Here is a 268,433-nt window from a genome sequence, read left to right on the forward strand (position 1 = left end):
CAGGTATGTGCGCGCGCGCGCATGTGTGTGTGTGTGTGTGTCTGTATTATTGAAAATTAGAATTATACGGGATCGCAACACAGAGCGATAGTTGACTGCGATATCAAAGCCGGTATTCGTAATTGGCTGCCGGTGTAGCTAATTGAATCGTTAACGTAATCAAATAATTAACGTACGATTTTTTTTTCCAAGCGCCGCCGGCGAAAAGCCGTAAAAGCGTGAACGCGGGGAAACTCTCCACGGGTTTCAAATCGCATGCATATTCACGAAACGTTGCGCGCGATAGCGCGCCGCTCTGCGCCGTGCATTAGCGGAGATCGTTAATTCCATATTTACTAATTACGTCAGTGGATCGGCGCGGCGACAATTTATATCATCTACAATTAACCGTGAATTATTCGGCCGCGGGTATAATCGGCTTTAGGCCGCGCTAAAATCGGCTATTACCGCGAAATGTTGCATGCAGCCGAGGTGACTAATTGCTCTCGCGCAGGAGGGCGCACGCGGAAGGCGCTCAAATTCGACTCCATTCACGCTCGATCGACGCGACTTGCAATGCACGATCCCGGCGAATAGCGTTGTTATTTCCTCGTCGCCAGTTATTAACGTATCTTGAAATATCAATTAACCGAGTTCACGCACACACACACACGCTCGTGTACACTCACGCATACACGTTCACGTCTCTTCCTCGCGCGGCTCCTCAGACTGCGCTATCGCAGAAAGCGATCGCGAAATCGTAATCGAGAATGCAACACCGTGTAAACTGCAAACCGAGCTCCGGCCGCGTTATGCCGTTCTCCGAGGTCTCATCGACCGCATCGCTCGAGATTCCCATCGAGAGACGACGCGGTTCAGGCGCGACGGCGACGGCGACGGCGACGGCGACGGCTGCTACTGCCGTTTAATGCAGATACATCGAGACCTGTCCGCGTCGCGCTGACGAATTATACCGCTAAAGCTGACTGTGTGACCGTGCGCATGTGATTCGCTCCGCGCCATTCGCAGGCAGCGAGCGAGGACACCATTGCTGCAGTAGTCAACGGCAGGCAATACACGGCGCGGCACGAAGTTGGGCCGTGGACCGTGCAAGACGTAGAACCGGCTGTCGAAGTGACCGCGAATGAGAGGGAATAACCCGAGGAACGGACGAGAACGAGAAGAGGAAGGGACGCGATGAAGGCAAGGCAGAGCGATAGCGATGGAGAAGTAGGAGGGTGGATAGGCAAGACTCGCAAGATTTCTGTTATTTGACGTAATGATCCCCGTGGAATGCGACGAGCCCCGCCACGAAGGGATATTTCTTGCCAAGGTTTTACCCGCCTCTTTCCTCTCGTGGCAGCTCTCTCGCCTTCCATGAGCGCCAGTTCCTCGCCCTATTTCCGCGATCATTATTCTGGGCCCTTCGTCGACGATCCGAGCGCGTCGTTTCATTTAGGAAAAGTCTCCTTTTCTTCCGGCTTTGCTGATACTAATTGCAACTTAAATCCTTGACTGACGAATCGGATGGTACATACACGGTGCACGGAACGGAGAAGGATCCCGTAATCAGAGAGAGAGAGAGAGAGAGAGAGAGAGAGAGAGAGAGAGAGAAATTCTTCCGAAGAAATTTTGAGAATTCATATTGACTTCAGCAAGGGGAGGGGAGATTATTCTCCAGCTCAAGAATAAATGCCGATGTTATCTGGGGATATTACCGCGCGGGCACACCGCAAAGTTGCTGGAGAGAGAGAGAGAGAGAGAGAGAGAGAGAGAGAGAGAGAAAGAGAGAGAGAGAGAGAGAAGCGGTATGGCGAATGTGAAAATTATGAGACTTTAAAACTGCGAAGTTATTTTCCTCAAGACCCGCGAACGTTACAACTTAGTGGCCATTCGAAGCCCACGATACGTTTTCGCGATAACATTTCACGGCGAACTACTCTTGACTTCCGCGTATACCGTACGTTTCACAATCCCGAAGTCACGGCAAAGTAGAGGGTGCTTGAGAAATTCTGAGCGAATGGAAATTAGTGCTCGGGAACTGCGAGGCGTGAAACGAGGCAGCATCTGAAACACAATTCCCGCTGCCGACGGTGTCGGGGGAGTAATCGGTTCGTAGATCTCGTTACGTAAAATGTATCATGACGTTAACAAATTTTCGCGGATGCCTCCGTATAACATTCGGCTTCGAGAGATTCCCGAACAAGTTGAAGCGACGCCCTCGAGCCTTCTCCGTGAGAGACATAAGCGCGTCGCGCGTCTCTCTCCCTCTCACCCTTTCCTTTCTCTTTACGCTCTCACTCTTCGATATCGCTCGATAAAAATACTTCACCGTATATACGTAACCAAATTACCCACCATCCCCAACCTACCTACCGTCATTTCTCGGTAAACGCGAAGGAAGCCCAGCACCGGGAATCTACCATTGGCGAGAGAGAAGGAGGACGAAGAGAAAGAAAAAGAAAGAGAGAAAGAGTGGCTCTTCTCAATCGAGAAAAGTGCTTTTCGCGAGGATTTACAAAGAATCGGGGATAGCTTTTTACGGTTGGGAAAGGGCGGATAATACCGATACTCTTCAATGGCCGCCGAAATAATAACGAATAATTTACCCCCAGCGTTCCATAACGAAAGGACGAAGATACATTCATCAGGGAGGGAGGATAACGCGCATTACCGACGCGTCACATGCGTAATCGTACGGACGGGATGTAATGTCTGTCACGCGCGCGGCGGCGCGCCAGAATGGAAATTCAAAGTTGCTGAAGTTGGCAAGAATCCGCGAGGTGTGATTAATTCGTCAAAGTAATTTCACGCGGCCCGATGTGCCCGAACGATAACCGCGGCAGACCGACAATGCTGGTGTGTCGGCGCGTTCCGGAAAGATCCTCTGGGAATCATCTTCACGGCATAAAGCACCATTATCATATGCGTCTGTGTTCATACGCGGCGGTGAAATTTCCTGGATCGCGATGCAACGCTGAGGAAACATGGCGCGCGTGACGGCCTTGAGCGCGCGAAGCGAGGGAGATGTCATCTCCTCGTCGACGCACGGATGACTTTAACTGCGTTCTGCGATCGTGCGAAAAAATTCCGGGGGATCAAAATACACGCGCGCGTGCGCGCGAGAGAGAGAGAGAGAGAGAGAGAGAGAGAGAGAAGTGATATATTCGCGCGTGATATTCCTAATTCTCCAAATGGTTACATCTAATTTACTTTAATTCTCCAAATTGTTACGGTCCAATTTCCCTCTTTCTCTCTTCTGGCCTCAATCGATCTCCATTTCTATGAAATTAAGATTCATCACGCGTTTCACATCTACGTGACGAATTCGTCCGAGGATATATCCGTCTCATCGGCGAAAGAAAAATCAGAGGACCTCGTTTCGCCTCTCGAGAAGCGCGTATTCACGTCCGAAAACAGTATTCGCAAATTGAAGTAACGTGTACGGAGCTTGCGTAAAAATCGGAATTTTCGCGCGTTCGGGGAGTTTCCATGCGGAAACTCTCGTCTCGTCTTCGCGGACAATGTACATTCTTACACATGCTCGCTCATTCCGCCGGACAAAGGTACCCCTCCATAATAAAATAGGATTAGACTATCCGGATAGAATCCGGAAAGGATTCCTCCATTATCTCCCGTTACCGCCAGCCATGCGTGGCTCGGGCTTGGCGCTCCGCGCTACCGGGTGTCAGGAGAGTTTCGACGAGAGAGCAATCGGTGGGACTTCGCGAGGCAGAGAAGTAAGATACGAGAAGGTTAAGACCCGTCGTGCCTCACGAAGCTGGCCCAATCACGCAAAGTGCCCTGCTTCCGTATCCCCCCTGTCGTCCCATCCCTCGTCCAATCCATAAGCTATACGTACGTCTTGGTTCACGAGAGAACATTACACACACTCACACAAACATACACGTACGCACACATACGCCGGCGCGGACACCATCATTCGCATATACGCCACATCTGCAAATATGTGCACACAGATGATGTGTACGGCATAAGCGGGCAGGCAGGTATCTCGGTGTAAGCCTCCATTATCGAGCGAGAGGGAGCTCGCGAAACGCGAGCGAGAGAAGGTGACGGCGCGAAGGCTGAAAACATCGCTCTCTTGTACCGGCACCATCGGCGAAGAATCAATGCGACTACCCCTCGTAACCCACCCTTTCTCGTCCTACGCCGTCGATCCTCCAGCTGGCCCTCCCCCCCTTCCATTCCACCTCGAGGACACCCCGACCACCCCGACCACCAAGATCGAGCTATACAGGTGCAGGATGTGAAAAAGAGTCCGAGGAACCGCGCAGTTTGCGTACCAACGTAAATTTCCATTCTGACTCCGTGAATCCAATTTACATCGTGGGCCGCTCGAGTGGAAACAACCGACGAGACAACAGAGCGTCGAGCCAGATACCGGACTCGACCGCAGAGTCGATCGTTGTCCGTCGGAAGAACAGGCGGAAGAACGATCGCGAGTTACGCGACGTGATTCCGCGGGTCGCGCGATGTTAAGTTTAATCAGGATTCGCTGCCACCCTTGGCACTCGCCAAGACTCCAGACAGCTTGGTGGCAGCGAGATTTGCATACGTCGATGTGGATAATATGCGAGCAATAGCTGATGTCTCGACGGCTGAGGGGTGGGAATGACGAAGGAGGGGATGGGATGAATTCTCGATTATATAGCGAACGCTCTAAAGAGCCTTGCTTATTGCGGAACTAATTGCGAGTACCGCTGAATGACTGATTCAAACTTTGACTCTCGAGTCTCCCGAAAAAACTCACTCGTTCTCGTTCTTTCTTGGATAAATTTCACCGCGAGCAACGTTGCGAACGATTTAATATAATATGACGGCGACGACCAAAGTTGAAACAGCGGATTGAGCTGTTGCTGAAGCAAACATTATCGAGCCGCGGTAAATCAGTCGATGTGGCGAGCCGTTTTGTGTACGAAACGAGCCGCACCTGTACGGAAAAAATGATTCGCGCGGTCGGTTTATCTCACCACTGGGAATCACGCCGGTTTAAATCGTGGCCACCATGTTGTGCGCAACGTACATGGCTACGGGAAAACTTGCGAATTTACAACATTGATGCGGCAATACTTTCCGCGGCGCCAGCCGCAGTAGCACATTTTCACCGGAGCGGTCTGAAACGATGCACTCTCGCCTATCCGAATACTTTTCCGCAACATACTTTTCTCCCGCACCGTCTAAACCTGTCCGGGCCCTAACAACTGACCTATCCTCCTCCGTCTTAGACCCTAATAAAGCGCTCGCGCGATTTTTCCCATCGCCGCGGAAACGCTGCGAGCTGCCTGAAAACTAACATTTCGCCGCTGCCGCTATAAATTTTTCATTTCTTTCTTTTCTTTTTTTTTTTCGAGCTCACGTGAACGAGAATAAAACAGCAAAATGGCTTTAGCGATAGAAAAATGCGCGTATATATACGCAGGTACATCTATTGAGTCTAGCTGCTGCGAAACGTTGCGCGAATGGCGTATTTCGAAAATCTCTAACTAAATTTTCGTTCGGAGCGTACCGCCGTGTGCCACAACTGTGCGCGCACAAAGCATCTATGCACAATAGAAAGATTAATCGTAAATTTAACGGAATTTTAACAAGTGCGTGACTCTATAGAAATGTGCGGTTCGCGTTCATGCGTAAAGATGATCCGCCGGAGTTTGAATCGATGTTTCATTCAATGCGAGTAACGAAAATACTTTTTCGAACATTCCGGACTAATAAGCGAATTTACAAGCTTCCCTTTTTCACGTCATTGTTTCAGCCCCTTCCATTTATTCGCATTGTTGCGCGTTACGGTATTTCCATCAAATTTCCCCCACTAAGTATCGTCGGCGTGGTTCCTACGAATTTTCCGTCATTTTTCCACCGTTAACCCGCCACTTCTTCCAACATTCTTTTCGCTTTAATATTGTTTCGACGGAACGAGTCGTTTGTACGTATTTCGAAACGAACAAGCCGGTTCTCTCTCTCTCTCTCTCTCTCTCGAGAGAGAGAGAGAGAGAGAGAGGTCAGGTCTTTAATTCCCGGCCTCGTCCGTCATGAATTTTCGAAGCAAACGGTAACGCCCGTGGCAACAGCGAAAAAGTACCGCGAGGCGGTGCGCACTACCCGAAAATCAGGAATAATCATACGTACAGCAGCCGGCGGCAAACCGCGTTCGGTGAAAATCAGCGTGAAGCGATTCCAGGGCCGTGCCGTGGTGCGTGCAAACCCGACGATGTACCACCGGCCGCGAGCGGACGGCGCCGCTAGGAATCCGAAATCAGGTGGAACGCACGATCGAAGCCTACGTGACTACAATGTGCAAGAGTGCCGCGGGGAGCGGGTGGAAGCCGGGTCTTTGTGTTATTCGCGGCACAATCGAATCGTATGGAAAGTGCCCGCCCGGCCGGACCAACCAACAACGCGTGTTTTCGGTAGCTGATCTTCCGCATGGTAGCACAAAAAATGCAAGAAGGAGGGAGAAAAGGAGAGTGGCAAGAGGGAGGCTAAAGCCACAGACAGTTGATGCGTTGGATCACGTGCCGAAAAGTGCGCTTTTTTCCGCTTCGGTTTCGGTCATGTGTGCTTACAAATCGCGTCTCCGAGAAAAGGAAGACCCCCCGCAACCTGCTAAAAGTCACGCGAATCGAGTCGCATTCGCGCGCACGCGGCTACAATATGGCGCACAGAAAGGGGAGACATTAATTGAATAAACATGCGACAATGAAGGGACCGGACGCGCGTCTCGGTTGAAGGAAATAGAATTTCCGATCCTTATGAACTCAATTTGCTTCTAAGAAACAACAATCCTGTTTCCCTCAAGCGAGACGCATTCGGCCAGTCTTTTCTTCCGTGTGCAAATTTTTACATCATCGACCGGTAATTCGTTCTTAATCTGATGTCGCGTACATGGGGGTACGTTCGCGCCTCGCGCGAATACGCGAGCAGAAAACGCGATGAAAATATGAAGGTTACGGGCGACGTCGTAAACCGACCGAAAGGAAGCGAGAACGTGGCTCGGCAAACGAAGTTTCGTAGTTTTGCAAGTGGAGCTCGCATAGAATCGCGCAAAGTCAGTGCCGAATAGTCGAAGAACGAGCTTTACGGCCTCGTGTTATTCTCCGCACGGTCGAATGTATGCAAAGTGCAGGTGCGATGAAGCTTCCTGAATGCAAGCCACGACGAACGAATTTCGGTGGCTGATCCCCGGTGGAATAGCGCGATGAGAGGTGGAACGACGACAGGAAGCTAGATGGATGAGTTTCATACCTGGAGCAGATATCTTCGCCGCTCCGCCATACATTGCGTGTTGTTGGGAGGAACGTAAATAACTATGTGAATAACTAAGAAGATAGAGGGAACTCGTTTCCATCGACACGACTGAGCGTTTACACGTTGGACCGAATAGCTAAACAATTGCACTTACGTGAAAACTAATTATGACTGTTTTAAATTATGACTCCTGAGGTAAGAAATATCTCTTAGTGACAATCAAAGCAACAATTATTTACGGTAACGTTGCTCCCAACGATAACATCAGACACGACCAAGGTTTCCCACTGTTATCGTTCGAACACACGGTTCGAGCACACAAGAAAGATCTAAAGAAGAAAATGAGGTCGATGTCTCATTAATCATTCCGCCGGTGAGAAAGAGCGGCGGCAGGAAGAAGAGAAGACGCGAAACCCAGTGATCATCGTATCATCCGCGAAATTCAAAGAAAGCACCTTCGATAAGACGGAAAAGAGGCAAGACCGCTTAGAGAAGGCTTTCATCGAGAGCCTTTGTTTATCGGTTCGTTGACCGAGACAGACCGTTGATCATACCGGAAGTCCCGGCATGGTCCACAACGGGAGCGGATCTTCCCTAGCGCGCGGCGGCGGCGGCGGCGGCGGCGGCGGCGGATGTCGTAAGATGTTAAATGACGCTGAAAATACCGGGAGCGTCTCCCGGCTACTTCAAAGACTAGGAGGTAAATCTTGGCGAGGCGGATACACGAAGGGAGGCCACGGTGGCTCCTCCACTTCCACTCGCTCTACGTACGTATTTGCTTCTACCTTTCTGACGTGGGCGGACGAGCCATCAATAAACATTTCCTATTGATATGCAAATCTCAATGAGAGCACCTTTGCCCGAGAGCCAAGTAACGACCCCTAAAACCAATCCCTTCCCACTCGCCGTCCCTAGCCGAACCCGCCAACCCGCAACCGACATGGCTGGCTGATATTCACTCGCGCTCGGTTTATGATCCACCATGAATTATAAATTTATCGAAAGGCACAAATTCGAGCGCGATATTAGACGCCATCTCGTATCGATAAATCATGCGTCGTCGCTGCGGGATATTTAAGCGGGTTTAATAATAACCGTAAATCCCGTCGTCGTTCTTTTCTACGTGGCGCGGAGCGCGTTAGCGATCTGAGAATGTCACGCTGTTATAAGGATAATCATGACGATATCGTTTCGGGGACGACGCCAATATAACGAGAGAGTCCCCTCTGTCGCGCGTTTCATCTCACTTCGTTGCAGATATTCGTTGCAGGTACGTCACGCGCGCGCCACAACGATCACGATGCGGATGAAAAGGCGGACACGCGCACGCGGAGATGAAACTATCGGAGTAACGTTGTTTGAGGTACGAGCAAAATTTCGAGATAAATATAGGCGAGTCCACGGTATGCAAAGATTACGGGCTGACAACCCGCGGCATTCTATTAAGTCCCGTCGTTCCGACTACTCCCTGTTCGGCTCTCTGTGTGTTCTCTCCGACAGTCGTCCGATACAGAAGCTTTCTTAAACTTAGATTACTATGTACCTCGGCGCGAAGTTCATAAACCTTAGCACCTGTAATCCGACATCGCTGACGGCGAGACCGCAACTGTATCCCGCAATTGGAGACCTCGACGTCGGCAATCAGCGTGACAAAGTTGAAAAGGATCATCTCATCAAGGAGTATTATCGGTCTTGTAATCAGCCACCGCGCGCAACTTTCCCCGCGTAACTTTTTGCGGTCTCTTTTCGCGCCGTGGATAATATTGCGACTTTAATTTCTCAGTCTCCACGAGACGCGACTTGAACTCTGAGGAAAAGACAGGGAGGGAGAGAGAAAGAGAGAGAGGGGGGGCGGGGAGGAGAGAAAGAGAGCCGTGCTCGCGCAATACTTTTTTTCGCGAGAATGGTCACGCGCCGCTTCTAAATTATTCCGCGTAATATTACAAGTTCGCCGCACGGCGACCGCATCAGTTAAGGCCAACCGGTGGTCTATATTCGGCCGGAGCGATGCGTATCTGTCGCACCTGGAGAGAACGTTTCGATGAAATAACCAGGCGCGCTGTCGTTTCCCATGGTCCTCCACATATACAAACATAGGGTCACTGCACGACATCGCTGTAGCGTGACATCGCCGCCGGCGTATTCCTTCCAAACAGGAAGCCACTCCCGGAAATACGCGTCAAGGACGCTCTTATCGCATCCCGCGCGCAGGCATTAAGTCGAACAGGTGCGATGCAACGGGGAAGAACGCCGGACGAGAACCCGGGAGGTGAGAGAAGAGAGTGGAGGAGAAAGAGAGAGAAGCGGGGGAGGGGGGGAGGGGGAGAGAGAAAGAGGCACCTTCCTCACCTGTCGTGCGGCTTTCCAACGAATATGCACCCACCCGCCAATTTTCGTACGTCCTTCGTCGTCGCCGAGATGAGGCAAATGCCGCGAGTAGAGTCGAGTACAATGAGTTACCGGAGCTACACTCGGCCACAAATACGCTGAATATGCATGAAGCCCCTGCTGTCTCCGCTACCGTTACGTACGTACTCGAATTAGATTTCGCGTAGGTTCTTCGAGTCCTGCTCGCAGCCACTTCGGGTACTCCAGCGAGGCTCGAGAACCTCCTCTCGCGCGACTTTCCCTCCCTTTCTCTCTTTATCGCGCTTTCTTATCCCTTTCTCCCCCCCCTCTCTCCCCCCCTTCTCTCTCTCTCTCTCTCTCTCTCTCCCTCTTTCTCCATCTTTTTCTCTCTGTCTCTTCCACTTTATCTCTTTCTCTACGAGGGCTACGCTTCGACGAGCTTCGGCGTTGCCTTTCCACACGTTCGAGCGAGCTACAGGCTGCTGAACGGCATGTCGATCAATTACTAGGAAAATTGAGATACGTATCGCGATCGGATGAAGTCAACGACGTGGCGGTGTTAATCCCTCCGCGAAATAATTGCGCACAGCCGAGGCGCGCGTAATCGCTGGAGGCATCTCTGAACGAGTATTCTATATTAATTTGAAGAAAGAAAAGTGTCGCACACTTTTTACCGATCTTGTAATTTTGTGCTTATTTCGCCGAACAATACCTCAAAAACTCGCTCCGAATGTTTCGGATTGTCACTGTCGGTAACGTAACTCTACATCCCTCTAAAGAGCATTCTGCGGACGCGAGAGAATCATCGCGGTGCTTGCAGACACGCATGCGAGGGTATGTCACGCCAAACGATACGAGCGTACAAGACACGCTGTAATCTCCGCTCCTTCTTGCAGAGCGACGATATATTTTATCGAGAAGGGAAAAGAAGGAAATAAAGAAAAAGCGAGTATCCGGTCTGAGAGGTTCGTTATGGCAATGAAAATGTCCGAGCATTTAAAATAGCGCGTTACGTAGACGCGCTTAATACTTAGCGTCGAGCTTTTAAAAGAATTAAATATCTTTTGTGACGTTTTTTTTTTTAGATACTACGGCTTTTTTTACCCGGGGATTACTCGCATTAAGTGGCAGAGAGGCGTATCGCTAAGAGGGAGAAAAGAAAGAGCACAATTTAAAATATCCTTGGTAACGAAATCCGCTTCATAAATTGCAGAGTTTATCAGAAACACGGTCGCCTCCTAAACAGATCGTTTAAATAATGGCGCCTCGCCTCGCTTCTACGCCGGTAGATCTTCGAAACCCAATTCGCGGTATCCTCGTTCAATTACACGACCGGATCCCACGATGGTACGCGATAATCTTCTCAACGGCTGTGTCTGATACCAGCGGAGTAACTTGCCCAAAACGAGTTCGTATCACGGGGTAATAGATCTAGTTCCGAAAAAGGACGGATGGTGAGAGGGCGAAACAGAAGGAATTTGCCGGCAGTACGGGCTGCACAGACGGGCAACCGGACGAGGGAGATGAGAGCGTGCGATAGAAGAAGTAAAATGCTTCAAAATGAGATCACTCGGGACGTGCTTATCGCGAAGACGGATGATCGAATAGGAAGTTGAGGGATAAAGGAAAGAGAGAGAGAGAGGGGGGAGGGAGAGGGGGAGAGAGAGAGAGAGAGAGAGAGAGAGGGAGAGAAAAGGGAAAAGAACACCGCCGCATTTATATATATTTTCACATGGATCCAAGGGTCACGTAGACTCTTTTGTAGAAATAATGCGCTTATTCGAACGCAGATTAACAACGACACCGGCCGTTGTAAATGTCTTGCACTTTATTGGCCACGACGCGAGAGGAAAAAAAGAGGAAAAAAAAACAATTTCCAACCGGCGCGTATTTTTCAGGCTTAAAAAAGGCCATTCAGGCTGTGCTCTTTTCTTGCGTCCCCGCCGCGTCCCCATCCAACACCCGTCCGTCAGACTGCCTTTTTTCCACATGTCGGAAAAACCGAAAAAAAAAATATTTTTTTATACGACCTATCCTTTACACTTTACACGGACGCAAACGAGCCGTTATATAACCGGATTTATATACGCGGCAGTACCGAAATGATATACGGTCGCATGGGCAGGAAAGATTTCCGCCCTCTCGCGTTTGAATCCCTCCTTGCTCTGACATGCGGCAAAAAAATATCCGACTCGTTGCACCCGCTCTGCTGTTTCGTGCGTTACGTCGCGCACTGTTTTACCTTTTAATGGGATCAACACACGCCGTGTTATATAGGACGCTCACCGGGCTACAACGCGAGATAACCTCCCCCGGCGGCCGAGAAGTCCGGCTGACAACACCCGCGAGAATTACCCGCGATTCGGGTCGGCAATGAAGAATTGCGATCTGTTGCGGCAAATCTCAGGGATATAGAGACACCGCTCGGTTCTAACCTCGGCCGCGAGCGCGACGATAAATTTCGCGTCTAATCTGACTGATGCGAGGGCGAGTCGCGCGCATTGGAATGTACGCTCCTATTTACGCTCAAACGCTCCTAAAATGCTCCTATTTACGCTCAAACGTACGCTCAAAATTCAAGAGCGCCGTTCGGCTCTACCTCTCTTTCCTCTCTTATCCTCCTCCCAGTATCGCTCACGTGAATGAGACACAATACCAAGCAACCATCGAGCGCAATAGCGACACGAGCGTGGAGGAGTGGAGGTTTCCACATTTTTCGAAAGGCAAGGATTTACCGCAAGTTTCTCCAGTATTTGTAATCTTCCGAGATATCTAGTTTCGCGGTTGCTTCGGAAAAGCTGTGCTCTTTACTAAAGTCTATTTCCCGCATGGCCTACGGATCGAGCGTCTATTGGCTCATACATAGGCTACATACCGCAAAGCCCCTTACATAAACGTAAATATTTACATAGAAAGAGGGTTGTAGAGATGTATAGAGCGCGCGGGAGTGTGCACGCACAGCGGCGAGATTTTCGTGCTGCATTGCGGACGCAAATTCGCCGTAATACGATTTCGCATTTGCGATAGAAAGAAACACGAGCGCATTCGCGTCATACATATATAATCTCTCCCGTGCTTTTATGTCGGATTAATTTTCGTAATTTGCCTAAATTAGCCCCCCGTGCGCAACAATAAATTCCCGATAAAGGGTGATAAATTATTTCCCCGCAGATGGGCTTGCACACGCCGCGACGTCGCGCGCGCGCGACGGTGGAGTTCGTCGAACCATCGAGGAAGAAAGCGTGCAAAGCTTCGCGATTCGTGACGTCGCGAGACGAGAGAGACGAGAGTTTGCGACGGCAAACGACGTCGTCGTCGTCGTCGTCGTCGTCGTGGTCCCGTTGTTTCGAAATCCCGTCGCAAGACGAATTACACATTCGCGTGTCGCATTAACGCTGGGCGCCTTTTCTTCCACGTATGTGGAGCGTCGCGGCCATTAAACAGGACGAGGTCTAAGGAGTAACGGATAAATCTCTAGCACGACGAACGACGTCGGCGAGGAAGAAATCCCATTAGAGTGGCAAAGGGGCGCGCGTATACATCGATTCATTTGAGAAGTATTCGCCAGTCGAGGGGGATGAAGTTAAGCTCGCGCTTAAGGCTCGTTAATCGACCGCGCGTACGCCGTAATAAAGTTATAATGGTGAAGTTCAGCGTCACGGAAACGGGAACGAGCGATATTTTACCGACGCATTGATGCGTCCGCGATGCATTTTCGCGCCGCGCACCGGAGGAGGATGCATTACACCGTGCGCGATAACATCCCGTTACAGGCGCGACTCGCGACGACGAGTTATTGGAATTAGACACTCCCGATATCGATCACGCTCCTTTCTGGCCGTGACGTAAACATTTCTCTATTTTGGCGATACCCCAACGGCGAAAAATATCGCGGAACGAACGCGAAAACCGAACCCGCTGGTCCGGGATTTACGACGGTGATAACACCGAGGTACAACTATCAATCGTCCGGGACATTCCGCGACCCTTGACGGTCTCGGCAATTTTTATCCCTCGTATCTGTGCTCGCTCCGTCGCGACACGCTGTTCCATACACGTTTGCGTAATCGTACCGACGCAAGTGCCTCCTCATTGACGCGTTATTTCTTGTTCTTTTGTTCCTCACGATCGCGCACGACGGCGCGCGCGGTTCTCGTCTTGGCGTGCAGTTACGGTCGCGACTCGTGAGCGAGCGCGGCTAACGACAGCGCTTAATTTCGGCACGAAAAATTCGGCCGCCGTTGGCAAATATTTACGAGCTCCTCAAAGACGAGTCTCGAAACGGCGGATTAAGTACCCGCCGCGACGTTCCGTCCGGGCGGATGTGAGCCGGTTTATGCGAGAACGACGACCGACGTCACACGCGGCATCACACGCGTGTTGTTTGAGTGTGCGAGCGAGAATGAATCTTCCTCTACACGAGAAACGCGCGTGCTGCGAGAGCTACTGCTCCAATATTGACGATGTCGTCAAGTCTTTGACATTGCCAATGCCACGCGTTCGTTTCTCATCGTTCAAGAGCAATTATGGCGATGCAGGCAGTTTAATGTTCGTTTACGTTCCTGTCGCGCGCTTATCTTTGATCACGCGTTGCTACATCCGCCGTAAACACTCGATAATGACATGCTTACAACTTACAATACACTGAGAGATGAAACGGAGAGAATAAATGTAGCAATGGTTGGTGGCCCGACCTTTCGACTTTGTTTACGGCGGCGGCATAACTCGAGCATGAGACAGATAAATACAGAGAACGCGCAGAAATTGCGGAATATGATACAGATATCGCATGAAAATATCGCGAGTATCGGCGTCAAGCAATTTCATCGACGAGCCCCGAGCGCGCGTTGAGAAGGTTAATTTCCCGACTGTGATAAAAAAAGAAAGACAGTAGACAAAGCGGGGAAAAAAGAGTTAACGCAAAAGTCACAGGGTCGATAATTACCGTGACAATTAACGCGCCGGGCATTATTGCGTTCGCATACGGTGCGCAGCTCCATTTTGCTAATCGCGCTACCCTGAACGAGCGATACCACCTGGTGTTCTGTAATCACCTTGAAATCCAAAATCTGTGCGCCGGCAGACTGTTTCATGCGCGATAAATCAACAATACGCGCGGACCAAAACGACCGGCGTTTTAATGCGTCGGGGCGCGTTGCGCTTTCACCGGTCTTTCATTTCGTCAATTTTGCGCGCAAAATGGTGACCGATCGTTAATTCACAACGAACAAAAAATCACAGTCAAGCGCGCTCGCAGCTCGCTAAATGAGCCGTCGCTCGGATGGGAAAAAAGAGCAAACTCACCGGAAGTCGTCCGCACGGTGTCCGCTTGTCACAAGCCAGGCCGTCGAAAAATCCTCAAAAATCAACAAAATGACACTGAGCAAAACGAGGTTCACGGAACACAAAGGGCTCGTTCGCACAAAACCGCAACCGTAACACGTAACGTTACATTCGCTGGCGTGGATGCGAGGAAGAGAGGCAAGGAACGCGGGACGCGCGCGTGACAGCCGCGGGGAAGCGACTCGCTCGAAATGACGCGGCCGTCTTCTCCCGCGCTCGAGACGAGGCCAATCGGAGCGGTCGAGGAACGAAGCGTTCGTCGGCTACTACACGACACGCGACGATTTACTTTTCGCGCTGAAAATATGCGTGATACACAGAGCCGTAGGAGATAGGTGACAGGAAGGTGCGGAAGGAGAGACACACACATACACAGAGAGACAGAGAGAGAGAGAGAGAGAGAGAGAGAGAGAGAGAGAGAAGAGAGAGAGAGAGAGAGAGAGAGAGAGAGAGAGAGAAGGAGAGAGAGAGAGAGAGAGAGAGAGAGAGAGAGAGAGAAAGGATAGGACGGTGAAGTTTGCACGCGGTCCGCGTACGAGGGAGCTTCGAAAGTATCGACGCGACAGACGAAACACTTTCCTTCACGAGGTTCTGCCGGGTACTGGGGGTAGCGCGAGCCGGACTATCGAACGCACCTCCGCGCGCCGGCCAATCGGCCCTACCGGCGTGCGCGGCGCGGCCAATCGGCGCTCGCGCTAGCGGCATCCTCGTAGCACAGTAGAAGCGCGCCGCGTCTGCGAGCGTTTTTAATTTTTGCACCGAGGGCAATCGCAAATGTGCGTGTGACGGGAGTAATTTTCTCTCTTGCGTATGATACGTGTATATATATATATATATATATGTATGTATATATGTGTGTGTGTGTGTGTGTGTGTATGCATGTATGTATATATATACCTTTCCACATGTTTACCCACGGTGAATTGACAAACACATGCTACAATAATTTCAATTTGAAATTAATTTATTATAGAGCGTCCTTGCGCGCCCGCCCGCGTCCGCGTCCACGTACGCGACAAACATTTTTAATTAATTGTACCGCGTTTTCCACAACATACCGAGCATGCTCCGAAATTAAACCGAGACATCGCCAGACAACGCGTCGTGTGATCGTGATTAATATCGCGCTGGTTAGTCGAGAAGCTTCGAAAAATCAGTCTCGCTCGTCTTTCATCCGTCGTCGCAACGCCGTCGCGCCGCGCGCCGAATGTAATTAATTCAAGAGCTGCGGAATACAAGGGTTTCTTCGCGGTATAGAGCGCGAATTTACGTGCGGCGGCGACGACTCTCCGGCGTCGTGCACACGCCCATGTATCAATCATTCTGCACGTTGTTGTCAATTATTTACAAGCGTGGATTCGGTATTCTCTCGCCCAAGATAGTAGAGTCAGACACGCGATAGCGGATGAGCAGACTGTTACACGATACGATCCCTCGGGCAATATCCAAGATGAGATTGCTCTAACGCGTATTAACGCTTCTAATTTATGCGAGTCCATTGGCCGTACGAGATCGCTCAAACCGCCCGACCATCCTGACGTAGCATCGCGCACGGTCGGGCCTCTCCGCGCAAACAGTTCAGCCCGTCGCTATGATCACGTTGATCAAGAGGCTCAAAGGGATAGGAAACATCTAGGAATCCTCAAGTATCATCTAGGGTATTGTCTCGGGAGCGTAATTAAGCCACTGACTCGACGTCATTAAGAGCGCGTACAATCGCGCGTGCTTATTTTTACGGTACATTGCACGGTCTTTGTCACTGTCGTCGTCCTCGTCGTCGTTCTAAACGATCTCCCGAGTGCCGGGACAATTCCCGGGCATTTTCGAATTAACAGGCGGTCGGAATTAGTTTCTGTATTAAAATTAGAAAAGTTGTTTCTCCCGAACGCGGGGACGGGAGAGGCGGGATTTAAAGCGTTAATACAACGAATGAGCTGAATACCACGTTCGGAGGAACAATGCGGAGTAACCTGTACATTTATCGGTCCCCAGGTAGATATCGGCTATGCTGCTGTTTTCGCGATGAAACATTCCGCGCTAAATAACGTCTGCGCAAACAAGTCGGCAAATGAGTCCTCTACACCACCGTCCGATATATACGCTCGATACGCGCGCCGCAATATTATCACGAAATTGAACATTTCTTTGGGTAAATTACGAGCCGAAAAATCGTGTCCGTTCGGCTATGCTCCGCTATGTCCGCTTCATTGCGATCGCCTACGTGTTTACTGGAAGAACGCGTAAAATCTTAATGCGCGAGCGGGAAATCTAATATCCGATAAAATGTAATCGATAAAAAACGTTTCGCGCGCTGCACATCCCGCCCGAGCGAATAGCCGGCGACCACGGTAAAAACAGAAATGCGATAACACGCGTTACGAAATTAGGATTAATAGCCTTGACGGTGTCTCGTCGCGCTGAAATTACGATTATCAGACGGCACAAAGGGACATGTTTGACGTGTTTAACCAGAACACCCTCGAGTGCTGCGCAAAATACCCTTGGACCGTTATCCCCCGGCAAGCAATTAATTCCCCTGGAACGTTTGATGTAAGGCACAGGTAAAAGAGTAAGCTCGGAGCGTAACCCTCTAGCCGGGCGGAGATATTGTGCCCTAATTAGACGAAAGAATTTCATTTCTCGATCCAATTTCCATGGTGCGGCGCGAACGAGCGCGCCGCCGCTCTTGAATAATCGTTAGCGGAACTTTTCGCGCTTTGCCGGATTACCATATTTCTCAGCAATAAGAACGGGACCCCCTGGTGTTCGGGCGCACTCCTCTCGGAGGATCTCATTTTTATCGCGGTGCGCGAGACCATAAATGGGTCTCTATAATTATGCTAATCGCGCGCGCGCGCGCGCGCGCACATTGAATACATTCAGGCGAATAAAGCGCCGCGAATCGAGCGCTCGCGACTTCGGCACGAGAATTACGGATTTTCGGAAATGGGCAATCAGGAGGCAGAAATTAGCGAAAGCGAAGACACGCGTTTACCCGTTTCTTTCGCCAGAATCTATAACGCGATGTATAGCAGAGCCGGGAAACGAACGATATCAGACGCGATAATTCGTCGCGGCAAATGCGAGTCGGGTTAAAGCGAGTCGAGGTGTTCCCGTTGAAACACGAGCAGCGGCGCGTTCTTTATCTCACGAGACCGTTCCGTGGCGATCGCGCTCAGCAATCGCGAATTAAAGCAATTAAAGCCTGATTAAAGCCTGACCGTCCAGTTTCTTTCTCTTTCCCTCTCTCTCTCTCTCTCTCTCTCTCTCTCTCTCTCGCGTGCTCTCCCTTTCAACTTCTCTCGAGTTTCGCCGCAGACCGGGCTGATCTCTCTGGAAAGAAGAGAGGCGCGTATCTCGTTTGATTCGTAGAAAGCGATCCGTCTTCATTACTAGCTGCCACATCGTATATCCTGACAGCGATAATAGTAACGGAAATACGCGAGCGGTCCAATCGCTTATGAAAATCGCGAATAATGGCTTCCCCTGCCGGTAACTTTATCCTCCTATTACTTCCTATCATTCCGTTCTTACTAAATTATCATAACAATTGCGCGCATGCGACATATGCCTGCTAGTAGCCGCGCGTTCAAAAATCTAATCGATTCTCAGGCCGATCGAGTCGGACTAAGACGAGTAACAGGCAGTCTCTCGACTAAGCTAAAGCTGAGATCCCCCTCTGTCTCTCAAGAAGAAGAGAATCGAAAATGATTCCGGCAAGCAGAGTACTGATTTAAAAAGGATCAATCTTGGTCTTTAATCTTCCCCCCGCGCGGCGCGGGCTCGCGCTGTGCCAATAATCGTCTTCCAAAGGCTAATCCCGTTTCTTTTCGCTTAAGGTTACTTGAATCGAGAAGAACGCGAGCGTGCGCCTTGGACGAGCTCAAGAGGTATGAGGCGCGCGACCACGAGTCACGGCGCCATTACAAATTCAAACGACTATCAAAGGCCGGCGCGCAATAATCTCCGATATCTGAACGAGCTCTCTCCTTGTTATCATGATGGAAACGTCGATATTCGAGCACCTGCCGCATATAATCTCTGTCAAATTCGCTTCATCCATTTGGCCGAAATGTAATCACGTCCGAGCAGTCTCGGTGTGTAACGATCGATCGATTACACACGGCGAAAAGATTTGCGGTCAGTCGCTGGTCACTATTACGGCGCGCGTCAATGGCCGCAATTTAGCTTCTATTAGCGCGCGCATATAACATTAAGTGCGCGCTCGACAATTGATAACAGGGAGAGGGAGAGAGGGGTGGAGGGAGAGAGAGAGAGAGAGAGAGAGAGAGAGAGACACAGAGAGAGGGAGAAAGAGAGCGCAAGTCGGCGAATAACTTCGATCGCGATAACGACTGCATCGTAACCAACCATAATATTGAGGAGTGCCGTCGAGTGTCCACTTCGTCAAAATTATTATAATGACGCCGACGTTGAAAATCGCTCGCAAAATAACACGCGAACCACACTCTATATCGGATGATTGACTGCGCGATTTCAGCGAGTTCCCCACTTTCCCCCGGTGACGGGATGCCTCGCTTTCGCGCTCGCTGGAAAATGGAAAACGATCGCGTATGTCTCGGCCGAAATGCGGTCGCGAGCCGAGTGCTGTCGCGGGGCGACGGGAGGAGGCGTGTTTTCCACTCGACTCTCATTCACAACGGTGAGGGTTAATCGGAGACTTAACGACGCGGCGGGAAAGGGCATAAATAAACGATCGAGCGGACGAGCAGCCGCGTCGGGGGAGACGACGACGTCTCGCAATTCTGTCGCGTCTCGCGGACCGGCCATGAATCAACGTGCGCGCCACGCCTTCGTTTCATTCACGATCCTGCCGACGTGAAGGGCCGAGAGGGCACCGACTGCACCTTCTTGCGCGAGTACACCGAGCGTAGAGACAAATCGAGAGGGACAGAATATACGAACTGCACCGAGGAAAGAGAAAGCTCGCGCGCATGAGAGAGAGAGAGAGAGAGAGAGAGAGAGAGAGAGAGAGGAGAGGACACAGTGAAAGGGAGAAACGACGACTGCCAGGGGCACGGAGATTGCGGCGTCCGTTTTGGCCTTTATTAGTGCCAGCATCAGAGAAGACGCGACGCGACGAGATGCGATGCTGAAAGCATCAGCCTCGAGTCGTGCGCAAGTACGCGACGGAGCAAAACCGCGAAAGCTGATATACACACGGATACGGGGGAGCCGAGAGAGAGTCAGAGTTAGAGTTAGAAGCAGAGAGAGAGAGAGAGAGAGAGAGAGAGAGAGGGAGAGAGCAGCGATCGCGCGCATAAATCCGGCATACCAACAGTTTTTGATCGGCCGAGTCTGCCGATATCGGCGAGCTCTCATCCGCGATCGTGAAAAAGGAAGAGGAAGAATATAGAGCCAATCTATAGCGATCCGCTCGAATAGATCGCGCGCTGCAAATTCGCGCGAGGCGGAGCTGTCATTCGTGCGTAATTAACTGTCCTGTCGAGCTTGGCCGCGATTCAAATTGAATTGACTATCGTTATGCATCGGGCACGATCGGGGGAGGGAAGAGGATGACAGGGGAACCGGCGAGCGGAGGAATGAGTAGAACAAGGGGTAGAGGTGACCGGGAGGGTTGGGGGAGGAGGATGAAGCGGCGGTGATGGCGGTGGTGCAAACGATTCATTCGATTTCCGGCTCGATCGGCCCGGAGAGCCGAAGGCGTGACTGAAAAATGTCCCACGGCCGGTAATTACGGCCGGCTTTTGCAATTATATACCCCGAAAATGTCCGGCGTACCGCCAGAAATTTATACGCACGCCGACCGGGCCGTCGTATGCATATATACATGCCGATGACGGCGCGGCGGTAGCGCGAACGTCGCGCACTCGCCATTGTTCCCACCGCCCACCGTGATTCTATGCGATGATTTTATTTATTTATTTCATAATCAGCGCGACGGACGTTGATCCTAATGAAAAACGAGCGCATCACGCGGGGTATTATATTCGATATTTTCGCTGTCGCGGCTGTCAATAATTTTTGCGATGCCACGCATGTAGCAGCGCGGCTTCATTACGCGATCGTCGCTACTTCGGAGCAAACAGCGCGTGTGTACAAGGTTTCCTCGGTTTCATTTACATCAGAAAATATAAACAAGAGTATCCGAGCAGTAACGAGTTGTTAACATATATAATAACCCCGCGAGACTCCTGCGAGAATCTACTCTTGCGTGAAAAAACGATAGCAAAAAAACACGAATTTCCGAGGCGGTAGATTATCTCAGGGATGGCGGCGACGATAACTCCCGATTCTCTTCCGTATAGACACGTATTCTCGTCTATTCTTCGTCGTTCGATGTCGGAACAACGAATCGTTCACCGCGGAGATAGGTTCAAACGGCGCCGCGATGTCGCGCGTATAATAACCCGGCCGAGAATGCATCCTCGTGCGAGGTAACTCGAAATCGAAAACTTTGGCCGCAACTTTAAAAGGACTCGCGCGCGCGCGCGCTCGCACGGGGTGCGAAGAGCGTGTCGCTCTTCGGAATGTTTGCGAAATGAAATCGCAAACTTCTGCTGCGCGCGCGCATGCAGCTCTCATGCGCACGACGATAGCGCCATTGTCTCGTCCATAATGGCAATTTACCGGGCGTAACGAACAGCGAAGTTACGACGATCGAGGCGCGCGTCTTCGGCGCGCGAGACGTGCTCTTTGTTCGCACGGTTCTTCGCCTCTAATCACTAAGCACACCCGCGTACCGCAGCGTGCCGCTATTTACCGTTCCACTCCGCTCCCGCAGGCAGCCGCGTCGACGAAAACACTTCTCGCGTCTTGCTAGTAACCCAAACCCGCGGGGCCCGCTTCTCACACGTCTTTCGCGTGAGCGAATTGTGCAGCCGTCTTCGAATTAATCCCGAGCGTCGTGATAGAAGCTGTACCGATCATCGGCGATGCATTCGCGTCGTCTATCATCCCGCTGAGAGACTTTACGACGCGAATAATTTCGTCTCGTGATCCCCCCTCCCTGGCTCGAACATTCGACGTCGTGATTCACGGGATAAAAAAAAGCGATACGGCGGAAACCCCACAGTTGCAGTCCTTCGTTATTGTGGCGCAGTTTCGCTCATTGTGTTCGGCCTGGACTTCGGCCGAGCGAGATACGCAGTCTAGGTCTTCCGAAAGAGACGCGCCTCGTTCAATCGGAAATTAGGTCGATGCGAGGGGATAATCGCCGCGATTTCGGAATCGCGCGATGGACAGGTGATTTCATTGTTAAATTCTCGAACGACCGGCGCGGCGCGACGAATTTGCGAGTGTCGCGATACCGTCATCGACGACAACGACGGCGCGGTTCGCGCACTCGACGTTTCGGTGGGGACAGATGGCATCTCGAAGTTTGCCTCGCAGCTCACCGCGCTTACCTATCGATGTCCCTCCGACCCTCCCCTGCGTTCGTCTTTGGTGCGGTCGCGGTTCGTGACTTCGATCGAAGACAAACTAGAAACTGGATTAGGAATCCCGCGAATAGTTGCCGTGACTAATAGACACACGGACCGAATTATCCGCTCAGCCAGTGTGTGCACGGCAAGCGCTAAGGCGTCGTCGACCGAGCGCGCGCATACACCTCTACGCGCACCTGATGCGCACGCGAGAGGACCTCTCGCGTCGATCTCGACCTGGCTCGACGCGGCAATCAATCGACCGTTCGGTCTATTAAATTCATTCACAACACATGTCCCGCGCGCCATATCGTGCGCGCGCTGCGCGCTGACGCTGATCGCTTTGAGCGCGAGCGATTATTCGGCGGTAACGTCGGTTTCGGCCTGGCGAAGCGATTGACGATTATTTCGGTCACGATTGATCAAATCACGCGCGAAACCACCTGCAACTAATGCACCTCTTTCGCGAAACCTCGTGTTTACGCCGACGTGAAACGCACGACCGAGTTGTGCTGAAATCATGTCGCGTCGCCGGCTGATCGAAATCGCGCGCGCGCGCATTACTCAGCGCGACCGGAATTTTTCGCGCGCGAGTGCGCGGTTCGGACTCTCAATCGTATCTCGCATTCTGCGCTTCGCGCGCATGAGATAAGCTATCGAGAGCCGAGCGACCGCGGCCGTTCATTAAAAATCTCCAAGTTTCGTACGACGTGTCTGCCTGACGTGAGAGCGAGAGCGAGCGAGAGAGAGAGAGAGATAGAGAGAGAGAGAGAGAGAGAGAGAGAGAGAGAGAGAGAAGGGGAGAAGCCGAAACAAAAATTTCACCGGCCGCGCGCGAATAATGACATACGCAAACCGGCGTATCTTCGCAGCCAGATGCGCAACCGTTCGCGGGTTTATTGTTGTTGCGCAAACAAGCGGAACTCCAGGCGACCCGGATGTGTTTATCGTCGGATTAGCGATTCCATTGCCCAAGCTTTTCTGCTTCGAGGCACCGGGTATGCAAGCTGCCGCGCCGCCGCCGGTGCGACCGGCGCGCCCGGCGGCTTTCGTTCACGCGCTCGCGATTCATTCACGGTAAAATTAAACGGAGCCGACGAAAGGCCCAGGAGAATACATACTAATTAACGGGGCATTTCGCCAACAGCGTCAAAAGGGGATTTGATTTAGAGAGGCAAATCCGCCGGACGCTCCGCGTAATATCTCGCAGGTGAATCTGATCGATTAAATCTACCAAGCGTGTAGACACACAACAGCGCCTCCTCCCCCCCCCCCTTCAGCATTCATCCCCGCGCGATCTATATATGATCGACGGATTAATCCTTAACTGTGTTCCGATTTCGGGGGCGTGCCAAATTACTAACCTCCGCATTCCAATTTGCCTCTTCTCCTTCCCCCTTTCCACCTTCCCTCGCAACCACCCACCGTAATAGATCTATTCGTGATTTTATTGAAAAGTTTGCGCACTCGACGACGTTAAATTATTCGTGGAGCGCACGAGACAGAAATTCAGGTCGACTCCGGATACTTCGGAACACGTCGTTATATTTTATGCCGCGACTGTTTTCACCGCGTAGCGCGTGTTTGTCGAATCACGAGGATTTGGAAATTATTTTCGGAACGCGGCGGCCATGAGTGCCATGAGAAGGTTCGTAAATTAACGTCTCCGCGATGAATTTCGTAAGATCCCCGACGAGATCCACGGCACACCTCCCGTTACATCAATAGCGATGCCTTCCCAGATATCGTATCACGGCGCTTTGAGCAACACGTATTGTACACGCGTGTCTCCGAGCTGCGTATCGCCGTTGGTATTGTGTACGCAATGCCAAGACGCCGGCACATCTTTCTCCGCCTGTCCCGTATCCGAAGTATTTTCGATTAGCGATATCACGTACAAGCATCTAGACGTTGTTACAAAGCACCGCGACACAATACCAAACGGAGAGGCCGGTGGCCCTCTTGCGCGCGCGCGCGTGCATGTGTGTGTGCGTGTGTGTGTGTGTGCGCGTCAACGCGAGTGGTATATTCGGATAAGAGACGAGAACGTATCTCGACGCGCAAGTTTAGATACATCGCTCTCTGTGCACACGACGTCACAGTCATCTCCGAATTTCATGGATTCTGTTCTAGTCTAATGGTTACGGATTGGGTTTACGATGCGGCTCAGATCGACGACTAGATAGGGGTTAGCGGGCAACTCACATGCGCGCAACTCGACGAAAATGCCGAGGTTCGCTTGTAATGTAATTAGCTGTGACGGCGAGCGAGCGTGGTGTACGAATTCGCGTCGCGATGCGATCCGATCCGATCTGTTCGACAAGCTCGTTCGACACGGCGCGGGGCGATCGGCGATTTGCTGTTCATCGAAACGCGTGTCTTTTATTCGCGCTCGGCTCGGGAGCGCTCGCGCGATCTGGGCGGAGCGAATTGGTTGTTTAACGTTTCAGCCGGCGATTAAATTCGACCGAGCGTAACTTTGCGTGACTTCGCCAACCTGCTTAGAAACGAGCGAGCGCGGAAGTGATAGGCAAAGTGGAGAGCGCATAAATAGATAATGGGGACCCAAATGAAGTGGAGAATATTTCACACTAGTTGAATCCACGAGGGATGCACACCGCGGCGGTCTAATGGTTCCCAGTCATGTTTACGATCCGGGCGCGATTCGAGAACCCGTTTCTCGCGGAAGGACTGCGGGCGGGCGGGCGGGCGGGCGGGCGCTCGCTCGCTCGCTCGCTCGCCGCGCCCTGCCGACTCTTTTATAAAACTTAATTTTCCGGATAATTTTACCATTTGTTACCGCCTCTCCTCTTACACATTACAGTCATAATTTAGAGTCGTCGCGCAGTCGGGCGTTAATGGAAATTTTAGGTACCGGCTCCTCTCTATCTTCCGCGCTTCCTTCCACCCTTTTCTTTTTTTCTTCTCCTCCGTCGCAGATTTAAGAGGAACGTTTAACGTTTTACACGCTCTGAAAGTTCGGCAAGGCGCATTAAAAGCGTGCCAAAAAGTAGGTAAATATCCAGTCGGAATTTATATAATTTATCGCGATCCACTCTAGGCACGGAGTACAGCGAGAGTGCGGCGGCAGTGGCGGGGGGTGGGGAGTGGGGGAGAGGGAGATAGAAGGAAGCAGCTTATATGCTGATCCACGTTTTGTTTCGCCGTAACAAGTGGCAAAAATAGAAACGATATGTACGTCCGGAGCGTTGTGCAACAACGGCACCTGTTATAGGGAATATTGAGGAAGGCCGTATATATACTTAGTGCCGTCAGGAAGCGTTGTTTGCTTTGCCGGAATAAGCAAACAAGCGGTACTCGGAGACCGGCGCGTCTACCGTAACAATCTCAAAACAGCGTCGTAATAGGAAGCCCCGACGCGCGATATTGCAGCCGCGCGCAGGTGAATCTCTCGAAAAATGCCGAGGAAAGTTACGTAGCTCGTCGCGGCGGAGTGTCACCGCGAAGAAGATAGAATCGAGGCGAGGACTCGAAATCGGACCTCGTTTGCATCGTTCGAGCGCACCTGCGACACGACGCGCGATGGCAAAGGCCGTTCTGCTGTGTTCGGCGAGCGTCGCGCGCTTATGTGTGTCGTAATCGCATCGCGGTGGGTATATATATATATATATATATTATCGCTGCTTTCTAACGAATTATTAACGGCGGACCGACGGTCGATTAATTCCAATCGGTCGTCGAAATGTTCGATCATCCGGCGCGTATGCGCGCGCCGGATCGCGCACGCATCGCGTCTCGGCCTCGGGAATGGCGGCTGCTAAATATAAGCGCGGTCTCTATCCATTAATCTTCCTTAACCATTACCGAGAGAGTTTCCCCCGCTTCCACCACCCAGGCTTCCACTGGGAGCTAAAGAGAACGGGATCGGTCGGAGGGGAGGGGGGGGGGGCGCGTAGGGGCAAGACGAAGGCGCGGGTATTAAGTTAAAATAACAATCCATACATCGTCCGACATCTTGCGTCGACGTTCGCCGTGGATGATCAATAGTCGCGAGCCGGCTTTCCGTTTATCGCGCTTACGTCCGGGGCTCGGGTCGAAAACCGAAATTCAATAGCGCCGTTGACTGAAACCGACGATTCCGGGAGGAGGACAGCCGAAGCCGCCGGCCGGCCGGCCGACCCAGCCTCGCCGCTGCCTTTGAGAACCAGGAGCACGGAACGAGACGCGCGCGCTTGTGTCCGGCGGAACGGCAGAACCGTGGAAACCCCCGCGGGAAATAGCCCGGCCGGGCCATGCCGAAGTTACGCAGAGATTCCCGGCTGCAGTAATGCAGTTTGGTAGTTGTGCACTTGTAACGAGGGTTCCATAGCCGTGTTACGCGAGCTTGCTCGCGCACGCCCGCCCGCCCGCTGTCCGTGCGTATCCGTACGTGCTATGGCGGTCGTTATACGATCGGTCGTACGGTCGTACGGCTGCTAGGTCGGTCCACATGTCGTATTTGTACTACAAATCCCCCGTCCGCAGCACGTAGCGGGCCCTAATCATGGCCATGCAAACGACGAGTGCCTTTAACAGTGGCCCTTCCCTCTACCGAGCGACGCACAAAACGCGTGATTAGCTTCTACGCCGGCACGTCGTCGGCCGGTGACAAGCCGGCCGGATTTCGTCGCCAATTACACGCGGATCATGTCCGGAATAATGCGGCGGAAACAATCGCGTATCATCGGTGTCGAATCGCCAATTTTCATAACGCGACGCGCGCGCGGTTGCGATGACGCACTTCCTACAAGCGACCGGGGACGCGACGGCAAGGCGAGTACCGCGAGTGTGGCGTTTTTTTAATCGGAAACATCGTCGAGATACTTCGTGCGACCCGCGCGATCGACGATATCCTCGAAGACCCTCCGACGAAGTCGGATTAATATCGCTGAAGGAAACGCGCTGTTCGCGTCGAATGATCGCATTCTAGTTTGTCGTTTGTGCGCTAACAAAGCGCCGTTCCTCTGCATATGCGAGCGCGCGAGCGGTTATCCGATAATTTTATAAATTTGCAGCAAATTCCTGAAAACCACTGGCGGCGGAACTCGTGTCGCGGTTTCCTATCTGCGCGCATACATCGCATCGATTGTCAGAGTCGCTAACGTTATTGTTGCGCGCGGCGAACACGTCGCCCGTATTTCGGCCTCGCGGCGACGCCGCGGATATTACCGTACAAGAGAAGCAGAGAAAAAGAAGAGAGGAAGAGGCAAAGGAGGCGGGAGGAAAAGCGAAAACTGGGACACTTCTTTCGCGCGCGCGCGGGCACTCCGATAATGCGTCGTCGCGTCCACGGTCGGACTCGTGAAGGCGCGAACTGTCGGATCGGGTCGGATTAAGGGCCCATAAATACGAATCAGCAGCCGGTCGAATGCTGCTCTACGACCATGTATACACGTCCGACCGAGCGGAACTTCGGATTGCGTCTCAGACCCTGCGCGGACCATCTCTCTCTCTCTCTCTCTCTCTCTCTCTCTCTCTCTCTCTCTCTCTCTCTCTCTCTCTCTCTCTCTCTCTCTCTCTCTCTCTCTCTCTCTCTCTCTCTCTCTCTCTCTCTCTCTCTCTCTCTCTGCAGTGGAGGCAATACGCGGTGGACAGCGAAGACAGGCGAATGATCGATGGGATTGGTAAGGCGGCGCCCATTGTGACGGTCGCATCGAAGGACGACCCACTAATGTTTCTTTTTGTCTTCGCCGGCGAACAACGCGCCTGCACCGCGGGGGAAAAGCGCCGGAAACTAATCGGCAAAATTGCCCGCGACGTTTCGCCGCAGCAACGGCGCGCGCTACCGATGATCGAGCGAATTTTAACTACGACTTTGGCACGGGATGGTCAGAATCGACCAAGTCACTACGGTGTAGCGCGTTTCTTTCTTTTGTCCTTCGTAATGGATTACGTTGCTTGTAAAAGACTACTCCGTAGTTGTATACTCCGCAAAAGTAAGACCTCGTAAGTAATGAGACACGTGCAATGCACGATTGGATAACAGGAAGTGGCTAATAACAGGATCTGATGGAGTAACTGGCGGCGAGTGTCACGAGAGGTAAACCGCGAGCTCTCCGCGCGCGGCGACGACCGCAGAGCGGTTTCCTGCGTCGTAGCTTTTAGCTCCGAAATATACAATTACCATAACTCAAATCATACGCGTCTCCGCGGCAACTTTTGACAACGGGTCCGCGATGTAAATATTCGCCGACGGTGGCGCGTTCGCTCGCGTACGTCGTGACGGCGCGGCGTAACAAATGGCACATCCGCGACTCAGCCGAAGAGCACGAAAATGGAGTCGGTATTATAAATGTATGAGTTCGAAAGTTCCGGTACGACTGCACCCTAGGAAATGAGCGAATGTCCTTCGCGACAGGGCGCGTCAACGTGAAAAGTCTCCGCTCCGCTCCGCTCGGAGCATAATGCCGTCGCGGGGCTCACGTCACGTGCCGACGTATCGCGATTCCGCGACGAAATTCCGCTCGGTTCACGGCACGAATCCGATTTTCCTGCAGGCACGGCCACTTCGCGCCGCGCATGCCCGACGCAGCCGCGGGAGTTGTACGAGTTGGTATTAACAGGAGAATAAATTATCCTATTCGGCACGAACCCTTCATAACTCAGTAGCGAAATTAGCATAAGATCAATATTGCTTTTTCGTCGCGCCACTGACGGCGCTCAGACTCGGCGACCCACGTAGCTACTTGTTCGGTTTACCGTAAAACGCTAACGACGACAACGTCGTCGAGTCTCCGTTAAGTCGGCGCTCTGAGGATCGTTAATCGCGTGTCTATTCGATAAGTTCCTACCTACCTCTCTCTCTCTCTCTCTCTCTCTCTCTCTCTCTCTTCTCTCTCTCTCTCTCTCTCTTTATTTCTCTTATATGATTATTTCCTTCGACGCAATACCTCCCGTTATTTCCCGCGGTTTGGCGACAAATTTTTCGCCAGTTACTTATATATTCCTCGAGTCAATTAATGATACAATGTGCGACATGTTTCGCTGCGTAAAACAAATACAACGTACATAAGAACATTGTAAATGCAACAGTTCGTTATAGCGCGCGATATTGGGCCAATTAGCCGCATGAAAACTGAAATATTCTACGAGTACGAACAATAAAATAATATTCGTTGTTTGCAGTAATGAAAACCTCCAATTTTTCATATGAATTAGTTGGATTTCCATTGACGTAGCCTTTTGAAGTAATCATAGAATTGTACTCCCCGGGAGCATTTTATAACACACACCGCTAATGTTTGCCTTTTATGAATAATATCGGTATTTCGGTTTCTTTTGTTAAACCTGTCTCCCCTCCCCCCTCTGCCCATGGTAAGTAGATTGTGCATGTTTCAAGAGAACGGTTCACTTCTCGATTGATTCATGACAGAGAGACAAGTCAGCGGAAAACCAGCAGTCGAAGGAGCAGCGAAGCGAATCGACGGTAATTGGAGCAAAAATAGGGCGCGTGCTTACCGCAACTTTAGCGGCGTTTCAATCGTATCTGTATTACAAGCGGACAACGTCTCCCCGGAACGAGAAAGAGCGCGCGCTCCATTCCGTTAAATTCGATTCATTCCGACCGTCAACATCCCTGCGCGACGAATGCCAATTTCTCGAAATCGCGACCGACGCGCCGGTGCGCAGCCGCCCCTTCGTCCTTGTTAGTTCCGCTCCGTCATAAACCATGGCGCCTCCACCGTCAGCTGATATCTCCTGCGACGCGTAATATCGGAGTTTAAGACATGTTACGTCCGCGAACACATAAGATAGAAAGACGAAGCGCATAATAATAAGAGGAGTGCAACGCAAGAGCTGTTTCCAACTTCACGCGGATTTCCACGTAAGCGAAGCCGTTTACATCACGCGCGCGATGTACGTACGGTCCATGTGTGTGTACTCAGCGTTCGCTACGTTTGAGAGGAATCATGGCTGGAAGAGAGGCAGAAAGAGAAAGAGAGAGAGAGAGAGAGAGAGAGGGAGGGAGAGAGAGAGAGAGGGAGGGAGAGAGAGAGAGAGAGAGAGGGAGAGAGAGAGAGACAGTAGACAGACGGAGAGAGAAAGACCGGTAAAAGGACGAGAAGAGATTACGGGCCGCAGGATGAAACGGGAGAGAGAAAGAGAGAGTAAGCGAGTAAGTATGTATTTTGTAGTAGACCGTGGTCCACGTGACCGGTTGTGCCCTCGGAGTGGAACGTCGAGGTCAATGCTTTCCGTCCAAGGCCAAAGGACCGGGAGAACCGAGACTCGGAGTAGGTACTCGGATACATCGCGAGTACACAGCGTCCAACATCATGCCGGCGCGGTGTGCAAGCGAGCGAAAGAGAGAGAGAGAGAGAGAGAGAGAGAGAGAAAGAGAGAGAGAGAGAGAGAGAGGAGAGCGAGAACAGGCAAGGAGAAACCGCCGCAGTGCCGGTCTCTCGAACCTTGCCGGTTTGCCTCTCTTACAACCTGCCTCGTCTTTCCTTCGCGCGCAGCCGGGCTCTCTCGAGGCTGACTGGGATTCTCGCTCTCTCTTTCTCTCTCTTCCTCTCTCTCTCTCTCTTCTTCTCTCGTCCACCGGGAATCTCTTCTACGCTACGCGAACAAGTACGCCGTTGTCGCGGCCGCGAGGAATCGGATTTCACATCCCGCGTGATGTCTTCCGGGATGCGGCAGGACCCGGGGAATCGACATCCGTATCGGCTGCGTTTCGCCGGGTCTGGGAAGCGACGTATTTGGGTTTCTACTCGACCGTCCGCGACGTCGTCTGAGTGGTCGTAGCGCTCCGACAGCGGGAATTGAGTTTACACTGCGACGTCGTGTTGAACCCGCTCACGGTAGAAGCTCGCTTGATACGAGAGAAAATTTACCCCGACACCACCGCACCTCGTGCCTCGACTTTTTATACCTCGAAACGGAAAGTGGTCTGTTTATCAGCCGAGAAGGAGGTACACGCGTACTGGAAGAGATTATTTTCGCACGTATGCATGATTATTTGCGCGACGGAGGCGCGCGCAAAAAGCGCGTCTCGCGACGCGTGTTTTTCACGATCGAAACCGACCCCGACGTCTCTATGTCGCCCTGCCTCCGGCCGGCAAGAACTCGCGAAGTATCGTTCCAGGAAGTTGCGACCAATACGAAAGTCGCGCGAGACGAAGGAACGGCGTCCTGTTCTTGTTACACCGCTCCGTACAGCCGCTCCACTTCCAGGACCGTAACTTGTTACAGCCGGACACTTTACGGCTGAGAACTAAAAGATTAAGAAGGGACTTCACGAACGGAACGGCAGAACGAGGACGCATTATTTTCCGGGGCTTCCGCTGGCAAGAAATTGGATTTCGAACACTGGCAAACGGCCGATGCCGCGTGCAAGAAGACCTCCGGCGGAGCGCGCGTCGCGCTACGACGCGCGCGGCTACTTATTTTTACACTTGTCGCTTTTTCTACTTTGAATCCAGGAAAAGGACAATTTTAACCGCCGATATCGACTGATACCGATGTCACTCTTCTGGCGATGCGCGGAGAGATCGTCGCGTCGCGAATAAGCGCCCGTGTCACTCCCGTATGCGCTCCACGTCCAGGAGTCGGTCTCAGCTCTCGCGAGACGTAGGTTTCGAGTGCGCCGCGCTTTCAGCACAAGTGTTGGCAATAACACCGCCGACGGCAAAGAGGCAGGTTCTCCGAAAATTGTCCTCCCGGCGGATAACTGTCGCGAGCAATCCGAGGTAAATTAAGGAACGCCTCTCGCTGCAAAGGAATAACGTCTGACGCAGCGCGGCCGCGGGAGCCCTGGTATATTCAGCCGTGGAAGTAACGATTAATGGATACGATTAAAAGCAGAAGCGAGACCGTTACCACGACCTCCTCGACCCGCCGAGGCAAGCCCCCAAGGCAATCGATTTTTGAAAATGGGATATCATCTAATATCATCCTCCCAATAGCGCAACCCAGTAGCCGCAGAACGAAATACAAAGTTTACTTGCGCTTGGACTGCCGAGGGACGGGATAAAAATCGCGAGTAGTCCCCGACGATCGCTGCATCACGTTCTTACGACGAAAGCTAATTGAATCGTTCACTGAAATAGGCACGGCGTGCATTCTACAAAGATAGCAATCGGAGAGAACTGGTGTTACGCGTACGTAGCGCGCGCTGTCCGTTGCTTATCAACGCACAACGGTGCAACGCACTCTACCATTCGATCCATTTGGAAAACAGCGCGCGAGAGACCGCGCTCGTTTCTTCCCTCGCCGATATTCACGAGGCGTAAAGCCGTCTCGCGTCAGGAGCCTGTGAATGCGCGTCACCATAAATATCCATTTGCCGCAACAAATTTGATTCTCCCGTCGATAACCGCGAAGCAAATGGAACGTTGTCCGAGATCATCTGGAACACCGCGAAACAAGCGGTTCCCGTCGGCATATCTAACGACGCGAAGCCGATATTACAGCTGCGAGATCTTGGATATTAGAATTTACCGGCGCGACGACGTACACTTTTGAGAGCCAACGATACGACCGTGTTATTCCAATTCTCCTCAGCGTGCCGCGTATTTTTAACTTTCTTATTCAGACTCATCTCAGTCCTCCCAGAGAGGAGGAAACCGGAAGGTAAAGTGAAGAAAGAATAATAATAAGCAGCGAAATCTTTCTTTAGTCCGCGGCTATATCGAAGCTTTTGTGGAGAATGCGCTTTTACCGAGATGGAATTTCAATATCGTGAGAGAGTAGGAGAATGAAGGAGAAGGGGGGGGGCAGGGAGAGAAAGAGAGTTAGGAGAAGCAGAGAATAAGGGGATGAGGAGGAGAAGGAGGAGGAAGTGCAGCAATCATTAGCAGCGAATAACGACACCTCAGCCGACCATTATCGGAACTCCGCTCGCGAAACAATGCGCGTCGCGCGCAAGGCGCTTAATCCGCGTAAGCTCCGAATCCGCGCTAATACGAGCGAGCGTCGCATGGCTGTTTAAACAACGTCCTGACTAGCGATAATTTAACCGAGGTAAGGACACTATCCATGCGCCCACCTACCCATTCATCCACCCACCCACCCTCCTACCTATCTACCTACCTACCTACCTACCTACTTACGTAGGAAGTGAACGAGGTACATCGTCGAAAACGCCCACAGCCAGACACGGTGCCTTCGGAAACTTTCCCAACCGTCGTCCGCGGACGCGGGCGAGCCGCGAGCGAGCGAGCGAGCGAGCGAGCGCGTGTCTCTCCTAAACGTTTCGACCAAGTACTTTAAGTTTACACGACGGGGCAAGTTTGCGAACTTTAACTTATTTGCTTCCGTGCCGGATTACCGGCTAAACGGTCCCGGTCGCCGGGAGGGCTAATACAAGCCGCACACGGTCCATGCAAAAGGCGCGCACAGGCCGATCGTCCGATACGAGACGCCGGCGAGACGCAATTTCGCCGGTCGCCGCCTGCGTTAAGGCCGAAACTTCCGAACGAACCTCCGACGCCCTTGTAAACGGCGGAAAAGATCTTGGCAGTGGCCGACGTGCCGCGAATAACCGCGGAAGGGCGATCGCGTTTCTATTGAAACCTTCTACGGTAACGGCTATCGCCTCTTACGCCGGCCGTCTTATCGCCGAGCAGTCGCACACGTGACACCCGTGATTTGCGACCGCGGGTTGCCGCGATGGCTCGACGTGACACTCGCGAGATAATGAGGAGAATATGAGAATCGGCCGCGATAAGAGGATCACGATTATTTTACGTGCCTTAAGTTATTCACTAAACCGCTTAGGAGATTAATGTCTTTTTTTTCCGCTGGGAGATACGTTGCGAAACGTTTATCCTCTGAATATGCGTTAAGAGTATACATGTGACGAGAGATTAAGTGGCATTAAACACGTTTCTTGTTCCGGCGTATCTTACAACTCTGATAATTTCGAGGCTAGAATAATATACCGGGGCTAGAATACAATATGTCGCTTTTTACCGAGGTTTCGTACAAGTCGGAAAGTCCCAAATTATATGGAAGGCCGTAATAATAAAAATACCGTGATAAGAATCCAAGTCGGTCTGTCGGGCTATCCGAGCGACGTGAGTCGCTCGTTTAAAACAGCAGAGACGAGCGAGTTTCCCTCTAATTTTGCGCGCGCCAGCTTGCGTCGGACTTCCTTAGCGGATTTTGTCAAGTTCTATATATTACCGGACAGAAAGCTTGATTGAATAACCGATCAGCGGGCACGACTGGCGCAGTTATGCATGTATGTTAGAAACTTGTTTAGCGCTAGCCCTCGGGACTGAAATTCTGCGGTGACGTCGGCTGTTGCAGTCGGCGCCCCAGACATGCAAACTCGTATCAGCCGATACGCAACGCGCGATCCCCATAGCAGTCACTACTATCGTAACAGCCGTGCTTAACTCAGCGGCCAGTTTATAACAGCGCATACAAGTAGAAAGTAACAGCTCGAAAGCATTGATATTCCTCTTAAGAGATATTCTCCGGCGGTATTCTCGCGCAACATTCTTTTTACGTCTCTTCGCGACGACAGACTCGCTCGCCAGTCACGTCGCCGCGACAGCATCAATCTGCTACCCCGTCAGTCGAGAAAAGAAAGTTGAGCCGTCCATTGAAAGCTCGTAAATCCAAATCGCTAGCAACTAATATACGAGTCTAGCCGTCGGGCTCGCGCCATAATCGCGCGATTCCTTCCCGCCGAGATACGAGTCAAATTTCCGAGAGATCACACGAATGAAAGTTATCAGGATCCAGTGGGAAGATTAATGTCAGGTGTCGGGCGATGTAATACATTACATTGTCCGAGACGAGAAGTCACCGATATATCTCGCGAGCTCCTCCGCGCGCGCTCCACGGCGCTATAAATAACAACTGCCGATATAATATCGGGTCGGACGATATTCCACAAAATTAGAAAAGGTTCGATATAGGAAAAAAGCATCTCTACCCTTAATACAATTCATCGATCGTCGCTTATCCCACTCTGCCCCTCAACACCAACGTTTGCCCCTCCCTCCCTCCCTCCCTCCCTCACTCCTCGCTTTGGTCTGATACACCAAAGAATGCACAATGCAATCAGCGCAGTGATGTGAGCCAGACCGAATTATCGTCATCGCGACGACGAGCCAACGAGATAGCCGAGATCGCTAAAGTCAGCTGCGATCGAGATTCGTTTAATAGCTTCCGGGTGGGGACGCCTCCAGCGTGAACCGGATCGACGAATTTCCTAATATCCAGGCATCGATCGCTCGTGACAGCTATTTACTTTATACTTCACCCTTTCCATCCCCTTCCGACACCCTGCCCCTCCTATTCCTCCTCCGCGGTCCTTCTCGCTGGGCGATCAAGCAGTTGAAGCGAGAGCGCGAAGGCCCAAGAGACGAAGCGAGTAGAGGTGAGAAAACTCTCTCCCTCCCTCTCTCTCTCCCTCTTTCTCTCTCTCTCTCTCTCTCTCTCTCTCTCTCTCTCTCTCTCCTACCCATCTTAAATTTATCTTAGAGCGAGTAACGTTAACGGGAAGCCAATCTACGACCTCCCGCGCTCTCGCGGTATAATGAAAGCTAATTAGGAAATTTTCCGATGGCTCCGCCGCCGCTCCCGCGAAATTAATCGACTCCCGCGCTCAAACCCGGATAAGCGAATCTCCGATAACACGTATTGCCGGCTGGTAATAAAGTTCGATGGACCCGAGCGCGACGAGATGCGTTCGTTACTTCTTCCTTCGGGCTCTTAAATCCTATTTAACCGGGTGTCTCCCCTTTATCTCGAAGCCGAGTCTTTCGTTGGCGGCGTCGACATGGATCTTCGTGCGTCGAAACGACAGAATCAAAACGCGGCGGTAGACGCAGTGATATTCAATTATACGCAAATCAAATTGTCCGTTGCATCAACGGATTATCGATACGGAGGAAGGCGGGAGAGGAGGATTTTGTCCGATATCTTATCAATAAGAAAGACTTCGCTAAGAATTCCATTCGCGGATCCGCATCGCGGATGCCGGATTCTTGGGCTAAAATAAAGTGATAACTGCGGCTCGTTTGCGCTCATGTCGGTCTCAGATTATAATTTGAATGGAAGTTGCACCCGCGCGGTAATGTAGCGCGCGCATGACGGAGCGAGGAATTAAATTAATAAACTACGGCCGTTTTGTGCGAGGCATGGCTCGTGGAGACTGCTCCTTCTCTCTCGTTCTCTCGTTCTCCTCTCTCTCTCTCTCTCTCTCTCTCTCTCTCTCTGTGTGTGCAAGGGAGAAGTCGCATTTAATGTTTTATTTATATCCGCGTCAAATTGCTCGAGCATAATGAGCGGCGGCTCGCTCGCTCGCTCGCTTCGCCGTACGCGAAACCGCGTTGCATAAACGAGTTTTTCATTGGCGAAATATAAAGTACTTAACGGCAAAAAAAAAACAAAGCGCCCGCGGTCCGATAGTACTCGAGATTTTACGCGGGGGAGCGCGCGCTGTTACCCTTTCAATGCAAAAATTAACGTACCTTAAAATGCCTATTTTCGCAGCGCGACTTTTTCTCTTCGCGGGACATTTGCCGTCGCAGCAGGGCGAGGAAAAAAGAAGCACTTACCGCTCCGCTTCGTCGTTAAGTCGGCTGCGCGCGGCACACGCGAGAGTCTTGCGCGATGAAAATTGCATTATGTTCGCCGGGTGACCCCGTTTGGAAAGTGGCCGCGCGCGGTAGTAACGGCGAGCAAAGACAGTTAATTCCTGCGTCAATTAATATTGACTCTCGTTTTACGTTCAAAAAGCGATTCCGCTCGCTGACGCGCTCCGTTCGCTCACGCTGTTTCACGTGCGAAAGGATAACATTTACAATTGCCTTCCACTCATCACCGCTCGCGGAACCTCCACGGTGGTATCTCCATTATTAATGCCTGACCTGCTATTAGTACCACCGCGCTCAAGATGCGCGCGCGCGCGCGCGCACGAGCGCATTCTCCGTCATAACGTAATTTCTCGCATAATTTATTTCATCGTCGAGTACGAGCGTGCGGCACGTCGGAAATCGAACGAGCTTGCTTTTAATCGATGTGAATGTAGAAAAACGAACAGAGAGAGAGAGAGAGAGTGAGATATCACCGAAAAGTCACGAGATCAAAGATCGGCAATAAAGTCGAAGCAAGGTACGGTCGGTCACGCGTCGGTTCAGGATTCAAGTTACCCGCGCGTGCATACACACACGGCACGGCACGGCATGGCACGGCATGGCGCGTCGCATCGTGTATCTCGAGTGACCCAATTTGGGAGAGTGCTCGAACAGAGCCGTATAGCCAAGCGTGTTGGCCTACGCCTAATAAGGTATGAAGAGACGTACTCGGGAGCGCGCGTGCGACTCGCACGTGCGCGCATACCTGTCAGCACGTGTCCGTTTGCGCCTCGCACGCAGTATACAGTATGCATAACTCGCAGTGCTGAGCGCGTCTGTCTTCGTCGAGCGACGCGATGCGACACGATACGATGCGACGCGGCGCGACGCGATGCGATGCGACGCGACGCGACGCGACGCGAGCCGCTCTCGTCGGCGTCGTTGTCGTTGCCCTCATCGTCATCGCCACGACTCGTGTCGGCCACATATGCATATCCGGACTGCTCGACTAGGCAGTTGGGGTAAATTAGACCATTTGGCCCGCTCCATTATTGAGAGAAGCCGGCGACGCGCCGGAACGAAGCGAGCGGGCGAGCGAGCGCGCGAGCTCGCTTGTAATGCGCGACCGACGAATTCGCAACTCCATGACTCCACGACTTGCGTAAAGTTCGACCGTGAGGGGTGAGGACGAGGGACTTGGCCACGGCCGACTCGGAAGCGTCGTCGGAACAAGATGGTCCTGCGAGGACGGCAAGTGTGCAGCAATCTCCTCGAAGTTTCCGCGGAACAGCGGGCGGGAGGGATACACGTGCGGTGTATACGCGCGAGAATTTTCTAACGTTTCCGCGGATTTTCACTTGCGAATTTTCAATGTTTCAACAATGTTTCTCGCATGCTCGCGCGCGTCACTATTGAAATTGTTGTTGCGTTATCGGAGCGTAGTATCGTCGAGCGGTCGCGGAAAGCAGCCCGTTCCTTCGCGTTTGTTGATCGGCGAGCGCGCGCTCGCGGAATTTCAGCGATAGGCACGCTCGCAAACAACAGCAGCGTCCGCCCATTGGCGTACACGTTTCGTCGGAGTGCACGTCTCATTACTGGCGTGAAACAATTCGCGTGCGCATACGGGCGAAAGATAAAATCCGCAATTTTCCGCGTCGGCACAATAAGTCGCAATTTCAGCGCTTTGGAAGTTTGCTCGCTCCGCACGAAATCGCTGCCGTGCCCGTCGGCGCGGCCAGGCGGGCAAGCAGGCAAGCGGACGCCACGGCGAGGGAGGAGGGGAGGGAGGGGGGAAGGTGGTTTCATTCATCGTGCCATTACAATACTATCGTGATAGACGTGGAAACGGCGGCGCCGCGAATGCGACCGTCGCGCCGTTCACATTGTGCGAGACGAAATAACGTGCTGGTAGCGCGGTTTTGCAGCGGAAGCCGACGGCGCGGCCGCTCGCTTCCGGTCTGGTTTCGCGAGTCAAAGGAATACCGGCCCGGTCTCATTCGTGCCGAATCGGCCCCGAGTGCAGTCCTCGAACGCGCCCCCGTTCCGCGTACCCGTAACGTTAATTACAGAACGCGCAGCATTGTCGTCCTCTCGTCGTCGCTAATCTCTCGATCATCTTGCGGCTTTGAACTCGAGACAAATTATCAAGCTCGTGTTCGCATGCGTAAAGTGAAGCATAATACCTGGCGAGTACTACACGAAGTGACAACACTAATGCGCACGTGAGTCGACGCGGTAATCGCGCGGCCTGTCGCGAAATTCGCTTCCATCTTCGAACTACTCCAGTCGAGCAAAGTCCGAGCCCTCGGTAGGCGGAAGATGGCGCGAGCCACCTAATTTCATATACAGAGAGCATCGGGAACGAAGGCTTCTCTCTGGATTTATAGTCGCGGCTCTTAGAAAACAAGCGCTGAATACGGCTCTGTATGCAACCCCTTTTCCGCAACCCCCTGGCGGTACTCGCCCGCGAGTACCTTATTCGACAGTATTCCGCCGGGGCGTGGAGAGAGGAGCAAGTTACTTCCACGCGCGCCTTTAAACTCTCTCGCGCTAAATAAAGTCGAGGGACGTTTAATTTACATACATTTAACTCCCCCTCGGCCTCTCTCCCCCCCTCTCTCTCTCTCTCTTTCCTCTCTCTTTCTCTCCTTTCCGTTCCTGCCTACCCTGTCTTGCTCGATCCACCGTCGGCAACGGCGTTCTCCTCGCGTGCGGTCTCTGATCCACAGTATCTCGCGGTCATCCCCACCAACGACGACGACAACCTTCCAACCCTGGTCCAGCAACCCAGGCTATGCGTCCGTTCCCTTCTCTCGCTCGCTCACCCCCGCGAACCCTTTCACCGTCTCCTCGCCCTCTTCCTCTTTCTCTCTTCCACCCTCGCGATTATTTCTCTCGCCGCCCCTACCCCGACCTGTTTCCCGTCTCTCCTCGTCTTTCCGCATCGCCCGTCGCAGTCTCTCTCCCTCCCCCCTCCCCTCTCACTCTCTTTCTCTCTGTCTATCTGTCTCTTTCTCTCTCTCTCTCTCTCTCTCTCTCTCTAACCCGAAAACTCGCTGACCCAATTTCCACAAAACTGCATTGCGTGTCCTACCTGCACACGGTTGCACCTACAGCGCGCATTCGAAACTGCCGCACGCTGCTCTCTTCTTCTCTCCTCCCTCCCTTGCCCTCCCGTCCCGTTGTGCGACCGATATGGCCGATATATCAGCGGCCCCCGCGTGTGCATGGATACGACGCGGCCCTCGGCTCTCCTTTCGCCTCGCGGAAAAAATCTGCCGTTCCGACCAACGTTTCGTGCCTACGCTCGAACAACGACAACGGACGGGAATAATCGCAAAAAAACGCGAAGGGGTTCCTCACGCGACGTGACGCAACACGGCAGGCGATAATGTGACGGAAGAAAAGGAACGCGCGAGAGCTAGAGTGGAAGACAAAAAAGCCTCGAACGTGTCAAAGAAATTTAATTTTTTAATCTACCTGTCGTATCGTTTTATTTCTCGGCGGAAAGGAGCAAGGAAAAAGGAGAGAATGCTGAGAGGAGACACGCATCGCGAGCGGAGAGAACACAATGGCGATCCGGCCAGCTCGCCATAGTGCCGTGTATACTGATACAACACGTACGTGTACAGGCTGCAACGTATCCCCGGACACGAGCGACGACTCGCGCACGTAATTGTTCGACACTCCGTCGTCGCTGGTCTGTATCAGCTGTTTGACGTGTTTCCGCAAATACTTATTCGCCGGCGATCAATTTCGGCACTGTCGATACGATATTTCCGTTCGCGGTGCTTAATGTTCGTCGCGGTGCTTAATTAATTACGCGTATGCGCGAATTACTGCGGATCAAATTGCCCATCCACAATAGCGATTCGCCTCTGTGTCCCCTGCGCCTCTCGTACGCGTAATCAAAACTATCCGCGTCAAAGTAATCGCATGACAAAAGTCGGATTGACAAAATTCGGATTGTTTGAACGCTAATTATCCGGATAGCATGTGCAAATTAGCCGAATTTAGTCGATTGGGGGATATAACAATTATTTCATACGTATCATCATTCTCTCTGTATTAAATTATTCATATATTCAGTTTTGAATAAACTCTATATAGCCGCCTCTAGTATTTTCGTTTGGAAATCAATGCGATTTACAGCTACGCGTGCACTGCATCATATGATCGTGCTTTGTAAGCGTTGAAATTTCACTCACCGGCGTTCAGCCAAATCCAGTCTCAGGACGAAGCTCGCCGCCTTGCTGCGTCTCAGATCGCGTCGTTCCTCATCCGGAACTTCTGCAGCGTCCAGCCGAGACCAGCATGTTCCACGTTGATTGCGCTTCGTCACACTTCATTTCACTCGCGACGCGATTAATGTTCATATTTTAGCCGCGTGTAACGAGCATTTCGACGGTCGACGTCGATGAAAAGTTATCCCGAAACAGGATCCGCGACTCCATTGACTCCGTCAATGGAAATTTACGAAATTCACCGAGCACGATACGGTAAGTTTCGATATTCCAGAGGAGATACGCGCACGAATATACTCACTCCTCGCGCAAGCGAACGTGTCGCGAACTGAAAACTGCGTCTCCCGACGTGTAATGTTTATGTCCTTTGAGCACACTCGGGACGCGACTAATGTTTACATTTTGACGGTGTCTTATGAATGCTTCGACGGCACTGATAAATAAACACTCGAGGAACGTTACGATCTACGCGTCAACGGCGAACAGTCGATAATCCCAGCCACGCTCCCGGAAGGTGGTGGTCCGCGCGCGCGTTACCAAGTGAACGCGACCGCGATTCGAGGTCAAAGTGTCATGAAAGGTTAAACGTAGTTGAACGTGTTTCGCGTTAAGTTTAGGCTTCAGTTTCGCCCGGTGTATCTCGGGGCACCGGCAGTTTAATGATCTCGCTAACTCGGACGGGCTTTTCCATTATTAGTTCAGCCCGAGGGTAAACTCTCCACCTGTCTTCGTGGCCCGACTATTGCCACCGATGTGCGAACAATTACGTATATCGGTATTACGTATATGATAAGATCGCGCTCACCTGGCGCGACGCGAGCGCGACGAGAGACGATAAACGATTACGCTTGACGCTCCGTGCGTCCTCCATTTAACTTGCGTCCGCTGCCGTGACGTCAATTCCGTGACCTGAACACGGTTTGTCATTGATGATTTTTCGCGAAACCGGGAGGGAGAGAGGAGAGTTGAACGACCCGATCTACTGTCGGTCCCGTTGCGCGTTCGTATCGCGACGCGCGTAATCAATTATTTGCCCCTTGATATTACGCGTTCGCAGCGAATATGCGCGTCCGATCGATGGCAAGTGCTTGGGATGCTCCGGGATATCGGTCGTCAGGCGTTCATTTGATTCAGGCGACACTGCGTGCTACACATGGTGCGCGACGCGAAGACGAAGTTTTTATTATAATTGGCGTAACGCGCGCTCGCAAAAAGCGGCTCGCGCCGGTGTGACGCAAGCACGCGCGCGCGCAAGAGAGAGAGAGAGAGGGGGCATTTTATCGCTCGACGTCAGATTTTCCGAGACGACACGGTATCAGCGATCCGAGGTCCGAGGTCGTCTATTTTTATGGCAAATAAAAATATTTTATTAAAGCGAACGGAAGTACCCGAGTGCAGGGCAACGGAAGCGCGATGCATGGCGCCCTCGGTTATGAAACTTTCATATCCCGCGACCATACGTACGCCGGTAATGCAGAGTTAAAGGCAACGTAGATCCTGAGTAGGTCGAAAGACGCGGTTTATCTGTCCTTAGAGAGCGATGCGGTTCCTTTTAGATTACGAGTACTTTACGTATTGTACGTGTATATGCCGGCGGCGATTGTAAAGTTCCATGGAACGTCCCTCGCGCGAATGTACGAGATAAAAACGCATGTCTCTTATTCGTAATGCGAGGTAATATTCGGGTTTATCGCATCCAGGCGATTCGATTATCTGCGACAATAGTTTATTGATAAAAAAAATACCGCGATAAAAAAGAATGACGTTTCCTGTTCCTGAATTCACTAACAGAACTCTCCTATATTTCCTTTCCATCTATCTATGTGTCTTTTTCCTTTCAGTTTCTAAAATGCAAACATGCACATTTATTTAACTTGAAGAATGGATATTACTGGATATTTCGTCTGACCGATTAAGAGATTCACGCTGTTGCGTGTGCATTTACAAGTACCGATTTTCAAACTCTCGAAAGGGGGTCCTTGCACAGGCAGCCAGTAGCAGGCTGAAACTACCCTTAGTCAAATATACTGTGTACGATGGATAAGAGAGGGATGAAGGAGCGAACAACAACACTACGACGACTCTCGAGAATAACAGTGGCAGCGTTGTCCGCGGTTGAAATCCTCTTTCCTTTAGAGGGAAGAGTAAATATTACCGTCGAGCTCGTCCGCACGATAGTTCCGTAAATAAAGGGCAGCCGTGTGCGTCATGAACATTATGCGATTCGATCGCATTACCGTCCATACGGGAGTTACAGCGATTTAGAGCGACGTGTCTTCCGATAATCTCCGCCGGGAAGATTAGGCGCGAATTTATTATCAAGCGAACGTAGCACGCGTGTATACGGCCGGAAATGTCGCGAGAAAGGGACGAAACTCGATCGATGAGACTCGGTAACTTCAACTTTCCACTCCTTCTTTAAGCGCCGCGACTTACGATCTCACGGATATGCGAATATCGTGATGAAGATACGGCATCTTCGTGTATATACACGTGTATGCATGACAGCCTCGTAAATATAAGCCTCTGTCGTTCGCGTATGCGAGGGAACGTTATAACGCGAACGTTAATTATAATTGGACCTTTTAGATCAGATGATAACGATTATATGCGCGCGATGCCGCGAGATGGACCGCGTGTATTATGCAAAGTTTATCACGGGTCAAACTGAAATGAACGTGCCAGCTACACGTGTCGGGTTAACCATTAATCCAGGCTTACTCATACACAATTCAAATGCAACCCGAAGCCACGGCGATCCGAGCTCGCCGTCCTCTAATTTAAGCCACATCACAAGAGCGGCGCACGTTGATTAGCCTAGGCAAATGATTGGTGATACGTACCTGGCCGGCAATCTCGTCGGTAAGCATAGCTTATTTACACAACGAGCACGGCACCGTGTTTGCATTCGGTAGTAAGAAGCTGCGGATCCCATTACGCGGCTGCTATTAAATAACTTGTTACGTAAATATACGGGATATGTTTCGGATATTCAAACCGTTTGCTTTTATCAGTTGTTTTAATTTGCACCGTCCCGCTAATATTACTCAAATGATATTGCTGCAAGTCGCAGATTAAGAACAACGCAACGTCTAATGAAACCCTTCCCATCATTTCTTCTTTTCATTATCCTATTATAAAATATCTATCTCGCGTTCCAGTTAACATCCCTAACAGAAATTTATTATTGGCTGTGATAAATTGGCCAATGATAATAAGTAATTTTATTACTCGTATGAGTAATGAAATTATTCGTACGAATAATAAATAATAAAATTATCACTGGTCACTTTATTACAGGCAGTAATAAATTTCTGTTAGGGAGGGATCTCACTATATATCATTGATTCGGGTATTATATATATGTTTAATATAATAATGTTCTTTTGCATAATTTGTTTTGTTCGATATCGTACTCTTCGAATCTCTCTCGAAAAAAAAACAGAATTTTACTGTTCGTCAATTTCTTCGAGATTCCACTCCGATTAACAGTTCGCTCGAGTTGGGTGCGTGTCGCCGGAAATAATCAAGACGAGGGGAAAATTAATGGAAAGTATAAATGACAGAAATGATGCTCGTGTGTAATCTGTCGATCGGCAATAAAAGCATGAGTTACGCGCCAACAAGTGTCGCGTACCGTTAAGACGCGAGCACGGTGGATTGATCGCCAGCCGTCAACGGTTTCATGGGCCTCCATTGTACGGCGAAATTTATGGGGCATTTTTCGCATTTTCGTCGGAGCCCCACTCGCGCATTCAACCTTTATCCGTTCTCTGGCGTGAAACGCGGAACGCGATGACTTAGATGATATAAGGAGCAGGCGCGATCCAACGAAACGTTCGAGGAGACAGAGCGTCGTAAAGCACCCGGTTCCTCTGGCGAAGCATCGCAAAACTCATTCGAGTTTATGGAATGCATCCGGCGGATGCATACGAGTGGAAGAAAATGGAGAAATGGTCGCGCCACGAGACATCAGTGAATTAAAAAGAAGCCAATAGGTAATTGGAAATTCGTAAAATCGAGCTTTTCATCTGGCTTTTCATATCGATGATTTTCTCAACCTTCGACAGTTTCTGAACAGTCTTGGAATTTGTTTTTGTTCATTCCACTTGTGACATAAGTGATATCGATACATCTCTCAGTAAGATATTTATGTGTATTTCTTCGAGTTTGAGCACAAAAATCAAAGTAGAAAGAAATTGGCTCGTGCTATTTAGATCAAGATTAAAACTTTCTAATTTTGACGACGTAAATTTCCATCTATTTTTTTTAATTCATCGATTTCTTGCAGCGGTAATTGCTTATGGAGAAACAGAAGCATGGAAAACGAGTGCCATTCACTGTTAACGACACGTTTTGCTCTGTCTTGGCAATATCGCGAGATTTTGCGCTTGCAATTAAACCTCGGCGACGTAGTAAATCGTACATAATCGCGAGACATCTCCCTATTCCCCTCTCCTCCCTCCTACTCAGACAGGTGAGCATCTAGGTCAGGACGTAAAGTTTAAGGGTTACTACTGAAATTTGCATATCGCTCGGGTCCGAAGCGCGGGACCCTCATCTTGCCTGGAAAGCCGCATACGTGCGCACGCACGCATACAAATGCACGTACATATCTACACTCGCTAACGCGAAATTAAGAACGTATCGTCGTGAGATACGCGAACGTGAGATCTAACAATCGCGATCCTTTGATCAAGAGTTTGATGCACCGCTTCGTAATTCCTTGATCGATAATCTTTCTCTATAGAAAATACAACAAAAATGAAATATAAAAAAATAACATTACTTCTTCAGTACTCTAAATTATTTATATGATGAGAAGAATACCATCGGACTTAATTAAAATATCATCATTTTGAAGTTCAGGAGAAAGTATATGTATGTGTGTGTATGTATATATGGACATTACCGACTGAACCGGCATAAGTATCTAAATAATTAACCTATAATATCGTATTAAAAACTGACATACAATTTGAAATACGTGAAAATATATAATCTATTGCACTACTGCTGTCAATATCTACCGAGTTTTTCATCGGCGAATCGAAAACATGAAAAACAACGAGCTCGTCATGACGAAGGTTTGAACGCTACAAAGCAATTCGAATGAACGCGGAATTACCGTAAGACGACGAACGACCGACAACACTGTGTCGGCTCTTTCGACGACCTATTTCAGAGGTGTTTGCTTTCGACGGTTGCTGGACGATATTTTGTCACGATAAACGCATGAAACTTACTCCTGACGATATTTCGCAAGCGACGCTCTGCCTTAGCGGTTCGAAGACGTAAAATGCGATCGTTTAAACTTTCAACCGCCATTGTATGGCGAATACGCAATTTAGCCTATTTGGCGTTCTCGACGTGCTGTTCTGCGAGATTACTTTCGACGAATATTTAACGATACTTTATCACAGCAAACGCATGAGACTTGTTTTTGACGCTATAGGCAACGATTCGTGTGCAAAACTCACCTACGAGTTGAGATCGCAAAAATACGAAGCAGCTTCTCGAATCTGTACCTTCTCATCGTTATCCCCTTTCAAAATGGACGTTTACACATATAGTGACGATTGGTCTCGAAGTATGAAAAGTCAATATAGAGCGCGCGTACTGCCAACTTTCTATTATATTGATTTGAAAAAAAGTTCAAATAGTGCAACTAATGAGAACAGTTCTTATAATTCTCTATTCACACTCGCTGTTTACATGTATCTCACACAAGATGTCGCGCAAGCATGTTCACGCGCGGTGAAAGATCGACGAAAATATAATTGAATTTTTAGGTTGGATCAAGTATTGATATTAAATCGGAAACATTCGGCACATATACATAGAATAGTGTGAGCATGACAAAACTATTAAATATTTGCCTTTAAATGAGTTTTTTTATTTTCATTTTATTCTCTTTTATTATGAAACTGTATCAAGATTTTAGATGCATAGCTATTACTCGTTCCGAAGTTTTTTTTAAAAAATGACGCGAGAAACAAATGCAACGCAATATGTTATTATCACATGCATACATGTCATTGCTGTGTGTGATATTACAATGTCCTGAATTGCTTTAAATTTTTAGTATTCTCGCAATAACACATTAATTTTCTTTCGTAATATTTTCCATAGAAATTGCAAATCGCAAATCTCGATTATATAATCTCGATAGCATTTTAAAATAAACACAGGAAACATTAGGAAAGGTTACCCTTTTTATCATTCATAATTATCTTTCCATAAATATATTCTTATGATCTTTGATTTGTTGCAGTAAACCATTATGCAGATTTTTGTGAAGACTCTCACGGGTAAGACTATAACCCTCGAAGTAGAAGCCTCTGACTCCATTGAAAATGTGAAGGCTAAAATTCAAGATAAGGAAGGAATTCCACCTGATCAGCAACGACTTATTTTTGCTGGCAAACAATTGGAAGATGGACGTACTCTTTCTGACTATAACATCCAAAAAGGTACGAATATATACGACATTGAAACTTGTATAAGATAATACAATTGGTCATAATTGAAACCTGTCGTAAAATAAATATGAAAGATAAATTGCAATATGCTAATGATTTTTTAATAGAATCCACTCTTCACCTCGTGCTTCGTCTTCGAGGAGGTGTAATTGAACCAACGTTGCGTATACTTACAAAAATACAACTGTGACAAAATGATCTGCCGTAAATGTTATGCTCGTCTTCATCCACGTGCAACCAATTGTCGAAAGAAAAAGTGTGGACATACAAACAACATTCGTCCAAAGAAGAAATTGAAATAAACTAATATTTATATTCTTTGTATTTTAAATATCAATAAAGTAAATGATGCTCTGATGTATATCTAATATATATGTCTTACCAAGTCTCATAAATCAAACTATAAGGTTGATAAAATTTAGAAAGATAAAATTTAAGTTCTATATTCTAAGAGTAAATACAAAATACTGGATTTTAAATTGATTTAAACACTTTGGATGCAATTTGAAACAATAGATGTCAAATAAGAAAATTTAATTTTTAGCAATTTTTTAGAAACAAGTTCTTATTAGATCATTAATTGCATTCTGAATTGCAACCGAAAGTTTTGAAACCAATATTAAATCTAGTGTACAAAAGAACACAAAATATGAAACTAAATACTAACAGGTCATTAATTAAAGCACATGACATTTTTATTTTAATATAATTTATCATATTAGTTTTCAACATTAACACTTTTAATGTCAATGCACATAACTATAATGACTATAATATCCATTATCTAAAATGTTCTTATTAAGATCCCAGTATACCCTCTTTAATCAAAAATACAGCTGATTGTGCTGTACAAACAGCAACGTATAAAACAGTAAATCCAAACAATAACTTATCTTTTTTGCCACCCAGTAGGTAAACTGGCTTATCAATATGAGCCTACGAAAATTAAAAATTGTTAACGATTTCATAATTAGTACTTCAATTAATTATAATATATTATACTTGCCTGGAAATGCTTGAATTTTGTCCACATTTTTGGATCTAAAGTACGTGGTTTGTCGGTGCAGTAGCCAGCTTTCGCTGTAACAGCCACTGGCTTAGTCTTGATGGTATCGTATATCATTACTCGTTCTGTCTTCTGTAAAGGAAGAGGAGACTGAAACAATATCAAAAATTTTACTCAACAGAAACATTCATGTATATTAAGCCTATAGAATAACAATTATTTTTCATATTATATCAAAACTAAAAGAATATCAATGGAAAATGAACCATAAACTCCAGCACGATACTGATTATATAATTATTATTACTTATTCATTGGACTAATTAATGTTATAGAACATTGCGTAAGTGCAAGATCAAATGTAAAACTGTTACATGAATATAAAAGCATGTCCATAGTTTATAATGCCTAGATAGTTATTTTATATAAGGCTTTTCTTTGTATATTTATATATATACATATATATATATATATATATATCACAGACTTCATGATAGACTAGCAACAATCAGTTTTGGCTCCGAACACAGTTTAGGAAGAAGAAACAATGAAACGTGTCCCATGAAAACAATTCGACGTTTAAAGATGCTGTTATAAAATAAAATACAAAACCAGTCTGTAGAACCTATTGATCGGTGGAACCTATTGACTCGGTTAGAAATGTATCTCCGTATTTGACATGATACTTGTACTTTCTTGTGCAATCAATTACAACAATTATAATGTATGTTTCACTTACAAGAGGATAGAGCGGTTGAAAACTGGTAGACGACTTTAATCCACCAGTGAATGGATTAAATTGATAAAAGGGCATCTTGTTGCGCAACTGACGTTACCAACAGACGAAGAATCGACTGAGGACATGAGAGGCTTTACTCTCTCTCTCTCTCTCAATGTTGGCCGTACGGCTTTACCCGGGTCGAGGTTTAAAACGATATATGAGCGATGAATCGATGTTCGATTCTTCATTTTATCCAAGGATCGATTATCTTATCGATATTTTCGATATTTAATAATTATCTATGTTGTAATTTCTTTAAATCCAATCTTTATTATCAAATTCTATCAGTGAACTTTATTAAAATTATAACTCTTGTATATATGTATGTACAGTCGGACGCAATGGAATGGTTCGATCTACACGAGTGCAGAATAGCGCACCTAATCTCTATGGTCTGTTCTTTTCAGCTGCACTGCTGAACAATAAGTTAGAGTGAGAAGAAACATAGTTGTCTCATTTTAATTTATTGCACTAGTTCAGAAGTGCAGTTAAAAGGAACAGAACCACACAAGTGACAGCTGGTCTGTTCTTTGTAGCTGCACTGTTGAACTGGTGCAATAAGTTAAAGTGAGATAAATATAGGTTTTCTCATTCTAGCTTATTGCACCAGTTCAGCAGTGCAGTTACAAAGAACAGACCAAGTATGTGTTCGGTATAAAAGAGAGAAAGAAAAAGGAAACGTCAAAGAGTGCATCAGCTGATCGACGTGCGCGTCACAAAAGCGATTACAGACGCGCTGTTCCTGTTTTAAGAAGTAAGAGGTGAGGTGTATGAAACAAGAATGCCAGCACATAGACGCGAGAAACTTGATAGACACGAGGTCACACTAACTATTCTCCGAAGACCAAACCGAAGAATGCTACATAATAGTTGTGTCCTTTGCATATTTTCCAAATATCGATAATTACCTAACTCGGACATGATATCATATCTATCAGATCCGTTTGTGATCGTGCTTAGGATGTTTTGAAATATATCGATCGTTGCTTTCGATGATCACATGTAATTCTTCGTGAATTTCCTCTTCGTGCCAGCCAAAGACGTCAGTAAGTTGAATCATTGTACGTGGCGTAACGCGCGAATCCGTAAGTACTTTTTCCTTATATTGTTATTCCTTATTTATTCGGTGATTTATAACTAGGATAATCTCATCGATTAAAATGTGTGTTAATTTTTATTAGCAAAACATATACACCATTATTTTTATTTATTCTTTTATAGAAACTATGCATTACTGACAGCATTCACATAGAAACATATAAATCCTTTTTTATTTTTGTACCTTTGCATTTGCTATGTGATATATTGTAGTTTATTGCTCACCAGGAAGCAATCATGTCATACTCCATCAATAGAAGACCTTTATTGTGGGGTACATCTGATAGCGAATTTGAAGGTGATTTAGAGACAGAGGTAGATGATCCTCACACTGTGATCTCAGATGAGAAACCATTTTTAAAACCATATGAGCCACATGACAAGTATGCTCTAGCATTAGGATTTGATTTGAAAACCATATATCAATATTTTATATTCTTGTTTATTTATATGTCTTTTATTTGTACATTACAGATACAATCTTGCCTATATTGTATTCTACTTACTTGGTGTAAATACATTAATCCCATGGAGTTTTTTTATTACTGCTGATGATGTAAGCGGCAATTTTTTATTTCTCCTAACATTGACCAGAAATATTGTATTTTACTTATTTTTTTTTTCAGTACTGGATGTATAAGTTTAGAGAAATTAATAATTCAACAAATCTTACCACTACTCATGTAGAAAATCTCGCACAAAAGACAGATCTTCAAGCTAGTTTTACTTCTTACTTAAGTGTAGCCAGTGCATTGCCAAATACTCTTTTCTTGATAGTAAATGCATTTATTAGCAACAGGTGAGTGTTAGAATTCAAGATCACTGTTTTTCCTTGGTTCCCCCTTGATTCTGAAAAAGAAATTACTACTCAAACATTATCATCTTCTATAGTTTAAATAAATACATAATTAACATTTTTTTAAACTAGTTATTTGTAAAAGTCTAAACTACCTTATACTGGGAAAGATAATAGTTTAATAAAACCAAGTTTTAATTTTAGGGTCTCTCTAACAATAAGAATGGTAGGTTCCCAATGTACAATATTGCTACTGTTCATCTTGACGACTACATTTGTGGAAGTAAATACAGATAAGTGTGAGTCGTTCATTGATAATATTGTCTATATATTCATACCTCAAATTATCTCTTTCCTCATTTCAAAGATAAATTAATAATTAATTTGTGTTTAGGGCAAGATATGTTCCTAGTTGTTACTTTAACGACGGTTGCACTCGTGAATGGTATATATGCTAATTAAATTTCTTACAAAGACAGTAATGTTTAATTGTACATTGCCAGAAAATAACGATTTGCGATTCCAGCTGCAAGCGCAATTTTTGGAGGAAGTCTAATGGGTATAATAGGCAAATTTTCACCAAAATATATAACCGCAATGTCGGGTGGACAAGCGCTCGGTGGAATATTCACAGCCCTGGTGGAAGTATGCTCGCTATGGATAGGAGCCAGCCCTGTACTTTCTGGTTTGGTATACTTCATTATCGGAGATACCATGCTACTATTATCGCTGATTGCGTATATCATGTTGGAGAGATCGGTAAATCACTTTCTTCAGAAATACATCAAGTATCTCTTTTTAGAATTTATTTTATGGCATCTCAATGCCGAACACATCCGCTGACACATGTAATGAGATAGCAGTAACAGTCCTTGTTCTATTAAAATGACGCATACTACACAGATGTTTTATAATGTATGATAAGTTACTTACGATAATGAATACATACATTATATGTGTATCATGATATATCATGCCTATGCGCAATCTGTTTCGAATTGGAACAGAATTCCATGTGATGTGATGAAGCACATCAATTTCAAGATTGTCGTAACTTTTGTAAAACAATATCGCGGATTGAGTTTCTGAGAATTGAAGATTTAATGGAAATCGCGTCTCTCATGCAGCCCTTTTTCAAATATCACATGGCGGAAAAAGTACCTGATCGTTTGGAATCCGATTACTCGACAAGTGAGGAGATCGGCTTCTCAGCCGGTCCAAGTGTGTCTTACACGCGGATTATTAAGAGAATCTGGCATTACGGCATTAGCATATTTCTAGTATTCTTCATATCGCTGGCTGTGTATCCGGCAGTCACTGTGTTGGTAGAGAGCCAATACAAAGGTCAAGGCCACGTGTGGAATGGTGGGTCACAATACATTTTGATGATTTCGAATAATTTGTGGACACTTAAAATATAATTTATTTAATTAATGTTGTTTTAGACGTATACTTCGTACCTGTGGTCACGTACCTCATCTTCAGTACGGGCGATTATGTTGGAAGAGTACTATCCGGGATTCTTCAGTGGGTGAGAATCTGTGCTTTATTTTCAAGATTAATACTATATATTTATACAATGTTTACACAAATTTTCGTATCGTTGCAGCCAAGAAGCAAACCATGGCTCGTGATATTCTTGAGCGTCCTTAGAACTGTTTTTATACCCGCGTTGATGTTTTGCAACGCACAACCGAGGCATCATTTACCCGTTTATATTCATAACGATTTGTATTATGTTCTGATAACCATTATATTTGCACTGACCAATGGTTATCTGTGTAACTTAACATTCATTCTCGTACCCACGTAAGTATCTTTAATCTTAAATGTAAAAATCGGTCATAACCGTAAGATATTCTCTATATTTACATATGATGATTTCGCAGAGTCGTGGACAGCCAAGAGAAGGAAATAGCGTCTGCAATGATGGGTGCTTTCTTAGGTATAGGATTAGCATCCGGTGCTGCGCTTAGCTTATACATGGTGAAGACTCTCTAATACTTTACGATTGAGGAAAAATGTAAATATAAAAATAATGATGATCTCACTGCCTTTTACACCTGAAATCAGATGTAAAAAATTATGAGGCAGCACATTGATCACGAGCTTCTATAATATAATAATAATAATAATAACAATCAATTTGATCGTTCTTGATCGCGTTAAGATATTAATGAAAGTTTTTATTCATTTTTCCGTACCGCTACGAGATAAATGTAAAATTATTAGTGGTGATCCTCATATTTTATCAGATTTGATATTTTATCAGAAAATCTATTGAATCTGTGTTATAAGTACAAAGTAAGTGTCGATTAAGATAAAATGCACGACATGAATAAATATATATATATATATATATATGTGTCACACTTGTGACCACAGATTATCAGTAATCTATGATATTACAACTATAATATATAATAATTATGTATCGACATTATGATATGGAAATATTTCATATTTCTTTTTATTTATTTTTTTTTAATTAAAACACAGTCTAGTTGGAAAATTCAGTATCTTTCATTGGCCCTTTCAAACTTAATTAATTGTATTTGCCTAAAGCCTTTTATTTCGATCACCATTAATATTTTATAATTTTTAATTAATTTTTGAATATCTACGTTGAGTTTTTTTTAATTAGATAACTTGTTATAAAGCACTTTTTTATGATTATATAATGAGGTAAAAGTTTACGTCTGGTTAAGTAGCTCCGATTTAATATTAATGACTATATGGTATTGTGAATTATGTTTTACTTTTATTATTCTACTTGATTTTATGTACGTGCGCAAGATGACATAATAATTGATCGAAAACGAAATATTACGAATGTTAGAATATACATTCCTGATATTGGATAAGTCACATTCCGATTTAATATATTTATATATAAATACAATGTATTTGTACAATCTAGAACAAATTGTATGGTTACAAATAAGTATTTAACATGTACATATGATACAAAAGAAACATAAATATATAAACTGTTTATAATAATTGTGTAATTCTAATCACTTGTGTTACACGCATATTTTTTAATATAACACTTATATAATCTAAGAAATATAAATCAGTACATTCAACAAAAAAAGATATATATATGATGAGTATTGCATATAAAGAGAGAAATATATTCCTTGTATAAATATGTAAACAATTTCACGTACCTTGTCAATAAATATTTAATTATGCAACTTTTTTTATATTTAATTTAAAGATTTTGAAGGAGATTAATATAAACTAATGCGAGATTATTATAAACTAGATAAATAATGAACTACACAATCAAGGTAAGATATATTAGATATGATATATGAAATTAAAATGGATATAACTACTCCTTTTGTTTATAGCTATAAAAAAAAATTCCGCTTAAGCTTCAGTAAATTAGGCATGCGGTACATTTAATATCAATATTATAATCTACATCATAGCAATTTCATCTTAAATTTATTTTAGTTTTGTATTCATATAGATATGCTTTAGAGTTAAAAGTGACTAGAAAATTTAACCGATTAAAAAAGATAGCAGTATATATTTAGATACAAAGTTAGATTTTTCGCAAGCAAAAATCACAACACAGTAATCTTTCTTATCTTTATAATAAACAAAAAATCATAGTATCGTAAAGATGAGAAAGTCAATATCTAAATATTTCCATGCTGAATTTGAATTTGCTTTTACCATTTTCATCAATGGGAACTTCTATATATGTTTATGTAGTTTATATATATTTGAGATATATAGTATAGATTAATATACGTAATTATCTTTTTTTCTCTTTTCTAATATATACTTTTACACGACTATTAGTAGAGCTGCTTTTACATATGTCAGAAAAATAAAATAATACTCATCACAATACACAACAAACAAGTAAACACAATAAGCTGACTTATTGCAGCAAACACGTATCTCATGATCGACGATATTGTCTTTCCTTATCAGTCAACGGCACGAAGACCACACTCATCAAAGATCGTCGTTTGATTTGGCCGTCCATGGTTTTGTCGACTTGTACCAAAACTTGATCAGAGTTTTCAGGTCCCATCGGCAATATTAAACGCCCGCCGGGTGCTAATTGATTTATTAACTGTAAAAAACCAGACAGTATTGCTGTAGTTAATACTTATTTTATTGTATGTTACAGTTAATTATTTTATTGTATTCAAGAATAGAATTTCAAATCAAAAATTTTTTTCTCACCGCACGTGGCATTTCTTTAGCGGCTGCTCCTACGTGTATGGCATCATACGGTCCACGATCGGGATAACCCAATCTTCCATCGCCAACTGAAAATATAGATATAGTTGATTAAATAGTTTCAATTAAATTTATATTTTGTGAAAAATAACAATAACATTCAAAGAAAAGATTAAAATAAAACCATAATTGATAAGATCTAGATAATACTTACAAGGATAAGATGAAATCTTAAAAATTACTTTAAATTATTAATACTTCAAGGTAAAGTTTTATTTTACCGACTAATTCCACACGTCCGTCACGTAAGAGTTCCGGATGATCATGGCGAATATTTTCTTCAGCCATTGCTCGCAATTCAGGAATATGATCGATTCCAATGGCCAAACCATTTGGTCCCATCATAATAGCCATACACGCTGTTAAGTATCCTGATCCAGATCCGACATCCAGTGCTCTACCGCCATCACGAAGTTTGTCTTCAAGTAATTCTAAGGCATATGCATGCTGAAAAAAATTTCATTTGTACTTTGACTTATATTTTTAATATAAATTTATTTAATATGTTAGTAAATTATTAATTAAAATTCGTATAACCAGAAAATTATGACAATCAAAAAATTTTTAAATATTTTGGTGTACAAAAATAACAAACAAATATATATATAAATATTTGTACAAATCAATATACATATGTAACATATGTATACATAATAATATATACATAATACATGTATACATATTTACATGTGTATACATGTAATATATGTATATATAATATATACATAAATACATACATATGTGTATATATGCACATGTGTATACACACATACACACAAACATAAAATTATACCATATGAGGAGCACTAATGGTAACACCGTAACCAATCCCTTGTGGAGAATCTACATAAGCATGACTGAGATGAGTATATTTTCCTCTATCCACAGAGCTCATTGCTTCAAATACTCTTTCAGATTTAATCATCCTGCCTCCTAAAAAAAAAACTTCATGGCATATTACACATAATATATAGTTTTTATTTAGTAATTTATACTATATATCATAAATAAGGACAAAAGGAAATTTGCAAAGCTTGAAATTATCTTCCATATGTTTTTATCATTTTGTATCAAAAATTTATTACTTCATAATTTTACCCCTTTCCGTTAATGACATTGGTAGATATAAAAAAAATTTGAAACAAATTTAAATATACAGGAGATTTTAATATTTTATATATTTTGGAGTAAAAGATTTATCCGTCTCTGAATTCAAATAAAGCGAACTGAAAATATCTTACGAATTGCGTCGCAATTCTAGATCAACAAAATGTTCTCGATGAATAGGCGGCGTGTTGCCGGCAATAGGGCGTGATATGACACAACATTGCATAACAACTTGTACGCCATCAGTGGTTACTTACGCTTGAGATGTTGCACGAGTTCCTGGTTGTTCTTGCCATGGTAATACCCATGCATGATGTGCGTTGATATAACAGGTGTTAGAAATGCAGGTGTCAGAATCACGAGTGTCGTGCACAGACACTCGAAAGCACGCGGCCGTGCTGTTAGGCGATACGTCGTGGCGGCGGCCGGCTCCTTGGCGAAAACAAATACAAGGTTGCTCTGCCGGCAACCTGTCGCTTCTGACTACCCGGTAGTTACCGTGCCTACTCGAACACGCCGTTCGATTTTCCGATGCGCACTCGGTTCTTCTAGAACTTATCGTATGTACCGCACGCTTTGAAGATATATCGGAACGCCCAACAACGACGTAGTACGATTACCGTCGCTCTGCCAGCGAACTACTCTTCCTCTTCTTTTTCCCGTTTAATATAGATTTAAAGTACAGCAGCTAAATATACCTCAATTACTTTCTATTACTATAAGCACTGACAATTTCGCGAGAATCTCGTTGCAATTCCACCAGGTCGACGCGAATGTGAGCCATTAGACGGTCAGAAACATTCTAGTGACCTGTGACGTCTATAAAGCATCAAGTGGATCGCATCCGCGGATTGCGAGATCATCGAGAGTCGTTGACCAATCGAGCGTACGACTTTTACATCAAACTTCTGCGCGCGAACTCGTATCGCATTTGAAAAGATACGACGAGGAAGATTCATTTGATCCGGTGAACACCGTATGGTTGTTCCAATTTGTTATTCGCGTAACTTTATTCGACACTGAGATAATGACATTTAACGGAATTACGTTAGACGATTGACATGGTTTGCGAATAATCAACTTCCGGTCTCATTTGACGGACTATTCGACTCTTATAGTGTTCTTCTTCTTCGAATGTGATTTAGTCTCCTACAAATTTTGAATATGGAAACATCGAATTTAATGATACACATATAAGCAGTCAGAATGTAAAATAAAAATATTAAATAAAATATACTCTACCTCGTTGTTAAAAAAGTTTATTTTCCTATTGTTAATTTTCTTCATTACAATTCTCCTTTAATGTAGGAAGATTTGCATGAATATTGAGAGTTTAATGCTTCGGGATTAGGGTATTTGTAAAATAAATTGGTGGAGACATCCTCGCTGTAAAAAATTTAAGATTTTACAAGAATAAATAGCGATGAACGAATTGCGTGAGACGTTGAATGAGACATAATTGTGACAATCGTATAATTCGTTAGATTTAATATAACTGGAAACAACTGGATACAACGATTAATGTAAGGCATATGTAAAATATAATTTATTAGTATAATTCAATCCCAAAAACGAGAAGTCTATTTTATTATTTCAATATTGCACACGTGAAGAAGAAAAAGAGGGAAAACTAATTTGGAATATAGAGATCCTTAAATAGTAATTTAGGGCATAGAAATTATCGTTGATAGACGACTTCGCGCGCAATTCGTTTAATTGGCTGCTCGGATTTTGTGTCTATATGTGAGACATAAACACCTAAACATTTGTGTTACGCAACTGAGTAGTGGGATCCGTGAGAGGTACATAGGAAACTTGCATCAGCTTCTTCTTTGTGATCGCGCCGTCTGCGCTCTTATCCACCTGCAGCAGATCTTGGAATCTTTGGAAGCCTTGTATGGCCACGACCGGGCAGATTAGCCGACCCCCGGGAGCTAGTTGGTCTATCAACTTTAAAAATTACGTCGTTCACGTCGAGTACGGTGTTACAATTTCTTGTTACGTGCGCGCACTATTGCTTGCATCGAATGATCGAAAAGAAGCTAGCTCTAACGCTCCTGATTTCTTACTGCATTCACGATGAATTCGCCAACGCCAAAAACGAGCACACTTTTATCGCTATAGCTGAAATAAATCGAGTCTCACGCATAGCAGAAAGTAATTTCTACGACTGTTTGCACTTAACTTAACTTCTTAACACTGTACAATGTACAATTTCGGTGAGAAATCAGGAGCCTTGACGGCTCGTGCTTGTAACTAAAAGCATTCAAGCATCAGTTCTCGCAATATAACTATCAATGTTGTTTCAATAGGTACAATAAGTACGTTGTTGTGCTCACCTCTTGCGGCAAAGTGTCGGCCGCTGCTCCAACGTGTATAGCGTTGTAAGGGGCCTCATCAGTGTATCCCAATCTGCCGTCTCCCACTAGGCGCATTCATAATGACCTGTCGTTAGTCGGCAGTCTCTTTATCTTTTACCTTTACAGCAAAGACACACAGTCGGGTGAACAGTGTTCCGTTCGACTCTTCACGTTAACGTACATACCAACTCCATCCATGGACAGATCACGAGTATCTTTTATTCGGATACTACGCATAGCAGTAGTAATACTCGGTGATTTCGAGCGCTTTGTTCTCTTTTTTTTTTTTCTTTCTGTCGTACGACGAACGGTATTATTCTTTTATGCCGTGATTGTCATGTTACGTAGCGAAATACATGTGAGGGAATGGAGCAACATTGGCGAGAGGAGGAACTTCGACTGTCTGTTATGGAGGAGCGATAACGGACGACGTTAATCGGGCACCGGCTTACCGACAAATCTGATGCGTCCTTCCTTGAGGAAATGTGGACAATCCTCGCGCACGTTCCTAGTGGAGATCTCTATGAGCTCGGGAATGTGCTCGATACCTATCACGCGTCCGCGCGAGCCCACCATGAACGCCATGCAGGCGGACAGGTAGCCGGAGCCCGAACCGACGTCTAGTGCCTTGGCGCCGTCGACGAGTTGATCGGAGAGAATTGACAACGCGTACGCATGCTGCAAGAGATACGACAACCTATGTGACTTATCGAATCATTATCGAGTGAATTAAACGTGTCGAGCAACGAACGTGTGCATTGTCTCCCAATGGCGATTATCTGCGTCGGTGACGCATCGGAAAATCTCCAATCGGCGAAAACCAAATATGAGTTTAACATAAATAACGTACAAACGTGATAAGAAGGTTACTCAGATACCCCCATTTCAGACAATAGTAATATATATATTCCTGATAAATGTTCTTTGTTCCATGTACGTGTGTATCTTTGTGTTACACACAAATACATGTATTTTTCTAGAAATAATTTACGAGCAATATATCCTAGGCAATTGTCAAAAGTAAGTCCTATGTAAGAAGTAAGAGTGTCACATGTTAAATATGCTACTACAGGTTAAACATAGATTGTGTGTGACATCGCAGTGTGTGCGATATATGGCAAGTAAATATGTATATTTGGGAACATGTGTAAAAATTATATCAATAGTTTGTAAGTTAGATTTATTAGCAATTATAGTCGTAATATTATATATACACGTGTTATATTTATATATTTATACTTTATCTACTGCATATACTTTATATAAGTATAGATGAAGCAAGATAATTTGTACAAATTTATCTACATAATCATCTATATAAATGTCAGCTTTGTGTAAGATCAAAAGTACAATCGTACTTACCATATGCGGTGCGCTGATTGTTACATTATAACCAATCCTCCTTGGACGATCAAGGTAAGGATCTGATTCGTGGCAATATTTTGCTCTGTCAACAGCCAACATGGCAGCTTCTGCTCTGTCCGTTGCCAATATACCAGCATCTGTGTATAATCTATCTTCAATTGCCATATAAATAAACGACTGTCCCTAATTGAAGAAATACTCAACACTCTGTTATCAATACAATTAAGCCACCCTCCAGTTTACAGTCTGTAATGACTACAGAGGTCATTTACCTTTCAACTTCGTCACCATCTCTTGATTCGTCGTGCCATTGCAGTGCCATGCCATGCTTTGTGGTCTGTTTCTTACGATTCGCAGGCTGCGTATTGTAGCCAAGCACGTCTGTCTATGCGAAATAATATACAGGCATATTGTGACAACCATACAAAACTCGTAACGTTCACTAATAATCAATTAACTCATGTCAGTATTTCAAGTGATTATTGTCGAACATGATCGCAATTTGTTTAAAAAACGCAAGATAATGTATAGATACCTCGGGAACTTCAGGAAAGTCTCATTTATCATGGAGCATCTTTGTTCCTCCTACACGTACATGCCCAATATGGCCGTGAAGACACAGGTAGTGACCATAAGGGTATATCCTTGGTGGGGGAAGTAAAACAGCTGATGCGGTACTATCGATTCGTTTTTCGCGCGCGCGAGATAAAGCTTATTGATGCGCAATATTTCTGTATTTAAATTAAATTCGTATTTAAATGCCACTGGACCAATCAGTTCCGATAGTAGACATTGAAAGGTTTCGTAACAAGGATCTAATTAAAGAATTATTTTGTAAAATGTCGAGTAAAATGGCGATATCAATCTTCGTCACTTTTCAGAAAGTTCACATGAGACATCATCACGATAAGTCAATAAACAAAGAATTAATTTTACAATGTTCGTAATATGCTTGTTGGGTACCATACGGAAATCATTTATCGAGTTCAGTTACGTAACTGTTGTAAATTTATTTACGTAGCGTCGCGTCGGCGTCTTCGCGATCGGAGAATGCGCAGTGTTTGGATGCGCGGTTCAATCGTTATAATTTGAAAATAAATTCTTCAAACGTTTTCAGCAATTCGATTGGCTAGACAGGAAGGTCATATCGCATGTTAGCTAGCTAGTAAATTGCATCGTTGCATAAATATTTAACACCTGGACTGAGCATTTGACTGAAGAAACTTGGAAAATTAAACAGGGACAGCATGCTTTGTATCGCCATTCTGTCTTTTGTGATATATATTTTTCTGTACTACTCTCAACTCTCTCTTCTTCGTCTTCCTATTCTTTTCTACCTCTTCCATTCTTTTGTTTCCTCAGTCAACGAAGGCTTTTTCATCCCACCACGTGTCGTTAGAAGAAAAACAGATTAGTGTTTATGCAGCAGCCTTTTCTTTCTATTTTTTCACGCGTTTGATTATGGGAGCCGTCTATGCATTATATGTTACAAGTCGATTGGTATCACTGTAGGATTCAAAGCAACGCGCGAAATTTAAATAACGGGAATACTAGCACGTTCGATATACGCGTTATCATGCGATAATGAATGAGCTCCCTCTGCATCGAAATTAGCATTCTTCGCCTTTTGCTGAGCAATAATTTAATCAGCTAATGAGCGTTTGTAAGATGCGATAGTAACGCGCCGTAATTTAATTTTCTTCCGCGATCCAAAGAGACACGTTGATAATAAATCATTAACGAAACATGCCCGTTTCTATGTCGAGATGATTTAAAATGACGAGAAAGGTGCGATAAAGTAACACTCTACAAAAGACATTTTTATTGTGGCAGTATGATTGCTAGTTAAATTAAACACGAATTGATATGGGCGCCAGTCATTTTCTAGACGGCAAGGAAGTTAAAAGAAATTACATCTTTTGGACAGATTTAGGACATTTCTTAGAAGTTTGTCTGAATTGAAATAGAAAATTAAGAAAAATATGCGAAAGGACTAAATAATTTGAATTTATTTGTCTGATTTAAAGAACAAGTTGTAATTCGATGTTAATATTGATTTACCTTAAACCTTTTATTTATTTTAATCCTATATGGTAAATAAATACTACTGTTAAATAAATTAAAATTAAATAATTTAAATTGCAATTAAAAATTTACTTTTTCAAATACCTATATCATTCGGTGGATATTTAAATATTGAATTTCTTTTTTAGTATTTACGTTAATTTCTAAATATTCACATTTGAATTGTTTGTCATTGCAATTAAGTTATAGAACTATTTAACGTAAATAGCCTGTTAATATGTATGTATGTTTGTATATGTAATCGTTTGATTATCTCGAACGACACACTATAATAAAACTGTACTGTAAACTATAATAAATATTAGAAATAATACCTTATCATCTAGCAATATAATTTAAAATTAAACTACCCACATAACACGTAATATTACGTAATATTACGTGCTATATGAGTATCGTAGTTAAATATCGTGTCTTTTCATTATTATAGGTAACCAATACATATATTGACGTAATAAAACGGAATAAACTAAAACAAAATATTTACCGAATGCACATATCAGATATATACTACTTATAAAATGCATATATCGGATTTTTTTACACAATTGTAAGGCACTTTTCACGTGATAAACATGAAGCCCATGATGGACCCGATAAAATGATACAGTTGTATTTACCGTACACGCAGAACAATATATGAACAATATATGATCCACGTGTATGTACGAGCTTGACGAGATAAGAGTACCCCTTCCGACGCGAATTTCCTTGGGATTGAAGAACATTATAAATTACATTAGAGCTGAACGGCCGAGCCGAGTACAAGACAGACAGTTTTTGTTGCACTAATGTATCTTCGTATCTCAATTATTCGCGAATCTCGTTTCCCAAATTCCGTCTGCTCGTCTTCAACAATCACGGAACGTAACGCCAGTGTGATCGTGTTTTCGTGGAAGAACGACGTACGATGGAGAAATGCGAGAAATCACCATCGAAATTGAGCATGTGGCGGCAAATCCTATTAACACTGGTCGGTGAGTTAGAAAAAAGGAAGAAATATTTTCTCTTCATAATAATTTCCACTCTCTTCGGGGGATTCGCCGATTTCTTCTCGTCAGATTGTTCTCAAATTATTAAAAAAATTCCTTTTTCGCAACTATAATTCTTCAAAAAATTAAAAATTTTTTAATTTAAAAAAGTCATCGACATTTTTATCATTTGATAAGAAGTTATTGCTCATGCACTGGCATGCGGTTAACTTATTTGTCATGTTTAATTTTAGAATTTATAATTTCATGTTTATTAATGAAAAATAAAAAAATAAACATTACACAATCTAAAAATTAAGCTAATAGAGATGCATTTCTGCATTCAATACAAGATTCCTCTTAGTATAACAATACAATCAAACACAAGCAACAATAATTATGCAATATAATAAAAAATTCTAAAATTCTAAATTTGTAACAAGTAATGTTTTCTGCACATATTTTACGGTTAATAAATTTCAAACATTGTTATCTTTGTGAACTATTCTGGAATTTGGTGTTGTTCAGGTGCCTTGTTTTCACAGTGAATATCTTGACGATATCATATGGCGTGATAATAGGATGGCAATCATCGTTTGCTCCGCAACTACAGAGCTCGTCGCCACCCGTAGGAAATGAATCTATGACCGATGAAGGCGTATCTTGGTTGAATGGCATTCTGTGTGTGGGCGGCACCTTCACAACCGTTGTCTTTTCGCTATTACCCGACAAATACAGTCGAAAACGAATCGGTTATCTGATTATATTGCCATGGTGTATCTCCTGGTTACTGATTATCGTCGCTACCGAGCACATATACATTTATATATCCAAATTCCTCAGTGGTATATTTGGTGGCATTTTATTCTTCTATGTGCCGATCTATGTGTCAGAGATTTCGGACGATAGCATACGTGGCCTACTAGGCAGCATATTGGCGTTCGCCATAAATTTTGGCATATTGTTGGCTTATATATTGGGAGGCATGTTGTCCTTTAGAACCTATGCCATAGTTAATCTGGTGCTGCCTGCATTGTACCTTATCACTTTCGTTTTTATGCCGGAGTCGCCGGTCTACCTGATACGTCAAGATCGTATACGAGAAGCTACCAGGTAAAAAAAAAAAACTAGAAACAATTTCGTGCGTTTTTTAGAAATATTATAGGCTGACATTGTGAGATTTGCTCCCTTAGATCTTTGATGTGGCTGAAAGCTGGAGATAGACTGGTAGCGGAACGGACATTGTCGTACCTACAAGCGGAAATGAAGCAGAATGACATGGTCGCGAAATCTGTCAAGTTGTCAGATTTGTTTAAAGACAGAGCGACGATAAAGGGATTAATAATTGTCGTTGGTTTGTTCCTTGGACAACAATTTTGCGGAATTTTCGCGATGGTAATTGTCAACTGTTTGACAACTCTTTCCATGCATTTTCCTCATTAAATTGTAAATTTCAGTTACAAATTCCGAGACATGAAAAATGAGAAATGAACTAATATCAGTTTCTGATTTGTTCGTTCGTAGCTCAGCTATACCGAGACCATCTTCGAATTGTCTGGTAGCTCGTTATTGCCGAACACAGCAGCTATCATTATTGGCGCCATACAATTTTTCGGTTCGTGCCTGGCCTCGCTCTTCATGGAACGCGCAGGTAGACGATTGCTGATCCTTGTGTCTTGCGCGGGAATGTGCTTGTGCCAAAGCGTGATGGGCATGTTCTGCTACTTCCAAGAGTTCGGATATGATGTATCTGTTTACGATTGGGTGCCGGTAGTCGCATTATCTACTTTTATGATAGCGTATTCTTGCGGAATGAGTAGTGTACCCATTATCGTAATGGCTGAGATATTTAACCGCAATGTGACTAGTGTGGCGACAAAAATAGGATTATTTTTCCTTTGGGTTAGCGCTTTCATTGTAACAAAAATATTCCCTACATTGATTGCTTTGCTGGGCATGTACGGGTGCTTTTTTCTCCTCGCGTTCTCATGTGCGTTTAGCTTCATATTCTGCTTCATGCTGCTACCGGAGACGAAAGGACGGATGCGCGAGGATATAGTCAATGAGCTCAACGAGTGTACGAAGAATAAGAAAAACACGAAACGTATCATTGGTACGCACTCGACGGACGCAGCTCGTGTGTGAAGATACTATTGTATGCAGAATGTACCTGATTAAAGTTGATACCTAAAAATACTGCAGCGGAGAAGAGAACAATTAATGTCACAAGTACATTCTTTAGCGGATTAATTTCTTATGAATTGTTTTGCTAATTTTTTTTTTCGAATCTTTACAAGTTTTTACATTTCGCTCTTGTACCGTTTATTTTACATTTCTTGGGTAGTCTTGGAATATTTTCTTAGTACTCTTTATGTTCTTAATTTATTTCACATATGCATTGCATGAAATGTTTCTAATTTATAATTTATAGTTTAGTTTACTAAGAATACGAGTTAGTCAAATATGTGAATTACTGTGCGTTCGTTTGTAACGACTTTATAAAAAGAATTTCTCCTTAAAAAGAAGTCTCATGGACTAAATCAAATAGTATTGTACATAAAATGTATTATCTATATTAATTAAAAATTACTAATGTTAAGGGCCCAGGTATTCATATAAAATAGAATCGAATTTTTTATTTACAATGGTCGTATTAATATATATTATATATATTTCTTACCCAAGATAGTATGTAAGGATAACAAGTGTTATTTTGTCGATTTTCGGTTTACGAATATTACTCCTAATATCTTTTCGACTGTACATTAAAAAAATATTTCAACAGTAAATAAAAAATTAAGAAAAGAAGATTGTCCTTACCATCTACAAATGAATTCACTATTGTCAATCGTCAGTCACTCTCTTGCGCACATTTTTGTTCCCAATTTTCCGTTTTTTGAAGGTGACTGATGTTCCCTCGTCATCACTGTCACCGGTACTGACCTGTGTAACAATTTTTTCCTTAAAAGCTCTCTGTAGAGGTGGTGGTTCCATCTTCCCAAAGGTAGGCAGCTGTATTTGTTTTTGCTGTGGTAATTGCAAGTCTACTGGCTTCTTTTCGCTGAAATATCAAACCATGTTTATTTTTAACATACAATTAAATGTGGAGTGAAAAATTACTTAAACTTAATTTCGAGTAAACGCATTTAATATTACACATGAGCAAACAAACTGTGTGTATATTACACTGTATTTTAATTAAATAATGAGGCAATTAATCAAGCAATTAATTAGACAAGAACTCCAAATATAAATAATGTTTTGATTTGCGATTTCTACTTATATAAATATTAAAAACTACAATTTATTTTACTTAATTATATGTAAAAATATATGCATTAAAAAGTGTATAATTCATCAGTTAACTTAAATATACATAAAAGTATATATGTACGAATATTAATTTGCATGCACAGCCATGCGTACTCGAGAATTACGACTGCAGGTTCGTCATCGCATAATAAATCTCCATGAGAAGTGTCTTGATCTATCACGGCGAGCCGAATATAATACAAAATTCAAATATTTACATCGTCTGCACAATTTGCCATGATCCATAAGGTTGTGGTCTCTCGGGCACACTGTAGTCTCGCCTGTAAGGTCGTTCCTCCTCGGCAGTTTCTCTCTTTACTCCCGCACTCTCGTCGTCACTTTTGGCATCGTCATTTTCATCGGTAGTTTGCGTCCGACGTTTCCTAAGTTCTCTCATCTGCTCCCTTTCGACATTGGCCCGTTGTTCTTCGATAATATCCGCCTTCTTGATTGCTTCTTCCTTGTCCAATTGTTTCATAAGTTCCTTCTGAAGTACCTCTTCCTTTGTCTCCACTTCTTGTTCCGCGAAAGTCATGTAACCCTCCTCTGGAGGCTCCCAAACCGACTCTGATGTATTCCATAAATTTATTTGATAAATGAGGCGACATCAAGATCTAATATATAACAAGTGATGTCGTAATAAAAATGTAATATATTGATTTTTGGGGAGTAAACTTAATAAAACTATAAAATTAAAATATTAAAAAAGACTCATTATGACGTTGTGGTAAAAAGTCAACATGATAATTGCTATCAAAAATTAAAAATATAAATATATGAATATACTATCTAAGTTCTATATATTATCTAAGTTCCAGCAAGAGCAACCGTGAAAATAACATTCCAATTTCTTATTTACGATCAAGTTCGTTGCTACTATGACAAGGAAAAAATAAAATAAATAAGGTGAAACTGCTTAACGGATATCTGAGAATTGGACGAGCGAAATAAATAAAACGCAAGTTTGATGGAGGATACGCACCATTCGTCTCGATGTGCCAGTAGTAGGTGTATCCTTCGGGACTGAGAGCTTCGTACCAGAGTTTCCTGACAGGAGCGCTCGGACGATCGTCCTCGTGGGTTTTCTTCCCTTTCCCCTTCGTCTTGCTAGCTTTACTCTTCCCTGGAGTCCTGTTCTCGCCGCCCTGCTGAACCCGAGAAACCGACAGCGTGCTCTTTGACAAAGTCGCCAGATCGCAAGGATCCGTGACTATCGGGGCGAACTGGAAAAGTTTCAGTGGAAAGTCGTCTCGCACTAATAAAACCGTCGCGTGGCGTGCTCTAGTTTTCTTGGAAAATGCTGCCTTGTGTAATACAACAATAGTTAGTATGTTCGAGAACAAAATGGTTTTTACACGTGATTTTGCGAATAAAGGCCTGTGTCTCGCCTTTATTCTTTCCGATCGTTGAATCGTAATTAGTGAGGTCGGTTCAAGCATTTGCTTACCTGTTCAGTTTTATTTTTGAATCTCGGAATTGTTTCTGGAGCGGCAGATGGCATATAATTTTGAGGTGTCTGATAAATATAAAATGTAAATATAAAGTAAAATCATAGATGTAGCCGAATATATATGTTATTTTGGATGGTATATCAGCGGACTCTTCGCTTTCGTGAAATAAATCTAGATATAAGTCGTTCTTATCTCCGCAGAAATCCGGAGAAAAGTTCGTTAAATTTAAGATATATACTGCTAGATGATATTAATGTAACAACTGAAAATCAATATTAAACTTAACAGATTACTTTTATGTGTGCTCTCACCTCTTTCGTCTCCACTCTGTTTAATTTCTCTTTAATGATCCTTTCAGCAGTCATATCTCGCGTGTTATTCTCGACATCCTTCAGGTACGCAGCCATAGCCGCCTGAACGAGAAAAAGAAAAAAAGAAAAAAACTCATTATTTCGTTATTAATTGACATTCACACTCTCAATTAACTCATCGACAATAAAGATACATACATTCTCCATCTTCTTGATGTCATCCTGGAACTTCTTGTTTTGTTTCGCTTGCTTCGCGCTATTCTTGTGTATCTCTTTGAGACGCTTGCTGACATTTTCCTTATGTTTCCTGCCGCCCTCGTGGAAGTCGATACTCGGTTTATTATCGGCAATCCAGCACTTGCAGAAGTCGCAGAACTTGCGGTTCTGAGATTTCCAATAATCCGCCCTGCAATCCGTTATCGTAACTAGGATGATATTACATAAATATAATATCTGCATCGCACGGAATCACCGTGTCGGTGCAATAATTATGAAGTTGCGCGAGATACAATCTACTAAGTACGTGAAATATAGTTTTTCTATATTCTATAAAATGTTTATGACAAACGGCATTTTTATTTTAGATATATTTCGTGAGATCTAATTGTGCCAAATTTATAGGGATATTTTCGCAAGTCCAAGAACTGAAATGCACACGACTGAGAATAGCCGAAAAAGTTCTATTTGCGATGCAATCGATCGAGCGAATTAAATTATTCAACCGATTGCGATTTGTGCTCTCTTTCCAATTATCGGGGAAAATGCGGACGACGTTGCCCCAGGTCCAGAAGAAATATTTTCCCCTTCGCACCGCGATGAGGACAAATTAGTTGGCAATTAGTCTCCGACCTACGTAGCCTTGAGCGTCACTCGACCTTCGCATTACGTCTTACTTACGGCTAAAGAACTCCCAAGGAGCTCGACGGGAGCTTGGAAAATCGTTGAGATTTGCGACAAACAGAGACGACAGTAGACATATGTCTGCATGTCAAGATCTAGTATTTCTCGCTTTTCTTCATGTTTCTCTCGCAATTTAGATTCAATGAAATAATCAACGAAACATAAAACAAAACAAAGTACGATGAAATTTCGAGAAAAAAAGAAACGATAAATTCCTAATATTATAAATCTCATAAAAAAAAAAAAATATATATATATATATATATTTAGACGTGCGTAATTTTATTTCACGTGTATTATATTCGTTCGAGCGAACGTTTGCATCGGCGTTGCTCACTATTCGCATGCAGATTGATTTCAACGAAAATTTCGTAGCTACGAATGAACGTCGGTCGAATGCATTCTTGGAAAGATCGATCTCCAATTAGAAGCCGCCAATTAGAGACGAAACTGCGTCTAATTATTACCGGAAAAAGAATTCAGATCAGAGATCAAGCTGAACAGGGCTCAATAATTTGCCGGGTAGCATGCGAGAGAGCACGAGTAGTTTTGGTAATTACTCTCTTATCACGAGGTGACGCATGATGTTTGTGATTCTATTTGTAATGACATAAGCTGTCACGAATAATTATGTCGCGCTCGAATCTAATTAAAGCCTTGCTCGAGAGTTTACATATATATTTCAACATTTCATAATATTTCATTTTAGATATATGTTTGTCGTATCAACATCAGAATTCAAAGTGATCGATTTTAATCTGCGAAAAGTTACGATTCAATTGCTCTTTCTTTCTGAGCGTAATTAAATGCGAAAACTAAATAAAAGGCCAAAGCATGAAGAATAAAACTGTCGATATAACAGGTAAATATTTAATATCGTCTTTTATGATTAAGAGAAAACGCTATTAAGCGGAGATTTTCCAACCCCGTTAACTGGCACCAATGAGCAATCTTCGATGGCTAAGCGGATCAATTTACTCTCGATTGTTTCTTTTTGTCGAGTTACCCGACGAAGCTGTCGCTGAATAAAGTTTCAACCTGTTGCTGTGCCAAACGATTTTGTCGCAGAAATTCGCTCTGACAATAAACGTATCTCCGAGATGTTTGTTTCTATTGTAAGTATTCCTCGCTGTGCTCCATTAACGTTTCTTATCGATGCTTTTTGAATAATATTTTATGTACAAATGAGCGTAATTCGAATTAAATTTTAACAGATTGTAATCGTAATCCGTGTCAGTTAGAATGAGGCAGCGATGTGTAATATTCTATTTCGATATTGAAAAATAACAAATTTATTCTCCTATTCCGCGGAAAGTGACAGCATGATGAGACAATTCTGCTGGTTATCTTCGAGACGGTTTAACGCGCAGTGCTGAAAAGTTTTGTCGAAACCTGATGTTTTCGGCCAAGAACCACATCCTGAAGTAGCAATTGTATCAAGAAAGCTAATATCGAGCTTTTCGAACCGCACAGATATGATTTATACCCGACGAGCTGTATTATCTGTAACATATACTGGGTGAGCAAATAGGTTTCGTCCTGAGATGCGTCGATGAATATTCATCGCAATATTGTGAGAATCCCGTAGATGGTTGACCGAGTCGCTCAGCTGTAAATCAATTATAGCTATGTGAGTGTTTCATCACGTAACATTACCCTCGGATTAACAGTGGTTTGAGCTCGAATCACGTATTCAATAATCTGTCAGAGCCGAGCGGTATATTCGCGGAATTATCTCAGTCAACTCAGGTGTGCGCCTCCTCTCCTCCTCCCGTGTGCATTGTAAATAACGTAAATCTCTCACGTCATTCTTTGCGTGCCGGAACATTTATAATGCACATAGAAATAAATCTGTATAAGTGATAAGAGCGGCGTAAAAAATCAATATGTACATCGTGTCACAGCAGACCTTGCTTCTCTCCCTTTTTCCACTGCAACTCACGCTCGACGTTCGACGACTTATCGCGCTCGCGCTTCGATCCCGACGATCCTTCGCGTCGCGACACCCTTGTGCGACGAAACTTAACCAGAAATAGACCGTCGGTCTTAACGGACGATTCCGAAGTGCCAATTCGCGTGAAATAATCGCGCGCCGTAGATGAATCAGGGCGATGAGAAGGTTCGAGCGAGATTGAGCAAGATCAATACATAAGGTCTCGAGGCACACGAGGCCGTTGGCCGTTCTCCAAAGTAGAAATATCCCTCCTTTGGCGACCCGTTCGCACCGGTGCATTTATCATGCATCGTTGCGCCTTCGCCTGTCGCGGGAAGTTGCGCTGATATATGCACAAGTTGTCGAACGTATCACCGTAAATCCGCTGTCGCGCGCACGAGGCGCTGGCTGGATGCGTGCATGCGTGCGTGCGTGCGTGCGTGCGTGCGTGCGTGCGTGTTGTTGCAGCAACAGGTTTCCCGAGCGTTTCAGCCGACGTAAATCAACGAATTGTCAAAACGCACCGGGAGTTCGTCGGCGTGAATCTTGTCCGGGGACTCATGTGCAGCGTAACGGCGGAGCCGCCGCGGGGGTTGTTAACACCGCGTTTCGCACGCCCCGTTATCCCATTTCGTCACACGTAACTTTGGACGGGACTTGGGGAGGTTTTCTGTGCTGCTTCGTGCAGACAGGAACTCGATTCTTCTCGCGCAAAAGTCGTCCGGTTATAATTCCGGCGACTCGACGCTACGAAGCTCGGGAGAGGACAGATGGTTCTCGCAGCGACAACGACGACGTCGTCTCGCTTAAATTACCGTATCAAATTCAGCGACGTCGCGGCCAACGAAATCACTATTTGTCTGTAACAGTATCGCTATATGTCCGAACCGGCAAACGCATGGTGTATCGTGCATGGTGCCCGCGAGGTATACTAATGATGCGTTCATAAGCAGCTTGCAGACGAGACATATAGTTCTGCTACTATCTATAGAGCGCCGTCACTATTAATACGAGCTATTATTAATAGAGACGGTCGTTGGGACAGTCGCGATTCCTCGATGCAATTCGCGTCCCTTCGGGGAGAATTGCGTCGCATTTTATTATCCGCGACGGCCAAACGCGACAATAGAGGAGGTCCTCGTAACGTGCGACTCTCTTTCTCTCTCTCTCTCTCTCTGCTGGCTGTCCGCTTCGCACCCTGATCGTCTCCTCTTTCGCCAGGGCGGACTTGGGTTAGCCCAGGCTGTGTATGAGCCGTCGTTTACGGTCCATCATCTTAATGTGCCGTATTTATCGTATCTCCGCTTCCTCCGTGCTATATTACGACGAAACCGCCAACGTACACCCGCGAATGTACCTCCTGCGCTTTAAAGTACATTCCCGTCAACTCTCCTCTCTTGTGTACGTATCTACTTGTGTACGTTTTGCTCAAAGCGCCTCAAAGCAGCTGAGATATCAATGGTTGAGCAAAAGAACGAATTATGTTACTCGAAGGGTTCGATCGAATCATCAAATTTGCTCGACAATAAACGATCCGAACGTATTTTGCTTGAAGAAGACGGAATCTCTGCCTCTTACGAATCAAATTCGCTTCTTTCAGCTGAAATTCGTCCGGCACATTCATCGTCAATTCGACCGCGGTTTTCTCTTCCTCGTTGCGCAAAACAATGTCGACGACTCCCGATCATTTTTATACACGCTATTTGAAATTTCAAATGCTCGGGATATCGCAAAACACGAACGGTTTGCTCCGTTTGCGCCGACAACGTTGTTGTGCAAAGGTCGTCGCGCGCATCATTTGAAATAAAGTCGGGGCTTTCTTGCCGGGCGGGTTATAAAGTGAATTTATAGGCGATTACGACGTGACGCTTCCGCGTTGGCCAACAACAATTTGGACGAGATGCCGGTCGTTCATCGGGCGAAAACAATGATTTTATATCCGATGCTATTCACGTGCTCGCATGTACGCCGTCAGCGCGCGTCACACGGCTGCCGCTGCCGGCGATGTCGAGATCGTGCCCTTGATTTGGCTGCTACGATGCACATTCGCAGCTATTGTGTGCGACCAGACAGTTATTTTAATGAGATACGTTCTTCGTTTATATATATATATATATATATATATATATATACGCGCGAAATATAGCTGGCATCGGAATGGTCGAAATGCGTTCGCTCTCTTGCATGACGTGAACCATCAGAAACGAGATATAATGATGATTATATGTTGAGACAGTTATTGAAATTCACTTAAACGACGATTGTTAACGTCCCCGACATATAGAAAGATGAATACTAATAGGCAAAAAGACGTAAAAACGTTGCATTTTTCATTGCGACGGTTGCAACGATTATAACTCAACGTTATAATTTCGCGAAGATTAGCGATTAGATAGAAGAAAGTAAGGATGTACGTAACTTTTTCAAGGGTCTATACGTAATGGCCTTTGAGAGACAAATCGGCGCAAGAAGTAAACGGAGACTTGCTTGACTGTTTAGTTACTTCCAAGTAAAGAACTGTGCCGACTTTGCGAGACAATCGGCCGGGAAGACAAATTGCGCTTTCTTGCGATCGTATGTTACGTCGTGCGAGTATTCGTGACGAGACGAGAAAAGTAGAAAAGATTCAGTGAGCTAATGCCCGCTAAAGCCACGAAACCTATCTATAATCGTGTTTACGGCCCAACGGGAGGAGAATTGTCTGGTGCCAAAAAATGCCGATAAATTCGTAGCGCGATAGCACCAGGGATTATGCAAACGACGACGCGCGATACGGTTCGTCGGCGATTTCACAAAAAAAAAAGCACTTGTGCCGAGTAATCCCGATAAATTTCGCTATGCGCCATCCTCCTCGAGTCCCGCTTGCGAATTTTAGCGGATGAAAACTAAATTTTACCTCCGCGCTCTGCGAATTGCTGTTCAGGCTCGGCGAGAGATTCGCTCGCGCCCAAAGATATTGCATTAAACGGATCTTAAGTTATCAGACGTTCGGTCAATAACAGTCAGAATTTGGATAAGCGTCCTTCCTCAGCGCGATCCGCCGAATTTTTGCTTGATTATTTGCCAAGTCAAAATGAATAAATTATTTCTTAAGACGAAAACTCTAGTTTATACTTTGGGGATGACACGAAATCACAAAAAGGACGAGATCTTTATTTAATCTAACACAAACGGCAAGTTGATGAAATCCGCAACTCTAACAAGCCAACATCACAGTGCGTAAAATAAAGCTAAAGTAAAGTAAAGCTCATTGGTAATGCATGAAAAATTAAAATATAAAAAACACGCTTTTGTTCCTTTTTTTTCGCGCGAATCGTGCTGCCATTGGTTCATTGTTGTTTGCTTTGGCAGCTAGTTAACGTTCGACGCTTCGGCGTTACCTCGTGCTGTCGTGCATGCAGATATTTTCGACAGGTTTACGTTTCGAAATCACTCCTCGTTTCAACCTTCCTTCTACTTCGCCCGACAAACACAAGTTTCGGGGGGTTCGCTGAAATTAAGCTTTCCAAGTATTTACGGTCCATCGGAACACATTTTTCTGAAAGAATTTAATCTCATTCTAGCGTAATCCTAACGTAATCGAATTATCAGCACGAAGATGATCAACATGACCTGATTCACCTGAAGAAGCTTTGTCGTAGCGTTATCGTTACTCGATAAATAAATATTGGCTCGTACGAGTCTCTTTTGTGCAAAAGTTTAGTTAGGAATGAGATATATCGGGTAGTTTAATCTTCCGCACTGCGACCACGGCAGAATGTGCCTCATGCCAATTATTGCGTTTCCACTGTCGCGAGCGAACACGGAGACAACATGGATATCTGAACTTCCCCAAGTTACATCAGCTTTAACTTCTGCTCCTCTACGCGCAGTTCCTCGTGATAAATCGTACGACAGCTGCCATATGCGTACAATGTCTTCGTATAAAATATAAGATGGGAGAAATCTCTTTTATCGATATTTCTTCGGAGCACATTTCGCTCGTCGCGTTTTAAGTAGATGCGTGCATCTACTTCCTCGTTATAATAGATTCCTGCTTCGAGTATGCGTGCATTAAACGGTCTGCTCGTTATTGCTTATTTTTACGACGTACGACGATAAATTATTTTCACGCTGTAACACACAGGTCGAGCAAAGACGCATGTATAAGAGAGCATTTTAATCCTTAACGACTTTCCGCTCACGGAACTTACTTTCATAAATTAAACATTAGAAAAGGAAGGGAATCTTGACCTTTTGCAAATGCCACCCGCGTATTTGAGGATCGGGGAATTTGTGTGCGTAAGGGTGATTATGCGTGTTTATCCTACTCAAATCCCGTTAACTCATATCAAAAATAAATTTTCCGATTTTTAACTTCGAAGTAATTTAACTTGTGAATAACACGGCGAATACAATTTTTCTCTCAATCTCCATCAAATTGCTCGAGGAGTCATTATTTGCAGGAAGGATTTATTATTCATTATTTTTCGTTCTAGTTCTATCGTATTCTCCTTCATTTGTTATTATTGTACATTTATCAATCCTTCCTCGCGAGAAGTAATTTACGTTAATTAAAATGAGATGAAATGTGCGGATCGCAATCTTGCGAGCTTCGCATTAAAAAATATCATCAATTAATTAACGATACCTGCAGATTTCGTTCGCGGTTCGCGGGCAAAATGCGGGATACGTTACTCTCGCGTAAATTCGAGCTGGAGACTTGCCAAACGGCACAATGTTGTTGGCAGAACAATTGTTGCGAGACGGCGCAGTGTGATTTTACGATAAAAAAGGGATTCGCGCATTGTTCTAATTTTGTCGTGCTCGATAGTAAACAGCTTCCCTCTTCACTAAGTGCGTCGATGCATGTTTGATAAACAAGTGCGGACTGAAGCAACGATCGATGTCAAGATTAACTTACTGTCATTATCAAAATATGAATCGAAGTCGAGAAACGTAAAGGGAGCTTATTGAAATACTCCATTTTTTTTCACTAACTAAACATGTGGGACACTCAATTTTGCATACGCCAACAAAGTCATCGGTATAAAAGATTTATTTTCTTTTTTTAATTGATCGGCACATAATACTCCACGCGCATATTTGCACACGCGTATAATACGCATAACGCGCGTACTGCCATGTGACATTGTTGAAGGGCTTCATGCGAGAATCGATAAATTACACGACGAATGGAGTTGTCCAGCTTGTTACACCAACACCGTTTATTAGCAATGCGATTGTACACACGTGTATACCTACCGGACGTATCAAAAATTGCATCCTTTATCTGGATTGCGAATACCGAAAGAGCTAAATTTTCTAATGCGCACAGTTACGCATTGCTTCTCACAATGAGAATTGTGTCGGCTGTGCACTCGTGTTTTTCAAACAAATAATTGCTTCCTAACGAGCTCTGCTGGGGCAGAATTTTATTTTTATTTATTTTTCGGATTTTCTTTGTCGAGTATTCAATGTAAAAACGAAAAATTCTGAAGGAAGTATACCGTAACATTTTCATCGAGAGACGACCGACCTCAACTGGGTCGAAAAATTTGTAATCGAGAGGAAGCGCGCGATTTCTGACACGTCCTGTACACAGCGATACACATGCACGCAGACGGCGCTGTCGTTTCCACGCTCGCCGGCATTTCATTCGGAGCTTTTGTCCTTCGGAACTTTTTCCATGGGGGAGTGTTTATAGCATATAAATATCTTTATATATCACCCGCTTGTCTTGTCAAGAGCAACCGTCTCAGTTAGAACAGAGCGCCCGTTAGAATACGTATCGCAAACACGTATCCTACATCCGACCGTACCGGTTCGACGATGTACGTACGAGATGGTCTTGCGAAGGGCTCTCGAATCTCGATCTCCAGAGAATCCAATAAGCGCGAGAAAAACTTCTGAACAATCCACTCGCTGATAACGAAATCTTTGGCAGAGAGAGAGAGAGAGAGAGAGAGAGAGAGAGAGAGAAAAGAGGGAGAAATATTCCACATTAGTGGGATTTTTGCAGTTCGATCTACGTTAATTCTATCTTCGTTTAATTCGCCCGGCTCGAAAATGATATAAAAAATGCAGAGTAACATAATCTCTTTCTTAAGAAATATTTTTAACTTACAGGTCTTTCGAGTAAATCGTGGATATATAAAAGATAAAGAACTCATCATCATTGACGTAAGCGTTCGATTATTGACGGGAAAAATCATTCTAATTTATTCTCAGATCACACAGATCCATTGACGCGAAACATGTGAAGGTAATATAGATCATAAATCAATGAAAAAAAGTACGATGCGATGACATAGATGGCAAGCACTTATCATAAAAAAGCGACTTCGATTGCCGCATGAAGATTATATCCTTGATGTGTGTTCGTACGCACATCCTCGCGCATCGGAGGCACGCATACACGCGTATATATACACTTATATATATACACTTCGCGCATGTGGCCGTTAGATTCACGAAAGATGATGAGCGATATCAAGATAATGTGTGTCATCGACGAGCTTCGTCGCGTATTCATTGATAACAATCAACGTCACTTAATGTCACTTCGGCTCGCGCAATCGCATCGTGTCGATATGGGTTTATAGGTCGTAACAATACGACACGCATTTCGTTGGCGGAAATCGATCGGTATGATGGAGCGAACGAAAAATTCCATGAGCATCCGAAATGACGAGCGTATAATTAATCGGCATCGACGCGATGACAAGCGCGGCGAGCGTGGATCCTGTGAGATCACGAAAAGTCGAGAAAATTGAATTCGCGATCGCGGAATATTCGGATGCATCGGAGGAACTACTGAGGGGACTTCAGAACTCTTTCACCGATACCGGATGCAAACAAGAAATTGCTTTTATTGATGATATTTGTCGACGTTCCGATATTGCATCTTGCTAATAAAGCACCGCGCTTGCTATTATTTCATCGCAAGCCGCGGTATTAAGCGAGAGACACGTCTCGCCTTTCAAAGAGAAAAAAGAGTACAAGTTATCGGAATTGGTTCGCGTTTCTGCGCGGAATTGCGCGACGATACCTTTGCAAATTACGACTCGAGCGACGCTGCGGTAATTTTTGTATGCAAACTTGGTCGGTCGATTACTCCACTTTTCCGCGGAATCGTCAGTGGGCGCAATTTCGTATCCGAATAAATTGCTGTCTCGCCTATGGGATGAGCTCGGCGGTTGATTCGATGTCCTGCACCGCCCCGGAATTCCCGTGTGCGCAGCGGGAATTTACTATAACGGCGGATAATTCGACCGAGATAAGAGACACTCGGTGGAAAATAGTTTCGCCCCGAAATTGTAAGTTGCGCTACGGAACGATACGCTTCGAAATGATGCGCCCGAGAGTGGCTAGTCCTTTTACGACGACGCTCAATTTTATACACAGTGTGGTGCGGAAGCAGCAATATTCCTCTAATTAAATCCTATCAAGAGTCTGAAGCGGATTTTTTTAGCAATTAAGCCGTTAGCGATAACTTGACGGGGGCGTTGCGTTTATCAAAAGTTCGTCGGAACTTTCCACGTTCTCGGTTGTGAAGTTTTACCGGGACAGAGTCGCTCGGCTAAAGAAAAGTTAAAACTGGCACTCGACTCTTTTTATATAAAGGCCGTCTAATTAGTCTCGGTGCGAGACGAAACAAAGACGGTCGTAAAATAATCGGCAGCCGCGCTCGTCGAAGGGCCGCGATGTTATTTCTGGAGAATTTCTCGGCTGCGCTGCGTTTACGTGTTACGGACGTTTAAACGTGGTTTCGATGTCGGGATAAATATTATTAACATGTGGCGCACGCGTTAAATCACACGCCCGCCGTCAATTTCGCTCGTCAAGTTCCCCTTCGCCGCCGTACTTTGGGGAAAACGTAGAGGAGCGCGCAATCGTTTTCGTTATGCAGGAATAAACGTTGGACCCATTAGCGGCCGTATTACTAATAAATATTGGTGCTGTTTGCTGTCTACTAAAATTGCTTTTTATCATTCATCGCCCTAAAATCTTCAGTGACGAATCTCGGTTATACATAGTCGTCCAAAAAAAGTGTCCGGATAATCTGAAGTATAATAAGTAAGTATATAACAAGTTGTATTTTCTCCCTTTTGTAGAAAATTAATCTCCAGGCCTCGAGACTCTGATTTATATGGGGAATTAATAGACTAAACTTGGAATGTCAAATAAAGTTTGCAAAGAATTAATATTGCGCCAAATTGACTTTAGTCACTCTCCGGCACAAATTACTGCAACAAAACCAAAAATCTAAGAGGCAACAAAATACGTATATAACGCGGAAAACTTTACAATGCGGAAAAATACATATTTCTATGTCTCCCGAGTCAATATTCGACAGACTGATCGTATATTAGCATTATGAACTCCAGAAATATAACGCGTAATAGCATTTTGATGAACTCCGCAAAATATGGGGTAAGATTGCACGACCCTTACCACGCCGAATCTGTCAGACGTAAAATCTGTCCGTTTAACGTTGCTGTGTCGAGCGAAGTCATCGTCGAGGAAGTTTCGAGGCGCGATTTATGCCGAGAATTATACGAATGAACGCGCAACGATGGCCGCGAACGTTAAGTTAGAATTATTTGCATCGTCTAGAGAAAAAAACTCCGAGAAGCCGTCGGCCCAATAAAACGCACGGTCTTCCCTAACGAGCTCGTGACAGAGTCGTTGCAGTTTCCTCGCAGACGTTTTGACCTCCTTATAGAGCAAGAGCGAGACCTTCCCGCGATATTCTATTATATCGCGGGCGTTAATAATCTCCGCGTTATTTTCGCACCTCTAGCTTCGAATTCTCCTGCGGTATTTCAGCGCTAATTCATGAATCGAGGTTACGCGCATAAAAACGAGCGTACCATTGTGTCGGTAAAATGGAATAAACGGCACAATTGGGCGAGAGCCGGTGCTTCCTCTCGAATAGACTTAATCCATCAAGAGCGTATGAATTATATGCGATTATATGTGACAATACTTATTCCGAGCGTGATTTAACATTATTTTCCAACTACATACAACGTGGGATGATCATTATGCGCGAGAAACAGGCGTTGTGAGCCGAAGCGAGTGCCGGTCCGATTTCGCATAGCACGAATCATGAATTTCTTTTGCGGAATATCTCTGCGTATTTTCGTTCACGTGGACATCCAACATACGTGGTATACAGCCGAAGTATATGTATGTTTGTTCGGTTTTAATTAAAGATTAAATCGCAGTCGCTAAATGCGGAATTAAATACAGCAGACGCCGGCTGATGACCATGGCGATTAATTCATCTGGGGGTTCTCAGGTTGAAGCCCGGGATGCTCAAGAGCCTGCTCGAGGTTCGATCCTGATCAGCTGTTTCTTTGTCGCGAAGTAACGGGGATGCACTTGCGGCGCGAGTGCACTCACGCTTGAAAATCTCGTAGACGGACGAAAAATCTATTCCCAGCGCGACGTCACGGCCACTTCTGGACGCGAATGGAAATTCGCTTTCACGATCGATCAAGTCAGAACACGCACTTAGTTACAGTGATTTTAACGAGGCCGCACAACGAGGAAAGTGTCTAATTATATAAACGAATCGCTGACGCACTCCCCTTTTTATAGCCGCTCCGTGTTTGCGAGGATAATTACGAGTGTTGTAAAAGTGACTATATATCATCAGACGTGCAGAGTCTAAAAATATCCGCACATCGATTCCAAGCTGCGCGTGATGTCGCGTGATCAATCGTTATCGAATATCAATAATTTCCGTCGCCCGCGTTGCTTTCAATTGGCGATATTCTAATATCGCAAATGGGGCTTGACATACGTGTAGTGGCATGTCTTATCAATTAGCACCCCTGTCTAGATATCAGGACGGAATAATCCGTCGAACATAGACCGTCACGTCCCAAGCGCGCTAAAACAATGCGAATTCACGTCGCGGTATAGTCGCGACTGTACGTTACGAAACACAGTTGCGAGCACTATGCTGTGTTGTTGCAAAGATACTCTTTTGGCTTGATTTGTAATAATTGTTAATGCCGATTTAAAGCGAGCGGTAAATGCACGTGATACGATCGAACAGGATGATTCCTGTGTAATTTCCGTCGACGTCGTTGAATTTAGAGCGATTAAATTTGTAACATTGCGTGTCGTATTGTGAACAAAATAACACGCTGTTAAATCGACTCAACACGCACACATATAAAATAAGCCGGCGAACGGTATTCCTCGAGAGATATGCTCGAGATTGATTTCGCTTCCCTAGGTAATTTATTTAGTCGTATCATTCGTCACGGAATACAGATGCTAATCGCAACCATCCATCAGGGACTTCATTTTTAGATTCCGACGATCGGATGTAACCTTCGAGCAAATCGAGGTCTCGTCTCTCTGTTATATTCATCGGCAAAACTGGTAATCACGCGGTCGTGTTATAAATTCACGTTATTTAATCGAACGTAATTAGTTCCGCTTTGCGTTTCGCCAGTTTTATGAAAATCTACCGCGCCTGACGACCAGTTTGTTCGGCTTAATTGCAAATTCGGAAGGCAAAGCGATGTTTATATTTCGCTTTCCACATTAATATTTTATTTCGCCTGCTGCGGGTGTCGCTTGTTCGTCGCTTGAATATCGACTAACGACTTTTGGGAACGTGATTTATTATACGGTATTACAAATCGTCCTTTTCGCAATGCACTTTGTTTTATTTTACTCTGGAATGCAATAAGTCACGTATTGTCGCGAATGCAGGACACATAAACCGGCGAACCGAGGTCAGGACTGCTGAAAAGTTGCGCGCCTTTTAAAACTTCCTAGAGACATCTGACTCAATCTGACTTGACACTAAAAACCAGACAGTGTACGTCTCGCGAAGATTGCGTCAGGTTCTGGCAAATGTGCAGAGAGAGAGAGAGAGAGAGAGAGAGAGAGAGAGAGAGGAAAAGACGGATACTTACGTACATACACAGTTGATTACATAGACAGAATCGAGGCGAGCAAATATAGCTATTACACGATAGAGAGGAAGGCAGGATACGTTGGACGGGCGTTGAATGGTATTACTTATTTCGACATCTATCAGTGCGCGATCACGCGTCGTTATCAATGACGTGTTTATTATCACATGACGCAAAAGCACAACGGCGAGTAAAATGCGTCGCTTCAAGTGAAAATAGTTTATTACTATGGAGATTTTCTCTCGCGCATCTAATGCACGTGTACACAAACGACTCTCTAGGGCTACAAAGAGTCCATAAATTCCCCACCTAGTGCACGTGGAACGAAAACCTTGAGAAATATTCCGCTATGGTGACCTGAATCCCAGGAAAAGGATAATCACACGTGAGAAAAAATCGACCGGTGGTTTTTTTTACAAAATTATCCTTTTATTTCTGTATGGTATGGTATATAATTTAACTTTTCCTATTTCTTATAGTTCTGTCGCGTTACACGAGTGGAAAGAGAGAGAGATGTTATGGAAATATCTAAGTTACGTAAGTAGGTACATAACAATGGAAGTTTGGTGGATCTGACTAGACTTAACTATGTATAATTATATATAGATTGGTCCTTTGAGGTAATGGGTTCAGAACATTCTCGGAAGTACCTAATAACTATATTCGAGAAATCTTTCATCATAATATATATATATATATATATATGTATAAATATACGAGCATTAATAAATAAATAAATAAATAAATAAATCACTACACGATGCGCGCGCCGTGAACAAGACAAATCGACTCGCGTAAAAGTTGTTGAATCTCCTTAGATTTATCCGGCAATTACATTGTGTCAATTATAGCGGTGTCTCTATAGTAACAAGCGTAATAGGTAATATTTTATTGACACTTTAGATCCCCAGGCGTTTATTACCGAATCGACAGTTGTCAATATACTTTGTTTCTCTATGCAACTTGACTTTACACACGCACACACACGCACACATACTCTCATACACATATACACCTTTTTGGACCCTCGATAGCATCTCGTTAATTGGTAATATCGGTACTTAGTCCTTCTTTGAATCCAGGAATAATCCACAAAGAATTTGTTAGCATAACTTTGCGATGAACAGAATTCACTAGAGACAATACGAATGCCTAGCAGTTATGTAGCTCAGCTGTATTTAAATACTACTCCATCTCTACGATTGGTCCTGCCGGCTGCGATGAACGAAGATCTCGAGAAGTACTTCGAGCTATTCATTTAATATCGGCGTTTCGATCGACGATCGATGACACTTACGACTATCTTGTCTTGCTGTCATAAATAAGGCTCTAATATACAAGTCCGAAACTCGATCGTCTTCCCGAAATTTATTTCCCGACGTTTCCCACCGGCATGTTATAAAATCAGGTACGTCTAAGAAGAGCCCTCTTTATCAACGGTCACCTCTCAAGCCCGGGTGAAGAATACAATACAGATGCGACAGACACCGTCATTTATCTTGAAACAAACTAATAACTCGTAATTTTGTCCCACAATTTATCACGTGTGACATTAAATCGGCAGCATTAATCTCTTGCACGTCTTTGACGAAACGACTAACTCCATCCCGCGATATAATCTTCGTCGTCCGATGTATTACGTGACAGAAATATCTTAAATATACGATCTGAAATCGTCCATAAGCCCCGAATTCTACCTCGTCAGAGGCAAATCCATTCGTTTGGAAAGTTTCTGCTCGCCATTGGTACGCTTTCTGTCCCTCGATATACGTTGCGCGTAAAATCGTGCCAAAAGTCTCACCTGCTACATGTGAGAATAATAATAATCTGCGTTACGTCTGAGTTACGTCGGATTAATTTCAGACGAAGGATTATAGCTCCTTGCGTCATCTTTCGCGTATCATCCGCCGCAAACATTCGCGCTGCGTTAAAAACGAAAGGAAGTAATCAGCTCTACGTCAATACAAATACATCAGCTCTAAGTCAATTTACTAGACGATTCGCTCCGGACAAGTGTGTAACATTTCGAAGGTACAAGTACAATTAACGTTTGTACTGTTTTAGATTCGTACGGTGTGTGTGCTCGCTCGTATCTATCGTGTGCACTCAACGTGCGTGTTAATTAACGAGACGAAGATCGGACACATTCAAACTCGTTCAATTCCCGCGCGTGCGTCGCGCATAATATAAAAAACTTCCCTCCTTCTTGGATACTCTCTTTTCCGATACCAGCGACGATGTGGAACGATGCGTGCGAGCGGCAGATCGATTCGCGGCTGCACATGAGTTAAGCGCTAAACGCTTAATCGGACGCACGAATAAAAAGTCGTCCTTGACATTGCCTCGACACAACATAAATGTGCTCTCGCATAGCGAGTGCGTGGATCTCTCTCCGCTCGGGAGAGGTACACTCGTCCTCCTCATCCAACCAATTTCTACCATGAGCGCGAACAAAGTGTGTGCGATCCAGTCTGCAAACCGGAAGCCGGATCGCGAACACGTTCTCATCCCTCGCTGACGCTCTCATCCGGTTGATCGTCCTCGTCGTCTTCGATCGAACTCGATCATCCGGGCGGCGTCTTCTTTTGCTTTGTGAGCTCCAGCAGCACCGGGTAGTGCAGATCCGGGCAGTACTCCGGATTGTTCTGCAGAAGCTGCAAATGCCTCGACCAAACCGTGTCATCGTATCGCTCCGTCTGCCGCGCTATGAAGCCGCGTTTGATGGACGCCTCAGCGAACTTCTGGAATGTCGTGCCGCGTCTGGGCGCCATCACTAAGGCGATCCCGTCATCAGCCAGCCAGCCGTAGATGGTCTCCACCAGGTCCAATCGTGCGTCGTCGAAGAAGAGGCAGTCGGCGCTGAGGATCACGTCGTAGAGGCTCGACGGCAATCGCGCGTCTTCGTCGCCGTCAGCCGTCCGGGTCTACATAGAGAAATCACAATCGAGAATCCAGATCTCAGTCTGGTTACTAAAAACAGGAACAAAAGCCACGTCCGGGAATTTCGATGCGAGTCAAAGTAACGCGTAGTTAGAGATGAAATATAATTTGCACAATGTGTTTTACTATGAAAAAAAAAATGTATCCGTCGCAGTGAATATATATATATATATATATATATCAGTTTTTCGTAGAAGGTATGATTTTTTCGCACAAGGAGATGGTTATAAATTAAATCGATTGTATCCATGATTTATGACTATTAGCCAATTTATGACTTTAACTAACGCTCAGCTAATAGAATAACTATCGTGCTTGTGATGTCTTCGTTTTGTTTGTTAATATCCATATGTGGCACAGATGGACGAGTTAGATGAAATCGTATGTGATCTTTAGTGAGAAAACGACCAGGGTAACTCGATCGTCGAAATGTCGGACGCGTAGGAAACGACATTCAATCATTCAACGTCGAACTTTGCCAGATAAATTCGACGGAAATTCTCGCGTAAATAGACGCGGAAAGATGAATGTCCGTTTTTGCGATTAATCTCGGCCGATCACTATAAATTCCCAGTCTCAGCATCGGCATGGTCTCGATCGGTGTCGTTTGAGCGACAATTTCCCACGAAAAAGATGCCAATTGTGCGGAACGTTGAGAGCGACCGGAAGAACACAGACGTTACATTATGAAGGCTGCAGGAAATGGAGTTGAGGTTCAGCCGGAAGTGTCCGAATGGCGCGTCTATGTATCTGGGGCGAGCATCACAATGATCACACGGGGATTTCGCACTTCCGTGTGTGGGTGGCGGCTTTCAATACCGAAAAACCATATTGAGAAACGTGCACGAAATGTGATCTCTCTTATTTTCTCTGATTTTCTCCGCAAATGATATAAAAAATATAAAAAATTTAGTAGTATTCACAGTTAATTGATCAACTTTAATTTTGGATGCTAGTTTACGTGTTTTAGCGATGTGAGCATAAAATCGGATGTTTTGCTAAAAAAGAAAAATCTAAAAGCAACAGACATAGCGTAACTTGTCATCGGCAGTATGCATATCTTCTTCTAATGTACTTTCCCAGCAGTCCATGACAGTTATATCATGATATCATGACATCTCGAAATATGTCACGACAACGCACGTCTGCTTTACGTGATCCCATAACGTGGAACGTGTTTCGCAACAAGAAGTTTCCGCGACGAGTATTTTGTGGATGCACGATGCACTTGGCGCACGAAAACTTTTTGGAGAAGTAATAAAAAAGTATGTAAAGCACATAGATCAAACGTATTCGATCGTAATTTCGTAATATTTTCCGGAATTTGTCCTCAATTTTGCAGGTAAATTCCTCGGGAACGGTCACTCCGCCGGCGAATTTCGCGACGATTATACGGATTATTATTCCGTACGATCGCGGATTGTCGTTGTCCATCGATATTCCATCTATTCTAGGATCGCAATTCTCAGCTGCATTACGTTTCCCCGACGAAGCCTTAATTTTTCCATTCATCGACTCGCGATGACCGCGATGACTCATTGATCGTGGCGACGACGAGCAGCGCGCTCGTCAGGACGTGCAACCGCGAAGCCGGGCGTGTCGATATCCGATGATCCGTCGACTCGGTTAGCGGGCTCTCGTCATCGTCCTCGTCGCCGATGCAGATCACGTTGGCCGGAGTCGGACTTTACGAGACGCATTATTCGACCGCGGGGTCGGCGACCAGGCTGAATTCTGTGCCGCGATTAACCAAGTACGAAGTTGACCCTTCAATTTCCAATGTCACCGACAGATCCTCGGAACTCATACAAACGCAGACACTTCGCGCATTTTTTCACGAAGCAACGCTAAACTGCCAGAATCCGTAAATGTCATTGGAAATTCAAGAATTTAGAAAATAGAATGCTTCATAAAAAAAGAAAAAAATTGACTTATTTTTCATTATCTCGTGCAAATTTACGATATCACGTATTTTTCTACTTTTGACCAGTGATAAGACGAATCTCTTTATGTAATGCAGAAACCGGCGTCACGCGACCTGAGAGAAAAAAAATGCTCTTTTCATTAACATATTCAATATTTAATTTGTAGCCTCTGTAGCTGCGTTTCATCGTTGGAACATCCCTGTCACGCTACAATATTGCTCTGAAAATATTGCTTTGAACGGGGACACGCTTCTTTCGTTTGTATTTTATTACGCTCTCTGCGTGCGGGAATTCAGCAAAATATGACTTCTGAAAAACTAAAACGGCAGATATGCGTCTCTTAATTAACATACAACAAATGTGATGCAATTTCTAAGTAATTTTTAATACCGCTGTCAACTAACGACTCGACTGTGGAGAAGGCTTCAAAGATCCACAATGATACAACATTCAACCTCTATCGAGCATTTCTTCAACATTAGATTCGACAACTCCGTCTTTATTACCGTTTCGTTTCGTTTCGTTCATTCTCGCCTAAGTTGTCAGTCGACCCTAACATTCCGATGCGTTGTTTTGACAGTTTCTAACATCCTCGGTGACATACAGCAGCCTCATACATAATTTGGGACTATCGACCGCTCTTTCGGTATCAAGTTGAGACATTCACCTTAACGCGGTTACCATTGACCGCCGCCTGTCTGAGAGCTCTGGCGGCCCGAGCCCATTGCACGACGCCGCACTCCACCAGATCCGTCATGTCGTTCCTGGTGACGATGCAACGCGCGTTGTCCACGCTGGTCACGTTGCCGTCCGTAAGCGTGACGGCGCTGGGATTGCAGTATTTGGCAGCGAGGACGCCGGCCAGGCAGCTCATGCCGCCGCCGAGTTCAAGGACGCTCCGGTTCCGGCAGAAGCCGCGGTTCCTCAGCAAGTAGTAGGCCAAACACTCCTCGGACGGCCAGACGCACACGTTGCCGGTGTTGTTGAAGCCGATCAGCTCGCTCGCCGTGAAGCACTTGCTCACCCGCCGTATCTGCACGTCGTACAGCCGACCATCCAGCTCGGTCGAGTACTCGCACCAGCTGGACTCACCGTCCGCCAGTGTGTTTTCCAGCAGCGTGCACTTGAGCAGGCCGAAGCTGGTGAACCGTCGCACCGACACCTCCTCCTCGGAGTCGCTGCCGGTCGGCTCCGGCGAGCCGGTCAGTGCCCGGGCCAGGATACGCCAGCGGCGTTGAGCACGGCTGCTCCTTTTCGACACGCGAACTCCGCTCATTGTGACCGCGGCTGATTCTCGACGCGGTAAGATCTCTTGCGACATGTCACGATCGCCCACATCGATCGGTGCTCAGTGCTAAAAGACGCACCTTTCGGGTTTCCCTTGAGGCAGGATAATATTCTTGCACTCTCCGGGTCTCACAGTATGATTAATACTCGCGAATTATTTCCCATTCGGAAGCCCTATCCTTCGGCTGGGATTACACGTGTAGACGACGATATCGCTCCGCAGGGACCGGTGAAAGTTACTCACGAAGTTTACATGCGAGGTTTTGCCGGTTTCGCGGACAAGTTACCCGGAGGACGAGCGCTCACTTCGTCGCGCGGCGGAGTCGCGCTGCTGCGAGCGAGCTTGCGGAAGGCACGTGGGGGCGACGCGTGGTTCTCTTCATCGCGGAGCTCTTCGCATTCGTTGGTGAACAGTGCGCCGGCTCGGTTGGCGGATCATGCAGGATCCACCTCGCGTCCTCTTTCCTGCGACTACCGATCGAGACTCTGAACGCATACTTCTCTTCTGTCAGCCGGCATCGGCGGGGTACTGGCGCAGGGTCCCGCCGTAGGGGCTGTTTTCTCTCTCCCTCCCTCCCTCTCTCTCTTTCTCTCTCTCTCTCTCTCTCTCTCTCTCTCTCTCTCTCTCTCTCTCTCGACTGGCAAGGACGAGGATCGACGAAGGGACGGGCCAAGACTAAAAGCACCAAGTCAAGTTCTAACTCGCGCCACGCGGACGAGTCGAGCGTTCTCCACGTTAGGCCGGCGCCTGCGCGGCTCTTTTCGCTCCCTCTTCCTCGGCTTCGTGCTTGTGCGTGTTTGTGTATTCGTCCACACCTCCGTTTACCTTCTGCACATCGTCCGTCCGTCCGTCCGTCCGTCCGTTCGCTCGTCGTCCGACGTCGTCCTCCTCTCCGCGGGTGTTCTCTGACGGCCCTCGCGCGTGTCTGTCGCGCTTTCGTAAAAATCTTCTGGCGCGCTGTCGCTCGGGACTCGAGCCACGCGCGCCAGGCTCCTTCGGTCCAAATTAACCGCAGCTTTCCCGATTCGAAGCTGCTCAATGGCGAATTGGACTTGGGTCTGCAGTGCAGGCGTGGAATCGCCTCAACCGAGCTGCGCCGAGAACGCACTCGCTAGGGAGCTTCTTGAGGAAGCGACATCGATGGATCACGCTCGTGGGCCTCGGAGATTTATCATTCGGAGCATCGCGAGCTATCGTGGAAATAATGCCGAAGCGTTATCGCTCGCGTTTTTCATTAATTATGTAAATTTCAGAGGAATCAGCTCAGTTGCGAGGCAACGCTCGCAACGCTCGTGACTTGATCGGTGATGGGAAAGAGTAATTACAACACGAAGACTAGCAAAAGAAGTATCATGTCATATAACGCAAGACATGTTACTTACGTTAAGCTAATAATAGAAGTGTAGGAGACGACAGAGAGAGAGAGAGCTCGCTGGAGAAACATTTATCACTTCGTATCGGACCGTTGTTATTATCGCGGCACGAGAATATTAATGTCATCTTCAGCATTGGTTGGCGCGTGTTCAATGCCATAATTATTTCTCGCCGCCGGCTATCGTGTGCCGGCGCTCTAAGTATTATTTCCTATTTTTACGGCACGACGGTCTCGCTCTCTCCTTCTCTCTAGTCTCGTTTGGTCGGCCTGCCGAAACTTACGAGTGCCGCGACTCCCCGATGACAGGAGCGTGAGTGTTCGACAGGTGTCCCAGTTACGAAGTTTTAATGATGCGCAGGCTTCTGCTCGTTGCTAAATGTGAATATGAACGGAACGGCGGGTTCTTTCGCGTCGGGTTTTCTTTGAAGACTCGTAATTGCTTTCGCGGCTCACGCTTTTCATAAGCACCTCCGTCAACAATTCGTTTGTATCGTTTTCACTTCCTGCGTCTGCCCTTGGTCCCTTTCGGATTAGCGAGCTATAACGGCGAACGAGCGTGAGATGTCACGAGCGTGCGCTCTTTGGTTTAAAAGAGGGAAAGGGAGGAAGAATAAGGTCGATTGCTCGGCTATGACAGCAGAGATGAGAAAAAGGTGAACGATATTAACGTAGCCTTTATTTACGGCTGACTTGTCCGGGCGTGTCATATAAGCTTGGTTTCAACATCGCTACTGAAGACTCAAACGGGATCCGTGCGCCGTGCCAAAGCACGGACATTAAACTGTCACTAAACTAATATTTAAATTTTGGCCGAGGTTTCCGGATGACCGCCCGAAAGGCGTGTAACGCTAATCGCTCTTTGTCCGTTTACGCGATGTTGCTTCTTGATTATGCATAATCTCGATTATGCATAGTCTCGATCGAGTGTAAGACGATATCATCCGGCTCTGTTATTATCGCTCTGCTCTACTATAATACGCGTGTTTATTTTCACCGCCAACGTGCGATTCTTGCGGTGCACAATATTAATTGTATGAGTAGATAAATCACAATGGAATTTTTACTGACGTTCGCACTCAATGAAATAAAATTACCGTTGATTTTAGCAGTTGTATTTCGTTTCATCAATGTACATTTCCGCTGGGCTTCCGTATATTGCAAATTTTATTAGGGTATCATTTACCGTCGATGTGCATAATTCAATGAATAAACGTAATGTGTGTTAACCGGAAGATTCTTAATTTAAATAATGCTCGTAGCATTACATCAATTAGCGTGGAAGCTTAATATGTGCGAGGAAAGTCCAAAATAATATATTAAAGCATAAATAACATATGTGTGAGAATTCAAATTATGATAATTCGATCGCAATATTGTTTAACCTCCAAGAGATATCTCCAAACCTCCAAGGGAGAGAGACCTCCAAAAAATTCGTATTATCAAATTATTCAATTCATTACCTGCATAAGTATGAGTCTTTGATGATCGTAAGTATTTAAATATTTTCTATCGCGAAATCGGTAATATCTAAGAAAAAAAACTTAACAATTTTTCATTGGGCGGCCAAATTTCGAAACGAGTCAAGTTGACTGAACTGAACTGACAAGCCGGACAAATGAGTATGACTACGAGCATGTGCGGGTAAAAAAATATATATACATATTTCCGGAACAAAATACCAGTAGGAATGAATGAATTTACTTAACCGAGAATCAATAACGGGATACTAAAAGTCGCGTAAAATCGCGCGAACTCCAATTGTCCCTAACGTAAGGAAGAAAATATATACGTTATGCGAAATTACGAGGGAAGAGAAAAATTGCACCTTCATCGCGGACCTTAAGTTACGTGCAATCAGCAGTTACAATTTCCGCCTTACATGGGTCCTGCTAATACGGGCGAAATTCAATTTCCTCGAGAACATATCCTTGTGCCAAGTTAAGCTTCGAAAATCGTTTTAACTTTGTCTTCTGAAGCTAGAATATACGTGCTATGTTCGGACATTACTGTTCCCTTCATGCGGTCATTACTTGCGGTGTGCCATCTTATAAATAGCAAAAGAATAATTAGTGATAATAATCGCCTGTCTGCCTTCGCTGGGATTAATGCACGTAGGGCAATTCGCCGGATAGATGATAGCGAAAGAAGCACGGAGCGTATCCCTAGAATTCTTCATCTCCTCGCCGTATTATCGCAGATGGCTCGAATTTCTGACTCCATTAGCGATTTATCCGACGAGGCATGCGTCAAAACGCCACTGTCGCTTTCCCCGTTCCATTCACGTCCATTAAGCTCTCATCCCCGTATACGGCGGTCAACTTTTTAATTATTTACCGGATTCTCTATCTCTGATACAATTCGCGTGGCACTATATTTACACATCGCGGAGAAATCGGCTCGACGTTTCCTGTCGCGACGCGTCCAATCAGTTTCGTCGTAATTATAGCAAAATCGAATTTTTCGCGGTCATTGACACCGTCGTCTTGGATGGATCCGCCCGTGGGAACAATACGGCCTGATTGGGCGATTTCTGTGTGTGTGTGTGTGTATATAATGAAATTCTACATTAATCAAATTAAGAAATTTTCCACAAGAGAACCTCGTATCTATATTACCATAGGAATGATGTAAGAAATAATGTAAAATGAACAAGTGAGCAAAAGGTAATAGAAAAGCAAGTAAAAAGTTTACAAACGACTGATAAGCAAAAGCAAGACAAAGTGCCCGTGTTAGTGCGGATGTTTCTGTCTTTACCCATATCCCAGGAATAAATGTAAGTTTCCCGAGAGACACGGTAAACGCGAATTTGAATTCAAAACGTATAATCCCGTGCACTCCCGAGTGTAAATTCAATTTCGTTGAAGCGCAAGATAGCGCCGCTGATCTCTTCGGGGAGCGGTAGCGATGCGCTTGCGTTTCTGCATATATCAGCTGGCGGCGCTTGTACAATTGCACCGAGACACCGAGGCCACGTACCGACACGTACGTATCTATTTTATATTGTTTGACACAAATAAGATACGGTGGCAGAGTGATACCCGCGGCTTCTCTCGTGCGTGTGAATGGCGCCTCTAGGCGCAACGACAAATATAGAGGCTTTCCTTGTCGTGATAGAGCATCTCTCGTAAAGAATAATGATTCGAAAATAGATTTCCATCGTTCGTATCAAATATCTTCGGAAAAATGTTTGTTATAGTATGTTATAAACGATTCTTGCGAGAAACTCGCGGTTGAACGTGTAAATATACTTTACTGTGAGAATTACGGTTTTAGAGAAAAAGATAATTGCGTGACTGTGTTGGGGTTGCTCGTAATTAAATTCAAGAATGAAATAGTCCTGATCTCATTGAGTGGAATAACTCTCTTCCGAGAATGAGAAACGATATTCACTATTAATCAATTGCATATTCGTAAATGCTTGAGGACACGGTATGTTGGCGCGCGCGATTAAATCTCCGATTCCGCCTCGCGCCGCTTCGATTACGCGCATTCGAAATATCTTCTCTAGAACATGCATTCGCGCCATGTGCGACTGACGTAAGATGCGAGAACCGCGACGATACTATTATTTGTACCTACGTAAATGTGCTCGGGGAAGACGCGGACAGACAGGCACATAAAGACGCCATTCGATTTAACGGGGCCGACAATCGCGAGCAGCGAGCGGCAGAAACAGACGCGCGTTGAACGCCGGCGATTCACCGTGTGGGATCGATTTTACGCTGAAAACGATACGCGCTACGAGAGCTGTACGAGACTTTGAATCGCAGATCTGGATCTCAGCCTCCGAAAATATTCCTCTTTTGTTTGAACATGAGAACACTCGCGTGAAATTCCTGAGGCGCCAAATAAAGGGTGTTTGAGAAATCTCGTGCGGAGAATAATTTTGGAATGTCCTCTATCTTATGACACTCCGCTTTGGTGGAGGCCTTGTTCTCTGTCAAAAGTGATATCAATATTCATAGTGGTCGATACCAAATGCCTAGCAATAAATTTAGTCATCTCCATATCCATGTGCGAGGGCGGCTCGTCCATCTGCAGCAGTGCGACTCGTTGCAGTCCGCGAGTTGCGGCGCAGTGGAGTGCACGATCTGCAGAGGACGTGCAGCCTGCCGCGTCGTTCGGAAATTGATTTCTCCGATAATAGCGAAAAGCGAACGACGTATCACACAAATGGTAAGAAATATTGAATAGCCAAGACCATATTTCACTAATATTTTGGGACAAGTTTGTCTCCTTTCTGGAGAAGAGTAAAAGAGACAAAGGAGGAGAGCCAGATGAAGAGTAACACGTCACAACGTATTAGAATGGTAATGCGGCGTTCCTGGCAAGGATACCGACGCAATGCGTCTAGGCGTCTCGGGTCGGGACTGGCCGAAAATTACGCGATGACGTGAACGACGTCGATGAACGGTCAAAGGCGGACAGACACCAACGCCGCCAACGCCGAGAAATGTCCTTTGCAGTTGACAATATCCTGACAGGCATCACTGACGAGTATCGAGTAAATGCACGTAAGCACATGGTCGTGTTGGCCGATGACGAACGTCAAATGCCTCACATTCGCTTATTAAGGACAGACACGCAGATGCGGAGCTGCTATTGCTGTCATCGCTTTCATACAACTCGGTACAGTCGTAGGTGCAGGAGTGACGAACGAATGCCTATATAAAGAAACGTTTGATTTTAATAGATCGCTGATACTGTATTCGATTCTTCGTTCAAAAACATCGGTACTTGTATAAGGAATAAAAGAAATAGCGATTCTTGTGATAATAAACCTCTAGAGGGAAAATATACGGTAAAATTGATTCATATGAAATAATTCAGATATATATTTGTGTAGCTTCATTTTAAATTATGTTCCGTTGATACAAAGTCTATTAGTTGAATTAGTCGAGAATTTAAATGTTGGAGTTTGTCTCCTCTCGTCTACTCTTCGCTCGGTCTTCGGTAAGGAAAAGCCTTCGAATTCTTCGAAGAACACATGCTTCGTATAGTTCTCACATTCTTTTTAGACGCACCGCGTAAAGCACCGCTTAGGTGGTCAAATGGGTTCTAATTTCGGTATACGGTTAGCACGTGGCTTTATTAACCGGAGGGTAGGGTGCCGGTTTTACGCACGTGAGAATCGACGAGATAAGGTGGCGCCCGTGTCAAGGAAGTTGTATTTTTAGTAGATATGGGAGTCGTGGCCGTACACTTTTACGTCCGGGAAAAGTGAATAGCGATATACTAATGGCGAGTATACGGAATTGGAGGGCGAATTGGAGTGAAATTAAAAATTCAGAGGAAATATAACGACCGCAAGAGAAACTACTTCATAAAGTAATCCTTCTCCTTCTAAAGGTTGCTTCTCTGCAGCAAAAGTACTAGTGAAAGAATTTCTAAAGTGGATGTATAAATTTTAAATTCCTCTTGATGGCGATTGAAGATTTAGGATTTGACTGATAGGGTTAAACGGTTATTGTCGGAAATATGTCGGTTAATGTTAGAGAAAAAGGGACTTTTCCTAACATCAGAGTGATATGCAAAAATAACGAGAAAGAAGAAGAGAAACTGTTACGCAAGGCAAAAGTGATATGCGGAGACGAGGATGGAAACTTCAAGACGCGGAGTATTAATCTAAGGCAATTATAATGTGCCAATCCGCCAGGAGATTACTGTATACGAAAGGATGTCGCGAATAGATGTACAACCGCGAGTGTGGAATCGCGGGAGGAAATCGCATTATGCAAAATACGTCTAAGCTGTATGCGCACGCGGCGCTTGCAAACTTTTCCCAGTCACGGATTTGTGCGTGTAGCATAAGGCTGGAGCGATTCGCTTTACGAGAACGATACAGTGTGGATTACGAGAGGTGTTATCAGCCACGCGCAGATAGTTGCGCTACGTTGCGTTACGGTAAATGCTGTGGTAACACGCTACGTTGAATGTTACAGCAGCCGTGAGCGGCCCAGAGCACGAAAACATTACTAATTACACGGCTATTCACATAACAAACGGATATTCCGATAAATTTTATTGTTATTTTATTGTCTTGTTCGACATAAATAACAAAATGCAATAAGGTTAACAGCAGTATACAAGTCATGGGTGCGCTCAATTGGTACGCCGACAGCTGAAAGCTGTTATTAGGCCAAACCAGAATGTACATACATAGAAGAATGCAACGAAAAAAGTAGAAATACAAAAGAGAAAATACAAAAGAATAAGTACAAAAGAATAGCATAAAAGAAATACACTATTTAGAATGGATAATGAGAATAAAAGACAATATAAGCGGCAGCGACAGTTCTGAAGGAGATGAGGAGGCTCTGAAATTCGTATAGATGTAGGCAAAGAATTGAAATGTGTTGTTCTATTATCCGTTCTTCGATATAACGTGCCGTATTTTGTATGATATATATTCCGTTAATTTATCGTAAGCTTGTTAAATGATACGGGGAGCGGATTTGCCTAAATATGTACTTGTAAGTTGAGACGTCGACCGGAATATGAAGCACGTTGTGCTCACGTAATTACGACATTATTCGCAACAAACAAGCGAAGAGAATCTGGGAGCATAAACAATTTATTGAATATATTTCGCGTATATAATGATGTAGATAGTTGTTAGCCCTTTTTTTACTATATCCTTTATTTTACTATATCATATAATGGCTTTGGACTGGTAAGAGCGGCTAATTAAATTTTCCCACAGATATGGAAGAATATAATTACATTTTCCGTTCCAACTAAATTACCATACTCGTAATTTTTATTATGAATTGGGGGTATGCGTGGCAAAAATTAATTACGTTCATGTTTTATCAAATGTGATTTTGTAAATTTTGCAAGTCGTTACGTGCAGCAAGAACTTATGTTTAATAGAAAAATTATGCTCGGAACTATATATGATATGTAAATAAAACTTATACATACTGTTCCTCGATTTAAAACTTTTTCAAGATTTCAAGCGCTTTGAGTGATATAGAAAATATCGACATTTTTCGTTAAGTTATTTTCTAGAAGCGAATTTAGCTCAAAAAGACCGAGATATTACAATGCGATATCGACGGTCTTTGATATACTTGTTGTAGAAAACGACGCATTTTATGCACGTTACACGCATTGTCAAGAGATGCTATAAATGAAGCGAGCATTTTGTCATATCGAACACGATATCGCAGTGAATAGCTTTATACTAGGAAACGCTCGCGATATAAGCGAACATTCGTGAAATCACTCACGCGTAATATCTTTCTGATAAGTGTATGCAGTAAAACTGCTATAAAAAACATCTCAGAATTCGCAAGGACGTACAAACAGCGTTATAGCTTGTAAAATTTGAAGTTTGGATGTATTTTTTATTATTATTGGAATTTAAATATTTAAAAACTTGTCATTTTGATTCTGAAGTCATAGTTTAGAATTTTGTATACGTTAGAATTGAACAATCGCTAATAAATTTAATTTTAATTTTTGATATTTAATTACAAAGAAAAATATATTTTTGGGTAAACTTTCAAAGACTACTCATGCCTAATTATCATGAATTTTGATGAAAAATACTCCAAATGATTTCAGATGAATGTCCTTAAATGGATTTCTATTAAAAAAAGAGTTTAAATAACATTATATATCATTGATAATATATTATATTATCTTCTTAGACTTTCCTCATATTGTGATCATATATTTGCTTCATCATATATTTGCATATATATATCATCAAATGTTTTGCCTAAATATTTTAAATCAAAAGATAAAGTAATTACATCACAGTGAATTAAATTAAGTTAAATCAAAACAAACATTCATTTATTATCATACGTAGACATCAATGCGTAGACAATCACAGTGCATAGATAAGTCTAGGAAAGTAGTATAATACTAAAAACAATACATAATGTTATTTGAATATTTTTGGCATTAAATTTATAATAATTATTAAGCATGGCGGTTTTCAGATATTTATCTCACTAACGAGATATTCACGCATGATTCACATGAATGAGTCTAATTTACATTTTGTTCTATAAAAATAGGATGAAGATTAAAGTTACTCACATTTGCTGCTTATTTCTTGACGATGTTTTGTTGATGTCCCGTTGACAATGGACGGATCAGTTTAGTGCTCCAATAATTATCACCAATTTTTCAGACGAAAATGTAAAGACACTTGCGATGTTTATCTCACATAACCTCACTATTCCGAGAACCTTCACTTTATACTAACAGACCATTCTACTTTGTTATCGCTGCGTCGAATTAGGAACGAGGAGAGCACTGAGATATGCGTGATCTTCTGTATCCAATATTGATCGGTTGATCAAAGTTGTAAATATATTTGCGATAAAATAATGTTTCGTAGGTAGTGTACAAATCCAAAGCTCCGACAGAACGAATGAATGGGACAACGTCAGCTGATCGAATTCGACACATACCGCCATCTGGCGTTCGTGATATAAATTAAATTCAACGATAATGCTTCGGAAAAATTTGATGGTAATTCCTCCAACAAAAATGTATCTCGAAATTGTACAAAATCATGTCATAAAAAGATGTAAAGAGATCTGTTTTCTTTAACTGTGTCTATACTTTTCACAATGTTTCTTATTCTTTTATCTTTCCCTGGCAGAATTGCATTTGTTTCACTTTCAACCAGAGAGAAACCTGAGAGCGGCCAACACGGCGACAGTTTCTGCGACACTGATTTTCCGCACTAGGAAAGACGTTAATTAACGCGACGAGACTCCGATTATAAATATCCCGCAAGTCGACGAAATATCTGAATTTTTAAAAAAAGCATCAGAGAAAATCACGTTGATGTTGTCATGGGTGAAATCTTACCCTGGTATATATATTTCTATTTTCGAAATAAAAAAGCCAAACGAATGCAATTAAATGTTATTTATCATCATTGAATATTAGATGAAAAGTAGAAAAGTTATTGTCCGTAACGGACAATCTAACATTTAATAAGAACGAGACAAAATTCGCACGGGATGAAATTCCACCCTTTAACGCTACCATGACGTTTAATTATTCTCCGAAAACGACATCACAACAACTTTGACACTCTGTACAATTAGTTGCTAACACATTTTCTAATCGTATACATTCCTCCTTAATTAACATAAAGCTAACAAATGTCCGATGCTTCGACAGAGTAATTTTCTTTATTTTCAGTAATCAATAAATAGAGTACATTAATATTGCGTACAGTTGAAAGGCCTCCTCGCATTCTCCTCGTCATTGAACTTTCGAGAAAAGAAAAGATGCCCAAGGGCAAGTCTCTCTTGCTTCAACCGCTGCCGAGGCCCGCAATGTTTACATCGCGCCGATTGTGTTGATCGGCTCTCGAGCGACGACACTTTTTGCCCTTCGTATTAATCCTCGCGCGTCTCGCGTACTCGATCTCATTCCATCAGCAGCAGCCGTGCGCGACGCGCTCGTCACTTCCGTCTCGTGTAATTGAAAGAAATGTATCTCGTCGATCCTCGAGATACTCAATCGGCATCGCGTCGGTATCGTGTTGATTAACCGCACGATCGAATCGCGAGTATCGACACTAGAAATGTGAGCGAGTGAAATCCGAAGGATTTCCAGCAGCCGAGAAGCAGGACGCCGGCAGTGATACGTCACATTTCCAGGTATGTGAAATCATTTATTATGCGGGTAGTCTCCCATAACGAGAGCGGACATTTGACGAATTTTCCGGGAATAAGAAGTCGGAATTTCGCGCTCGGCATTCACAATCCGTCATCATCCGACTAGTAATCATCACTTTATGAATTTGCAATTACTCTCGTCAATCTCTGTCTGTCTATCTATTTATTGCATTGTTGTATACAAAAGATATTGATCCAGACAGAGACGGATAACGGTCCATGAGTACGGATTTCTAATTCATGTTCTCAATCAAACATTCTGAATAATTCCCAATCGTGTGAATATACCGGTCTTGTGTAGAATATTCAACGTCATACCGTTTCTTAGACTGCGACCTTTTTTGTTTTCGGTCAGCGCTTCTTTCAAGTCTATTTACTCTCGTTACGGGATCTAAATTTAACTGTCCATTCGTAAAAGAGTATTTTCGAGAGCACACAACTGTTGTCTCCGCTTCTTGTTGTCATTTTTTTTCGTCAGCTCTTTCAAGAGCTCCAAGTCCTATCTAGACTTTCAATGTCAATGAAGAAAAAAAACCGTAGCGAATATTCTCCACTCATCCCAACCAAACATTCCTTCTCTACCGCAGCTTACCAACCAAGAACGCTAAATTTTTGTTCCAGACGTTGTGAGAAGCAAGTCCGGCGGACGCGGATGGCGCACCGGAGGATCCGGTTCGGGCAGAGCAGGGTCGGCCGGAAGGTAAAATTTACAAGTTTCCTACATCTGTGTTCAACTCTTTACAATCTTTGCCTTTGCAACTTGTTCCTCATCAGCTCTCTTGAAAGCTTCATGTCTCATTTAAATTTTCAATGTTGGAACAAAAATTTAAAGATAAAAGTCCCATATCAAAATATTTCCGTATTTTCGATTCGTCTCGATCAAAGATATTCTCTCTCTACCGCAGATTATCAACTGGGACAACTACTTTTCTGTTTCAGTTGTTGCGGAAAGCAACAACAATCCGGCAGATGCGGATGCCGTACCGGAGGATCCGGTTCGGGCAGAGCAGGGTCGGCCGGAAGGTAAAATTTACAAGTTTCCTACATCTGTGTTCAACTCTTTACAATCTTTGCCTTTGCAACTTGTTCCTCATCAGCTCTCTTGAAAGCTTCATGTCTCATTTAAATTTTCAATGTTGGAACAAAAATTTAAAGATAAAAGTCCCATATCAAAATATTTCCGCATTTTCCATTCGTCCCGATCAAAGATATTCTCTCTCTACCGCAGGTTATTAACCGGGAAAATTATTTTTCTGTTTCAGTTGTTGCGGAAAGCAACAGCAATCCGGCGGATGTGGATGCTGCATCGGAGGATCCGATTCGGGCCAAGCAGAGTCGGCTTGAAGGTAAGTTTACAAGTTTATTATAGTCCTCTGTTTGATCCTTGGCGATCTAGAGCTGGGATATAATTTCCGGCTCGAGTTGAATTACGATCGCAGAGGGTAAACTACTCTTTTACTCGCCCGTACTCGTTGGTCAAATCTGATGAGCGAATGTGAATTTTTTGTTACAGAGTTGAAGCGGAACGTGGCCGACTCTGACTGCAAGTCGTTTCGGTGAGTCAAAATAAAAAGGGATACAAAATTCTGCATGATGGATGTGGGATTAAAAAATATCGTTCGAGTCAATGCAAATTGCAAATAGATTCTTGCATGTGTGTTTGTGAAACCTTGAATAAAATACATTGCTCGAAACAATCAGGGGATTACTTCATCGATAGCCCGCATTACATACGAGATTTTAAAATATCGAATGATTCTCTTTTGATGTTCAGTCATCTGAATAAAAGATATTCATATCTACAAACGCGATACGGTCATCAGCTGCTTTATTTTCATTTTTCAAGCGGGCCGCAAAATTATTTAACGAAAATTATTTGACAATATTCAATTGTCCATGTAAAATATATTCATACACATAAATGCCGATACCGTTGGCTACTTTTCTTTTATTTGCAAAACAGGCTGTAGAATTATTTGGCAATATTGTCTATTTATCACGATCCCTATTGTCTCGAGTAACGTATAAATATAAATATAATGCGCGCAGAAATTGCGCCAGCGCACGTCGAGCTTGAGGTATCCTCGCTCGCGTGCCTTTGAATATCGCGACGCAGTTACCAATATACGCGTTTTTACCGCGCTAACAAAAAGAAAGCTTAAATTCTCATTTCGCCAAAGTATCGCGAACGTCGTGACGGAAGTATCATGCGTGAAAACTTTACCCCGCTCTCTCTCTCTTTGCGCTCCCTCGGAGTGACCGGTTTCTTATTGTCTAATCTTTCCTCGCGTGCATTCGCGAATATTCTCGTAGATATCGATACTCCCGCATTTTCGCGACTTTTCAGGCGCGATCGCGAAAAGCGCCGTGCAAATCCGTTGGACGAGTCGATAAATTTTCACACGGTTCTTGCTCCTCGCCAATCGAATTTATAAAGTCCGTTTCGTAGCACGTAAAAAGTTTCCATCGATGTCGACGTAAAACGTTCGTTAATTGACGCAAATATCGCCGCTCTAATACAACTATCGACCGCGTCGCGGAAGTGTAGCAATCAACGTGGGACGCGCTGCAAGATGAATGCTGCGCGTGGAGAGCGGCAGCGGACATGGACGGACACTGATGGATCTGGTTGGATGCAACGGGGCATCATCGATATCATCATCGGTGAGCGTTTGATTCAATGCTCGCAGAGAGCTCTTTTATTATTACATTGTGCATGCCGCAAATTTGCATTGACTTTTGTAACGAAAAATATATTTCATGAATTATTGTGTATCATATATTATGGCCATATATTATTGCCATATATTGTTGCCATATATTATTGCCATATATTGTTGCCGTATATTGTTGCTATATATTATTGCCACAAATTGCCATGTATTATCGCCATATATTATGGCCACTTGAAATCGCGCGAACAATCGAGATAACTGAATTTGCCGATAATCGTAAAGGCGCGCGGCAGACGTCACGGACGGATGACAGCAGCCCGTCTCAGGGCTGCCCGATAACAATACTCTTGCTGCAATTTAACTTTAAACCACAGCAGCCTCCGGTCGCAGGAAACTTTGTATCGCGGACTAACCCCTCGAGCGGAATGTTCCCGAGAAACGCGCTTGACATAAACGCTGGTTATAAGTGAACTTGCCTCGTTAGGGCCTCGTCGCGGTATCGTTGTCGCGGAAAATAAGGAAGAAAGGGGCTAAACATCCGCACCGTTGTGAAAAGAGGGCCGATGGCGTCCCTTCGCGAGTAGAATGTTAGGCCCTTGCGAACGCGAGCGTTAAATTCCACCGCGGCTGTGAACGTCCCCCGACTAGTTTCTTCGCGGAAACCGAATCTTCATAACTCGCGCTTGATCGTGCGTTGAGACTCTATCGAGGGTGGGAGATGGACGTTGATGATATAAACGTGACAAAGTAGTCGCGCATTTTATGATCGTTCTTTAAAATAGGCGCTTCTTTCGTCGATGATAAAGACAAAAAAATCAGAGCCTGCTGCCGGTGAGGTCGTAAAAACCGCGTGTGTTTCTTTCCGTAGCTGCTCCCGCGGCTGTTCCGTAATCCGCATTACGATCATTTCTACGGATAAGTATGGGGAAAGTGACATACGCGGATAACCTTTGTCCTCTGAATAATAAGTCAAGTAAAGTTTTCCAACTCTGTGTTACATCGTATATTGGCGTTGGATATTATTAAACTTATATTACACTACAGGAATTATTTTTATGATTTATAATATTTATTCTAAACTTTAACATGAATAAACTAAAATGGCGCGCGCATAACGCGCGCTTATAGTGTTCTAGTGTTATATAAACGCGTAACAATGTGCGAGACCGTGGTAGTCAAGTACGCGTTATTATGGTTGTAGCATAGACATAAACCGCCTGAAAGTGGATGTAGCACGAACTGCCACCACATGCAGGTTTTACCGCCGAAACCTAAAAGTAGATGTAGCATCGTAGTTCTCCTCTCGAAATGGATGCAGATGGCGCCCTTTCCCAGTCGGCGGAAAGTCGGTGTCATCGAAAACACCGTGTTGGCCGCTCTCACGTTCCTCTCTGCTTGCAACACAAGAGATGTAATATGATGCATTAGAAAGAACGCCTAATGTACCGGCGCTAAAATATCTATTAAAAATATCTACCAGCGTTAAAATAGCATAAGAAGCATTTTAGTATGTCGCAAATGCATTTGTGATTCTATCTTACTCGTATCTGTCGTCGACGGGGCATAATGCGTACAAGTTACGGGTATCAACAGACATCGCGTTTAATTGCGTTTGAACAGCCCGATTGACACACTGAAGTGATCACCCGTCACCTCAATTGGACACTCCAACACTCCAAACACTCGTTCGCTCGCGATATCCACTTTGGATCTGTAAACGGACGTAACGAGTACTTGCGATTCCAGTTGAGACCTCCGCGAAACGACGTGAACTGCCGTTACTAGCGTACGATACATATTTGAACTATGTTTAAAAGATAAATGCACCATTGTGATTGGCCAAGCTTTCGATACTTCGAGAAACTCGATCACTGTGACATGCATCTATAGTCAGTTACTGAGTAGATCGGGACGCGAGATGGTACGAGCTCGAGAATCCGTTCCGCATTTTTCACGATTTTAGTTGATTGGTAAGTCTCGCATGCAAATTATTGTCACCAGGAGTATCGAAAATAAGCGCTGCGCGTTTGTTATGAAAAATATCGTCGGATAATTGGCGAAAGCGATTATCTCGTAGAACGTACCATCAGAAATGCCGGATCAAGTTGTGTGTGTTCGTTAGTACATGGCAACTAGGTTTTGAGTCAATACACTTTACTTTATCTAAATAACAAGACATCCCAATATCGTGCCAAACGTGTCCAAAATATCTGAAGAGTGTCAGGACGTCCTGAGTACACTCAGGACGACCTGAGAACATCTTATGTTATGTGGATTATGACTCGCCACGGACAAATGTGACACGCAAATTAGACCGCTGGGAAATAAATTATGTGCTTTGCTCGTGATAAGAAATATTTTGTGCATTTAACGTATTTTAAATTGCGTGATATTCTAATAAAGGGCTGCGTTCGAAAACGTCACTCGGGTACATTTGCTGCGTTGGTGTGAGAGAGACATAAAAATGAGATAAAGAAAAAGAGAGAGAGAGAGAGAGAGAGTATCCGAGTGACGTTTCCGAACGCAGCCAAGGAAGATCGTAAGTGCACAGTTATGATTGGGCGACTCGCTGTGAGAAGTATCGAAATTTCTAGAATCTCAATCGTCATATGTGCCTATGTTCAGTTAGAAAGCAGGTTGCAACAGGATAGCACACAGCTCCGAGAATCCGTGTCGTATTTCCCGCAATTCTGACTCATCGACGAGCCTCGCGTGTGAATTATCGTTGCCGGGAGTGCCGAAAATAAGTATCGCGCGTTGATTGTGAAAAATGCCGTCGGGCAGTCGCCGAAAGTGATTATCTCGCGAAACGAGCCGTCGGGAACATGATGTACGGTTTGGCGCGTTCGTCACGTAATGGCGGTCGAGTTCAAACCGCCGAACTTTATATTTTCGACTCACCGAAGGAGTCTCGCGTGCGAATTCTCGTCACCGGGACTGCCGAAAGTAAGTTTCGCGCGTCTGTCGTGACCAAACATCGTTAATTAGCCGCCGAAAGTGATTATCTCGCGAAATGGCCTGTCGGGGATGCCGGATAGAAGGTCGTACGTCATGGCAGTTTAGAGCTCAGTTGCTGCTTTCTCAACTCACCGACGGAAAGGTCGGTAAGTACCAATGTATCAACCGATAAAGCAGAGACTGCTTGAATTACGCTTGTGACTTGTTGGATTGTGCATACATTCCATTCGCGAATTTGAATCGGACGTGTAGCGATTGATTCGTAAGAAATATTGTTGCATTCTATAAGCTTCAGATAGAACTCAAGAATTAATTTTATCAGATATGTTAATGATCTTGACGTTTCATATATTTACAATCAAATCTTAAGCTCTTTCAAGTGAGATTAGCCTCGAGTGTTAATGAGATATAAAAACTGATGAGCTTCGAAGAATTTGTACAATTGCTGGTATTTGAACAATTTACGATAATACATAACATGGTTAACGGCCTTTAATGATACTTTGCAAAATCAAATTCATCCAAGTTACATTGTTCTCGCCGATGTTGCGGCAACACGTGTAAAAAAACACGTTTCGTGTGCAACATAGATAAAATCATCGCAAACGCGTTACGATGCGACAACGGCAATGCGCCAAAACGCGAATTCTGCCCTACTCCTAAAGTACGGTCAGTTGCGCAAATGCGACACACATTTGACCTAACCTAACCCAACGTCACTGTCATAATGTTAATCCGCGAATCAGTAGATAATTTTCCTAAGCTCGTACCGATCGTTATACGCAGTTTTTTTGTCAAATCAAAATATGAATCGCGATGTGCTGCGATTACATCGAGAAGAACGCGAAAAAAGTATGTGCAAAAAGGCGCATATTACAGTGACAGAGTTTCCGAATTAAGGCGTTTATTAACCTTAAACTCGCGTGCCGCTACTATGACGTAGAGACTGCAGTTGACGATAGCGAGTACCATGGGCAAGCTTAGATTAGGGTCAGAGTATATTCCATTAGTGGACGACGACATGTCGAAGGCTCGTGTTGTCATATCTTTCGCCAAAGTAGCATGGTTGACTGTGTCCTTGCCATGTGTGGCGTTTGTTTTTTGTGTCGCCTGGTCGGTCCTCTATAATTTTGAACATTCCACCTCCACGCATTGTCAGGTATAATTAATTAATTTTATACGCTAGGAACGATTGTTCTTATAATATCAAGGCCATGAAACTGGTCGTGACTCAAGTGCTGTCAATGTGAATGACTGTGATTTTTTTTTCATGATAAGAAACAAGAGAGAGGTTCTTAATTAATTATATCAACTGGGAGATTGAAGGGAACTTTGAAATAACAAGATACTTGATCTGTAAATTGTGAAAATATTCCGTGTTTATAGAAAGTAGTTCTTTGCTGTGACATGATATTTTCAGGTATACAATTTTTTACCCTCTGTCTCGGCAGCTATTGGTCACTACAGACCTCAGAGAGATATATGGAAAACTGCCATAGCCTTACAAGCAATTGTCAGAATTTTAGTATGCATGATGTACTATCGTTATTATAAGGAACATGTTTACAAGTGGGCACGATACTTAAGTAACATTGCACTTGCCATGTACATCATTGAAAATATATCTCTTGTGACATTGAGCTTTTGGACTTCCGATGAGAATTATGGTATGCAAAATGCATGTATAAATATTCATATGTGTTATTAAACATAAGAATATTACACGCATTTTGCGATGCAATAACATTGACATATAACGTGGCATTTCTTACAGCATTTCATAAGATGTCTTTCATAACATTTTTGCTAACGTCCTTTATACACATGTTCCTAGTGTATTTTATTATGAGGAATTGTCGAAACGTTACAAAAGACTGGTTTGATGTTGCTTCTTTGAAATGGAAATGGAGATCAATGATGTTAAACGTATTATGTATAATAATTGCCTGCTATTTCTTTTATAGGCATAATAAATACTGTGAACCTTTTGGTAAGACGATTTCAATTGATATTGTCGTTATTATAATGTCGTTCTTATTATCTTAGAACGACTGTATAATTTCAGTATATTCAATGTTCGCATTGAGCGAATATGGAGTTGTGCTTTCAAACATGGGATTTCACCTAACTGCAGCATTGGATTTTGCTACAACGCGCCTGCTGATATCAGGAAATGGGCTTCGCATCATTTAATAGTATTTTACATACATCACAGGTTGAATGTTACGTATATATACTTAAGCAATAATGTACATATAATGTACATATTTTTATCTAAAATCTAATATGTCTGTCTCCTAAATTAGAGAAGAGGATTAGACGATTTACTTAACAATATCAGTCGCAGGTTCTAAAAAGTCTTGTAGATAGTAGTAGATCAAATCTTTTTACAGAAACAAATTTCTCAGAGTGGTTTAGGTCGTACGTTAGATATATGCATATATATTTTATTTCTTAGAAAACCAAATTACTTAGGTATACTATACGAAATATTATTTGATTCAGAAAATATACCTATATCTAGCTTCTTTAGGTATCCTTCGTTAAAAGTACCTGTTCCTTCTCTTGTTATTTCTTATTTGATCGATTAAATAATCATGCATGCTGATGTTGACCATACTGTTGCGTTAGAACTTAAAATCGACATCGAGTTTATCAGCGATAAATTTTGCTATCGCCATAGAGCTAGTCGCGGCAGGTGATGGCGCGTTTCGACAATGCAGCACTCTGCTTCCGATAGTACCGGTACCGGAGTCGAAAATAAAATCATCGACTAGCTTACCGTCATTATCCAGCGCCTGTGCTCTCACACCCGTCGGCCCTCTGTGAACATAATTTAATTACGGACAGTTCGTGAGAGTTTTACGAGAGCGGGTACTATTACATAAAGAATACTGACCTTTTGACATCCTTGTATGTAATTTCCGGGATAAACTTTTGCAGGTCTTTTACCGCTAGCGGGTAGAAAATCGATTTTATCACTTCCGTGCAGCCCGGTATGAAGTATCGGAAGCACAGTTTGTATAAGCCGGGGAATTTCGCCATTTCTATGCAATCTCTTATATTTATATCGAACCAGCTGAAAGAAAAATTACGCACAATTTTAAAATCGTTATCTTGTATATTACATACATGTAGTCTATTTACTAGCTATTTTTCTTACTTAAATAATTGCATCTAGATGTATATTTTGCAATTTCGCCTGCAGAAATTATCCGATAATACATTTATATTTAGTAAAAGAAGAAAGAATTGTAATATAATTACCTGTAGCCTTCTCTAGCAAGCGCCAGGACAGCGTTGGGACCTAGCCAGATATCGCTGCTCATTCTTGGTGTGAAGTGTACACCTAAGAATGGAAATCTGGGATCGGGTACCGGATAGACGTTAGTCGTGCTGAGATGCCGTTTGTTCTCATTCAGCAGAAGGTACTCGCCACGAAAAGGGATTATACGTGGACTTAGATCGCAGCCCGTCATCACCGCCAGGCGATCTGAATGTAAACCGCCGCACGTCAGCACATTCTTCGTTGGTATGCACTTCAGCAGGAAAGTAGTCAGGGCATTAAGCGACTGTGTGCAACGTGCGAGAAAGGATACGCGATTAGATTAATAGGAACTCTTACTCGATTTTTCGATTGTACGGATATGGGACTCAGTTCACTTTGTCCTTTTGCCTCCGCCATCTCCGCGAACCCTGTTACTTCGAAGTTTAGAAAAATCTCACCTCCCATTTTCTGAAAATCGTTTGCGAAATGTTGGCACACCACTGCCCAATCTACTATGCCGGTCCATGGTGACCATAAAGCTTTTTCTCCCTGCGGACATGATATGATTATTCAAGTGTCTTGGAATTATCATACTTTTGTATGCAATTATATTTTTCAGCATATACAGAACATTAAGAGATTACAAGGGCGATGACATTTCAAATTAGATTTACATTTTAATCTGGCTTCAAATTTGACAATAAATTTATAGCTGAACGAATGCGTTCCGAGATATATAGGGTGTCCCATTTTAAAGGACCCACTCAAATATCTCAGAAACATTGCGTTAAATCGAAAAATGCTTAAGACCAAAGTTGTTTAGCTTGAAAGGGGACATAGGACAGCGATAGCATTTTGTTTATAGATGGCTCCATTTTCGAGATATTTACTGATTATCAATTTTCTTAAATGGAAGTCCAAATTTTTTATTATATCATCTTTTTCTACCAATTTGAAATTTGAACAACTTTTGTCTGAAATATTTTTTTATTTGCTTAATATATTTTGAGATATTTAAAAAAAACTTGGTAACTTTTCCAACATTTATCTTACGATATTTCGCCAACTATTCGTCGAATGAAAAAATAGTATTAGACTTTTTTACTTTATTTACTATCAAGAATATACTACTATAATAGTGCCCTAACTTTTATTAATTTAACAATTTTGAAACTTCCAAAGGTCGATAAGTAATTAGTGATGTAATTGATATCGTAAGGTAAATGTTGGAAAGTTACCAAGTTTTCCTTAAATATCTCAAAATATATTAAGCAAATAAAAAAATGTTTCAGACAAAAGTTGTTTAAATTAAATTAATCGGTAGAAAGAGGTGATACAAAAAACTGGGATTTTCATTTAAGAAAATTGATAATCAGTGAATATCTCGAAATATCTGGCGCCATCTATAAACGAAGTGCTATCGCTGTCCTATGTCCCCCTTCAAGCTAAACAACTTTTGTCTTAAGCATTTTTCAATTTAACGCAATGTTTCTGAGACATTTGAGTGGGTCCCTTAAAATGGGACACCCTGTATATCTTGTATATTAAAAGCACAATCTTTTTTATATTCAAACACGATTACATGCTTTTCGCTTGCGTTATACCTGACACTTGAGTTCGTATTTTGATATGCAGTCTTTTTCAACAATCTGAAGATCCGGGACGTTGTTCTTCGTACCTCGATCGAAGAGTAGGTCTATTTGCTTTGCTTGGTCCTGGTTCTGGGCGACAATAAGCTTGCCGATTTTCTTGTGCGGTATGTTGTTCTTGCAGAAGTATTCGTACGAGAGTTTCAGACCTTCCACACAAAGTTTCGCCTATAAGTTAACGCTGCCGTTTGTTATTCATCATTACTACACGTGCATTGCACAAGCAGAAACAAATGTTGATAATTTCTTGTAGGCGAAAGTAGTATGCTTTTCGTTACCGTGTTTAAATTCTGCATTCGTTTATGGTCTTATTTTTCAGTTCTCGAGTTTACTTGATTTAATTCGCATCGTGCATTAACGCCCAAAGAAGGCGAAGAGAGGCAAGTCGTATCATAATGTGATGATAAAGAGCAGCATTAATTTACCGCTTGTTAGTCCCTACCTTTTATCTTATCACAGCGAGGATTCAGAGGTATCGACTTTCCCAAAGCAGCTGCAGCTGCGAGAAGTCACGGTTTATTTTGGTTTACCTTCATGCTTCCAGGGGTATAATAAATTCCGGCGTGCACCACACCGCTGTTGTGTCCCGTTTGATGTTTAGCCAGCGCGTTTTCTTTTTCGACAATTGCCATTTTCAGGTTCGGGTGTCTCATGATCATCTCACGGGCCGTGGCGCATCCAACGATGCCGCCGCCGACGATCACCAGATCGTACACGGAACATTGATTCCCGCTGAAAATTTAGTTTGCCTGAATTATTCATATAGTTCTCTCTCTCTCTCTCTCTCTCTCTCTCTCTCTCTCTCTCTCTTTATGTGTATGTTTTTTATTTTTATTTAAGAGACAATAATTTCGTGAATTACTTTAGGCAATGCACAGAATTTGAGACAATTGGTTTCAACATTGAAAATGTGCAATATTTCTTTGTATCGTTCATTAACCAATAGTAAAAATAATAAATACGGATGACAGATTCACTGAGGAAGTTAAAAATGGAATTAATATATTCTGGTATAAAATATTTTTAATAAATGCGAAAAATATATGATTAAAGACAAATATTGTGAAATATGTATTATAAATATACATTATCTTGTATTATAAATATACATTATATATCACACACAATAAATATATACATATACACATTACATATATTAAATCATTACCAAAAGTAATAAAATAGAAAATACTGTGTTTCTCTATAAATGAGAAAATTATATGGAAATATAATCTCTACGTCAATCCGCTAAGTATTAAGTTACCTAAGCTTTGTTAGGTACGTGACATGTTTATTAATTCTCGGCTGTAGCTTATTATCAAACATTGACTGGAGATTTGAGTAAAAAGTTGGTAGTTGCACGTTGGATTAAATAGTGTTATCGTTATTAAACGCTAATATCGCGAAAGAAATTTCGAAATTTAAATAAGGATATTTGAGAATAATGATATTTAACATATCCTTGAGTCTTACGACAAAAATCGTTCAACGTACTAACCTTGAGAGAAATCTGTGATGGTATAAGTAATGTAGCTGTGGAATAATTCTCGTGGTTAGAGATGCCATCACGTTTGTGCCCATATTAGATGTTCACGACAGATTTGAATGGGTTTCCTACAAGAACATTGTAATCTTTTACGATTATATTACTTCGGGTAAATGTACGTAGCTAAAAGAAATGATCACATTCATGTCATTTGAATTTTAACAACTGACAGTTAATTTCCTTTTCCTTCTTTCTGTCGATAATTCACCGACGATACAGTAAGCTGCTTTTGATAAATCCAAGTTTAGCACACGCGTGAAAGATTCGGGAAAGTTTTAATTTAATTGTAAAGTTGGAAATGCCAGTTAATGTACACACACACACACACACACACATATACTATATGTAATCATACATATTATTATATTCGTTTCCTTTACTTTTACTTACACATTTTATTCACGTAGATATCGATGCGTGGGGATTAGTTATATAATAAGGTATAATACAATATTCTAATCGTGATTGTTATGGCATTAACAGATTGTATTCACATTGCAAAATGTTGTTTTTATCGCATGATTAAGGTTAGAAAAAGCGCGATATCGCTAGGGATATATATACGCCAAAAGAAAGAACAAGCAGATAACAGTCGCGTCTAGATTAATGACAGAATGAAATATGAACGCTAGGTAGATGGATATAACGCACCAAAACGATCCTCGTGGAATGCTATGTTCTTCGAATTGCACTTGAGACATGATATGAAATTACCTTAAAGGCCGTTATCACGGTACCAAGACGTTATCTGAACATGGCAGCACTGATAGAACAAAATCCAGATGTCTTACAATACTAGCTCGTCGTTGTCACGAGGAGCTATGACTCAATAGTATTTCATAGGTACTAAACAACTGGCTCAGGAACGGCATTAGACTGAAGTTTTAGAAGTGCATTCGATCTCTTCCTCTTGATCTCTCGTACATATTACGATTTTATTGGACTTTTTTTAACTTAACATCCCTTAACTAAGTGTAATTATTAATGATGATATTTCTTATTTTTATTCAGTTTCTACTTAACATCGATATAAAATAGACTCATTTTTATGATTATTTTAACAATTGATTGTAGATTGAAGGGAAAATTGTTAGGGTGAGACATTAAATATATATTGCATTCGTAATGTATAATTATTGTTAATCAATATTATTTATTGCTAATCAATAGCCAATAATCCTAAAATAGAATATTAACGGAGTCTCGATAATGGAATATGTTAACGATAGTTATTCCTTTGTGAATTATTATTGGTGATTATTGGTGATTATTATTGGAAATATAATCATTTTCTGATCAATAATTGAATTTAATCCGCATGCTAAAGAGACCGTCCCTGAGATGTTGTGCGTTATATTGATTGTTGTAATCGATAAAGTCGGTTGCACTGGCAAGTGGCGCCTCACGCGGTGCGATGCGGTGCAATTCGATACTTCGTGTCGACGTGCATATCGATTATCGAAAATTTCAAATAGCAGTATCCTGATCGTTCGCACCGCGATGAAACTGGATTTATTTGCGCGTCAAATAATGCGCGTCTGTTTATTCATGTCCTTCGTATGTGCTTGTTGTAATACATATATGACTAATGAAGGATCTATCTAACTTGTAGCTGGAGCATATTTGCGTAAATATTCCGCACATACTCATACGTATACATTTATCATATATCATGAAGTATAAAAAGCGTATAAAAATACAGTTAAAAGTCATTTTGATATCGAAATGATTATAATGAAACTGGTAACGGATATCTTTTCTTATAAAGTAATCTGATAGATATTAGCATGTTTGTAACAAATATATCCATTGATTATCAAAATACAATTTAAATCATGCGTGAGTAACGGAAATTTTCAAATCCATCTATAATGATGGAAATAGTCATTTTATCTCGTGCCAATGAAACTCGTAATTAAAATAAGACACCTTCTATTAGAAAGGCAATACATTTATGAATACCGTAAAACATAATATTGACAACGACCAGAATAAAATGCAGTGACTTGTATATTATTAATTGACGTTTAACGCTAAAAATGTTCTACCTCGTATTTCATTAATATAATTCAGAATCTAAATCAGGCGGATAATATTCATAATCGAATGACTACGTTTATCGTTAAATGCAGCATTAAGTACATACGAGAATACCAGCATGCGCAATAAATATAACGAGTTATCGAGGCCGCCACGGTGATTTCGAAACGACTTTTTCCTAAGTGACAAATGACCGTGTCGGCAACTCGACTTTGCTTCTCGACAAACAGCGCACTTATGTAGGACCGTAGAAATCAATTAACACCCTAACAGTGCTTCAGTGCGTTAGATGTTCTTTCTTCATACGCGAATCTCGTGGCACTCTGACATTTTTAAAAGGTTTTAAAGATCATCCATTTGAACCATTCATTGTGAAATATCAAAACATTTTTTAATCTAATCGAATTTTCTCATCACAATTATAAGATCTGCAATATCTTTTTATATTTTTCATTTTAAAAAACGTATTTTGTTGAGATAGTTGTCAATAGATACAAACGATATGTTAATTTTTTAATTTTTTAATTACATATTGCTCGTTAATTTTTTAATTACATATTGCTCGATTTCTGGAAATTGTTGATGTACAATCAGGATTTATATACAATACGTAATTAACACAAACTAATAATATATAAATGTCACGAGCATGTGTCGAGACACAAAAATTTAATTCTTTGTCTAGAAAATCTAGTGTCTAGAAAATCGACTTTTTTGTAGTCGAGAAAGATTTTTGTATCAATTGTGCCTTTTTAATGGTATGCATGACCTCGATGCTCGACTTGACGTCGTGTCACGTGTGCTCTCGTAGGATCGAAAGAAAAAACAACGATATCGGCGACGACGATGACGACGACGACGACGACGACGACGACGACGACGACGACGACTACGACACGGTAGATATTGTTTCGCCGAGGTTTCTCGCGCGGTGATAAATGACCCCGCGTCCACATTTCTCAGTTCCTCGTTGCGCGCGGATGTATGAACGCGTACGAAGTCGAACGGTTCGCGAACGGCCGAAGAGTAATTGGCAGTTATGCGGCAGACGTAATCCAATTTATCATTTAGCAAAGGAAACGGAGTAATATCTCCGTGAGAAATAACGTCGTAGACGTAACCGCGAAAGGAATACGCGGTTGAAAATGCCGAGTTGCCTGCCTGCATCGTCAGTCTCGCGTTTGCGTTTCAGCACCCGCAACATTTCGTTATCTACTCGCGCGCGATTTATTCCACTCGAAATCCTTCATTTCACGTTATTTCTAAGACTCGAATGTTGAACCAGCGTTGAAATATCTCCGTCTTATAAAAATGGATCCCATGCACCCGCGATTTCCCCCCCGCGAGAGATCCGGGGTCGGCGCGAAGAGAACGTCGTATCAAGACCACGTCTTACATAGTAAGCGCTAATATTTCATTGTTCTAAATGCACCTCGCTCGCTTTCTCTAAGCGCAATACCATTAATCCCGTCATCAATAATCGCACGCTCGCGGTATCAGGAGCATTATTTTAAAGACAGGCGTGCCCACGCGCGACCGAGTGGAGATATAAATAAACGATCGCTTAATAGCGTTGGCACGGTGCCCGGTAAACAATTTCGATGTCGGTACGATCGTGGCGCGGTTTCACGATATTAGCGGCAAGTTTCGTTATCCTGCGGAGAAGGGGGGTTGGGGATGCATTACGTAAGCGCGCGCGCTCATAGAATGCGCCAATGCACGAAAGTTCGCCCGTGTTTTCGACCGGGTTCGTTCATCTGCGACGTACGCGGATCCCGACACTTTGATTAAGTAAGAAAAGTTTCGACTGAGAGTTGTATAACGCGGCCAATCATCATACGGCCAGCTGCACCGCACCGTGCGCCGCACCTGGCCACTATTATCGCTCGGTATCTGTAAATTCCTGCCCTTTCCAACCCTCTTTCCCATTGTCTCGTCTCGCTCCTTGGAGTACCGGGGTCTTTTGCACATCTCTACGGCACCCACCACCGGTTGGCTGTGACTGTCTTTCTGTTTTACGATCTCGTACATCAGCAGCGAGATACTTCTATGTCGGTGCTGCGACGGTATTCGTCGTGAAGTTCCACGCAGCTTGTAGTACGTACGAAGTTACCGCAAATATCCCGCGAGTGCTCTCTTCATTCTCGCTGAGCGAATACTTCGCTGAAGTGAGAATGACTCAAGTTTTATACGAGCGATCGTTTCTTCTCGTCTGGAAAGAAACCGCGGTCGCCTGGTTATACAATTATCTAGTAAAAAGCTAACGGTAAACTGAAATGGGAAAATGTTTTATTTTAAAATGCGTTCGCAAAGTGTATAGACTGCAAACGAGCTGCGAAGAAACGAGGTTTCGTTAATAAGATACTTTTATTAATAAGGACAGAGATCTAGGGACTTTCTCTCGTTTCTTATTTGTATGAAAATTAGAGAAGAACATAATAGCTAATGATCTTAAAGAGACGCGATGAAGACGTCACTGTATTAATTCATACATATATTATTAATTCATACACTGTATTAATACATCGCAATATACTTAAGAATGTTTACACATTTTTAGATAAAATCTATATTCGCGTACGTAATACCGAAACGAGTTCATTATAGGCGCCTTACGTAGGCGCGCCCCTGAAATATGTGTTCAGAGCGTGAAACCGGTTTCATACGCTGTGACTAATTTCGCAATAACATAGTTTAGTTACTCGAAAATCTTACGTTTACGACAGAAACGTGACTGTCGTATGAATAAAAAGATCGACTTTTACCGAGCACGAGATAAGTAGAATGGAAACGTGAATAAATTATAACACGCGGACAGGAGAAATATTCACATCATTTGTCTATATTATAAATGTTCGAGCAAATTGATACGTGTGTACGTTTGGCTGCAAATATAAATACATTATTGTAAATACGCACATTGTTAATCAGCCATGTCGCGTTAATTACTCGCTGCAGAACTGTTACATGGAAGCAAGAAAACAAATATCGCGACAGTAGCTTCAAAGAAATGTGGAAACGGCTGGCACGAAGCTGCAAGAGAGAGAGAGAGAGAGAGAGAGAGAGAGAGAGTAGCTCGGCCCGCGAAGGATTAACGAATCTGCGTAAGACAAGCGGGATTAGAGTTACGAGTGAACTATTAGAGTTTCTCCAAGATACGAGAAGAGGGGAATGCGCTGCGTAAAGCTTGGGAAGCCCCGGAGATTGGCAGTAGGAAAACGACGCGAGCGCACTCGGTGCCCCCGTGCGGTCACGCTCCTGAACGTGCGTGGCCGCGGTGCGCGACGGTTCTTTGACTCGGCGCCGAGAGTCAGTCAACCCGGTGACGGCTTGCTGGTGGTGTTGTTCTCTTTCAAGCGGGATCCTCGGCGTTTACGAGCTCGAGCGAAGACGGCGAACGCGCGCGTCCGCGTGTGTGCGTGCATCGGGAGTACAACGCCTGATAACAACGTGCGTCGACTGAGAACGTGCGTCAAGTTGAAGAACTACATACTTGTCGCCGATCTTGGGGAGAGATCGGACTCGTTTGTCGCGCACGAAAGTACGCGATCGGTGAGGAAAACAGAAGAAAGAGAAAGACAAGACGAACAGACGGCCGCCGGGAAAATGCGAAAAGCCCGCAATGCGCGCGATCGACAGGTGACACGTTCCCGCTGAAACGTGGAAGAGCCCGCCGCGAGTCTCGTCGCGAAAAACGAGGTGCGTCCTTCGCTCGGCACTACGCAATGGGTCGCCAACGAACTCGCCGCTGAGCGAGGTATCGAGAGATCGATCGTTCGGCGCGATCGAAACGTCGGATCGGCGCGCGTGATCCGTCGTTTGCGACGTTCCTCCGGGAGAATCTCTGATCACTCAGTGGGATGAGACCAGGAAGCGCGCGTGATCCCTGAGTCAAGATCGATCTAAGCGGCTCTAATCGACAGACGAGGGCTCGAGTCTCTTGCGTCGGGATTACGAAGTTGCAACAGCGGAATAACGTCCAAGGTATCCTCATGAGCGGAGCGTGTCCCTGCTCATGAAACTACATCTCGACGAGACCTTGGAGTACGTGTAGGTTTGTTCACGGTAAATCGAAGCTGTAGCCATTGGCGAGAAGGCGCACTGAGGAATCCACACCACAAGTCCACACCGCTCTCGACGCTCCGCGTTTGTCCTTCACCAACGAGGCGCGATCGCTTCTGGAGCAATCCGACGGTGAAAGGAGCAATCTCAACGGAAACCTTTGACGGCCACTGTAGCGTTGCTTGTTATCGGCACGTACGTTATCGGCACGCGCGTTCTTGAAGAAACTCTGATACTTTATCCACCAACGATCCGAGCTACCGGCGAGCTCGGCAAGATTTACGGACAACTCATCGGGAACTTCAGAACGACCAACAGACGAGCAACTGGTGCGTCCGCCGCGATGGAAGACGAGCTACGTTGTCCTTGCTGCAAGGAACTGTTCGTGGAGCCGGTGCTGTTGCCGTGCTGGCACGCGTTGTGCTTATCGTGCGCGGTGAATCTGCAGGCACCGCCGGACTCACCGCCGGAGTCGACCGCCGATTCTTCAAACGCACCCGGCTCCGATCAGGAAGCCGACAAATTGTCGATCCTGTCGGAGACCGACTCCGGCGTGGTGTGCAGCAGCACGTCGACCAGCTCAAGACCGGGTAGCTACGTCGGCACCCCGGGCAACGGTGGTTTCCCGCCGTCCGGCGGCACTCTCTGTCTCTCGTGCCCTGTCTGCCAGAAGACGGTCTACTTCGACGAGGGCGGCGCCCATAATTTGCCCAAGTATCGGGCGATGCAACACATCGTCGACAAGTATCAGGAGTCGCGCAACACGCGGATGCAATGCCAGATGTGCGAGGGAGAGCCACGCGACGCGACCGTCGCGTGCGAGCAGTGCGAGGTTAGCGAATGTCTGATTATGTAGAGCGAGGGTGTAATCGGGTTGCTTGATGATTGGATGGTTGATGGGGTAGTAGCGGTAGGAGAAGTGGATTGGATGGATAAGAGCAAAGTAGCGCTTCATTCACGCTCATTCACGCCCCGCGAATGTGATTGTTCTCGGTGACATTGGAAAACGCCGGGTTCGCGCAAGATTTGGAATTTGATCAGGGAATGGTATCGAATAAGACGTATTTTGAGGAATGCAGAATTATGGGCATAATTTAAGCGGGATTTAAGGATTCTTGATTGAGAGGGCGGGAGGGCCGCGGTATGATCGAGAAATCAGGAGCGTAATAATGCTGGTTTAATGTTTCGTCGTAGATTTGTTTTTACTCGCGATTTCATCCTTACTCGCGAATTTTATTCTTGCTTCAAGGTGAATTTAACCAAGTACAAAAACAATTTCCATAGTGAAATGAAGTGTAATGGACGTGTAACTTTGGCATAATAAAAAATGTAGAATTTCGTAAGTTTGCGAACGATGGTGAAGTGCGAGATAATCCGGTTTTTCATGAACCCTCTTTTCGTTTCCGTGTCAAGAACTTTGTATCTTCACAGACGTTTTTGTCTTTGCAACTCTGCATACGTAAAGAAAAGCGTATATATCTTTGGACTAAACAAAAGACATGTAGCGTGACATTTGTGTAAGCTTTTCACTATTTTCGTTTCCCCGGCCTGTAGGTAGGAAGACTCGTGTCCTCGTGAACCGAGAAAATAAGGGGAAAGAGCCTCATCGTTGAAAGCCGGCTTTATTTAGAAAGATGTCTACAAGAAAATGTCAGATACGTAATACGCACTTAAAATGTTGCAAGTTGTATGTCTATCTCTCGGAAAAATTTTAAAACGAAGATAAATTTATACATCGATAAGATGTCACGCTACATCGTGCACAATAATTAACTTTTATCGTGCAGTCTTTCGCGTGCGTGTATCATTTACACATACGACGAAGCATTTTCGCGAGTTCTCCAGTCAACTATTCCCGCTGGGGGAGACGATGTCTAATCCGTCTGTTGCCGTTGTTCCGCTCTTCAATATTTCTGTCCCGGTAGCTCGGCTCGTTGGCCGAACGAGAACTTCCGTGCCGTAAGATCGAGATCGGAGAAAAGTTCCCAAGGCTACCATTCTTAACGACCGTGGCGGTGGTATCAGACCGCGTGTTTATTTCTCTTGTGTGCTTTCCTCATCCAGAGGCTCGTTAACTCTCCCCCTCCTTCACCTCTCTTTCACCCTTGAAGTCCACTTCATAACTTTCCTCTTTGCGGTATAAGCGCACTAGAAGCTTTCGTTTGCGAGAGCTACGTCTACGTCCGTATCGACATTAATATCGGACGTTATGGGCGTTGTCACCCCCATGAATATTTTAATCGCTCGAAATCGCGTGCACAGAGAAGGGGCACGCAGGAGATGCTAGGGTTTTGCGTACGGCGATACTACGAAGGTTGTTTATTTATCTTCAGGATACTTAGCGTTTCGATCTCGGTATAACCATAACAAAGCAAATGTTTTTCGTTCGAGTCGTATAGACGTTCGACTGACGTTCGAGCATCGCGATTGTTTATAAAGCGAGTTATTTCCATCTTGTCTTTCGGCCTTACTGGACAGAATATGATCAGGCGCGCATCGTTCTCTCATTGAATATTCAGACCCTGTTCCGATCTACTGGACAAAGATACCTTAAGTGATGTACGTTACGTTATATTTACATATCTCTTATAATTTATTCTCAACAATTATTTTCTTTCCACAAACGTGTATCTTAAAGGGATTATATTGAATGAGAGAGAAAGTCATGAATTTTCTCTCATATTTTCCAACCATACATCTCTATATGTTTTTCAATTATATTATAGTTCTAAGCAAATTTGATGAGTTTTGCTAAGTTGAAGTTTCACTAATTGTAAGATGTACAGTAATAGTGTCTTTCAGTCTCGATCGTAATCTCGGGATTTTTATAATATATTTGAACAATTTATTCGCTGTTGCATGCAAATCACTGTTACATTGCATTCACACTGAAAGAGAACATTTTTGTATTGTTCGGCGCTTTGTTTGAAAAGATCGAGTTACCGCCGTTTCGGAGTGGCGCGTCGCATGAAATATCTCGTTGTGCGACAACATGCGCGCCAATCGCACCCTCGCGCCACCCTCTTGCTCGCTTTCCTCAAAGTGTTAAATTTCATTTTCGGCCCTCTCGTGCAGCCCCTCCGGTGTACCGCGTTGCGACAAGTGGCGGATATTTTTTCTGTGATTTTGCACTCGCGTCTGTCGCGTCCTCGCTCCTCGTATCGCGTAGGGGGGGGAAAAAGAGGAACGATGGCGCCCACATAGTTTCATTCGTCGCAGCAACGACAATGTCCCGACCATCGATAACCGACGTGATATTATTTCCGAATTGGAAATACCAAGCGAGGAATACTGACGCGATGCTGCGTTATACCACGTCCAAATTGTTAGCAGACGCGGGCGGGAGATATCGCTTAATAATTATCGATGAGTTCACGTTTACGTTTACCTTTATATAAGTTTAATAGAGTTGAGCTCGCGCTACTGCCCAGGGCGTAAGAAAATTTCATCAGCGCATCCATATTCATCTTACCGTCCTCGATATTTAACGAAAAAACGCGGTCAAAAGGGAAAAAATACGGCCCTCACGGCCGTTGAATGATTTTCGATCGATCGATATTTTTTATAGTGACATTTTTTCTCCAGGCGCTCGATATTGTGAATATCGATGCGCTAGATATGAGCGTCGGTCTCTCTGGAATTTTTTAATATTTTCTTTTACAAATCCGTGATCGGATCATCGACGCGCGATATACGTCACTCTGAGGAAGATCGATATTGTTTTTCCTCCAGGTTTTATACTGCGATGCATGCAGGGAATCCTGTCATCCGAAAAGGGGCCCACTGGCGGCCCATAATCTGGGACCTCCGAGAGGCAGCTGGCAATCGAGCGGGAGCAAGGGATCCCGTGGCCTGGGGCCGGAAGGTACGCCAGTTTGCAACGACCACAATGGCGAAGCGGTGACCCTTTATTGCGCTTTGTGCAAAATCGCGATATGCGCCCTGTGTCTTCGTGATCGTCACGCCGCGCATCCTCACGACGTGCTGCCGTTGGCTGCTGCCTGCAAAGCTCAAAAAGTGAGTACTTTTTGTTTGTTGCTTGGATTTTTTTTGCACAAGCATTGCACAAGTTGGAAAGAAATAAATTGCCACGAAGCGATAATTATCAGTATGGAGAGAGAAGATCGACTCCGTCGAAAGACGAGGAAATTAGAAATGCGCGATAAAAATGGGAGAAGGGTAAAAATGGGAGAAGAATGGAGTCATGAAGAAACACACTGACACAAAAGATAAAATGTATTTCTATCCGGTTGTTTTATGCGATGAAAGAGAGTTTCTATCTTATTTGAGAGTTAAGCAGAGTTAACGTGAGAGTTAACGCGCGCGCGACGCGCGCTTTACGGCATTATCGTTGGATCAGCGCGCAATCAGCGCGGCCCGCAATACGCGATAATATTAGAGGCCGAATCGAAACCTCGAACGGTTAACGCGGACATCGTGTTGGACGGTTGCTGGCACCAGGGGATTACGATAGATTTACCGAAGAATGATGTTTGCCGGCGGAATACGCGGCGCGATAATATATGTATATTTGATGACGAACTCCGGCGTAATTTATGTGCCTAGCCCGCACACGAGTAAAATCCGAAAATAATGGATGATGCGCCAGCGCGTTAACACGACCAATAATTGAGTTTCAATCTACCCGCTCGTACGCTATACGCGCACTTCGGCGCTCTGGAGCGTAGTTTTGCGCCAAGCTCCCCCCGATTATCCTCCTATCGTATTTTGCATGCCGCATGATTCCGCGCGTTTCTACGCGCGAGTCATTAGCGGGATCAACCATGAAAAATACATTGCCGTTATGCTAATCAATCACATCGAGCGTATTTGCGCATCTGCCGTTCCGCGGAAAATGGGATATAATTAGACAGCGTGCAAAATATGTTACGTGATAGGATACATAATTACGCATCTCCATTGGAAATATGTTACTCTCTGATCGGGTGTAATTACGTGTCGTTAAAATCGCTAATGCCTTTGAAATTCCCCCGCGTAGATCTCTACGCTGTTCGCCGCTTACTGTGTGTGAATAGCCTTGCATACGCCATTATTGTCATTATCATCGCGCGCGATGCACATCTATTTTATTCCAGATATCCCATTATCTTATAATAGATATACACAACACAGATACCATATATACCATATATATATATATATATTAGCACACTGTTATCAGACCTTTTTCATAGCTTCAAAGCGATAGCAAACGTTATTACGTTTCCACTCTCATCTCGGAGACGTAACATCCGCGGAAATTACACGGACGAGGAAATTGCGGTAGCGCGAATAAGGGCGGGCGATTTTGCAACGAGCCGCAGCCGCGCAACCCCGCGCGAGATCGCCGGCGCTGTCGCCTTCGTGCGCTCGTCTGCATTTTCCCCGAGGCTACTGCAACGGACGGAACAGTGCGACCGGTGCGCAGCAACAATATTCGGGGATCGTCCGATCGACAGCTGGTTTCGATATCGCATGTCCCCCCGCGTGGGTGTGCCCACCTCGCGTCGTGCGCGACACACGTTGTTGCTCTGCCCCCCGTCGCGCGCGCAGGAGAGCGCTTTCGTCCGGCCGACGCCGTCACCTGGTCACCTTCCTGACATATGGAGGCCGTGCTTGGTCCCATCACCCGCCGGGAATCACTTCCTCCGCGATTAATCTGATAAATTGCCCCGCGGCCCAGTCAAAACCGCCTGACTCCGGCAATTTCGTAATTGATTGCCGCCGGACGAGCGACCGCCCCCCGACGGGCGCGTACGCTTTTGTTTGCACTCGCCGGCCATTATATCTCGAGATAGTCGAGCTCCAGTGATAAGATCGATAGAGTTCGCGTCGCTCCATCCGCGTCCGTCCGTCCGTCTGTGCGTGCCCACGTGCCTGTTTCGTCGGGAAAACTTCAGTGCACAATGCACTAATCGTCGACATCCGACGATTATCCGACGAGTCAGATGGTAACTGACTCTGGCGGTTCGATCGGTGACGCCTCAGCGAAAACGGGAAATCGCTCCGGGGGTCTGCACTCGTCCTGCATATCGTTGCCTGCATCGTTGCATGTTGCGGATAAACGTCATGTCTCGAAAGACAATTTTATTATTACTCCGAATTGAACGTGGGTCATTTGGGAGATTGGACGCAGCAAGCGAATTTCGCCGTTTATCGACCGTTTAACGTCCGAAAAACGGACGGCATCCCCGAAGAGATGTCCTGGTAACAAAATTTCCCCTGCTCTCCCACCCCAAGTAAATCCCCTCGAAGATTGCCCGTTCTCGTCGTTAATGCCGAGATTATTTTCAACGGTCGACCGAGGCACGATTCAGTCCCGAAAATGGTGTCTTCTGAATAATGTATCTCAGCACGAGCGTTTATCGAGGCCGGGAACGCGTTGAAAGTGCAGTCGCGATAAAGTAATTTGCAACAGGCTCGTTTATCAGCGACGAGGCTGCGAAGATACCGGCTTGCCGATCGTAACTTGGGTGCGGATTGCAATCATGTCAGCCACGAACGTTGCGCACGTTACGTCGCATTTTGACACGTAATCATCCGTCACTTTGTCTTCCTCCCCTCTCCCTCCCCCCTCTCTCTCTCTCTCTCTCTCTCTCTCTCTCTCTCTCACCCTCTCTCTCCCTACTGTCACTCGTCCTCTTCCCGTATGCTTTACACACACCGGGTATCGCACACGAATTGTGCGCGATGCCCGGCCATTATTACACATTAATGTTGACGTACGGGGCAATACTCGCATGTTGCACCCGATATTTCGGTAATTAGTCTACCCGGTCGTCCGCTAATCAAGGGAATGCCCGCGTGTACATGCGCGGATCGGTATTCGTGTTTGCAATCACGATACTACAATTCGATATGTGAGCGCAAGTAGTAAGCAGTTAACGGAGACTTTGAAATGCAGATATGTAATACCGCAGATGATAACGTCAAATTTAAATACTACCACACGCGCATGCGCGTAGAGAAGTGTAACGTGTCAAGAGACTTGTTTTCCTTCGCTTTTATTATGCTGTTCTTATGTGCAACTTTTAATTCCGCTCTTTAGATAAGATCGAGGTTTTAAACTGGCACTACTCGCCGATTTTGCAATAATACACTTTGATTTGTAGCACGTTACATCGCGTGTTAATAACGCGTTTTCTCGAGGCGCGAATACGATAGAAAAATGTTTATCAGCGAGATAGCGATCGTTCTCGTTTCGGCGCTGGAAAAGTGCTGCCCGTACTTATCGTCGCTATCGCAGCCGTCGATGGCATCACGACGAATGGCTCGCGCGTCGCCGCTTAATCGACTCGCTAATAACTACGGCGATGGTCTCGATTGGTTTTAAACGGAAGACAACGCGGCTGAGTGATGGTGTGGGTCGCGAAGGACTGCAATAATAATAATCGATCGTCGGACTCGATCGCAGCCGCGCGTTCCCGCCCGTCCTTAATTGATTATAAATCCCCTCAATCGATATGAGACCGCGTTTTAATAGACATTTGACGCGTGACGATGGAATAACGCCGTTCGCTCTCTCTCTCTCTCTCCCTCTCTCTCTCTCTCTCTCTCTCTCTCTCTCTCACTCCGGTAATTTTCGAGATATTCAAGACTCCTGAGCACGAGAGAAAGAGAAAAAGATAGAAAGAAAGACGTCTTAATTGAATATCTGACGAATACTACAAATCCATGTTTCCCATTAGCGCTACAAATGTGCTAATCAATAATATTGGAACCGTTAATTTATATTTCAGATACACGGAGAATAGAAAAAATTGATATTATTAATTTTATTGTTCACGGTTCAACTTTAAATATCGAAATATTGATTTGGAGATTCAGAAAGAGTGAAAAGAAGGTATATGAAAAATAAGGTTAGAAATAACAGGTTTGCGCAGAAATAATGCTGTACCAAGGAAAATTTAAATTTAGTATCGGTGAAATGGTAATATTTTATGTTTAAACTGAAGTGAAAAAAGACAGTATTGTTAAATTTAAGATAAGAATCGCGGAATGTCTTTTAAGAGCGTCCATTGTGATCTCTCGGCCAACGAGATGTCGCGTCCTTGATTGGCGGACAACGACACTTGGCAATTGGCGAGGAACGTTTTTGTTGGCTCTTGCCGGTTGTTTGTACTTTCACACGTCGCGTATCTTTTTACGTGACCGAATCATTATGTTTCGAGCCAACATGCTATGTACACAACACGACGTGGAACACGTGTATTGGCGCGTGAACCAACACATTCCCGTCGTTCTTAAAATTTTAATCAGATTCTCGTCGACGCGTCGCGTCATTAACACGTGTTTCTTCAACAATATATTTCTTGAGTTCTTGTAATTCCCCTTTTGTTTCGACATCGATCGATATTTTTTCTCTTCTGTTTATCATTAATGTATATCGTACCAAATTTAACTTCTAATTCTGTAATGAAATTTCTATTAGAACACGATGTAAAAAAAAGTGTCATACATTGATCTTTCAAGTTTGATGAAATTACAAGATTAATATAGAAGCAAAATTTCAGCTCGGGACGTTTTGCATTTTTTCGGGGAGCACCGCTGGTGAGAAATCCAGTCGAATGTGATATCCAAAGTCAGAATATTACATTCATGAATCGTGCATGGTCTTGTGTAAATATGCATAAATATGCATATCTTCGTGTATCTAATGGTTCGATTCTAGGACACGACAATATATTACAAGATTCGATTACTTAGTAGTTAGCAGCAAATAGACAATGGTTGACCCTGATCCTTCGTGTCAAGTTTGCTTGCGTGAAATCGATTGTTTGCGAAGGGTACATCCTGCAGTCTCCGTAGTCTTTAAGCTTGAGAATTGCCGCGGTAGATTGCACGCCTAGGGAGATTGTTACGGGCACAATGAAAACGGCCTTTTCAGCGTTGACGAGAGAGATTACATTTGAAAGAGAAATTATTATGTAACAAATGCAAATAACAAGCAGATTTTCGTGACTCTCTCTCTTTCTCTCTTTCTCTCGCTATTTGCTAGTATAAGAATTGTGTCAAAGGTATAAGGAAAAACGTAAAAAGAAAAAAAAAGCAGTAGAAAATACTTTTATCCGTGAATCTTTTTAACAAGAAATAATTTAAAAAATTGGACCGAAAGTCTTTTACGCTTTTGAGCAAACTAGTCCACTTTTTCACTCCTCGAGGCGAGTAAGCTCTTAAATTTCCGAGTTTCTTTTTCAACACCAAAGTATATAGCGTTTATTGAGCTCGCGACTTCATCCGGTCCTTCTCGCATCGCAGCGCGTCGCGGCGCGGCGCCCTCGAGAAGCGTCCTCGAGGCGGCTGAAATCCGCGCCCCTCCGTCGCGGCGAGCGGCTGGGCAGGCAGGTAAAAGAGACGCCGGAAGCTGACAGGGAAAGGGGAAAATCGCTGCGAGACGATGTCGAAAAATCAAGCAAGGTACGGTAAGCGCGCCGCGACGTTCGCAATTTCCTGGCCGAGGGGGGAAATGCCGCGCCGACGGAGTCGCGTCTGCCTGCCTGCCTTAAACAGCCACGCCTCGATTCGCGTGTCACAAAGAGCGTATCCGCGTACTGTGGCCCCTTAAGGCGGCGGAAAAGTTGGACGAGGTAGCGCGGGAGTAAAGAGGCGAGTGGAGATGGAGAGCGAGTGAGCGAGCGAAGGCGAAGACGAGGGCGAGCGCGAGCGAATAAAGGCCCATTTAGACGAAACGATTTTTCGTGACCGCCGGAACTTATGAGCACGCTTTTCCCCCTTTACAAGCTCCTACCTATCTCTATCACAAGCGATTTTCATAAAATAGGAAAAAGTTGCGCTGCATCTATGTCTTCTTCCGAGTGTGAATTTTCTAACGAAATTACGCAGTGCGGCTCGGAAGACTTAAGTGAACGCGGAAAATTGCTCGATTTAGACTATTTGTCAAGCAGAATCAGAGGCAGCGATTGCGAGCTTTTTCGTAAGATGCGATTTTAGCGATTTTAGCGATTTTAGCGACGGGACGTGTAGATTACGTGAAATCGTGTTCAACTTTCAATCGTTTCCAGTTTCCATGGAAATCGCGCGTCTGGTAGAATAAAGTTACGCTATTCTCATCGGGAGAAATGTGCAATCTGTATGTGACATGAAAGGTTACGATTAATTATATTTCATCCGCACAGAGTCTCAACCCCGTACCTTCGATACAAAGCCAACGGATGATTAAATAGCTCGCGGCCGTTGCACGCTTTGTTTTACACAATCAAGCTCCATCGAATTAATAACACAACGTACGTTAGCGTCTGTTGAGATCAGTTCAGAGACGGAACTCGTAGCCTCTCTGATGCCCTTTGACGGCGAAACTCTCTTCTAAGTAAAAAGTTACATAGTGCATCAACGATGGAGGAGGAGGAGAGGGGTAAACGTTACGTGCTGCTATCGTAACAAAATCATGCGGCACATACGGAGGTCTTTGTGAGTGGCAGCTACTCTCGCGCGATAACCTTTGAAAATCGTTGGGTCTAAACGGGCCTTAACCGGTGCGGGTGGGAAGCCAGGGGTACGAAGCGGGTCGCGGAAGGGGGAGGGGGACTACTCCAGAGAGGGGGGCATCCGAAGGTAGTACACGCTCGATTGCTGTTGGTGCCACGGCGTGGCTCGTGATATCGTATGGCGTAGGAAAGGTTCAAAGTGCCGTGGGGCACGGGCGAAAGAAAGGAAGAAACGCGAGAGAGAGAGAGAGAGAGAGAGAGAGAGAGAGAGAGAGAGAGAGAGAGAGGGAGAGAGAGAGAGAGAGGGAGGGAGAGAGAGAGAGAGAGAGAAGGAAAGAGAGAGGAAGCCCAGGGTTCACGGGCGATGGAAGCGAGGAAGATGGAGGCGGCGAGGCGCAAACCGGCCCAGGCTGGTGATTCTCCGATATCACGTATTACGTATCACGGTGTCGGTCACGTGTGCGCGCAATGTGTGATTCCATGGCGTGTGTATGTACATACGCTCGCACACAGGAACGGTCACAATACTGCTCTCTCTCGGTATTTCTCCCTCTCTCTTTCTCTTTCCCCTTATCCCTTCTTTCTTACCTTTCCCTCCGTCCTTCGTCTCCCTCTTTCGCCCTCTTTTCTTTCCCTCGGTGTTTCTCTCTCTCTCTCTCTCTCTCTCTCTCTCTCTCTCTCTCTCTCTCTCTCTCTCTCTCTCTCTTTCTCCACCCGCTGCCACGGAAGGCTCGCTTGTCTTCTTTTTACCTGGAGGAACTCGAGTCTCTCTTTCCCGCGCGCGCGCGCGCATACCCTCGAGGTAGATCGTTTGCAACGTGTACTTAAATACAGACAGACATACGCGGTACACTCCGCGGAGCGTTTCATACGTTGGCCGACCTTAAAGACGCCGGAGAGACCCATGCTGGAGTAACGACCTCGTTTTTTTATTGACTGTAACGACACTACGTGAACTCGCTGTGCGATCAAGGGCGATGCGCTGACGAGGTGTCGCTGAGCTTTATGCAGATGCGTATCGTTAACCTGCCAGTTTGCACAGATTTATCGCGGTCACATAAATCATAAAAACAAATGATCGCTTCAGAGTCCCCATTTTCTCGTCGTTTCACGTCATCCTGAAAAAAGATGAGCCAAAAGTCGCGCGGAGCAACGACCGTTTTACAGCTGTGAAGTGTGCGTCGATCGTGACGACACTTTGGCGAACCTTGGGTGGCCCTTCTCCTCGGCGGACTAAACCGATATTTCGGGTCGAAATAGCGGTCTGCGGTACCGCTACGGTCTTTAAAGTTGCAATATCGAGTACAGGGGATCGGCGGGGAGGACGCGTAAACGTGCGGCACCGCGGTCGGATATTCGCCGCGACGTGCTCACACGTGCGCATCGATGCACACGAACGTGCACACACTGCACCGCGTGCGCGCAGCGGTCGGATGCTTTGCACGGGCGTGGTGCAGTGAACCGCGGAATCCCGGTAGGACGGGTCAGTGACAATTTTTGCGGGTAGCACGCGAAGAGAGGATTGTATCTCTCGCGCGCGGTAACACACTCAAATGTCGCACGGAAACGTAAGATGATATTGTCGCTTTTTGCCGGTGTGCGTGTCGCATGTCCTCCCCCCTCCCCGCTCCCTCCTCTTTCTCTCACTCCCCCCCCCACTCTCTCTCTCTCTCTCTCTCTCTCTCTGTGTTCTCCATTTCCTCCCCTTTACTCGGTTGCATCCGCAGCTGTGAGCGCCTTTATTGCGTTCCTTGGTCCTTCCGTCGCCTTCTGCCTGTGCGCTACGCATTTAATGCGTTTCGCGAAATTAACTCTTCATCGTCATCGCGAACACTGTCTCCTTGCGGTGCGACCGAGCACATCCACGGAGGAGTTTCGTCTCGCGAAAATGTCTCTGGAATTTTTAATACATATGCAACTGCGCGCGTGCATGCGTGTGCACGGTTGGATGTTATTAAAAACGTGCGAGAACGATATTACTTTTCGTAGGTAGATTCCTCGCGAGCGTCTCTGACTTGGCGAGCGCTCTTTCGACTTTCTTCCATCTGTTTTAAGTACTCTAGAGGCACTCGTATTTACCGAGCAATCCGCGCTACGCGCTTTGTTCAGCGAAACATGCACGAGATGGATTCGCCGGCACTTTACTCTCTCTCTCTCTCCCCCTCTCTCTCTCTCTCTCTCTCTCTCTGTCTCTCTCTCTCTCTCTCTCTCTCTCTCTCTTGTTGTTTGCCCCTTCATTTTTCCTGTCCGCGAACGATAGCGAGCGATGAGCACTGTTGAGCATGGCAAGCGCCTTGTCGGGGATATCTTCGGACTGATGAAAACCTCGTTGCGCTCGCGCGGGTGAAAGCGAGGGGCAGGACATTTGTGCGCGTTCGCTGTTTATCGAAGGGAATTGTGGTTGCTTTCACGTGAGTCGTCCGAAACGGTCGAACGCACTTCGAAAGGGAAGCGACCTGGACCGTCGAGGATAATCCGCCTCGGCGAACAAAGTGTCGAGGTCGAACGTGGGAGACACGTGCGTCCGCCGACCGGCGATGCAGTTTATCCGGCTGCATTTCGCCGGAAGACGGAGACCCGAGCGCTTCGGAGGGAGAGGGGGAGAGATTTATACCGAATAAAATCCGCCGCCGCGCCGAGAAGTTGGAGATGCACCCCTCGCCCCCCTTTAAATAAATCTCGTCATTGATTCTGCTGTTGGATCTGTGTCGCAGCTGAACATGTTGCGTCGGGATTTTCGCGGTCCTCGAGCGCGACTTTCGTGACTTCTCTTCGTGTAAATTGAAGCACCGTGTGAGAGCGCGACTCGAAATTATACACGTCTGCAGTCTGTCGCACACAAGAGTGTCATCTGTGCCTTTGAAGAGAAGAATATTTGTCGTAGAGAAAGATACACAAACAGAATATAAATCGAAATACATCTTAAATATGCTTATGCATATTTATGCCTAATAAATATAAATCACTGAATCTCTCCATTGTTGTTGAGCACAGCGTGACAACGAAGCGTCATCGCGATCTCTCGCGCGATAGATTTATCTTGTGTATGAAGAAAATGGGGAGCGAAATGGGGTTCGTGATAATCTTATTCCCCGCTATGCAGGTAAACGTTCAAAATTGTTTCGATTTAAATATAATTCTAGGGTTTCATGTTTACGTTTACCATAGGGTTGAACAAACGCGGAGACGGTGTCACGTCTACGGTGCGAAATTTATGTGTGCGCTGAGCAAATTTCGCGTCGTATTCACAACGTTTGATGTAAATCGCGCCGGTTAATTCTAAACTTACACGTCGTATATTTTGCGAACGAGGAAAAAGACGAGCAGGAGCGTGGAAAGTAATTGTGTCCCGCTGTCTAGATGTAGACTTCGAGATTGCTTCGGTTCGGATCTGGTTATTCGTTCTGGTGGTTTTGCTCGCGGCCGGTTAATTAAACGTAGGCGATACCGCGCGTTGTCGGTACGAAATTTACATTTGCGCGCCAAGAAATTTGACGTCACATTCTTGACATTACTTGCTTGTCGGTATTCAAGTTCGTTGAACTGCGGAATGCTCGCCTACCATAAGTTTTCCTCTTGCATGCGCGGAGTTTGTGCTTTCCTAACGGATTAATCAACACGCGCGCGTCTCTTTAATGAAATATAATGCAGTGATAATTAATTTGAAAAAAAGAAAAAAGAAAGAGAGAGAAAACACGCGAGCAACGCGAGCAGAGGTATCTCGGATTGTAGAATTAAAATGAGAGGCATGTCGACATTTTAATATAATATTTAGAATTAAATTGCGCATAACGCATAACCGGCATGAGTTATATTTCCCGTGTAACACGGAAACGTTAAAAATGAGCGGTATCGAGAGCGAGATAGAAATGTTCAGGATGTAAATTTTCACGGCTTTTGCTGATCATGTAATTCTCCTCGTCTACTCATATTATTGTTGTTTAAATAATTTTCATAACATTGGGTCGTAGCAGTGTGACGTCGCTTCCTAAAAACATTCATTATTTTTTCATTATGTTTTCGCAACGGTATATTGTACATATATAATTGTAACATTCGGAGGGAGAAAATGTAAAAAATCTGAAAAGAAACATCAAGTTCGCTCTCAAGGCCATAGATATATCTGTCGAAAGACAAGCTCATATTTTTATGCCGACTCGCGAAATGGCAGGACAATTTTCGCACGCGGAATATCACGCTGCCGACTCGGATGAAATCATCGCGTAACGCATCGCCGATGCAATTTTTCTCCGCGAGTCCGGGCGCGCCGGGCCGAGATACCTCGCGTACTGCGTCTGGCGCGCGAATTTCGTCTTATACGCGATTGCTGAGAGTAACTCGGGGCGAACTTCTCCAGAAACCACCTTTCCGCGGGGTCCCACCGTCGGCGTAGCTGTCACGACTCCCAGTCCCGAAATACGCTTCTCTTATTAGAGCTTAGCGTTTCGCGGAGGCGGTGCTTACGGGACGTATAATGCCCGAGGGATTCGCAGGAGCGATGTTATTCTCGGAAACTGCTGCAACGAGACGCGAATGCTTTGACGTATTAATGCACCCAGCCGTCATTACGAGCGTATTTAACATATTTTAGCAGAAAGACTCATTAAGGGCCTGCGAGACGAGATTACGACACGTGTTATGGCATACGTGCGCTAATGTGTACTCTACACATTCGCATTTTTGCGCGAGTTGTTTTCGTGCAAAATTGTCGAAGAAGTTCGCTCAGTTGTTTGACAGTTGGTTCATTCCGTTTCACGGGGGGGAGGGGAGGGAGGGGGGAGAAAGAAGAAAGGAAAACAAGACGGAGGAACGTAATTTTTGGCAGAAATTCCTCTCGTCTCTTTCGCGTCGGGCAATCGTCGGGTATCGTCCGTACCGCTTCCGCTTCCGCTAAATGATTCCGATGCAGCGTGCGTTAGGACCCGCCTGTCCATCGACGCGACAAAGACGAAATTTTATTTTCGGCCTATCGTCCAGCGAGAGAGGGCAGCGTTCGATTCCTGTCGGACGTGGTGGAAAGTTCGATCATTCAATTAGCATCCGGACGGATCTGGCGCGCCGAAATTGAATCATTTCGTTCGCGCTAGCGGCGGGAGTTGCCGCGGATCGACGGGAACCCGGCGACCCCGTCTGAGAAACTTCGTAATCAAATCACTGACTATCGTTAATTGCTTCCGTATGTTCGAACGTAAACAGCTGCATCGGCGATCGAAGCTCTTAGGTCACGATGTGGCGTTCTCTCGCGGGCTTATCAAACTTCCGACGTCCGTCGCGAAGTCTCGCGCCACGACGATCCCCGGCAAGTTGCCGCCACCGCGGCCGATAACGGGAAATACCTGGCAGATCGATGGAAGTCGACGGAATTGCGTTGCTTCGTCTCTCGGGAACCCGCGCGCCCACCTTCGTTCAAACTTAATTGCAGCGGTCCACTGTCCTTATTACTTGTGTCGAAAGCTGCTTAATGACCTGTCGGTCGAGCTCTGACAGCGCTCGCTGATATTGTATGCGCTGAGAGATCGATAACGGAAATTGCGTTGGGCATTCTGAAATCGTAGCGAAATTTCAAAGCTGCTTGACACAAACGCTATTGACATATCGACAGAGAGAGAGAGAGAGAGAGAGAGAGAGAGAGAAAGCAATTTTAACGCGACTTGTTCCGTATGAATCGGCGTTATTAAAATATTTACGATCATCCCGATATCCATTTTATTCGCGCGTCCGCACTCAGGCGGCCACGCGCGGTGGCGTGTCCGTCGAAATTTCGCGATGACGTGCACGCGACTCACTGCATCGATATTTCGATATTTTCTGGTCGACGAGTCGAGTTAATCGCGGTTATAATCGAGAACCACTGACGAAAAGCCGATATTTTTCACGCCTGCCTCAGGTCCGTAGACCGTTCCCGCCACGCGGTTCCCTTGAGCTCACATTGTTTATTCCGTATTGTTCCGCGTCTACGAGGTAGAAAAATGGGGTTGAATAAAACGGGTTAAAAGGACACGTGGTCCACGCGATCCTCCCTCGCGAAAAAGAGAGAAAGAGAGAGAGAGAGAGAGAGAGAGAGAGATGGAGAGATGGAGCACGCGGGCGAGCCGGAACACATGATTATTGTCCTGAATATGCGCGACGAGGTCCTTATTATGCCTCTCCTCCCTCTCCAACATCTGCGCTCTCGAATCCTTCCGCGGACATTCTCCCACTAGTTCCCACGGTACCTCGGGATCCTACTTTCGTTCACCCTTTGCCGAATCTCCTCCTCATCCTCTTCTTCCCTCCGCTCTTCCTTCTTATCCTCCTCGTTCCCCTTATCCTTCCCGCACGCGGCGCGGAAGTTTGTCCTTCCATTATTATTGCCCCATCCTGCCACTTACTTCCTTCTTTATGCCGCCTCGTCGAAGTCTGCGATGCCACTCGAATCTGCGGTGGCTTACGTCGGCCGGGATAAAAGCTCCCTCTCCCCTCCCTCTCTCGCCGAAGCTCTCCGCGCCCTTTTTAATACGCGCCGCTTAATTTTTCATCAGACGATCCCGCTCTCTTCGTCGGGACTCTCTATTATCCTTGTAGTCGAACGCGCTTGGAGGGATCGTTGCGGTCGCGTGCATTTGTTGGGGTGTTACAGGGGGTGAAGGTAGGGGAGGCATGTTTGCGCCCGACGATGCTCTTTTCATTTTGCAAGATACTACGCGCCTTTGTCATTCGTCGATCGCTCGCGCGTTTGTGCGTTTACGTCAATGGAATCCGCGCTGACAAAATGACGAAGAGTCGCGATTTTAATATTTTACATAATAGCGGAACAACCACCAAATATCGCGCGCCATATCCCGCGCATATTTTTCAACGAGGGAAAGAAAGCAAAAAAAACATAGTGCCAGCAGTTGTCCAAGCGGGGCCAGGCAGGCATTTGCCTATAAACGCGGACCAATAAAATACAACCGCGCTCTGCCGTGCTCAAATATAAATATCACATAAATTCGTGGAAATGAAATCGCAAATTCGGCGCCGGTATTATTTACATTTTCGTGCGAATGATATCGCGCGCCCGCGTGGTGATCGTTTTTCGATCATGTGCGTCGTGCGATTTGATAAAGAGCGACATTTCGCGAAAGATAAATTTGCGCGCTAGCTTACGGACGGCTTTACCGTCCGACCCGATTAATGAGTCATTGCTAATTCAGAGCGAAATTTACTTCCGCGCGCGCGTTCGGCCGCTCTCATTTACCGTGTACGTACAGCTCGTCGACGAGCGTGTCACGGAAACGAGAATAAAGTACGCCGTAACGGCCAGGGATCAGTCGGCCCACGAGCCATTATTTTCCCTTGATCCTACGGAGGGTCCCCGGCTGTTCCTGCTCCGGTGTATGCAAGCTACTTTATATACATCGCAACGCCGCGCGTACGTGGCAATTGAACTTTCGCATTCGCCGTGATACTTCGTCTATCTCGATTCTCGCCCGTGAGATCAGCGGGCGAAGGAGCTTCCTGCGAATAAATTGCGACGTAAAGTTGGGTTACACCGAGCGGCGCATTAATCATCCCGCGGAGATGCATCGTGTAGGCACGCGGTCGTGATCTCAGCTCCGAGTGAAATTGTGGAGTGTGTTCTCAGATAGTTGGTTGGTTTTTTCTTTTTTTTTCTTTTTTTTTTTTACGAATACATCGCGCCAGAATCAGAGGTTCGATCGGGAGAGCTCAATGACACCGTTCCCGGTCGTTTCGTCTGTTTGAAGCTTCGCACGTTCATTTTCAATCGTGCACACACACATATTCCGGAGATTGACTGGACGTTTTTCAGCGTGATCGTAATCAAATGATAATGAAATCGGCGTCCATTTGGCGACAAAATTTCAGCTCGCGAGTGATCGTGCACTTTGTAAACAGAGGCGTTCTCTATGTTCCCGTGTTGACGATCGAGGATAACAGAGCCGTCCTCGCATGTGTCAGCACACGCGTCAGTCGCTAAGAATCGATTTCTTGATGGGTCGCGTCTCGAGCATCGAAATAAAGTTCATTGTAACAACGGGGAGCAGTCACACACACATACACACACGCACACACCCGACGAGCCATTATTTCCCGTTGATTCAACAAAGGGTCTCGATGGATTCGTACGCGATGCGCCGGCTGTGATAGACAGGATGCGGGGGAGGAAGTCAAAGGCGGGGGATTGAAAGACCAGTCGAGAGAAATCGAGAGAGATGTATGAGCCATCAGCCCCTTTTTAAGGATGTTACCGATTGTCTTCGGGCAAACATAGATTTCCGCTTACGAAATAACAACGAGTTTTCCAGCGAAGTTTCTACACAATGTTGCAAACTTTGAAATTTCGTCTAGACCTTTGCTAACGTCACGCAGAATTTACTTTGCCGCCGTGCGTTGCAGAGCGTTGCGACCTTCGTACTTCCCTTTTAAATTTGCACTCGCGGATGATCAAACACACTCCGAGACACACTTGTGCAAGACCCGCGCAAGATTCGCTCGCGGAATCGATGTGTAATTTATGCGAGGCTCTTTTCTCCCTTTCCCAAGAAATCTATACTAAATAGCGAACGAGATCCAGTCACTTGAGAGTTAAAATGGATACGCTGATATAAGTTATTACGCTTTTACTATGCATCATTATCGTCCTTCTTCTTATCTACGATCAGCAGTAGTAATACACGAGCGCCGGCGATTCGCGAGGCTTTATCGCGTCGCGGCATCAATTGCTTATCTAGCCGGCTACGTCGAGTGCGCCGCACGCGTGTAATGTATACGGCACGTGTTACCCCCTACACCGAGGGCAATTTTAAAAGACGATTCCTCGTGGGAAATTAAAGCTCGAACGTCGAAATAGAATAGCCGGCACGGGCGCTCGATTTCCGGCCGTGCCGTGCCGCGCCGCGCCATTCCGCGCCACGCCGGGGCCCACGTCGCGTCGGATCGCCAGCGATCTCTTTCGCGACGCGGAAAAACGCCACCGATGGAATTTTTCAGCTCACGCGAGCTTTTGACACTTTTCCGACGTGTCGCGGATTGAGTTACCCGTTGCGTGCGTGCGTACGTGCCGAGCCACGCGAACACGAAACTCGGTGCTTCATTTTGATCGAGCCGGCGCGGAATTAAAGGTGCTGCGGATATCGGCGCGGTTGTGCTTGTTGTCGCTTGCTTTCGCGGCATATTCAAGCGGTGTTTTAGCATCGCAGTCATTATATGAATTCCCTCTGTATTATATACTGCAGTGTACTGTCGTTGTTGCTCCTCTTTACAGCGATTGAGAATATACGGGACGAAATGTAAATATTCTTATTGATTCTGTCGACCGATTCTGTTATTCAATGAGTCTGAATGTGTAAACGACGATTACGGTATACTTAAAATTAGTCAGGTGTACGACTAATCTCGTCAGCTTTGCCAATGTAAGAAAATTGAAGTAACTCGATTATCGGGGCATCTCTACTCGAGTCGAATTTGATTCAACAGTACTCAACAGTTTTCAACAGTAAAGACCTGAAAATAGCATTGAGCATTCATGCATAATACATTTAATTGTAACAAAGTTACGAAGTCAGCGCAATTAGAAAACTTTGCCTTGTATTGAGCACTTTTCGCCGACTGATTTTTCTATTTATGTGAAATGTTGTGTTGTAACTTGAACTTTCTTCCTTTCTCCTTTTCTCTCTCTCTCTCTCTCTCTCTCTCGATGCGATAAAGCGGATGATCGAAGGTACCATCGCCGAGATTGAAATGTAAAGTCCAGCACTCTACTTCCGGCACAGAGCCGCCGTCTGATTACTCGCTCTGTCCCTTTTTGGCTAGTAGCGTGCCTTTTTCATGCATACAAATATTTCATCCTCCGGATACCATTTGGGGGAGCGGCGCCTCCGAGGTTTCTCTGCGTGCCTCTTAATTTTATTAGGCTATCTTGGCTTTCTTCTCTCGTCTTTGCCGTCGGAAAAAGGGCGGCGATGTCGTCCCCGTAGCCGCCTTTTTAGCATCTTCCGTCGGAATTCCCGAAGCTTATTAAACGTTCGAGTAGGCAACGTCGTACCAAAGCCCCACGTCGCCTCCATCCCCTCCCCGCGACTTTTAATTAATGAGGCAGTATCGATCCACGGTCGCATCACGAGGTCTGGTATCGGGAGAACTTCCAATTTGTAGAAGTACCTTCATAATGGTGACGATAGCATCGCCGGAAGTAGTTCCTCTCTCCGAAACTGTGAGCGGGCATTTATTTTACTTAGAAATTACGTTTCTTTTTAAGTTGTGCGCCTCACTATCTAGTGGACTTTTTATTCCCTTCCTATTCAACGAGAATCTCGTGTTGTAAACTAAATTTCGTCTGAACCCCGTGGTACCTAAGTATTGTGTATTTATCTTCAACGATCAAGTTCCTCTGTTGAATCGAGAAAAGTCAAATCTTCAATACCCGGTACACATCTGCTATATATTACTTTAAATGTTCAATATTGATTGAAAATGATTTTCTCTGATAGGGTGAGAGTACAGGGCAACGATATCATTGTAGATAATTCGGAAGAAATGATAGCAAATATTTGCCACTAGAGAGAGCACCTCGTACGTCTCCGATGTCGCATGTCGATGTTACGAAACCCCGTCGCGTTGTTGATAATTTTCAAGTAAATACGCGGGTACTCGGAGTACGTACACGAAGTTGATAATCGTCCCTCAGCGGTATTAGTCGAGTGCGTCTGCGGATTTCTTAGACAGGATGGCCGAGAGGTCCAGACTGTGGAGATTCTTTCAGCCACTGTTATTCGACTCGAAGTGATCTGGGAGGATTTCCTACGGGAAATTACTTTTCCAGGAAATCGCGCCTAAGGAGTCCGACTGCTCGCGCAATGTTCGGAGAAATCGGTTTCCCCGAGTTGGCGAAGCCGCCATCTCACCGTCGAGATGAGCTTTCATCGTCTTCTTCTCATCAAAACTGGACATTTGCCCTCGTGCTTAGTGTCTGTGGACGAACGAAAGCTTATCGCTTGCCGATCTGACCGTTCAATTTGGCCGCTTCTTCGTACAACGTGTTTCAGAATATAAAGTCAGTTCTCTCTCTTTCTCTTTCTCTCTCTCTCTTTCTCTCTCTCTCTCTCTCTCTCTCTCTCTCTCACTCTCTCTTTCTCTCTCTCTCTCTCTCTCTCTCTCTCTATCTATCTATCTCTCTCGGTCATTGCAAGCTGTTGAGAATATTTTTTCGGTGATGTATGAATAGCAAACTTAGTCAGCTGATTTATCCCGTTAGATATAACAACATAAACAGATTATGTTGTTCTGTATATTTTTTTATTAAATAAATCATTATCCGTGCGTGTAACTAGCTTGAAAGAAACATAGCAAACTTTAATTAAGCAAACTTTTTTCTTCTTTCGTATTAATTTAATAAATTCGATGTAATCCAATAATAATGTAACTTCGTCTTGAAAAATGAGTTCGAGGGTAGAGCGTTGTATAATTGTTTGCCACTTGTATCGAACTGAATTATACCGTTGGATTAAATTGGTCGCACTGGGACGAGCGTACGAGAGCCAGTTTTTTACGAGTGTCTCGGGGCTTGGGAAATATTTTTGGTCCAATTCCCGCTAGCTAGCTGTTGGCGCCGTGGCATCTCGGACGCGGTCTCAAGTGGCCGGATCACTTGACCCAACCCGACCCTAGTAGCTGGCAAATGGACTCGAGGAACGAATGAGAGTGGAACGACCACGATTTGGCAGGTGCTCTTAGAGAAGCACACTAAACACGCACGTTTTGGCGCGGCGCAACGCGTATCGATCGCTTGCGTGCGAACGACTCGCGTGGGAAAAGCTGTTCCGTGCCAAGGAGGCTTATTTTGTTCTAAATTCGGGAGTGTTGGTTTATTTAGACCGTAGTACGAAAATAAATAAATCCGAAATAAATATCTCAAAATACGCGGTGGTTAAGATAAATATTTATCGAGGGTATTCTACCAGCCTTCATATACTATTTCTCACGAATTTGTAAGCGGTTATTTCGAAACAACACAATCGAGGATTCAATAGCTTTCCGATGACAAATTTCCAGCCAAAAGAGAATTTAAAAATTTTTCATTATGTAGTTTAGAAAAAAAATTGATAATTTTTGGCAAATTCGGTTCTATGTTTTACTCAAAGTCGAATCTTTGTTTTAACGAAACTTGTATTGAGAATTTCACTTTAACAGAATGCAGATTCAAATCAACTAATTTCACGAATAAAATCTCTTGAGACAAAAAGATACGCGGCGTTTAATATCGCTTTGTTGCAAATTGGTTTTTGCAAGTGAAAACAGGTGACGTTAATTCCGGGAGACGGTACACTAATTTTCGGTACACGAATACGAGTCGACGTTGTTAGCCGCTGTGTGCACATAAATAATGATTGAATTTTAATTTCAGCGGATCCGTGTAACACACAAATGGGCAACCCTGCGATTAGATTGTTGATCAAATATTGATCCGCGTCGGCTCCCAGAAATCCCCGTTCGCGAATGGCGCGCATAGCGATCCACTATTCTTACCTGCGCACACAGCGCAGGTAATTAATGATCGTACTTTAATAAGGACTTCGCGCCGCACAGCCGACCCTCGAAAAACCCGATTAGATTACCTAACGAGCTAATTGAGAATGACGCTCATCTCGTTAGACGGCACCGTCCGTCGACCCTAAATTCTGTCGATTTCGCGTGCGTTATTACGGACGACGCTCGAAATAACCAGAGCTTTTCGTAGGAAGAGATTTCGAAATTTCTGGCACGCGATAATTAATTTTAATAATACTTGGCAAGATGAGACGGATAATATCCTCGGAACGGAGAAGATTGGAAAATACGAATTATTTGTGATATTTTTGATCCATAAAATCCGATTTTCACGAGTTTACAAATTGCATTTTCCATTACATTCGCGTTTTTAAGAGAAGAAAGATATTTTTACATTTTATCTTACGACCACATATATTATGACTTTCATAACACATTTTACGAAATATGTAAATTTGTAAATATGTAAATTTACCAAGTCTCTCTTATCGTTGTTAGCAGAGCAGATTTAATTCACGCATTATCAAAGTCGTTAGTTATATTCCTCGTTCTACCGGGGTAAGCGAGGGTTAAGCGAAATACGAGACTTTCTGGAGGGCTTGTACCATTAGATTCCGTAAATGGAAACTTGCCGCCAAATGGCGTCGGACGTGGCGTAGGATAAAGCACCTTTCACGTGCATGGTCATCATGCGGCGAGATAGGCCGAAGGGGAGAATAGGCGTGGAAAGATGGAAGTCAACTTTGCTCTTCATTAACCCTGCGTTTTCCTGTTTTATTTTGCAAATGAATGTAATGGAGTCTCTTTTCTCTGTCTACCTTCCTTCTTTCGCTTCCTCCTCCTCCTCGTCCCTCTCTCTCTCTTTCTCTCTCTCTCCCCCCTCTCTCTCTCTCTCTCTCTTTATCTCGCGGTTTCTCTCGCTCTCTGCCGTGACGTCGACTGCATCGTTGAGCGCGCACATTACCGGTTGCACTGTACGAATACATCGGGTCGTAGCGATTGTCGCGAGAAAGATTAATGCGGTTTACCTTGTAGTTACGAAGGACGGCGTGATTCTCGTTTTTATTGGAAACTGCAATAACCAAGTCGGCAGATATTACTCAGCTAAATATTACATTCGATCGTCGTTAACACACACGTTGTATAACACATTTATAAAAAGTAATTATAAGTATAAAGTAATATACATTTATAAAAAGTAATTAATGAATGCTCACGGTCGATGCGCATTCGCTGGAGCAAAGCCTTGATCGAAATGACATTTGCTTCATCAAGATTTCATTTGTCGCCATATTATCCCCTCGGGTTGTAGGATTCTGTTAAAGTGCATTTAAAATTAGCCGCAGAAACAACTCAGACGGTACAACTCATTTGAAGTCGAGTGGAGAAACATGACGACAGACGTCGAACGCGCCTACCGAACGCCATTTACATTTCATACGCGTATTTTATATCGAGCACTTTTACGAGAGTCGTCTCTCTCTCAGACGAGTTCATTAATCACGTGCGTGCACTCTCTTAACAATAAGCGGTCGTTATGTTCTCGTTAAAAACGGGGCCGCGCTCGCTTTGCACACGTCGGACGTTGTCCGACGATTACTCACACTGTCTTCCTTCTGCAGCGACGAGCGTAGTCGGTGCGCTGACAAAAGAGCATTAACCGTGCTTAACATGGAATAATAATGCCATGTTTGGCCGACTGTGCGAATGCCGCAAAGAGGATGCTCGATGTACGCACGAAAATCCTTACTCACGCGCCCTTACCCCGCTACTCGTCCTCGGCGAAAGCATCTCCACGCCGTCTCGACGCGGTATTATGTTTAAAAATTCAGGTGGGGGATGAAGTTCGGTGCCAAGAAAACGCTTCCTCGCGTTTCCCCTTCGCTGCGCGGCGCGAGCGCGCGAGTTCACCGTACTCTCTCGCGATCGCAACATTTTTACGCCATTTTTCCGGGCATCGGTGTTGCAACGCGAAACGTTTCTAGAAAATTATAGAGGCACGGTGCGTTGAACCAAAATACGAAAAGCCGCTTCTTCGTTGAGCCACGTGTCAAGTGGAATATTTATAGCACAGAATTCTTCATACGTGACATGTACGCACTGAAGAGAGGACGGAGAACTCGCGTTATAACCTAACCATGAAGAATAGCCGGTCGAAGTGAGAAGGAGCCGAGATTCGAGTGAAAGTTTCACGAATTCTGATACTGTGTGCGCGCGAATCTTCAGATCCCGGCTCGAAATAATTTATAGATGGGCAGAGGAAGCTTACTTTTCCTCCGCCGACGTCACCTCGATATCCTGCGCATGAGTCTAAATTTCCGCGATAAACGGTTGTTCCCATTATTGCTACCACTACTACTACAGATCAAGCAATCTTAATTCTCGTAAACAAAAGCAGGTCCATTTTCGCCTCCCTCGCGTTGAGCAAGTTTCGTTCGCTACGTGCACGCTTCTTGACGTTTTCTGCCGCTCGGGATTCCTCCCTTGCTCGGGACTTCGATAAAATTGCGCACAGGTTCGCAAATAGTGAGACTGAGAGCGGGCGGGTCTTCAAAGGGGAAAACAGAGAGGAATCAGTGGTCGGGGTAGGTAAGGGGATAACGTCGCTTTAATAAAATTAGTTTGTCCTACGGATTGGCTTCGTTCAAGGAATACAGAGGCGGAATATACAGCTCCCTCGGCGGAATATGTCCGGGGAGGATCGCGGCAAATATTTATCCCGACGATCGTGCGCGCACGTACTAGCAAATATGACTGTTCCGGCGTAGCCAACCGGATAGCCGAGTTAGAGCGATCCGGTCGATCAATTTGCGCTTGCCATATCCGGGCCCGCGACGTTGTTGATCCTTTTGTTCCGCGGGTTCCGCGGAGTACACTGTGAAATCAATATCGGCCGCGCTGAAGAGCACATTGCAATTCGCGATCGCGTGCGAACGCATAACGGGCCGCTAATGGCCGAATCGAGTATTAAGAGGTTAGGCGACGCTCACGCTTTACGCGATAATTAGAGTTTATCGCCGCGGTGCGAGCACGATGCGCTCGTAATATTACTAATTAGTGTTATAAAATTCCCTCGATTCTCATACACGGAACTTGCAATATACGCGAGTAATGCACTGCACTTTTTTTCCGCTTCGGCGGAGATTGCATTGTGCATGTTAGCCGCGTCGAAGCGCAGTTTTTGAACATTCCGCGCACACTGCCGCGCGTCATATAAACAGTTCGTGCGACAAACTTAATTCGAGTGTCAGTTAGTTCGCCGTTACTGGCGTTCCGCAAATATTCCTCGTAATTGCGTGCGCTAATTACCGCGGCTACACGAACTTAACGGCCGCGCGTCGCACACACTACATACGTAGATTATAAAAATATTCAAATTTAGATTAACGTCGCGTTCCACATCGGGCTTTAGCTAAATACGGGAATGTCTCGGGAATGAGAGTGCCGTGAAATAACGCGTTCGCACACGGTTACGCGGCATAATTTGGACGTAAGACAATTATGTTGATAAAAGATTACGCTGATTCTTTAATAACGATAATACCGCCGACCGTAGCTCCCGCTGCGCATTTTCTCATTAACGTCACGTCCCCGGCCAGCTATGATAATGCGCGAAGACTTAAGAACCAAAAATATGCGAGACTCGCAAAATGAAGACCTGGCGAGAACGTGCCCGCTCTGCTCTCTTTTTTCTCCTTTCTTTCTTTTCCACCTTTTATTCCCCGCGGAAAATTTGTAATTCGAAATAATGGAAATTTCCCGGCCGTGTGCCCGTTAATATCCCAACTTTTTATTCCACCCACGTCTGACTTATGTGCACGCGAGCGCACTCGAGGGCACTCGAAACGGCGCGGCGAATGCGGTCGTGCAAACATTCGTGCTACGCGATCCTCGTTGCATGCGCATCGGTGTGTCGTTTCCTTTAGCACTTAATCCCTAATCGCCGGACAGCCGTCACTTCTTTATCGCGCGAAGCGTCGCGCTTTATTATCCGTTTTCGCGTCGCGCGTATCGCGCGCGTTCGCGCGCTTTCGCACGCACGCACGCACGCACGCACGCACGCACATGTTACCTACACCTCGCGGACAATATCGCGGAAATATGGACTTTGTGTGCGCGGCTCACGCCAGCACTTTAATTAACGAGAGCTCAGCGATCGGCGGCCGAAGAATGCTCGCGGGCGTTCGAAAAACGTATGAAAATATCCGAATTTGTTTGAGTCGAGCGGCTGTGTTATGCGGGGCGACAGGTCGAGAGGGCTTGTTTGGTCGATGATAATCAACGCGATTATAGCCCTTCGGGCGTCAATTAACTTTACCGGACGTTTCAAATGCCCCGCCCGCGCCGGCCGGCGCTTGACGCGAGCTTCAAACATTACGAAATGTTTTCGCTTCGCTAGCCCGCGTGTTCAATTCTCGTCGCGCAATAAAGCCGCGTGAAAGCCGGCTTGCGGTGAACGAGCTTGCGACACGGCTGTTTAATTGCTGGCCGTATCAAAGTAATCCCCGCGGCACGGAACGCTGCTCGCGTTGTCGCTCCGGGAGACGCTCGCTCATACGTTTCGCCATCGTTCTCTCGGATAACGAGTTCCAACAACGTCGTAAGTCACGAAGATAAACGGAAGCACGATCGGAGATTCGGAGGTTCGCAATAAAAGTCGCAGTTTCACACATCGATCGGCAAGAATAACGGGCCTTCCTCGGCCCATAATAGCGTCTAGCGTAACCGTGACCTTCGTCGGATGGACCATCGAGCCGCCGCGCTCGAGATCGAATTCGCGGCGTGCCGAGTCAAAGTCCGGAAATCGTGATCGGCGATCTCGCCGGTAATGGATGGCCGACCAGGTGGTATGCCGGATCCGTTTCGCTCGTACCCTTGACATACCCTTTAAGACCGATATCGTATTACGGAATGCACGGAGGAGGGATCGCGTTAACGCTGCGTCGGCTCGCCAAATTGCGCCATTAATAGCGCCCGGTAAACCCGCTCCGTCGAAATCGTGGCCGCCGGCGGTGGCGGTGGCGGCGGCGGCGGCAGGATTCGCCTGCCGGCGCGGTGGCGGACGTGCGGAACGACACGCTGGATACGTAAGTGTATCCTTCGGCGGGAGGAATCCTCGCGCGCATCCACTCGGATACTATTTGTTTGCGGTATTTTCCCAAGACGCCTACGATCCCCCCGTGGTGTTGCCTGCTGCCCGCGCGTATATTTTATTCCGCGCACGGAGGGAGCGTGACGCGCGAACGCCGCGAGCGAGCTAATTGTCAGGAGAGAATTCTTGTCGTATTTTCGCGGAGATGCGCCGCGCGTTGTACCGCGCGTCGAAGGAGAGAGATTGCGATACGCGCGATAGCGCGCGGGGATATCGAGCGCGAACGGGCCGCTTTGATCCACTCGACTTCCGCCGGGAATCCCTACAGGAACCCTCTTACAGCCTCGTTCGTTCTGTTTCATCAGCGGGCAATCCGTGAGGGGTATTAAAGTCGCCCTCCGCGGGCGCGTTTCATTATAAGTAATGTCGCAATTAAACAATTTTCTCCGGCCGGCTGAACGGCAACAAACGTTCGTCGGTCGTGGCAGCGCAATAAAAACCGCTGCCGCACGGAATTTTTTAATTACTCACGGGGGGAGGGGACGCGGAGCGGGCCGAGCAGAAATTTCTTGGCTTCCCCGGCGCTGTCGAGAATCGCCGCGGCTCTCGTCGCTCGCGTGCGCTCCTTTGAAGAGTTTTAAATATTTAAACACCGTCGGGACGGCGACGGCGACGGCGACGGCGGCGCACAAACGATTCGTATCTTTACAGCGTATCTTTATTTTCGTATCGAGGTTATCCGAGGTAACTCGGCAGGTTCGCGAGAAATTACAGCCCTGTGCGAGAGCGGGTACCTTTTGTCGAGCTCAAGAGACGCGGAGAAAAATACGTAGAACGTATTTCAAGGAGTATTTTTATTTAATTGAAAAGCAGCTAATTGAAACGAGAAGTCGAAAGACTTGTTGCACGATGGACGCGCGCGGTGCTGTTCAACTTCAAACACACGACGTGCTCTCTCGAGGCTCGCGCCTTCTCTCGTTCGTCTATACACTTCCGAGAGTGTGTATTCGTGATGCTATCAGTCGCGTAACGCCTTGAAAATAGACATCTTGGAAGTATCCGAGCGCTCGTAAATAAAATTCGTAAGGGAAATAGAAACGACTGTACGAAAAGAAATATACAGGAGCGGTGTCGAGGATGAACATCGTCGCTTTGAAGTTGAGCGTTAAGTTCGCGTTGATTTCTTCTTCGTGTTAGCTTTTTGCGCGCGTGAAGAGTGACGAGAAATTTGGAACATCCTGTATATTTTTTTTCGTCTTATTGGCAGGTATGTCTCCATTTTTGGCAATGTGTGATTTTGCCGAACGTCTGCGTAGCTGGTGTGGGTGAGGCAGGAGGTCGAAAATGTTTATCGACCTACCGTGTGTCAAGGGCCGGGAACGGGAGGCGGGAGGGAGGGGCTTTAATCGGTAGCGAGTAATCGAGGCTGATTCGACGAGGTAAACTCGTCCAGATGAAAGTAAATCGTGGAAAGGGAAAGCGAGGGGTGAGCCGGGGAGGTTTTGTGCACGGGGCAAAACAGTGGCGTAACGGCTGATTCTGCGAATTCCAGTCCCGTTTATAATTACGGAAAGGGATGAACCGGGTGCTTGGTTCGCGCCGATTCTCCGTTAATTGTACCCTTTTTGTTACGACGTATGGCTATGATATTGTTGCATTAAAATACCGATCCAGGAAGAACACGAGACGCGGATCTAAGCGAGCACGATTAGTGGAATTTGTGGAAATAATAACGTGTTAAACGCATATGTTTTTGTGTCCAGCACTATCAAATATCAAATATTCCTAGCGCTTTACCAGTATACTAAGTGTATTTAAATTACACTTTGATGACACGTGCATTTAAATTGCACTGTGACCCTCTTCTCTCGACATGGAGCTCCTCGACAACTCTCTCTCTCTCTCTCTCTCTCTCTCTCTCTCTCTCTCTCTCTCTCTCTCTCGCTTTCTCTTTAAATTCGGGATACCAAAAAAAGGTATTTGCGAGAGCTGTAACGTATAATTCCATTTGAATCGCATGTCTTTAATTATATGACAGTGCTTTATGCATACAAAACTCATCCGGAGAGAATTCAGAACGCGATATAATCTAATTATGAAACATACTGATTAATACGGTATCTAATTGCAAGGTTCCATTATCGTATTTCGATTATCCGAATATCCCTGTGCGAATTATCTGTCGTAACTTAAGACCATAAATTAAGAACATAAAATTTGTCAAAGTCAATCCGATATCCACCAGTCGGACGCCAGTCCTAGCCCCGTCGAACCACTTTTTACTCACAGGTTTTCTGACTAATCTGTATTCGAAAAAAGAAAAAGAAACTATTGGTCGACCTGTTCCAACCACGGCGAGTCGATTTCAAAGTGATCAAAGGATCTGCCGTTAAAATCGGACGCGATAGTGGAACTGATGCGTCCCATATAGACACGTCAACTGAAAATTGAATTACGTTCTTTGTGCGCTGCGTATGTCAGTAAGACTTATTCTCTCGTGCTTTACGGCTGTCATTCCACGACGGAAATTCGCAGTCTCGCCAATCGCGGCAGAGATTTATCAGCGAAGGCTCTGCGTTATTACGCCACTGATCGCACCTAAACGAAATCGGGACGGCGGGTCGTCGTCGTCGTCGTCGTCGTCGTCGTCGTCGTCGTCGTCGACGGCGGAAGGCGGAAGACGCGAACGCGGTGAACGCGGAATGATAAACTACGGTGTCGAGGGTTGTCAGAGTCGACACCCGACGCGGCGGGGGGCGCGCGATAGAAAAAGGTGGAAAAAAAAAAGGAGGATAGGAGCGAACTCGTCGGAGCGACGAGACGGGCAGGATCGTCGCCGGGCGCTTGCAAATTGCGCCTTAAAGTGGTGGAAAATCGGCGAGCGCGAGGGTGTACGACGAAATAAGTGAACCGTCTGACATTTATGGTTCGTTTCAGTGGGGACGGATGCTCCTTCGATTCTAAGTAGTGTGGAGTATTTTAGTCACGTTAATGTACGTGGGATGAGCCGACGAATGACACCTCCCGTCTTACAAATGACGACGAAATTCTATTTTAGGAGTTAATGTTTCTTCTTTTTTTATGTAGAGAAATAACAGTTTGTTACTTCCCTATAAGCTCGTAGAAGACGTAACGTGTGAATTGTACGTTTCTTTCAAGTTATAATTTGTCGATTTTTATATCTCTGTAATTGATTTCGAATTAACGAAATGTATGCACGAAGGATGTTGCAGTAGATGAGAGCGTCACTCACGCGAGAGAGAAACTCTCCCGACGAAGAAAGTACCACGAGAGTGCACCGCATTATAATGTATTTACAAACCATGAAACCATCGCGCCGTAACATTATCCGACGGTCGAAGTTTACAATGGAACAGCTAATTTGCAATATTTGAGCTCCGCTAATTTATACCGCCCGACGGGGTATCGCATATCTCGCCATAGCGTTGTTTGGAATTTCAAACGCCGACTACTTCTCTATTACAATACACCGCGGGGCCGATTATGCACCGGAAGTGAGAGAGTGTCTGGGGAGGTCCCGATTCCGTGTCAGTGGAATATTTCTATGTCATCGTGGAGAAGAGGGCAACGAAAACGCGCCGCGTCGCGCCGCGGGCGGGTCTCTCGCGGTGAAACGCGCGCGAGTCGCATGAATGATTCGTGCTTCCTGTCTCCGGTCATGGCCCTTGTAAGGGCTCTTTCTCTCTTGTCGTGCAACGATCTTCGCAACGAGTCGCGGGAGCTCGAGGGCAGGGATAACATACCGGCGATTACGATAAAAGCGATGGGAGGAGGGGTGGCAGACTCGAAGGGGCGGGGGGAGGGGAAGAAACGGCGATAAGTCAACGAATAGAAAAAAAATGAAGGCCGAAGGGATGCCGATAAATTTGCCTGGACAGAGGCAAATCGGCGTATGAAATGGTAATTTCGGTCGCACGCGCTCCAGGGAGAGCTGGGGGGGTAGTTGATAAATCGCGACGGCACCGCCCCGAAAGCAAGACGGATAGAGATGAAGAGGTGTGTGGTAATCGTTGGTGGACTCGGCCTCGGATGAAATCGTAGACCCTCGATTTTTAGCAGGGAAGGGCTAATCCCCCTTTGTCATTTTTATGCGTTCCGAAGGTCTATGCGGATTTTCGATTGTACGGTCGGTTGTATATACAGTCGATTATCCGAACGAGCGCACGACGGAGCGCTGTTCGAGCGGTGAAAAACAGCGTCATTTTAATTGCGCGTATTTTCTCTCGTTCGGAAAGTACGCATAACAAATTTAAACGGGAAACAGAAAAAAATGTTTACACATCAGTCACTCGCTTCGTGGCGACAATCCGACCGTCACTCGCGGCGTAATCGAATTCCTAATAATAATAACGCGGAGACAATCGATTTATTCCGGTCGCGTTTGTTTTCACGCTCGAAGCTGCAAATGACGAGTCGAGGTCCCGCAATTCGATTAGCGCAGTTGAAATGTTGCTTCCACGCTGACTCTGCAAAAGCACTGCCCAACTTATTGCTTTATAACTTAACATTATTTGCAGGATTAATTTTGCAGGAAGCAAAATCTCGCGATTCGGTTATCGTTCGCGACGAAATGAAAATCCTCGCGACTGCATCGAAACAATCGTTTACGGCTCAGTCGTTTTACTGCAAAACGTTCTTAAAGCGCAGAATAACAGACTCCCCGCTCGCATGTCGAGCGCTCTCTGAATTCATTTCTCCGAATGCATTCTCTTACACTGCAGACGATAATTTACGCTGGCGGTTCGCGTCTTGCGCGGAAAATGCGTTACGCGAGATACGTGGCGTATCTTTGCATCTTATCTTCGCGCGGAAACGTCTGTGGAGCGAGGGGCGACAAGCGAAGGAGTACGGCGGAGAGAGAGAGAGAGAGAGAGAGGGAGAAAGAGAGCATTAGGATGAAGTAGCGGGCTCAGGGGACACTGTCTGAAAACGAAAATAGCTCTTGAAACATTGCCAGCCTTTGATACCGCGAGAGCGCGCGCGTACGCACGTTTCTAAATAAACGCGTGTGCGAAAAGCGCCAGCGCGAGCGCACGCACTCGCCCGTCCATCGCTAGATAAATGCTCGGAGAACGTCGAACCGTGAAATAATTTATTAAAGGCGGTAGCGAGAGAGAGAGAGAGAGAGAGAGAGAGAGAGAGAGAGAGAGAGAGAGAGAGAGAGAGAGAGAGAGAGCACACTCGTTGTTTCATCGTAGGTGAATGTCCCTACTAATGCCCGGCCCTGAAAGCTTTCGGCTGTCGTCACATTTATGTATTCGAGCGATGACGAGGCCGGCTGAGAGCTCCGCGGCACCTTTTTTTTTCCGCAGAATGACCGATGAGAAGGCGATTTCGGTGAAGACTAAAACTCGTATTTGTAGATCGCACTTAGCAATTAAAAGCAGTCTTGTAATGCGGTGCGTATATATTTGTGTTTTTTTTTTTTTCTTTTTCAAGGAGAAAATTGTAGACTAATTCTCCCCTCCCTAATTCTCGTTTTTGCGTGTTCAGGAATATTGCCAGAATGATACGTGTTTGAATAATTGCATGCATGCGTGCATCGATTTAGATAAGTTTGGCTCCGTGTAGCCCAGCAGTTTACGCTGTTGTTATTATTTCGCCGATGGGTCTTGATTATTTAAAGTGTGCATGGATTAATTAGTCGACTACAAAGACACGTAGGGTTCGTGGGCAGAGCTACTGCTACAAAGGGTTCCGCGTCAAAGTATCGTAATACCGTTACCGTGTCGCTAACTCTTGCTCGACAAACATTTGCTCGGTCAACGTCATTCTAATGCGCAGTAACGAAAGTTAGTTCGAAAGAGCACATGAGACAATGGAACGAACCAACCGACGTGTGTTTAACCAAATGTTTAACCAAAACGACGTAAAAGGGAAAGAAGACGTGAAATATGCTGATGTCGAAAAGTTACTCTCGCGGCACGAGAGGTGAAATTCCCTCTCGCCGAGGGTTTTGCACGGAGAGGTCTGCCTTCCAGTCGTTTCTTTTTACACGGAAATCTTAGCAATTACTATGCTTCACTCAGTTTATTCTCATTATTATATCGGCCCCGGCGTTATTTGATTACAATTAGCCGACTCGGAGGAGGACAGAAGCCAGAAGCGAATAAATATGAAGGAGAACGCCGGATGACTGCAGGGAGGAGAGATTCAACGGGGGAAATTATAATTTACAGACGCGTAAATCGCGCGTTGAAACGACGTAAGCGAAACGGAGTAAGGAGCTTTGTTTGCGGAAAGAAATGGGCAGGCCCTTGACGGTGCACGCTGCTGCTGTTTGCCCGAGGAGTAAGCGCGGTACTTGGGCGGTATCTTCAAATATTTATAAGTCCTCCCGGATTGGCGGAACATCTCATTTGAAAAGCACACACGTACATGCGGACATGCGCAGGTGGAAAACCGGTATTACGGCGCTCCGTCTACTTTTGCCGTTATCGGTCGTGTTGCTTGGAAATTGCGCTTTCGCGTGTGTGCGCAATTATATATACGACTAATACCGCGGCGCGCCTGTGAAGTTTCGGCAGGATCCTACCCTCCTAGCTATGGCTACGTGTTGGAGCGTGGCTTCGTGTGGTGTTATTAAAAATTTCAAACGGCGTTTCGCCGAACGCTCACGCGATGAAACTCCGTCGGTTTGTTTTATCACCTCTCGCCGCCCAATGTTTAATTCCAGGGATTACGTGGGATATGTGTATATTATCATAGTGCTGGTGGTTGTGTTATCCTTCGCGCTACCAAGTTTCATGCGGCCCTTACGTTCAACACGTATATATCGTATAGTTACTCAGTTTGCCGGGTATGTACGAAGTTTCGTACGTGTGATATAGCACGTTCAGCTCTTTAAAATAAATAAATAAATAAATATATATATATATATATATAGATATATATAGAGAGATATATATATATATATATTTATTTATTTATTTATTGTAATCCTTAAGACTTCCTCTAAGCGAAATGACACATGCTTAATGACAGACGATGAACGAGATAATGTCAATAGATCCTTTCTTAATATCCGGGTGCATTGACCTGCGGCTTTTTTTCATTCCATTCGTGCACCGAAGAAACCTATCGTGACGTATCATACGTATGTGTGTGACGGACTCGAGCGTGATCGTATAATCTCGTGGATAAGACGTAAAAAAAAAACAAACAGTAGTAAAGATCACGCTATGAAAGCCCCTTTGACCGTTGGTAATCGCGGCTTGTATCGGTTTAGCGGTCAACCACCGCGGACGCTCCTAGTCGCGAGTATTTTCGTTCCGCGGCTGTGCGCGAAATTGCGAAGTTGATTTGCGTCGGAGTGTCGCTCGACACCGCCGCGGGGTATATCAGTGAGGTATCTTAGATATTTATGGTGCACGGCGCGCGGCGGGTGCACTGCACCGCGCCGAACCGCACCGCACGGGGCGCGAGCGTTTTCGCGGGGTGGCAGGATACATAAGGACGAGAGCGCGTTACATAGTGCCGCGGTGCACGACATATGCCGTGACGTTTGCATCCCCTTGCCATCGGCCACCGCCGCCGTTGCCGGCCAACCCCCCGTTGCACCCGATGTTTCCGTTTCTCTTTCTCCTATCTTTCTTTCCTTTTCTCTTCCTCTGTCCCGCTCTCTCTCTCTCTCTCTCTCTCTCTCTCGCGCGCGCGTGCACTCCTCATTCTCCCTTTACGAATTTAATGGCGGAAAATTCAGCCAGCCAAAGTCAATAAGTTGTTCCCCCTTCTCCCCTATGAGTCTACGGGGTCCCATTCGCACTGCTGTCTGCTATGTAGCTTGTCGTCACTCGAACGCAATGGCGTAGCTCTTAGACAGGCCGAATATTGCTCGCGGTGCTGACTTGTTCAAATTCTCACGCGGTCGCCATGTATGTATTTTCCTTAGTGTTGTTATCCTACGCGCGTGACGGAAGAACCCTGTCGTTCGAGCAGAACGACGGCGGCGTATAGGGCTCGCTAGGATCATCTTGCTTTTTCCATTACCTCCGCTGATATGAAAGATTTCAGATTTATGAGATTGACAAGTCGAGATTAATCTTTACAGTCAACGGATGGCTGACAGGAGGAGAGGCTATCGTTGAGACAAATTGTTGAAGTTTGATAAGAATCGAACAACCGCGGCCTCATCCGCCGTCGCCGGCATATTTATGGCCTGATAACTCGTGCTTTTTGCACAGTCGTCCGTTTTCTACGCCAATGCGTTGAATGCGTCGAGAGCGAGGGAAGGCCGAGAGAGCAATTTGTACCCCTATATACAGACTTTACGTTTCGTTTCGGACATTTATATCGTGCAATATATCGAATAGGAATAGGCCCGCACTTGGCTACACTCTGAATTGCCTCGGGAGGCTATGGTTTCGCGTAGAAAATGTAACGCGAAGACCCTTCCCTCTGTCTCCTACAACATCAGGATTGAGGACGTTGGGACTTAGTATCCCCGTCGTCAAAAGGGACGCACCTTCAGAGAGAAAGAGAGAGAGAGAGAGAGAGAGAGAGATTCAGAAAATTCCTGTCGCGGAAGATGCCGCACGCTGCGCTATGCCCTCCTGCTCAGTTCCTTTCGCGACGCACTTATTTATTCATAAGGGCCGTGGAATTTCTTTGAAAGTCATCCTCTTACCTCTCTCTTTCTCCCTCTCCTTCTTCGTCTCGCTCTCGTCGTAAATTTACGTAATAAATAGTTATTTCGTTGTAAGGATTCAGTCTACTGTACTTCCTTTTAAAATGTTAGCTTTGCTGCAGATATTAAACGCGTGCAGACGGACAACGATGACATCTCTTAAATTTGTAGGCTACTCGTCGACATTCTTTCCCAACGCTTGTACGGTTTCGTAGCGTTAACCAACGGAGGGGAGGGAGGAGTTATGCAGCTCCGGATAACTTTAAGATTTTTAATTATTTTCATCGCGGAGAGATGCGTGTCGCTCGCGTACATGAAAAAAGAGAAAGAAAGGGAGGAGGAGAGAGAGAGAGAGAGAGAGAGAGAGAGATCTCTGGCTTTCCTTTCATCTTCTAAAAATAACGAGGTTGCTTCGCGAATCCCTTGCCCATGAAGTCGAAAATACCGGAGCACCGTGTGGCACCGCTCGTTTCGCTCAGCGCGATGGCAATCGCCACAGTCTTATCCCCGTGCCAAAATCAAGCCTCGTTTCCACGTACTCATTTCTGACAATCGCGGGCTGTACGATGCAGGAGCGATTCTAGGGAAACCGACGGGGAATCACTTGGCAACGGAATTCATAATCGCCACGCCGAAAGTACACAAATAGATCCAATTGTGCGTTATCGCGCCGTGTCGGCGTCGTACAGCGCAATATATGATCGGGACAGTCGATCGAGTTTGTTTAACTAATCTTTCGAACTCGGTGCGGTTTTGTACAATCGACTTGTACAGTCGATTTTGTACAATCAGTAAAAGCAGACACTTTTGTCTCTTCGACGCGTTTCGGAAAGGGGAAATAAAGGACGCAGCCGTACACGCATAGGGCACTCGCTGGAGCGGGAGCAAAAGCGCAAACCAGGCTGAAGTGGCGAGATGATTTTCCTTTTTTTTTTCTTTTTAATGCAATTGTGTAGCAGTATGAGCCGGTGAAGTGGGGCTCTCGAAACCCCTTTGTGCAGTCGGCGTTTTATGCGCGGGTCGCATTTATAAGGTCGCCAAAGTGCAAGAGTTCACGAGGAGTAAATCACGTGGCATTAAGATTAAAAACAGTGGGAGTTATACAGCAGCGGCCGGTAGCGGTATATATTTAGCACGTTTCCATCGGCGGCCGTTTATATCACTTTACGACACTTTTTTATTACTTCCACTCGCCGCGGTCGCCTTGTGAATCACTATTTCAACGCGATCGGTCGTATATACCCGCGGATATGCAGCTGCTTATCGGGCACGATCTGCGCAGGCGCAGGTTTTATCGTTGATTTTTTACGGGGGAAAATCGCGATTTTACGATCCCGGCGCGCTACTTTCAATCACGCTTTTTCCTCCGTTCCCCATTTCCCTACTATTTGCACTCGTGTTAATCAAAAAGTTATCTACGACTCTCGAAGCGATGTTGCTCGACGAATTAATCTCGCGCTTCTCGAGATGATTTTAGTTTGCGCTTCTTCTGGAATAACAGCAGCGAAGCTGCCGTGGCGGTGCCGACGTTTTCGTTTATCCATCGAATTTGCCACGTGCTTTCTATACTCCGAGCCAAGTTATCAACACGACAGTTATTATTATTATTATTATTATTATTATTATTATATTGAATATCGCAACGTACACGTAACAGACACACAGTTGCGATGCATTTCTACTTGTCATGCTCCTCGAGATATCTATCCGTGGATCAGGCAGTATACAAAGTAAGCTCTTCCTAAGGTACACAGAGTGTACTTACTGTGAATCCACGTGCCGCTATTGTCAGACACGCATACGGACACACCGGATTTCTCTTTGAGAGACTCGAAAGAACTCGGACGCGTTCTGTGCCGACAGATCCGATTCGGATAGCATTGTCGTCGGATAGCTTGCTCCGAATCTTCTCGGACGCCCTGCAACGGATGTGTAAGAACTTTCAGGACGCGCTTCTCGTTGCAGAGTGTCACGAGTAATCTCGCGCGCGCGGTTTGCCAAACACGACGATCGCGTACACAGCTGCGACGCTTTTCGCCCGCGCGTCACGGATTTTTATTTTATTTCATTTTATTTGCCCGTTGGTGTCTTTTTTTCGTTTTTTGACGGCAAGCCCGGGAGCGAGCGTGATAGAGAGAGAGAGAGAGAGAGAGAGAGAGAGAGAGAGAGAGAGAGAGAGAGAGAGAGAGAGAGAGAGAGAGAGATAAAGCGTGACTAGCGCAAAATTTACACTCGTACAATTTGGAGCACGCGATTCTATAATTCATTTCTGTCGCACTCGTACGTCGATGGAGGCAAAAACACTGAACGAAGCGCACTGAGCTATTGGCACACAGGATTTTTCAAATTCGGAAAGCACTCCAAATTCACTTGCACTTTGGTGCTCTTGAGCGTTATGCTTTGGACAATTTTGACTAGATTCTCTTTGAGCGGAAATGAAAGAAAAGAAATCTTTTGATCTCGGCCAAAAATGTTACATTCAGAGATATGTCATTGCTCGTCGCTGTAAATTCAACGTCCCGTCGTCAGCCTATCAGCCGCGGAAGATAGCATCTGTTCAAAATGACGTTGTATACTTGAACTCACAAGAGAGGAGCTTAAAACCCAAAGTTGCATCTTCAGCGTTGCGATCCTCATCGCGCACCGGCGGCGGACTCGATCGACGTTCATTCTCTTCGTCGTTACGTCTGCGCCATTACGTCGCGGAGTCGTTACGATAACAGTGCGCGCTCGCGGATACCTTCATTACGCGGTTATCGGCTTCCGAAGGCTGTGTGGAAAAAGGATCATGAATGAGCATCGGCCGCGGTGCGAAAGCGATGACTCATTCTTCACCCCGTTCCAGCCATTTTCTCACCGGCTGTATTTATATATCTGTATACATTATATATATATATATATATATATATATATACATTATATATATATATATATATACCTAACGGCTACGCCTCTTACACGCACGGTGTTCGCGAGGCAAAACACGTGCGCGACAGCGAAGAGCTTATACATCACCTCGCTCTCTAAATTTAGCCGCGGCCGTCAAGTCCGCGGGCCGTCAGCTGCCAAAAGCCTCGTGAAAGTGTGCGGGACAAGAGGGCGAAGGGCGGAGGGCGGAGGGCGGGCGGGCGGACAGAGCGCATCGTTCCAGATCCGACGTGATTTCGTAACGCGGTACAAAGGGAGGCAGCGGCGCGGCGGTCGAGAGAGCGGGTGGAAGAGAGACGGTGGTGGTGGAGGAGGGGGCCGAAGAAAAAGGGCGCCGGGGCGAATGAACCGTCCCTCTTGTCGTTCTCTCTTTCCAGCTCGTCACGCACGTGCGCCGATCGCGTCGAGATCCAGCGATCGTCCTGACTGCGGCCATTTATCCTCGACCTCGGTACCGAGGGACCGCGTTGCTTAACACGTTCGCCACGACAAGCAATACTCTTTATCGTTGATCACGTCAGCCCTCCTCCTCCGTCCCGCGAGGTTACCGTTAATGAACAAGTTGGATCAATCGGCCGATTTATTTCGGACGAACGGCGGAAAGCAGCAGAACGGAGAGCAGCTTTCGCGACGTCGGCCGTCGGCGAGGAAAAAACGCGCCGGACGCGTTTGTAAGATAACAGCCCACAGTCTGACGAGAGCGTCAGCCTTTATTCCTCGCTCGCGACGCACAGTGAATTTCGACGAGCAGGCAAGCGAGCGGTGAAAAAATCCTCGCTGGAGCTACGTGGAGCGCGCAGGGGCAAGAAGGGGCCGCGGTAACGAAGGGATATAGCGCGGAACTGTCAGCGCCGATAAATATCTCGAGCGACGAAATTGCGCTCGTTTGACGCTCTCATAAAACAAAAGGAGAAAAAAGAGCGCGCGCGCGCGCGAACGAGCCTCATCGACGTCGGTGGGCGCGAAATTTTATTACCACCGCGTTCGCGATTTACAATTTTCATTTCATAGCGCATTAACATCCGAGTGAGTTTAATTTCCATCGGAAGCTTTTCCCCTTCCGGCGCGCGTTCGTCGATTCATCCCGCCGCCCGTCGTGACCGTCGTCGTCGCCGCCGCCGCCGCTCTAGTCGACCGGAATTTTTTCAATTAATGGCTCGTGTTGTTCCGAGATATATATCGTTCGATGTGGGAGTGACGAACGCGCAGGCGGACATGGCCATAAAAATATTGCAAAATGTCGGGACTGACGATTGAAACGAACCGTTTGTTCAGCGGTGATGGAAGAAATTTACGTCGACGCAGTTTCGATGCGCGCGTCGGCCCCGTCCGGCTCTTTCGTGCTCGGAATCTCCGCGCTGCGCTCTCTTATTTTGTCACGACGCTTTATTGAGCCGGGCGAATATTTATGCTACGCCCGACGGTGTTCCTTTTCCCCTCTCCGTCCGTTGGAACGCGCGACGGGAGTACGCGAAAAGCGGGAGTTGATTTTGTCAAAGTTGCATTCGTGATGGAATTGAAATTCGTTCGCCGAAGAGAACCGAGAGAACGGCATACTCCGCCGCGCGAGATGCGGCGACACGTCTCAGCGCGATAAGAAATTCGCCGTGACGTAACTACTAGGCGAATGTGTGAGGCGCGAGCGACGCGAAATACGGACGTACGTCGTGCGTTTTCGTCCGCTGGCGACTCTCGCGATGCGGCGAACGTGAACGGAATATCGTCGACGGTCGCGGCGGCGGTAGCGGTCGTGATAGCGTAAAATCGCGATAAGTAGGTACAAACAGTTTCAAGGTGGACTGTACATTATATACGAGGTATGTGGCGCAGTAGGATAGGAGCGCGCGCGGGATCCGCTTCGCATCAACATTCATATATTCGGCCCCGAATCCACACCCTCCGGAAAATCAATACTTAATGAAATCAATGTCGAGTCACGTCTCTCTATCCGGATTTGATTCCCGGCCCGGGAATACGCGCCGATGGATTTATCGCGGATAACGACTGGACAAATTACGGGGTTATTTTTGCCGGCTCTTAATTGTCCTCAACAATTTATCAAGCTGCACGACAGCTCGCGAGATTATTATCCTTCGTCAGAAGTTTCGATTTCCTCGATATGAGACACCTGTCGCTTTAATTCCTCGTGACAGCGCGCGTCACTGGTTTTCGGACGGTGCTCGCCAATTGCCAAAATTGTATTTTCCAAATTAACTACGTTCGAAATACGCAAATTTTCATCCGACATTTTATCATCTATAAAAGCGACTCTTTTGCGTCCCTTTGACAGCGGCAAATCGATATATCGGATTAAACGGCGACCCGAAGAGATTCGCGTTTTGCTCCTTTCGGAAAAAATCTACCGGTGCACGCGATTGTATTGTCTTCCGTAAACTTTACCGCTTAGTGCCTAACAATGCGTCAAAGAACGACTGCGCGAGATCGCGACCCTGAACGCGACTCCCCAACTTGAGATTTCTCCGGCGAAATTCTCTATGTCGTTTCTCCTCGAATGTTACTACCAAACGTTCTAGCTAGCGCGACAATTACTTGGAGGTAATTACGTGCGGCGCGCAAGAGCGTCCGACGAGGGGCGAGCCCGGCGCGGGCGCGGCGGTCCGTCGTCCCGACGTACAAGTTTTAAGGCCGGTAACGGCAGCTGCGTCCCAATTCGTAGCGCGACCGTATAACGCCGCTTTTACGAGACGTATTTACGAGACACCGTGCCACGAATTCGGGGCTCCGGGAGTTTCAATTGTGTCGCGCGGCAATGCATTTGTATCCCCGCAGATTATACGAATCCGACTGTCAGGGGAGTCCCGCGGCTTTATGGAGAAAGCGGGCCACGGTCGGGAAGCCGCGGAACATTATCGACATCGCGAGGAGTCGTCGTGCGCCGATTCATCCGACGTGGATACACTGCGGCCGAATTTTACGATCCACCCGCGAATCGCCGAGGGAAAGCCGGGCATGGAGCGCGAGAGGTCGATGCGAGGTGCATGAGAAAATGCATGGTCGGGAAGAGGGAAAATTATACGTAAGATCGTTCCCATAAACATCGATCAAGATTAGCTGAGACTCTCGGCTGACTCTCTTTCTCTCTCTCTCTCTCTCTCCCTCTCTCTCTCTCTCTCTCTCTCTCCTTTTCTCTCTTTTGAAACACGAGTTTGGAAAAAGAGACGGAGAGTCGGCAGAGGCTCTCCGTTAACTTCACCTCGTCTACGGGAGCGGCCATTAGAACATTTCTCATCGTGCTTTATGTGTCTTCGCGCAGGAAGAAATTAATTTTTCAAGTTTAATTGAAGCCACGTGATTTGTAGGAGAGTTGTAATTGGATACGTGACTGTGTGGATGTAATATCGAGAATGAGACAGAGGAAGAGAGAGAGAGAGAGAGAGAGAGAGGGAGGGAGGGAGGGAGGAAGGGAGAGAGAGAGAGAGAGAGAGAGGCTGGGATATGCCAGCACAAAAGGGCTATTAAATACATTGTTCATAATAAGTCGATAATTACACACTTGATCAAAATGATTCCGCGTAGAACACGAAAGAACACAATGGAGCCCGCGTTGTATTAACTCGCGTTTCCCACAATTTCGTTTCCTTCGGTTCTCGCGCGCGCACGCGTGCTTCCACACACATACATACATACATACATACATATATATATATATATCGATATAAACATTCGTGCTTTCTGATTAAACTATAATTTGCTCCGTCAACATAGTGCACACTGTGTTTATATTTCGTATGATAAACTATCGCGATGTCGTTGCAAATTATTATCACAGCAAATTCGCGTTTACGCAGGGATACAAAGTTAACTCGATTCACCGGGCAAATATCATTAATTACCAAAATTAATCAAAGAGAGGAAACGCGGGGCGGCGCGGCGCGGCGTTACACGTGGTATCGCGCGCAGGACGGTCAATATTATATGCCGCACGGTGTTTTCCATCGGCCTTCGTCTATTTAGTTTTCCCTTCTGACTTCTGCGCGGCGCTCCCTTGCACATGCAACATGCAATCACGAGTCAGCTTTGTACTATTTTACTCGCACGGAATTCCTCAAACACACAAACACAGCCCGGCCGCGTCCAGGAGAACAGCGTGCAGCACTCGTACGCGCGCGCATTCCGTACGGATAAACTAGTCCGACGTAATAACATGGAAGTATGTCCGACGAGAATTGCGCCATGGAAAAAATACGCCGAAGGCCCGGCAACGCCTCGTAAAATGCGCGAATGAGGAAACGCGAGTTTTCTGCCTGCCCCTCTCTCTCTCTCTCTCTCTCTCTCTCTCTCTCGCTCTCTCTCCCCTCCCCTTTGGCCGGGACGTATTCTCGTGTATCGTCGAGCGATAATTCCTCGAGGCTTAACCGCAACGTGTCTCGTCCTAATTGTACACACTTAGCGTCATGTGCAATTTGTACAAAACCCGGCGAATCGGCAAAGCCGATAAAGCAACCGATAAAGCGGCGGCAACATTTTCATAACGGGCGACGGCGACGGTTTTCCCGGCGCTATCGAAAAGCGAAGGGAAAGATCGGCGGCTGTCCGCTAGATGTTTGCCGAACTTGGCCAAACGTGTGTACTCGCCGCTTTTTGCTCCCTCCCCCGCACCCGCAACTCCCCCCCCCCCGCACCACGCCGCCCTCGCGCAAACAATGCGATGCGCGCAGCTGCAGCCCTCCCGACGGAGTGACTTTTTTCCGCAAACAAACCGCACTCTTCCACCTCCCCCCCCCTCCCCTCACATGCAACCCTCCCGCATGGTTAGGGGCGAAGAGGGACGGGAGAGAGGAGAAAGGGAGGGCGAGCGAGGGAGGTGGTGGTACGCGGAGGTACAGAGAGGGTGAGTTAGTTTTCCTCTCGCTTAAATATTCGTCGGCGCGGCGGCGGGCCTCACCGGCCGGAAATGCTCTCCGCTGCTGTGGACGTGTTCTGTCGGCCGAGCGAAATAAAAGGAGGTAGCGAAAAAAGAGGAAGAGTGCGTGCAAGGGGCTGTGGGGGTGAGCAGGAGAAGGGAGATCCCGATGAAAATCGCGAGCGCGGAATTTCATTTGCGCGACTATTCTCCCCCGCCTCGCTTTCCTCGCCTGCAGTTCGCGAGCATGGCGCACCCTCGCCTCTTCGCCCTCCCTCCCCCGCCCCATCCTTCGTACCGGTAGATGGACGATGCGCGTTTCGCGATGCGAGAAGAGTCGACTTGCTGATCCGCGATCTGCCGAGGTCGGGGGGAGCTGAATTCCGCGGTCGGTATTGCGCGCCGGCTTTCGATGTGCGAGTTATTGCCCGCATCGCGCCGTTAACCCCTTCGCCATTAACGGGACGTTATACATCCGGGATTTCACGGGTAATTTATAGCCCTCGTGGAGAGTTTCGCGAATCGCACACGACACATCGAGATGCGTCGCGTTCGTCCCCGCGCGACGGCGGCAACCCTACGAGAGGCGCAAGAAAGCGTCCGATCTAGCGAGAAGGGTGGCTGGAGGGAGGCGGGCGGGCGATCCTTCATTACCGTTTTATTATTTCGGCATTTATATTTTACGGCAAATTCGCTTCTCGCCGGCGAGGAAAATTCCCCGGCGTCGACGAGTCCCCCCCAACCCGGCTCACCGCGTCGTCTCCGCTGACGTCTTTCACGCTGAGGAATCGCGCGATCGATCCGCGCGCGACACACACTCTACCGCGCATATTACGATCTCATCCATAAAAGTCGAGCGATTCTCCGACGCAACCGCCGAAGTTTCGCCGAGAGGCACGGGAAATATCCCGTGGAAATGCACTTCGCTGGAAAATCTCTGTCAAGTTTGCTACCACTCTGCTCTACCTCTCCCGTCCCTACTCCTCCTCCTCCTCCTCCTCCTCACGGATCCAGCACTCGCCGGAAGTTCCGCGTCTTCTGCATCTTCGCGGCGGACACGCGGTTGTTCGATCGATCACCGGCACGCGGATATCGCGATCGCATCTATAAAACGTCACGGCACCGCCGAGCTGCGCGGTTTCGCAAGCGCGGCGCGGCGCGGCGGAGGTCGGATAATCGATCGAGCAGGACGTCACGTGATCGCGGGCGGAAGTGACTCCGCGTCACGATCCAGACGGAGGCAGATCTATCGTGCAAACCATCGATAGCGCGACGTCGGCTTCCCGATAGATCCGAAGCGAGCTGCTCGCGCGAGAACGAGGTCACGTCTCCGATGTCGATTTTATACGCCTCCTCTGCTTACAAATCTAACGGATGTGCCAAGACGTGCGCGTCCGTTTACGACGTTTGCGCTTTCTTTTACGAGGCTGGCGCCTCCCCCTTGCTCTTCGCCACCCCCGTTGCCAACGGTCCCTCGGTCGCTATCGGGAAATGGAATGATTCGGTTACGCGAACGCGCCGGCGGCGCGGCGACGCTCGACGACGGCGGCGGCGGCGGCGACGTCGCGACGAGCTCGCGAATCGCCGTTGGAATGTACTCGAGTGCGCCGCGTAACATTCCCGACACTCGGTACATAGGAGGAGAAAGTCGAACCGATTACCGCGGAAACATGGCAATTTCAGAGCCTCAGTGCGCGCGAGCGGCGCGCTGGAAACGTTTGCGTTTCACGTTTCGCGATTTCCATTTTCGAGCGAAACCGCCGTGGCGAGACCTCTCGTTAGCTACGACTCCGAGCAAAAGTTTCGGCTAAATTTCACCGGCAAAGTCTCGATTACGCGGACGCAATCACGTCCGGGCACAATCCCGCCCGCCTCCGGAGTTCCGCCGCGGCGCGGCGTGCTGGAGCTTCGGTCGGTCGAGTTTTTCCACCGGCGGCGATGCCGAGTAGATGCAGCCGCTCGTGGTCAGCCAGGCGAAGACACGCAAGTCCGAGGTAACAAAGAGAGGCACGTTTCAAGCGAGATACTGTGTTTTATCCGCTCTCCTCACCGAGACCGTGAAAACTCGAATTCGAGTGCGAGCTCGAGACGGAGAGATACATAAATATATTACGCGGATCCAACCAGTCAGTCTAGCCTCTTTCGCAACTCGCGAGATCGAAATTGATTCGAGCCAAGCAACAGCAACCACTATAAGTTGCATTACCCCTGAGACCCCGGGAATTTTAGCCGAGCCGCGTCAAGAGCCGTCGGCCGAACACGCGTGCTCGCGTTGTACGCGGGCGCTGTAATTATTACGGAAATAAATGCAGCGATCCGAGTTTCCTCCGCATCGATCGGCGAGGGGTATCTAACCGTGAAAAACGTGCCTGGTGCGCCAATGTCGAGAGCTCGACGGCTCCAAGAGCCCGCGGGGATCTCTCTTTCCCTCTCTTTCTCCCTCTCTCTTTTTTCCACTCTTTCTCTCTCTCTCTCTCTCTCTCTCTCTCTCTCTCTCTCTCTCAACCTCTCTCGAGAGGGACGCGTCCCTTCCGTTGCCGGCGTCCCTTCCGCATCGGCGCGAAACACAGAGCCGCGTTGTGTAGACACACTCATGCAATTACGGGCCACTCCACTATGTCGCTCAAAATATTGCCGGGCGTTGAAGTGCGGAGACGCGTGCATTAAAAATGCAATCAGCGGATTCGTAAGCGCCGTTGTTTGTGACGCGGTCACCGCCGTCGCCGCCGCCGCCGCCGTTGCAGCACGCTTTTATATCGCGCGTTTGTTTGTACGATCGCGCGCATTACGCACGCGAGCGTTTACGTTACAATTCGCCGGAGCGGCGCGAGTCGCGGCCGGACAAGCCAAATGAAATATTGCCACGTTTACGTGGCGATATAGCGGCGAATTTGCGGCGCTTCGTCAAACGCAACGCAACCGCTCCGCGAAACACTCCGCGGGTGCGCTTCATGTATCATGCGCCGTTGCAATTATAAACGATAAAACGCGCGCGAGATTTGCTATGACAGATCGCTGCTGTGAGGCCGCTATGTGTTTTAGGTTTTGAAAACACGCATCGAGAAAACGTCGCCTGGCGAGAATATTCGCCTGGGAGAGAATATTCTCTTTTCTCTCCTTTCTTTTCTTCTTCTTCTTCTTCTTCTTCTTCTTCTTCTTCTTCTTCTTCTTCATCTTTTAATGAGGCATGTGCGACGTCCCCGCCGGAACCTCATTATGATCTCTCGGATGTATACATGTACTTTTTCGACGTCAAATGTTTGTGTGTTACGCGAGCGCCGGGTCGGGTGTGGCATGTGAAGTTTAATGTAAAGTTTATTTAGTTGCTCGCGCTCGCGCGAGGCCGCGCGCAACGTGCACATAATTACGCGCGTGCAAACGAGTCTTGCGCGAAATTAGACGAAGCAAGACACAACTCGGACATACAGCCAGCTCGAATATTCACTCGCGGATGTGTCGCTCGTTACGTACGCGCGCTTTTTTGCCGAGCCAGCCGCGGCGGATAAATGAAAACGCGCGACGCGATCCCGCGAACCGCGATTGCTCGTTAAAATCGCGAAAATATTCGCGGACTCGCGGGCGCACTCGTGCCTGGCGTCAACTGCCGCGCTGTTAACGCGCGAACGCGTCAAAGTTACTTCATTTTTATTAGAGCGTGACCATCGGCAGATCGCGTGCGGAATGCGTGCGGATGGGAAAAACAATTTATCGTTAATTACTGTTCTATGCAGCCGCGCTCGGCTTGCCGATACGCCAGGCGTAAATTGCATCCAGATTCCGTCGTAGCGGTCGGCCGCGTGCATTCGTTTGTGTTACACGCGAAAGTAATCAAAACCCGAAGGACAACCGGCGAGGGTTTCAGGAAAGTTATTTTACGCCCTACGGGTGACCGGAAAAATCTCCCGTGTGCGCTCGTGAAAATTTTATACCGCCTGTTATAACTCGCTTTATACTCGTCCTCTTCCCTCCCCCGTCCTCCCCCCCCCTCTCTCTCTCTCTCTCTCTCTCTCTCTACGCAGTATATAAATAATCTCGCGCGTCTAATTGTCTGTAAAACGCGCGCGTTACGTTTCCTCCGTTTAACGCGAAGTATATATCCGTGTACGCTTATAGCGATATCACTTTAATATTTCTCACCATGTTCCTCGGTTAATTAACGCCTGAATCCTGCTCTTCCTCCTCCTCCTCCTCGTTCGTTCGTTCGGATCTTTCGACCTGCAAGCGACTGCGTCGCATTCTTCGCGAACCGAACCTCGCCAAGTGCAATTTCCCTAAAGGCCCTGAGTTCTCTCTCTCTCTCTCTCTCCCTCTCTCTCTCCCTCTCTCTCTCTCTCTCTCTCTCTCTCTCTCACTCTCTCACTCTCACTTACTCTCACTCTCACTCTCTCTATCTCTCTCACTCTCTCTATCTCTCTCTCTCTCTCTCTCTCCTTCTCTCTCTCTCTCTCTCTCTCTCTCTCTCTCGGCAGCCGCGAATGATCGATACATCTCCCACGGCGTCTGCCGGTAATAGAAAAGCACGCGCCGCATTTAATTTCCCCATCACACGCTCGAGCTGGCATCGCGTAAATATCGAAACGCGCTCTCGCGTGCCTTTCGTGTCTGTTTGTTCCCGGGCGGAGCTCACCCTTTCGGGCCCTCGCCATCGGTTTGTCCGGTTAACTACGTAAGTTACGGGAATGCTTTACGACGTCGGTGCGACTTTCGCGCTTGGAAAATCGCGCGGCTCTCTCGCGCAAGTAATGGCCGTGGTTCGATAAGCGCTGAGTAACGGCTGGGCGCGCCGTTGTGCGTTGCATCGTTCGTAGTTTTCTGCGAGTCCTGCGCGAGTATCGCAGCGTGCGGCCCTCTCGCGATTTCCTCCGACGATCCGTCTTTTACGCTTTCCGAGATCCGGGAGACAGCGTGTCTCTCGGAGAAGGATTAATGTCTCGCCTGGTCCCTGTACTTCTGGCTTTTGCACCCGTGCGACAGGTATCACCTCGAGAATTTAGATGGCACAAGTTACAGCATCTCGAGATCGCATATACGACGCAGGATAACATATACAGAAGCCCAGAGTTCGCACTTGCATTATTCGCTCCCGAAGATACGCGTCTCGAAGATATTAAAGAGCGATTCTCTCTCTCGCGTGTTCGCAGATTCGGGAAATTTGCAAACTAATTCCGAAGCGCGCGAGATTGCGAAGGGTGGTCTCGGGGGGTGAGACGCCCCGGAGCGTTGTCAAACGTCGAGAGAGAACGCGCTCTCGCGAAAGGAAAGTCGGCACTCCACTGTACCGTCACATCCGAAAGCCGTCCAATTATCCCAGCACGCGACGCGACGCGACGCGATCGGCCGTCACGTTGACGTATCGTGCGGGACGGTGACAAAGCAAAAATCTAATCTCCGTCCGCGAACCCTTGCGCGCGGACAGTTCAAAGGACGCGCGCGCGGGGCGCATCGGGGCGACGTAATAGCGCGGCGTAAATCACCCGGCACAAACTTCGTTTGCGCAGGTAATTGGACAATGTGCCACGCGCGGACGCGCGATTTGCGGCCCGCGGCTCGCGTGACAACGCGCATTTATATGACACCACGGGACCGGCGATTAGGACGGCGAGAACTCGCGGCCCGACCGCTAATTGCCGACCGCGGTCTGACAATCGAAGACGGATCACACGCGCGAGCGAGCGAGCGAGCGAGCGAGCGAACGGATAAGATCGAAGCACGCGAAAGAGTAAGAGAAACAAAGCAACGACCCGTGGACGCGGGACGGTTGACGCGGTGCGCGGCTGCTTCGGCACACTTGCATCGTTAGGGAGACCGAGGGGAAGAGACTTTCCCCGAAAGTTCGTTTCGCTCGCCACGGTCGTTGCATGCCGAAGCATGCGCACGAAGGAAGCGCAAGGTCGTAATTACGCTTTTATTCAGCGCCGGTGAAATTAATCACACGTGTTGACAGTGCCGTCAAAATACGCCCTCCGGATAACTCTCGAGGACTCTATCGCTGCTGCAAAGAACGCGTCTACGCGTATCGATCCGCTGAGAAGCACCACGAATGATTCGCGGATAACCTCGTGTAGCAGACTCGTTCTTTCTTGCCGAGACGCGGAGCGAGGAATCTTTTCGCGCACGTTCATGCAGCTTTCGCCACTAAAGAGGCTTTACATAGCGGGAATACGTGACGGGCGAACGTTTAGGGTCGTACACGCCGTCGGGAAAGCGGAGGGGATCGGGGACACTCGACGAAACGGCAGCCGCATGCTAAACGCGAAAATAAGAAAAGCCGGTATATAGGTAAAGCAGGTGTGTCCATGTAAGTAAGGCTAGCTAATCTCACTTTGTGTACATAGGGTAGTCCCGGAAGTAGCGTCACTTGCCCCACCGACCGGCCGTAATTCGGCCGGTTACTCGACGAAATGAGGACTCGAGGGGATGTGGCGGTCTTTTTGAAGTATCAAAAAAATTTCAAAGTTGTATACCTCAAAGTTTCCTCTTTCCTTTTAATCTTTCAAACTTTGAGCACAGTTTGGCACAGTACTGTCGCGCAGTACTGTGGACGGCAAGTAGCGGTAGATCTAAAGCACCCCTTACCTATGCATATTCTACGTGTCCTTATCTAAGACAAAAGGGTGAAACACGTTGCGACGCAGAGATTACACTGCGATTGCACGCGGCTGCATTTTTATCGGCGCTCCCCGACAATCGAGCGCGACACGTGCGCGATATACATATTATACAAATTACCCCCGCGGGATCGAAAGTTATTGGGACTTTCCTGATTAATTTCCCTGTCGTTTGAATTTCAACGAGACTTATCGCGTCGATCTCGGAACACTGCTGCACGTGAGTGCAGTTGATAAATCGTTCAAACGTCATAAGCAATGTTATCGCACGTCGTGCGCTCGATGTAAGTTTCACGGCGCGGGACAACGCGCAATATCGTGATGTTTCTTGAATTATCGCGATTTCAATCCGACGTTCGTAATTTACTTCTCCTCGGCATGATGCTCATAAATCATTCCATCTCGGGCGTAACATCTCGCGTTATGTCGACGACGGAAGCGCAGTCGCAGCAGCCAATTACCGCCTCGGAAGCTCCTAATGCCGCCGCCCCGTGAAGCTGCGCTCCGAGCGTTTCTCTTCTCGCGGAGGGTTTACCATGTAGCTTTTCAACCGACACGATAAACAGCGACTGCAGCAGCTGAACAACCTCCGGCGCACGAGATAGGAACTTCGATCTCGCGCGCGAACAAATTGACCGGGGCAGAAACGGAACTCGCAAGTTCCGCGATTAAAGACACATCGTGGCGCAACATTGTGTATATCAAGTGTTTTGTACGAGAGTCGCAAAATTCAAAATTTCTTATACGCGATGAGGGAAGAATGAGAAAATTTCTCCAGACTCAAGGATGTCACTTTAGGATGTTTACCTTCGAGAGGCGGATCTTGCAAGGAAATAACTGAATCGTTCGAGCCCTTCCGAGACCCGCGAGTGAAATTTGGCTGCGCGCTAGATATACTAACTTTTTTATCCTTTTTTACCCTTCTAAAGAGGACACTCCCCCTCCGTCCCGCGAATTGCCGGTCGCCAATCTATTTCTATAAAGCGCTCATTAGACATCAAGACGTGCCCTCGTAGCACCGTCGTTATGCATCGCGCCGCTCCTTTCGTGGCTCCGACAACCGCTCCCAAAGGTCATTCCGGCCGTCCGTGTCCTCGTGCTCGCGTGTTCGTGTCATAAAGTAACGACGCGCAGGGTCATTCCATCCTCTCGTTCCACGAAGTCGACGAACCAATTGCGCATTGTGCCCGGTGGCGGCACCGGGAACTCCTCCAAGAACGTTGGAAAACGCGGGCGATTCCCTGCAACGGGCAGCTTTATGCCGCGGCCGTCTCCTCGACAGATAATCGAACGGTATTCTTGAAAATGATTTCGCCGGAATTGCCGTGTGTAACGGGGGACGCAGGAGACGATCGTAAACCGATTTCGCCGAGTTCTCATTGATATCTCCTCGCTATTGCGCGAATGCAAATTTATCTCATCAGCTGTCGCGACTGTGAAGTGCTTCTCGAGTAACACAGATGCGGCAGAAAGATTTCACTTGTATCCAGAGAGTTTGAGTCACGAGGGCAGCCTGAAAAGTTCTCGGCCTAACAATGAAAGAAAACATTTCTTTTGCCGTGAAATATGTTTTATTTTTCGATATAATCTCCTGAAACTTCAAGACATTTATTCCAACGTTTTTCCAATAATTCAATACCACCATCATTAAAGTGTGATTCCGGAAGGTTCTTTTCGCTCTGGTGTGGATAGTGGTGTGGATTCAAGTTTCATCAACAGTTATGAAACGACGCTTGAAATCCATTTTATTTTGCGTAAAACAATTGAAACGTGCCAGACACGCTTGAGAAATACGCATTCGAATGCGTTTCTGGTCAATTGTTAGCAAATGCGGCACCCATCTTGCACAAAGCTTTCTGGTGCTTTACTTACTCGAATAACTACTAACAGATCAAATAAAATTTTACATGGGTTTATATCAGGGATGCCACTTTCCAATACAATTATAGTTTGACAGTTTCTAATGCCACGTATGTGTCAGGTCGAGAACTTTTCAGACTGCCTACTATTATTAATTGTGTTTAATTGTATCCTGAAAAATACACACGCCCAAGAGAAACGGTATTATTATACTTGACGGACACGAGAGGGACAATTCGGAAGCAAGCGTCTGACAATCTTTGATAACAGTTTGAAACAAATTTCGACTTAAGCACATCTCGCCCGACATTGGATGGCTCGCATCTGTTATGGACGCGGGCTGTCTCCGGCAACATTTTAGCATGATTGAGACCCGCCATCGCTCATCCTCGCTGTGACAGCAACGTCATACTCGCCCTAACTACGCGGCCCTTTTTAACTTTCCGTGCAGCCGTTCGCAGACGTGCGAGAAGTTGTGTCCGGCGTATATCGGGGCGAAAAATCGTGCCGTTGTTCCGTCGCGCAAGGGCTCGGTCGTGTAATTTGCCCCGGAGGGGCAAAAAGGATTTACATAAATTAACAAACTGAGCCGTACACATCCGTGCGATCCGCGTTCTGCGCGCGTTCCAGCGGAATTCTTTTTGCTTTACAACTACACGCCGCGCCGGCAGATCGATACCTTTCTTTAGAGACTCATATTTCAATCAAATAGCAGCTGGGCCCCGGAAAAAGCGATGGAAATTAAAGCGAGTTGCCTTGAGCCGTTAACGAAGCACTTTCATCCACCCTTGTTCGCCGCGAGTTTATCCTTCGCCCTTAATGCACCAGCCTTACTGGCATTATCCGAATTTATCTCGCTCGCTTCTTCGGACAATTTGGAAAATGAGCCGGGGTAAGAAACACCTGCCATCCGCTGTATCCGCGATTAAACGTGCTGATAATTGTCGAGACGTACAAAAAGGTGTGTCTCTAAATAGTCTCCTCGCTCGTTGCGAAGATTCGTTGCCGAGAGAGACCTGCGATATCGTTGAGACCTGCGACGTTTTCTTTCCACGCGAAATTAGCCTGCTAAGATATTGCCGGAGACAGCCTCCACGACAGATTGGCGAACCAGCCAATGTCTCGAGATGTGCTTAAGTGCGAAATTTACTTCAAACTGTTATGAAAGATTGCCACGCTTGCTTTTCGAATTGTCCGTCTCGAATATACTCAAGTGCGACAATACTATTTCCCTCACGCGTGCGTATTCTTCGGGACACGCACTACTGTGCACACAGCTTCACTTATCAGTTATTCTTATCAATTTGGTGATCTCGTTTGCTCGGTGCTTCCCATTGTCGGAGCAGAGAGGGGGGGGCGGGCGCCTTAATAGGTTGGCAGACGCAAATTGTCGCGATGTTGTCCGCGTTAGAATTGCTCCGCCGGCTACAGACGGCGTTTCAATTCGAATCACAGAGGAGCGTGCTCGCGAGAGCGTAACCACGCGGTTAGCTTCGACTTCTGAGCCCGAGTTCAGACCTCGTGTCTGGCTCGGCCAAGATAGGCAGAACAAATATATAATTAACTCCTGCGACGCGACACGACGCGCCCCGGCGCCGGCAGTCCCTCTCGCGCGGCAAGACGCGCAAACGTTCGCCCGGCGTCGAAGGGGTTAAAGTGAAACGCTCCCTCGGTGGTGGCGGCGGCGGTGGCGGCGGCGGCGGCGGCGGCGGCTGCAGTGGCGGCACTTTCATCCGCCCGTATCCACGTCAGATAATTTGGAAAATGGCACGTGATAAAGGGCACCTGGCACCTGCCCTATTAACACGTATTAGGGACGTAATTATCGCGATTGGGAAGTAACGAGGCGAGGGGGCGTCGTTTGCGCGGAGGCGATCCGGAAACTTGTGACCGTCAAGTAGAGCGTGATTCTCTCCTCTCTGAGCGTTTCCCGAAGATTGAGCCTTAAAGCCAATTCGCGATTCGCATTGTAGCGGTAATATCAATCAACTAATGGCTCCATAGAATACTCGCGCGACGGCTATGATTGCAACTATTTTTATCGCGTGTAGAAACGCAATCGTGCACACTCGTATAAATGTTGCGATTATAACAGCGTACGGTTAAATCGCGTCGCACTGAAACGTACGGTTCCGTCTGTGCGCGCCTCTGTATATTGCATCGCCCACACGTCACGCACTGTTCGTAGCGAAATCGAGGGGTCGATTCGCTCGCAGGCGCACGGAGCGTAAGCGAATTAAAGGTCGCACCGTGACTTTTCGAGCGGATCCTTCGTTCGCGCGTTATTTTGCGCGAGAATCGCGATTCTCCGAGGCCGTTCAGCGAGCTGCGAAATATAATTTTGCGGCTTAAATGATAGTCGGCTCTTAAAAAACGCGGTGAAATGTCTCTCGTACGAGAAATATCGGCGCGAGTGATAATAACTTTTCGTTGCCGCGCGACATATCGAAATAACGCGCATACATATGATAATCATCAAATGTTGCTTTTTGAAAACTGATCAATGTACAGGAAAAAGAAAGTGAGGGAAAGAGAAGGAGAACGAGAGAGAGAGAGAGAGAGTTATACTGTTAGGGTGTATTTTCGCTGAACGCGGATACGCCCTCGCCGGAGCGTGCATACATAAGTAGCAGCGAAAATATTTTTAAGCATCGCAAAATTATTCATCGCGCGGGACGGGAATTAGTAACGCAACGAGAGCTGTTACGCGGCTATTACGCATTCGCGTTTTAATTTCAGCTGCGAAGTATAATTCGCTTCGCTCTTTAAACGCGGCGCTGGATCTCCCTGTCTCTCCTGTCTCTCCTCTTCTCCCCCTCCCCCACCCCCTCCCCCGCGCCTAACCCTGATCCCCCTGGCGGCGGTGGGACAATTTGGCAAATGTGCCGCGATAGAGGACAGCCGTTCCGCGCTAACGGACATTAATAATTGATAATTACGTCAGCCGCGAGGTAACGTCGCCTAGCGGCGTTTGTCAGAAATTCCGTCCAATTTTACGAGCGAGTCGGCGGACATGCGCCGCGCGATGTTGCGCGCGGCCAAATTTTTCATCAAACGTGCACGCGCGCGATATTGTGACCGATGTTCCCTTTAATTTTGCGCGGTGTCGGCAGAAAATATTTCACCCTCGGCTCTTCCGGACGTTTAACCGCGGCCGCTATCACCGTATTTTCCTTCCGCCGCATTTTTTTTTCCTTGCATCCCCCGCTTTTTACACGTGGAACTACACACGCGTGAGTGTGTACGACCGCGGTGCGAAAACGCCGTTATTTCTCGCGCGTTTAATATCAGTCAATTGTGCTCTCAGGCGATCGATTAATGTCGTTCGCCTTAGCGTTTCCCGCTATTTTCCGCCGGTCTACTTTCGCCTTACAGAGTTCGCGCGCGCGCGCGCGCGCGCGCAAATCGAACTCGAAGATAATGTCCCGTTCTCGGCAGCTTCGACGACTAATACTCCTGTCGCAGGGTGCTTATCGACCCTACCTGCTCTCGTTCACCGTTTGTCGTGCGTTTTTTCGGCACGAGCATGCCGTGCCGCGCCTCGAGTCGACTCGTCGAATGACTCGATCGACCGAGCTGTCGTCGAGAGCCTCTCGTCGATCCTTTCTGTGACGGTGCTAATTAATCGCGCGCAAATTACCGTTAATTTGCCGGCTTTAACGGGGATTCTTTGCGCCACGCGGAGACGCACTTCGCCTTGATTTATACGTCGCTCTAGATTAAGGCGCCGTCTGTTTTTCGGGCGGGACGGTAATACGATACGCGCACACGCGCACCGACGACAACTCGCGAAAATTATAACTCTCGCGGGGAATTAATTCGAACACGGGCGGACGCGACGCTGATGTTCGAGCGGTGCGCCGAGCGGAGTTTCATTTTTACGATATTATTTCGCGCGCGCTCGCCCGCGTGATATTCCCAATACGTTTTCGCGCGTGCATCGCGTTCCTTTCTCTGTTTTTATTCTTTTTCTCTCTTTTTCGGCGGATAACACCGTGTAATTACGAGCGCGCTGCTTAAAATATACGGCCTCTCGTGGAGAGCTATTAGATGGGTAAAAAGCGCGCGCGCGCGCGCCGCGTATAGAAGTATTTTGAAAATGAAATAGAGCTTTTTTCCCCGCAGGCTATTAGCGTAATGAAGTAGCTGATATCGCGGCACACGGTGTAATAAATAAACAGGGTACTTCAGATAATTATGGGAATCTAGCACGTCTGTTGACCGCGTAATTGGCTAGCGTTATTTGACGTTACAGTCTGTATTATGTTGATCTTTCGAATCTGGTTTTACCAGAGAAAGACACGAGAATCCGAAATTTTCCGGCGCTCTTTGCAAATTGCAAACGATACGGTAGAGGACCGTGAGGCATGTCGCGCGTTTCGCGATTTTTAGATATTTGTCAGAGATTCCACGCGAACCAATGAGCTTCATTATTTAACGGACCCGAGCTGGAACTCAGCGGTTCGCGGATTATCGCGGAATCCACGAGTCCGCCTCCACAGTCGCGCGTTTGTATCGGCTACGTTTCCTCTTCTTCATAATCCACGTCACGCGAAGAATAAATTGGAGCTCAGCTGCACACGCAATTCGTATGCGCGCGCGCGCGTTATACAGACGGGTGCGTGTATTTTATTTACATTTCGCTCGCAACGATTTGCATTGCGCACTGCACTGCTATGAACGCGATATCATGTGCGCCGACTCTTTGATTCGACCGTAATCAACGATATGATGATTAATATTTGCATAACGCGTAAAAACGGTACGTTTCGATACTTTGTTGACGCTTTAGCAACGGATATCTCGTTTTATTTATTAATAATTCCGCTCGGCGAAGTATGTTTACAGAGAGAGAGAGAGAGAGAGAGAGAGAAGGGGGGAAGGGGAGAGCAGCTTTCATGTTTTACACTTTTGTGTTATGCAGCAGCTTATTATAACTATTTTCCGACGCGCGATGTCGCGCTCGCGCGCAACCGGCGGGCAAATTTGCGGAGCTGCGCGCGCTCGCTCTCTCTCTCTCTCTCTCTCTCTCTCGCTTTGTGCTGCCGTATTTTCGTAGATAGCCTGTCCGCGCGAAAATGCGAAATATCGCGCAATCAAAGGACTCGCGCGCGCCTCGGCAAAGTCGCCGGCCTCGTTCATGCATTTCGACGTCCGCGCTTTTTCGACGCTCGGCTGGCTTTCGTCGCGCTGCCTCGCGCTGCGCGGCAGGCAAAAGCCTCCTCCGCCGAGCTGCCGGAAAACTCGCGAAGGATTTATTCCCGACACGTGGCGGCCGTAAAACGGCCGGGAAAACATGCTCCTTCCTGCCGCGGAGGGACTTAACTCACGGCATTTCGCGCGCCGATATCTCGGATAATGCACCGCGTCCAGCAGTCATCTCGGCGAAAATGATTATCCCCCCGGCTTCTCTGTCCTCCCGACGACGGCTGTCCGCCGACGAGCGAGCTCGGCTTGCTTGTCACGACGGCCGCAGCTCTCGCGCGCATCTCGGAGATCAGTTTGCCCTCTCGTGCCAGTTAACGCGATTTATTCTGCAGTCTGACGTGCGTGGTATGCACTCGCCGTGCTCTTTGCGCGAGAATTAATTATCGCGGAAAGTGGAGAAGGGACAAAGAGGAACGCCTCCTCCCGAAAACGATCATCGAGTCAGGAGTCACGTGAAGACGCGAAACGCGAGACGCGAGACGACGGTGCTCTTCCACGCGTGAAATTACAGACCGGTACAGTCGCGAATGTCATCAAATGCACGCTTTTGCGCGATATGTACGTATGTACGTTATCGACGAGATCGTTAGGTCGCGATCCGTTCGCGCTCACCAGACGAGTCGTGAAAGTCCGGGCTATTGTCGCTGACGAACAAATCGTCCTATCGGTTCGATCTTCCTTTTGTCTCCTCGAGATGCGAGCCGAGTCGCACACGGTGTGACATTTCGCGCGTCGTTCCACGTAATGTCGATGTCGCAACGTGAATCTTCCGTAACATCAGCGTGACCCGCGCGATTGATATTTATCCCCGGACGTAGCGACGACGATGTGGATACACCGTGGATACGCGACGCGACACCGATCTCCCTGCAATCCCTTTCCACAAGGGACGCGGGTGTCAGAGCGTCGTAATGCAAATGAAGGAATACACACCAGACGAAACGTCTCCATTGCATTTGCCCGCCCTTAAACCCTCCTCCTCGAGGACGGCGACGGGGACGCAGAGGAGGAAAGCGTTACCGGTGGAGTGTATCGAGAAAGATGTTTCCTATTTTCTTTCTATATTCCAGGCACAATAGCTCCCCCCAGTTTTTTACGCGTTCTCGTACGACGCGCATTCCGTCTCGTTCGCTCCCCTCCCCCGCTCGGCGCAGCTCTCTTTGTCGCGCTCGGCGGCAAGGGAGGAGACAAAGGGATGGAAGACGAGAGCGAGAGATGCGCCCCTTCGACACAAAAGCCGCGCGGTGCGTCGACTCGCGCCGTAATGAGCTCCTTGCACCCTTTCGTACCGTTCCATTCCTTCCGCCGAGCTCGCGCGACTGCTTGAACGCGCGGCGGCGTTATCTGCGGCCGCGGTGAGAAAGCCGACGAGTTCCGCGGCTTTCACGCGAATCAGTTCTACGCGATTATTCGCGCACATCGTGTACCGTGTGCGCTTTACATACGTACACACGTCGCTGCGAGATGGAGCGTGCGCTCCGGCAGTTTTGAAAACGGGAAAAACGTTGGTGAACAAAAAGAAAGAAAGGAAAAGAAGAAAAGAAACGATCGCGCGACGCTCGGCAGCGGACGTCGTTTGAATTCGTCGTTTGAATTTGAGTATTGTGGAAATCGAAGCACACGCATGTTCCATCTTTTCTCATTTCTCCCGCTTACTAATAAAAGATTACAAGCCTCGAGTTGCGACACGCCTTCCTGCAATTGCTCCCCGAATTAAAGTATCCGGCGATTGTTCAACTTTCAACTGTACCATATTAATCCTGTGCGACACGTGCACGTTCAAGGTACAACGAATCGTCGTTGATGCGCAGCCTCAAGGCTTTCGCATCCATCCTAATATTTGTCCCAATCTTCTTCACAGCTTTTTATGTTGATACTTGAGTGCCTGGTCTGTGTCAGCCGAGTACCAATATGAGAGAGAAAAATTGTTCCCAGGAGCCGAGGAAAATAATGGGGAAATTTGCGAGATCTGCGAGATACATCGCGATACTATTCATGGATGACAGATCGACCACGCGACTGACGGAGGATTTAAGAGAGTGATCAATTTTTCCTGCATGTCGAAGTTTACAGCGCGACACGAAGAGGCGCAGAAACATTATCGCGCACGTGTCGTTTTATTGTCCGCATCACCGTAGTGCCGCCGCGCCGTCTGACGTCGTTTGCGGGCGATTTTTCTCGAGAAAAATCCGACAAGAAACGCGAGATAGTGTTTCGTGGGCCATAACGCAATTAATTCCGCGCAGCTGCACTCAGCTGCACCTGGGATGAACGCGTCGATCGCGATAATTTCCGTCTCCCGGGGAATATACGGCTCCTATTACGGGCTGTTAATTGAACAATCGTCTTCCTTCCTTCAAGTAGCGCTTTAGGGAAAATTCAGCCGGGCTCGCTCCCCGGCGGTCGCGGCTAATTAATCGGCTAATTAGCTCGTTACGAGTGGACGCCAATTTTTTAATAATTACATAAGCACGGCGTGTTTCTGTACGAACAATTGGAACAATTATCCAGAAAAGTTGGCGAGAGAGAGAGAGGCGAGCGACGATTTGCATTCAGAAGCGGAATTTAAGGACTTCGACGCATTTATGCGGGATTATGCAAATTCGATGTCCTCGCCTCCTGCTCGGATGAGCTTTCTGAGCGGCCCATCCTCCCCCCGCGCCCTAACAGCGGTAAATACGTATCCGCGAGTTAAGTGAGAATTATTTTACGCCTCATAGATCCCCTTCGACGGGGAATCACGTTTGGCGCGCGGCGCGAAGACATTCGAAAGTACGAGAATAATATAACGGCCATTCAGGGCGCGAGCATTCATCTCGTGTCGAGGATTATTACCGCGTGAGATCAAGCGACGATCTTTATTCATAAGGATCATCTTTCTACCTCTGCACTTTAATATTAATCGCGTCTTAATTGACTTTCAAACATCCCTGACCGGTAAGGAATCGCGTTAGCGTCAAAGTTCCGCGCGATGCGTTTCTTCGCGTGTCCTCATTGCTGAGATTTTCTCTCTCCTTGTGCCTTTTTCTCCCTCCCCACCCTCCGCTCCTCTATATCTCCCTATCGCGGGTCAACGCGGGGCGTACGTAGCTTGCATAACTCAGGGATATCTCGCGGATTGCGATGACGCGGATAGTACGCATTCAGAGATATGGATAGCTCCTTTTATCTCTGGTACGGCCGCGCGTAAGCACGGCGGTGCGCGGAGGCTCATAAAGTCCCGAACGTACGGTTACGATCGTAACTCTTTTTTCCCCGTGCAAGCTGCACGCGCGTCCGCATGCATGCGAAAGCAGCACTTCTCGAGAGAAATATGTTATCGGTCATGTAGGCACCGGAGGAGCACCGTCGTCGTCGTCGTCGAGTTTCTTTATATCTGCTCGCCAAACCTCTGTGGTAAATTCTAAAGTTACGAGGCGATGAAATCGCAGCCGGGATGGCTGATGGCGATATGAAAATCACAGGATAACGGATGGAGATTCGAGCGTGCGTAGGGAGAGCCCGAAGAACGATTTTTAACAGCGTATAACACTTAATGACCAACGAAATCGTCACGCGCGCGCGCGCGCGCGCGATCCTCCCGCTTTCATTTGACGTATTTGACAACGGCGCGGATAACGGAGCGGCACGGCGAAACACATCTCTGTCCGTTTTCGCAATGTTTCCGAGATATCGGCGGCTCTGTTCGCCGGGATTACCGTAACAGCGAGAGATACGCGGCGTAGCGCGAGGCATTATCAGAGCTCGGCCAGACAAATTTGTAAAGTTCGGCGATTTTCGAAAAATTCGGCTGCAGTTTGACTCTCGAAAGCTCCACTGTTCACTTTGGCGGAACAGAGAGCGCGCGGCCCCTCACTTACAATCTGTAACCGCTGCAGGGTGCACATTTTTTTTGTCCCCCGCGCGCGAGCGCGAAACGCAGGAACGGCCGTGATTTAGTGACACTACGTCCCGGCGAGATATCGTCGCTCGCAGTCGACATTGAGCGTCGGATTTATAAGTCTAAACGCGGGAACGCCCGAGAGAGAGAGAGAGAGAGAGAGAGAGAGAGAGATTGCCCGCGCGCAAGCTCGTATCGGGCCGGTCGATATTTCGGATTTATCAATGCCGCCGGTATTTATGAGAACGCTGCGCTCGCGCGCCGTGATAGAAGCGTGACATCGGAGTGTATTTATGTTTAACCCTTAACGCACACCGCACGATTCGGCCCGACCCGGGCTAATTGATATTTTTCTTTCGTCTCTTTCTTTCTTCGTGACATCCCGCATTGTTTTTCGATCCGACGCTATAGAAATCGGCCGGCCTTTATGCGACGCCCATATGTCGCGTTGCCACGTGCCGAGTGCACGTCGAGCTCGCTGTGGAACGTACGACAGTGCGAGCGGAAAAAAATTTGCGTTTGGAAAAAGTTTCGTGCGAAAAAGTCACCGTGCGGCGTCACGTTGGCACAAGGGAAAAAGAGCGGAAAGTCGACCGAACGCCGTCGCCTTTAATCTGATCTGACGCGGCGAACAAAATATGACGTGTCGATGTCACGACGGTAATCGTCGTTTCCGGTGATCGGTAACCCGAGTTTATCGTATTTACCTACGCGACGATGAGCCTCGTTGCATCTCTTAAAGCGGGACATACGACGGGCGGAGAGAATTTCGCATCGCATGCACCGGCTCGGAATAAATTTACGAAATAGAGGGAAATATTTCGCGTCGTGTCGCCATCTAAACACATTGTGTTTCCAGTCGTACTAATATATTGAATAAAAGCACGACACAATGGGTGAGAGATAGAACGTGCAAATATCTTTCTCGTCCGCTGCGTGAAATATAATTAATACAACATGCGCGTACACACGCGGTATTTCAATGTTCTTTGCGACGAATCGTTTCTGAAAAATAATCGAACACAGCCGTGGCGCTTTAAAAGGGGTTAATTTGCCCGTTTCAACATTTGATCCACGTTTCACAGACAACGAACGCTCGCATCGCGAGGTCACGGTCGACGCGAAACGCGAGTCTGGCAATCGGTAGTAAATGTCACGGAAACGCAACAGTGAATTTAAAAGGGGTTACGTAGCATGTAACATTGCGGCCAGTCAGATATCACAGATAGTGGATTGCATAGGGGTATTAGCCCTATCCCCTGTCATTCCCCCTTCTCGCCCATCCTACTAAAAGAACACGACGTTTCCTAATGGACGTAAATTGTCTCGTCGTCGCGCTATCGTGGATTCCTCTTTTGTTCATTCAATTCTACGTCATCGTTTCCTTCTCTCTCTCTCTCTCTCTCTCCCTCTCTCTCTCTCTCTCTCTCTCTCTCTCTCTCTCTCTCTCTGTTTGTCTCGGTATCATTGATGAATACATCGACAGTGAAATAAATTTGTGAACTGCACATGTACTCGATAGTTACGATATTAAAAAGAAATACATCCTTGCATTCGAGATCCATAATTTTAATGAAAATAGTTGTTTCGCCAAAGCCGATATATGAATTATCTTAATATAATAAAAAGCCGATGACAGCAACATTTGCGGATGGTAATTTTTAAATGGAGGATAAAAGTGTTTTGTCGCCCCGTCCTTTTTTTTTTAACATAGCGATGAATATTTTAGCTGCGTCGGGAATGTAGTGTTTATGCACCTTTATCGCGTTGCACCGGGACGCGTTGTTGCGAAAAGGGAGGTTTTTGTTTTGCGGGTTGATTAAAAAACGCAGATACGAGGCGAGCGAGGGGATAAGAGGAGAACCCAACGGGGTCCCGATGGTGATCGCGGGTCGGAAATTCTGAGGGTGGTTTCCTGGTATACCGAGGGTGCAGCGTTGTGTGCAATGAGAGCGGGCAACGTTTTTGGCGCGGTTCGTAGGGAACGTAATGGCGTTTTAACAGTCGACTCATGGTGAACTAGAAATTATCTGTAAATCAACCATCTCTCGTTTTACAACGCTTCATCGGAACGGCGTCGTAAAGCACAAACGACGCGAATATGACGGTGCTCTTTCGATCAAATGTATCGCACAACGCGAACAATGGAACTGATTAATCATTGATTTTACAAGGAATTTTTTATCGTGATATTCTCTTAAAAAAGATATATATATTTATATGAACGTATTTTCCCTCAAAGATCGCGTGCAATTTCGATTTCAGAGAGCTGTAAAAATTTTACTCCGCAGGTGCAGGCATTATGTAAAATCGCTAACGAGGAGCGAATGTTAAAATAACGAGATCACTCGTGAATGATCACCACTTTGCGCTCAAGAATCTTTTATCACTTATGTGAAAGTTATTACTTGAATAACCGGGGAAGTCAGAAGTAACGAGATATTCTGCTACGGAATATTACAAAATTATATCTCGCTCATGATATATTTTATCACAATTAGAAAAATTATATATATTAAAAGTAAAAAAAAATATATATATAATTTATATATATATATATATAAATATATTTATTATATGTATCGAACACCTCCTAGAGAGCCTAGAAATTTCGTAGAACATGTAATGGAGTCTCCGAGCAACCTCTACGTTACAACTCTCGTGATCAGCTCGACATCGTGGGTCTCATTCGACATGCGTGCGATTTCGGTCTGCGTATGCATCCAACCGTGCCAGCTCGCTGGATGCATCGGCGGGGCGATAGACCTATCGTGTTTACGCAGGACGGTATCCATCGCGAGCCTGGCGTCCCTTATGGCAGACTCGAGCACGTTCCAGTAAGGGCGCGGGTAAATGAGCCTCCATGATGGAGGTGAATGGATGTACGAGGGTGGCGTCCCTAAGGTGGAACTCGCAAATTATTTCAAAAACCGACGCTCCGCTTCTCATCACTTCAACCACGAGAACTGAATCAATATTGACGCAATCGATCGAGCTACGCCGGAGATCTCGATGAGATATTTCACGGAAAGGTATCTCGAGTCTCTCTCTCTCTCTCTCTCTCTCTCTCTCTCTCTCTCTCTCTCTCTCATCACTCCCGGGAGCTCGCGTCGGATTTCATTTCTACGTCATCGCTAGTGATACGTGTCGCACTGTAAAAGTTATAACGTAAGTTCCGTCGAACGTAACGGCGCTCTCTTTTCGGCGGCAGAACATGTGCGCCGCGACATTTTCGTCGCAATGCGCGCGTTTTCACCGTAGAAAAGTGTTCCCGCCGTATATCCCGATATATTCGATCACACGGCAGCACGCCTCTTATTCTCCCTGAAAATAATCTATTCCAACGCTCTCGACTATTTTCGCCCTCGAGTGAACAGCGAAAATCACTCCAGACGGATGACCCTGTACAAGGAGGGTGGCACTATCTTCACCCTTCCTGCCGCGCCTCACGCCCTACGCCGGCTCGAGGGGCGGGCGAATCGCGTGGGCTGCGACTATACGATAACGGGCTGGCGCGATCTTACGTTGGATGCGAGTGTATATCGCGCGAGAATGAATATCTCACCGGGGAACAACGAACTAGCGCGGGCTAGAAATCAAGGTTTGGGCTCGCGGAGTAGACGCGCGCGGGGGTGAGGTGCGTTCGAGTGACCAATTATTCCGGCACACGAAAGCGATTCCACGACGACGCCGTCCGGGCCCCGCTCGGCGCAGACAATGAGGGACAGCGGTGATAAAAGGAGGCGTTCGCGTTTCGGCGAACGACTTCGGCGCACGTGATGAGGTGGAACGCGCGGAGAGTCGCTGCGCCGCGTACGCTATTAACGCCGTAAATCCGCGATAAAATGTGCCCCGACGCTTTTTAATTCGATCCGGCGTGCACTTGCCGGGCGAAACGCGCGCGCGCGCGCGCGCACGCATTTTCACCGTTAACTTCGTTCCGCCGCTGGCTGATTTTTCGTACTTCGTACTTTCGCAGATAATTCTCTGCGCGTGTGACATGCCGTTACGCGCAAGCGCGTCTCGGTTATTCACCTGCGCTGAACAACGTGCCTCGCGGAAACAAGAAATTCGATTTATCGTTTTCGCATGGGAAAAAGGATCGAGTCGGGGAAATCGATTTATGATCGAGCCAGCGACAAAGAGAGCAAAACAAAGAGAAAGATGTCGCGCTCTTGCTTCTCTCAAGAGCGGCGCTCTAACGGCGAACGCTACATGCGGTTTGTGTTACGCGACAATAGAGCAGGTCAAGAAAAGGACGAAGGGGAAGGGGAGAGGTCCGGTCTGTTTTTAGGTCGACCGTAGATCACGATCGATTCTAGCAACAATGACGGAGCCCTCGAGCTTAATAAGTGCAAGGGTGCTTTCTGGTACGTTGCTCTGCGTGAAAGCGCCTCGAGGGTTGTTCGGAGCGCCCTCGACTTTTGTAATTATGCTCGCGCCGTCGTACGGTTTGATTGGCGTGCTTAATTAGTAAGCGCAATGGCTTGCATTCTGGGCGCAGCTAGACGCGCGCATTATCTCCGCGAGAATTGACTCGACGGCGCGCGAGACTCGCCGTCCCGACCAATCCCGCCGGCCAGTTTTTTTTTTCCGCGCGGCAACGGGCGAACTGACATTTTCGTTTTTGCGTCCTAGCTTTATTTGGCAAAAACCAGTATTAAACTCCCGGCCAAAGGAGAGGTCATGAAAATTCATAGTACTTTGCGCGGAACGTTATACTCCCCTCCCCCTCTGTGGGGGGCGGGAGGGGAAGCGCGGCGGCATTGTGCCGGATTACACGTCGAGCGAATAATTTAAGCCACGAAAATGGAATATATCGTCGCGTAATAAAGATTTGTTTATTAGCGCACTTCCTCGCCGCGACTTCAAAGTGATGAATTTTTAGCGCGTTGAGAACCGCCTCGGCGGCTAATCAAACGGAGCAAGTATTACGTTTTTCGCTTCGAGCTCCCCTGTGTGCAGCATACTGCCGCATCGCTGTCAGCGGCCGGCTCGGAAAAGCAAAAATTGTTAATAATTGCCAATGAACGAAACGTCAAAACGGTCAAGTATATTCGGCGAATGTCCAAGCAGCAGAGAGAGGCTGAATGGCGATTTTCCAGGAACCGACACCGCGGCTGTTAAATCGCGAAGTGCTCGTAGCAGCCCCAAGTTTTCGCGAGCTCTCGTGACTCCTCGCACCCGACCACGCACAACCGGAAGAGTGCCTCCTCTCGCAGTCGAGGAAGCTCGGTAGACTTTAATGGAATTACGCGCGATGACCGCGCGAAAATATGAAGGATCGATTACTAACTTTTACTCACCTTTAACAATTTCATTCGCTTTTTCAAATATATTTACATAGTGTTCTAAGAGTAAGCAACAGCTATAGTTTACGTTTACGTCTGCGATGATTTATGATATATTAAAGATTACATATACATTGAATATTTATTGTTTTGACTTATTATTATTGTAACACATCGGTATGTAGTGATCAAAAATTGCCAATCTCCTCTCATCATAATACTACAGTACGGTATGCGGTATGAGCGCAAAACTTGGGAAATATTGCACGCCCAGGTGCACCGAATGTACGAATGCCACTCGTCCATTGTCGTTCGCGATGGTAATACCGTTCGGCCGGAGGAAGAAAATGCACTTTTGCGCGCTACGTTTGCGCGACAGATTGAAGAGACATTGAAAAAATTCTTAGCCACATTGAACGGTTTGGATAAATATTTTTTAGCGGTAAATACATTTTTTAGCAGTAAATGATCATGGCCAAGCAAACCAATCAATCAGCGGTCGTTATCCCTTATGTTCTCAACGTGATTAGTTGGTTGGCTTAGTTTGTTATATCTTTTCGTTGTATATATTTTCATGACCAAGTTTTACATCACATTTACACAAAACATTTCAATGGTCTGTTGAAATATTTAATTGGACTCTCGTTGACACGCCATTAATTAATATGCGTCACGTGAAGCTCGGAGCTACAAAATGTGTCAAGTCTTCTCACGTAGACTTATCATTCAACATTATAATGCGGGAGCGTTACATTTAATTAAAAAAAGAAAAGAAGAACAGAGAGAGAGGAAAAAAAGGAAAAGTTGCCAAGTTCACGTGCTCCCCTTTATTCCCCTCCTTATGAAAATAATTATATAAAAAGAAATTATTATGGAACATATCTCATTTTCGTAAAAAGTAATAAATTTAAAAACATTGAAATAAGAAAATAGAAGAAAAGAATTTTCTCCAAAAATATTTGATCGATAGATTCGATTGTTCGATTGACGGATTGCGCGCATGAATGAAGGAGGGGACAAACGAGTGGACAGAGAAAATGATTTCGCAATCGACACCGTGAACATCCGGCGCATTTTTCTCGCTCTCAACACTGACGATGTTATCCGCGAAGTTATTCGCTGAAAATTATCACGATTGATATCTCGATTGTAGCGATACGATAATGCCGGTTTTCGTATGTATTAATTAATTCTTTGTACGGCAAGCAAAATTTTATTGTTTGTGCCTCAGAAACGGTACATTACGAAATAAAAATCTTTCGGTTTCGGAATAAAACTCAGTCTCGAAGGTTTTTTGGTCGCAAAGACAACGTTTAAGCTCAGATTCGCGACCTCAAAAACCCCAAGATATCATTGCTATTCAATATTGTATGATCTTAAACATATTTTTTACCCTGCCCGACATATGATGAGTTTGCCGCATAAGGGGTTAAAGGGAAATCGCCACTCTCGCGAATCCGATCGTCTCTCTCTCTCTCTCTCTCTCTCTCTCTCTCTCGCTCTCGCTCTCGCGACTTCCCTTTATGGCTATACGGTGACTGCGGTAATTAATATAACAAAAGATCGGAGAGGTGGATGAGGCGTGTTAAAGGGACCGCATGTCGGGAACAATCTCGCGGTATTCTATCGGCTGTTCTCGCGCTCGCGCGCAACTCGAACTTGGCGAAAAGTTGCGCTGAAAACTGCGGAAATTACCGGGCACGGCCGACGTTAACTCGAAAGGAGTAACTTAATTACACTCGGGCACGAATCGCCCCGTCGCTAACTTTTCATTTGTGTTTGTGCGTGCGTGCGTGCGAGCGAGCGCACGCGGGTGGTAAAGAGCTCGGGACGAGAGCGGGAGGGAGAGAGGGAGGGCGAACGCCTAAGGCAACGGAAATACTTTCGCGGAGTTTGCGGGCAAAAATTCATTTCGGCTCGCCATTACGGCGATAATGAACTCTGACAAGCCCTTAATTCCGTAGCGTCGCTGTTGTGCGTTGAGCTCACAAACATGGGATTGTAATTTTCTTTTTTCTGTGTTACGCCCTTTTTACGTCGACGAGAATCTGTCTTCGCCGGTTTGTTAAACCCGGCGGTCGGAGCCACGTCGGCTTCATGACTCGATGCTCGTCATCGCTGCGCGATCCTATATTTGCCAATTCGTTATCGCGAATTTGCATGTTCGTTGCGCTTCAGCCTTGGACAAGCGATTTTAAGCGACGATAACTAGCTAATTTAATAATATAGCTATTTTCGTAACCGAAAACAAATGGTTCACACACGTGGTAGTCGTTTCAGAAAATTGTATTCAAGCTGAAGTACAACCGCCGCCGATAATTTCTTATCAATACAGTCAAATCGTGCGCCTTGCAAAGGATATACCCCACACGCGTTGGTGTGCGAACGCGAGTACATCGTTTAAACAATTATTAAATTAATAATCTCACGGTGAGCGGCGGGAGGGGCGGAGGAGAAGGTTCTCGGAGAAGAATCGCGCGGAAACAGGGCGACCCGCGCGCAGACGCGCAGACGCGGCAGCGAGGATGATCCACCGATTATGGACGCGGGTCGAGAACTTAATCGAAAATTAATCCACGCCGCGTGCGGTGTTCGAAACTTGGCGGAGGACACGATTCCATTATCACAGCGGACCGCTTTCGGCTGTGCCGCCTCGTGTGCGCCACGCTCTCGCGCGAGACACGTTCGTTTCGATGTAAATTGCAAGCGGCCGGCCGGATGGCGATCGTTAGCTCGCGTGGTCGCGGAAGTAATCGCGGAATTAATCGGGCCGATCCCGCGCGCGCGTGCGTGTGTGCGTACACGGTGTATGTGTTTGATGTGCTTTTTTCTGTTCTTTCGTGTTCGTCGGCACTTTTCGCACACTTCGCCGAACGGGATTAACCGGGCGCGAGAGCTACCTCGAAAACGTCTTTCCTCTTCCCGTTCGTTACCGTTTGCCCTGTAAATACAGCATTTCCTGAAGAGCGTTTACTGAGAAGCATCGGCCGGATTTAATAAGCTTCTGCGTGCTCTTCGTTAGGATTTTAACGAAGCTTTCATCCGGTGCGATGAAAGCTTTTCCGCCGGCCGATCCCGTCGTTGGCTCTCTCTCTCTCTCTCTCTCTCTCTCTCTCTCTCTCTCTCTCTCTCTCTCTCTCTCTCTCTCTTTCGGCCGTGTGCCGGCGGTATTTTTCTTCTTTTCTTTTTTCTCTTTCTGTATTGCCAGTCGTGACGGCTCGATGTTTTTGCTTTTTTCCACGGGTTAACGCGACTTTCGCGACGACGCGACGTTGCAAATCGGCATCGGTATTAACGGAGTCTCTGCGAGCCGCGACTCTTGGCCAATTAATGTCGTCGAAAAAATCGAGCGCTCGCCACGAACGAGACAATTTTCTGAGGCACGCGCGACTGCGCGACTGCGCGACGAACAACTTGGCGTCGCGCTCGTTGTCGAGTGATAAGGAGAGAGAGAGAGAGAGAGGGAGGTAGGGGGAGAGACGGGGAGTTTAAATAAATTATTCCGGAAAGTTACAAAACGGTAAATGCCGTGCCTCGCGAGTCCCGGCATTAGCGTGTCCCTTTACAGCGACGGAGGAGCGACCGACTGCATGAACATTAAAGAAGCTCTCTTGTATAGCATCAGAGTATTCATGAAAATTCCAGACGAGCCACTTAAAGAGAGCACGACTTTCTCAGGCATCTCGTTAAATACGCATTAAAGTCTACAAATCTTTGCCATTACCGCGCCGCAGGTATACTCCTCGGACAACAGTCAGCGACCGGGCGCGGCGCGGCGCGACGCGGCGGACGAGTGACTTTCTGTTCGCGCCCCGTACATTGTTATTGAAATGTAAAGGATTTAATTAACATTCGAAGCGGTCGCGTCCGAGGAAGAATGGCGACGAGCTGGAACACGTTGTTGACGGTGCTTTAGCCGTCGTGTTTTTGTCGAGGCGACTCATTTTCTTACATAAATTCTATCCCCGTGTCGTTCCTGGCGTCGAGCACAACGACGCATCGCGACGTTAACTCGCAGAAGATCGCGTCCGAAAAGGCCGAAAAAGAGGCTTGATGCGAGTCTGCCTCAGCGTGTCGATTCCGTGAATTACATTGTTCGATGTAAATCAATTGTGAGTTCTTCCGTGTCGAATGGATGTAGTCGATCGAGGAAAAAGCGTGAAATCTCCCGGCCCGGTGCGCTTCGTAATAATTTAAGCGGAAGAAACGGAACGGGATACGCGTGGCGAATTTCAAGTTCCGTCGATCAGCCGGCAACCTTCGCGAGATGTTCACGAGATAATCGATCGAGGAGGGACTACGCCTCCGGCGCAGGGGGGGCGGGTGGCTGGGTGGGATACCTCGTCGCCCTGATGAAATCCCCGAGAGCTCTTTTCATGCTAATAAGATTTCGCCGGTCGCGCCCAATGGATACGCGCCAAAGGCGAGGGGAAAGGGCCGCCGCCGCCGCCGCCGCCGCCGCCGCTGCCGCCACGTTCGGCCGTCGGAGGTGACAACGGGAGAAAGAGAAACGACGCTACAAAGGGAAACGGCGCGGCGTCTCGGCGTTGCCGCGCATCGCGCCCGCCGGTACTTTTGTCGGCTTTTCTAATTCGATATTTTGGGCGTGCGGCCGCGGGCGCGAGACGCGAAACGAATTTCCACGAGGCCGGATTAAAGCCACGCGATCCCGCCGCGAACGGAGAGTCCGGGTGAAATTAATTTTAATTATTGATCCAATGTACTCTCTCCGCGTGATGAAAACGTGAGAGAGAGAGAGAGAGAGAGAGAGAGAGAGAGAGAGAGAGAGAGAGAGAGAGATGGAGGCGAAAGTTCCCCGTGTAAATGACCTAAAATGATAAAAGCGGCGCGAAGGACGCGCGCTCGTGATTTAAGAGCGTGGTCTCGGCGGTTCTCTCGAGTCTCACGATGCCTCCTCGGCGAACGTAAGGCCTCGGGGCATCATCGGCCGCGGCGCGTGTTGAACATCTGCGCTCCTTCCTATCAATCTTCACATTACCGAACGTATTTCGACGGCCGCGTCGGCCGGACTTTTTCTGCGATCCATCGGGGGCTTTATCGCGGACTCGCGCAAGTAAATCCACGTCTTCCCTGATGAATGCCGCTGCCGGCGTGTATCGTGGCGCATAGCGCGCATACGCGATCGCATCCCATTTCGGCCGGCCGCCGCGCATTCTCGTGCTAAATGGAAACTGCTGCACCGCGTCGCGTCGCGTCGCACCGCGCCGCATCGCGCGTTGGTCTCCGGTGAATTCGACCAAGTGCGCGCCGTCCATCTGCTCGATCGATCTGAAGGTATTGTCCGGCGAGGAAAGTCGAGAAATGAGGAAAATGATAAACGAGTACTGTGGGAACGATCTGCGATATTGCGAGATACGCTCCTCGACTCGGCCCCGCCGAGGTAAAACGATAAATTAAATCGCACTTGTAAATGCGCATGGCTACCGGATTATAAGTTTCCCCGGCGCGCCCGCGCCGTGTAATGTTATTAGTCCCGAACGGCGTAAAGTATTTTACATAAATGAATAAGGCTGTCGCGCGCACGCGCGGCTCTTTGTGTAGACAGCACAATGACGAGTGCTGAGGCATTTTGCGGCTGAAAATCCCGAAAAAAGCCGCTCCATCCAGAAGCTGAAGCGTTTCTCTCTCTCTCTCTCTCTCTCTCTCTCTCTCTCTCTCGGCTGAATTCCGAGTGCTTTGTTCTCTCTTCTATTTTTGCAAACAACTACTCACCGTATCGATTATAACCGGAGACTCGAGAGAGGATTCCTCGATCGATTCTTCGTGAAAGATAACCCTAGCGCTATCTAATCAAATCTAGTCTAGTCTTCGTCAAGTTTACGTAACGTTTTACACCGTGGCGCAGTGTATCTCGAAGTCTGCCTTTATTCCGGTATTTATTCAACGCTGGAATCAAATAATCATGTTAGGCTGCGCTGCACCTCGGGTTTACTCGCCGAGATTTTGCCGAGGGGGGTGGTAGAGAAGTAACATTGTCGCGCCCTCCATCAGCAGCGAAAGAAGAGCACTTTGCGCCGTTATTGAACAAACAACGGATATGTGCTTAATACCCACGCGCCCGGCCCGTTTCGTGCGACTGTGTTTGCGCGCGTATGTAGTGCGCTCTGCGAGTGCACGCTGTTTATCGGCTGCAACGAGCGTGACATATCGATCCAAACATCGAACGCGCTCTCATACTGTGTACAATTCGTCTTCATTAGCCGCCGGCGCTGTGTAGCCTACCGATTTGTAGCACCCAAGCTCATAATCCCTGGAAGTTTTATCATGTCCGATTGAGACGCGTTGTATCTTCATATCGCGTCGCACAATCGCGATTCATACCAACGTGCTAACATACAGAAAGCGCGCGTCAGAGGTAATTCGCAGCGTAAGACGATGCGCGGCGCATAATGCGCCAATCTGTCGCGTAGAATTAAGATTTCACACAGCGAGAGAGAGAGAGAGGTTTTATATTATCCGTTCGAACAACGTTCGCGTTTCGTTTCGCGTTTCGTTTCGCCGGAGAGTTGGCGAAAAGGCGAGGCATCGGTGTCTTTCAATCCGCACGAGCGTTACGTCCATCTCACGTCCGCCGAATTCCCCCTCGAATCACCGCACGTTCCCTCACGTGTCGCGAATTTCTGCTGTTGCAGACGGAGCTGTCGCAGAACCTGCAGCAGCTGTCGGAGAGGGCCCGCTCGACGACCGAGTTCATTCAAAGGCTCAAAGGAATGACGGATAAAGTGCACGTGAGTACGCACGCCTTTGGCGTTCTTTTTAAATTCCGTGTCGGCGGATACGTCACGCCGAGCGGTACCGTGAAAATTGCGAGGAGATATGGCGTTAATTACATCAACCCTCGGCCAGATGGGAGCGCCGCTACGGATTTATCTCTGATGACCGAAGGGATAATTCGGAAACACAAAGGACACCGGGAATGGCTTATGGCCGGTGAACAAAACCCGATAAACCGAGCTTCCTTTTGATATCGTCGCTTGTTTCTTTCGCGTTTTTACATGAGCGCAGCGTTGATCGATTTTAGCATCATGTTTCCTCGTCGAATTTTGTGTGGGAGTTCCTTTTGTCTCGTCTACGCGAGTGCGCGAGTATAAAGAGAGAAATGCGCGACAATTGATAATTTCAATTCTCTGCGGTAAGCCCGATGTAAATTTATAGAAGACATATTTCTCGGGGTTCGGTATATCGCTTATTTCAACATCGCTTAAAAGTTGGAACTGGGTGTTGAAAATTTCCACTTTTGCTGGGAGGATAAAACAATGTCATAAAGCAGTATCGCCAAAATCATAAAGGATATTAAACAAAGCTCAGAAAGTAGCTGTCTCTGCTAACTCTGTCCTTCCTAAGTCCACCTAAGAGTCATCGAACGTCGGGAAATTAGACGCGACTGAAAAATCGTACAGCTTATACGCGAGTGAGCGCAAACGTTCCGACGAAGCTTATGACGGACTAAATAATTTTATTCGAAACGTCCATTCTGCCAAGTAATCGCCATTGTTGTCTATTGTCTCGGTGAGACATGAGATATCCGCATATACTTGCAAGTGCTGTCGTCAAGCTGGATCAGTCACGACATCCTCGAGAAACTCATCGAAACTCTCGCACTCACCCGATAGCTACTCTCGACGTTCGAGCGAAAACTTTAGTCTCGGTAGACGATGTGATCGGCGAGCTTCGATTGCATCCATCCGAACGTCGATCGACCGTGTTGTTCGCAGGAGGAGTGCGTGGCGCTCGAGGAGGAGGTCGAGGACCGAGTGGCGAATCTGGTGAGCCTGCTGCAGGCGAGAAAGTCGCGGCTGATCGAAGCCGCTCGGCAGACCAGGGAGGCCAGGGTACGCTCGCTGCGGGACCAGGTGGCGAGATGCGCCACGCACCTGCAGGCGACCACCGCGCTGCTCACCTTCTGCATCGAGGCGCTCAAGGAGACCGACAGCGCGGCCTTCCTGCAGATCGGCGGCATGTTGTCGGTCCGGGCGGCGACCGCCGCCGGCTCCTGGGGTGGCGCCGAGGGCGTACAGGAAATCGCCCGTTTGCCATTGCTGGATCTCACCCTGGACGACAAGCCGCTGCGTCGCGCCATCGATCAGCTCACCTTCGTCCAGCTGAAACGTGAGTGCGATTTCACGGGGAAACGTGTAGCGCGTAGCGATCGCGTTGGGGCGCGTCGTGAATAAATTTGCTCCGCAGGCAAGTCCCTAGATTCTTTTCTTTTTTTGTTTCTTTTTGCGGATTATACCTTGAGGTCAAGTGGGAATTCTCCCGCCGTCACTCGTACTTGATCGATTAGACTCGCGGTTCGTTACATTCGCTTCGAAACAAATGAGTGCGGAATATTTTGACGAATTTATTGTGTAACCGTAAGATTCGCATGCATATGATGAAGTTCGGACACTTGAATTTCTCACATAATCGAGTTATGTGAGGCACCGGCGACGTGAAAGCTACGCAAACTCGTTCGAAAGACATCCTCGTGCACGCTTCATCGATTCGTAGCTCCTCGTTTCGCGACTGCTGGGATTTCGCGGAACGAATTATCTTTAGAGCCGCCGCGCGCTGATCGCGCAACTTTGTGCTTTGAACGGGTCTTGTTCGCTGATAGTCGTTTACCTTTCGAATCGACAAAACGAGAGTTTCACATTCTAGCGCAGTTCCCCGACTCGCCTGTTACGAATATCCCGAAGCGGCTAATGGCAGGATTATTAGATTTCCCCGCGCGGGCGTGCGGATATTTCAATTCTCTTTCTCGGCTGTTCTACGTGCGCAACATTTTTCACGTTGCGCGTGTTTTTTTTTTTTTTTTCATTTTTATGAATTAATCGATCAGCTATTTATTATCAATTTCAGATATTACAGTCGATGAATAACCGCGCGCGAGAAATTAACGGTGTATTGAATCCGCGCGATTCGCATGCCGAATAATGGATCCCGCGATTGCACGAGTTATCCAATAAAGGCCGAAAATAGAAACATCCGAGCGAGAATGGACTTTCGAGCGGGTTCCGTTTGACGTTGTGCCTGCATGCGATGTGCGCGTAACTGCAAATTTTTCACCGAATTACATATATCGCTCTGTACTGTTGGACGCAGCGTCAGAAGGAGAGGAACGATTTCCAACAGCAGGTAAAGATAATACACGTAACGCGCTCGTAGACACTCCTGAGATGCATATAGCTAACGGTGAAAGCGAGCGAGGCAGCGGCAAAAAAGAGAGGAGATGATAAAATCGAGAAAGAAAAACAGCAATTAAGAGAGGATGGAGGAGGCGTCGATCTTGCCGGCCGAAGTCGTCTAGACGACCGGGCGAGATGACGAGAGAGGGACCCGGGGGGAGCGAAGGGGGTGAGGGGGGCGGGGGAGGTTCGCTTAATAATTTCACGTAGCCCCCGGGGGCGGCTCCTTTAAGCGTGCCTCCTTGCTCACCGCCGGCTTTGCCGTACGCTAAAACGTTTCAAAAGCGGATTAATTAGGTACCAGCTTTGCAGTAACTGCCGTAACGATCTGGAGGTATTAACTCGTTACAAGGACATCCTCTCTTTACCGGGATACGCCGCTTCGTTACACGGAGCGGCGGGTGTTAAGAGCCGATGCCGATCGGTAAATGTTAATCGCGTCTGATTAACGTGTTTACGGACGTATGGGTAGCTTCAGAACCGGCAGGTAGTTACAAACGAACGCGTCGCGTCAAGGCGACGAACGCAGCCTCCGCGAAATTCGATTCGCTCCCGACGGAGACTCGTCGGAGAAGAATTATTGATCGCGAGACTCGATGCGGAATTTCGCGACAAAATCGGATATCGCTCGGTCGGTCGCTCACCGAGCGGCCCAAGGTGATCGGTTTGTAATAATTACTCGGATTCGTACGACGATGCACTTTGTATCGGCATTTTGCCTTTGCTCAGCGCAAACTTTTTTTTTTCGAAAACCTGTCGTTTCGAGCGCGAGTTAATTGTGTTAAAATAACGCGGCGAGACGCGGCACATAACGGAGATCTGCACGCGATCTCTTTCGCCTTGCGCGTTCGTCATCTCGACGGATTCGCATCGAGCAGTTGTGTACTTCGATTAGGATTAGCGAGCTAATGAAATACAAATCTATAGTATATACGTATATATATTTAGCCAAGTCCAATAAACAGTTACCAGTTCGGTGGAAGGCGTGAACTTGGCGCTCTCTCTCTCTCTCTCTCTCTCTCTCTCTCTCTCTCTCTCTCTCGCGACATTTCACTCTTGAGCAATCTTGATACGAATCGTACGGCAATATCAGAAAGTTTCTTCATTACGCGCAGTTTGTTCGTCAAAGAGCGGCACGCCTCAGTTCGTTAAAATCTGCGATACTTGTCGGCAGTCACACGGAATTTCATTTACTTAAACCCGGCTTTGCAAATAACGAAGCGAGGAATGCGTCGTGAAAAGTTTCAAGTTGCCGAGAATCTCGCGTAAAGTTTGCGACAAAATCGCTCAAGCAGTTTCCGGAATCTAACGAATGTAATATATCAGAAAAATGCACGCATATCTCCCGAGATCGCCCTGCGCTCGAGAGGGAAACTCTTTTTTTATTCCTTTCTTCCTTGACTAACGAAATATAAATATTTCACTCGATCTGTAACAATTTCCCCACCTACTTGTGCATTCGTTTTGTTCGTTGCAACGTTACGGTTATCGAAAGTGGCACGATGGAAGTTTGAAGTCGCTGAAATATTATATTCCCGAAAGCTCTGCGCGCCGACGGGATCGTCGAGGCGGTGACGGATATTCGAAAATTCGCGAACGCGATTGCAACAGCTGCGGCTGCAACGCGGGAAATCGAATTAGCTCTTAACATAGTCGGGACGGCGAACGGGCGAGGCGAGGCGAGGCGAGACGAAAATGCGATATTCATTTTCGTACTTTACGGGGGCCGTTACGTGCGCGCGCGCTCGGCTAGCGTATTTCGAGCTCAACTCGGAAACGGGCTTAATCGAACGTCAAAATCCGTCGATCCTTTCGTCACGTTACGAACGACACGGTGCCATCGACGCGGACTGCGACGGCGTCGCAGCGGGTTCCGGTATATTCTCAGGCAGGTGCTGCGCTTTCTTAAATTCTATCTTTATAGCAGCGCGCGATCGTCGATAACACGACGAGTTTTACGGGACGAAAAATTGCTGAATTTCCTTGCCACCGTCGTTAAGTCCCGTTATTATTATCTACTTCCACGGTCTCGAAGGCGAGCGGCCGTTGAAAATTCGTCATCGTGGAATTTATGCTCGTCTTATCGACCTTAACTTTATATCCCGATATATTCGATCGGTCGGTCGTACGGGCGAATGATTATTGCCCTATGAAACATTACGATCATATGCGCGTGTGTGTGCGCGCTAATGCATAATGTAACGCAAATTTCAAGCGATTGCATTCGCTGCTCGCGGGCGTAAAGATTGCGTTTCTCTTTGCCATATAACTTGTCCTACAATTGGAAGCGAACGAATAATCTCTCCTCCTTCGTCAAATCCTGACTTTCAACAGGATCAATCTCTCTCTCTCTCTCTCGTTCTCTCTCTCTCCTTCTCTCTCTCTCTCTCTCTCTCTCTCTACACCAGTAGTTACTTAATTGAAAAGAAATAATTATATATGAAGCGTTCATCCGTGAGAAGCCAGTAAGAAGTCAAGAGAGAAAAAGAGAGAGAGAGAAAGGAAGAACTGTCGCATACCGCATGAGACTCAAGTAAAAAATATAATCGGAGGACATTTTTAAGGGAGCCAAGAAGTTCCATGCGAACGGAACCGTTGTCTCGCGCCGGAGTCGAAAGTATCGAAGCATGCGGGACTATTTCGAGATACTTCCCTCCGTCGGAGAAGCGAAGAAAGATTGTCCTCGACGAACTTACTCAAGATCACGGCCGACTCTCGCGAGAAGACCATTTTTCGCGACACCGTCCATCCTCCGCGAAGTTTATTTTCACCTGTCGACGAGTTTTATCAGCGAGATATATTTCGCGTGCGATACATTTTAACGGGCTATCGACGCGCTCCTCGTCCTGTTACCCTTCTCTATTCCTCCTTCCCTCTCTTCCCTCCCTCCTCTCTCTCTCTCTCTCTCTCTCTCTCGCCAAACCGCCCTTATCGGTACGCCCTTTTTCCGCGTTATTCGCGCAAAGAGAACAGGACAAACGAGAGAGAAAGAGAGAGAGAGAGAGAGAGAGAGAGAGAGAAAGAGAGTCTGCACGTATCGAATATCGGCGCGGGGGGCGCGGCGCAGCGCGACGCGTCTCGCGCCGTTCGATAAATCACTCCGATATGGGCATAAAGTTTCGCCGGCGTGTCGATTCGCGTCGGGCCCTATTGTAAAGCTGTAAAAAAGAGCGGCCGTAACATTTTGTAGCCAATGCGCAACGTGTCGTTTCCGCGCGTCTCCGAGCGCCAAGCGGCGCCTTCGGCCGGAGATCTTCGAGTCGCTTGCGTGCACCTGTCCTGCCCATTAATTTCCGCTTTTACGAGGGCACCATCGTAAAAAGAAGAATTATCGATATGTCATCTTCCTCTCTCTTTCTCCCTCTTCCTCTCCCTCTCGTTCTCTCCCTTTCTCTCTCTCTCTCTCTCTCTCTCTCTCTCTCTCTCTCTCTCTCTCTCTCTCTCTCTCTCTCTCCCTCTCCCTCTCACGACACTTTCAGCCGGTTTTAATTGACGCTGCGGTGGTCGTTATCGCGCGTGCCTCGCGCTTCGACCGGATTCTTGTCGTTATTAGGTCGCCTCGTGAAACTACGGGCGCGGTATTTCGGTATTTTGCAGTTGTTACGCGCGTCGTATCGCTTAAATTCAATTAGCGCGGCTGCTCGCGAGTTAATCGTCGCGCCCTCGCGAATTCTTTTCACCGTCGCGTTACAGCTGTACGAGAGCGGGCTGCGAGTGCGCGAGTCGAGCGTAAGAAACAATCGCGCGGCCGACGTTGAATGGAATAACGCTCTGGGGGATGTCGCAGCCGGCCGCTGATCGCGCGGACGTAAAATCCGACGAAATCCGGGATAATCGATAGTAATGTCGACGGCGCGGCACGGCAGAATTCACCGTCCGAACGGCACCATCGAGGCTCCACGTCGGATTACACGAGTTTTTGGCTCGCGATAAGCGCCGGCACAGCGTGAGTTTATTCCCCGCCGCATTGCGCGTCAATGTGTTCGCCTATTTGGCATAAACGACTTTTCTCTCGGCTTGTGTGCGCGCGCGCGCGCGCGTACGTTTTGTTCCGCGGCGTTTTTTTCATCGCACCGCGTAAATTGTCCGATCTTACGGTTAGCCGGTGAAATCGAATCTCTCGAAGTCGCGCGCTGCTCGCGCGGCCGGATTGTAGCTTACACGAGTAAGGGATCACTTTCTTATTTACACATTTGATTTCGCGATCGGAACAAATCGACCGTTACCCGGCTAATCGAGCTACCGCGTGTGTGGGGCTTGGTTCGGATAAACAAGCGCCGTTATTTATAATAGTTCGGCGCGCACTCGCGCGATATTTTCTCCTGCGCCGCGCGCACATTGCCCAGTCACCTTGACAACAATGAAAATACGGTATAACAAATGTTTCTCAAGACGATCTCTTCATTTGCATTACGGCGGCCCGGTGACTCGGCGCTGAATGCAGTTATGTAACACTCGTGGCATTAGCCTAATTTCATAACGCAAAACACCGCAGGGACCTTAGCGTGCGGTAGAGCGGAACGGCTCTCTCCAAGGATACTCCGAACTCCGTGACGATTCGCTGTCAAGCATGAAGCCGGTTAATTATGCATACACACGTTAAGCCTTCCTCGACGTAGCGAATGGGCGAAATGCTAGTCCCGCTGTTTTGTCTGTGTTTATGCTCACGTGTACGGAATTAGCGAGCCAAACTTTGTAATAGTCTCTCGAATTCCCTCCCGCCAGCTCCAGGTTATCTGCGATATTTCGCGAAGTTGCAATTTAACCTGCGAGCTTGACGCGCTCATTATCGCGATCCTTTTTGCCGTAAGCTTTTCACGTCGCGATGCGTGACAGAGAGAGAGAGAGAGAGAGAGAGAGAGAGAGAGAGAGAGAGAGAGAAAGAGTATTATCAACTCTCTGGTCGCGTACTTTTCCCGGAAGTTTGCTTATAATGCTATTTGACAAATTATAATATTTATTATTTACAATATTATATATATTATGATTATTTATAAATGATAACACAATGTTATTTATAATTTACGATGACGATATTGATTTGTGCCGCGAGCAACAGCGTGATGATTATTGTATTCGTTATAATATTTGTTTATAATAATGTTTCGTAAATCACGTGCGGGCAACGTGTGCGAAAGTATCCGATGTTTCCAACTTAAATCGAGTCGTTTAACGAGTCGTATGAATAATTTTCTGCATCATACATCGGAGAAGCATCATCAGGTCTCTTCACGCGCAGTCGAATTCATGCGAATCAATCCCGTCGGAATCGGAAAGATGATTAGTTCAGCGCGACTTCCGCGGCTTTTACTCCGCGAAAATCGTCGATGGGAGTAGTTTTTCACTTGCCCGGATGCGCGCTATGCACGCGATCGAAATCACGCTTTTCGTATTCGTGAAATATTTTTCGCTCTTTTATTGCCATCACGATCACGTTGTACTGATCACGTTGTACTGATTCGCTCGTCCGGCCATTTCTGCCTAACGCGAGCGCAGGGAGCCAGAGTTGATCTAATTCAAAATTGATATTAAGCTGGATGTATCGGTTAGCAAACAGCGAGAGAAATCGGCCAAAAATTGCTGGAAAAAGGGACGGAGGGGCCATCATCGTTGATTAAAAAATGATGCGGCTCGAAAGCGCCACTCCGCGTGAAAAAGTTGACTCGTTCGGTTTTTGCGGACTTGACCGTATCAAACAGCGGGACAAAAAGGCTGCGATAACTTTCGGGACATATTCGCTTTTATTCGACTACGCCGCATCTCGACGTGTTTGCCAAGCCGGCCTCTCTCTCTCTCTCTCTCTCTCTCTCTCTCTCGTCTTTTTGGCGCGTGTTTACTTCTCGGCGTGTCGTCGGCCGCGACGAGGAGGATCATCCGATCGAATTATGCTGCCGGCGCAGCCGGAATCGACGACCGAAACGGACGGCACAGGAAGTCGGGCATCGTCGAGCGTCCTCGAGATAAGTTTGCACGAAACCACACGGTCGGACAGGACTTCGTGTCGAGGAAATGCTTTCGGTTTATTAGCATGCCTCATACTAGTTAACCGACGACGTCGACGTCGACATGGATCGCGGCGACGAGACGCGACGACGTGACGACAAGCTTCTATCGAGAACCGGATAATTGCATGTAGAAGTAGTAACGACTGTCGCGTGAACAGCTTTCGCAAATGGGCTGTCTCTGATGTTCGCGTAGTCCATTATGCATCCTCGTCCCCGTGCGATCGTTTTCAACAACGGTGTTTTTATGATCGAGGCAGAGAGCGAATAAAAAGAAGAGAAAAAGAGAGAAGGAGTGAGAGGTAGAGGGGAAAGGGAGAGAGAAAAAAGAGAACCTCGTCATCTCATTGAATAACAATTTTAAGGGAGATACATATATCCTGGCATCGTATAATAAATATATAATAGCACTCTTTCGCAAGTGAACACTTTTCCCAAAAATTGGAGAATAACCATCACGTTATCACGTTTTGGCACAGAGTTTCCCTTACGTTTTACTAGCTTAAAAAATAGTTATTAACGAGAGAGAACAGGTATACATTTTTGTTGGGTATTCTCTAAATTAAATGTGCAGTGTTTCAATTTGAAGAATCAATTTGCTTCTGGCATTTTACTGACGAATTCATGAATTCGGATCGATCTGGCATATCGAGGCACGTTGTTCCGCTTTGAACCGTTGGTCTGCGGGCAGAAATCTGGATAACGGGCGCGCAGTAATTTGTGCGGCTTCAACTTGTACCTTGGACAGTCAGAATCGAATGGGATCGTGCGGTTACGCGGCGACGAAATAGTCTCCCCGTTCGTCGTTAGGAAACTCGCGGTAAATTTCGCCCCGAAGCCTGTTTAAATCGTGAAATTATTGCCGCCGAAGGTCATCACCGAAGCCCGGCTTCCAAGCAAATCGGATTGCAACCAACTACCCAGCGAAGCGGGCCCGAATTATGTTATATTGAAATTAGTCGTCAGTGATTAAAACCAACGTGGCGGCAAACTGATAATACGGTTGTATAATATCAGTGCGCGAATGCATGTTGCCTCATTTTCACGGATTTTTTAATATATAATATCTTATCACCGGTCGCGCGCGCGCGATTTCACGCGGAAAGTTGGAATACAAAAAAGCTCTCTGAGCTCTGTTTGTTTCTCCGTCGTCTGACAGCAACGCAAATTTAATAATAACTCTCTCGTAGTGTATAACAAAATCGGGAAAAAATATCAAACATCTCTCTCTCTCTCTTTCATTACGCGCAAATTGCCACACACACGTGCGTGAAAATTTATTTATATAAATTATGTTTACATCGTGTAATAGAGCGTCATTTAGATGTTATCGCATAACTGTTTTTCCTCCGATTTATTATATCTTAATTTATTTGCGCGACGGACTTTCATCTGACTTGAGAGCAAACTTTGGCGATTCGAATTCTGCAAAGTTAAATACCTTCATCCTCAATCCTTTCGCTAGGAAAATGTAAAATGTTTAACTACTTACCTAGAAAACTTCCTAAGTGTGCAGAAAGTTCTACCGGGCCGGAGCCCGGTTTCGCGGCTGAAAGCTTTCAGCGCGTTACACGAGCATAATAATCGATCTACGATATTCTTACAACTTTGTTCTTACAAGTAAGCCCCGCGGTACTACGTTTATTTTTCCGTCGCGAGGCTACCGACGTAGAGGATCTCCTGTCGCGCCTCCTTTCGCGCGCCGGGAAGATCGATGCCAAATTGATCGGCGGACCCGTCGTCGGAAGTTTTGTCTGCTCGCGTCTCTACGTTAGGCTACCGCCTAACGACCAAGTTCGCAGAGTTATCGAGTCCCTCTCGTCAGACCTAATCCCGCATTCCCCGGAAGCGAAACGACATTATTAAATTCGGCGTGTCGCGCGCGTATCTCACTCCTGCGCGACGTTCCCAAGGAACGTCGGACGATATTAAAACGCCGGCGATATCACACATTTTCAGCACCCGGAGCGCCTCTACTGATCCCCGAAGAGTGTAGCGCCGAGAACAACAGCGTCACCGTTGCCTGGCAGCCGCCACCTGGACACGGAATTATGGGCTGCGCCGGTCAGAGGGGTCCCGCCATCGAGGGCTATCTCTTGGAGCTCGATGACGGCTGCGGCGGGGAGTTCAGGGTGAGTAAACACTGCATGTATCCCGAAGAAATTGTACCGTCGCGTCTCTCTCTCTCTCTCTCTCTTTTTCTCTCTCCCTCTCTCCCCTCGGTCGGCCGACTCTCGGATCAGGATTTTCTCGGGGATCGTCCGTGAATTCTTCGATGACACTTCACTCGCCGGACCTTTCATCCTCGCCAACCGCTCCTGCTCCGGCGGTTTCTTCGTCGGCCGGACACCCCGTCGCCTTTCGAGACGGAGAGATACGGCTCTGCCCGACAATGGGACGGCGGTGCATCTCGACGTTCTGTCGCGGAATTGTTCTCCGATCGGGCTCGGATCGAGTGCGCGATACCGAGACCCAGCCAGCTGACGATAAATAATGTTTGACGTTGTTTGATTTTCATTCCTTCTTCCTTCCATTCCTTCTAGCCTCCAGTGAATATCTGGAGAACGACGCGTCGCTTTCCCATCGGAGCGTTGAATCGTTGAGCATCTCGCGAGTGTGTCGCGTCTATTGGCGGGAAAATTGCTTCGATGAGAGATAAAGGGGCGATTGAATTGTGCTGTTTGTTTATTAGAATCGCGACAAATCGAATTTAGCGTAGAAGAGCCGGCCATTAGGGAGCAATGGCGAAACTAATTTCGCCGGATACGATGGCGCGGGACTATCCGGCAGTCTCGCTCTCGGAAAGTTAAGGCGAGTTTTCCTCGCGCGCTCTCAAGCGAAAGAAAGTTAGTCGTAGCGCAAAAATAGTCAAAAAAAAGAGACGAATCGCACGAACGTGGCGGGAAACTCTAAAAGATTGGATGTACATGTTGAGCTAAACGTGACGGCGTAACGCAGAGAGAGAGAGAGAGAGAGAGAGAGAGAGAGAGAGAGAGAGAGAGAAGAGATGCAAGTTCTTTTGCAAAATGCACTCGTTAAAATTCTACGATATAGTTCCCTCGCATTCTCGACTATCTTTTCTCTTCTCTTTTTCCGCACGATGCATATTTGGCTACAAGCTTGTTAAATCATTATGTTGCCGCGGAGCATGAAATGCCGCAGTGCGCGTAAATGAATGCAGCGAGTTTAAGGATCATTTCGAAGCGAAATTTTCTCTCGCAACTCTCTCGTTGTTATCGCGAAACACTCTCTACTGGCGTTTCCTCATTGCGGGAAGCGCGCGTAATTTTCGTCGCCCGCGTTTCGCGGCCTCCAAGTGTCATCGTGACAATTCTTCTCATACGAAGATACGCGAGAAACGTACTTTGCGCGGACAAATCCCCGGACAGCGTCGTTTAATAAAATCGCGAACGTAAAGTGCATAAAGCTACCTTTCAATTGAGCGAAGGATAACACCGGCTATCGCGTGACATTGAAGCGCGGGCGGATCGGACGCGGGTCGGATCGGCAAAGAGAGAAAAAACGACGACGGCGACACGATCGTAAAGTCCCCGCGATGGAAATTGGTTGCGCGCTGCGAAATGAATATTGATGCCGATCGGTCATAAAGTTTACGCTCTCCATAGAGATTTTCGTTACGCCGCTCGCATCGGGGCGAATCGCTCGCGCGGCGGCCAGCCGGCCTCGCGAAGGGCGAGCGCGTATATCCATTCGACGTGCGTTTCCGGCCTGGCGAGGTCGTACATCGCATTTATTCTCAGACCGGACTTTGCCCGCCGGCCTCGAAACGCCGTCTTTCGCCTTTTATTGATCGTAAACGCGGCCGGCAACGCGGCCAAGCACCGGCCTGAAAACGCGGTAGCGATTACGGCTAATAACTCAGCCTAAGCAGCGCGCGGACCGCGGTATAAAAAGTCCGGGATTAAAGGGCAGGCTTTCTCGCGGAGCGAGAATTCACAGCGCGAGTTTGAGAAATTTGGAATTGGAATTAGCGCGCTGAATAAAAAGCGGAATCTGTAAGCGGTGAATTAAGTGTGCCCGACGGGGCACACGGCAAAGGCCGGGGAAGCGTGAGCGATAATATCTCTAATTGTCCGCGAAAAGCGCGATAAGACAATTATGTACGTACCGGATTCATTTTCGCATTCGAAGAAAAGCCTGCGAAGCTGCCGGGGGGTGTATCCGCGATCGCGCAGCGAAGGCCGCCACGTGGATTAAGATTTTTGCCGACCGGTAAATAAGGATCCGGTATTGAAAGCGTTAATTGAAAGCCGTAATTCCAAGATTCCAGGCTTATACGTGAAAAACGAGCGCGATCCTCCCGGGCGACGGCAATTATTAATTGCCCGTCGCGATATCGTCCCGTTCGTTACAAGTTTTTATCAAATGACGGTAGTTCGAGCGTTCGTCGTTTGTTACATAATCCACAATATTAATGTGGGACAATCTACTGGCGGTGGTCGAGTTTCATAAGGCTTTGTCTACCGCCGCTGCGAGAGGAATAAAATTGCACGCGAGGAGAGAGCCAGCCACTTGATATTACAAAACTCGATCCTCCTTCCTGCGCGCTCGACGTCGTTTTAATAATATCGTCGATTTCACCGGCGCCACGAACATTCGGATATCGTCGGATCAATCAGAGGAGAGACGTGTGTCCGAGTAGAAGGGAAAAAATGCGCACGTTAATTAAACACCGAAGGATAATACCTAACTGTTTCGTCGACGGGGACGTCGCACAATAAATTTCACGAACGTAATAATAAATTTCTAGTCGCGCTGAATTATAGAAATATTTCATTATTGACGGATCCCGCCGCGCAGGATTACACGATCATACAAATGTGTGTGTATGCGCGCGCTTTATTATTAAAGCACTTGGAGCGAGATTACTCATCCCTCGCGCCTTTCAAGTCCGCCCCATCGAAGCCGCCAGCCTGCGCGCGAAACATAATGCTAAATCGACGAGCGGGAGAATCGACGAGAACAGCACGTACATCGTCCGGCCGTGTATGATTTCGTGCTGAACGTGCTCCGGGCCGGGGCTTGTAAATCGCGCGTCTAAATTTTCATGCTTTGTTAATAATGCACCCGGCGGCGTTGCGATACGGCGCTCGTTAACGAACGGAGCGATACCGCGAATATAAATCGTCCTCGTTGTCGGCGCTCTCTTCGTCCTTCCTGGCTCCCCTTGCACCGCCCGACGCCATTCCTCCTGGCGGCTATCGCGGCGGATCGCGCGGCCCATCCTCCTCCTTTTAATATTTAAATCGAGCTCGTTCTCGCGGCACGACGCCTCGAGTTTCCCGGTTTCTGGTTTCCGCTTGCTCGTCGTTCGCCGCAGGCGCCGCGCCGCTCCTGCGAAATTGTTCTGCGCGAGCCCGGCGCGCGACGATCCTCCGAGAGGATCCCTCGATAGATGACACGATGACACGTGCAATCGAGCTCGTTGTTAGATTCGCGCTATTTCGCTGTCGGGTGTGAATTTTTTCGGGTCTGGAGGAACGATCGGAACGTGACGTTACCGACTCCAAGGTGGATCCTTCGCTGAACTTGACAGAATTTCGTTGAAATCTCGATAAATTACCTCTGCACTGTCTCACAGCCTCGTGTGTGACTTTGATCCGGAAACTGCCGCGTTTCCGCCGCGCCGCCGAGACACGCATGCGCAATGATCAGCAGGAAATTGCATCGAGAATATTATTGAATATAAGAGGAAATATGTCCGTCAAAGGAGAGTTCATGAATGAAACAGATCGTTTCTCTTTGATTTCGGTGTACGTGCTGCGCGAGACTTTTATCTCGACGTAAACCTGATAACGTACCTCGACTTGTTTATCTGTCGGTCGGCCAATCGATGTCAGCTTGACGTTTCCTTTAAGAAAGTCGACACGGCGGGGGAACTCTGTCGGTTATCCGCCATTCTCGTTTATCTGGCTCTCGAGACGAACGGCAAGATTCGCCGGAATCGCTCGGTTGCGGTGGACTGGAGTTTTCCAGTCTCGAGCCGCGAGCTAAACATCCCAATCTAAACTGCACAGAGAAAACCGAGGTCAGACGGTTCTTCTTATCTCGCGAGCTTTTTTTATCGAGCAACGCGAATTATCAAGCTTCAAAAGGTGACCCTCATTAACGAATAGAAAAGGAACACATTAATGAGTAGAAAAAGCTTCGTTTCAGTTATCGACGTTGAAGCGTGTCAGCGCGTGTTTGTGTTATCAAATGTTTATTTATACAATATATATATATGTATATATGTGTGTGTGTGTGTGTGTGTTTGTGTTAATATATTGTCCAATGTTTCTTCGCGTTTTGAGCAGTATCAACATTTTCAGCCACCACTTTCGAAACCGTGTAATTAATCCCGCGCGTAATATGTTGCTTTACCGTTTGCTCAATTAGCGGAAGCTGTCACTCGACTACGGTTTCAAGCCGCATATTCACGAATGCCCCGTTTGAAATCTGATTCACAGGAGGTGTACTGCGGCCGGGAGACCATCTGCACGGTGGACGGGCTGCACTTCAACTCGCTCTACAACGCCAGGGTGCGGGCGTTCAACAGCGCGGGCGAGGGCGAGTACTCGGAGCTGATCGGCCTCCAGACCGCGGAGGGTGAGAGATTCTATCTTTCTTTTTTCACGGCCTCCTCCTAGGCCGGAGAGGAACAGAGGGACGCGCGAAGGCCTCGGCTAGAAAATCGGCGCCAGTGTTGCGTGGAAGACGAACGATCGTGACCGACGCCGATTTTCCAGCTGCGCGTGTTTTTCCACGGTGCAATCGCGTGATCGATGAGACGGACGGTGGACGGACGGAAAATTGCGATAGAGGCTCTCCCACCGTGCGTCGTCCGTGCAATAATGCGGGCGACAATTACGAATGATTTCGAGGGGCCGAGACACTTTTATTCGCGCGCGTCAGCTTCGGAACCGACGCCCCGGAAATGCAATTATCGGCTCAATTATTACCTCTCGTTCAGCCTCGCCGCGTTGCTGCTTTTGTCTTAAATTCTTCAGCTATCTGAAGCAGAGAATTTGGCGCTATTGTCATTTGGTCCTCGAAAACGACGAATCAACTTACATCATCGAATATCGGAAAATCCGTTGCGGTCCAAATTGCCGAGATTTTCAACACGCATACGAATTAGTTTTACTGAAATTAGTTTTTCTGCAAAATTTCAATGGTGTTATTTTCCGTCATATTTTCGCGAATATGATGCAACGTTCACAAAAAATATATTTCTTTTTTTCGTGCGAGTAACCCGATATTCGCCGCGCGAGGCTAAATCGACAATCGCGCCGCGATGACATCGACATGTTAGAGCCTTAAGTTATTTAATACGACGGAAAGTACAGAGATGGGAGGAGCGAGGAACACCCTTTCCGCAATTAAAATCTCACCATCACGTCACATCGATTTTTCTATCGGATACTTCAATTATTTAGCGACGTAGAAAAAAATCACGTCCCCCCGGCCCTTTCCGTCCTCTTTTCCGCATTAAGATTCCACAATCTCGTCACGTTGTTATATTAACATCGAGCGCGGCGCGACGTCGAATTCCCAATAATCCCGCACTCGATACAGCCTGCTCGCCCGCTCTCTCGCTCTCTCGCGCCCGTACGTGTAGTTCGTTAAGCGCGCTTGCGGATCGAGTCCACGGAATATTAATCGAAGCTACAGCGAGGTGAACCCTCTCTCTCTCTATCTGCTCAACAGTGGCGTGGTTCTCGTGGGCGACCGGAGCAGCCGGCATACCGCAGGAGGTGTCCATATCTGAGGATGCGATGAGCGCGTCCTGCGAAGGCTACGAGCACCGTGTGGTCCTCTCGAGCGTCGGCTTTTCGCGGGGTGTGCACTACTGGGAGCTGACCATCGATCGATACCATAGTGACACCGATCCGGCCTTCGGTATCGCTCGGGCCGACGTGTCGCGCGATCAGATGCTGGGTAAGTCCTTCTCCTGCGCTCTACCTCTTGCCTCCCGCCGCCTCTATCCCGAAGCGGAAAATGTCGTGTGGTTTAGCCGGCGTCGATGAAATATTCATGCGCCACCCGGTACACCCCGGAGATCCCCGGTTTGTCGAAATCCGGAGGCGAGAGATGTAACGTTTCCCTCGCCTCCTCCCTTCTCTCTCCCCCTCCTCCCTCCCTCTCTCTCTCTCTCTCTCTCTCTCTCTCTCTCTCTCTCCCTCTCCCTCTCCCTCTCCCTCCCTCCCCCTCTTTCTATCTACATCTCTCATTCTCCGTGTCGCACCGGATGAGGGGGACAACGACGAAGAGATCGGAAAGTGCTCGTCGACCGCGGTTGCGCAACGAACCGGAAGAGAGGGTTACTTTAATCCACGGACACGCGGAAACCGGGTCAACGCTCTTAGAGCTGATGAAATCCGAAGACTGCTTAGTCTAATGGATTTGACGGCGATTTATCGCGCGGCAACGAAACCAACGTTCTCGCGACTCTCGCGATCTAGCCGCGCTTTCCCCGATACAAGTTAGCTCCGCTAACGAACCACAACGCTGACTTAACCATCACTGCAACCCCCGTCCTCTCCAATCGTGGCTTGTACCAAGAAGAAAACGCAACGACCTAAGGTGCACGTCGGAGGTCAGTCGGACGGCTAACATTCGACGTATTCCCAGACCATCTCGCACTCGAAGAATCCTCCTTCCTCGCACGATCCACGCCTCTATTCAGTTGCTATCGTTTGCTTGGCACACACTTCGCTGCGAGCGAGCATGACTCGAGCTAGACGTCGCCATCCGCCGCAGTGACGTGCGATGTTGCGAATGGTCTGTCCGCAGGTAAGGACGACAAGGGCTGGAGCATGTACATAGACCGACAACGCTCGTGGTTCATGCACGGCGGCGGTCACGCGCAGAGGACGGACGGTGGCGTTCAGCAAGGCTCGACCGTCGGCGTGCTGCTCGACCTTGAGACCACGCACACGCTGCGCTTCTTCGTCAACGATCAGCCGCAGGGCGGTATCGCCTTCCGCGATCTCTACGGCGTCTTTTACCCGGCGGTCAGTCTAAACCGCGGCGTCACGGTGACCCTCCACACCGCCTTGGACGTGCCGCGTCACCTGCTGGCGCTTCATGAGGAGTACATCAGCGACATTGTTCAGAGCTAGGGGTACCTCAACGTCCTCAAGAAAGGTCTGTCTGTGCAGGAGCTCGGCTCGCCCTTAGGTCCGCTGCTGTACGTCGACCGGTGCAGGGACTTCGAGTCGGCGGGCCAGTTGCTGGAGAAGATCGTCGAGGAGAGTCCGGTTGACGTTAACTGATCGGTCTCCGTGTACGGCCGCCGATCGATTGTAGTCTCGGCTTTCTGCGATATTTCTTGGCAGCGTCGTTGAGGTCTCTCGGAATCACACTCTGAGATGTCAGACGCGGATGAGCGCCGAATAGGTCTCGATTCTACGGCGAGGTTGCACGGCGCGCGAAAAGGAAGCGTTGGTGTTTCTTTAGTCTCCTCGGGGACAATAGTACGCTCTATGTACGTGTGTGTACATTTTGATTTGTCTTAAGGACGTGCTCGAGCCGTGTTGAGGAGAAAAAATGTTTCTTGCGAGTATCCGCGATACTCAGCTTGCAGCTCGCACGGCTACTTTCCAGCGGAAAGTGTGAGGAAACGTTTCGCGTAGAAAACGTAGCGCTCTCGTGACCGTCGAACTTTTTACTCGAGCTACTCAAGAATTTGTTGTCCCTGAGGATGTTAATCCGCATGAAACGTACTCGCGCCGGAATATGAACGGAGTCCACGAGAGAAATAACGATTCAACAGGTCCGGAAACTTCGACAAGAAGGTTTCCGACGGAGGCGTATATACCGTTGACCTTTTCGAATTCGCTGAGAGCTCGAGAAACTGAGACTTAGAAGCGAGACTGCAGTCGAAATTGGAATCGCTTTACTGATTTCACGCGATCGGGAATCGTGCTGAACGGGGCATCTCGACAATATCGATAACAAGTCGCGAATACCCAAACGGAAGAAATAAAGGAATACAGAACGTGCTGTAAAATCACTCGTAGAATGTGAGGGAGGAAAGAAGGAAAGAAAGAAGAAGGATCACTTTATTCCGGAGAGTCAATGAGACTGAAATATATCATTCACGCACACACGTCGCGCGATCCAGCGCATCTCTTACGTTAAAATACTACGAAAGAGCCAACATATAAAAAGATCCCTCCGACACGCTGAAAATCGGTCCATTTTTTACTTACGCCGCACCCCGCCACGGCGCAGAGCAAAGAAGATATTTTTTCCTAACGCTCCTAAAGTATGTTTCTTTATCTCGAACGATTATCTCGATAAAAAACCTAACGCACTTCGAGGGGCCACGTTCCCGACGTCGGTCCAACTAACTGCGACTCTCCGTCTACGTTACGATCGACCTTTCGTCGACGATCTAAGATATGTATTCGTTGGCTAAATTACCAGATACTCGACCGACGGCGGCTCTCGGAAGCAAGGAGACGTCCATTAGCAAATAGCCAAGTATCGTCGCCGACGAACTTTATTGAGAAGCGACGTTACCGGAGGAGAGGCGATCAATCGGGTCGGTCCGGTAAGATCGCGCCGAGTGCCGAAGAGTCGCCTTGAATAAGAGTGCCTCTTGCGGAATTCATCGGTTGACAGAGGGAGAAGCGCGAGCGAGGTATCGCTCGTTCGCAGGCAACCTCTCCTTTTCTCTCTCTCTCTCTCTCTCTCTCTCTCTCTCTCTCTCTCTCTCTCTCTCTCTCTCTCTCTCTCTCTCTCTCTCTTCCTCTGTCGATACTCTGGTTAGGGAACGGCGGTTCTTAGAACTTCTTACTCTGGGGAGTAGAGTCGAGCCAGTGCGCGAAGAGAGCGCCTCGAGGGTCGACCCAGAGGGGCATCGAGAAGGACCTCGAGTAGCTTCTTCCGCAGCGCCCGCCAGGTAGCCGCTGAAGAAACTCGATGGTTGCTCCCACCGCGCGGCGTCCGTCGTGTTCTTTTTTCCTGTTTTCGTCGATCGCCTAATTAACTCGTTCAGCACCTGCAACGACGATCTATCGGAGGGGGTATCGTTAGCACGCGCTGGCTGTTGATGCACGCGCCATCGCTGAAGGCGGCCTGTACGTTTATGATATTAATGGCCGCGTCGACATGATACATGGGCAAATTTCAGGAAGTCTTTGTGTGTTTCGCAAAGCGATCCATCGCTTTGGCGAGGGAAAAATAGCGCGCCGTCGAGAGAAACGTATTCGTTTCATGGTGAGCGTGTGAAGGCCATTTTTCCGAGTAACGCAACGTATATTTCTCGCGTTTCCGTCGAGTTCAAACGATCGGGCCAGGATTCGAGACTTCCGTGTGCACTTCCGCGTTGAAGCCGGTGCTGAAACAGTTAATGACCGGACGTGGTCGCGAGCATTGAGTTCCCGATCGAACGCTGACGAGGCGCGATCGACGACGACGACGATGACGAGGTGGCAGAGAACCGGCCACGAAAGGCCGATAATTATCCTACAGTCGACGAAGGATCGGAATTCTGTCTCCGGGACAGAGCTGACCGGGACGGATCTTCGTTCAGCGTTGCGCGATCGACAGATCGCTCGATCGTCCACCCATTATCCATATCGACACACGTATAAGTGTAATCGCGTAGGCGTTAAGCTCTATTAAAGCGTATAGACAGTAAGACAGTATAAAACAGTGCTGCCGCGGCTTTAGTGTACAATAACGAATCGAGTATACGTTTTCTAGTCTTCGATAGAGACCCGATTGTGAACCCCATCTGCCCCGCCTCATCTCTCTGCCCGCCCTGCCTCTCGTTCCTTTCGCCCGAAAATGTCCCACTCCACTCCGAAACCACTCCCCCCCCCCCCATAGTTTCGTTTTTTTACGATTTTGTATCTCGACAGTTGGGACAGAGCAACGGGACACTCGGTCCTGGCCGCGCTCGTAGAGAGCCGCGAGTCCTCTCCGCGTTATATTCCGACGTAACGACAAGCCGGAAGCGTCCTGGAAACGGACATGGCGTTGTTTGCAGCGAGCGCGCGCTTTCCGGCGCCGTGTACATAATTGTACATATATGTATGACTATCGATTGTAACGCCGATGAATTTGCCGATTGTACCATTTACGACTGTATCGGATCAATAAAACGCAACGAAAACGTCCGTGCGACCTGCCGCACTCGCGAGCCCCTCGACTCTTCCGCTCGATTCCAGTCTCCTCGTCCTCCTGTCCAACGTGGTGGATTAAGATACGAGGCAGCTCCCCTATATGAGGGATATTGCGGGGGATATTAAATCGTCGAAATTCCACGAAGAGCATTAGATACACTACTGCGCTCCGCTGACGTCACGTATTATTCGCATCGTCAATAATACACATCCCTTCGCGACACCTCACGATACATTCCCCGTCGTTCGGAGCGACGGGAGAGGAAAAGCGCACTTTGCAAACACCGGGGCGCCGGAGAACGGCCAATCTCGGTGCGAATATTTCGGAATGAAAGACGGAGGAGCCTCGCGGCGAATTTGAAGGGCCCGATAATCGCGCGAGTCATATCGCCTCGCACGGCAATCCACCAGCGGTCCTGCCAGCCGCCACGGTCCACTTCGCCGCCGTTTTTCGTTCATTCGATCCGAAACTTTCGTAACACCTCTTCAGGAAGTTCTCTCGCCGTTGCGCCGGCTCCCGCAAATTGCAACGAGTGCCGGCCGGAAGGGAAAGATCCGGCGGAGAGCGCGGCGCGAGTTGCGTCTGGGGGCGGAATAAAACAAAAAAAATTAGGAGAGAGGAAAAAGAAAGGGAAAGAGGTAAGAGACGACGAGTGGCGAGCTAAGCGAGTACCCCCCCCCCCCTCGGAGAAAGTACTAACGCGGTCTGGGCGGACCCCTTTAACGAATGCAATTAGCCGTCGCGGCTGCGGCCGGATCATTTTTCCCCTTCGGGCGTTATTTTATATCGCCTTTGCCGTAAGTTCGTTGAAGCACGGCGCTTGGTTCGATTCGGAGATTGGAGGAAGGACGTGCGCGCGCGCGCGCGTGCTTAGGGCTAATCGATTTCTGCCTTTTTTGCTGTCGTGGTAGTCGCTCGTCGCGACGGGACACGGCTTTCACGATGGCAACGCTTTTATCGCCGATGGCGCTTCTCCGTTTACGCCGAGAGCAGCCCACCGAGAGAGCGAAGAGACGTCTTGACATTCGTCGTGGTATCTTAACGTCTTCGGGTATCGGAGCGCGCGCTCGAACAAACTTGCGGCAAAGACGTTGTTGAGCGCGCGCGCGCACGGAGGATTAGCGGAATCAGATGCAATTCGGCTTTTATGAGTTTTATTTTATAAGCGTATAAAACAAGTGTATGAAGCTGATACGCTGCGCGGAGGTAAATGGTTGTTCGATACGTAAGCTATTGGAGGAACGTTCTTATCTCCATAAAATAGACCGACTGTTATTATATATTCGATTAGATCGTGATTTTCTTGCTTGTTGCAAAACTAACGATATTAAGGAGAAGATAACTTTTTGGTAGTTTAGTTCGCGCAGCAACGTGTCTCGCGCCGCACATCGAAAACCGCGCGTCCCGACTAAGGTAGTTCTTGCCTTGGTCTACTCTCGCTAGTGCGCTCACATAACTTTCAGAAATGCGATAATATGAGAGGAAAGTAAAGTATCGCCGGTTTTACGATACGCAAAAAACATTATAAAAGTTGTTCAATGCCTCCCCGGGAAGTTCTTGTCCCCCACAAATTACAGCCGGCGGTGCTATTGGGAAGAAAGATGGCCGTGGTGTAAGTTGGATCTGTGGAGGGAAAAAGAAGCATCGAGTGTCGCGCGAAAGAGGCGCTCCGAGAATACTGTTACTGTTAGGATTGGGCGTTCCTGGGCGGAGAAAGCGGAAGGGAAAAGAAGAAAGAAGTCTGATAAATTATCGGTGTTTCGTGAACATGATTAGCGATAAATAATTTTTGTCAATCTTTCGATCACCGCGGCTGATAAAAGTTGCGTAAGCGTGAGAAAACCAAATTCGAAGCGAATTTGCCGACAAGGGATTTCGGTTTGCTTGTAGTAAAAACTTAACGCTGCGCGTTAAGCTTTCATTTAACTTCCACTTTTGTGCGACATTTTGGTGAACTGAACTGCCAAAGATGCCACTAACAATTAACAGAATTGGGAATTAAATTGAATGGATTTAATTTTGAAGGAAATTTAATTTAAATTTTAGCGCTCTCGCAATCTCGCAAAGATCCATCAGACTCGCGAGATATTTCGCCCGATCGAGTCGTAATCTCTAAAGAGAAATTTGTTTTCGCAGATCGATCAGAAAGAACTCTCACGATCGGATCGCCGCAAATCTTGAAATCCTAAGTAGCCTTTTACGAAGATTTGATGCGAGGCACGAAAGGATATCGGATTCTAAACAGAAAGTAAGTCCATGTATTCTACTCGCTCGTTGACAATAATGCAACGGGGATTTCAGTGGATAGAACTTTCATTCTTTTTTTATCCTGCTCTTTCGAAGAAAGTACGCTGCAGCTTTCGAGCTGGAAAGTTAGTTTTGGAGAGAGCCCTCGAACTCTGTATCGTTGTAAGACGATACACGTTTATATAACGACGAAAAATGTTTGCAAGTAACGTGTTAAATGCCAACGAGCTTCGTGAGTTCGTGCTCTTCAAACTGTTTCGCGCGGATTTCACGGATTCCAGCGCTGGTAAAGATTCTGCGTTTTATTACCTCCACAACCGTAATATAAATTCCGTGTTACGAGTTAAATTTTCCCATACTTTTCATCATAAATCATATTCTTCGTATTCTCCCTTAAAATTCCGTATTATCCCTAAAAATCTGGCGCGACTCACCCCACGAGTAGAATTAAAAACCAAAACAAAAGAAACACCGCCCAGACAATGACAATATACACCACTCATTGTTAAACACGTCGAGCGAGCGTTAAACAATGATTGGGACTCTCTGCATATTGCGTCATATGAGAAGAATCCTTCTATTTTGCTCGTTCATATTTTCGATATAACTGTTTTCAAACAGGAGTTATGTCGGTTACACTGTTAGTAAGCAGACTGTAGGTCGGCGCTTTGTTTACGATTCCCATCGGGTAAATACGCCATCGGCTCTTGGATATTCTGAGTCCTTGCGCGGGCATCGCGTTAGTTGGTACGTCTTCTTTCAATCGAACGTCGCATCAGCGCCAGTCCGGAGTGTCCGGAAGCACGGAGCAGCCAGGAAAAGGATATTGAACCAGGAAGCCAGCATGTAGAGAACGCAGGCAGCGATACGTCATATATATTTCCAGGTGGGTAAAGTTACTCACATTAAGTTTATTTATTATCTATATTAAATATTTAATATATATCCTCTCTTGGCGTATATTCTACTTGCGATTCAGTAAGTTACATAATTAATAGACTAAAATGACGAGCAAAGATTAAATGTGAAATATCGAGATAATGAAACGTTGAATAATATTTAAGTGAGTATTTTGCAAAGCTCAACGCCGGGAGAAAAGTGGCGATATGTAACTATTTGTAACGTGAAAATCAATCGGTGCTGTAGAGCGTCGTATCTCGGGCTTTTCCTTTGGTTTCCTCGAGTTTTGCGGTATTCCTAAGATTAATATAGAAGTAAAATTTCGACTCGGTCTCACTCGACCTGTTTACACTGCGGTTCTCGTGAGCGGTAATACATACAACACACTTGGGACACAGCGACAACGACGAAAACAAGGGAAACGCGCATTTCCGCTTACTTTTGTTCGCGACCGGACTACCGGCTGGGGCGAACAAGAAGAGAAAAAAGGGGCGGCCATCTGTCGGGTCGTAGTAAATCCAGCGTCCTTTTTCGCGGTCCGCGCACTATCCCCTGGACTGGTAATGGTCCGAATTCCCGAGATGTAGCCCGTGGAAACGTGACGCTCGTTTCAGGCCAGGATGACGGGACGAGAGCCCCGTTACGCCATCGCCCCGTCATCCCTTCACCGCGACCTATTCCTCCCCCGCGCTCGATCTCTTATTTATCCCCGCGAGATTAAGCAGGACCACCGCTCCGCGTGTGTGCCCGAGTGATCGCCCGAGCGTACATGGTACATACAGGAGGGTCGCTTAATCGCGTAGTCGTGCGTGTCCTCCATCCTATTAAAAAAGAAAAAAGAAGAGGGAGAGACAGCCGAAGAGGAGAACCGATCGAGGGGTTCGTTAGTCCTTGAGCGGCCGAACGCTGCAGCGGTTTTCTTAGATAAAGACCGAGTCGGTTTGATGTCGGTATGCGCGAGTGAATCTGTGTTCTCTTTTTTTACACCCAGCTATCGTTTTGTACGCGCGGATATTTGTCGTAAGCCGCGTGATTATCCTAACAGGCGGTGCTTGAGAAAAGTTACAAAGTGCAATTCCACGTAGAATTTTATATATATATATATATATGCGGTATATGCAAGTCGCTCGTTCATCGAAGACCGTTAAAGATGAACAGAAATATTCTTCTGGAGATTCAGTCGTAGCGAAGTATCGTGAAATCGTGAAATCAGCTAATAACGCGGAATTTTTAACGAGCACTCGATACCCGTTACTTGCAGATTATCATTAATTAATAGTCACCGCGATGCGGAGATTCCGTCTGTTCTTTTCATAAATTACGACTTTTCAACCGCTCCGAGCATCGTCGCCTCGCAGATTTTGCCTTCACCCGTGACGGAGTTCTAAACGAATCCCGCAGTAATTCAGCATTACGTTCATAAATATGCACATTGGCGGTATCGATGCGCCGATGCCGGGCCGCATATCTTCAAGTTGAGCCGTTGCTATATAAGCAAGTATTTTTACTGCAGTTGCGAACATGAAATGTTGAGCAGACCACGACGTGGAAGGAGCTTTTCGGTTGGCGACGCCTGAACTCACGGGCTCGTAAAGTATCTCGGACGGATATCTGCGCGTGTCCGACGTAATCCGCGAATTTTAAGAGCGCTTCATTAACGTCATTAACTGTAAACTCGAGGCGCACGGACGTCCGTGACTTCAATATTTTAGGCACTTTTCGTAACGGCAGCGGCGTTAGATCACTCTCTCCAACCCCTCCACCCTCCCTCTCTCTCTCTCTCTCTCTCGAAAATTTCATGTTACTTGATAAATAATACATTGATACCGCGCGCTATCGCTGCGCCGACGAAGAGGGGGGACGTGAAGTCGTTTCGCAGAGGAGGAAAACGTAAGTTCATGCATACGAAGAGTACGATGTAAAAATTTTGAAGAAGAGCGCAAGAGCGTTCCGGAGGAAGAAATCACGATCTTTCCGTATCCCCGCAATTCATAGAAGTCAAGAGACGTTGAACATTCTTTTTATTACTTTTGCGCTACTCGACGGTATCTAGCGTTTTTAGTTTCCGCAGGGAGTGTTCGTAAGAAATAAGAAACAACCTGCTACAGAAAATCAGAGTCGCAATCTAAATCTCTCCCGGTGCAGTAACGAGCCGTTTCTACAAATGGAAATCTTTGCCGAAATGAGAAAGGAGGTCCTTAAATTTTTAAAGAAAGAAATCTGTGTACATTCCGGTCTTACATTTTTTTCTTTTTCTTTTTTATGAAATGTCTGCTCTCTATATTCTGACATCTTGATATAAATCTGTGTCGTTTATAAACAAATTTCTATTACGAAGAAACGGAACATCTGGTGGAAATTTCGATTTTCAGAGATATTGTCTATTGACTGTTCAAATTTAACGATATAAGGGGAGGATAATGTGTGGGACCAAAATGTCGATTCGAAATATTTTATTCTCTCGTCGAAAGTGAGAGACGCAATATACACCTCTCTTTATCATCCTATCTAACTCTTAATCGTCGGCATATAAGAAGCTCGTATATTGTGTACCTTTTATCTCTCATTTCTCATTTCATGTTGAAATGAGTTGTTATATCTATGAGCGGCCGTATAATCTCGAGCTGAAACGTCTCTCGATCAATAACTCCGCGAATATATCCGTACTTTCCGTGCAAAGAACGCGTATCGCCGGACGAGACGATGTCGGCAGCGAGGTCGGGGCGAATTAAGAGATAAAACAAGCCACGCTGGGAATCGCGAGGCATTTTTTCAACGTTCCCTCTCTCTCTCTCGACAGCTCGACCCTTCGTCATTAATCGCGCGAGCGGCATTCCCAACGAATTGTGATTAGCGGCGGCGGCGGCGATGTCGACGGAACATTGCCGCAGTGCGCGGCCTGGTTACGATTACTGGCCGTCTGCCTTTCGGAGATGCAGCCATTAGATTAACCCCTTCCTTTCGCCCGCCGACAATTGTCGTTCCGGCGAGGGCGTACGGGCCGGGGGATTAGAGAAGCGGTGTTTCGAAACGCAATTTCCGGGTTAACGAGGCACCGACCAATGGAGCGAGCGTCATTTGTGGAGTGGGGCACGCGAGCGGAATTAGCGCGAATTTTCGAGCCGATAACCGGGTCGAGTGCGAAATAATTATCGGGCGCCGATGAGCCGCGTTATTATTCCGGAATCCGGGAAAGCCTCCGGAAAACACGGTAACACGCGTTTTCAATTAAAAGCCTCGATATTGTCGGCGCTACGCGGCGCGGCGCGTGCAGCGACCCGAATGATTTTTCGACCGCACCACCGGTAAATCTTATTTAATCGTTTACACGTACGCGGATTAAATCCGACGCCACAGGCTCGCCGAGCCGCTCTCGGCGCCGCCTGGAACACACACAGGGAGCGCGTTGTTAAAGCGAGAGAAAGATTAATTGTATGCCTCGCGACATATTATATAATTACAAGATAAAAATCACCAGCCCGCGTAATAGGGCGACTCCTGCCTGCCTGTCGTCTGTGCCTGCACGTTTTAATCTGTCAATTCTGGCAAGATCCTCGATAGCAAAAAAATCCGTGCTACGATGCGTAACTATTGCGGTTGAAAGGAAAAAGTAAATGAAAAACGTGTGCGTTCAGACGTAAACCGTAAATTAACACCGGTTCCATCTAATTTTCCATCTAAGCGATCGCGTGAAATCGTAGAGGACGCGCCTTTGAAAAATGTTCCGCGTGTGTTTTCCTGCGTCTGATAGCTGCGTTTATTATGCCAGCCCGAATTATTTCCGCTAGGTTCCCGTCGCGCGCGTACCCGCGTGTTTTATAACGCGATAAATCCTTCTCCGATCTGACAAGCAATACGTTTTGAAGTTCGTAATTACGCGATCGAATGCGAGATATATACGAGCCGCAATGGACGTATATGTTACACGGATAGGGTTACAAATGGCCAGACACGGCGTCGGATTCGTGTAGTGACCGTATCAAAGCACAAATGGGGAAATCGATGCCACGGCTTAAACTACGCCATGTATTCGAAACTCGGAAGCTTCCGATAGGAACAAGAGGAACTTAGCACCGCCGCTGCCGCTGCCGCCGTCGCCGCCGCCGCCGCCGCCGCCGAATCCCCGGCAAACTTCCGCGAGCAATACGTTGAAGAAAAAGAACAAAGATCGCGAGCGGAAAGCACCCCAGCCGCGCTTTCAGCATAGAAAGCCCGGCATCGGGCATTGGCGGGAGATAACACGGGTGCATCGCTGCATACAAGAAGCTCCTTTTAATGCCACACGATAGGAATGGAGCGAGTTGAGGAATTTTAATTCCGACCAGTGCGAAAAGCGGCCCCGCGTATAATGTCCGCGTGTTACAGGAGAGCGCGATTAAGACGTTCGAACGAGGCACGCGGAATTTGATCGCTTGCAGGAAGAAGCTACTTTTAATGCGACGAAGCGCCTATTACCGCGACGAGAAGGGCCGAGAACGAACGAGGCGAATGAACCTGAGAGCAGCGAGAGCGATAGGATCGGCGGGGGAAGGGGGAAGGGCGAAGGGCGATATTGATCGGAATAAAATTCCAGCGAGATTGTTTCGTTGCCCGGCGCGTGAAGTGCGAGCGCGCGCGTCTACGTAATGAATTTCATTCCGGCTTCTCTACAAATTGCCCGACTGTGTGTGGAAATTTATGTATCAGTTTGTATAATTTATTCCCCTCTCATTCCCGCCCCGCGCGCCGCCGCCGGGCGCGATGCGGGCGGGACTGAGAACGCTGTGAGCGATTTATTCGCGTGTTTAGGATGAAACGTGTCGCGTGTCATTTCACTTTACGGCTTGAGACTTAATCGCTCGACAGTCACTCGCCGATTGCACGGGTAAGAGTAAATTCATTTGCACACCTCCCCCACTCCCCCCCCCCTCCCCGCGGAAGGAGAGACTGCAGAGCCGCAGCGCCCGGGGTCACCGCAAAGCATCACCCCGGCGAATCGACCATTTGAGGGAAAAGCTATCCTTCTTATGTCCCCGCGGGAGCGCGCGCTGGAAGTTCCGCCGAGTTGGCCAAGTTCTCGCGCGGACGGGACGGTTAACGGGAAATTTCGTGATTGAGGCATGGAAAGTGGCTTCCCCGGACCTCCCGAAATGTCGCGACCGGTGAAAAAGGGCCACACGTCAGCCGGGGCAGCCTGGGCTTTTTCAGGGAGGGGGGCCAGTAATATCCCCCAGGGACGTGGCCATGGCGCGACCTTTCCTCGCGTTTGCGCGTGAGAGAGAGAGAGAGAGAGAGAGAGAGAGAGAGAGAGAGAGAGAGAGGGTGAGGAAGTTTTTCCGCAGCCGCGAAAGTGTGAACCGCAAGTTCCCAAAGTGTCCCATTACGTAAAGAAAAATCTGACTCGGGGGGACGTTTCACCGTGAACGCCTCGCTTGTTGTGGCCCCCGTCGGTCTCGCGAGGCCGGCCGACGCGCGCGCGCTTAGCGAGCTAGCCGATGCGTTGGTGTAAATAATAAATATGCAGAAGGCAAATATTTGCGCCGCGAGCACCCCGCGCGCCACTGGGTAAAATAAACTTTCCTTACGTTAAATACCGTCACACGCACACCGGTGTTTGCGATAGAACGGCCAACTCCGGCGCGCCGGTCGAACTGCAATTATACGCGTCTAGCGCAGCAACGGACAAAGAGCCGCAACTGCGCCGCGGTTCGCGAGGGGATTGTCCTGTTCCGGGTTAATCAGCGTGTTAGCCTGTAAGTTCATTACCAAAGTGGCTCTCGTGTCAATTGCACCCTGGCCCCGTCCGCTCCTTGCTCGCTCGTCCCATTGTTTCCCGTCGAAGACGTCGCGGCGCGATTCATCGCTTTGCAGATTTAAACACCGATACGCTCGCCGCGAGGCTTCTCGTCGTTGCCGATCGTCGCTGGCGATCGGAACTTTGTAATCGAAACGACGACGTCGCTCTCCATGGGAGAGATTTTCGCCAGGAGAGGACGAGGTGAGAGAGAGAGAGAGAGAGAGAGAAGACGTGCGAGGTTTCAAGTGTTCAGCCTCTCAAACTCTCTCGATGCCGCGGATCTGACGTTGAAATCGGAAAAACGATCCGTTTGATATTTTACGGAGACAGAAGCGGCCAGAAGCGCGCGATATTTCCATAAATAAGTAACCGGTGCACGAGACGGGATTAGCATTATTTTTTCATGGGAAAATACAATTTGTTAATACGAAATACGAAAGCGGATTACGCGCATGAATAATGCAATGCGCGGCGAGGACGGGGGAGGGTGCGGGCAGCAGTGGGCAAAAATCATTATTCGTTTTCCAGATTAACGTTGCTTGGAATTAGTAATTCACATCGGTCATATCCCCCCGGAGATACAACAGCAGGCTTATACTATACACGAGGTACACGAAGTGACCATTATCCTTGTAATATACATTTTCATTTAATTAAGCTTAACCTGCTGAGTTACCGGCAGCGCTTTTCGAGAAAATTTGCAGCCCCCAAACGTACATTTCACCCTATAAGCTGCAGCACGCGCACGTTCCACGCGGCGTATATCCGCGCGAGAGAGAAAAACCGACTCCAATTTTCACGCTCGAATTCTTCGAGCAACTCGCGCGGACTCCTCCTCTCCAAGGATAGATTGCGCGCGTGGATTTTTATCGAAGCGAGTTACCGTCACGCGAAAATCCCTCGATAATACCTCCGTACCCGCGGAGGTCATCTCCGTGTAACTCCGTGTAAAATTGTTCTCAAAGCGCGTTTCCCGCGAGGATATTAAATCCCCGTTATTTTTCGTTAATTGCCGACGGGAGGAGGAGATACTGTCGGCGCTTGGGGACACCGAGCGATACATTATGCTCCTTTCGTAAGAAGCGATCTTCCACGGTGCATCCAAAGATGGTATCTGTGTCAAGCTTCTCGGCGCGCGCTATAATCCGATTATCCGATTAAGATAAAATTCTAATACCATCCTCTCGTGGAAAACCGGCAGCGCGCGCACGCAGATGCGAGGAGAGCGCGTAGAACGTGTAGATCCCCGGCGGCGTCTCGTTAACGTCTGCCAAACACGAGCGGGCATCGACCTGCTCTCGCTCGAGAGCTCGTCCTTAACGTAAACTCGCATCATTTCGATGTTCATCGCCGTTGCACGAAAGCGCAAGGCGACGCGCAAGGAGTCACCGCAAAATCACACGCGAGCGCGAGTCTCGCTCAGTCAATGACGCGACGTTACTTTTAATTATCTAACCGCCACTTACTGAGCATTACGCGACGCCGGGCGCGCTAACGAGGTAACTCATAATCGCCGCGGCGCGGTTTCTCGCGCGATAGAAACGACCGTGCTGCGAGCTGCGCGGAAGGTGAGCGCCGAGGAAAACGAATGCGAATAACACCCGGCGGAAAACGGCAAAAAGTTACACGGCCTCCTGGCACGGGAAAAGACTCGCTATGAGGCAAATGCGCTGTGCCACTCAAAAATGCTCTCTTTCACGAGAGGCAGCAACGCGCGTGCGGAAGAATTACACGGGGATAATACCTACGTTTCGCACTGTGAAAAAATGTTTACTACTTGCGACTGTAATCGCACAGTGAGAGAATTACTGCCGGGAGAAGCACGATTTTAAGCTGCTGCTGCTGCTGCCACGTTCCTGTTGCAGTAGCAGGAAGATACATTTGGTGGTATAGATACAAAAGTGTCTATAATTTTTTGAGGTAATTAGTTTGAGGGAATTACCAGTTTTCTCCTCTAAATGTGGCAGCAGGAATTAGGAAATCGAGCAAAGAATATTCCCGCTCGCGGCAGTCGACAGTCGAACGATCGAGCAACATTGCGCTTTACCAAGTTGTCATTCGCGATTTGTTAATTGCAGCGGTATCGATAAGCTGTCACAAATGGCCTATCAACGTTCTCATATTTAGATCACAACAAACGACGGGCATTGTCATCGAATGTGCATTCACTCGTGAAAGTCGGACATATGCGTTTAATTAATTAATGAGCGAATCATAATGTCAACGTATATTCGCTATTACGCAGAAAGAGAGAAAGAGAGGGAGGAGGGAGGGGAGGAAAAGGGAGAGAACGGTGTTATTTTGCCTGCATAAATGCATATCATTAACAGCGCGCTATTTCGCGAGTATATTTGAAAGATATTCGTGCAAAAGTGCACGGGAATTGACATTATATTCTCCTTGCGGCTCTCAGAGTGATTCCGGTCTTAACCCTTCATTCCGCACTTTTTATAAATGACCATTAATAATTATTTTCATGTGCAGGATTGGTCAAGGAATACAGGAAAAATTTTTTTTTAAATATTTCACTTATACATTTTTTTTAAATAATTTTTTTTGTCACTTTGCATATCTGCAAAACTAGCGCAGACTGGTGGCCAATTCTTTTTTCCCGCTTAGAACCGCGTCTATTCAAATAAGCAAAGCAATCGGCAATGTTAAACTCTGACTGACAGCAGAAAAAATCCAGTTCAAACTCTGCTTTGCGGATGTGCAAAGTAGCGCAATGAAGGATTAATTTAATCAAATTTATGCGACGAAAGGTACCAGGCAGATTTAATAAGACATGGGCGCGCGTGCATGCGATCAACGTTTCAATAGATTATTCTCGTAACGAAAAATGGATTTTTTCGTTACATTCATGATCGTGAAGATCGTACTAGGGCAGAAGAGGTAAAACAAATTTTAATCCTTATAGAACACGATGGTTATATCGGACACGTTCTCTCCTACAAATCGGTAAATTAATTACGCTGTGATACGTTACCACTAGATGGTGAAAAACAACTTTCATTTTCATGTTCGACAAAAGCGGATGACATGAAAGCGAAGTCACAAAGGCGAATTGTTAAAAATTGTTAAAAAACAGATTGCACATAACAGGAAGAATGTGAACGCGACATAATAAGGAAAATTAATGAGGATCGTGGGACGATTGAACGTTCCGCGACTTCTCTCTCTCTCTCTCTCTCTCTCTCTCTCTCTCTCTCTCTCTCTCTCTCTCTCTCTCTCTCTCTCTCTCTCTCTCTCTCTCTCTCTCCAATCAGAAATCGGTGATCGCACATCATTAACGAAAATCTGCAAAATAAATTCCGTCTCACTCGTTTTGATTTCCGCATTCTGGGTGTTACAGTAGTGCAAATCATTGCGCAAACAATCATTGTTAAATAACGAAGTATCACTAGATATGAAAAATGAAATGAAATAATATAGAGAATCTACGCTGCTTCGCAGAGATAGCCGCGAGATAATGAGATATCGACGGAAAAGCAGATTAACACGTCCGGTGTTTAATTGAACCTTAGTGACGGAACAACATCATTTCACGCTCGTCTCCGAAGCGACGTCATTCAAAAGAGAAATAAAGCGAACGCGTCACTCGATGGATAAAGCCCCTCTGTAGCGGACTACCCCTCGTTAAGCAGCATAATTCGGTCATGAAAACATGATTTTTCGCAACGGCATGAGAAAGATTTATCGAGGATCGTGACGATACAGCTCGTTGCACTTTCTCTCTCTCTCTCTCTCTCGCTCCCGCTTCTTTTCGCGCTTGTCGTCCGTTTTTCATCTCGCAGCGTAATGTAATTTTAGCCGCATCGGCGTTGTTCTTATTGAAAGGTATACGGAGGATAGAAAGAAGAATGTACATAGCATCGGAACGAAGTAATAAGACGCCGAGATGCTTTCCGCTCGGGGAACAACATAGGCAGGTAAGTAGGATACATCGCCGGAACCCCGTGACAAAAAAAAGGAGGTAAAAAGTCCCGTGGCCGACATGCGAATAATAACGATGCTCGCGGAGAATCGAATGCAGCTCTCGCAGACACGGAAAAAGGAGAGCGGAGAGTAGGATAAAAGACATGGCGTAATAACTTTATTTTCCTTTTTTTGCCGCGTAGTCTGCGCCGACGAGAGATGAATGGCGCCAGGCGGAAGAGAAAGAGGGAGAAAGAGAAAGAGGGAAAGAGGATAAGAAAGGCGGAGGGGTAGGAGGAGAACGGTGATTCGATAAAAGTTTACGACTACGGTCGTTGGCACATCGAAAGCGACCGCGGCGGCGGCAATTTGTTTGATTATTATTTACGAATTAATTTCCGTCGTCGCGCGCCTGTGACAGCAACATTGAAGGCAGCTGAGAAATGCGCTTTGTTATTAAGAGCTCCGCCGAATAATTATGTTTTTTCAGTTCTAACTGTAGTAAACTCTGTAACAAACAGTGTGACATTTCTCAAACACTCGCTATATGGGACGTCAAAAAATTAATTTCGAGCAAACAGCGTTCTCTCTCTCTCTCTCTCTCTCTCTCTCTCTCTCTCTCTCTCTCTCTCTCTCGGGAAGTAAAAGTTGAGCGTCGGGATGTGTAAGTAGAAGGTATTTTCTTGCGGCAGAAATTATTCAGCGATGACTTGTACGAGAGACTGCAAGAACGGACGAAAGTATCAGCGGGAGGAGATCTCCGAGATCGACGATATTTCATCTTTCGAAGTGAGAGTCCGAGTTTTCGATCTCGCATCGCCAGTTTGAATCGGAATATTATGATAAATGCGTCCGACCGTCGATCGACTTATCGTCGTTCGCGCGGCAGCCGATTACCGGCGGGCGCCTCTACATTCCCAAAGGCTTGCGAATCTTTATCTTAATCACGTGCGCCGATTCGCGAGTGGACGGGAACGGAAGAATGGCCGTGCCGTGCCGACGATCGGATAATGCAAATTTAAACGAGTAGCGCAATTTAGTGAGGATCAAGATTCGCGAGAGCACCGAGAGAGAGAGAGAGAGAGAGAGAGAGAAGAGGCTCTCTCCTCTTGCTCCCGATCCTCACCGTTCTCGTAGTGCATCCTTATCCCGTAGTTGACAGCGATGCACCGTCGAGATCCTGTAATGCGATCCCGACTATGTCGATCATCTCGTCCTTATCGCAGCGCCCGAACGCGGCTGGAGGTTGAGACACGATTAAAGATCAGGTAGACACACAGTGTAATGTCTAGCACGAACACCGGAGAGAAACGCGCGAGATGACAACGACGACGACGACGACGATTGAGCCGGCAGTGCAAAATAATGGACGGAGATCGAGCAATCGCCCCGTCGATGAACAAGGACGGCGACGTCGACGACGCGCTCCCGTTTTTCGTTTTACATGCAAAACGCTGCTGGATAACGGATGAAGCGTGAAATAATATCTGCTGTTGCAGGACAGGATCGATTTTAGTCGAACCGACGGCGAAAATCTGCCGGCCTCCCTCGCGATCCCTCTCTTCGCGCGTTCAAACAACGGGGAACTGTAAATATAAACGCGCGAGATGAAACGCGTACGTTGTGCATGTTTATACGTACGCATTCGTATACGTCGGAGATCGTGTGGAAAACAATCGGGTGCTGCTTTGGAATGTCGGATACGGATTAACACGAGTTTTAAATAACATTTAAGATTTTTCTCCCACGTTCCACCGTCACGAGACTCGTCGCTTCTGGGAAAGCGTATCGACGAAACAGCTCAGAGAGTTTTCCCTTAAATACATGTCAAATAATCGTAGCTCTGATTCCTCCGAGGGCCAATCATGGGCCATCGTAACCCGTCGATCTTCCCAGCGTCTTTCTCGCACTCTTCGTAAAATCCGAATATGCGAATATGCGAATCAAATCAAATCGCAGCATCGGCTGCGAAGCCGGTAAAAGTGAACGAATACAAATGAAGGTGCATTTTCCCGAAGACACGACAGCGAGATACTCGTCATATTAGCGAGATGCAAAACGAGGCCGAGGACCGGCCGGGGAAAAAGGGACCGGGTCGTGCTGATGCGTGGATAACGCGGATGTAAGCGAACGGGAAAATCTAACGAGGTCTACTCTCGACAGCGGCACCGAGCAAGGACCGACTGCTGCCTGCTGCCTCTCCCCTCTCTGGAATCCCCTATCTGGAAATCGGGAATAGCCTCGGGGCTCTGGGGTTAGCCCCATGGATGCCCCTTCGTGCCATCTCCCTGCATCCCTGTGCCACCCCTAAACGTCGTAATTGGAGTCTACTCCCTTCTTGTTCAGGCTCTCCTTCGTCCCCGTGCCCCGTGCTCGAGCCGCATGCCATTCTGCCCGCTTAATGCATGTGCTTAATGCATAATATATAATTCGCTATATTCAAGTGTCGTCATCGTATGTATGTGTGTGTGTAATGTATTAATAAATGTATAACATGTTAGTTTCGATAAATTTGAAACAACGGAAATAGAAATATAATCTAACATGCTTCAAAGTCATGCCCTTTATAAGATGACAACATATCTGAGAATGAAAGAGGGAAGGGGAATAAAGAGAGTCTTATAAATAGAGAGGCTTGGTTGGAATGTTATGAGTCTTCGCTGAGGTAGTAAAGTGTAAACATCGGGTCGTGTCGCGTATCAATTGTTCTCAATCGATCTGCGCGACTGAGAAGCGAATCGCGATACGTCGCGCGTGCAATCGTCGCGTAGGTGTCATTGTGAGCAATAAGCGCACCTTGAAATTTTAAGGGTGAATATCACGTTGGATTTTTGTTGGATTTTAAAGCAGCAATAAAATTGAAACATTCGCATCCTCAATGCGTCGACACCGAATAAAAGTTCCATCACTGTGTTACTAATCAGGAAAATTATTTCTCGTTCCAGACTCGCCAACGCCTGCGGCCACGCGGACGGACGCGGGGGGTGCAGTTCCGGCGGACGCAATTGCAGCGCCGGAGGATCCGGCTCGGGCCGAGCGGGGTCAGCTCGAAGGTGAGTTTACAGACTCGTTACACTTTTCCTTTCAATCTTTTGAAGTGAAAGTCTCGAAATATAACTGTAAACACTCGGGCATTGCATAGATCGTAGCTCGGTCGTGTCTTTACGCGCGCTTGTTCGTTAAGCCCAGTTCTTAAAATCTAATTGGCAAAATTCTGTTTTCCCTTTTGTTTTAGATCTGCATGGCTGAGAACGTGGCTGATCCTGAATTCGGCAGTTCGGTGAGTGAGAAAAATGAGTAATAAAAATTTAAGGTGCCGGGTTCACGATGAGGGCTGTTTGTAGAAATTCGTTGAAATCAATGCGATTTACCTCGTAGATTTTTGCTTGTAGCGTCGATCGAGCGACGTTGCTTGAAAAAATTGAGGCGTCTCTTCTTTAAGAGTTTGCATCTATATTCTATATCTGCACAATCTAGTACTTCTCTCTCTCTCTCTCTCTCTCTCTCTCTCTTAATATTTAATTTTAATCCTTGACAAAAATATTTCCATAGCCATGTGAGATTTTAAAGCTATTTATTTCCATCTCTTGATACACTCAATTTAAATTTTACACAATTGTTTAATACATAACTATCCACACATATTTTGTCTGACTCCTCAGTTTTTCTAAGAAAAAATTCAAACGCGCATTACAATTGCGCCGTCACGCAGAACTTGCGCGAACATGAGGAACTCGCTTTTACCTCATTCGCGTTCGTAAAATTTTCGATTGTTATTATTCTTTTTTTATATGCCTCGAATATTTGCGTCGCGATTACGCTTCGCGACAGACACGAGTCTCGCTGAGTTAAACTCAGCGAGAGACATCGTGGAACAACCTACCCTAACGACTTTACATTTATTTAACGATCACTTCTCTCGCGACACGTGTTTATCTCTCCCAACGTGCCTTTAATTTTTCCCGCTAGATATTCACGTTGCGATCATTTCGCTCGCGAATTTTAATCCACGAAGGTTTACTATCTGCTTTCATACAATTCGTGCGCAGAGAGTGTGCTAAAACTATAACGCGCCGCGAACTCGCGGAACGGCAGATCCGTTTCCTCTTTTTTATCCGGGAAATGGAAGCGTGATATTTCCCTTGATATTTCCGATTTAGTCAGAGGTCTTCGTCGAGGTTCTCAATTTCGCGATACTTCATGTGCGATTCGCGAGTGTTTTCCTGAAGCGTCAAGATCCATTTTACCGCGACGTGGAGGTTCTCGCTAAACGAGTCGGGGAATCCCGCCGCTGCCGGATAAATCTCAAAACGTCCGATGCCACCGGGGTATCCGTTAAACGCCGTTATAATGTGAACATTAATCGCGTCGCGAGTGAAGTGTGATAAATTGAAGTGCAATCAACGTGGGACGGCGCAGCTTGCAGCTTCGTCGTCGGCGGGCCTGGCTGGCTGGGCTTCGTTGTATTCCGACGCGGCGAAACGGTGAGTGTTGAATTTCAGCGCTCATGCAGAGCGCAATACTGTTTAGCGCACGAACAGTGGCAAATCGCATTGATTTTCTAACGAACAGATCTCTCGTGTACTATTCCCTACGAATATCTGTCAACATATCTGCGCCAGGCTGAGAACAGAAATATTAACATCGCATACCTAACAACTATTGTCCCCGGTCTATATCGAACAAAGAAATTCGCGAGAGTTACTACCCGCAAAATGAAAAGCAAGCGCCGATTGTGCTTCGACACTGTTCGACGCAAACGATGAAGCTAATTCGCGTGGAACAATCGACCGCGAAATATAATAAAAAGCCTCGTGAATGGCAGACGGGATTTCGATGTCTGCTCGCAGTTTTCAAGCGACTCGGAAACAAACGATATCAATGGCGCGTTTGTGTAAAACGACGGGTCAATGCGCGATAACAGATGTAACTCGGAGGCAGAGAGGAGCGTGTGTTAGGCATTTCGCGATACGGCCGCCGCTGCCGTCACGTATACACGCGTACTCGTGCGCTTGGGACGTTTACTTTGCGCTGCCGCTGCCGCCGCCGTTACTCCTTTCTTTCTGAAAACCGTGAAGTGAACGTTTGTTCACGTTTTAACATTCAACAGGAGGTGCACGTGAGGTATAAATTCGTGCCCGGTATAAATTCTGATTTATCGCCGCGGCGGTCGGTACTTTATGGAACTACGTGCATACGCGGCTGCTTTATAATCCACCCCTCTCCTCTCCCCCCCCCCGCACCCGTCCCCGACCGCCAAGCAGCGGTCGCTTTCTGCCGTAATGAGCAGATAACGATAATTGTGGTAATAAACGTAATGGCAAGAGGAGGCGACTTCTTTTCTCACACGCTAACGCGCCGTCGTTAAATGTCGTCGTTATTTATGACGGCCGAAGGTAAATGCCGATCGCATGTAAAGGCCTTCCCACGGCGAGTGTCACATTTTTTAAGTGACGGCTCGTCGGCCGCGAGGCCCGCCGAGCGATTTGCTCAGGTGGTGTCACGCGGAAGCGCTCGCGTAGCGAACAGTTATCGACAGCTCTCGGGACTACGGAACGTATAAACAATAGTAAGTCCAACACAGCCCGAGTCAACAGCGCTCCCTCGACTGGTATTTCTATCGGTTGCTGAGATCGACAGAAACGGCCGAAATTGTCGAAATTAATCGGACGTATCGCGGTATATTAGCCGACATAATGGCCAGCACACTCGCGTGAGCGCGCGTATAAATTTATCACGCGTATGTGTTATAAATGTGTATAAATTTATTTAAATAGCTGAATATTAATCGACAGCGAGAGAACGCAGTATTGTCCGAGTTAACAATGAAGCGATGAAAATTACGGACGCTATTATGCGGGCCGCTGGACCGCTTCTCTACTTTGTTCGCGTACGAGAGAGAGAGAGAGAGAGAATCGGCGCGGTTGAATCCTAAATATGCCACTCCTGACTTTCGCGCGTGCAGGACTTTGAATTATCGTCACAGACGACCGGCCGGTCGGTCGGTCGGTCGCCCCGTGAAAGCCGTCCAATGGGAAGCGCTCGCTTCATACAAGTTTGCCATGCACGCCAAGTTCACGTAAACGCAGTTAGCCACTCTGATTACGGAACCATTGTCGCGCACTTGATACTCTCTTGCTCCAACATCCGTCCGGACATTGTCATTCCGAGGCCGCGCGTAAGACTCGCGGCGGTGCGCTCGCCTGCGCGTTTTGTACGGAGCTCGGCGGGACTGCTTCTAATTACGCGCTGTTTCCTCGGCGGCGGTCGCGCGCGTTTTTCTCTCTGCGCGAGTACGCGCGCGCGCGCGCGCGCAGCGAGAGCGAGACTGCCGTGCGTCAGAGTGAGAGCGATCTCTAATTTATCACGGTAACCGGTCGGACAGTCGTGAAATTGCATTCTCGCGAATACATGCCTGACATAACGGCCCTATATCACCGTTGAAACTTGCATTCATCACGCGCAAATCACATTAATGTTACGCGTGATTATTATTGTTGTTGTTGTTTTCATTGTCGTCGGCACCGTCGTCGTCGTCGTCGTCGTCGTCGTCGTCGTTGTTATCGCCGGTGCTTCGCCAGGCTTTTAAACGAGCTTTTATTATCGCCAAGTATTTTTATCCGCGACGCGTATAATACGCGATTACGCGCCGCTCTTGGCGCATTCACCGCGCTTTGTCCTGTCCGCGCTCCCTGCGGTAGCAAGCCGCGGCCGAGCGCGATGAGGATAAAAGCCCCGGGACGCGCGGCCCGCCGTAATCCAGTCACCGACTCGAAAAGTAAGGATAGCGAGAGAGATTTTCTCAGAGACGGATTTTTACTCGGCGCTAAGGCGCATTCTTTTTTCCCTTCGCGCAGCCTCGCGCGCGTTCGGCGGACTTACATGTCGTAACGAAGATTTATGGGTCCCCCCCCCCTCCCCGCGTGATTCTACTCGCGCAGGTTTATATTCATTAACCGGCCTGTGAAATAAGACACGCGATAACTCGGCGCACGCTTATGAAAGGGTTTCCTCCAGTCGTATTTGACGGGAAAACACGCATACACGGCGCCGCGTGCGTGAGCTAAATGGGCCCGGCAATATGGCGTGCAAAGTCTTCCCATAATCTGATTTATTGTCGTCCACGCGAAACATCGGACGCGCACGGCAAGCCGCTTTGCATAATTCGTCCCGTTGGCGCGGTTCATGCCGATCGTCCGCAATTTGCCTTAGCCGCTTAACTATTTCATAAATTGCATCGCATAAAACGACGAACGTCTCGTCGTTTACATGAAACGGACTTCGATAGTTGCCTTAAACTCAGTTAAACCGGCGGAATAAATTCCGCGCGCGAGCAAACACGACGCGTAATTTCAGCGCGCCCGCGCCGTCCGGCTAATCTAAAGCGAAACGCGCGCGCGCGCGGTGCGAATTTAATACAGAGCGGCATATTTAATTGTCGCGCGTGCAATTGCTGATTATCATTAATCGGCGCGCTCTTAATGATTTCAACGGCGCGCTGGCAGAAAATTGTTCCTTCGCGAGTTGCACTTGATTATACAATTATATACCCGGCAAATTGGCCACGCTCCGTCGTTACCACGTAACGCTTCGCGTTCGGCTCGGTTTCGCTTGGACGAAAATAATCCTCGCTTTCACCTTTTCTCTCCCTTGTCGTGCCGGTCGCGCGCGATTTACTCGCATAATTGCTCCCGCAACCTCGCGGCTGCTCCGCCGCCGCTGAAATCTGAAATCATTAATCAATATCGTCGCTTGGTAATTCCGATGTTAGTCGGAGCAATATCTAGCGGCACATCGCGGCGATATCATCGCTTCTCGCGCTGTGTACACGCCGTTTCTTTTATTTCTCTCCTCCGTAGCAGTTATTATCATTTATTCTCGCGGCGCGTCATGCTCGGTCATTTCGTCCGCAGTGTAACACCACGATATCGCTGCATTCGGCCCGCCTGATTTATGACCGCGACCGGCCATGCAGTTTATGAAACTGTACTCGCGCGCAAATACTCCGTTTAGATAATATATCCCGTTGTTGACTCCTGACTTCTCTCTCTCTCTCTCTCTCTCTCTTTCTCTCTCTGTGCTGTTCCATTAGCCCGCCGAGCGACAATGCGGGTGATGCCAAAGCGAGTCGGCACGAGTGCTCAATGATCACACTATAAATCTTACGTTCGCTACCGCGAGGGGAGCTAGGGGTGCGAGTGGCCCGTGAAAACAAAAACAAACAAGCAGGCAGATCGAGGAAAAAGGAGCGCGATACGACAACTCTCCGGGTCCACCGGGAAATGATTGACAGATTTTGCCGGAGCACTCGCCGGCTGCGTCGCGCTGCGCTGCTAAAAGTTACAGCGGCGAATGAGGAGGAAACGCGAGCATTGCTGTCCGGGGATACCAAACAGCGTATTATCATTTATCCGAGTAATTATTATTATAAAAATATGATTAAACGTCCGAAATTATAAGAGATCGCGCGCGCTGAAATTCCGCGAGCGCGCGGGGGGTTGCCTTTAAAAATTAAGCGTTACTTTATGCGGCTGACGGGTCCGCTCGGTTGATTCGACGCGGTGTAAATAGTTGAAATTATGCAAAGTATTCTGCATAATTTACACAATAATGACGATAATAATCGCCGGCAACGAGCCTGATTAATTGCGCCGCGGCGGACTCTCTCAATTTTCAGCGATTCGCTTTTCGCTTGTTTTTCGTTATCCGCGATCATTTGCTGTCACGGCCCGTGGGTGCATCGCCGTTTCGCGAGTGTACACGGCGCGCAAAACGTAATCTGATTTATCGTCACAGCCGGCGGAACAGTTTATAAAACTGGCCGCGCTCGAATACTTCCTACGGTGTACAGGCTGATTCAGTTAGTGCCATTGTCGAGCGCGACCACCTTGATCGAGGCGAGCTCGTCTGTTCGGGATCTCCCCGAATGCTGCGGCGGATCGTTGAAACTTCCTCGATACGGATCGTGGATCTTCTGTAGCCTCTCTTGTGATCGGAACGTTCGAAGGAATAAGAATATTTACCCACTGAAGATTCGGTTTTCTTGTTCTCGAGACGCCTTCTTCCAGACGCCTCTTATTTATCCCGTCATCTTATTTAGATTATTCATTAAGCGTTGGTCCTGCATTAAAAGTGTCCTAATTCCTCATCGAAGGAAGATGTTTGTTTTAAGAAGCATTCCTTACGAAAGAGTATCATGCGCAGCAGCGCGATTATTGTGACCATAGACTTATAGAGATAGACTGCGCTTTCTTATGGGCGCGCTGAAGACAACATTAGAGGACAGAGATATTGCGTGAGTGAGGTTCTCCCTCTCTCTCTCTCTCTCTCTCTCTCTCTCGCTCTGTGTTAGGAGAGGGGAGAAAGGAACATAAGGGAAAAGATAACATTGTGTGCGGTCCAGCAACCGCTACAAATGCTTCGAAACGTTTCTCTGTCCTGTTCTGTTTTTCGGATAATAGTCGTAACAATTCAAGCCCTGCCAATGAAGAATTGTTTTTTGTTTGTATTTCTATGTAAAATTATTTATTAATTATACTTAACGATGAAAGTACATTTTTTAAGGTAATATTTTTGTGTTTTATAACTTTAATATCAGAGAATATATAAAATATAATTATATTGATATATATGATATATATAATATAGTTCTATAAATATAATTGAACTGATAATAAAGTAGATTTTGAATATTTGTATTACAAGAACAATAAATTTTACTTAAAAATAAACAATCAACAATTTTACATGCAAACCATAACTTTAGTACCATTAGTACTACTCGTACAACTCTCCAACTCTCCTTCACCTCTTCGGCTTCTCACACCAAGACGCATGTTAGACAGAGACACACTCACTCAGCTATCGATTCTCTCACTTTAATGTTTTCCTCAAGTCCTCTCAATGGTCGCGTAGTCTATCTCTATAAGTCTATAATTGTGACCGCAGTGAATTGCGCGCGAATTGATCGTCTGCGCATTAATAAGTGACAGCGGCGAAATCGCGTCCGGCGTTTAGCGACGGCGTCCCAGGCACCGAAACAATTCTCGCGACCTCTGCTCTCGTGCGCCCGTAGTGTCCTTCGCCCCCGCCCCACGCCCCCTTTCCTCCTTTCTGCCACTCGCGATCATTTGCTGCTCGTGAGCCACGATCTCGGGCGGATTTCACGGTGGGTGTACGGCGTAATGCGAAATGTTCACGTAATCTGATTTATTATTGCGACCGGAGGGAGGGGGAGCAGTTTATGGAAACGAAAATCTTCTCGCGCGGGTGTGCGCTTTATGCAGGGGCTACTGCGGAAAGAGTCGCACCGGTGTGTATTATCTTCGTTCACGCTGCGCGGCGCGACGGCCTCGCTCTCCTCTTAATTACGTCAGAGCTGCACCCTCTCTTTCGGCGATACTATTATCGCCTGCGATTATTCGCGCGGAGGATCGCGGGGATCCTCTTGTAATAAATGGAGATTCACGGGGAGAGAAGGCATTCGGCATCGGAGATCGGGAAGCGCGCGACTCGCTTAATTCGACAGCGTGTCCGCTTCGGTGAAATTTCCACGATAGATAAAAGTGGGAGCGAGAGAGGAAACGCTCGACGTTACGATAGTCTCGCGAGATTCCCGCGCTCGGGAACGCGTTTTATGAAACTGCCGTCGAGACCGGTCGCTTTAAAATCAGTAGACAGCCGGCCATAACTTCGATTCCGCGCAGCTTCAGGAATCCAGAGGCATTACCATTTGCCTCGAAATGAATTTCGTAACGGAGGGCTGGAAGCGGTGCGCCGTCCTACTGCGCGATTCGACGTGCATGCCAATTAACGAGGGCGACCATAACGGACAAATTCGCCGGCCGGCCGGCGGACAGACCGACCGGTCGCGGCCGGACCGATTTACGACCGATCAAATCGCGCCGGAGAGACGAGACTATTGTAGAATTCTGTCTAAATAAAGCGATCGCCATTATACGAGCGCGTCTCGTAAAACATTCACGCTTTCCCGTCCGGGTCTCGTCGACGGCGGTAAACTCGCGACCTCGGCCAAACACAACACGTTCACACGACGAGCCTTCACGCGATGAGTGACTCTCGTTGTGTCTTCCGGCGGACGACGAAGCCAAAATGCAGGAAGAGTCGAGGAGATGCCGAGTGCCGAGAATACGCGCGGGACTGAAATCGCGGAATTATTCGTCACGGATCGACAAACCGCGGTATTTACACACACCGTGAGAAATATCCTATCATCGCGATCGCGCGGAAAAGTCGGGCGGCGAAATTCATTATTCCCTCGTTTCGTGCGGTCGATCGGATGATTTTTCACGCGGCGATTGGACTAAGCGCGCGTTGACACTGATTTTTGCGCTGCGTCGCCCCATATGGGGCGCGAGCGGTTACTGCGGTCGTCATCATTTCGCCGTCGACGTTCGATCATGACGGATATCGGCCGTTATAACACTGCGGATATTATATCGAGTATGGCGTCGCGGCGCCGTCGTCGGCGGGGATATGTGCCGATAAGGGACCATTAGGAGACGCGTTCGGAATCTTGAGCACCTAGAGAGGGCTGATCGCTAAGGAGCATTATCACTTGCGACCAAGTTCCGCCGTGCGACGTGCTCGGCGCCGGCGAATGCACATATGCACGCGTTTCTCCCTCCTCCTCCTCCTCCTCCCCCCGCCTTGTCTCGCCCAGTCGCCGCCGCCTCGCTTTGGCTGGGATATGATGATCCGTATCGTTTCATGCACACGCGTCAGACTCGCGAACGTTACTAACGAACTGACATTTCTTGCGCGTTTCTGCTGCTGCGGCTCGCGGCGGAATTCGGGATTTCGTCGAGACGAGCATTCTCGCAAGGATGAAAGAGGAGTTTATAGCGTATGAAAGTGCCGGAGTGATTTCCTCCGTGAGCTTCGCGGGATTCCTATTGAGAGAATTATAAGGAGGCCCCCACGTGCAAAATTGTTCATTTCTGATTCGGACGAGCATTCGCGCTTTCTCGTATTAGGTGTCTTTTCTTTATTTTTCGACGGAGGAAGGAGGGAAGAAACGACCAAAGTGGGAACTCTGGTCGCAATTATCAGCGCGCAAGTTTTGTCTTACTATGTGCTGCACAGAGTGGAGAGTTTGTTTTTAAATTCTTTTATTTCATTTAATACATTCGACAGAGGATATGTGCCGCACACTTTAATTGGCACGTCGAAGCGCACCGCGACTTTGTCTTATGTTTAGCGCGTCGTTAAAGCCCTATTTTGTCAGACAACTGTCACAGAGACGGGGGAAGGGGATCCTTATTGTATCCGAATTCAAATTGGAAATATCGCTTCAGGCGGCTGAGCTTCATCATTGTTTGCAGTGAGCCTCGCTGTGCCGTGAAGGGGCTGCAGAGGGGAGCGGGGATAGGAGTAGGATGCATATATATGGATCGCGTACCAACGTGCCAACGTGGGACAATATGTAATACTGCACGTCGTACAGTTTAGCATATTGATCGCGCGTGTGCGACGGCTCTGTAACTATAACGGTCGAAATTATCTCCGATTCTGTGCGATAGCTGTCCCCGGATGATCAAAATATTTGCAATCGTAGCGCGCACCGCCGCATGCGACGTTTCAGCAAGTGTTCGGCAAGTTGCGAGAGAGAGAGAGAGAGAGAGAGAGAGAGAGAGAGAGCGAGCGAGCGAGCCGCGCGGATATTACTCCCCTTCGATTTTCGCTAATGAGAATTTCGGCCGAAATTGCGCGTGATTCTGCGCGATGTATCCGACCGTACGCGACGAAATCGATTTCCACGATGAATCGCGCTATTCGTAACTGCAATTTTATCAAGGGTATTATTTTTCGCGCGATGCCGTTATCGATTGCAGTCCTGGGACGGAAATTACCGGCAATATTATACGGTGTCTATTCATGCTGAATGATGAAAATATTGGCAGCCATAGAATGTGCTATTAACAAGTAGCCGACAGATCGCAGGACCCCCGCGTTATCGAGGACATTATTCTCCATATAGAGTAGTTATCGATCAGTAGTTTCGGCAGAAATTACTCGCGATATTGTACAATAACCTGTCCGTGGGTGATGAAAATATCGACAGCCACGGAACGTAATGTTACATTTTAATAACAGATATTGGGCAAATTGCAGCGCCGGCCATCGACACTATTATTCACCATAGAGTTCTCGCTAATGAAAGTTACGGCACGAAAGTGCTCGCGAGACCGCGCTCGCGGCTCGAAGCTCGCTTCGCGGATGATTAAAATATCGGAAGTCGTAAAATATGACATACATACGTTAAATTTGAAGCAGAAGATACCGAGCGCGCGAAGTACAACGGCGCATCGATGCTCGGTAGTCTCCCGTGCGTGTTCCATTAATACGACATGCATACATCTCCCTTCATACCGTCCGCGGATGACGCGGAGATATTCGAGATTATAAAACGTCATGTGACATTTCGACAAAGAATGAGAAAAAAAAAAAAGAAAACACAAAAGAAAGGAAAAATTCGCACGACCAGTCGCGAAAGCTGATATCGACGACACTATTTTTTTTTTGCTACTTTTTTACTATTTTGTTCGGTTTTCATTAGCGCAAGATCCATTAGCTGTGTAATCAGCAGACCGCCTGCTCACGCAAAATCCAATATCGCTGGACCGTGAATTTTCGGCGATAGCCGAGTACGCGCGAGGAGAGCGTGCGTTTTTTTCTCTCCTTTTTTGAGATGGTTTTAAATCGCGATTTATTCAAGCCGTATCTCCCGGAAACGTTAGTCGCCGGCTCGAAATTATCGTGTGCAACGCTGGGGGGTGACCGGACGTGCCGGTTTTCCAGAGCATGACCGCCCTTTTAGGACTCCCCTCGCACGTCGGGCGGGATTTTCTGGATTTGCCCTACTTTCATACGTATAATCCGCGCGAATATCAGTATATATATATATATATAATGTCTCTGTCGTGTCGTGTTGTACAAAGAACACGTTTTATTTTCTTCAACTACGTGATTGTATGAATCTTTGATTGAACACTGAGAAAGGAAATGGTTAATGTTGCGAAAAGTTACTTTTAGCCTCAACTACTTCTCGTTGTTCCAACAAAAAAATAGTATTTGCAATCATTAACACTATATAATAACATTCATTATAAAAACGGTTCTCTACAATTCTTTCACCGTGCGAGATTATCACCTTTGCAAGTATCACCTTTTTCTTAGTGAAGCAAGAATTGTACAAAGATAAACGACGAAGAGCCGAAAGCAAGTCCAACTTGCGTATATTTATAATATATTGCACATTGTTATCGACCACGTATCGTGATAATTCCCGGCTATAACGACAATTAATTCCCAGTGAATAGCAGCGGAGCACGTCGCACATTTTTTTGCTTCATTCATGCGGATCTCGGCGTTTCTTTAGCCTTTCGAAACCGTTAATTCCCCGACGAGGCTTGCTTCGCTTAATATATCCCATGTACGTAACGATGCTCCGGCCCATCTCGTGACTTGTTTGTGCAAAAGGCTGAAAGATACTGATGCCTATTTGCAAAATCACGTCGCGTTATTTTGGTCTTTGCCGTCTGTCGCACTCATCCGCTCGTCCCCCTGCGATTTACTCGGGCACACGGAAATACTCGAGCCCATCCTCGCGCGCAATTCGTACACGTGAATACACGGCCGATAAATGGACGGGCGTCGTCGCGATGCAGGACGTCGACGGTGTCGCGGCGCTATACCGGGCGTTAAGTAAAAGCCCATCAGGCTGATGGGGATTGGTTCTTGTCCGGCTTGTGCTTCGCATTTACACTTACGCGCGCTTGGGCTTACACGAGGAATTTAACGTTTACATGCGGCTGTCCGAGCTTAATACCTCGCTTAGATTGCCGGTGCGCATCACGTTGTATAAGTCAAATTCCGCGGCTGGACGTGTCTCTTTGTGTCCGGAATACGCGGATGAAATATGTAGCTCGTTTCACTTTTTATTCAATATCATGCGTCGCTATAGCGGCTCCTCGCTAAACCATTTTTCAGAACGATACGCCGCTCCAACGGCTCTTTTCTAAAATTTGCAAACTTGAGGCTTATTGCTAGGGATCATCTCGTAATTGTGAAGCAACAGTTCGTTCAGTTGTTTTTGCTTTTCAGTTCAACTCAGTTGGTTTCTTTCTCTTTTCGGGGGGTCGATGAACGATGAGACTCTCTCACTTCTGCAACATTCAGGAAGGAATATTCCTTAAGGGGATTGCTGGAAGGGTCAGATTGCTGAAAAATCGTGCTTGTTTTTGATAATATCTTGTGACGAACTGAATAAACGTGCAAGAATGAAAATTTTAGCTACAGTTATGACATATGCGGTAACATATGAAGAGTAGAAAAATTTTGTCTATTAACAAATACTCGTATAAATATACGATATATATATATAGCTGAAATATATTCTTTTTTTTCAAGTTGTCGTTTTTGCAGTAATATCTCGGCTCTCGGTGGTCCGATCAGAGCGAATTTTAGCTAGAAATCTTGAGGAGGCTTATCATTAGAAAACCGGTGAACCATTAGAAAAAAAAATCGAACAAAATTAACAAAATGGCAGCTATTATTGGGAAAAAATTGAAATTTCTCAATTTTTTACGATAAAAAAATTAATATCTCGAAATGAAATATTTTGACGGAATTGTCCATGGTTCACCTGAGAGCCAGATGAACAAATATTATTACTTTAAAATTTCAAATCGATACGAAGCTCAGTTTCGAAGAAATCACTGCAAAAAGTTGAGCAATAAATTTTCGAGGAAAACGCGTTTGAAATTTAAGTGGACGTATATTTGTATGAATATTTGTTGAAAAACAAAATTTTTCTATTCTTCATATGTTATATAAATATATGTGAAATTTTTATTCTCGCACATTTATTCAGTTCGTCGCAAAATCACTATCAAAAACAAGCACGATTTTTCAGTAATCTGACCGTCCAGTCCTCTTAATGCGCGAATACACCTGTGATTCTGGACCCATGCCCATTCCAAGTCACGTGCAAATATGCGAAACACAAGGTATACCGCCGGTTCCGTGAAACTTTGCACGCGAGACGCAAAGTCGCCGAAATATCGCGAGGTTCCGAGGCGCTCGAAGTCGCGACTGATGTCCCGGCGCGCTGTATGCGGGCATTAAGTAGAAGCCATCAGACTGATGAATGCGGGTCTTCACGGTTGCGGGGGAATTCGCGCTGTCACCTCGCCGCCGGCTTTTTACGCCGGCGGTCGCGAATTTTTCACGCCGTCGGAGCCGTCGGTGGCCGGCGCGGCGCGGCGCGTCCGTGCGTGTAAGCCGCGACGCGAGCGGCCGCACGTGCTCTTGCACGTGGGAGATAATAGACGGCGCGCGAATATACGGGCGCTGCTTATAAAAACCCTCGAGGAGAGCATGTGCGGGCATTAAAGCGAGAGCCAGCCCGGGCTGATGAGCCTGCGCCGGTCCTTCGCGACGCTGTCCGAGCACTCATCCCGGATACACGGATAAATACTGATGTAATGTAGCTTGATGCGAATCGCAAACGAGACGAACCCTCATTATCTTTGAAACTGCCGCGTGTTACGGCTCTTAGGAGGAACTTTGCAGTTGTTAAAAACGGCTTGGAATTCGCGGGTGTATTCTGGAACTTTTTCTGCAACTTCCCTCATTTAACCCGCTGCGCCGGAGCATTATCATGTTTTTATCATGATATTTTTTTACTTGAATATCGTGGAAGACGTGGATTTATCTCCGGAAATATTTTCGAATAAATGCAGCGCGCGCAGAGAGAAAGAATATTATTTTAATTAATTTTCCGGGGTAAAGAAGGATCTGAAATAAGACAGATATGACATCTTACTTACGGTCTTGTTTGCAGAAATACCCTCCCGACCCGGCGGGAAATAATGACTGAATTTTTCACGAGAATAATATGAAGTTTTCGAACCGACAGCACTGACATTACTCGTTTACTAACAAAGAGGTTTAGTGTTACTGATTGACTGTATTGTTACGATTTTCGGCGAAATTCCGACGTGGAAACGCGTTAATGCGAAATCTGAGTTTACAAGCGATCGAAAGTTGATTTTCGTCAAACCTGAGTGGAACACAGATAATAGCATTCGTAGGGACAATCGCAGCTTAGCAAAAGAATTCGACGGTAAAGTGGTGGAACGATGAAACCATTCACCATCACAAGCGTGACACCGGCGCGTGACGTGATGATAGGCTCCGCGCGCGTTATTTACTCCTTTGACGCAGTCAGAGGAAGCCAGAGGAAAGTGGTGCAACAGTAGACTCGACGCGGCGTTTCATCTTTCACCGCAAAACCAACGTCGGCAGGAAATAAAGCCCGTCTTTGGTGCGACTTTAGAAACCGACCCGAGTGTGGTTTCGCTATGATACCTGGCCTGGCCTCTCAATATTGTTGCCCCTCCCCCCTCCCTTCCCCCGCGTCAATTTCCACTCGCGCGATTCTCTCGTGAATTAACGCGCCGTAAAGTGCCGACATGCACAATCGCGACAAGCTCCGCTTGATTAAAAAAGATAAAAATTGCACACAGAGCGAAATGAGTCAATTACGGTGCTTTGAAATCGTGACGCGGACAAAACGTATCAGCGCCGCCAAATGACGGCGCGACTGCATCGCGCGGGGAACACCCGGCGCGAGAACCACGCAAATGCGTGGAACCGCGCGCGCGCGAACAGGGCGATAAAAAAAAGAGATTTATTTTCTTTTATTTCGCAAAATCAGAACGTAATTGACGAACGCGCGCGCGCAACAAGCACAAATCGAAGCGAAAGCGCGAAAGACACCCGTGGCGAATTGATTTCCCTTCAATCACGGGGAAAAATTCTAAGCGAGATGAATGTTTTCGCAATATCGCGAAAATCATTTTCCACCGTGGAATTTGATTCGGCCGTTCGTTGCGGCCGAGCCGCGCAAATATTTCGCGAACGAAGCGGGATAAAAGAGCGCAGACAGTTTATAATCCGTGCACTGTTCCAGCGCGACTATATCGTTACACGGATAACGCCGGCGCAAAATACTCGAAATTACGACGATAACATTCGCGTCACGAAGACTCCCGACGTATCATCCCACACGTCACGTCGCAATGACTGTGCAATGGAAAAGAAAAAAGAAAAGAGAAACGCGCTACGGACAGGAAATTACACCGTCGCGATCGAGTTCGACAGCGAGCGGTAAGCTCTCGGCTCTGTCGTCATTACGGAGATAACGTATCGAGTTACGAATAAATGAGAGAATTAGTCGGGCAATTAGGGGATTGCACGCTCGCGGGGATGCGCCGATGAAATCCGATTCGCTGATTCCGGAGCCGCTGACACGGCTGGCGCGCGAGAAGCGGCGTTCTCCGGTGTTTGATTTCGCGAGGATCGCATATCGGCTCGTCCGACCGATGAAACCGCCACCGCGACACTTTCGGCCACCGATCGCTCTCATTCGCTCCCCTAAAACCGATTTAATCATCGCTTTTACAGCTCGCTCGTGCGGCTCGCGCGACCGGTATTCCAAAATCGTCGAAAAGTTCCTCCCTTTCGGCAAGAACCGGCTCGAAGTACGCCTTTGTTTGCGCGTCGCGACTTGTTAAAATTGCAGCGTCCGACGACATTCGAGCAGTTCGAGCGCTTCGCGGCACTGTTCGCCATAGAGCGATCTCTCTCTGGAAATTCCATTTTGTCGGGCATATCGCAGATGTCGCGCGGACGTTGCTACCGGTGGCTGGCTGGCTGGCTGGCTGGCTGGCTGGCTGGCTGGCTGGCTGGCGCGGGAAAGATATCCGTCGGGCAGTGCCTATCAGCAGATTAGTATCGATGGCGAAAACCATCCGCGGCCGGTGGCAGAAGTGTCGATATACTGTCCAAATGCCGAAGTATATTGGCCGTGTCCCTAATCACGCGACCGATGATTACAACTCGGATCGAATCCGCTCGCACTCCCGAGTGTGCTCCTTTTCGGAGAGCCGTTCGCTCGTGGATTAACCGGCGATCCGGCGGCCGGAATGATCAGAACTCCGTGCGCGAATATTCGGATATCCGGCCGGCTGGACTCTCTCCGTGTTCGATTAAACGCGGCGACGCGATTGGCGCGAATTTCGCGCGGACGCGGCGGAAACGCGAGAGATCGGTCGCGGAAGAGCTCCTTCTTTTTTTTCAACCACGTCGCCGCGCTCGTGTTGTTTCGCCAGGCTAGCTGTCGAGTTCTCCGTACTTAATTACGGTACGTTCGCGCGATATTGGATCTGAATTTATTATTAATCTGTCGGACGAGTCGGCGACGTGTGTTGCTGCTTTTGGCGAATCTTATTGTGAGCACGCGGAATCCCGCGCGTGCAGGGCGAGATTGATTTCCGTGGATCCCTTCCTCTCCTCTTTCTCTCTCTCTCTCTCTCTCTCTCTCTCTCTCTCTTTCTCGTTCTTTTGCGTTCAAGAAATTGAACGTATGCAACAATATCCGTATGGCATCATCATATCGCTGACTTTAACCCGACATCATTTCGATTTCGCGCTCAAGTGTACGCGAAAAGAGGAGAAATGCGCCGGCGCCTCCAAATTTTCGCGACTACAACGTTGTTGAAGAGTAAAGAGCACCCTATCGCGCATTGCGCTCAAACTTACGAAATTCTTCTTCTTTCGGGCTGAAATTACGAGAACGATGTGTCGTTCTTCTCTGTTCGCGCGGGAAATCTAAATTACATAAGCCACCGTCCAATCGTCACGGAGAGTGACGGAGTCGCGGCGGCGCGATCGCGCCGAGAGGTCCCGGAACTTCGGGAAAACGTCGATCTCCCGAAAGCTCCGCTCGCGAGCGCGAGCAAGACTTTCGCGGCTACGCGCGTCCTTCGGGAATAACCCGGGGAATTTCGGGGGTTCGAAAGTTTGCGTACGAGGTCGCGAAGGATCAGTATGGCGGCTGTACTGCGGGGACCGTCTTCCGCTTATCCTGCGAACGCCGTGAAATCAGCGCCGGCTCGTGATTCGGCGGAAGCCTTGTAGCTCCGACCAAGCTATGTTAGTGGTAGTTTGCGCTATAGGGAGACCAAACCGCCAAACTTCGCCTCGAAACCATTCTCGTAGACCGCCCTTCCTTCAGCCGTCCCCCTCTCACCCGCCACCTCCCGCGCGGTCTCCTTCTCACCTTGCCGCTCTGTCTCCCTGCAATCTCTCTCTATCTTCATTCTCTACGTCTCCTTCTTTGCCCTTCTCTCCTCTCCTCCCCTGCACTTTCGTTCTCTATCCCCCTCCCCCCATCCTCCCCGGCCACTTCCTCCACGGTTCCTCAAGCACCACCGCAAGGCGCTCTTCCTTTATTTGCATTTCCTTCCTGCGCGATATCTTCCTCCACATTTCCCATTCCCTTCTTTATCTGCATCCTTTTATCTGCGACCTTTCTTGCTCCTTCTGCCCATCGCGGCTTGTATCCCTTCTCGTGGACGAAAGCCCGCAACACACATTTCCTTCACTCGATGTCTCTCGTTCGTGTTCTTCTTTCTTCTTTTGCCCCGTCGCCTTTTCTTCTCGTTCCCCCCGCTTATCGTTTATCCTGCTGTTCTCTGCATCTTTATTAGCCGAATTTTTTAGCGCGCGTCACGTATCGTCGCAGTGCTTTTCAACACGCAAATCCCGTGTGCAAATCCTCAAGTACGACACACAGAGAAAGATATATATATATATTTTTTTATGCTGTTTTTCCTTCTTTGCTCCCGCGCTGTATCTTTGCGTTCGTTTAAATCTCGTTAAAATCTCTGCGTTCTCTCTCTCTCTCTCTCTCTCTCTCTCTCTCTCTCTCTCTCTCTCTCTCTCTCTCTCTCTCTCAGTCAGATATTCAGACACGAAACAGCAACAAATATCTATTCTGTTCCGCCACTCTCCCCTAGCCCTAGCTTTCACCCTAGCCGCGCTTCTTCTCGCTTCGCTCACTCCCCCGGTTTGCTTTTAGTACATTTCGAGGCGAAGATACACCCGCACACACCGAAGCGCGTTCATCCCCCGGTGTGAACGCGTAAGCCGTCGAAGGAGCTCTGAAACAGTTACGAGACCGACGCGGCTCGGCTCCTCGTCAGACTTCCACTTAATACTAATGTAAGCATCGGCCAATTAACGTAATTGTGTTATGGCCCGCTTGGAGCACGGATCCGAGCTGTCTGTCGGCTTCTCAACCCGGTCGTTCCGCGCGCGGATCGATAGCTACACGTCGCTCGTCGTGCAGACGAGCGATAGCGGGCGATAAACGGAAATCATGGACGGTGTTAAAGTAACAGCGGGCTTCGCGGATGAGTCGGCTTAAAGTGGAGCGTTCCGGTCGTGGTGAAAATATAGCGCTTAGGCTTAAAGGGCGGTAACTTATGCCGCTGATTCGGAGGAAGGCTGCTTGAGCAAATTGAGGCGTGTAAAGGTCGATTAATTTGAAACTGCGAAGCCCTCCGCGAGGTCTTTGCTTTATCGTCTTTGGCTATCTCGACAATGTGCAGGTTGGGAGAAGGAGGAGGGAGGAGAAAAGTAATCTAATTTCTCGTTTAGCTTGACGTCAAATTTGTATTTCACATTCGGGCTGCGCGACCCCCAAGGCTAATTATATCGCAATTTATACCGCAATTTATACTTTAATATCTTTCTGCATTAGCGTCACCAGTCTCATGAATATTAATGCACAAAATGAAACCCAATCTTACCCATCATTTTACTAATTTTCCCGTTTCAAGCTCTTGCGGCCGAAGGAGACCGCGACACGAGATATCGTCCCTCTTGATATCGTCCTTTTAACAAGATAAAGATATCATTTTCCTGTTGCATAATATGCTCTCACACGGCAGAGTTTGCTCTCTCTCTCTCTCTCTCTCTCTCTTTCTCTCTCTCTCATTTCGCCCTCTGATATCCCGCTACAGCCAACCATCGCACATTAGTGCAAATATTTGTCTTTTTATTCGAATCACGCGCGCGGTTTTTACCGCGAGAACGAATAATGCCCGAGAGCGAGTTAATCTCGGGTTCGTCGTCGTGGTATTAGCGACAACTTATCGTGTCCGTACGACCGGCGATTTGTCGGTACACACACACACACACGCACGCACACACACACATACACACACACACGCATACACAAGAAGCGGATTAAACGCTGCTCAGCGTGCTGCCGCTGCCGTTAGCGGATAAAGTCGAAGCCGCGGGATCACGAGAGCGGCGGCAAAAAAATTGCCGGCGGAATTTCGTCGCTGTCGCGCGTCGTCCGTTGCCGCCGCCGCCGCCGCCGCCGCGCCGGCGGAATCATGGATTTAATTTCCGATTAAAAAAGCATCAGCCCGATCACCGATAGCCTCGAAGTTGCTTATCCAGCCGTCCGTCGATCTACCTTACGACGCCTCCTCGCGCGCGATTGCACGGTCGCGCGAACCCACAAATCCCACGGATAAATATCGGGAACGGGGCCGTGTGACTTTGGCCGGAAAATAGAAATTACGCACCGCCGTCGCGTCAAATCTCTCGTCTCGTCCTTGTATATCCTTGCCGGCATCCTTGCGCGCGCGTGCGCTCAGCTCACCGACGCGATAATAAATTTCGCAGCCGCAAACGGAAGAATCGAGCGCGTGTCAGTTACGACACGGATGTTCCAACTGACGACGGGAATAGCGAGACAATTTAGTTTTTATGCGGCGCCGCCGGCGAGGAGAGTGAGTGCGCTCGATCAATTCGACGGCGAGAGCAGCTCACGTTAGCGGATACCGTCCGAGACCGCCGTAAAAAAAAATACGAGCATCCTCGGACGAGTCTCTCCGGCGCGTGGAATTACGGCGTAGAGAAGCCGACGTTTCGTCGGCTTCTCTACGCCATTTCGACTCCTAAAGCTCATTTTTCCGATCGGATCGGGAGCCCCTCTCTCTCTCTCTCTTTCTCTCTCCTCCTTCCGATTCTCCCGTCCCCCTCTCTCGCTCTTTCGCTGCCGATATCTACCTGCGACAAACGCGTTACGGCGTTACGACTTTCCTCGCCCTACTCGCACCCCCGCGAGACGTATATGTGCACATGAGATGGTAAAAGTCGCGCGGCTTCTCTCAGGTGCCAGGTACATAAATTCGCCGGAGCTCCACCGAGATATTTGAAAAGTTCGATAGACAATCGGGACGCGCCACGCCGCTTCGCTTATCCCGCGAGCGGCGGCTGGAAGTGCGACAGACTGCGTTGCCTCTTCTCTCCTACCCCCCCCCCCCCGTTGCCGGTATCGCTCGTGTTTCTTATCATTTTCTCGGGGATCCGGGGCGAATTCGCGTTCGCGCTCGACAGGGCAGCTTTACGTCGGTTACTCTCTCCTTTTCTCTCTTTCTCTCTCTCTCTCTCTCTCTCTCTCTCTCTCTCTCTCTCTCTCTCTCTTTCTCGGACTCTTGCACGAGCAGCATATCGGCAACACGCGGCTCCGTGCAATCCATTCCCGAAGTTGCACACGTGCGATGCACTCGTCGTCTCGTTCGTTCGCTCGCCCGTTCGCTCGTGGAACTTTGAAGACGGAGGAATCGCGTCCTCGCGCGAGAGGACCTCGCAAGAGAGAGGAAAACACGCGGCGATCGTCGGAAATGCGTAATCATGGTCAGACGGGTTCGCGATAATATTCGAATACTTTGTGAAGTAAGAGTACTGTATATGCGCGTGTATGTGTGTGAGCGCTTTTTAATATTGTATCTTTAATAAGAGTGCAGTCGTAGGAAGGGCTGAGCGTATTTTTGCAGATTCAACGAATGCAAATGCGCGTAACGTTTTATTCGTATCGCGGGAACTGTAATCAAAGACGCGCGTGTATAAACGTGTGTACGTGCGACGTGGAAGCGATTCCGCCGCAAAAGCTCACCGCCGCCGTAGACTCGTGTTCCGGCTAATGTCTGCGGCGAGCGAACGAGCGAGCGAAAAAACGGTCCGGCCGAAATTTAAAATTCATATCGAGCGTGTAAAAGTTTCTAGACGAAGCTCGTTAAAAGCGAAGCGAGATAAAATTATGCGCGGAGTCCGTAAGTAAAAATCCCGTTAACGCGCATCGAAATATTAAGCCGATCCGCTGGATTCGTCGAACAATTAAGCGTTTCTTAGACGTGTCAATTTGCGGCAAATAGGGATGGAAATATGGCCGGCAAAGATTGAACTGAAACGTCGTGACTCGATTGAAAGCTCGTTGATGTTGCGATCCGTTCTTCGGAAATCAGCATTATTAAGACCAATCACCTGTCCATTTAGCAACGAGCTGTCGGAGATATCTCAGCAATCTTTGCGCAGGTCGAATTGAGATTCGAACTGCATAGAGATTGTTATTTCTGTGACATTTGAAAACGTAGATTCTAATTTACATATCGACAACTTGATATTATGATAAGTGCATTTGCGGCATGATCAAAGATCGAACGACTGAAATTGCACGTTGCTCGTAGAGAGCTTCACTTTAGACGGTCTATAATTTTTAATAAATAAGAGAACACGAAAACCGGAAATTCGCAATTCTGTGCGGATACATATTTTATTACAATGCAAGAAGAACTGAAAAATTCGTATCATATTTGCAACTTTTGTATATTATCTCTTCCCCGTGCAATTCTGCGGGATAAGTTCATATTCAGAACTTGTTAACAAATTTAATTCCCAAACATATCATAAAATCCAAGTGAAAAGATTCCCTACTATGATTACCCTTTCCTCTAAAATTGGACTTTGTATCCGTGAAAAATCCAAAAAAAACTAACGCTTCCCGCTGCAAATTCAAAGCAGGATTTCCCATCGGTTTTAACATAGATTAACAACTTCCGCATTAACGCAGACGTAGAGATCGACGCTTTCTTCGCGTTTACAGCTATGTACTGACTTTCTGTCGCAGAAGAATAATTTCACGTCCACCGGGAGCGCGGTGGTTTCCCCTTTCCAACGGTTCTTGTTCCAAGTCGCTACGACGTCTGGCGCCGGAGATATCGACGCGTATATCGATCCGCGCTCTCGGTCGGTCCTCGACCGGCCCGGCCCGGCTCGGCGCGCGATCGGTCGCGTGCACGCGTGGCCGCGAAAACAATAGCCGCATTCCGCGACGTTTTCTCAACGCACGTGACGGCACGCCGCACGAGAGACGCATCGTACTGGCAATGAAGGCATGCAGAACGAGCGCGGCCTTGCCCCCACTCTCGACGATAATTGCCCCGACCATGTGGTCGCCGCTGTCACGTGACGCCGCGGCCACGTGGTCGTGCCTCTCACTCTTAGAAGAGGACAGCGCGAAAACACGGTTCGCCAGCGCGAGGCAAGTCCCAGCGTGGCGCTAACGCTACCGAAAGCTCCGATGTCGATGTTGCGCCTTCAAACGGCTGTAACTCGCTAATTAGTTGACATAACGACGTGAAACAAAAAGCAGTTCCTTCGGCACGCGCTCCCGCGTACGTCTATGCCCTCGTGGTCTATTCGGAGGCGTCGAGTGTCGTCGCGGTCGCTTCGAGCACGGCTAATGCGCTGCCTCTCATTCTCGGTAGAGTACAAAATTTTTCTTTGTCTCGCTCGCTATAGTCGCGGAATTAATATTATTGTTGAATCGAAGTTAAAGAAAATAATCCACAGTATATTTCCTGATATTTACGCACACGAATATATGTGCAGTATATGTTTATAAATATAATTCGCTCAACGTGTTTTCGTGCCGCGACGTGTAGAGAGAGAAATCTGCCGCGAAGCCCGTCGCGAATCATAAATCATCAAGTTTTATCCGCGACCGAGGACATTGACTTGCCTCGCTTCAGTCAAATTTGACGCGATCGGTGAAATGCACACGCGTATGAAATTTCCGCGAAAACGTTCGCGTTGCTGTCTCGCATTTAGCATCTGTTGAGTCCGATATGCATCGCGGGGAGATTGCGGACCGCGTAAATTCGGAGTCGAATTCGGACGAGCGCTAAGTGTGCATAGAATTTAACATGAGTCGTCAACTTTCGGGGTGCAGATTCGCACGTTAGCCGAGACGCTCGCGCATCGTTTATAAGACAGGAATTATTCAATGTCTCGCTGCGCGCCGTGGCGGCGCGAACCGAGTTCAAAATCCTATTCCTATCGCTATTGGGAATTCTGTACGACTCGAGCGTCGAGAATATGGAACAGCGGTGGTTTTGCTTCCCTCTTCCGCCTGTTTACATAGCTGTAAGCATCGTCAATGCTGATGTAATGAGCATCGCTGCGGAGGAGCGCCGTGGAACAATGAAGGGAGAGAGCTACGATCGTTCTCTCGGATTTACGGCGAGCCGATCGAACGTAACGGTGGTATTGTGCCGCGACTGGAATCTTGGTTTGAAAATTGGTCAAGGCGGTTGAATCTCCTCTTGTCGCCGAGTTTTCGTTCTACGAGCAAATTAAACGCCGCGGATTGGAGCGTTAACGTCATCATGTGCACTTTTTCGCTCTGCGGGGAAATTTTCGTTAAAGTAAACAAAACCGAGTATCGAAGACGAGAGGATAATAATGAGGAGATTTCTTAGCGGAATTTTTACCAGGCGCCGCTAACAATGGAACAATCGTTTGACTTTTATGCGAAAAGGAGAGAGAGAGAGAGAAAGAGAGAGAGAGAGAGAGAGAGAGAGAGAGAGAGAGAGAGAGAGAGAGAGAGAGAGAGAGAGAGGAGAGAGAGAGAGAGAGAGAGAGAGAGAGAGAGAGAGAGAGAGAGAGAGAGAGAGAGAGAGAGAGAGAGAGAGAGAGAGAGAGAGAGAGAGAGAGAGAGAGAGAGAGAGAGAGAGAGAGAGAGAGAGAGAGAGAGAGAGAGAGAGAGAGAGAGAGAGAGAGAGAGCGTTTGTAATATCCAAATTGCCAAATAGGCTTTCGGAGTTCGTTCTGCCAAAAAGAGCGCGCCGATATTTCGGACCGCAATCAAAATAATTAATTTGCACGATAGACTGACATTTGGCTGCTTTTACGAGAGCACATTCAATTATGCAGGTTGCATTTACGCGCCGGTAACAAATGTAACCAGCAGTGGTAATACTCGTATAAATAGTGATAGAGAATGCAATAAAATAATAATAGCATAACGGCATATTAATACAGCAATATTGTTGATGACAATAATAGGGGAAACCGGATCAAGTTCGCCATGTTGGTCGCGGCGTTTCGTTTATATATTTATTGTATGACAAACGGAACCGCGCGAAGTGTTCCATCTTTTTCATCGTACTGCTACTCTTCCCTGAATTTCGTTGAAATTTCCTTAAGAAAGAAGGTTACAATTGGAAAAAAATCAAGTCCGTTTAAAAAGCAGTCGAATGACGTCTCGAGATGCATGCCGCGCGTTGATATTCTCGCGAATGAATCAGCTTGAGTGACATGCCGTCAGTTGGGACGGAATTTTCTGCGACGGTAGGTACTTTTACGCATACATAAAGGACAATATTTTCGGATTGCACCAATCGAAATTGAAGATGGGAACATCGTCGCGGCTTTTCATTTGGCCGAAGTACATGTAGGCACGTAAGCGGATATTTTCGAGGAGTCAAGAATCGCGCGCTCACGCGAATGCGGGAATGAAATGGGATAACTTGAAGAAGTGCCTGCCTGTCACGCTCACAAATGTCGGCGATTTGCGTGGCATTGAGCTCGCGGGGCTTTCCACTTTGCGGGCCATCGATATTTGGATACAATGCCCGTCGGGAATTTCGTGCGACTTGGCACGGAAAAATAACGCGCGCGGCAGACGGCTCGTCACGATGGACGCACAATACAGTCGCAATAAACGCCGACTCGTCAAACAATGAGGCCGCATATTGCCGCGACGGGGCACGGGGGACAATCGTGAAAATCGAATGTCACGTGTCAAACAGTTTATTCTCGATATTCCGCTTCGCGCTAATTGTCCCGCATGTATCCGGGAGAGCAGCCGATCGGCGCTCCGCGCGACTTGTCATTTCTCGTCATTTGCTCTCGTCGATTACACTGATTCTGAGACCCGGGCTCGCGTCCTTTTCCCTCCTATTTTGCCAGCCGGGGCAAATTTATTCACGCATTCGGGGAAGCAATCTCGAGAATTAGTTTCTCTTTTTCTCCATTTCCAATTTGATTCAGCGCACGGAGATGGAATCAGAGCGTCGACACTTTGTCAGAATATCATTTCCCCTAACGTTCATTTCCCCCCGGCTGGCCGCGCATAAGAACGCCGATCGAAGGTAGTCGCAGCTATTGGAAATTCCGCGAGACTATGGAATATGGAATGACGCTCCTCTTCCGGATGCTCTCGTTCGCCAATAATGTCGGAGTGATAAGCCCCGCCATCGGCGGGGTGCACCGCGTAAGTGCAATGACGCGTGTGCCTGCGACTTATGCGCGCCACCTAATACAATGTCCGTAACATGCGGATTCGTGCGCTCCGTTGCCCGTGAAACCGAATATCGTCCGATGGAAATTTACTGGGGACGACGACGACGACGACCAAGACGACGACGACGAAGACGACGGCATCGACATATAATACTCTCCGCGTTTTTGGATACCAGGCGAACTCATTATTTCTATCGACGTCTCTATCAGCATAAATCATTCGTTTCCTTATCACTTCGGGGGGAGAATGTCGTATAAACGGCGCCGGCAGATAAACGCCGGTGTACACGCCCCGGTATCTCTTCCAGCGGCAAATCTTTACATCGGTCGAATGAGCGCAGGGCGGGAGGAAGCCGAGGCGGCTCTCGGTGTGCCCTGCGAGAGAAAAACGTAAGGTATTCTTCTTTACGTCCTCAATTCCGTCTCTCTCGATACACGCCACGACGAGCGTACCGGGAGACGACGACCTCCGTGACGGTGCGCGCCTTAACTTCGTGCTCGCTTCCGTGTTCGTGCGAGGAACGTATAAGAAGCATTTTACGGAAGGAACCGACGCGCAGGGCGAACGTACGACGCCCTCTCCTCCTCAGTGTCTATCACACACCCTCCCCGCCTCCGGTCCTGCCAAAGCCCGTTATATCAAGTTGCGCAAAACTCGTTAAAATTCCGCCGGTCTGTCCGTCCTTACAGCCGGCACAATGCGGAAATCATTTGATGGGCAAGGGAGTCGAAGGGGGGCGCGCGGGCTGAAGAAGCAGCCGGCAGGGAGGGAGAAATCGCGCGCGCGCTCCGTCCTCCCCGTTGCCACCCTCAACCGGGGGATATTGCAGCGGGGGCTCGTCGCCGCCGTCTGTCGGCCGTCTGCTGCGCGGTAGAACGAAAAATTGTTCGCCCATGTACAATGAGCTCGAAATATATGGACGTGTGAGCGCGAACGCGCGGAAGCTTTGATACCGGATATCGCGAGCGAGTGAACGACGCGTCAAAGCATGGTCGGACGATACTCGCGAAAGCCGGCGCGACTAATTTGCGCGACCGACGGCTACGATCGGCCGCCGTATTTACACGCCGTATGTCTCCTCTCCTCTCGGTCTCTCTCTCTCTCTCTCTCTCTCTCTCTCTCTCTCGTGCTTTTTAACCCCGCGAAAGTTACATGTATTATAATGAGATGCGAGATTGTGTCTGTGCCTAGAGCGGCTGGGATTTGCTTTCATAGGAAACAAAGAACTGGCGTCATGAGAGAGAGATAGAGAGAGAGAGAGAGAGAGAGAAAGAGAGAGAGAGAGAAGGGGGAGGGGGGAGGATGTTGCTGCTATTTTTATGAAAAGTTTATCTCTGCGCGATCAAATTGCAATCCCTGGCGAGAAATAAAAGGCGAAGTATGTAAAATAACGTTTTAATATTTAATAGTACAGTTTGTACCATTAAATTGCACAGTAATGTGTGCAATTAATAATACGAAAGTATGTTAGGATTTGTGTTTTTACTCAACAGGAACTTGTCGTTTCACAACGAAATGTTTAGAATCTATATAGAACGTTTCATTCATAGATGAAGGCTCGATTGGCAAACGAAAAAAGATTTCCGTCGTCACGGATCCGTGAATGAATCGTTACCGAAATGATTGCCGATTTCTCTTATCGAAAGAAATTGCAGTTATATTACTCCGACAAGTCTTCATGTGCAATTCTAAATCGCGCTGTTATATCGTTTCGAGCGAAGGATGTAACTTTTGTTCGCAGCTCGGAGGGCGAGAAATAAAGTTAGCGAGAAACTAAAGTCGCGAGAAACTCGAGAGGGTCGAGTTCATCACGTAGGAGGTTTCGTAAAAGTGAACGACACGTTACCTTTGACAACTCGCAGCCATTTTCGTAACGCGCGATCGCGGACGTGAGCGAGTACTACGCGTTTTCGCGTGAGAGGGTTGCAGCGTGCTCTTCGCTCGGCGCGTGCACCGGCGGCACTCGACTCCGCAGGAGCTGATAACGAGCGGATCTCCAGGCAAACTGGCACAGACGCGGTGATTAAGATGTTAAATATGCGTCATAAATTCGCAGCGTTCGCGCGCGTCGCCGCGACGACGGAGGAAATCATTACGAACGAGCAATTATCGCCACAATCGGTTTTCCTACGTCGGCCGGATCTTCCCGGCGATTGGCCGCGGCACCTCACAATGCCGCACGGGCGTGGCAATTTTCCAACCGCGGAAATTAATTTCCTCCGTGCCTGCCTCGTCCGACTTTACGCGCGCATACGCGCGGGCATTAAAGCGCGTCTCCCATCCTCTCTCCCATCTAGGACCGCGCGTTTATTTGCGAGGGTGTGCGAAAAGGGAATATGTCGCGCGGAGAGTGTTGAGAGAGAGAGAGAGAGAGAGAGAGAGAGAGAGAGAGAGAATGAGAGAGAGAGAGAGAGAGAGATCCGATACCTCATGCACGAATTTTTGGCCGATTTCATCCTGTAACGCCGAACGTGCTAAAAATTCCGACGATGGGAAAATTCCCTTCGTCGCGCCTGTCCGTTAATCCATTTTGTTGGGCGGCGATTTCGAAGTTATCCGAAAATTCCGAGCCACCGTGAAATCCGAGGGATATATTCTCGCTGAAAGGGGAGTCCTGGTGTATAAAAAAGTATCGTCGTATATGAATCGTATCGTAGTTTTGTCGAGATTATTCTTTTCCGATCCTTGAAACTTTCGATTCAAGTTTCGAACGATCGCCTTTCAAGGAGCAACACGAGCGGCCGCGCAAGCCACGATATTTTCGTCGAAATAATGTCCGTGAAATGTTCCTCGTTCAATTTCCCCGTGTGTCTTCCATTTTCCCGTTCGTCGAGCGTGACACATCGCGGCATTAATTCGCGGAGAAAAGCGCGCCAGCCTCAAGCGAATTTTACCGCTCGAGTGCGAGATGATAAAAAGAGACGCGCGTCTGTCCCACGGCTGAGGAGGAGATGAATCCGTTTTAGAAAAGTAGAAAAGTCAACACCGCGCACGTTGCGCGACGCTAACGCATGGAGCATTCGGCTTCGACGTCTCGCGGATTAACGGAAGAGAAATTTGCGCGATTCGTTGCGTTGTATAATGATAGCGGAGCAGGCCGATCGCGCGACGCGCTGTTCTCGGCGATAGCGGAAAAATCTCCAGTCGCGAACATCACAATCAAAATTCGTCGCGGCGCCAGCACGTACGAAATTGCAGAATCCACCAGATGAGCGGCACGTCGTGGTGCATCCAGATTTCGCCTTCTCTCGGGGAAATCACCTTCTCGTTTTACCGCCTACCGCCAACATCGGAGCTATATTAAAACCCGCGCGCTCGCGCAGCATCGCCAGGTTATTTCAAAGCTTCTTATGCAAATGGAGGCAATAACAATTACAAGTCAGATCTAACCGCGACGTGACCGCAAACAACGGCCAGATGCTTCTCCCGTCTCGAGCGCGAGAAATTGCGTCTTGCTGTTAATATTAATCAGACGGATAATATCATTGCGATTTTTTCGTTTTAGCTCCGCTGCTCCGTGCGTAATTTTGTCGAAAGAGCGGAGCTGAGACGCGTCGTCATGTGTCTCATCGCGAGGGAATCCTTGTCGCTGATCCATTCTCGCCGTCGCAATCTGTCGCAATGTCATCCTCGAGATTATTTTTATCGTTAGATTTAATCTCGTTTCCGCATCAGGATTATTATTCTTTCCTTTGCTGTTCCTTCTCCTTTTTATTCTCCTGCTCCTCCTCTTCCTCTTGTTCCTTTTGTGTTCGTTAACATCGTAGCTTCCGCGATATGACCTGATGGTATTACGTTGTGAAATAGACGGACGATGCATCTGTTATTCACGGCGTGTCACGTAGAAAAGCGCGGCATCCGCGACGCGTGCCGAGCAGTCTAGAATCTTGACTCCCATAGATATCCTTTTCCCTTCTTTGCGCGCTTCCTGCTGGGAATATTGATTGAGATTATATTAAATCTCACGTACTCTCCGAGGGAGGGAGGGAGAGAGAGAGAGAGAGAGAGAGAGAGAGAGAGAGAGAGAGAGAGAGAGAGAAACCGATATGCAACGCGGATTAAATCACGAGAGACGTTTACGAGGCTCTGGCTGTCGCAAGAAATTTATTTACAATCAATGAGAGTCTTGAGAAAAATAAAAGTATGTATCCCAGTGTCCAGAGGAAAGAATAGCTCGTTTTTCCTTCGTTTAAATTACAAACAGAGGTAAGACAAACTTGCTGGTCACCATCGCATTATAAAAAGATCACTCACTACTCCTGATCTATCTGTCGCCGCTATAATAGTTATTGCGAAATTGTTGAAAGACAGAATGTTGTTATTGGCAATCTTCTTGTCGCGTCGCATCTCACTTAGCCGAAGTCTCACGATATTTCGCACGATAAGTCGCGCGATACATTCGAAGAATAATAAAATCGGGGATCTCAAAAGAATTTGTTATATAACGTAACTGTGTTACGGTGGGGAAGCAAAAATTCTCGACAGTCCCGACATGCGACATATTTGCAATTTTAAAATCGGGTTTTTCCTCGCGACACGCACGAATGCCATGCGGGAGCCATGATGCGTGGCGAGGACTCGCCGTGAATATCCCTTTCCGCCTTTTTATTCGCTACGGGGGATATTGACGTTATATTAAATCTCGCGGAGTCGGGAAAGTGATTTATCGGTAGCTCCGGCGAGAGAGGAAGAGCCGGTGAGGTATGGGCGGAAGAGCGAGGTTCCAGGCAGGAGAGAACCTCGTAAATTCTTCCAATCACCGACAAATGTTACCAATTCCAAGACGTACGACGCTGTTGGGAAGCTGAACGCCGCGCCGGCGTGTTCGCCTCCGTGTCCTAAGCTTTAATAATAAAATAGTCGCGGTACACAAAATGCGCGTCGGGAGATCAACCGATCCGCTAATCCGGCTGATCGTATTGGTGAAAATCGCTAAAACCGTGTCAACTATTTAGTTGTAATTCATCGTTTACATTCCTCAGTGTTCCACTTTTCGGCTGCTCTTTCATCGATCTCAGGCGACTCATCTTCGGATCGTTATTACTTTGGTGTTAGTAATTGGGTCACCGATCAGAGAAAACTCTCTCTTTCGTTGTCGAGGAGAAACAGTTCTTCAAACAATTTCGCCCTCGACTCGGAATAAAATCGACACAAATTACAAGATATAGAGATGTGAAAAATGCGCGGATCCTCCTGCGATTTGAGAAATGATTGTTTCCCAGCCCCGACATCGTCTCGCCGAATACTATGTGAAACGGGGAATTTGCCCGAAAACATATTTCGCTATAAGCGCGAATAAATTTATGGCTTATCGATGGCGAGCGCGTGATAAATGTCCCGCGGCTCTCGCAGACGTACGGGCCGCTCTGATTTCGAGTGTTATCATTCCGAGTGTCAAAGAACGAGCGATCACGGCAATTTTGCGATCGTACGTTTTATATATTTTCGCATTATCGGCAATATGTCGAAGGAGTCGCTTTTCGGCGCGCCCTTGCCGCGCGTCGTAATGTTCGATGCATTTTTAACGCGGCAGCGCGGCACGCCGTCGCAGCACGGTATCGCATTTGCGGCGCACGCGAGAGCTACGAAGCTTTTAAGCAGCGCCGCGAAATGCACGGCAACATTTTTCAAGCGGAAAGTTTGACGCTGGCTATTTTGAATAATTCCGCGCGCAAATCGCATTTCGTAACTTTTTACGGTAGATGCTCGCAACTTTCCTTACCGATATCGCATGTGCGCGCGCGCGCGCAAGCACGAAATAGATTGCAGCGATACCACCAGCTACCGGGGCTCGTATTCAAATTCTATCAACGGCCGGAATCTTGTTTCGCATTCAATGAAAACTAACGATCGTGAAAGCCGAGAGCAAACTGACGCGATCAGAGCGGCGATAATTTCGTAGAAAGGCCCTCGTTATACTCGAGGGGTGGCGCGCGGTCTACTTCCTCATCTTTTTTCTTCAAATCCTCTTGCCTCGGTACTCTTTCTCCAAGAAGACCGCACATAAGATACCACAGCTACTTAAAAGAAGAAAAAGAAAGCAAAACGAGAGAGAGAGAGAGAGAGAGAGAGAGAGAGAGAGAGGAGGGGGGGCCGAGAGGGTGGGGAGGGAAGGAAAGAGAAGATTCTACGGTGGAAAATTCATCACGTAGCATTACAGAGAGCTCCGTCCTTCCTTTCGATCCCAGTTGCATAATACATGTGACCGCGAGTTCTTGCTTCGACTTAACAAACTATTCGTCGACCTGCCGCCGTCCCGGGGATTCGCGGGTTAATTAGCGCATAGAGACATCCGCCCCGGGATCCAAACACGGGCGCGACGCACCTTCTTGCGCCACCGCCTCTTCCAATTTTAACGCCGTTTCGCCGCCGCCGCTCTTCTGTGCTATTGAATTAATCTGCTTGCCGCTTTGTATCTTCTACATCAGAAGCACGACAACATTGCCCGCGGCAGGGCGCAAACTTTTATTGGATCGAACGTACGAATGTACTCGAACGTGTACGAATGTACCGACACGTTTGCTATCGATCCCGCTCCTCGTCTCCCGCACGCATTGCAGCGCAGCTCCGCCGTCGGAGCGCGGCATTATTAAATCCGGCCTTTTGTTTCGCAGCCGCACGTCGGAATACCGCGCTTACATTTCTCCGATCGCGCCGGCGGACCGGCGCATCACATCGCATCGCATCGCATCGCGACGTGGCGGCGCGGCGGCGGAATGAATTTTTCCCTTTAAAATGTTACCTGCCCGCCGCCGGCGGCGGCGGCGGCGGCGGCGGATATCTGTATATGCACTGTAGCTCGGCCGATTACAAAGGAATCAACGACGAACAATTGGATTTCTCCGGCCGAGCAGCGCCGCATTCCCGAGGGCGAAGTTCACGGGCGCATCTAGAAATTCGATTGCCGCATGAAGGAGCAGCGGCGCGAAGGGCGGAGGGCGATACTGCGGTTCTCGCGCGCGACGCATTGTGTCCAGCGACGTTCTTCGCAATTCCGCCGGTCGCCAGAGCGGTCGATGCTATTTTCGCATAATGCGGCCGCGCTTTCGCTACGTCGAAAGCCACTTGGCATGATTTCGCCGGCGATGGTCCATAATGCGTGCTCTTTCTCGAGGGGGCGCGGACAGGAAGATATAAGAAATCGCCAGGGTGACGGCGAATCGTCGAGAACGGGGAAGCGCCGCGCCGCGGCGGATTGGCGGAATAAACTGCCCTCTGCTTGCCTCGTTTAAACCTTTCGTCCATAGCCCTTTGTTCGGCTTGCTGAAAAAATGTAACTTGGCAGGAATCTTGAGAGAATCCACGGAGGAGAGCGTATCCTCAGTATTTATGACGTTCATACATTATTTAACACAGCACATTGAAGCGCGCTTTACCTCTCTCCGTTCTCTCTCATCGCCGCTCGATGCGGAATTTTACACGATGTTACACATTATAGCCGTGCAAGTTGCGCTGCAATTGGCCGGCGCTAATTGCCGCGTATTTTACACTCGGGCCGGCTCGCAGATGAGGCACGGCTCTCTTCCTCATTATCGTAACAATTGATTCGGAGTTTCTCGTCCGTAATATTCGATATCGCCGATATTCGATAGCGCCGGACGTCGTGCGGCGAACGGCAAGTTTCGATAATCTCGATTTTTGCCCGGCCCTGGGGACGAATAATGTTCCAGCTGGACATTAAAAGCCACAGCGGCGGCGACGGCGGCGGCGGCGGTGGTGGTGGTGGTGGCGGTGGTGGTGGTGGTGCGTTGCGACGATCGGCCGATGGACCCCGCGGCACACGAATAGCTCCCTGGTGGCTCCCGTTAGAACTGTATTCATCCCTCAGGAAGCGAGATTGTGAAAACCGCCCCATGCCGCTCGGCAGCGCGTAATTTCGTCATTTGCCCGACTTTACGAAATTACATTTTTTTCCCTCTCCCCCTTCGCCGCGGCTGACAGTCCGGTGAGATACGAACGAGGCGCTCGTAAAACCGACGCTGTCGGCGAGCATTGTAAGAATTAGTCAAACAGCCACGTGAGTAGTAAAGAGAAAGAGAAAGAGAGAGAGAGAGAGAGAGAGAGAGAGAGAGAGAGAGAGAGAGGCGTAGTTATTAAAAATAAATTCTAGTACGAGTGGGTATTTTCTTTGGACGGCAGCGCGGTGTTTCTCCCTCGAAATCCGCTCGGTCGACGTTTCGCGTTGGAATTTTCTTTGTAAGATTTGCGGTATTATTGTTGTTATTATTATTGCGTTGTGTTATTGCTAGTGCATGAATTATCAGATTTACGATTAGCGGTGTGTGTGTATGTATGTATGTGTGCATACAAATTCGAGATGTTCTCTCTGTGTTACACGACGCGTAAAATTACAGATACAATTCCCCGCACTCTCTCTCTCTCTTCTGGCTTCTGCCGCAGATTATACATCGTCCAAAGTGGGCTCAAGCGATTACTCGAGCCATCGTGTTTATCTTGCTAGGCGAGGTTAGAGCGTGCGGCCCATAAATATCTCCGCTAATATTGGACTTTCAATTTGACTTGGCGTGTTCTCATTTTTCCGACTGTCGGCCTTGCGTTTCTCCGCGCGATTTCACGAGCCCAGTATCGCAGTCAGATTTTCCCGGCGGGGCTAATAACGTGTATCGAACATTTCTCGCGAGGGAAATAAATATCTTGGTTTTCGTTTCGGCGTTAGCGTGCCTGCGAGCGAAAGGCGGTGTAATTTTGGTAATTGCGGCGATGCGTTGCCGCACGCATACGCACGCGACGCGTAGACACGCGCACACACCCACACAGACACACACACACACACACACACACACACGTACTCGCGCGACGATCGTGCGCTCAGTACACAATTTTTCGTTTGTGTCGGCTACGCCGCTCTTTATGCTGGGCGTGGCGTTCCAAGAGTGCATTTGCAGCACGCGAATGCGTCCCTCGAGGGCTCATCAAAGCATCGCAAAGCGCCGGCCGACGCTGCGTCGCGCCAAGGATGCACCTTGCGCGTCGTATGCACCTTCCCGGTAATCTCGATCACACAGCGTCGCCGGTGGCTGCGGCGGCATTGTGCTCGCACCGAGGGACCGAGTGTATTTCTTTATTATCGGGCCACTCCGCGAAATTGTCGCGGAGATAAAGCTGGAAAATTGCGCCACGCTCGGTGCAGAATGTTGTGCGTTTCAACGAGGCGAGCGACGCGGCAGCCTCCGCCCCCGAGTCCCGTAAAGATGCGTATCGAACGTGAATTTCTTCTCTCGTGGCAATTCTCCGTGCAGCAGCTGCACCGTCGGATCGGCCGACGCGTCTGCGACGGGAGTCACGCGTCTGTACGTAAATACGTCGAGAATGAGAGATGCATCGCGTTCCGAAGTCGGGACACGCGAGCGAAAATTTTGAGATTTCACGGCGGAAGGGCGCGTAGAATTTCATTCGCCCGATCGACGTTCGCTCGTCCGTCCAAAAGCTTCGCGAAATACGAGTGAAACGCTACGACGACGACGACGAGTCTCGCGGGGTTGCTGATCGCATATTCGAGACCGCGGACGCGCAGGCTAATCGATAGTGTTTCACGGCGAATCCGGCAAAAAACCGGCGAACCGGCAAGCTCGGCCCCTTTGAGGTCAGACATGCGGAAAATCGAAGATATACTAGCCGGATACTAGAAGCGAGGCGCAATTTCATTTATATCGTTCCGCGCATACGTTCGCCCGCTCGCTTATTCGAACGATGTAAAGTCCTCGAGAGAGACGAGAGAGAAAGAGCAGCCGGCCGCTCGTGACCGCAGATGCACCGGAGCGGGATCGATAGCGCAGCGTCTCGCGACTGCGGGAAATCCGTAAAAAAGTTCGCCCAGAGATCGGAGCCGGTCGACTCTTTCTCTCCGCGCCTTTGAGACGCACGGGGCGACGCGGGGCGCATCGGCCAGCCAGAAGATTTTGGGATGCCGGGAGTGGCAGCGCGGCGCGGCGCGGGCGGGCTGGCAAAAGCGAGAGAGAATTTCACTTACGCCGTCGATCTTCGCTTATCCGTACGATCCACGGAAAATTTTCGCCCGACGAAGGGCCGCGCACGTCGAAGCGCGCCGCGCTGCCACTCGCATATCTGAGAGCCCAGGTGCACCTTCGTCGAGCTCTCGCGCGCGCTCGAGGACGAGCGCGCGGCGTGTGCGACGGCTACTATGTACCCGGGGCATTGCCTGCCTTCCTCCTTCCCTCCCTTATATATACCGCCCAGCCCTCACGTGCCGTCCCTTTTTCTTCGTTCCGCCGGCATATCGGCCACGATTTTTCAAAGCGACTCACGTCCTCTCAATGTGTGATATGCCTCTCAAGCGACACGAAGGCCGAGGGAGACACGCGAGTACGTACGCGCCGCACCGTATATTAATGTATATTATACGGGACGGAGGGGGGGCCTTTCCCCGCCGCGCCGTCGAGCCACTTTTTATCTACGGATTTTCTCACCGGCCCGGGATCGACCTTCTCTTTCCTCCTCCTCCTCCTCCTCGGCAAAAGCGGAGCTTTTGCCCGACGTAGGATGTGCGTTAGAGTCGCGCGAGCGATTGAAAAGAAAGGCCTCCTCTCGCCGAGCAAGCGTTCGTCACACAAACAAATTGCGGAACGATTATGTCTGCGTTCGATTTGAACGCTACCAGAGCAGCGCCGAGCGCCCTCTCGGATGTATTGGTGTAGTTTCTTCCATTGAAAATTGTGCATGAAAACCATTGGAGGTAAAACTGAAGAGGGAATGATGCTTGCATCTTATAGTGGAAATGATTATATTTTTTTTCACTTTAATCTGTATCCAGCAACGTTTTATCACTCTAGCACGCACTAAATGGCAGAGACTTTTTATTGCCAGAGACTTTGATTTGGACGCACCCGCAATTTAATTGCAAATGCTGATTTGATTCGACAGTTTGGCTGGAAGCGAATCGTGTTCTGTAGTCATAAGTTAAAAGTGGAAATCGACTAGTTAGGTCAGGCATATCCTGCACAATAGATGTATCGCATTTTGATCTCTCTCTCTTTCTCTCTCTCTCTCTCTCTCATATAGTTTTATGGTCGATCCTGTGGCCATAACCGGTTGCCGGATTTTCGATATCGGCCCGATACCGGCAGCCAGCATTGGCTCAGCATTAGATTGCAGTCGGATGACAACTCGATAGCTAATTCTTGGCGAGCGAACATTCGCAACCATACATCAGCCAAGGATGAATTTATCGCGCAGAGCTCGACGTTGCTCGTGATAGTGGCCGAGGTCTCGAAATCGCGCGCGCGCGCGCGCGTACCATCTGAGAAAAATGCACGGGTTACGCGGGAGGAGATATCTCCGCACAAGATTTCTCCGGCGAACTTCGCGCGAATCTTCGTACTTTACGCGCGCGCTCGATAAAGACTGCCGAAAGTCTCAAGTTCCGCGTTTGAAGATACGAAGAGATAAGGCACCTCTGCGCAACAATATGCGAGTGCCATGTGTCGTAATAATAATACACGTGTCATGACAGGGGCACATGCGACGAGCATAAACACCACGTCTCGCGTGAGACGCCGAGAAGAATGGCGTTTATTTCAGGCTCGCGCGCCGATTTCCCGTCGAGATACGCTCGTTCGAAGGGTTTGAAGTGTTCAAAGGCGCCCGTGCGGATTTTGTCGGCGTCGCGCCCGGTTACATTGTAGTACGTTCGCGCCGGCATCACCTCTCGCTCCGACGCGGCGCACTCGACTCGAGAGATCCAGCGGCACGCAACATTGTTGCGGCGGACCTGGCTGCCTAATCGAGATTCGAGAAGCACTCGTCGATATCTCCGCGTGACAAAGTCGCAGAGACGTGAAATAAATTGCGTTCGGAAGCCGAGGCTGCCCCGCTTCCAACGAGTGGTCGTTCGCACCTCGGTTTTATCGGTTGATTTACCGACCGACTGAAAACGGTGCATTTGAGACGTCAATCAACTTTCTCTCGCGCTGAAAATTACATGTACGATCAAAAACGTTGGCTCGCTCTCTCTCTCTCTCTCTCTCTCCCCCCCCTCTCTCTCTCTCTCTCGCAACGTTGGTGTATCTCTTCTACACGGCTCGTATTCTTCTTCTGCTCCGCTTTATCACTCGCAGAGACAAAACAGAGGAAAGATATCCGGAATCGCACGATATTTCAAGAATTCACCCCATCGCAACTTCTAATTAATAGCCGTTCAACCGTGCTTCTATTCGTGTAGAAGTGAAAAGAGAAGAAAATACCGGTACGACGATGTGGAAAGAAAGCCAAGCAAGGGACGGTAGAAATATAACCAGAGCAGAAAGCGCGCGCGCGCGCGCGCGGAGTAACGCGAGGTAGCTCTGCGACGACGATGCGGCTAAGCACGTGGATATTGTTGGCGTTTGAAGCGTGTAATTCAAGCGACAATACGATCCTTTTTGAGTCACAGCGGGCGCATATAACTCGCAGCTTTCCGCTACCTCCTTTTGTCAAGATCATCGTCGTTCAGAGGAGAAACGTGCTGCTGCTTTCTATAGATAACGCTGACGTCTGCAGATAATCCCGTGTTGAATGCTCCCGTCATTCGACATGGGAAAGCGCGCGCGAGCGCGAGCGCGAGTCTGCTCTTGCCCTTTTGAAGACTTTCTTTCCTCCGAGAGCGTTGCGCGCGCGCGCGCGCTGCGAGTACCGTTGCGTTGTTACACGCGGCATTATGCCATATTTATCTTGAACGCACGGCACAATAAGAGCCGTGTTCCTTTCGGGAGAGATCGCGAGAGGATCGCGAGAAGATCGCGAGACGCGAGACTGCGAAATTTATTCCACCGCTTGTCGCGCGAGTGTTCAACCGGCTGTAAGAAATTCCGCGCCTACGGTATTTGATACAACAACGATAATTTTCTGAAGTTCCACGCGACGACAGCTGAATTTGTTCCTCCGATCGAAGCGCGTAAGTGTTCAGCGTCGGATGTGAGAAATTCCACGCGTGCGATATTTGACAATTGGCGCTAATACAGCGAGCGCGTAATGCAACGGCGATAATTTGGTGATGTATAATCTCAACAGCGACTGCAATTTCCCGTCGCGAACTAGTCGCGCGCGAGGCGAGCGACTTGGTCGGGATGTACAATAATAATTGCATTCCTCTCATCGCCAATATAACCATCGGCAATAACCGACGTGGCGGTGATCGATTCATTTTTGCACATCGTATGTCGCGCATAGACGCGCGCGCGGCGCGACCGAAAGACCGTACATCAAAGTCTTTGATTTTCCGCAGCTGCCGAATCGTCCCGCGAAATCTGAATTTTTATATGAAGGCACAAGTGAAAAAGGGAGCGAAATCACCCTGTCAAAGGCAAGCATATTCGTCGGCGGGACCGAGTGATTTATATTGAAATAACACCGTCAGGTAAACGAACAGATTGACGGATAAGCCGACGTCGCGAGGGTGTGCGTGCGCGTGTGCACACATCTCGGCGGCGGCTTGTGTCCGGAAAGATATACGCCCGGCGAAAGAATGGCTTGGCAATGTTCGAGCCGAGCTGAAATAGCTCCGGGATTGCCTTGAGAGGATCATCCTTATTTGGAAGGTTGGATGAAGACCGCGCGCGCGCGCGCTCCAAAGTGCGTCGCAACGCGTAGAATGGCCCGACATCTTAAAGTTTGGCATTGATAAGCCTCAATCGGGCCCGGCGGAAGACGGATTTGGAGATCGGGACCAAAATGACACGCTTAAAGGTGTGGCTCGATTTACGATATTCTGAAGGAGAAGTCGGTCGGGACTCGACTAGTTCGCCGTAAGAACCCCAATCCGCCGAAACGTTCGTCGAATACACACAAGGTGCGCGCAAGGGCTAGGACTCGAAGGTCTGCAATTTTCGCGTGAGATTGACACCATCGAACACCAGGTGTTGCAAAAAAACGAGATTCTGCTGCGGACCAGTAGTCGTTCGGCAATTGATCCGCAGCCGTTGAACGATCGGAAAAAAGGATTCGACCGTCTTGTACGATACGATACGAGCAATTTTGTCGTGAGGTGCGTCAGTATAGTCCCAGGTAATACGGTGTTTCGGCGAGTTTCAGTGTCTACGGCGACTTCGCCACGCCGGCTGGCGAAGAAGCCGAGCCGAAGATACGTGTTTCTTCGAGGGCCGGAACTGTCTAAGCTCGCTCTCACGGGCGAGTACTAATGGCATTCCTATTGCATGTAAATTTCCCCAAGTGACACCGCGCGCCGATGCACGCGCGCGCACGAACACAGGCGCGGCGAGATGCAGCCGGGCCCTGCGACTGCAGATACAACCTGGCTGTTAGTTTAGCTCAGTTTAATTTAGTTTAGTTTAGTTTAGTTTAGTCAATAGTTGTGCGCGCCGTTATTGTACTCCGCGCGCCCGGCGCGCGCGCATCAGCGAGCGCCGAAGGACCACCCTCTTCATTTGCATACCGGGTGTGCCCGCGTAAATACGACTCGGAAAAGTCTGCTCTTGGCACATCAAAGGGACGCAGCGCGAATTAACCCCCGCGCGTTACCATCGCCCGCAAACAGAACCGACGAAATATCGGCTTTGAGCGCGCCGGCGTCATTGTTGCACGTTAAACGCGCCGCCGAGAGCCCCCGGGTCTTGACGCGCGCTGATAAAACGCGGTTGTTGCCGGGCCGCCTTGGAAAGCCTCGCGAGTCTCTCGAGATGAACAAAGGGCGTTCAGGGCGGTATATCATTCTCGGCGAAATGGAGCCGATTGTGGATGGCTGGCCGGTGAGAGGGATCGCCTCAATGCGATGTTCGTTTACGTAAATCGAGTATTCTTCCGTGTAGCGGTTTCGTTATAGCTGTTACGCTCTTTAGTTAATTTAGTCGACGATGCAAGTATCGCTCGACAGATCTGTTGGTTTGCAACGAATATATAAAATAGTCTGACTCTCTGTTCAGTATTCTTTGTTAATGTGTATTTGTATATGTAGATTATATA

At 47.2% G+C, this 268,433-nt stretch overlaps 10 protein-coding genes and 1 pseudogene across 21 annotated transcripts; 5 read left to right on the plus strand and 6 right to left on the minus strand.

Moving 5' to 3' along the window:
• Nucleotides 1-46,828: 46,828 nt before the first annotated feature.
• On the plus strand, nt 46,829-47,967 carry LOC105186305 (ubiquitin-60S ribosomal protein L40-like; annotated as a pseudogene).
• A 357-nt stretch (nt 47,968-48,324) lies between these two features.
• Nucleotides 48,325-49,530, minus strand: LOC105186306 (uncharacterized). Of its 2 annotated transcripts, none has more exons than XM_011146398.3 (3): nt 49,352-49,530; nt 48,613-48,762; nt 48,325-48,542 (listed from the first exon to the last, which is right to left on the minus strand). In XM_011146398.3, the coding sequence occupies exons 1-3, from the start codon at nt 49,424-49,426 to the stop codon at nt 48,405-48,407; spliced, it is 363 nt and encodes a 120-aa protein (XP_011144700.1). In that variant the 5' UTR covers nt 49,427-49,530; the 3' UTR covers nt 48,325-48,404. The 2 variants fall into 2 exon arrangements, with proteins under 2 accessions (XP_011144700.1, XP_011144701.1); XM_011146399.3 differs by having other exon boundaries at nt 48,613-48,744; nt 49,352-49,497.
• Nucleotides 49,531-50,032: 502 nt separating this feature from the next.
• Nucleotides 50,033-53,718, plus strand: Ent1 (Equilibrative nucleoside transporter 1). Of its 2 annotated transcripts, XM_011146400.3 has the most exons (11): nt 50,037-50,478; nt 50,720-50,874; nt 50,966-51,047; nt 51,118-51,290; nt 51,492-51,586; nt 51,682-51,732; nt 51,814-52,046; nt 52,415-52,652; nt 52,733-52,818; nt 52,897-53,096; nt 53,177-53,714. In XM_011146400.3, exons 2-11 carry the CDS (start codon nt 50,729-50,731, stop codon nt 53,286-53,288), a joined length of 1,416 nt encoding a protein of 471 aa, XP_011144702.1. In that variant the 5' UTR covers nt 50,037-50,478; nt 50,720-50,728; the 3' UTR covers nt 53,289-53,714. The 2 variants fall into 2 exon arrangements, with proteins under 2 accessions (XP_019698431.1, XP_011144702.1); XM_019842872.2 differs by having other exon boundaries at nt 50,033-50,478; nt 52,733-53,096; nt 53,177-53,718.
• Nucleotides 53,719-54,508: 790 nt separating this feature from the next.
• LOC105186309 (protein-L-isoaspartate(D-aspartate) O-methyltransferase) lies at nt 54,509-57,436 on the minus strand. Of its 2 annotated transcripts, none has more exons than XM_025304179.1 (5): nt 56,921-57,436; nt 56,350-56,501; nt 55,778-56,003; nt 55,500-55,585; nt 54,509-55,386 (listed from the first exon to the last, which is right to left on the minus strand). In XM_025304179.1, exons 1-5 carry the CDS (start codon nt 56,973-56,975, stop codon nt 55,210-55,212), a joined length of 696 nt encoding a protein of 231 aa, XP_025159964.1. In that variant the 5' UTR covers nt 56,976-57,436; the 3' UTR covers nt 54,509-55,209. The 2 variants fall into 2 exon arrangements, with proteins under 2 accessions (XP_025159964.1, XP_011144703.1); XM_011146401.3 differs by having other exon boundaries at nt 55,210-55,386; nt 56,350-56,489.
• Nucleotides 57,229-61,210, minus strand: LOC105186310 (protein-L-isoaspartate(D-aspartate) O-methyltransferase). Of its 5 annotated transcripts, none has more exons than XR_003113751.1 (7): nt 60,924-61,210; nt 60,661-60,773; nt 60,386-60,536; nt 59,476-59,701; nt 59,003-59,088; nt 57,906-58,613; nt 57,229-57,812 (listed from the first exon to the last, which is right to left on the minus strand). XR_003113751.1 is itself a non-coding variant. In XM_011146403.3 (6 exons), exons 1-6 carry the CDS (start codon nt 60,953-60,955, stop codon nt 58,422-58,424), a joined length of 789 nt encoding a protein of 262 aa, XP_011144705.1. In that variant the 5' UTR covers nt 60,956-61,206; the 3' UTR covers nt 57,907-58,421. The 5 variants fall into 5 exon arrangements, 3 of the variants coding, with proteins under 3 accessions (XP_011144705.1, XP_011144709.1, XP_011144710.1); XR_003113752.1 differs by having other exon boundaries at nt 60,661-60,769; nt 60,924-60,998; XM_011146403.3 differs by lacking the exon at nt 57,229-57,812 and having other exon boundaries at nt 57,907-58,613; nt 60,386-60,525; nt 60,924-61,206.
• A 1,800-nt stretch (nt 61,211-63,010) lies between these two features.
• Nucleotides 63,011-66,052, plus strand: LOC105186313 (facilitated trehalose transporter Tret1). The gene is made up of 4 exons (XM_011146412.3): nt 63,011-63,450; nt 63,990-64,557; nt 64,638-64,839; nt 64,969-66,052. The coding sequence occupies exons 1-4, from the start codon at nt 63,384-63,386 to the stop codon at nt 65,587-65,589; spliced, it is 1,458 nt and encodes a 485-aa protein (XP_011144714.1). The 5' UTR covers nt 63,011-63,383; the 3' UTR covers nt 65,590-66,052.
• A 52-nt stretch (nt 66,053-66,104) lies between these two features.
• Nucleotides 66,105-98,216, minus strand: LOC105186312 (WW domain-binding protein 4). 2 transcript variants are annotated; one of them, XM_011146410.3, is made up of 7 exons: nt 97,857-98,216; nt 68,717-68,924; nt 68,519-68,620; nt 68,204-68,272; nt 67,739-67,979; nt 66,975-67,323; nt 66,105-66,505 (listed from the first exon to the last, which is right to left on the minus strand). In XM_011146410.3, coding segments are annotated over exons 1-7 (1,188 nt in total). In that variant the 5' UTR covers nt 97,859-98,216; the 3' UTR covers nt 66,105-66,288. The 2 variants fall into 2 exon arrangements, with proteins under 2 accessions (XP_011144712.1, XP_025159951.1); XM_025304166.1 differs by lacking the exon at nt 68,204-68,272 and having other exon boundaries at nt 97,857-98,215.
• Nucleotides 82,675-89,228, minus strand: LOC105186311 (calmodulin-lysine N-methyltransferase). Its single transcript, XM_011146409.3, has 2 exons — nt 87,809-89,228; nt 82,675-85,200 (listed from the first exon to the last, which is right to left on the minus strand). Exons 1-2 carry the CDS (start codon nt 88,460-88,462, stop codon nt 84,841-84,843), a joined length of 1,014 nt encoding a protein of 337 aa, XP_011144711.1. The 5' UTR covers nt 88,463-89,228; the 3' UTR covers nt 82,675-84,840.
• Nucleotides 98,217-104,760: 6,544 nt separating the features above from the next.
• Nucleotides 104,761-210,915, plus strand: Trim9 (E3 ubiquitin-protein ligase Trim9). 4 transcript variants are annotated; one of them, XM_025304160.1, is made up of 9 exons: nt 104,761-105,235; nt 121,391-121,675; nt 191,663-191,758; nt 192,746-193,139; nt 194,118-194,150; nt 202,162-202,334; nt 206,673-206,811; nt 207,913-208,143; nt 208,999-210,915. In XM_025304160.1, exons 1-9 carry the CDS (start codon nt 105,149-105,151, stop codon nt 209,325-209,327), a joined length of 1,767 nt encoding a protein of 588 aa, XP_025159945.1. In that variant the 5' UTR covers nt 104,761-105,148; the 3' UTR covers nt 209,328-210,915. The 4 variants fall into 4 exon arrangements, with proteins under 4 accessions (XP_025159945.1, XP_025159946.1, XP_011144715.1 ...); XM_025304161.1 differs by having other exon boundaries at nt 105,200-105,239; XM_011146413.3 differs by lacking the exon at nt 104,761-105,235 and adding an exon at nt 116,721-118,490.
• Nucleotides 105,715-107,621, plus strand: LOC105186317 (post-GPI attachment to proteins factor 2). Its single transcript, XM_011146416.3, has 4 exons — nt 105,715-106,252; nt 106,514-106,760; nt 106,868-107,083; nt 107,159-107,621. The coding sequence occupies exons 1-4, from the start codon at nt 106,064-106,066 to the stop codon at nt 107,284-107,286; spliced, it is 780 nt and encodes a 259-aa protein (XP_011144718.1). The 5' UTR covers nt 105,715-106,063; the 3' UTR covers nt 107,287-107,621.
• L2HGDH (L-2-hydroxyglutarate dehydrogenase) lies at nt 107,685-112,379 on the minus strand. Its single transcript, XM_011146415.3, has 8 exons — nt 112,271-112,379; nt 111,509-111,624; nt 110,541-110,742; nt 109,966-110,178; nt 108,719-108,910; nt 108,361-108,632; nt 107,993-108,172; nt 107,685-107,916 (listed from the first exon to the last, which is right to left on the minus strand). The coding sequence occupies exons 2-8, from the start codon at nt 111,589-111,591 to the stop codon at nt 107,721-107,723; spliced, it is 1,338 nt and encodes a 445-aa protein (XP_011144717.1). The 5' UTR covers nt 111,592-111,624; nt 112,271-112,379; the 3' UTR covers nt 107,685-107,720.
• Nucleotides 210,916-268,433: the final 57,518 nt, after the last annotated feature.

Source organism: Harpegnathos saltator, unplaced genomic scaffold (assembly GCF_003227715.2).
Source record: "Harpegnathos saltator strain DR-91 unplaced genomic scaffold, Hsal_v8.6 scaffold594, whole genome shotgun sequence".
Lineage (NCBI taxonomy): Eukaryota > Metazoa > Arthropoda > Insecta > Hymenoptera > Formicidae > Harpegnathos > Harpegnathos saltator.

Bases quoted from the DNA above. Each gene is read 5' to 3' on its own strand.
- LOC105186317 (XM_011146416.3), top strand. From the start codon at position 106,064: ATGGGCAAGCTTAGATTAGGGTCAGAGTATATTCCATTAGTGGACGAC. The intron at 106,761-106,867 runs GTATGCAAAATG...CATTTCTTACAG, and splicing joins GACTTCCGATGAGAATTATG to CATTTCATAAGATGTCTTTC. The intron at 107,084-107,158 runs GTAAGACGATTT...GTATAATTTCAG, and splicing joins TAAATACTGTGAACCTTTTG to TATATTCAATGTTCGCATTG.
- Ent1 (XM_019842872.2), top strand. From the start codon at position 50,729: ATGTCATACTCCATCAATAGAAGACCTTTATTGTGGGGTACATCTGAT. The intron at 50,875-50,965 runs GTATGCTCTAGC...TGTACATTACAG, and splicing joins CCATATGAGCCACATGACAA to ATACAATCTTGCCTATATTG. The intron at 51,587-51,681 runs GTGAGTCGTTCA...ATTTGTGTTTAG, and splicing joins GGAAGTAAATACAGATAAGT to GGCAAGATATGTTCCTAGTT.
- LOC105186310 (XM_011146403.3), bottom strand. From the start codon at position 60,955: ATGATAAATGAGACTTTCCTGAAGTTCCCGAG. The intron at 60,526-60,660 runs GTAAATGACCTC...GATTATACACAG, and splicing joins GATGGTGACGAAGTTGAAAG to ATGCTGGTATATTGGCAACG. The intron at 58,614-59,002 runs GTGAGCACAACA...TAATTTTTAAAG, and splicing joins CCGACACTTTGCCGCAAGAG to TTGATAGACCAACTAGCTCC.
- LOC105186309 (XM_025304179.1), bottom strand. From the start codon at position 56,975: ATGCATGGGTATTACCATGGCAAGAACAACCAGGAACTCGTGCAACAT. The intron at 56,502-56,920 runs GTAAGTAACCAC...TATGCCATGAAG, and splicing joins ACTCGTGCAACATCTCAAGC to TTTTTTTTTTAGGAGGCAGG. The intron at 55,387-55,499 runs GTGAGAAAAAAA...GGTTTTTTACAG, and splicing joins CTAAAGAAATGCCACGTGCG to TTAATAAATCAATTAGCACC.
- LOC105186313 (XM_011146412.3), top strand. From the start codon at position 63,384: ATGGAGAAATGCGAGAAATCACCATCGAAATTGAGCATGTGGCGGCAA. The intron at 63,451-63,989 runs GTGAGTTAGAAA...TTGTTTTCACAG, and splicing joins AATCCTATTAACACTGGTCG to TGAATATCTTGACGATATCA. The intron at 64,558-64,637 runs GTAAAAAAAAAA...TTGCTCCCTTAG, and splicing joins CGTATACGAGAAGCTACCAG to ATCTTTGATGTGGCTGAAAG.
- LOC105186312 (XM_011146410.3), bottom strand. The intron at 67,324-67,738 runs GTGCGTATCCTC...GGAATACATCAG, and splicing joins CTGGCACATCGAGACGAATG to AGTCGGTTTGGGAGCCTCCA. The intron at 66,506-66,974 runs GTAAATATTTGA...TTGATATTTCAG, and splicing joins TGGCAAATTGTGCAGACGAT to CGAAAAGAAGCCAGTAGACT.
- L2HGDH (XM_011146415.3), bottom strand. From the start codon at position 111,591: ATGGGCACAAACGTGATGGCATCTCTAACCACGAGAATTATTCCACAG. The intron at 108,633-108,718 runs GTAAGAGTTCCT...TTCCTGCTGAAG, and splicing joins CCGTACAATCGAAAAATCGA to TGCATACCAACGAAGAATGT. The intron at 108,173-108,360 runs GTAATTATATTA...TTTTTCTTTCAG, and splicing joins CTTGCTAGAGAAGGCTACAG to CTGGTTCGATATAAATATAA.
- LOC105186306 (XM_011146398.3), bottom strand. From the start codon at position 49,426: ATGCCCTTTTATCAATTTAATCCATTCACTGGTGGATTAAAGTCGTCT. The intron at 48,763-49,351 runs GTAAGTGAAACA...ATATTGTTTCAG, and splicing joins TTCAACCGCTCTATCCTCTT to TCTCCTCTTCCTTTACAGAA. The intron at 48,543-48,612 runs GCAAGTATAATA...TAATTTTCGTAG, and splicing joins CAAAATTCAAGCATTTCCAG to GCTCATATTGATAAGCCAGT.
- LOC105186311 (XM_011146409.3), bottom strand. From the start codon at position 88,462: ATGTCGCAAGAGATCTTACCGCGTCGAGAATCAGCCGCGGTCACAATG. The intron at 85,201-87,808 runs GTGAATGTCTCA...TTCTCTATGTAG, and splicing joins TCAATGGTAACCGCGTTAAG to ACCCGGACGGCTGACGGCGA.
- Trim9 (XM_011146413.3), top strand. From the start codon at position 118,002: ATGGAAGACGAGCTACGTTGTCCTTGCTGCAAGGAACTGTTCGTGGAG. The intron at 206,812-207,912 runs GTGAGAGATTCT...TCTGCTCAACAG, and splicing joins CGGCCTCCAGACCGCGGAGG to TGGCGTGGTTCTCGTGGGCG. The intron at 208,144-208,998 runs GTAAGTCCTTCT...GTCTGTCCGCAG, and splicing joins GTCGCGCGATCAGATGCTGG to GTAAGGACGACAAGGGCTGG.